The 288,358-nt window shown below is 38.6% G+C and overlaps 2 protein-coding genes and 3 long non-coding RNA genes across 11 annotated transcripts; 4 read left to right on the forward strand and 1 right to left on the reverse strand.

Annotated features, from left to right (window-relative positions):
* Positions 1-41,965: 41,965 nt before the first annotated feature.
* Positions 41,966-50,340, forward strand: LOC136992253 (uncharacterized). Its single transcript, XR_010884357.1, has 3 exons — positions 41,966-42,063; positions 45,564-45,630; positions 50,256-50,340. It is a non-coding gene; the product is annotated as an uncharacterized lncRNA (long non-coding RNA).
* An 889-nt stretch (positions 50,341-51,229) lies between these two features.
* RPL7L1 (ribosomal protein L7 like 1) lies at positions 51,230-54,770 on the forward strand. Of its 2 annotated transcripts, XM_067297658.1 has the most exons (7): positions 51,230-51,328; positions 51,472-51,580; positions 52,282-52,445; positions 52,620-52,757; positions 53,054-53,163; positions 53,388-53,600; positions 53,900-54,770. In XM_067297658.1, exons 1-6 carry the CDS (start codon positions 51,315-51,317, stop codon positions 53,594-53,596), a joined length of 744 nt encoding a protein of 247 aa, XP_067153759.1. In that variant the 5' UTR covers positions 51,230-51,314; the 3' UTR covers positions 53,597-53,600; positions 53,900-54,770. The 2 variants fall into 2 exon arrangements, with proteins under 2 accessions (XP_067153759.1, XP_067153757.1); XM_067297656.1 differs by having other exon boundaries at positions 53,388-54,770.
* Positions 54,771-55,911: 1,141 nt separating this feature from the next.
* Positions 55,912-58,979, reverse strand: MAD2L1 (mitotic arrest deficient 2 like 1). The gene is made up of 5 exons (XM_067297659.1): positions 58,808-58,979; positions 58,494-58,640; positions 58,270-58,390; positions 57,578-57,681; positions 55,912-56,780 (listed from the first exon to the last, which is right to left on the reverse strand). Exons 1-5 carry the CDS (start codon positions 58,881-58,883, stop codon positions 56,608-56,610), a joined length of 621 nt encoding a protein of 206 aa, XP_067153760.1. The 5' UTR covers positions 58,884-58,979; the 3' UTR covers positions 55,912-56,607.
* Positions 58,980-59,147: 168 nt separating this feature from the next.
* Positions 59,148-227,166, forward strand: LOC106492145 (uncharacterized). Of its 5 annotated transcripts, none has more exons than XR_010884359.1 (9): positions 59,148-59,220; positions 59,918-59,989; positions 110,790-110,890; positions 113,586-113,749; positions 128,625-128,724; positions 162,267-162,355; positions 221,426-221,500; positions 226,687-226,787; positions 227,099-227,166. It is a non-coding gene; the product is annotated as an uncharacterized lncRNA (long non-coding RNA). The 5 variants fall into 5 exon arrangements; XR_010884361.1 differs by lacking the exon at positions 227,099-227,166 and adding an exon at positions 124,662-124,731 and having other exon boundaries at positions 226,687-227,055; XR_010884358.1 differs by lacking the exon at positions 227,099-227,166 and having other exon boundaries at positions 226,687-227,055.
* Positions 227,167-268,607: 41,441 nt separating this feature from the next.
* LOC106491966 (uncharacterized) lies at positions 268,608-275,745 on the forward strand. 2 transcript variants are annotated; one of them, XR_001293865.1, is made up of 3 exons: positions 268,608-268,730; positions 270,104-270,341; positions 275,572-275,745. It is a non-coding gene; the product is annotated as an uncharacterized lncRNA (long non-coding RNA). The 2 variants fall into 2 exon arrangements; XR_001293864.1 differs by having other exon boundaries at positions 270,104-270,327.
* Positions 275,746-288,358: the final 12,613 nt, after the last annotated feature.

The following is a 288,358-nucleotide window of genomic DNA, read 5'->3' on the forward strand; positions in this document are numbered from 1 at the left end:
AACACATCTTTTTCCTAAAGATCTGCAGGAATATCTTTAATTTTTAAAAACGTTTTACTACTTGAAATTGTTCCTGCTATGGAACACAATATCTGGGACTTTCTTAGAAGTGCATTTAATTCTACATAATGAGATTAAAATAGTATAGTATCTTTCTCTTGGCATGGGAAAGGTATGCAAGAAACCTTAATTGTATTGGTTTAAGCTCAGTTCAAAATAAGACTCACTATTAGACCTGATCCATACTGTTGGCATTTATAGAATGAAAAGCTGTTAAAAGCAGAGCTGTAAGGACCTTGAAGTCTTTTAAACCATTCCTGAAAATTTAATCGTGGCATTTATTTGGTTACACTGATGTTATTAGGCCTATGAGGATCTATTGTAAGAATCATGTAGTTTGTGTTACCTAAAACCAAACCTTATAGAAATATTCTTTACGAACTTGATCATGAAACAAATGGATTTCTTTTGTGATGGGACATGGGGAAGTAAAAAGACATAACAGAACTGGAACTCCAATTTTTAACTTCATAGAAACCAGTCTTCTCTTAAATTTGACATGAAAATGACCCCCAAAAAAGGGGGGGGGGGGAAGTTGTGACTTTTTTTGCAGAATTCACTTTGTGCAAAACCTCTGAACACAGTTTTCCTGAGTTTTGAAAAGATTTGGTTATCTTTACCAGTGTGTGTGTGTATGTATATAGGTGTGTGTGTGTGTATATATATATATATATTTTTTTTTTTTTTTGTGGATTTTTTTGTTTGGTTGGTTTTCCTTCTGGACATCTTGCATTTCCTCGCCCTAACTAGGACTGGTAGTAGAGGTGCCAAAATACTGTGACAAAGGCTGTTCTCAAGGGAGTAAGAACAGAGGCTGCTAAAAAAAAAAAAAATAGCACAGAAAATCTTCAGACATGAAGCAAAATGTTCATAGTAATTAATATGAACTTAATGAGTTGTGTACTTCTAGTCTAAAGCTATTGCCAGTTGATGCTTTTCTAATTAATGGAAATTAAAAAAAAAGGTTTATTTCTATAACTATTATGATTATATCCTAATGCTGTTAATCTTGATTATTAATGTATGGTGTTAAATGCAACTCTATTGCCTTGATAGCTTCAGTGATTTTAATAGAAACTGCAGAAGTGAAGAACTTTGGCATATGGTACATTAAAAAAAAAACCCTATTTATTTTGTTTGGTATTTTATTCTGCTTTGTTTTGGATTATATTTTGTTGTGTTTTATATGGCACAGTCAGCTCAAAGACTGTTGCAGAAATTGTGATCTTAAGTGGTAAACCGAGAATTTCTCGTAAACTGAAAATGGCTAACTTGAAAAATGATATCCAGTATCTTCTCTTGCATAAAAATGAGCATGTCTTTTGTTGGCATACATTTGTTATCTGCTAATCTTAGTGTTTAAGAATGTTTCAGAACAGGACAGCACTGAATTCGGAGCAGAACTTGGCTGAACAAATTCCCTTGTGGCTCTTTTGGAAGTTATAATCTGCAAAAGGGCTTCAGTAGCAAGCAACCTCACCTGCTTAGCAGGCCAAAAAGTGAAAACTAAAAGCCTGTATCACACACAATTTGCTAGCTGATTTCCCCCCCCCCCCACCCACTGATGTAGCTAGGTTTCTCTGAGGGGAAAAAAACCTGATACGCTCATTGTTTTTTTTCGTAGTAGTGCAAGAACTGCGTGAGCAGATGCTGGCTGATTCCAGTCCGTGCAGTTGGGCTGTTGATACTGTGAATAATTGTTCAGGGTTGCCAAGTTATGACATTTCTAATGTGCAAGGTGGGTGTGAATAAAGGCTTTATTAGTTTGAACAAGACAGCTCAAAATTCACTTGCTTACATTTACATGGATATTAATGATCAGTTAGTTAAATGTGGATATAAAAAAAGTCAGCTGGACTAAAACAGATCAAATAGTATTTCTTCTTAGCTTTGTCCTTCAAATGTTTTATAGCTAGTATCACTGGGCTTCCCTCCTTTTCCCTGTCTGTGTGTTTACTGGTTGCATAGTCACCTTTTTGAATACAAGATAAAACCACAAATCATCTGGCTGCTTCTCTTGTAAGGTACATGAACAGAGTTGCTCTCTCTGCTTTCATAAATGAAGGAATAGAGTTTCTTAAAGGCATATGGAAAAACTCCTTTTTACTTCTTTTATTTAAAATGATATCTCTGAATAATGCAAAAGTCTCCAAGGCCTAGCATCTTTCAGTTATGCTAGGAGAAGCTTGAATCCTACTTAGGTCTGTCTCAAGTTTTAAAATACTTATGTTGGAGTATTTTTAAAGTTCTAGGTTATGCTTGAATCCTTGCCTGTTATTCATCTTTTTTGTAAAGACAGTCATACCATTTAATCTGATAATCTGATTAAGAAAAATCAGTGTCATGAAGTAATCTAAGGTTTTCTCTTTCAATTTTCTTATTACTCTTTTACCTCTTCTCTCTTTCAATGGTTATTTTATAAGTAGAGACAAAAATGGAAAGGCAAACAAATATGAGGAATTATGTTTCAGAAAGAAAACTGATCTGTTAGAAGTACAGTGAAATAAAAAAATGACATTTCAGTGTTTTATATGAATGATTTTACCAATTTTCACAATATCTAGTTACTAATATTTAACTATAAATACTTAAGTAATTGTGTAGTCATCAAGAATTAGTGATAATTAATGCTAGAAATTACATATAAAAACTCAAACATTACTTTCTTTCAAAAGGGATGCTTCAGTCATCCTATTTACGTACTGCAGTGTAAGTTTGATCTGCACAAATGTCCCTACAGTCAGAATTTCGGAGAAATTTCATAGAATTTCAGACACGATGCTTCCAGAGGAAAGGGGTATTAGACTCAAAATTATAAATAATGCCCATATTTAATTCAATTCATGAAGCTAATACATCTCATCTAGCTGTCACATCACAGCCTAATGTTACTTAAATATAAGAACTCCAGTAACCTCTATGCACAGAATTAGTTTTGCAGTTATCCGGAGCCTATGTGTCTGCCCTCCTCACAGGTGAGGAAACGAATAATGCAAAGAAGCAGCTGATCTTTTGATCTAAAAGCCTTCAAACACGTGGTACCCAAGCTTTGCCTCCTAGGCAGTAATGCTGAACAAGTAACGTGTTACAAGCAGCATCGTGTTTTGTCCTCCTTGTCAATTAAGGTTTCTAATTGCTGTGTAATTTTTCCGTGTTTCTGATCCTTTTCATATTGAATGGTACTGTAACTGTACAAGAGTTGTGTCAGCACCCTACCAGCCGACAGCTGGAAATGATTAACCACCTTCAGATAGTGTAGGATGATATGGGAGCAACTGAGGCGTTTGGAAGGATCAAAAGCTTTTTATTGTGCTCTGGTCGAGTATGGGACTGGCAGGGTGAGGCTGGGAATCTCTCAAGATTCCTTAGGAGAGTTCTGATACCTATCCCACATGATCCAGGACTGCACATATTATATGGCAAGTTACCTATTGACAATATGTGAAAAGGGTATAGAACATTGCTCTTTTTGTTTGTTTTTTTTGTTTGCTTTTTATTACACTCATCTGGCAGCACTCCAGTCTATAAAAACTGGCAGCTACTTATATATGGATAAATTTCACATGTGAAACAGGTCTGAAACCAGATGTTTTGAATGTAGCTGCCGTGTTGCACATATTTTTACAAGCGCATGATGACTCTGTGGCATAGGACATGAGTCACAGGTGTGACATCTTGTTGCATGCAATATGAATAGTACAGTAATATTTTTCTATGCCTGTGTGATTCATCTATTCAGGACTTAAGGAGCCCAGTCAGCAGGGCAACCTAAATTCTTCAGCTTTCCTTTCTTTTTTTGTACCAGTAATTTAAATTCATTATTCAGTTCCAGTTTAAATAAACAAGTATTTTAAATGCACGTCTTGTGGAGATGATTTATGCAAGGCCATTTGTGATTGTTTTTTATGATATATTCCCACCCAAATTAGAAAAGCTCATTTTAAAATTCAAGGCAAAGTGTAGCATTTCATTACTACTTTTTCTGGACTCTTACTTGGTTTGTTTTATTGATGTCATAACTGACAACCCCCACCAAGCTCCCTTGATTTTCATGATTCTAATAAGAAGCTGGAAATACATGTTCTAAGAATAGAGAGACAGAATTTATTGCTGTTAAAGAAACTGTGTTTAGGCAGGCTTTCTGTTTAGTTTTGTACCAGTAAAATAATTCATAAGCTTCAAAATTGGTTCCAGAACTTTTACTGGGATCCTCCCTATGAAAGTAAGACAAGTGAACAAATAAAGGACAGAGAAATAGAAACAGCAAATAATATTGTTACGTGGCTTTCTGAGAGCCTCAGATAATTGTTACTGTGTTTAGAGTCTGTGCTGAGTAAGCAGAAAAAGACTATGTGAAGCAGTAGCATGGGATGCTTGAAAATGAAGATCTTCAGTGTTATGATCATGCATATCTAGCTATCTTCCATATACATATTCTGATATCATTAACGGATTGAGTCTTGCAGAGAGCTGTATGTGGGCAGAATCTTATACCTGTGACACTGAGGTGAGTGCTTAGGTTGGGTGAAACCAATTTCAGGGCCCAAATGAGTAACTTTAAGAATTTGGTTTTATATCTCTTTTATGAAAGGAACTTTTATTAAAATAATGTTTCTTATTTTTAGTTCAAGGTATTTTCAGATGCAGATATCATCATTGCTTGTGGAGGGAAGACCAAATTACCCCAGAGCTTTGCAGAATATTTCTGAAGTCTTTCCTTCTCCTTTACATTGGAAATGGTTTTGGATGAAATTCTTCCTGCCTGCTCCAGTTTATCCGAGCCTCAGATACAGAAGTATATGTCACATTAGACTTCTGCATAATAGATTTTGTTTTTTACTGCTTTAGAGACACTCTTAAGCTGTGTAGAGTGGGTGTAGCTCCAGTGGTGCTATTTAACTTCTTACCGAAACATCAGCATGTGTTCTTTGCTTAAAAATGCCTTTGGTCAGCGCTCGTATGCTTATTGCTTAGATTCTAACCCCATCCCCTGCACCAGATGGCTTTTCTCTGGTCTGTCCATCTTAGCTCCAGTAAAGGATGAGGTTAACAGCAATTTGTTGGTGTTGGCACACGACAGTGGTTCTTGGGCTTTCTTTCACCTTTCCTTTCAAGGAGAAAACACTGAGGCTTTTGGTTATAGGACCATAATCTAAATCACAGTCATGTGGTTTGTAAGTATGGTTCAGTGGCTAAGAGACAGGATTGGATTCATAAAGTAGAGGCCAGGAAACAGTAAACTACCAAGTTTGGGGGAGAGGTAGAATGGAAGCTAGTCTTGGGGAGATAGAAGTGATGCCCTGGCAGAGCAGGTGGGTATAAGAATAAATGAGCACTATCTAGGCTGTCGTAAATACAATGAGAATCTGCAATGTGAAAGGCAAATCCTGAACTGCCCCAGACAGGGAGCAGGACTGTCGCTGATTCTTATGGGCATTTCTTACCAAAGAAAAATACATCTTTGAAAAATTCAAGAACAGTGTAGTTCACCGGATAATCAGTAACATTCTTCCACTAAAATAGAACAACATACATAGAAAACCAAACTGATTTTTAATGAGGCCCTACTTCATCTTCAAGTAGAGACTTGCAAACCATCTATTTACTGCTGGTGCCATACAGTTGTTCCTAAGTCACATGCAGCATTGGCAGCTCTTAGCTTTGCCTACGTGAAACTGCCTAGATGAGCTGCAGGATAAATGTCTTCACGTGAGCAATTTCTGTCTGGCAGAAATGGCTTGGATAGAGACTCTGCCCTGAGCCAGGGGCTTAGCAGGAGGAAGAGCTCATCAGCTCCCCACCCGGCTTGGCTGTGGGTGCTGGTAATACCTGGCCTCCGCTTAGGGAGCAGGGCCATGGCAGGGCGATGTGTGGACTCACTGCGTTGTTGAGCTGAGTAAAGTTGGAGGGCACAACATGTGTTTGGCTGCTAGTAGGTGGTGCGTGGAGGAAAAGGAGGGATTTGGGGATTTGTGCTGTAGGGGCAACTACTTCTTGCTGTGTCTGGGCCTGCTGTTCCCAATATTGATAGCTGTACCCCTACCACTGCTACATAATGTAATTCTATAGAGAACTTAGTAGGATGTGTAAGCGGGGGCATTACTTCCTTTGATGTGCCATGCTCTGTGTAGGGCTCTGTGCAGCCAGCAGCAGGCATAGCAATGGGAATGCAAATGACTCTGCAGCTGAAATCTAGGATGCAAGTAGCTCTGTCCCATGTGCATCTCATACCTGTGCCCAGCGAAAGCAGAAAGACTTAGCAGTGTCATTCCTGCTGCGTCTGCCCCTCACCATCACTGACGGATTACCCAGGCAAACTAAGTCTGGGACTCCCTGACACTGTTTCTATTCCTCTGAAATATGACAGTATAAAAATGTCTTTGCTTGCCTGACAAAGCTGCTCTCTTACGTATCCCTCACATCTGGTTAGTGGCAAACATGATTTTGTTTCCTTCTACTGGCCTGGCAGAGCTAGAAAATATGGAGATAAATTCTCTTCTAACTTTAATAATACTAAATTCCAATTGACTATGTCTACCTGGGGCATTACAAGCCTACATGCTGCTGAACTCTAATTACTGATGACAGTGTGTCAACCAGAAAGGATCAAGCTTGATTTTCCTCCCACCACCCCTGAGTCCAGACTAGAGTTTTGCAGGGCTGAAATTAAGAAATACCTTTCAAGTTGTAATTTAAATATATGTGACAAAGACATGATAAAGAGGAGATAGGCAGCTCCAAAACACTAATTTTACAAGCTTATCTTTGATCACACTTTAAGATGTTGGGGTTAATTTTGCCATCTGAAATTGGAAGCCAGATTTGCTTAAGCAAGTGGTGTCTTTGTAGTTTGAAGTACAGACATGCTCCATGCTATAAAGGAAGGTGGGAAAACTTCATGGTCTCCAGCATCAGGAGAAAATTTGCTTGATTCCAAATCCAGTGATAAGTTGACCCTATGATTTTGAGAGGGAGACCAGTGAAGCACCTGCCCAAGAAACTAGTATGTGCTACCATGAAGTGCAAGCCAAGTGACTGATCTATTTCTAGCTAATACTTCAGAGGAGAGGAGACCCAATCACCACCTTGTAAAGGACCAATTTCCCATGGAAAAGGAATGGGAAAGAGGAGAATTTTCTTCCTGTGTTTGCAGGCAATTGGCTCAGTTCCTGAGAAAGTAATACAATATATAGTCCTTCTCCTAATGCAAGTCTACAATTGTCTTGAGATACTGAGGGCAATAGAGCTGTATGTTGTAGATCTAACAGTTGATTTTGAGATGAAATTACACTTTCACCTGATAGAGGGGAATACCTAGCAGATACCCAGGTTTCAAAGCCACAGACTGGCTTCAATTAAAAGGTAAATGAAAATTAACTGATTTATGCTGGCTTTTCTGCCTGAGAGCTAAATTGTTAGACATTGTTTTAGGAATGGTCACTATGAATTGAGGCTTCTGCATCTGCTGAGCTTTTAAGAAACAAGCATTTATGCTTTTCTGCTATACAACTACTATTAAAATAGTACACCTGATCATCAAATCTCTTGCAGGCTAAATAAGAGCTTATTGGCACTGAATATCAGATAGTGTTTTGAGATGTCACATTTTCCTGTTGCGCCAAAGCTATTTAAAAGTCACACCTGAAACAAACAATTCTAAACAGACAGTCTCTTTTTGATTGTACTGTAAGAAAGAGAAAGCCCTATTAAAAATCCGTTTATGGATTTCCCAGGTATGTTTGTTTATGGATTGCTATCTCTAATAAGAAAAAAAATCTCACTTTGCACAGATACTTTTATTAACGTGCACAGTTAAAACTTTTTTGTGCTCTGTATTTAAAACAAAATACAAAATACAGAAGTACAAGTAATACTATATTTTTTCAGAATGCCTCCAGCTATGCTTTTGCACTCAGTAATGGTTTTTGACTGAAGGGATGAAGAACAGACAGGTGCTCAGGGAAAAGTGGAAGATTTTTGAGAAGTCTTGCAGTTCATGACAAACTCAAATCCTTAAAAAATAGATTTTTAAATCACTTTCATACACAGTCAACAATGCTTTGAGAAGATTTGGAGGACTTGAGGAATTCTTGGTGATTCAGAAAAAAAATTCACGCCTTCTTTTCTGTCAGCTATGCAGTGTTAGCCCCCCGTTGTTGAATGCAAATGGTAAGTTCAAGGTCCAGTTAATGGCAGGTGAGCCAAGAAATATTTGGAGGTTTAGTTTAACATAGAATATACCCCAAAGAATACACTATTACTATTTCAGGACTTTTTGGCTATTGCCAAGCTCAGAGTACTGCAAGAACAGCCATTTCCTAGTTTGCACTTCCAGCCAAAACGAAGAACTGCTGAGGTGCATGAAAATTAAGATGTAGCAGTTAACATGGTTTTCAGGATTTTTGAAAAGACATGTTCAACAGCTGGTTGAGTCAAACAGAAAATTTTTTGCCCAGCAATTCATGATTATCCACTGTGCCATTCAATTACTTTTCATACACTCAAATATTATCATAAAATCAATTACCATGTAGGATATGCTGAGAGACTGAATGTGAAAATATCTGGATTTTCTATTAAAAAAGTGCTGGCAAGTTACACAAAAGTAAGCATGAGAGAAGAGTTAGGCACAAATGTGGAAACTATGATGTGTGAAGCTGAAGTGTTTGTAACCACTGGTGGCATGACTACTAAAAGCAAAAAAAAGTTGCAGAGAGATCGTCTTACATGCATCTTATGAGGTAGGTACTGGGGCTCTTTGTGCTGATTTAGTTAACAAAAAAGCTCTTGGTGTGACTTACAGAACTCATGCTTAAATAAGCAGAGGTTACTTGCCTGAATTTGAAATATAAACAGAGAAAATGCCCCTACAGAGGACTTGCAATAGTGACCTCAGTGCTTTACGTTGACTCCAGTTCAGATCCTGGTATTTACTAATATATTCTGCAAAGGTAAATCTTTCTCTGGAATAAATGGAAGAGCACAATGCTGTTTGCTGTGAAACAGCCAGAACCTGACCCTTCAAATGTGCACTTTTATTATAGAAAAATGTTATGCTGCATCATGTCTGTTTCTATTAGTTTCCTTTGCCTGTATGTTAGGAATTAGACACTGAAGACCAGATTTGCAGCACTGTTGAAAGCATAAATAACAACTTAAGAGAGTCTTACAGCTACAAGTCAAAAGTTCAGAAAGTTTCTTCCCAGTTGTATCTTGTTACACCCCCTTCTCTCCTACACAGTGCAGGGAATATTAAACTTAATCAAGAGCAAGGACTTAGTGAGAACTAAGATGCCTCATAGTCATCAAACTGCACATTTGCTTTCTTCAGATAAACGTTCATGATTTCACAAGGTTTAGTTGAGCTTGCAAGACCTGCTCTAGTTTCTTCTTCTAGGATTTCTTGAACCTACATGCTACACTTTTAAACTGACGAATTAGTCAAGTTAGGAAAGAGAGGAGGAATGTGGGATAGGTAATTTTAGGCCATTTTTGTATTCTGGGTCTGTAATATATTAATTCCTTTTCCACCAAAATGTTACAATAGCCAAAAGATGCTCTAAACTGCAGCCTCAAGGTGTTGGCAGCTATATCGGTGGCTGATCATGCCTCTTTCTCCACCTTTGAGAACGACTTGGAGTTGCAACTTGTAACAGCATTACAGAAATTGTGTGTCCACAAAGCCTCCTCAAAGCACTGGTGATCCTTAAGCAATAAATTTGGCCCATATGTCATCATTATTGCCTGCAAAGCAGAGATAGATGTATGAAAAAAGCCTGTAAGGTTTGTCATCTTAATGGGAAGATCACTATACAGATGTTAACACACCTCCGCTGGCAGCAATATTCAACTTTTAGAACATCTCATATGTTCCAAATAACTGTGGCAGAAGCCCAATAAAGTTCATAAAGATGTGGGAGGCAATTAGTAAAACTAGGGACCTTGAGGACCCTCTTGACAGATAATAGCTTGCTGTTGAGGCTGCTCGGTAGGATGGCTGTTGATTAGAAGCAGCACACTTCTACTTCTCTCTTTTTTTGCAGTGCCTGAGATTAGGTCTGCTGTGTATTTCTTTACCTAAATAATCTCTGGACAAAAATCTGTCTTGAATAAAACTCATGCAGATATCCAAACTGAATGGCAAAGAATTATGGTTGCCAAATTTGTTCCCGCAGCTTTTTTGTTAATTCTTTTACTGTCTGGTCTGACACTAGCCGAAGTCATTCCTGGATTGAAGTGTTTGGGAACAGCATAGGGAAATGAAGATGTGCATACAAGACTGGAAAACCACTCCTTTAGATATATCTGCCTGCTGAAAACAGAAGATATCTACAGATGAATCGAGTTTTGAGAAATGTGGCTAAAAACAGGGCATTTCTTATTTTTTTGTACAGTACTGTGTTCAGTACTGTACAAACTAAAAGAAATTTAATTGCATATTAATACTTCTATATACCTAGCCTCTTTCACTTTAGCCTCATACTGACAATAATACAACATTTTATTTCATGATATTCCATGGCTATTAATCCTTAAGAGTTTAGATAATTTTTGTTAAAACATAATTAAAATTTAGCAGCTTGCCTACTTATCCTTCTAGTCAAATTTGTCCTCATTTGACATGGCTCCTTTCTATTTTTGATTTAAATTCTGTAAGAAAGAACAAACATGGCCTGCGGTCTCTTATTACAAAGCTTCAACTCATCAGATAATTCAAAGTCTGATAAAATGTCTCTGTAAATTCAGCTGTAGGCAGTAAGCATTACTGTTATTAGGCCATGTTTAAGTAAGGGGTTGTAATTCCGAACTTTTTCTTATACAGCATCAATATGCTATTCCTAGCAAGTACCTCTTTCTCAGAAAATGGCTTTGTTTTTGTTTTGGATCTTAAATATACCATGTCATTTTAAGTTGCTAAATGGTATGATTTACTAACTGTTCTTGATAGATTGTGTGTTGGCATCTTGTGAAGACTGCATTCTAGTTTTCTCTTAAAAGGCAGTCGGTCCTATGAAAGCAGCATTATTCTTGTGAAAACAGCCTTTATATTTCTCTTACATGTTCCTCCTCAGCATTATTTTACTGGGAATATTCTTAATCTGGCAAAAGATATTCTTAATCCTGACAACAAACCATTCTCTAGTCCAAATTGTTCATGTAAATGCTGTATGACTTCAGGTGGGTGGAGAACATTAGGTTCCTTAAGCACATTATCTGTAAACCAATTTTTCAGTTGTCTGAACCTTATGACTGCTGCATATTCTGAGCACTCTTCATTTGTATTTGTCATCTAGTTAGACTGTATAACTTCTCTCCAGCCAGTTTGCTCTCAGTCTTACCTCAGTATTCACAACCTCATCTTGCTGAGAAGTCTTACCCAGGCTTCTTATCCTGCAAACTTGGGGCTCTTTATTTGTTTTGTTAACTTCCATGGCTTGCAAGCAATCCAACTTCTGTTCAGTCGATGTTCAGTAGGCTGGTGCATGCCGCTGCACTGCTTGGGTTTTTCCTTTAATCAACATATGGGCTATAATATAGTGGTTGTTTTGAATCTGATGTCATGGGAAAAAGTGTTGTTTGAGTCAGTATGGAATCTTGCCCAGATGCTTTCAACTCTGTTTCTTCCTTGACTGTAGCATCATCTGCTTGAAACTTCTCACTTGCCTTCTAACGGTTATTCCTGCTCATCCACAGGCTCTTTCCAGTCCAAATATAGTGCTACTTGATTGAACAAATCCAAGAAGCAGTTCTGTTCTTGGCATATGTTTAACAATCCAGACCAAATCCCTTCTGAAATGCCCTGGTCCAATTTGTCAGAGAATGTCCCAGGCTGAGTAAGGCTCTCCCCCAGGACGTTTCAGGGTGACTTCTGCATCTGTAATGCTAGAAAAACTGTGCAGTGATCTGGAATGTTTTTCCAAACCTTTTTCTTCCCCCCTTGTTGAACTTGTGAGGAAGCAGTGACCTGGGGGTACCCTTGCGAAACTCCTGTTGACCCAAAAGAATTTGGAAGGGGCAATGGATTCAGGGCTGCACCCAAACTGGCCCTTTGGACTGAAGGAATATTTCAGATAATATTGGGGAATGACTTTAAAAGCACAGTCAAAGTGACTTTATTTGCTTGGCCACTTAACTAAAGAATATTTGTCAGGGTAAGCAAATATAATTCCACTGGTATTAATAGAGCTGAATTGCAACAACTGAAGAACCGTCCCTTAAATTTTAGGGACACTACTCTACAGGCTCAGCAGATCAATATTATCTTAAAAGGCTATAATGCACTCCAAAAATGTATAAGTAGTGTCAACAGTGTTTAATACCCAACTAATTTCCAACTAATTTGTTTTTTCTTTTAAAATATTTTTGTTATACTTTTCCTGTTGGTGGTATGGTTGCTGTAAGAAAACAATAGAAATCTGTTCAGGATAAAGCTGTCTTGAGCTTTAGCTTCGGATGTGTAGCTTGGGACAAGAGGCTCAGCAGGCTTCAGAGCTTGCATGTTGTTGTTGAAATGTTCAGGAAAATCAAGAGCAAAATGTAACAGTTCTTCTACTCTGTAAATACCAGCTGGGATTTTTCTGTATCTGGTAACCCAGCTGAATAAGAATGGATTTTCCTGGAGACAAAAAAGGCACCATCTAACTTGAGGGTTGTCTCGCTGCCAAATTTCAAGCTCCTGCTATAAATCATTATGGCTCTTCAAAAAATAGATGAAAAATATGAATGTTGGCAAAAACATCTTTCACTAGGTTTGTTCCAAAAATGGCTGAACTGTTTTCTGTCAAACTTTTCCAAAAAACAAAAACAAAAACAAAAAAAACAAACAAACCAGAGTTTAAGATGAGGAAAACTGGTTGAAGTCTAATTTGAAACTAAAGGTTTATAATGGGAGTGATTAGGCAGCCTGAATTGTCGGTATCACAGTGTGCTCATATTTTAAAAAACACGTAAAGACTAAAGGGAAGGGTCAAGATATGTCTGTTCTATTTCTTTCTAATGAAGCATACCTGTTCTCTAACAGAACTTGTCTCAATGTTGTAAGTCTTTATATGAATTTTTAAGTGGGTGCCACTAGCAGAATTGAATATAGCATGTGTGCCATTTAGTGATTAGCTACCTGGATGCTAATGGAAAACAAACAATGCTTGTAGTTTATACTTTTTTTATAAATGCATAGAAAAGAAATGCTAGAAAGTAAAATCAACACTTTAAGTTGTTAATTTATTTTGTGTAACTTTTTCTGGGGCATTTCAGTATGTAGCCACTTTCTCTTGTAGTAATTAAACTACAGAACTAACAATTACAGTTGTTAAACTTCAGAATTTCCTTCAGCTGTTTTACTAAACTAAAAGAAACATCCATTAAAGAAAAGTGGTTGTGTTTTGCAAGTGCTGCAAAATATTTTCTGACATTCTATGTTGTGTTGCATGCTTTCTTAATTTCATGTAAAATTGATTTTGTTCATACTCTGCAAAGTGACACTTTTAAAAATTATTTATTCTTATTTATTTTATTTATTTTTTGAGTGAAGTCTACCTAAATGTCACTTGACTGCTCTCCACTCTTTGTCTGCAGCAGAACTATTATATAATGTGTTTGGCTGAGGAATTACATGTAGGGAAATCTTTGCTTGCTTTTAGCTGGCAATGGAAGAACTGCTGAAGACTGCAAAATGTAAATAGTGAAAAGGAGCTAAGATATCTAGGGTTTCCTTAAACAATACTCATCAGGTGGAGTGAAAGTGTGTAATTTCACCAAAGAACTAAAAACATGCCTATATCGGGTAGAAATAATGTGTATTCTATTATCTAAAGCACTTTGGATTTGAACGCAAGAGAGAACTAAGTTTTAAAACAAATGTACGAACCCTGTTGAAGTCAGTCTCTTCTGGATACCCTTGAACTGCAATGACAATGACAAAATTGAAAACTCATCTAGGAAAGGACTTAGAATAAACAGCCTCTCTTGAATGCAATCTTCAGTTTATTTAGAAGTTAAGATGGTGCTTCTTGTTACTTTGCCTCATCTGCTCAGTTCCAGGGCATCTGTCCACATATTTAAGTAGGCCATTAGCTGCGCTTACCTATATAAAGAGGAGCCAGGAGCCAGGCAGAGAATGCATGGGCTACCAGGACACCTTTGTCTGCTGCACTGCACAGTTTTTGGCAAGAAAGGGCAATCTGGCCCTTAGGAGCCATTTGGCTATGACAAACACATACATATTCTGATACTCATACTTAAGTATCATGTCCTAGGATTTCTTCTTAGTTACTAGTTTGTATGACCAGTGTTTTTAAAATAGTGGAGGAGATATCCTGGATATTTTTGCTATTTATAATTCTCATTGTTACAACTCTCTAGGGATGATTAGATCAGATGATTTCAGTGGTGTGATAGCTACTAATATAAATAACTTTCCAAAAGATTTCTTTGTAACTTCAGAACAGTTTAGCCAGTAAGAAAAACATTTTGGAAGGAGTTTAGTTCCTTAACTATTTTTGAAAACCCCACTAGGCACTTATCTGCATACAGAGGAGCCAAAAATTTTTAAAAGGCAGCCCTTTGACTGCCTAAGCTTTTCACAGAAATTCGATTGTCAAATGCCTAAGTCCTATTTTCAGGAGTCTTAGGTTCTGAAGTCTCTTAAGGATTTCTGAATATTGTGCTTTCTGAAAATGTTAGAGAAAATGGAAGAAATGCTCACTGATGTGAAAGCCGAAATAAACTATGTATTTGTCAGTGATCAGAAACAAATAATATAGTTTATTGAATAGCTAGGGAAATCTGACTGTGGGTCAGATAATCATCCAAAACTGCCTGCTTATCTGAAGCTTACCTAAAGGTCTGCTGTTGGAAAATCACACAAGAACAGTCCTTCCTGTGAGATTTCCAATGTTTCCTGGCTTAAGTTAGGAAAGGAATAGTGCAAGAAGAGCCACTCACTCTATTTTGATTTTTCTGCTTCTGGTCCTGGAATAAGAAGGGAAGTAGAGGCACAGGGATATGTGCATGTGTGAAAAGAAAATAACTTTTTATAGCGCTCTCATGTGGGTTTATTTCGTTCAAGTTTTGGTTGCAATTTTAAATCATGTTTTTGTGGACTAATGCTTAGAAATGGTTCCCTTTTCTCTAGGAGAAGCAAAGATTTCAGGTAGTTCAAAGGCCTAAAAAAGTTAAAAAGAGAACCTGTTTGTCATTCTTCTCCTTTCTGAATCCAAGTTCATGCATCCAAACACTTAAACTGCATGTGTGTGTGTATACAAGTACAGTTTGAATAACCTCCTTAGGTTTCTTGTGGAAATTGGAATTTTTAGCCCTAATTCTGAATTGACTAAAAGACCCTGAATATAATGAGAATCTGTCCCTATAATTCAGTGATTTCCAATAAAAGAAACTTCCTTTAGTTAGCAACAGAAAATGCTGAGAGAAAGTCTTTGACGTGTTCTCACATTTGTGTTTCTTAACTACGTGGCTTTTTATGTGGCTAGCTGCTCCTAGCCCATAATAAGTGTGCAGACATGATAGGATTCTACGAAGATTTGCTAGCTTTGCTGAAAAGGCAGGTGCTACTATGGCAGCAAAACATGCAAGGTGTTTTTTGAGGGAACTGAAACTCTTTACCTTAGCAGAATGAATTTAGCTAAATATTATTCCAATATGAAATATTTGCCATGCAGCAGAATACTGTTTGCTGCACAGAAACGCAGACGTTCCTCAAGTAATGTTCCCTGTTCCTCACAACTTTTCTCTACAAGGGATGGTTCTGCTTTTAGTGCAGAATATTTTAAAAATGTTGCGGAGCCATCTAAAATCGGAAACCTCCAGATAATGAGCCAATCCCTTGACCAAGGAAATATGAATATATCTGAAATTTAGCAACATCTGTGGGACTTGCTTAAGTCACCTAACACTAATCAGCCAGTAAGACTCTGCAGCCTAGGAATAAACCTGGCACTGTGTATTCCCTGGTACCACTGGAGTACAGTCCTTGGCTGTAACAGCAAAATCAGTGTGTTGCTTAAGGTAAATGAACTGCAGTGAACCACTCTCTGCAAAAAGAGATAGTAAGCCTTATTTGCCTGCATAAGGAGAATGTTTAGCATTACTTAGTATATTTATAGGGAAACAAGTGCATTATCTTATTGGATTAGATCAATGGTATGTTACTGTAGATGGTGGAAGTAACAAATGCTTCTGTAAGAAATCTCATAGTAAGATCATATGCAATAATCTACTTAAAAGGAAATGTTTCCCTGAATTAGAGGCTTTTTATAAATTGGAGTACTAGACTTGCATCTTTTCAAGGTCTTTTTCGTTAATATTATTAGTTTAAGTGATATTTCTGATCTTGATGTAATTGCTAGGGGGCATAAATGGATCTGGGGGAAATAGAGCAGCTTCATTTTGCAAGGCGTTATATATACTAAAAGACAACCCTTACCTGGATTGATTATAATATAACCAACACAGAGAAAAGTATCCCATATAATGTGCCAAAAAGTAATTTCATCAGATTTGTTCCTGGATCTATTACAGACTGGGAAAAACTTCTGGAGTTCTAGTCTAGTTTTTTTAATTCAAAGTTCCTATTTCTCCTCCCTGATTTTTCTTCAGGACTTAGCTAAATAGGCATATGCATAAAAAAGATTAAAAAAAAAAAGTGAGCATATCAGTGTTCATTTTAAGTCTTACTCATTCCACCAACAAAACATACAAGAGGACTGTTTTTCCCTGCTTTCTTCTCAAAATCCCCAGCTTTCAATATTCTGCAAATTTCAAATGACTAGATGTGAGGGGAGTGAGCTTGGTCCCTGGAAAAACACTGAGTAGAGGCTATTTCAAAATTTTGTTGTTGTAATGAACTCAAAGTTCTCCATGTTCACCCTTATATAACATGTATTAAGATGGGTATCCTTAAGTGCTTCTCATATTCATATAACAACCAAGTATGTTTCTGTGTTTCTGCCTCAGAGTTGAGTGCTGTCTTTTGTGAATTATTCCACTCAACTGTTTTGTCTGTTTCTTAAAACATTTTCTTTTGTTGTTGAAGTCATTGAATTAAGCCAATGATTATTATTCACTGTTTTTTATTTAATGAATTTCTACTTTATTTTGTTACCATGGGATTCCTAATCTCCTACCCAGATCTTCTGTAAGGACTCCTGTAATAAACTCAGTCTTCCTCATCAAGCCAGGTCCTGAACTAGGGAATTCTTGAACTAAAACCACCAGATACTACAGTGAGCTAAACTCTCTAGCAGAGCTGTAAAAGGTTGAGGCAAGAGACTTGGCCAGCAGATTGTGTTCTCTGTTGAGTGTCATGTTTAGGTGTATTTGCCTGGGTTTCTCCACTGGAAATCATTCAGAAGAGTCGGATGCTATCTGAAGATGCCAGGGAGGGGTTTTGTTGCTTCCTCTGGTATTTGTTTAAGTATCAGCAAGGCTGGGTGAGCTAAGAGATGCTACCAAGACTGGCAAGAAGGTTATCTGTGGGAGGAAGCTGTGGCTTTAAGGAAGTTGCTGTCTGGCAGCGCAGTGTGTTGCTGCTTCCTTTTTCTGTGCTGCTGCTGCTCCCTGGTGCGAGGGATAGGTCATGTTAGAAATCAACCATTCATTAGCCATGTTAGGGACACTTTCCTCATGTTCTCCCTGGATAGATTACTACAAATGGAGAAAAAAGAAAATCCATTTGATCTCATCCTTCTCCTTAATTCTCCTCAAAATTTCATAATTCTTAGGCTTTTTTTTCTGTGGAACCACCTAGGTTCTTCAAACAAAAAATCTTCGTTTTCAAAGACCAGATCTGAAGTTAACCAGCTTCTGCTGTGCTGCTTGATCTGGATTTACCTCTTCCAAAAATAAACACTTCTGCAGGCTCTACATCTCTGCATGTGGGGATAACTCCCTGTAGCAGCAAGTCAATGTATTTGTTCAAGCTGAATTATTTTAATTTTCAACACTAAAAGCTAATTGGAAGAAAACGTAATAGAAATATTCTTTCATTTGCATGCAAAGAATGAAAACCCAAATGCTTATTTTTTTGCACTTTAATACTTCTAGCTCCAACTAAAAATTTCCTACTCATGTCCTGACTTCTGACCCAAAATACATTCAGGTTCAATAGAACAAGTTGATTATATCCAGTCTAAGCTTCAGAAGAAAGTATTTTTGTTCTGTTTTTAATCAGAGATACTCTTCTATTAAAAAAAGAAAAAAAAAACAGCAAACATATCCTCTATGGTCAATCTCTAGGAAGAAAAATGCTTTGAAAAAATGTTTGAATTGCAAATGGACACCTTTTGCTAATGCATTTATACCATGTCCAGGCTTGAATTGCAGATGGCCAATGTGTGTTTGAAAGCTTATCAAGTTACCATTTCATTTCAGTAGCAGATGGTGAAGCAGCAAAAGGCAGGTCTCACTTTTCCAGTTTCCGGCCTTTTTTACTGTCTTGAGCACAAATTAAGAGAAGGAAGGTCATCCCGCGGATCAACACTGAAAACATGGCAGATATTTACATACCAGTATCTGCATGCAACTGTGTGCTGACTGTGGCATTCAGAGAGAAGTCACAAGAGGTTCATGATAAAACTCTAGTACCCTGTTCTTGGAGTGTTTGGGATAGTTGTCCTTTACCCCATTTCTTCAAAAACTAATAAACTCCCACGGCCAAACTTCTGCAGCTTAGAATGAAAGATATTTCTGAAGGATAACTTTTCAACTGTTTGCTGTGTGTGTATTTTAAATCACCTGCCTGTGTACTAGATCTTTGTCCCATCACTTCAAATGGTGAAGGTGAACAACAGATTTCACCATACTGCTTGTAATATACCTGCCCTGTGATGTTTCCTTTCCTTGCTTCCAAAAACAATTTTATTACAAATAAGTAAGCACATTAATTGATGTCCAAGTCCCTCATCATGTCTTCTGTATGAGCCCTTTGCGTAGTGATGTGGGGGTTTGATATTCAGGCTTTCTGTGGGAGACCTGGCTTAAAACATTAATAAGATATCATCAAACATTTCAACAGCTTCTAGGCTTTGATATTTATATTGGCTTCTGACGCACTTCAGATGAGGTTTCTCTGCATCAGCTATATTATAAATTGTCATTTAAAAATGTAACCTAAAAGGAAAATGTGCAAGGGAACATATGAAAGCACAATGAAGGTCTTGGGGTCTTGTGATGGACTAAGAAATACCAAGATGGCCACAGCAGTGGCTTTGTGGAACAGTGCTGCTCCAGAGGGGGTCAGGGCATGCATGAAGAGAAGAATTTTTTACATGGTCATTTAGAAATTATTGAGCAAAAAGTAGTGCTGCAAGTCTGATACAGAACCGGATAAAGTCGATGAAGACACCAAAAAGTCTCTGTTCAAAAAAAGCTACCACTCTTACTTTGAAAAGTTATTATTTGTCTATGCAGAGAGTATTGGAGTAGATGAAAGTTTTGAAATTGCTCCGTGTAGCACAATCAATAATGAAGATTCATTTAAAATATTAATTTTACACCTTATGGGCAAAGCATACTTAATTATTGCTATGGCTAGCCCATTTCTAAATGCCATTTAAAAATCTGAATGATAAATTTAAATTCGCAAATACAAGCACAGCGTGTCAGGATTAATTGTTATATTTCTTAGGACACTGTAGTAAATTAATATTCACTTTTATAGATGCCTATTTAAAAACTTTAGCACACCAGTAATCTAATGTTTGGAAGAAAACAGTATCTCAGCAGTACCCTCGTAACTAAGATTTCGGTTCCCAGTGTCAGGCTGCCTTAAGGGAGCAGGCTGTCATGAGTTCTGGACACATTTTTGTGATACATGATATTACTGTTTCAATGTAATACACAACTTCCTAATCATTGGAGCAGTGAAAATGATAATATTGTGGCATTACAATGTTATTCTTTTAACAGATGGTTTGTACCTCTAACAAGGAAAGTTTTATGAAATTTGTATTGGCTTGATCTACAGAAAGCATACCCATTTAGTTGTTCACTTTCACATAACTTTCTATTGTACATTAATAGAATTATTTAAGTATTTTTTTCCTTTCCTTTTTCTTGCTTTTGTCTTTGAACAGTTCTAAAGAATTTCTATGTACAATGTGGTCTGAAATAGAAAAATATATTCATTTTGAACAGGCATTTTGTTTTAGTAAGTGTCCATTTCAGTAGTCTCATCTGTTTATTGGTATGAATGGCACAGCTTCAAAGCATAAAGATAACTACTTCATACTTAGTGTTGAAAACCACCTTCTGTCAGCAGGAAAACTTTTTGAACTGGCTGGAGACTAGATCTGAGAAGTTTTTCATTTCTGACATCTCTTAAGTTCTCTCTGTCCTTTTGAGCTTGCTTTAGTGAACATCATTTGATTCAGCCAAAATAAATGTTACTGTCTTGTGCTGAGTGGGACACTTGAGGGAGGGGAAAACCAGCTCTGGGTACTCTGCCATCTGTGCCAGACCCCTAGCTTGTGCAGAGCCGTACTTGGGCACCCAAAGAAATGACCTACCTTTCAGGTATGTTAATGTCTTCTCCTTTTGCAGTAACTGGCAAATCCTTGAAATTTGGTGTGGGCACCTAAAATCTAATTTATGAGCACCTAAGTCTGGAAATTTTGACTTAACCTTTTTCAATATTGGGAGTGTCCGTCTGCACACAAAACTGAAACATAACCTTGAAACAGTCTTTTCTGAAAGAGCAGCTGTAGTTAGAAATTTGACCTCTAAAGATGCTGCCTATTTTATTAAAATGCTTTTTATGTTTTTGAAGCCTTTTCATCTTAAGCTTACTCTAGACTGTGAAATCAAGGTATGCTTTGTCTGCCCGTTACACCCACTCCGGGGAGCAGGTACTTGGCAATCCATGCCAACAGACTGTAAACATTGCATAAGGCAGACTAGACTCCTGCTTGTGTCAGGTACGCAGTCGCAACAGGGGACAGTGTCAGTAAAGTAACAGATCCAAGGTGGGTGATTGCTACATGCTGAGTGGGAAAGGACTGTTCTGAGTACTTTTGTGATTATATCAGCACAGGTGAAGTACCGTTCTCTGCTTGGCTCATCTCACTCTGAGTTCAACAAGAGTAATGCGAGTCCTGCACAGCTCATGCAGATATTGTGGTTTCTGCAAAGACCCCCAAAATATTCTTGAACAGCAAAATTCTCCAGTATTTCAGTAATGCAGACCATATCTTAAGAGATGCAGGCTTGTCCTGTTTGCAGTTTGTGGCACCTCTTGCACTTCACTTTCCAGATGAAGCAATAGTGAATGGTGTATGTGTAGAGGTAACATTAAGAAATACTTGTAAATTGGCCTTTTGGGGAAGAGAAAAAGAAAGCACAGCGTTTTCTTTTGCTGGTTTCCTCTCTCCTTTCCATTGGCTCCATGCGTCTTCTGAGGGTGAAGAGAAACTGTCCAGTACTATGTGAACTCAGCCTGGCTCTGAAGCATCAGTAAGAGCTCTATGGATCAGAAATTGTCTACAAATTTAGATGGGAAATAGACTAAAAAATAATGTTCACATGTAGGAAAATTTTCTTTCTACCCAGCTCAAATTTCAGCACTTTGAGCAGGATCCACAAAAGACTTCACTTCATCCTTGAGGTCAAGCTCCTGTATCAGATTTGACATGAAGGAGATGTAATGGCAGCTTGTCTAAATGAATGGACTTAATATCTATTTTTTTCTGAGAGAGATGGAATATTATACCTTATGCTAGGATGAGTTGACAACCACAAAGTGATCGATGCTTTCTTTAATATTATGTCCTCTACTTTTGATGAAATACTGAAGCCAAAATATTCAGTGTATTTATCTTCAGAATCCCTACTGGACTGTAGGGACTTTCATGGCTGAGAGGATAGGAAAAATAACTACAGAAATAAGAAGTTCAAAACCCACAAGAAGAAAAAGTTAATAGTCTTCAATTCACTATTTGGTAGATTCTTAAACCATAGCAACAACTTCTAAAATATTTCAAAATAACATTCACCATAATTTAATATCCTATTCTGGTAGCTTACAAAATTGAAGTATCCCAAAACTTCTGAATTTGTCAGATGCACTGTTTTCAGCATTACTTGATTTTAAACAATGATGAAAATAAGCAGGTTCATCTCAGGATTTTAACACTGGCTACCTAAACATAACCTTTGAAAAGTTTTTTTGACAAAGCCAAATTACTTTGATAGGTAAAATGTAGGTGGAAAAAGTATGCAGCATGAAATATATATTTGTATCTTTGCTGAACCTACTTTTTTCATATTTTTTGGTGCTGATTGGAACACTGATACCTGATATTTTTTCCTGCATAGAATGTTTTCAGCTGCTCGGAAGACAACAGGCTCAGGTCTTGCCTGGATACCTCGAACAAATTGCATTTAATACATCTAATAGCTGTTCTTTTCTTTAAATCTGAAATAATTTTCTGTTTCATTGTCAAGAATTACATTAACCCTTAGGAAACAGAGCTTGAAACATTTATTGATTTCATATTTTCTTCCTGAGAAATAGGTGCATGTAGAGTATGCTTTAATCATGCATCAGCCAAGTTTATTTAATAAACAATAAATCGATGTCATCTTTCTTTGACTGAATGCTTCATTATTAAGGGAGTCTAAAATAGGCTATTTGTAAATATGTACAAAGTAGAGACAAAAAAGAATTTTTTGCAACTTACTGGAGATTTCATATGTAAAATAGCAGAGCAGTAACCTTAAGAATCAGTCATTTAAAAAAATACTCAGTCTTTCATGAGTTATAGTCAGGAGGAAAAGGAAATACAAACTGTGAAAGGCAAAAACGAAAAAAGTTTTATCAGAGGAATGGTATTGTAGCACGTGACCTTGCAGGAATTAGCTTTCATTAAATGTGTGCTCAAGAAATCATCAACTAGCAGTAGCACACTAACGCTGGTAAGTTCCTGTATTTTAGAAAATAGACACACTATTTAGTTTCCTTTCTTGGTAAAAGGAAAATACTATCAGTAGAAGGAGAGGAAGCAGACTTATTTAGGAAAGGTGAGGTACAGTCCAAACTTGCTGTCTTGTCGGTGGCAAAGTTAGATTAACTTCTGGCAAGAAGCAAGTCAGAGAAGTAAAGAAAGATGAAAAGGATGAAGGGGCAAGAGAACCTACAGGCTGTAGATAGGTTACAGGCTTCCGGTAGTGATACCTTTTGTTCCTCTCCTAAAGGCTGCAGCTGGTCTTCCCGCTCATCAGTAGACTGAGGACTTAAACACTTCAAATCCTTCCTCCCCTCATCTACTATACTTTTGTCATTGATGCACAAGTATGCTATTTTAGTGAAGCTGAAATGTTTTATGGATATATTAACAAAATGTTCAACTGAAAGGATCTAGGACAGAGTCCATGGTCATATCCGAACTCGGAGAGAGAATGTAATCAAAAATGTCTTCAGCTAGAAAGCAGGTGTCTCAACACAATTCTGTTTCTCAGAAATGTTTGAAAGGGTTGTTTTAATTCCTCATTGAAATGAAAACAGATTTTGAAACCTTGAATGCAATCACAAAATGGAATTGTTCTCCTGCCAGCTCTGCTCTTCAGCCTTGATACCAGGTGTTTCTCCTACTCCTAGTTTAGATTCCTCTGCTTAATGAGTCCTTCACTGAGCAGCCAAAGAAGAAATGGATCTTTACTGGGGAGCAGACTAAGGAGGGAGAGGAAGGAGAGCTTTTCCTGTGCTTTTAGTAGAAATCTAGGAACAATTCTCCTTAACACCTCTAGCTCTGAGTTTTTCAAGCAATGAAGGAGAGAGTTGAGAAGGCAAAGGAAAGGGATCAGTTGTAGAGATGAAAACAAGGAAGTCTTGTGAAAATAAAGGGAGAACAATTTCATAGTAAACCGGGAGAAGTAGCATAAGCCAACAGTTCTGAAATCTGTAATCCTTCATAATGCTAATGATCTATAAAGTATACTCTTCCAAGGTGTGAATTGCACCTCTTAACTAAGACCCTGCCCCAACCTGTGCCATATTCCATGTTCATTAGTCTTTTGGTATGGAGACACCAAAATATCTGCTCCTGTCACCTCTACTGCCCCTCTAAATAGGAGGATGAGACTAGCTTGTGAACTGAACATAAGGCCTGGATGAAAATGAGCCTTTGATAGATGTTTGATTTGACTACATTTAAACTTGTTCCTGATAGTAACCCTACTGTGCCCCAAGATTTGGTCATGTGGGCCCAATTACTAGCTCAATACTAGAATAAAAAGGCCTGGTTTCTGATCTTTTTCTCCATTCCTGTTCTTCTTTCTCTTTCCCCTATTTATGCTCTTTCTTAATTCATCCACCCACTCTATTCCCATTTTCTCCTTACTTTTTTCTCCCATATTTCACACTTGCTCTTCTCCTGTGTTTTCCATATGCTTTCTTTCCTGCTCCTTTTTTTTTTTTTTTTTTTTTTTTTTTTTACATTTTTCCCTCATGCCATGGCAGCTCTTAGTTACAATGAGAAATGACATATTGTGCAGGTGCTGTATTTTCCAACCTCTTCCCTTACTCACTCTGAGTTGGGAGCAAAATGTTCCTGGTGTGCTGCCAGATGAACCTCTTGTAGTGCTACAAAGCTGGCTCCCTCCCATACATGTACTCCAGGGATGCACTCCACTCCCACAGCATGGGCTTTTTGTTGGCTGTTTCCTACGTGGCTAGCCTTCTCTTCCGTTCCGGCACAGGAGCAAGCAATTATAAATCAAATTATTTAGAAAAACTGTCCTGGAAGGCCAGAGATAGCAGATCTATTTATTATAACTCACATCTTTCTGGAGAAAATGGCAAAAAAAAAAATCTATTACATTTAAAATGTACACGTTATCTCCTTAGGTTTAGCATGGTAGTTAGCCCTATTTAAGACAGCAACATAATTACTGTATTCACTCTTTAGGATGGGTTGAGCTGAACTGTCACTTTCTTTGCATTGTCTTTCAACTGTAGGGTTATATGGGTATCTAATTATTATCTACTCATCTTAACCAGGCAAACCCAGATGAGGATTTCTGTCTTCCCTGCAATATATTAAGAAAAAGCTTAAGACTTTATTCTACTGTAACTCCTGGTCTCTTTGTTTAGCAGCTGTTCACACCTTTTATTTTGAGCTCATAGGCTTGTTATTTGACATTTATTTGCAAAGAATAGTGCATGCCATTCACCTTAAAAAGTATGCAAGTCTTTCAGTGTATTCCTCCAATTACTATATTTTTTTAAATATAATTTTTTCTTTCCTAAGCACTTTCTGAAATTGTGGAAATGCTACTGCTTTCAACACTACACACCAAATAGAACAAAATAGCTGTGAATGCAAATAATTTGGAAAAAAACAATAGCAAATAGAATGCAATGATAAATTCTTTGCTTGCATGAAAGCTAATTTGTGGTTTTAGATACTAAGATACTGACCCAATTTCTGTCTTTAAAATAAGATTCTTTTTAATATAAAGAGACAATAAGATAAAACATTTCACAGTGTTTATCAGTGAAGGGGAAAGCATGAAGCTCAAGGGAAAGTGTTATGTAACATGTCCTATAAACAATTCTGTGTTTATAGTACTTTCTTAGTATATCTTCTTTCTTTGCTGTGACGGCAAGCCTGGAGTTCTATTCCTTATATAGTAGACAAGCTTAACTTCACCTCTGTTGTACTATAACTTTCTGTGCTCTCTTAGTGTGTCTTATTCTTGACTATGAGTTCTGAGAAGACAGTGTAGTATTCCAAAAAGTTTACTTGCTAATCTTTACTGAACTTTTTTTCACAAAAGCAGCTTGTCTTTGCAGTTCAGATGTTTTGAAAAGCTGAGAGCTTAACGTTTTATCTCAATGTAAAATGTCATACTGACAGCAAACACCTTATCCCCATTCTTATTTGGTTTATTTCTTCGTGTGTGTTGTTTTTAGATATATGATAAGATAAAAGAAAATGCAAACATGTAAGAAGCAGCTATAATCTCCTACTCCAGACTAGACTGTGAACAGTCCTTGTGTGGGTGAGCAGCACTCAGATGAAGTCTTCTCCCCTGTGACACCTCTCACGTGTGCACAAAGCATCACGATACAGCAGGTACTTACTGGCATGCACCAAGTTTGTACTAAGCTAGCAACACTTTTCTCACCAGACCATTTTCCTTCTCCGGCAGCACCCTGGCAGCTGAGCTAGCAGGGGCTCCTTGCAAGGCTGCACACAGCGCAGTGCCCCAGCGTTTACTGCTCCGTAGCAACAGCAGCAGAATGAGACACACGGCTTCCTTTCAGACACTCCAGGTAAAGGTCCTTGTTTTAGTGCAAACACACACGGGTGGACTGTTTTAACTTAAAAACTGGACTGCAAACAGGTGTGACTGGGGCAGAGGAACAATTCCTGCTCTGTCCCCAGCCACTCACAGCTGCATTGACAGAAATGTCCCAGCAAAATCCTCCAGAACTCACCTGTTTGGATGCTTCATCGAGCAATGCCCACTTCCTACATAGCTACTCTTTTTCATTTAAGTTTTATTCTCTTTGGCTTCTAGAAATATCAGCCTCCATGACCCCCTCTGGCCTTGTGCTCCTCTAGAAGTCACTGAATCCTCTGTACTGCCTGTGGCCAGACCAAAATGCTGAGCATATGCTTCTCCCTGTTAATGCATTCAATTTTTCTTTTACAAGCTTCTGGTTGCCTGGTTGGACTGTGTTTTCTCACAGCTACGTGCTAGCTTTAGCAAGGCTACTCAGAGGCACTAGGAAATTCTGCATCATAGAACTTCTGGTTTTAATTGCCAGTTTTCTCCCAGGAAATTCAAAACAGAGGGCACGCACACATAAAAGCAAGAGTGTGTAAGGTGAGAGGACTAGTCAGGGTTTTAATTCGTTCGCATTTCCGATGCACCTCGGATTAATTTGCTCTTAAACAGAGGTAATAATCTGATCCTTGTGCTTCATGAGTGTGTGCAGCCTTGAAACTTGTCTGGCTCTTGGGAGGGACGTTGGAGGGAACTGAAGCTGGGTCCTGCTCTTAACGCCCTTTAACTCCAGGCAGACTGGGCCCGTTCTGGCCTCCCGCTCTGTTTCAAATCTTTCAAAGGGGACATCGATCTGTTATTTTGTTCTGGTATTTACTAGTTTCAAAGCATGCAATTTGATCCTTACGATCTGTGGCTGTTGCTGTTGCAAGTTAAGAGTAGTGGACTGGATCAAATGTCTTTCAGTTACAAAAGTGGCACTGGTAGCACAGGAGTTTTATATCTGCAGAGAAGCTGCTTAAATGTAGATAAACATATATTTTATTAGCTCTCAGGTTGCTAAGGAGTCATCCACCCCAACTAATAGCAATTTTAGTTAAATGCAGATACATACCAAGTTAGCATGTTAAATAACAGGAGTAATAGATGTATTTAGAAACTGCTAAGATATACTTACAGCCAGACTGGGCCTCTGTTTGCAATGGTGATTGTTCCAGCTCTTCTGTTCAAGAAGGAACTGCCAGGTTACAGCTCACCGATACCCCTCGTGGACATGGGCACAGCGGGAAGCTGATCTCCCAGCCCCCACAGCCTGGCTGAGCTAGCCCCCAGGGATTTTGCTTATATAGTAACCAGTGGATTAGCAAGAGCATTTTGTCTGCTTCAGGCATAATTTTTCCAGGATCCTCTCCTGGTGTCATGAACGTCAGCACTATCCCCTACTGAGAGGCCTGTCTTAAAGCTGGAGCTTTGCCCTTAAGTCCCTGATTATAAAACAAAACAAAACAAAAACCTGGATAACTAGAAAGGAATTCCCCTTTTGTTCTTTAAGCTCCTTGGGTGAAGGGCTTTGTAGCAATCCCAATTATTATTATTGTTTATTGTTATTCTTGGTAAGAGATCTGGACAAAATCCTTTTAAACAGGAAGTTCTTTTATGACTGCCTTCTGAGCTGTTCTGATCGAATTAAATTTTCTCCCTCTTCAAAGAACTCAGAAATATCTTTGTTCACGTTTAATGTCTGGATGTGTTTGTTATGTTGATGGTAATTTATTTGAAAAGCATAATTATGGGAAATTCCTACAGCTCATGATAAAGTCCACAGAACCAGTCACCACAGTGGGTTTTTTCTTGGTCTCAGGTGACACTCTATTCATTCAGAGAAGTTGAGACCTTTTCTGGGGAAGCAAAGAGTTCTTTGCCGGTAATTGTGTTGTTGCAAAGATTTTCACTTGATGCGGTAATATTTGTAAAGTAAAGATCTGGTTCAGTGGCTTCTGTTTCTATACTTTTATTGTTCGTTTTTTGAATTTTAGACTGTCAGATAATACCTATTTCTTTTAAGCTGCAGCAGAATAATTCTTAGCTATTTTTCTAAAACCAGCTCTGTACTAGTTCTGCAAGTATGAAATATTTCTATGAGAGTTTGAAAGAGTTAAAATATGTTATTGACTTTGATACTTAGCTGATGGGAAATCAGGACAGTTGCATGGAAGATGTTATGATGTGACCTGTCCTGGAACTAACAAGGTTTAGGAAGGGAATTTCACGCTTCTGAAACTTTAGTCCTGGGGCACTTGAGGGTAACAGATAATTTCACCTGAGGTTCTGGCTCTGCATCCTTATCAGGTTTTCTTGGACATATATTCCTTTTCTCATTCCAGCTGCGCATGAATTCAGGGTCTATACCAAAAAAAAAAAAGTTTCAACAAACTTTCAAAAGTTTCAAAGTTTCAAGTGCGAAAGTGTTTCAAAATGTTAAGTAACACTGCTGCTGTGCTATTGTGTGGACAAAGTAGAGACAATAAAAGGAAGATTAAGCAGTAATCCAAATTTAATACAATTGTAGAAAAAGATAATAGAGAAGCAACTATGAGATTCAGTACAACAAATATTTACCTACTGTGTGCCATAAACCAGCTCTTAACAGCCCTGGGATTCCACTGGCCGCACTCCCGGCATGAGGGAGAGGAAATGAGCGGTTTACAAAACAGCATGGTCTGGTAGTTCAGTTGTCAGAAAAGAGACTTTTGTGGAAGATAAGAGTCCCAGCTGAGTGAAACTGCATTTATGAAGCATTACAAATACCAGATACTTAGTTCATGGAAATGGTTACAAACAGAGAACTTCTGTTTGTGTTGACAGCAATGAGCCACCCATTGAGTCCAATGGTGCCTGCACGGCAGCCACAGTTCCTCCCGGGAACTGGCTGTTGCGAGGCTCCGCATGGCACCTCTCTGGGTGGCAAGGCAGCATCTGTAGTGCAGAGCATCAAGGAGCTGCCTCAGAAATATCTGTTTCTTCCTGACTCTGCGCCTCTTCACTATAAGCAACCTGCAGACCTTTCTGAGCTACAGCAGCTTCCTCCGTCAGTCCTGGGAGCCTCAGCACTGCCTGGCACGTCTTCAGGCCAGCACGAGACAGCTGGCTCTGGCACACCACTTCTGCTCCCAAGCCAGCCCTCCTCCTTGCAATGAGGTCCTTGGAAGATGGCTTGGCAGCTCCCGTTTGAACTGCTTGCCGTAGGGAATTCCTGCATGGTTGGATGGTCAGGCCACAGCTCTTGTAAATCACTGTAATAAGGAAAGGACCCCAGGGTCCCATCCAGCTATACACAAATGAGACACAGGTAAGCACCAGAAGAGTTAGCAAACATCTGCATTAACTGCCTGGACTTACCCTTTACTGATTTCACTATGTTTAATAGACCTAATTAAAAAAAAAAAAAGCTACAATGGATTCAAAAAGAAAGATGCTCTAATGAGCTTAAAGTGCAGCAAAGAAGATTATATGTTACAAAGACTTTCTAATGATGGGCATAGTGAGGTCCTACAATAGATTACATGGGGAGATAGTGGAGTGTCCACCTCTGGAAGCTTTTATGAATAAAGTAGAAAATATCCGTTGAGAATAACACAGGAATAGCTGATCCTGCTTGATCATGGGGGAATGGACTTCAAGTCCCTTCCAGTCTGGTAATTTTATATCTGCAGTGTTGCTATATGGCATCTCTAGTCTTTCACAATAAGCTACTTCTTGCGAGGTCGTGCATGCCAAGGAGAAGTCAGAGGGTTCATCATCAAGACTGGGACTGGTATCATGAACCTCATCTTTACGTGCACCACATCTTTTGCCAGCCCCTTAAAAGCATTTTGTAGACCATTCTTTCCCCCCAAACCAGATGTGCTTTCTTCCTTTTTTGGACCAAATGATGTCTTTTAAATTTTCAGTAAAAATGCTTTACAGCACATGGCCTTGTTTTTGAACCTGTCTAGATTTTGCACTAGTATTCAATACATCTATATATGTAACTATACATGTAAGTTTATATGCATATATATATATATATGAATTTTCATTTCTATTTCCTTTCTCCAGTATCTATAAAGGCCCTCATTTTGTAGTTTAGTCTATTTAACTTTGGTGCCTTTGCCAACGCTCTTTTTTACAAATTGTTGGAAAACAAATCACTTTGTGGAAGACAAAAGTAGAAAATACATGATACTTTCAGTTCATCTCTTATGTTTAAATGTGACAATGGTGGCCTTTTAAATGTATTTTCAAGTATTTAATTTCTTCTATAATGAAGATGTTATTACCAAATATTGCAGGTGTTGGCATCTTTGTACCTAAAAGTCTCGTTGATCATAAGATAGCCTCTGATATTTATGCTTAATTTAATACAAACCAGAGCACGTTTTAGGCTGTAATTTCTCTCCCTAAGAAACTGATTAAATCAGATTTCACTAAGAAGTCAAGTGACTAAGTTTCTGAGAAAGTAGCATGTATTAAAGCAAACAAAACAAAAAATTGCAAAAAAAATGACTAACCTGATAGTAAATAACTTTAAAAGTGAATAATTTTCAAGGGAAGATTAATTGTAGTAATGTATCTGTAGGAATACTTCTTATTTAAAGATTTAAACTTAAAACTTTACTTTTTTATCAATCACGATGACAATACTACCAATACATAAGCATAACTTAAACAAAAAGCTAATTTCTACAAAATTTGCATGGGTATCCCATTATGTTATGAAGGGTGTAAGTTCAGGTAAAATTAAGTTTTGAGCCAAAGAGTATGTTTCTATATTAGCTGTACTTTAATAGCTTCCTATTAAATTAGTGTTATATAAACTAAGCCTTAAAATAATTCTATTTTTTATTCCTTTTTACAGTCTGTATAATAAAGGTACAACACTTAAGACAGGAAGTAACCAATACAAACTGTCTGATATGTGGCCAAATCTTCCTTTTCATCTTAAAGTATGTTTGTGAAAGGAATAAAAAAGTGTGGGCAACTATAGAAGATTGGTAGAGTTTCTGATTTAATGGCCCCATCAAGAGAATGAAATATGAAATCCCTGTAGAGTGCTCAGATACCACTAGCATAAAAGTGATACCAAAAACAGTAATAAAAGCACAGCAGCCAACAAACCCCTCTGAATGGAAAATGTGTTATAATTCTACCAGAACAGCTTGCAATAGAAAAAAGGGAGAGCGTCACCCCAAGGATGTGAGGGGAAATGAGGTAAATTGTAGGGCATCTCTAAGACAGCCTCTCTCCAGTATCCCGTGCCCCACATCTTTGCTGCTTATACAAAAGACGTACTGAGTCTCACCGAGGGCTCTTCTAGAGATACGCAGGCGCTGAACACAGCGCTGAAGCACCACGAGCTCCTCGCTGGCGGAGCCCGCATGCCTCTGAAGTGGCTGGGAGCTGCAGCAGGTGGGAGAGTGGAGGAGAGGGGGGTCTGCGGCTGCTCCCAGCCGGGCCAGCTCGAGCCTCGGTCCCACGCTGTGCCGGCGGAGCCAGCGGTGGGAGCCGCTGCCCCGGCTCTCTGCAACCTCCTCCACTCGGCACCCTGGCTGGAAGGAGTCTGACCTTGTAAAGCTGTAGTTTAAGGTCATGCCTGTTGCTGTAATGAAAGAATCTTACCGCTTATTTATGCTTCAGGCATAAAATAGGCAGTCACTGAATCAACACTCCCCTCAGTTGCTTGCTCATACCCTATCTTCTCCAGCAAGTGAATTAGGATTTGTATTTGCTTTGCATATCAGAAACCTGCTAATTCTAATTTAATGTCTTTAAACTGTTATATTTACATGAGTGATGAATTTTATTCTGAATGTATTCTGGGCATGTGTCTTCCAACGAATGGTATGCTAAAACAAGGAAAAGAGAGAATTAAGAGATGATTGAGATAAATTATAGAAACATGTAAAATAAACATCTAAAACTTATTAAAGTAGATTAAACTCATGGGAAGAATGACTTAATCACTAGATTTTTAAAATAAGTTGAAGGTGATGGAAAGGAAATATTTCTCTCCTGAGGAGCGACAGCTGTGGAACCTATCAAGTAAAATGAAGTTACTGGAAGAACAGGAAAAATGCTTCCCATTGTGTGTATTTTTATTTTTAAATGAAAGAAGTTCATAATGACTAGTTAGGAATTAACCTGGAGAAAAGTTTCTTATTGACAGATACTGCAGTTTCCCAAAGGACTGCATGATTTGTCAGTGGTGATTAATGGAATAAGAATATGGTGTGTTCAGAGAAGACCAGTAAAGATGCATGATAATCCTGGTCATGCTGCTTTTGTATAGTAAGACTTCTGTCATTTAGAGAGGACTGCAAGAAAGTAATGATGAATTATTCTTAATCTAAAGGAGCTGATAAGAAAAATGCAAGTCAAGGAGCTATGTTTTATATGTTTCGATTTAATTTCACAGGAATGGTTCAGTGTCTGTGTTTGCAAGCAGTGAAGCAAGAAGGAAGCAGTCTACTGAAAAAACTGAAGCATGACAGCGGAGCGTTTGCCGCAGGGTGAGTCTGTGGCCTGGAGTTGCTGGCTCCCTTCTCCAGGACCTGCAGGTCTTCCCTGGGGCCCAGTCAGTCACTGCACAAAATGCATTAAAAAGCTCAGCTACAAGTTGTGCTGGGTCAGACTGATGGTCCCTGTAGGCTGGTGTCTTATCTCTGCTATGGAGACCAGCGCTTGTGTGTGCCTGCATATGGAGGCTCACGTGCCAGGGATCTACCAAACCTGCGCCAAAACGCAAAGTCAAACCTTCCCTTTATTATTCCCTAAACTAAGGCTGGATACGATCTGTTCTGCTGGATGTCTTGGCTGAACTCAGATATCCCTCTCATGTTCAGCCAGGGTGTTGGTTTGACTACAAGCAGATGTGGTGCATGGAGCAATGTGACATCTCCTGTGACCGCAGGAATCCCTGCAGGGCTGTCCCCAGCTCCTGGCTCATCCTCAGGTCTTCCCTCCCTTTGCTCAGGACAGCAGCCCACAGGGCGCGTGCTGCTGCCGTCACGTCAGCGTCGCATGGCAGCTGATACCTCTGCCCAGCTCTGTTTGGCAGTCAGGTTTTGTAACTTTTTAAAGTGAAGTTTAAATTTCTGTTCACTGCAACAAAATGTGAAAAAATACCTTTGTACTGTCAGTCTGTGGAACTGCCAGTTGGGTGCAGTGAAAGCAGTGCCAATCCCAGAGTGAAGATGTGCCATGTGGGGAAGGAAAAGGGCCAGGGTGGTGGTTATTAGAGCTGCTGTGATGACTGTGAGAACAGACTATACATAAAGGGAAAATAAAATAGACAGGAAATAGAGTTAAAAGTAGAGTGAAATTGAGAAACGGGTTAATAAAACAACAATTGAGGCTACAGCATCACTGCCTTCTTTGCATAGTTGTTGTAACCCATATGGTCTTTTATCAGGAACAGTCAGTGATCACAAGTGCCATATGTGCAGCAGTATCTAAGCTTAGTGAGCCGGAAGTTTTAACTACAAATTATTTTACAATTAGTGGTGTTCATTTGAGCCAAAGTGATATTAATTTTAATGAGAACTGAATGAAGACTACAAAAAAATACTCGCATTTCTTCCAGTAAAACCCCCCAAATTCCCTTTGGCTGCATATGGAGAGCCTTACATTCACATTTCAGTGAATTTCTGTTTGCAGAAAGAGAAAGTAGTGCAAATGCCCATGTGGACTGCAGGACTGTTCACACTTGGTGGGTACCTGTGAGTATTCTCAAAGCTATTTGTGGATATGGTGGGCTCTAAACTGGGGGAGAGAATCAGCAACAAAAGTATACTTAAGGGATTGCTTGTACAATGCAAATTAAAGAAGCAAACCTGTAAGGTGATGGGAACAATTCATGAGCTATTCACAGTTTGAAATATTTTCATTTAAACCATCTGGTAGGTGATCCATAATAATAATAAAACACCACTAAATCCGGATGTCTTTTCACAGATCATTAAAAACAAATAAATGGGGTTGCATTTCAGTAGTGTTTCCTAGGTTTCAAAATATCTATAAAGAAGTGAGCTGTTCGAACTAAACCCTTATGTAAATTAAAATTCAATACAACATCCTTATCTAAATTAAAATTCAATTGAAATTCAAAATATGCTGCAATGTGCTCTGCAGTCCTTAGGCCTCTGTAGGATGTGGCAAGAGAGTTTCATGGCTTTTTTCAGAGCTGCAGGAGCACTTCTCTTCCCCGAGAAACCACGGTAAACAGGAGGGGAGGGCAGTGGGAGCCGCCCCAGCAAGGAAGCTGGTGGCAGATGCTGGGCGCTGGGCTTTCCCCCTGCGAGCCCCAGCGCAGGCCCGCGCCTGGCACTGACGAGCCTTCAAGCCCAGGAGGTAAAATCACGTCAGAGCACCACAGTTTGTGAATCCATGTCATTCCGCCTCACTACCTGTACAGTGAATCCTGCACATAATGTGTAATTTCCTTCAAGATTATCTTCCAAAAAGATACCCAGTCTGAATTTGAAGAGAACAAAAGATGAAAAAGCCACCATTTTCCGTTTTTTCTTCATATTAGATTTTAAAGTGTTTCTGAATAGAGATTTTCAAATTTTCAGAGAGTGAGGTGAAGGTATTAATTTCATTTTCTGTTGCCTATCTACATGGCTACGAGAAAAGACTTTCCTTTCAGAGGGAGATACTGAAACCGAAGTTGAGGCACTTCAATTAAGCAGTATGAAAATATTCAAAGCCTGCCTACATTGGCTACATAGGGAGCTTAGGCGCTTCCTTTAAAAGGCTGTGAAGACACCTAAAATGAAAGTATCAGGCGCATATGGAAAATAGGTCAGATTTTTACCTCTCCCACAAATTTAAGAGTCTTCCCTTCCTTGAAAAAATCTGCCCTGCCAATTATCTTTGCTGCTTTGCCTAGAACTGTTACATTAGACTTGACATAACTGGTTTAAAAAAAGGTGCGTGTGTGTGTGAGAGTGTGTGTGTATTTTTCTGATATAGCCGCAGGGTATCAGATGCAGAGGAAAAAAATACTGTTTTAAGAAGAAATATTCTTTTGAAGCATATCTGCACCAGAATTATTTCTTTCACTACTGAGATTATTTACTGACAGGAAGTAGCTTGCTTCTATTATTTGAAAAAGTGAAATAATGATTGGGGAATCTTTGTCTATATAATATATTGAAAAATAAGCTACGGGTATAGTTAATATGTGTGTGGAAAAAACTGAAACTAGTAAGACATGCTTATTACCTGCTGACTGGTTTGGAAACTGGACCTCTATCTGTCTGTGTCTGTCTGTCCGTCTCTTGAGTTGGAAACTCCCTGTTACTTGTGAGAACGCAATATCTAATATAGGAAGGCCTTGATCCTGCCTGGGGGTTGTGCAGCACTCCCAGGGAAGAACTAAGTACCGCAGAGCACAGTGCAGAGAATCAGCACAGTCACTTGAAATTTGTTTGTTTTTTTTCCTGTTGAGGCATGCCTCTCACCTTGTGTACCTACAATGCGAGGCTGAGCAGCCTAACAGCCGCCGCCTTTTGATATCAGCGAGCACCTCTGCAATCTCACTCCGTCACTTGATTGATCCAAGTTACAAGAGGATGGATGACACGACAGGAGGCTGGAGGCAAACAAGTGGCACCTCTGGCTGCGAGCGCTCACTGCCACTGCTGTCCACACAAAGGCAACCAGAGCTACCTCCCTCCTCCATCCCCTTCTCACTCGTTTACATCTCCTGTCAGGGCTTTGGCAAATTCCCTCATCCTGTTAATTTTCAGACACCGGTGATAATGGATCGCTGCAAGAATGGATTCATTTATCCCAGGCTGTTTAAAGATTTGAAAAGGTTGCACTTCAAAGTCAGGAAAATGGGACACAGTGCAGGTGAGCAGGGGAAGAAGGCAGTGTGGTCAGATTCAATTAGCCGTTCTCCCATACACAAGCAAAGATGCTGAGCTCTGTCTGCTGTTTCAAATATTCTGATATAATAGCAAGGGAGAATACAAAACAGGATGGATCATACTTAAGATGGAAAGTTCAGAGTTGAGACAGTAGAAGAGCCAGATCTACTGGGGAGGGGAGGAGGTGGACTGGGATTTATGGCTGGAATGTGTAATTCTTCTGTTTGGAGAAACTTGCTTAAAGAGACAGTGGGTTACCAGTGCTGCAACTGTATGTTTCTACAGCAGATATCTAACCTAACATATGCTTTGAATTTAATGAAAAAAATGTTTAAATTGCAAATGTGAGCGTTGCTGCAAAGAATGTGGAGGTCAGCACAGAATCCCTGTCTGCTACAAGGACAAAAAAAAGGCAGCATGTTAGACAGAGGGAGCAGTCATTAGGACCTTCTCTAATGTAGAAAGAAAAAGTAGGTAGAAAGTTTTTTCATAACTTAATTTTTAAGAGATGTGAATCTATTTGTTATTTGATTGTGACCGTGATTCTAATAAATGGGAAGTTGTCAGGAAACAGAGAAGGCTGGACACCAACTACAGAAGCAAGTGGAATGGTTGCCTGAAGCTGACACCAGTTTGGCTACCCTCTCTCAACATCTTGGTTGTCCAGGCCTGTTTGGAAGGGTGGACTTATGCTCCTATTTTCCTTTCCCTAGCACCGTAGGAGAATAAGAGATTATAATATAAAAGATTATGAAATTATTATGGGGCTTTACACGACACACAAGAAAAACTAGGCTGAGACAACTTAAAGATCCATGTAGCTTTAGTCTGTATCTGACAGTTGTCAAAAGTGAAATTCTAGGAAGAATATAGGAGTGAAGGAAGCATGACACGATAAACCTCCAGAATACCTTCACCATCTCTGATGGTTGCTGCTTAGACACTTGTAGAGCCAGAAGGGGTATAATTTGTAATTAATAGTCTTTACTGAGTTTTTTTTTTTTCCATGAACTTGTTCAGTCTTTATGCCATGTACAATTTCAGCGTTTTCAGAATCTGGTGGCTGAGTTCCAAGTCGTAGCTACTTGTTCATCTGTCAGAAGAACCGGTCTTTGGTTTGAACCTGCTCCCTGCTAGCTTCATCTGAGGTTCCCTAGTTCGTGTATTGGAAGAAATACTGAACATCCATCACGCCATTCGTGATTTTACAAGCTGTTTTATCTCCCCTCATTTATCTTTCGTCCAGACCAAGGAGTCCAGTCTATTTAAGTGCTCCACACATGGAAACTGTTCCATATCTTTGATCTTCTTTCTTTGAACCTTTTCCAAGGCTATTGTTGTATCTTGGTGGGGAGGGGGAAAGGGAGGACAGAAGGAGAGCTGACCAAAACTACAGCATTCAAAATGTGGGTGCAAGGAATTACAGTAGTGTAATGATGGTCTCTGCTTTGTTCTTTATCCCTTTTCTGCTAATTCCCAATTATCATTCTATTTGCTATATCAAACAGCAGTTTATTTTTATTTATTTATGCTAACCTCAGAATTCCACTCCTAAGGTTAATAATTAGCATAGAGCCCTTCATTTTATATATGAATTTGGGATTCTTTTTTTCCTTGTAAATCACTACTATGTTTATATTCATTGAATTTCATTTGCCATTTTATTGCCTTATCACTCAGCCTTTCAAGGGCTTCTGCTGTTCCATATACAGCACATGGTCATCTATGATCTCATGGTGTGAAGATTAATCCTTTCCACTGGGCCTGTAGCCACTACAGAAGGCATGATCCAATATCAGGTCTCTCTGAAATGGTACTTCAATATTCCTATGGCCAAATTCATAGCCAGGCAATTTTTTTCCAGAAAGTGTTCATTTGTTTTCCTGTGCCTGAAACTTCCAGCTCAGTTACTGTTATCCACATACAGAAAAATTCAGTTTCCATAGTGAGCTGAAATCCCAAGAGTAAGAGATATGGGTTATAGGTTGTGTGATGAGAGTCCTGCAGCTATCTGCTCTGCTCCCTTGCTCCAACCGTATTTAGGAGGTCAGAGTAGCTGGGTCACAGCACTTTTCCTTGATAGAAAGCTGAGGGCTACTGCTTGCATGGTTTCAGGTCTGTGTTTACTTGCCAGGTATTTCCTGATCCCGATCCTGATGAACAGTCTGTCTCTTTACCTTGATTAGTCAGGTCTCACAAATTAGACGAAATAAAACATTCCAACCCAAACTTTCCTGGCATAAATTAACAGAGAAAAAAGAGAGGATCTGTATAGCCTATTGTGAGTGTCGCAATGGTGCATAGCAATCACCAGCTTTCTTTAGAACTCAGCTGTGCAACTTACAGACTAGCAAGACTATTCTGCTGTGATTTTACATAAATTACTGAGGACCTCTTCTCATTTATAATGTTTTATTTCTCTTTTGATTGCTATTTCTGTTAGTAACAACAGCTCCCTCCCCTAGTCTCCAAAACTGATCTTTTTAAAGGATTTTAGACAGTTTGGTGATAGCAACCTGTGTCATAAAGGAAGAAAAATTAAATAATTTTTTTTTTTAGGATACAAACCATTGCCTACCACCATTGTATCAGTCACTGACATTTAGGGGAGAAAGTATATCTGGGATTACAAAGCGTTTCCTATTAAGTCATCCACATTGAAATGATAAACTCCCTGATTAGGTTATTCTATTCCATCTCTTTTTATGGCTCCCTAGTCTGTATTATTTTTATGAATAGTTCATCCTGTGGTGTACTTATTAACATGCTTCCGCTACCTAAATGGCATAATTAGTTGCATTTTTATCTTGAAGGTTCAATTAAAAAGTAATCAAGTAGGAGGTAGGATTCCCAATTACTGAGGCTGGGAAAGACAGCTATTCTGTTCTCACTGTCTTTCATCTCAGACATAATTCAATCGCTCTTCTTTTTTCCCAAATAAAATGTAGCTTTTCATCCCTGTGGAGGCAAGAGAGGTCATAGAGACCCGTGGAGACCATATATAATGATGTCTATTTTTATCTCCACCTTTCTTTAAAGATACAGTTAAATTTGTAGTACAATCTACCCTCTGTTGTGAGTAGACAAGACAGAAAAAGAAATTATTCTCATTGCTGTTTATTATAATTGAAATACATTTATCTTTCTATTTCAGGTTCATTATTTAAGCCATTACAAGCAGAAGACTTTAGAAATGAAATTAAATTAATTTACTTTTTATTTCTTACAAGTGTTTCTCTTCATAAGCTTGTAAATAGATACCACCACTCTTTTAGTAAATGTCAGAACTTTTTGATAGATGTAAATATATAATTAAGTACTCATAACTTAAAAGCACTTAAAAGTCCAGGTATAATTTTCACAAACAATAATTATGAGTACGGGGGGGATTATTAGTAGTATACTTTTTTTCTAGTGAAATATTCACAAGAGTTATTGTAAAATCAAGCTTTCTAGGTTAGATTATTTCTGGTTATGCCTATAAATTAATCTTGCTGAAGAAAGAAAAGAAATAAGAGCAATAGCATTTACTGAAGAAGCCTGGCCAGTGTCTAAGCCAGGGAAGTGCTTGAGGACTTGATCTTGTGCACCTGGGAGATGCCCCACACGAGGTATTTAAGAACTGCCAAATCTTTGTTTCTCGCACAGGAGGCAGCTTGAAGAAGACAAAGATGCCATAAATGAACTAACAGACTGAGCAAGAATTTCATGCGCAGTCGAACCTAGTGCACGTGCCTCTTGAGCGCTGCAGCGTTCCCAGCTGCCGCACCCAGTCACTTCTGGGCTGGCTCTGCAAATATCCCAGAGCAGGAGAGGTTCAGGGTCCTCTGCAGGGCCATGGAAACCAGGGGGTTTCTCACAGAAATGGATACTTGCAGGATTGTGTCATTAGTTATACCATGCCGGGGAAGGCAAACATGGTATCTCTGCAATGGGTGTGTTACTAATTATCACTCTGTCCTAGTTAATGGAGAGCTATTTTATTTGTGCACTTATTTGAATCTGTTTTTCAGATGCATATTGCACAACACTTAGAAAGTAGAGTTTTAAATAATACTCAGTTTTGACCGTTCTTGTTTCCTTTGAATTTAGTGAAGACATCAGGATAACGCTAAGTAATTTTGAAAGTCTGTTTTTAACTAACTGAAAATATATAGATTTCTGTTACCAGCCAGGCCAGTTCAAATCAAAATAGACCAGTCATCACCAGGCAGAACTCCCTATGTCTAAGGAGACAGACTGAATAAGAACAATCTAAATCTAAGGAAAAAAGTAAATGACTTAAATAATCTCTTTTAATCAAAAACTTAAATTCTTCAGTTGTGCCTATTAACATCATTATTTAATAATATAATTTTCTTTTTAAAGGTCTTGGGTCAAATTTACGCTCATATATTAGGAAGGGTGAAATCCTGAAAAGTTTTGTGAGTGTACTATGTTATTCCTAGCAGACCGGACTGCAGATGTAGCAATCTCTATTCTTACGCAGGGGGTATATCCAGGAGCGGTATGTCCCACAGCCAGCATGGACTGGATCACTAGTATTGGTTCAGGAAGGTACCTGCAACTCAGTATGTTGATGCAGTTGTTATATTTTTTCAACAAATAATAAAGTCACAAAGTAGAGTTTTGAGGGGTTATTTGTAAAGTCTGAATAAAGCTGAATAAAGCAAATAGCTTCAGTGAAAAGACAGGGGCAGAAGTGCTAAACATTTCCCTTTACCATACTGAAAAAGCAGAAATGCCTCATTCTGTTTTCCTAAAATGTGTTCTTAATTTTTCATTAAAAAAATTTTATTTTAAAATTGCTGGAAAAAAAAGAATGAATATCTGGATTAAATAACCTTAAAAAAAAACAAGACAAAACATTTGGAAGGAATAAATAATTTTTAATTTTGTCAAATTTTTTCTCTTAAATGTGTTTTAGGTCCACCGTACTAGGCTGTTTCTCCCACTCATTTTTTTCCATTATGTCACAAAGCCAAAAACTTAACTTTTTTAGTCCTTGGTGGTACACACCAATGTTACCCTCATCTATGTCTATTCATTATAGCCATTTGGCTCCCTTTGAGGCATGAAATATATTTGCAGGATTTCTGACAAGCAAGCCCATTGTTAAAGAATCTTTATTTTTAAAAGAATAAAAATATGCATGCATCCACAACTTTTTACAAAAATATTTTTATTAAATATTAGTCTATCTCCAGATGATTGTTATTTTCATGAAAGAAAGACCTGGACCACCCAGCTTTTTTCTCTGTTAAACATTGGTTTGAGTGTGTGTATAGAGCAGTTCCTGGGCCTCTTTCCAAATCATATAAACTTTTTCCTTAAAAGATCTGAAAATTTAAGATCACAAGGTATTTTCCCCATTAAAATGTTCCCAAGATTAGATCACAGCTTGGCAAAGTAAACAGAATTTAATTCTTTGGCTCTTTTAACAGGGAATTCATTACAGACAGATTTCATATTGGGGCATGGTTCACTGGCTGGAATGACAGACTTCAAGCTTGGTTCTTTTGCTGTTTCAAGCCTGCACAAAGTGTCAATAGGGATTTTGTAGAATTTGAAATAATTTTAGTGTGCTTCTATACTCTTCCCTTAAGGAGAGAGGATAAAATAGGGCAAGAAGTTTCACAGACAAGGCACACAAAACTTCCCACCTAAGCACATGACTTTGCTCTTAGGATTCTTGTGCCCTATGTTGTTATCTGCCCGTTGTGACCTTAATTAACCACCTTGTCTGAAATTCAGGCTCTGGTTCTGCAGTCACGTCAGCATCATCAGTCCTTCTGTCTAGCAGTGCAGGCTTCATCGCAGGAGGCCTAAAAGTTCACGTGCAGAAGTAAGTCAATTCTTTACATACTTTCCCCCTAAATATGTTCACGTATTTACGTATGTTTGCATTTGTTTACATAAATTTACATATATACATTTTACATGTTTTAAATCTATTGTGTGCTCGCTAGTATTGTGTTTTGGTTACTTTTTCAAGCAGTATCTGTTGCATTTGCAAACTGAAGACCAAATACCAGCCTGAATGCTTGCTGCACAGACATGCTGTCATGCTTGTTATTTATAGAGTAATATGGCTTAACATTTTAGATACAGTTAGGGAACCATGGCAATGCTACATGTCATATTACTATTAACTATCCAATCATTACAGAAATATTAAGAAAAACTAACAGAAATACCATAACTGTGGCAGTAGCTAAATAGAAGCACAGTCAGTACAAAGAAAGGGATTGGATTTTTAATCATCGTAGGTATGCCATAACAAATTATTGTTGGGATGTAAGCTGTAGTCTAGGATTATGAATTTAGATATGGAGTTCATGGTTGCCATCACTGCATGTTTGTAGACGCAGTCTGGTAATGTAGATGACTAGACCTTTCTATACAACTTACTCCTTCCACAGCTGTGCACAGTTCAGCCTCAGTGCAAAAGCACTTGTCTGTACACCAAATAGCAAATATCTCAGTTAATGAAAAGAGAGAGAGACATTCAGACTCCTTCAGAAAGCTAGGTCTTTGTTTGGCATAGTGAAAATGAAGACTGAAGCTGTGGCTAATGTCCACCCGCTTCTATGTCAGTGAGGAAATAGCCTGAAACATTTAATCCAAGCAAGGGTTGTGGTCACATGGTAGAAAAGGATTCACTGCATTAATGCAAAAAGGAAACAAAACAACAGCATTTACTTTTGTGAGATTCACACTCTCCAATTGGAGTTTGCTGTTTTATATCTTTTAAATTCTTTGCATTTGTGCCTGTGAGTAAGGTAATAAAAGTAAACATAATGCATGACACAAAATATCAGTCTAACATACTGCAATAAAATGAAAGCCAGCAAGCCCCCATCCCAGAGGGAAAGGAGGAGAGTGGTGGAAGAACTGCAGCATGGCAGAAGCAGAGGGGCTCTCTCTCTCCTTGCTCTCATCGACTGTCATCTTCTAACAAAGTCCCAAGTGTAATAAAGGGGTCTGCTCCTGGATAGCTGCCTGGGACCTACAGGGTTGTAGTTGCTCTGGAAAGAGTTTCAAGTCAGGATAGGTAGAAACTGTGAGGGTGATTTGTGAGCGTGTTGCAGCAGCACACTCTGGTGTAACCAGTGTGATTACAGTGGGGTCACTTTGTCATCTGGAAAAAAATTTTTATTTATAAAGTCAAGCAGGTCAGGCAAAGCAAGAGCTAGCTTTCTGAGAGATTCTCTTCTGTAAATCCCTCCCAACTGCAAGGGAGAAAAAAGTGCCCATTCTGGAAAGTTATCTGCAGCCTTTTGATTTTGATCTCTCCATTCAACTTTCAAACACCATCTCCTCAAAACAGCATAGAAGACCTGCTGCAGACTTTATCAAAAGCAAATCAAAAGTAACACGCTTTGCTAAAAAATACATTTTGAATTTTTTTGCATTTTGAAATGAAAGTACAAAAAACCTCCATGTAGTACAGGAAAAAAGGCTATGTTCTGTTCTGTTGATGAAAAGACAACACATGTTTCTCTGGCTTGCTTTATGGATGATTTATCTCTGATATGGCACATTTGATTTTGGTATCCCTTATCTCTTCACCCAGCCCAGCAGGCCTTTTTGAATTACGTGATACCTTATTTCAAAAATAATTTCCTTGGGTGGGTTCTGAGCCTCACTGGCGATGCTTTGAAAAAGAATAGAGAAAACACATTCACCATGTAACATCATCAAAAATCTTAATGGGAAGCTGGTAGCACCTTTTGTGAAGTCATTGAATGGCAATAACTTAAAGTAACACAACTAGAAACCCAGTTTTTCACTCCAGCCTTTCTAGAAGAGTTTTGCCTGTCATTCTGAATGTCCTCTAAACTGGGAGGAATCATTTCATCTATCACTGACTGATGGTGACAATCACAAACATGCAGTTATTGGTTTTATCTGTAACATTTAGTGGAAGTCTGAGAAAATGTAAGGCCTTGTCAAGAAAAAGGAGAAAGGACGAGTTTAGTGCTGAAGGTCAGTTGACAAATGCTCACTATATATGAAAGTGAAAATATTTTTCTTTCATTACCCTGCAAACAAGGACATTTGAATCATCATTCATTAATATGCTGTAAATATTAGTTAATTTTTAGCAAGTCATCCAGGTATACTGCTATGCTGTGTGACATTTCATAGCAACAGCACTTGAAATATTTACTCACTTATCATTTCCTTACCATAAATAATGAAATACCCGAGATCCCTCTTCCATTTCCCTTCTGTTAAACAAAACATAGTCATTTGTAAATTTAAATGGACTGTATTGTCCTTGGGGTGCTACCAGAGGTTTCAGCAGCTATTTTTATATATAGCAGCTTACCCTAATATAGCTATGGATTTGCTTCTGGCTTCTTTGGTTTAGGAAAGGCTTCATATGGACTATTTCATAAGCTTATTGCTTTCAGCTTTGTAATCCAAAAGGCTACATCAGAGAATAGTTGATAGGAGGCTGGTTTTACTCATCAAATGATGTCTTCTTTGCACAGTATCTCCCTTAGCAGGTACTGGAATGTGGGCCACGTTTCTAAATTTGGATATTCGAGTATTAGGTGTCAAAACAGAAGTGGCCTAATTTACAGAGTTGTAAGGGTTTGCAACTTAATTTAGCTTCAGTGAGCTTAAACAGTTCAACTTTGGCAGCACTAAGATTTTTAGTAATAGTCTCAAGTTCTCAACTATTTAGTTAAAGAGGAAACTATGGTGTGAATCAAATTGATTATAGATACACTGAAAGTAGCAAGTCCAGTGTACATGCACACATCACAAAGAGAAGGCAACAAAACAGACCTAACACCATCAGATGCAACAACGTATCCCTAATGTAAAGTTATGGCACCATCTGTTGGTGAGATTGCTGTCCAAACCGTTGTCACAATTTCTTCTTCTCTCATAAGAGTTTTGAAGGAAAAAAAAACAAAAAAACACACAAAAGCTTTGCAGTAGTTTTTATTCCAGGTGTTTGCCAGCTATGCCAGTCTGTCTGCTCAAGTCCTGCATAATTTGTGGGTTTTTGTCATTAAGCTGAGGATGTTCAGTGCAATACAAATAGCTGAAGCAGGCCGCTCTCCTTAATATTGCCCTCCACCTTTATGTGGGGCTGTTGAGACACCTGCCACACTGTCCTCAGGGCTGGTCCCCCCCCCAGTTCCTCAGCCCTGCGCTCTGCTTAGTCACAGTAATTGTTCCTACCAGAACTCACTCTTGGGTCGAGCCCAAAATTCAGCTCTGCCGTACATAAATCCTGACTGTGTTTCTATAATTTCAAAAGTTCTTGCAGGTTCAGTGCAACAGTCCTTTCCTATTTTCTAAAAAGAGTTGCTTTCCCCCCAGGCTGATCATGAGCCACCCCAACCATGTGATCCAATGAGTATAGTGATGATGTTTCTGAGGCCTTCAGGTAAGGGCTCTTTTTCCTCCCTCCTTCACTTCTTTTCATGGCATGTGTTGTGGTGAATGTTGGCAATACTATTCACAAATACATGTGTGCTACAAACACTTGATGGGTTCCTGCCTGTGGATATTTTGCATCAGCAATCTCTATTTTCCCTGAATGTGTCTTCCCTGTGTTTGTACTTTTTCCTCTTCAAAGCTTCGCCTCCACCTTTCATGTAAAAGTCACCTTAACCGGTGACGCAATGGCTGCTGTGACCAGTGGACACGGTTGCTCTTGTTGGATGCGTGGAGGGCACAAGGGGTGCTTGTGCCCAGGCGTCCCCTGCCTTAGCCACAGCAGCCATTGCGTGTCGTGCTGCAGCTGGAGCAGGGCCTCTCTCTGGTGCTGGGAGGTAACAGCTGCCTTTACGGAAAACTGTTTTTTTCCCCCTGTGTTTAAGTCTGCCTGCTTCCTGGCACCTACCTGTTTATGGCACCTACCTAACTGTGATGCCATCCTCTTAAACCAGGTACAAATTAACTCACTACTTGTCTTGCCACCATGTAAGGCCCCTTAAGTTTCTTCTAGTTTTGCAGAGCAGATTTTTTTAGCAAAGCTAATTCCCAATTAATTCTGGGGTACGAGGGCAGGGTGTAACTTCCTTGAGACAGCAGCTCCTTCAGCGGAGACAAGGGCGTTTCAGCGATGGTGCCTGTGGGGGCCTTGCAGGGTCCCCTGCCGCAGGGGTCGGCACCTCTGTGAGGCACCTGGGTGGGTCCCGCGTGTCACAGCCGGGCCCTGGGGACCTGGGGCCGGGGTGCCCGAGGGCGTCATTCCTGCCAGCGGGTGCTGGGCACCAGCAGCACTGTTCCCATGGGTCCAGCCACTGCGGGGAGGCTCCAATGCTCCAAGGTGAGGGCCAGCGACTGAGGGCATCACAGGGCACCGAGGTGAGGGCCAGCATGGGACGCGCTGCATGGGACGTGCGCACGGGCCACGTGTGCTGCACCTGGTTCTTCCTCCTGGCACTTGCTTGTGTCTGGAGGAAGTGCCAGCTCTCTGGGGCAGAGATGGGTTGTTTGCAGGGTGCCTGGCACGGCGGAGGTCTGACCTCACGTCCATGCCTTCTGCAGCACCCCAGCCGGTATCTATACTTAGATGCTAGGGATGGAAGTGATGCCGTGATGCCACTTCTTAGGAGCTACGGGGCCCGTGTGCACAGCTCTGGGGCTCCTTGGCAAAAAAGGGAAAATAAGTTCTGGGATTTGCCCCCAGGATGAAAGAGCAGAGATGTAGCGTGAGCTAGACAGAGTCTTGTGGGACGATGACGGCTGTTTGCAGAGCCGCATCATGGCTAGGGTGATAGAAACAGCTTCCAGTGACATGAGAGCAGCTCAAGTGAGCTTCTTCTCTTTGAAGGTAACTAGAGATACCTGACTAGAGCCTGGATTTTGTAAAATGTAGAATGGCTCTAAAGATGTCTCTAGCACTAAGGCCTGGTAGATGTTCGCAGACATCCCATGACAGATCCTTCCCCTGCAGAGCACCTCCCTGTAGAGAAAAGACTATAGGCAGCTCTGCTTCAGAGCATGCACAGAGTGGGAACAGCTCCCCTGTGCCAAGCAATGTGTGCACCCACATCTTGTGACTGAGCTGGGACAATGCAGGGCTGTGTTTTCTGCACTCAGCACAGTGTAGAAAATGAGGAGAAAGACTCTGTGGACTCATCTGTGCTATGGATTTGGTGTGGTGAGACCAGGAACTGTGCAGAGAGGTGGACTCACAGCTGTTTATAAATGAGGGACAGTTGGGTTAAAGTTATCGTTTATTTTCCTGCCTTGAGGAAGAGCCACGGGAAACTGCCAGGCTGGCTCCTGTCACACAGAAGTGTCCTGTTGGATCTTGAGTCTGAGACAGTTTGTTCCTGGCACCTTCTGGGAGCTGCTCTGCTCCCACTCACTGCTCCCTCCACAGGGAGGGAGCAGAGCCAGCGCTGCAGCTGTGGCAGGGAAAAGCCTCCCATGGCTCACAAGGAGTGAGCAAACCCCTTGCTTGCTGCCCAGGATGGTCAGGGGCCTGTCCTCACCCCCGATCTCAGTGCTCTACAGATAAGAATGGCAGGAGAGCAAACCTGATGGGGCTTTGCCCCACACTGTCCTCCCAGTCCCCCCAAAGGGCTGCCCCGCTCCCAGCTTTAGGGAAGGTGCCGGCACACTGGTACCCAGGTGAGACCCAGAAAGACCTCCCTGTGCTGCAGGCCCCCCCAGGTCCCACTGGCCGCTCGTGCTGGGGCTTTTCTGAGACTCCTGTGACCCCCGACTGTACCCAATACTGCAGGGGCAACTCCACACTGCCTGTGTGGAGGATGAGGAGGACAAAGCAGTTCTGGTTTGTCTCTGCTGTCTTGCAGTGTCTGCATGATTTGGGGCTGTTGCTGCATGTCCAGGGTCAGCGATCTGCAATTTATTGCCATCGCTGTTTCCCTTTCTTCTTTTAAGGTGCTGGGCTTCACTGTCTCTCCCCGAGTAAGTCCTACCTGACTGGGCCTTGCTCCCTGTCCTTCCTGTGCACGTTTCCCATTACAGGCCTGCCAGATCTGCTCTCCGTGCTCCCCAGGCCAGGGTCTGTGGGATCTCTTTCCGGAAGTTAGCTGGGAAAGCTACTTCCTTCCAAGGGGGAGAGTTCCTTGTTGGTGTCACTGTGTTTTTCTCTCCTGGGATGCAGGACTTGCAGCTAACGCTGACCCTGATCCAGAGTGTCACCAAGGTCAGCTGTGCTATCCAAGGGGTGGGGGGCTCCCAGAGCATGCGGCTCTCCTACAAGTGGGAGCTGCTGGAGACCCTGCTGCTGAGTGCCCTGGGGCCAGGACTGTCCTGACAGAGATTTTGCCACTGGGCAACACAGCTGGTTTCCTCTGAGGTGCGATGCTCTCCCTTGGCTCTTTACAACCTCATGAGTGCCCTGAGCCTCCTGGCGGGGCCCTTGGCTGCTGGTACTCGGTGGTCGTCACTGGGGAGAACAGCAGGTCTGTCCCCTGTGGGATTGCTGCCCAGCCCTGCTGCTGCTGTGGGAGCCGTGCAGGTGACCAGGGCCTGTTACTGTGTCAGGGTGAGCAGGAGAGCCTGTTCCTGGGGCAGGAGGGCTTTCCCAGTCCCTGCCCACCGCCCACTTTGTGCATGAGTCTCTGCAACTGCCAGGGCTTTGCTAAGGAGCAGCCCCGGGATTCCCTGGCATCCCTGGTATGCCACTGGGCTTTTCGGGCTGCTGGGCACTTGAGGTAGGGTCTTTCCTCCAGGGCTGTGCTTATTCTCTCTGTGTCGTGGCCCAGCTGATTGGTACAGGCACCACAGCCTTGCCCATGGGTTTGGGAGCTGCCAGTGCCGGGGGGCAGAGGATGTTCCCCATTTTGTGTGATTTCCAAAGGGCTGAGTGGGGTTGGTGATGTGGAGGTCGGGGTGCAAGCAATGGGGCTGGAGCTGCAGCCCCTGGGGCACCAGGGGCCGAGAGCAGCTCCGGCTGGGAGAAAGGCCCAGCTCTGCGGCCAGCTGGTACGGGAGTCCCTGGGACACTGTGACCTGGGAGGCTGAAGCGCTGCCTGCGAGACAGGCAGGAACTGCTGGAGCTAAGGGCAGTGCTTGCTGGCAAGGAATAGGGGCACTGGATTTGGGGCTGTCAGCTAGGACACTGTGGAAGAAGAGAGGCCATAGTGTGTGTGTGCACTGGTGTGGGGCTGTCATACCTCCCCACGCCAGCACACACTCCTGTCTGTGGATAAGGAGGTGCTGGAGTGGAGCTGGGAAGCTCCTCAGCCTCTTCTTTCTGTTTTTCTCTCTGCTTTCTTTGCTTGGTTTAATGCGTATTTGCTTGCACGTCCTGCATATCAAGCCGTGACTCTCCAGGGAAGTCAGTGTGTGCAGCATCTCTGTGTGCTATTACAGAAGCCCCAACGTGATCAGGGCCTGACCCAGTGCAGCTGGCAGGATATAGGCTTTGCGTGTAAGCAAACAACATATGAGGAGACACTTCCAGATCTCTCAGCTACACAGAATACAAAAAACACTGTATGCCCAGCTGGTCTATAAAGCAGTCGCACCCTCCAGGACTAGCTAACCAACCATGAGCTGGAGACTCCTGTCCTTTTTTAAAGAGGCCAAATCCAGATCATTCCCACAACTGAGGCAGTTACAGCTGAGACACCCAAACTTCCCAGTTTCTCCTCCTTTCTCGGGCGGGATGCTCAGCCTCCCTGCCTCTAGGCTCTAAGGGGGACAGCACCCATCTTCCTCAAGAAGTCATTGGTGTCCCAAGTCATTTCCCAGAAGAAAAATTACATTGATGCTGGGGGTTTCTTCCTCCTCACTCCTGGTGCTTTTTGCTGGGGCTTTTTATATGTTTGCTAACAGAATCCCCCTTACTTGCTCTTTCTCCACTGGTCTTCAATTTCACATATTGTCTGAGTTTTAGTCTGTATATGGTAGCAAGAGACAGGCAGACGAGCCTGGCTGGGCCTGGGACCTGCACCATTAAGTCCCAACAAGGCATGCAGCAGAAAGCAGAAAGCCGCTCTGCAGGCAGGAAAAGCCTCCCAGGCAGGCTTTGGGGAAAAGCTCTTGTTGTCACAGGCAGTTTTTCACTGAATTTCTCTGTAGATCACCTGTGCCACCTCTGAGGTGATGGCCATGGCGTGGACCCCAGAGGCTGTGCTGCACTTGCTCCAGAGCTGCTCCCAGTCCCCCTGAGGCAGATCAGCGCCACGCTGGGAGAGGAGGTGTCTCCTCCCCGCGCAGTACCTGGGGGAGCCTGTTCCTCAAGGGACACGCAAGCAAAAGGGACACGAAAGTCCTCGCAGGTAGGAGCAAACGCGACAGGGATCCAGGTGCGGGGCTTCAGTTCCCATAACTGGGACACAGTTGCTCATGGCACTGAGGCAGCGCTTTGGCCTGTCCTGCCTCCTAGGTGGGGAAACACACTGTCCTGGTTGTTCTTCTGTTTTTCCCTGGAGAAACTTTTGATTCCCAGGTAGGAAGGTGTTACCCAGCCGGTACCGCTGGTGGCTCAGGTCTTGCCTCTGGTGTCTCCATGCTGCAGGGCACCGTGCCTTTCCCGCTCCCCTTGGAGAAGCGACCAGGAGCAAGCAGGATAAAACCCGGCGAGGCAGTGGCCTGGCCACGCTGCCTTTGCAGCTGGTCATTTCTGTAGGGCCCAAGCTGCTTTGTTTGGCCCACGTGCACCCCAGGGAGGCTAGTTTTTTCCCCTGTGGACTCTGTTTGGATTGGGTTCGCCTGTTTGGTGGCAACTGTTGCTTTATTAGTGTTAGCGTGATGGTTAGTTTGATTTCCGTCGAAGTATTTCTGAGCGGGAGGCGTCTGGACGATCTCCCCTCGAGGACCTCCAAGGGCCGAGGAGCACAGCCGCGTCCCGGGGCACGCCGCCGCGGCTGAACGCCTCCCCGCGGGCCGGGCCGCTGCGCAGCGCCGGAGCGGCGCGTTATCCCGGGGGCAAACGCGCTCCCACTCGGCCGCCCCCGAGCAGCCGGGCTCTCCCCGGGCTGGCAGCCGGTGCCGGCGCGGAGGGTCTCCGGGCGCAGCGGCCGCCGCGCTCCCCGCCCAGGGAGCCCCTGCGCCGCTAACGCCCGCCATCGCGGCGCCGCAACCGGCGGCGGAAGCGGCCGTTACCGGGGCGGGGCCAGCGCAAGGGGCAGCGACAAGATGGCGGAGGCCGAGTGAGTGTCGCGGCGCGGCGAGCGGGGGGGGGCCGCGCCGCGCATCCGCCGCCATCCGCGGGGCGGCGGCGCCGGGGGGATGCGGGGAGGGAGAGGCGGCGGCGGCACCGCGGCGGGGTCTGACGGGATTCTCGTGCGGCCAGGCCGAGGCGGAGGATCCCGCTGGTGCCGGAGAACCTGCTGAAGAAGCGGAAGGCCTACCAGGCCCTGAAGGCCACGCAGGCCAAGCAGGCGCTCCTCAGCAAGCGGAAGGTACGGCCGCGGCGGCGAGCCCGCCCGGCGCGGCGCGGCCCGGCGGGGGCGCTGGGCCCGGGGCGACGGGGCTGCGGGTGCCGCCGCGTTGCTGGTGGCTGCGCGGTGGCGGGCGGCGAGAGGCGGAGCTGCGCCGCCTGGAAACGCGCCGCTTGCCTAGTGCGGCGGTTTCCGTGGGGGCTGTGGTATTACGTGCAAAAGATGCGTGACACTAGATTCCTTAGTTTTGAAATGCCTTAATAATCTAGTTGCTACTGTATCTAACGTGTTGACGGATAACTGCTGCGCGCATTCAACTTTTGCTCATGTGGAAAGCAGTATGATTTACGAGGATGACAAGTACTTGTTCCTGAGCTGGGCATAAAATGCAGTGGTTCCTGTGCCTCTTCCTCCTGTGTCTAGAAGTATTCCGAGTCTTGCTCTATGTTTTTCCTAATTTATTTTTTTTTCCTGGGGAAAATCTATTATACATTATAGCCAACTGCTTAAAGTTTGTAATTTGATTATAGTCCCTCACTTCTGTCTTTCTTGGCCTTGTATTTTCAAAAATTATTTTCTTCTTACTGCCTCCAAAACTGAAAGAGCATAGTTCAAGTTCTGAATTTAATTTGATTTTTGAGATATAAACCTGTAAGATACAGAGGTGAGGCAGAGGTGCTCATGTTGGGAAGGATGATCATTTCTTACCATTCTGTCTTTAGCACCAGAAGGGGAAACAAATCCAGTTTAAACGTCTTGAGACTTTTGTTCGAGATTCATGGCGCAAACACCGAGATGAGGTCCGGCTGAGGCGCATGAAACAGAGACCTGGACGTGTGGCTGTACCTCAGGAGCACAAACTAGCCTTTGTTGTACGAATTGTAGAGTAAGAAACTTCTGTTACTCCTTATCTTTTATTATTGCTGCTATTTGTAACCGTCATGTTATTTCTAAATAAAGTGTGATCATTGTGGACATGCCTTCTTGTAGGTAATTTGAGGCTGTTTTGTTGCTGTACTAGAGAAAGAGGGTTACTGATAACATTTTTTTTCTGATTCAGGATTAAGGGAGTGAGTCTGAAGGTACGAAGAGTGATTGAGTGGCTTCGGTTGAGGAAAATTTTCAGTGGAGCGTTTGTTAAACTGACTCCGTTATCTCTGAAGATGCTACGGATTGTGGAACCTTATGTGGCATGGGGGTAAGTGCTGTTCTGATGCTTTAATAGGAAATAGCATGTAAATACATAGCTCTTTGATTTTTTTTTTCCTTGTGGTATCACAATGTGGTCAAATTCATACCTGGCTTTTCCAGTGAAGGTCATAACGTTGGCAACTTCAGATCTAAAACTTGTCCTTGTCCCTTTTCATCATTCTAAACCTATCTTGTTCACTTTCCCACTCTGATACAAAGAAGCAGAGTGGGACGGACTTCCTGCTGCCTCATCTCTGTCAGTTACAAAATCTGATTTTTTTTTTTTTTTCTTTTTTGTTACAGATACCCTAACCTGAAGTCTGTACGAGAGCTCATTCTGAAACGGGGTCAAGCCAAGATTAACAAAAAGAGGGTCCCTCTGACAGACAATATGTTGATAGAGGAACATTTAGGTGAGGAGAAAGATGAGAAAATAAAGTGAATCAAGGAAAGAGGAATATGGAGGGTTTGCAATCTGATCTAAGGGAAGGGAGGAAGAAAAATGTTACAGGATATGTATGTGGAGGACTGATGATTCTGGGGTGACGTGCTGAAAGATACCACAGTTAAGCATTGTGTGTGTGTGTGTGTGTGTGTGTGTGTCTTTTTTACAATTGTTTCTTTTTTTAACCTGTAGGAGACTGTGGAATTATTTGCCTGGAAGATCTTATTCATGAAATTTACTCAACTGGGAAATATTTCCAAAAAGTCACGGACTTTCTATGGCCGTTCCATCTGTCAGTGGCTCGCCATGCTGCACATAATAAAGTCGGTTTCCTCAAGGAAATGGGCAAGCCTGGCTGCAGAGGTGAAGGAATCAACCAGCTTATACGTCAGCTGAACTGATCAGGTGAGGAACGTCTGTAGGGTAACTTCTAAGTCTTACCGTTTATCTGGTTTCCAAAGACTAGCTCTACTGGCATTGGAGATGAGGAGGACTCCTTTGTTTTTGATTCTTCATTGTACAAAATTGACCCTCAAGACAGAGGAAGCTTAAGTGCTTGCAGGAAAATGAGAATGACTGTCAATGTGACAATTGTGGGTCCTATCAGGCATTGGCAAATACTACTGGACTTCTTAAAGGCCTGACTTAGGGGAGGTTGCATTAAGCTGACTGTTAAACTTTTTTTTTCATCTCCTGTTCTGCAGGGTCTTTGTGAAAACTTTAGGATTTATGTGCTGTGCCTTGTCAGATGTAGTTTTCATGGACATCTGGCTCTGTGCTATGAAATATTACAACCCTCTCCTGACTGCTTCTGGCTTTATTTAAAAAAAAAAAAAAAAAAAAAGTGTTTTGTGCTGGTCCATGTTGAGGAAGAAGAGAAGGTGCATTTGGTGTGAGAAAGAGGTGACTTGAACTTTCTGGAGCAAGTTGACTTCTGCATCTCGGCAAAACAAGTTTTTTAGATGCCTAACTACAGTTCTGTACCAGCCACGTCCTGACCCTAACTTTGGCAAAAAGCATTGGTTGTCATTCCCTGCTTTAAACTTCTTTTACAGTTGATTTGCATTGTTAATGCTTTGATCCAGTTCTTGCCAAGAGAAGTGCTTGAAACTGCACTTGCTGGTGAAGTGCACTTCTTAGGTATCACAGTCACCTGTTTAAGACAGTATTTTGCTGACAGGCAGAGGAAAGCACTAGATGTATTCCTCAGTTACTGCAATGCAAACCCTGGTGGAGAATAATACAACATTTCTGGAAGTACCTGAATCATACATTTTTAAAAGCCCTGAGTCTGTGCTGGTGCTTTACAAAAGGATGTCTTTCAAGCTGTGCTATGTCAAGACTGCTGGGGATCAACTATTCCCTGGTTGGAAAGCCCATACACTCTACAGCCATATTATAGAGTTAATATGATCAGTGATTTTTTTTTTTTAATAAACTTTATAAAAAGAAAAAAAAATCACACTGTTACAACACTCTTGCTTTGTATGACTTATTACCTGGGGTGATAAATGCAACTCTCTGGGTTCTGGAACTATGCTGTGTGCTGTTGTAAATAGTTTATATTTTAAATTAGTTTTTGAGCTTGACTCTTTGCTGGTATGAAAGTGCACGTTAAGAGATACCTACTACATCTATCACTATTTGTTAATTGTTTCTCTGGTAGGTGAAAGTGTTCTTCACTGCTCTCCTTATAAAAAGAGAATCCTTTCATAACTGATCATGTAACTGTGGGGAAAATCTTACTACAAGCCTACATTTTAGTTAACATTCTGAAAAATCTTAACCTAAACTGCAGAAATATTATAACATATCTAGAGTAGTGGAAGAAGTTAAATGAATTTTGTGAAGATGAACAAAAGCTGGAATAAGAGTTCAAGAGTTCTGTTAACACCTTTAATTTTAAATTCCTGATTACTTCCAGCACAGGATGGGTGAAGAATGTAGAAAGTCTTGTAATATCTTCATAGCTGGAGTGCTGGGTCCAGTTCTGGGCTCCCTAGTACAAGAGAGGCATGGCCCTACTGGAGGAAGTCCAGCGAAGGGCTACAAAGATGATTGGGGACTGGAGCATCTCTCCTATGAGGAAAGGCTGAGAGAGCTGGGCCTGTTCAGCCTGGAGAAGAGAAGGCTGAGAGGGGATCTTATTAATGTTGACACCCTCCCTTCAGATACTTGTACAGAGGATGGAGCCGGACTCTTTTCAGTGGTGCCCAGCAACAGGACGCGAGGCAACGGGCACAAACTGGAACACAGGAAGGTCCATCTGAATATGAGGAAAAAACTTCACTTGTGAGGGTGACAGCACTGGAAGGTTGTGGAGTCTCCTTCTCTGGAGCTATTCAAAACCTACCTAGACACAATCCTGTACAATGTGCTCTAGATGACCCTGCTTGAGCCAGGGGAGTGTTGGACTAGATGATTTCCTGAGGTCCCTTCCAGCCTCAACCGTTCTGTGATATAAAGGTGGAAGGTAACATTAATTCCAATGACTGTCATTCAGTGACAATCTACACCATAAGTCAAAGAATGCATAGGGGAGACTTGTGTTAACTATGCAACATTCTATGACTTTTAAAGAGGAAACACTTGAGTGCAGTGTTGAGGGTTCCCCCCCCCCCTTTTTTTTTTTTAAGAAAAAAACCATAGGGAAACTGAAATCTAGAGTACATAGACCATCTGAACTATGAAGCAACAAACTCTGAAATAAAGAACATTGTGCAAGTTTTCAAGCTTTATTCTATAAAAACACAAATACAAACACAGATATTTGACAGACACTGAAGAAATAGATATACACCAACCTTGAACAATATCCCCCAAGCTACATAGTCCAGAAAAGTCATTAATTTACAAGGCTTTGTGCATTTGATTTTTTTGATGAACAGCTGCTTTCAGTGGTTAGGAGGTACAACTTTATACATAGAAATTTTCTGTTGATTAGCTTTAGGATTGTTTATGGTAACACAACAACTGAGACTTTTACCATGAAAGAGTGGTGCATAGGAGCAAGGTTTTTAAATGCCAAGAGACTTTTAAGAGTGCTAACGGAACACAATATATATTAATCTTAAGATCCTGTAACTTAAGATTTTAAGACGGTTCCGGCAACTGATCCCACCTTTAGGTAGTGTCTAGCTAATTCAGCATAGCCTAACACACCATTAACTTGGTACATACTATTCAGTGTAATAAATGGTTTCTAATGATAGTTAGATCCTTTAGATACCTCCTGGAAAGGATGACAACTTAGACTAGCATGACATCATAGTATCCGTAATCATAGACAAGTGCTTTGTCTTCTTTCTGTATTATACTCCTGTCTGAGCCACAGTAACAGGATCCTATTCATTATTTAGTTTGTTCACAGTGCAGCTGCACAAGACAGGATACAGATGACAAAAAGCACATCTTAAGAAAATGAATCCTTCTTGTAAGCTACCATACTGTTTACTTTGTGGATTGTAGTAGTGAAGGAACGAAGACGAACCTCTTCTGAATTGGCTATGAACTGTGGTCCTGACTCTTCCCACTTTTCTGGCACCGCTAAGTCTTTATCGGTGTAAATCAGCAAATCAAAGGCACCTATAAGCAGAGGGGAACAAGTTAACAGTAAAGTGCGCATAAAAATCAGCTTGTTTGAAGATTAAGTGCCTCTTCTGAACATGAAACTTTTACTTAAGTTTAAGAAATTAAAGTGATACTAGTTAGGTGAAAAGAAGTATGTTTAAAAATGGAAAATCCTCACTACATTCATATTAGTAGACAGTTTTCTACTTAAAGATTTGATGAGATTAACTCCTGTGTATAAAAAGAAAAAAGGGAGGGAGAGAAGTTAAAGCAGCTGAGTTCTACATAGTACTTGCTTCAGATTCAGTGCTTTTTATTTATAAATGTCTGTTCACAGCTATAGTCATACAGAATAATTATGTGGAGTACTGAGTACACTTGCTGGTTTCATTAAGCTAGTTAAGCCACCTTGAGTTCTGTCATTTTGACAAAAGAAGTTTTAAAAGTATTTCAGGGCAGAAAGTACCACTAGCCCCTTCAAATGACATTTCTAATTTCTTTAGTGAGAGAGTATAGCATTTACCTTAGTGATTTTTACTGTTTGTTGTATAATAAGCAGTATGGGATAATTCTTTAAAATGAAATATTTGATCTGACATACCTTTTCAGTATTGTGCACAGTTGCAGGAGATGTCATCTCAGTTTAACAAAATTTAATCCCATGTCAGAAATATTACAACATGAAATGTCACTCAGTGTAGCAAGAAAATTAAGCTTACAAAGTGAACAAAAAGTCTTTTCTAAAATGGAAAAGTTAACTCATTTTTTTTCTGCAAAAGGTGCTTGATTTCTTGGAGGTTAGGAATACTCACAGGCAGTTTCCAACAAAGGCAGAAAAGTTACTGTGGCAGTTATTTGTCTGATAACAGATCGAATTTCATCCTGAATAGCTTTCTGAGATTTTTCTCGGGGTGCACTGGAAAAGAAAGAAAGCTTTGTTAGGGAAGGAACCTTCTACTACACTAACAACTTTAAATACAGTTTTCTCTCTATTAAGCTGCCATTGCTCTGTTTGCTGTATAGTTTTGTGTAGCTGGGACATTCATTTAAGTCTTAGGTAAACAGGCTTAGAAAATTGATTTTCAATTTCACTTTGTTGTTCTGTGAAGCTTCACAGTACTTGTAAGGAAAGTCAGATGCTGATATCTTTAATCTGTAGAGAATGACAAAGTATTTTGGCAGAGCAATAGGAAAGCAGAACTAGTTCTTTAGGGCATGTACCTGATACTGTATTTTGTGTTTTGTTGGAGATTAAAAATCAAATTTTTATCTGATACTGTTTTTACAGCACGCAAGGATTATGTATGCTTTGGTACTACAACAACTGGTTTACAGAAGAAAAGAAGGAATAGCAGTAAGCTAGGTAATAAGTTTGAAGAGACATCTTCTCTACTCAGATTGGGAAAAGTAACACAGAACAGTGCAGATGCATGTAACAGCTACTAGGAATATCAAAGAGCAGGCTGTATTTCCAGAGCAGGCGCAAAGAAACACTGGTGCTCACCTCTCATCCTTTGCAGCCTTGTCACACTCTATGTCAAACTGCCACCTCTCAAGAACCTCGTTGTTTTCGATACTCGAGATCACCACCACCAAGCGTTGCACAATGCACTTGTATAACCAATCTGCAAGAAGCCACGGCAGTTACTTGCAGCGTGAGAAAGAAGATAGGCAGAAACACAATAAGGAGGGCTCAGCGGCCTCTTGCCCCGGCACCCCCCGCGGCACCTTTCATCTGCTCCACCACGTTGTTGAGGTAGTTCTTCAGCTCGGGGTCGGTGGTGACGAGGAGGGTGAGCCCGTACTTCTGGACGCGGGTGAAGGTCTCGGGGGGGTAGATGCCCCGCTGGTAGAGGATGCTGTTGATCCCGTAGGCTGCAAGACACCGCAGGAGGGAGGCAGGGTGAGGCGGGGGGGGGGGGAGGGCACGCGCCCAGGTCAGCCCGCCCCGCCCCTCTCCGGCCGCCATGGCGGCCCAACGGCCGGCGGGCAGCAGCTCCTTCTTCCCGCCCAGGGCTCCGAGGCCTCCCGCCGCCCCTTACAGAAGAACTCGGCGACGATCTCGGCGCTGCCCCGCAGGGTGATGCCCTGCTGGTCCCGGCCGAGCTGCTTAGCCATGGCGGCGACGGGCCCAACCACCGCTGCCGCCGCTAACCTCCCCGCCGCCCGGTTTGAAATCGAGCCCCGCCCCAACGGCCCTGCGCCCGTCGTCTGCCCGCTCTGGCGCACGCGCGCTAACCAGGCCGCGCCTCCCCCGCCGGCCCCGCCCCTCCGCGCACGTGCACCGGCCGTTGGCCGCCGTTGGCGTCAGCACGCATGCGTGCGGTGCGGTGCGGCGGGGCGAGTAGTCGTTAGCGGGTGGGGGCTCGCGCCGCGTTGCGGGCTGGTTGTGAGGCGGCTCGGCGGCGCCGGAGGCTGCGGGGAGGGTCTGGCTGCGCCTGCCTCTGGGACGGTGGTACGTGCGCCGCCTGCCTGGCCAGAGCACATCTCGTGGGGAAGCGGGGTTGCTTCTCCGTGATCAGCTCAATAAAGACGGTTACGGGGTGCAGGTCCGGCAGCTACCTGTGAGGGAGGGGATTTAAATGTATCAGCGACTTTGGGTGCCTTTGTACGGGTGTCCGAGCGGTCATCTGTGTCTGGGCTGAGGGAGGCATAGGCTGGGTGGGGGAGCGTGTCCTTCCATGGAAATATTCTTGGAAGTTCAGTGTCAGAGTTTGGGTGCATTTATCTGTATGAAGGCACTTTTGAACATAGAAATAATAATTCTTTGTTCTGCTGTTCTAAACGGTAAACCAAGCTCTAGTGTGAATGAAATGAAGCAACTGTAAAAAAGTATCTGATTGCTTCTGAATGACTTTTGGTAGCAATATGTAAGTCATGCAATAACTATCTAAAATAGAGTCTATTCTTCAAGCATTGTCAGAAGGCAGGCAGGAAGAACCTAGGTAGATAGAACAAAAAAGACAATTTCTCTGTAAGTCCATGGGATAATTGATAACACAGAAAAGCAGGAATTAAGCACTTAGAAAGGTAGGGGACCCACAAGTTCGTCTTTCTGGACATACACCCATGCTCCCCCCCCCCCCCCATCAGGCTGTTATTGTGTAGGGGAATTGCCAGTTGGTCAAAGCACTTAAATCCTGTTATTACAGGGACACCAAGGAAGAAGACACTGCAGCTAGTGATGACTATCGCAGGGAGGAAACTCTGGCACAGGTTGACAGGTAAGAGAGAGACCAAGTGAAACAGCAAGTAAATCTTAAGTGCTGGGATATTTAAATAGTATCATGAGGAGGGGAAGCCATAGTTTACTGGGATAGTAGCTAGGTGGCCAGTAATGAGTCAGCTGATACATCAACAGGCAAGGAAGCACTAAGTGAAAAGTGAATGCATATGTTGGGCACAGAAGAGCTGCAAATAAAAGCTGTTCCTAAATTTTATTTTTCTGAAATGTCTGGAAAGAATAGCTATTACTATTTACGACATGCCTGTCTTAAATGCCCTTATTAACCTTGAAAGAAACTAATCAGAGCAGTCTTAAAATAAAATGACAAAAGTAAAGCCAAAGTATTTTAAACATAGGATAAAAAACGTATGATCATTACACAGTGCAGGAGGCCAAATGCTGAAAGAGTGAATTGATAGTGAGATTGCTTATTTTGTCATAGTAAAATGCTTCTCAAAAAACTAGATCAGCAAAGACTTTTTGTCCATACAAAAGTAACTAGTGTCGGTACACTAGGAAGTATCATTTGCTTCAGGGTTCACACTGCTGTGATTAAAATGAATAGCATGGTCCTGAAACCATGTGCTGAAGTTCTGACAGGGTCTGAATAATAATCTTGTTATCCTAGAGAACTTTATCATCATCACTAGTGATTGTGTTATGCATTAGTTTTCTGAGTAAAATGTTTTCTGATTGAGTGTGGTGTACTTCCAATCCTATGTTATGAAAGCATTGTTAATCTTGAAACTGGATTGCTGTGAATATCAGCTATTTTCTTTTAAACCTTAAATGCTATCGTGCTTTTCTTCCTCTGTCCCAAAATGGTCTCAGAACCTTTCTTTTCCCACCTGGCTTTTCATCTGTTTTGTTCTCTCTGTGGGTTTTGGAGGGCTGCTCGTTTTTGTGATAAAGAGAGCTTGAAAGTGCTGTTGCATAAGGCCAGACAAGAATATTAAAGCTTATGATCAAGACTTACACATTTCTCCTTCAGCTGGTTTAAAACAGTTAAAATGGAAGAAAAAAACCAAATGCCCTTTGAAGCAAAATTCAACTAAGTATAGCTCTGGTAGATTCCTAAGAGTCTTCCAGAGCAATTAAATGAATTGGTTTACCACAGATTCATTTCACTGTGTTTCAGTTAGGTGGCTTGAAGATCTGTTGTTAATATGACTGTCCCCATATGTTTATCAACAGCAGACATAAATTGCATCTTACTTATTTCTCTCAAGATTCATTTGGGAGGTAATGAGAGGCAGTAGTGGTCCCCAGTACCTCTATTAAAGCTCCAAGCTGCGTTTAGTGAACCTGACACATGGTCTTTCACAGTGTTTTGCATCACTTCTTTATTCCTGATTCTGTACTGCAGTTAACAGTGGCTTTTGTCCCCTGATGTGCTCCCCTGCCCCCCAAAGCCCCTTTGCATTGTGCAGTTTGCGTTTTTCTGTCACTTTAGGGGAATACATTCCCCTTTTACAATACGTGTTACTGTTTTTCTTTAAATTTCTCATACATACTGAAATGTAATGATAAAAACTGTATATGTTTAATACTTCTGAATTTCTTTTGCAGTGCACAGGTCCTAACATTTCTCTTTTTTTAACATGTATTATTTTTCAGTGGCCAATTCATTAGTTCTGAAAAGTTCAATCTTTTTAGTCCATGAAGTAGCATCTTTCTTTTTCTTAATCCTTATATTTCTTTTGTTAGAATGTTCTTCATCTTCATATCTTTTTCCATCTCATGTCATCCAGATGTTCCTGTCCTTTTCCCCTCCTCAATAATTCACTTGCATGAAGGTTTAGCTATTTGACAGTGTGTGTTTGTTGTTTTTCCTTCACATTCTCCCATTATCTCATCTTTGTTTCCCCATTACAAGTCCCAAGCTTCACAACACTTGACTTCATTTTCTTTACTTTGTTTAGGTCAGTGTCACTCAGCTTTTCTGCCAGGTCTATCCAATATCCCCTAATAGAGGCACCTGGGGAATGTGTGCTCATCTGTCATTAATTAGATTTGTAGTCATCACTTGACCATAGCCCGATGGCCCCATCAGAGTACGCTGTTGTCTGATGGGGACGTATGTACGTAAGTCCTTTTGTCACGTTACTGAACAGGCATACTTCATGCAATGATGATGCCTATAGGTTGTGTTTAGGGCATGTCTGACTACATGACAAATGGGAGGCTGTGAGGCTCCAAAGGAGAACAGCAGGGAGACTGCTGTGGATTAGTGAATGATTTGTGTGGCTGACAGCCTGCTTCCTGACCAACTCTGAGGGACTCTCAGGAACGAAGATGACAGGCTGAATTATATGTTCTGGCACACCATGAGTTGGCTATCCTTGCTTTAACTATCTGACGCTGAAACCTTAATTTTCATAAGGAATGTGAAGTCCCAGTTGTATTTAATTTAGTTCTGTTATGATTCTTCAGTCATTGCTCTATTTCTCAATTACAGCTTCATGTTAGGACAGTTTTGTTTTTTTTGGTTCTCGTTCTGTGGAAGGAAATGTCCCCTGTTTAGCTTGGCTTTTTTGTAACACTTAACAATTGCTTTCCCATGGCAATTGTCAATGAACCTGTGACCATCCAAATCACTGGTACTACTTCACTTTTTTTAAGGCAACTGAGGTCATGCTCGCATAGTCATTCAGTGATAAAGCTTTGAGTTGTAGAAATGTGTGGGTTTTTTTTTTTTGTTTTTTTTTTAACCTCAGGGTAATAAGGACAGGCCCCTCCTTTCAATGTAGTGAAACAGTCTGTAAAATGAAAGTTTTCTTTGCTACAAAAGTCCTCTTATCACATTAACAAGTTGTCATGTTAAGCCTCAGTAGATCCAGTTTTTCCAGAGAAGAGAAAGGAAGTTTTACCCTGGCTAACAAAGCCCTAGTGCTTCTCCTTTTCTAGTAGATCTCAATCTCTTTAGAGCTATTTGTTCCTACACTTTAAGGAGGAGATTCTCTACTTATGAGCCCATAGAAATAACTAACCCTTTTTCCTTCTTCCCTCCTATTTTTTATGTGTCTCTTTGATTCTCCCTAGGGTTTTATAATGCTGCCCACTGCTGTAGTTGCCAGCTCTCAAAATTCATGGCAGATGTTGAGCTCATTCTTGTTATATAGGTTAGACTTTTTGCTCCCTTCCTTTCTTGGCCCAGCTTGTCATATTTGTTGATCTCATGCCAAATGCTGTCTTTTCCCCTCAGTGAACTGAGACAGTTCTCAGTTGACTGAGCTTCCGTGTTTCTTGGTGAAATTGCTGTTCAGTTCTCTGTGCTGTAGGAGGGAGTGTTCATTTGAGTGGTTCCCAGGAGAAGCTTTTCCTGGACACGGGGTAGGCCACCAGTACAGCCAAGTAGCACCACTGTTCCCTTATGTAAGAAATATTTTTAAATCTTCTGAATCTTTAAATCATTTTTACCATGTGTGAGATTTTTTACTGCCTTTCATTGTGTCTTCACAGCTTTCATCCAGGATTTCTTTGGTGATTTATTATTATCTGGAACTAACTGTAAAATTAATATAAAACACTGCACTTTTTGACAGGCATTTTATTACCAAGCTCATTTTGTTTCAATTCTTTTTGTTTTTGTTGATCAGGTTTGTTTTTAACGGCTGTCTTTGTAGCATTAAACTTTACAGGATAAGTACAGGTACTTTGTATCAACTATCACAATAACTTTATAATATTTCTTTTCAAGTTGGCTAATGCTATTTTTTAAAGCATAAACCATGAGATATTATTATAAGTAACAATACTGTATTCCTTCACAAATAGTTTTACATCTGTATAGCTGAACTATATCTTCAAAAATAAGTATGATAATGGGAGTAATGAGGGAGTAAGAAGGAGCTTTAATGAACTGAAGAGTTTTGTTTCTGTCAAACAGATTCTATTATCTTCCTCCTATGATGTTTTGTTCAGTATTGAAGGAGTGGTGCAACTGGGAAAGATTGTATTGAATGTTAAATATTCATTAAAAAGAAATTGACTTTAAAATGAGTTGTTATGCGCTAATATGCTGCACCAGCACCTCAAATAGGATGAATAGACTTCTCAAAGGGACTTCCTCATTTTGGTTTTGAGCGCTGTGTAACACATTTTAAAATTACTTTTCATTTTAAATGTTATCTGCAGTACTGAGTGTGCTTTGAAATTAGACTTATTCAACTGAAAACTTATTTCTCCTAGAACAAAAAAAGGTTTCCTATTTCTTCATTTAAGCCAATATAATAACACCACTTAGCTTGAAAGGAGCTACAACTAGGTGCTGGCCTTCCTATAGGGTGAAATTTTTTTTTTTGTGTATTTTGAGGGGTTTAAAAGCTACTTCTGTGTAATGACATTCAATTCTCTCTCCTTTTTTTTAAACAAGGACCTGACATTTTTCTGAAGTATATTTAGAAAATAAATTTAAGATTTTTGTGATGGCTTTACCTCTAAACTACCAGGAGATGGCACCACATACATACATTATCTGCATTTGCTTGAGTTTTGTCTTGAACTACAGCAAGCTCATTTTATTGTTACGTACTTTAGTTTAGACAAGTTTTAGATGCATTTCTTTTGATAGTTTTTAAAACACTATTCCAGAATGAAGGAAATACTTAACTTGAAATAAGAAAATAAAAACCATGCTGAGGGAAATCAACTGTATTTAGATTTTTAAAGGATTGGTGTTCTTTTTACCTACCCATCACCCTGCAAAGTATAGATGACTTTCCTTCTTTTTTACTCTCAACTAAATATTCTTAGTGTAAATTGCCAGTCTAAGAGATTTAAAAAGTGTAGACATGAAGGTGGTATTCTCTATACAAATTCATTGCACTTTGTAACATGTTTACAGTGTGCTGCTTTGCACATCTTTAATACATACAGTGAAAGCTTCTTCCACAATGTATCAGTCTTGTTCTGGAAGCCAAGTGTTAGGACAAACGTATAGTTCACTGAGAAGCCTTTGAGATACCAGCAAGAGCATTAATATGTGGTGTTTATAGTTTTAAATATATATACATACACTTTATAAATATAATAAGCACTTTGTGTTGTCACAGAGTTGTACTTCTGATAAAAGATTTCTGTCATTGACCTTGTTGAAAAATGGGCCATGTTTGTGACAAAATGGAAGGTTCATCTTGTGCCCCTTAAGGCATTTAGTGAGGGTGCAGCTACATCAATTATATCAGAATGCCAGTAGAGTCACTGAAAATTTATTCAGAATTTAGCATGGGGTCTTTATGTGCATCATTTATTTCTGGTTTAGTTTGTGCAATTTATGGAATATGAACCATACAAAAGAAATGTGCCACTTCAGTTTAAATAACACTCTTCTGTATTTTAGAGAAAATAAGTTTCTGCTGTAGGAAAGATGGTGCTACCTGTGTTTGAAATGATACCATAGATTAATAATGCTGGAATGGCTCTGAAAGCAGCTCCTTAACAAACTGTGGACAAAAGATGCCCAAGTTTTATTTATACCTCTTGTTGGTGTTACACTAAAACTGTCCCAAATGATAAACAAAATTAGAGTGTTTATGCATTTTTTCCTGCATTTAGATCCCCAGACAAATTAGATGCCCTGTTGCCAGAATGATAGTTATTACTGAAAATGGGTATGCACAATTTTCAACAACTTAAGAAAACAGGAAAGAATGACTTTTAAGTGAGATGTCTATTCCTGTATGGAAGGAGAAAGTTTTTAGAGTATGTAATTTATTAAAAAAAAAAGTCCTTTTTCATAACTTATGTGCGTCCTTATGCATAACTTCCTTCAAAAAAAGAAAGACAAATGACCACGAATGTGTTATGACAGTGAGATGAGCTGAAAAAATTTTATGAACTGCCCAGGCTAGATGGGAGCCATTACTCTCCATCTCTCTGCCTGACCCTCTCAGTGCAGTTTGCTACCTTGGGAAGTCTAATCCTATAGCGCAGAGACAAATGCGCAATTTCCGAACTTCCTGTGATGTCTCCGTCACAACTCTTCTGCTTTGCTGGTTAATAACATGATCAATCTATGAGTAACATGGAATGTTATTTCAAAAATGCCTTTATCTGAAAATTTGGGCAATACTTTTTTGCTTACATGGATAGCTTAAAAATAAGTAACGATGATGTCTTTGCACAAGAGCAGTATTGGATTAGATGGTTAGGTACCTTATGGGGAATATTGGGAACAAAATCAAGCTTATGCAACTCACTCTAACTGTAGAGAGGCTCATGTCTCTCCCAATTCATTACATAGATCAATGGAAAAGGAAATGACTTCTTTAAATTTTTTTTTTTTTTAATGACACTCAGCAAGTAATAAATAGTACTCAGCTGTTTTCTTAGAGTTTAGCCCTTGATCTATTTTCAGTCAGGCTGCCATATAAGAAGCTAGGGAAGACTCTATCTACCCTTTAAAAAAGACAAATCACTTAAAGACAATCAGTGGGACCATTTGCAAAGTGGCTAGGAAAACGAGTAAAAAAAGGATTTGCTAGAACAATTTGATTAAAATCACTTCATTGTCTAAATCATTAATGGGCCTGGAAAGACCTACTGCTCACTGCTTGTTGCGTAAGTCAGTACTGGCAAAATTTTTGGATGAAAAAAATAGAGATTGAAACAATATTGAAAGTTCATGCTAGTTATCTGCATCTCCTGCACAGTGGATGGCCTCCTGCAAGCCTCGTGATCTGACTTTGCTCTGAGCATAAAAATGGAAACCAGATGGCTTTGTAATGTGAGTAGCAGTTTGATGCTAATTGTTCCTTACAGTCTCCCTTCCCTGAAATCTGATTTGAGTGAAAACATGGCATTATTGCTCAAGGTGAGCTATTCCTTGGGTGTAATCTGACAAAGTTGGTGGGCAAGTCCAACCAAGGGACTCTCGGGTTCAGGTCACTCTTGCTACTGAGGAAAATTCATTGAGCTCTGACAAAGCTGTATTTCATTTGTGTTAGCTGAATGATTTGCCACATCTTTGATCTGATTGTTTCTTTAAGTCTTTAAAGTTGTTAAAGAAGATGTTAAGGCATGGGGACTTGTATGTAATGAAGCAGCAACCTAGGCAATGATTAAAGATTGACCTGACCTCTGTGTTGTTAAAGAGAGCAAAAAGTTGTCATAAGTGTAAATATTTTCATAAAATGCAGTGTTAGGGTTACTGCAGTTGTTGCAGAAATGCAGCATAATCTGTTAGAGTAGGAAAGACTGTGCAGACCATCTGCTTAATGAGAGGAAATCATTGGGTAATTACTGATTAACTTATGTTAAGGGGTGGTGTCTCTGCTTTGTTGTGCTGCTTGCTTAAGCTACCTATTGCCCCGTGATTTCTGTTTTTGCTACACGTTGTCTGCAGGGACCATGCAGTGTGACTGTGTGATGCTTTGAAAGGTGAGGCCGTGCCTTGTGGCTGCTGCAGTTGGGAATCGGCACTCCTCTGTCCCATTTCTATCCGTTCTAGGGACTTTGTCTGAACTTGGGCTAATCAGTTTGGATTGCAGGGTTTGTAAGTCCTTTGTTGGAACTTAGATCTAAATTGATTAGCCCAAGTTCAGACAAAGTGACACTGATGGTGCCTACACTTATTTAATGCTGTAGTATGAAAACAGTCTAGCATGGAGAAGACTGAGACTCGGTAACTTTTGCTTCCAGAAAAGATTCAAACCCTCATCTCCCATGCCCAAAGAAGTGTTTCAGTCATCAGGCTTTAGACCAGTTTGGCTGGGGAACATTCTTTATCCCATCTGCTGAAACTATGCCACAGACAAAAAGGGAATTAAAATTCATTTGGAGACAAAAGGGAAAAGAAAGAGATTGAGTTTTTAATGGTCAGACCTGGCAAAGAGAGCCCAGAACTGCTGTCCAGCTCCCAAGTTATTTTTTATTTCACATACTTTATTTTCTGTATAATTTCACTTTGCATAAGCTTTTTAGTACCAGTAAAATCTAAACTTACTAAAATGTCCTGCTCTGATTTAAACTTGTCAGAAAACCTCCTTTAATCTTCCTTTTTAATGGCTGATGTGTTTGTTTATGTGACATTTTTGTTATAGCCCTTCATGTTAAAAAAAAAAATTATATTAGTGGGAAGTAATAATAAAGTCATGCTGCCTTAGTGATGATATTAAAGTTTAGAGATGCACGTTTTGTAACAAGAAACATCACCTGTTGTTATTAGTTAAATCATTTCCCAAAATGCTGCAAGATGATTCACCACATCTGCTTGCTGCCTATGCTAATTTCCTAGGTAAAATATTCCGTGTGTTTCTGTGTTCTCTTCAACATGCCCAAAGTTGCTGTAGCTCTTCCCACTCAGCAGCACAGCCAGGTTGCTGAACTATCTCCACCAAAAGCTTTATCTGGCTGTAAAAGGCTGTCTTCGGTTACTGCCACAAATGCATTCTGTGTTAAACTGGTGATGTTTAGATTTCATCTTTGCAGTGGCCTTAAGTTTGCTGTATCCTTGTACACATTTCTTGCCAGGTTGCACATAGATTTAGAAGCAGTGATATTCTGTGTTGACCTGCAAGTTTTTACACATTACCCTTGCCGCTCTTACATTGTATTGATTAAGGAGATGTCACTGATATTCACAAAGAGCAAAAAAGAATCTAGCTAAGTTCTCTGCAGAAAGTAGATGACGTGCACATGGCTACCACTTCCCCCATGACAATTGCGCTGATATTTCATGAAAAATACAAAACCCCACTGATAGTAACAAACCTGGACCTAGACTTAAGCAAAAGCCTGAAGGAAAGAAGCAGCAGTGGCCACTTTACATAAATATTTTCCAACATTAAACAGGACACCTTAGAGCCAAAGTACATGATCCTGTTTCTAAAGGGTAAGTATAGTAAACAAAAGCTTTGTATAACACCTTAAAACATGCAGTAAACAAAAATAGTTTGACAAAGATGACCTCTATAGGGGTGCATTCTTACTAGTAAGCAAGAAATGAGCTCAGGAAGCATGAGATTTACTCTCACATTCTCACTTACCCCTGGCTTGCTGTGTCATGTTACCTCTTTTTCACCCCAACCTCATTCTTCAATTTCACCTTGTTCAAGATGGGGCTGCAGTAGTCATTGTACCATGAATAATATAAGATTATAAAAGATTTTGTGATATTTGTCTGGGCACTGCTCATCGGTCACCTCTGCTTGAAACAGTTGTTTTGGTATGCGTACTTAGCAGAAGCTGAATTTTACAGCTGCTGAGCACAACTATAACTGCAAAATTATTTGCTTTGAATTTGCATGGAGAAATAACAGCTGAGGAACTACTGGCTGCGCACTGTTTTGAGACTTCTTAAAGATTTGGGTGAACTGTTTAGGTATTAGTAAAAGGCCTCACTTCCTGAGATGATGAGTTGTGATTAAACATGATTTAGCCAAATTTTGTTATTTCAAAGCTCATAAAAATCAACTGCAACAACTTTACTAGATACAGAGCAGCTCTTCTCAGAGCTGGTATGACAAGGGGATAACTTGTGTTTGTATGCAGATGACAATGGTTGCCTTTGCAGAGCTTCTAAGAAGGCTGTAACACACTTTTCACCTTCTCAATTCAGTTCTTGGTGTGATTTTAAAAGGATTTTGGAAAAATTGATTAAGCTCTAATTTACAAAAGGTTCTTGATCCATGTATTAATGAATAATTGTCACAGGTTTGCCCAGATTTGGATAAAAGCAAACATATTGGCCTGTAACAAAATACTCACCTAGGTACTACTACCTTAACTTTTCTTTATACAGAGTTATTTCTGTTGTGTAAATAACTCTTGGTATTCCTTAAAACAGGCAACATAGTTTTGGATTCTTTTTCCTTTTTTTAATATTAATTTTGCCAGCATTTCATCCATACTCAGCTCTGTCATGACCTTTTTAATTCCTTCTTTTTTCTGGTTATAGCCCTATTCTCATTCTCATTGAGTGAGGAGGAGGACATGGTCTGGGATGTACTATTAGAACTATATGTCTGCATTATTTCCACTCGAGTTTTGTAGTGGGGAGTTGTCAGCATCTTTCACAATTAAGGTTAGATTTTATGGAGCCAGTCTTTTCTTGCATTTGGTGAATTGCTGTTACTTGTTTGTATGCTTGAGGAATTGGTTTGAGAATGGATTTGCCTATATGTATTTAACTGTATTATTAAGTGGAACATTAGAAACTATGCTTATGGTGACCCTTTATAACTGGACTCATTTCTGTGAAGCAATACAATTGTTCCCAGAAAAAAAATGTTCCCTCCCCATCAAATCCCCATTCTATTTGACAAACAGATTGTTCATTCTCTGGGAATCTAAAAATCATTTTTAGTGATTTATGGACTGCTGTTGCTAATATTTCCATGATCCTGTTAAAAATGAGTGTTTTTTCTGCAGTGGCCAATTTTTGTGTTTTAAATAAGCAAAATGTCAATTAAACTAAAAAAATGTCTAAATCATGTATATACTAAAATTGGCAACAGCTTTCTGGCAGATTTTATAAATCATTCCAAACTTGTCTATATACGAGGAAAATGAAAAACAAAGTTCTGAATAATGTAAGGAACCATGAAAGGTATAAATGTTACATAGTGTGTGGCAGTGAAACAGTTGCAGGTAAATCAATTTCAAAGTATTCCTCTGTTGTATTTAGTATGTTATATGCGGTTTATATTATTCTGTGTCGGACATGTTCTTTTATATATGTACTTTCTCTGGTGGATTTGGTGTCCTTTTTCTGTGATGCTTGTTGCAGGTAATAGAAGCAAAGAAGTTACACATGTAATTCAACATGCACTTATTCATAACACATGTTATTCTAGCACTTTGGAGGAGATGCAGAGCTTTTCTGAACAGTTGTGTCTCCAGGGAGGAAGCCTCAGAATCCTAGTAAATCACTTGTATCTGTAATTTTTTAGTCTCTTTTCTATGAGCATTGCAGTTTCTTTCTTTGGGTATCGTGCACCATGGGTGTCCTATGGGCTTTGGGCACAAGTGCTCTGGAATGAAGAAATCTCCTTTGTCTCTTGGCAGAATTAAGTAAAGAGTTCACAGGCTTAACCATCTCCTACACACTGTAGAAAGACTTCGAGACTCTTCATTTTCTCATGAAATTTGGCAGAACAGGGGAAACCTCAGGGATCTGCAGTAAAGTTAAGCCTGCCAGATGCATCTGTTTTACTTGTTTCTTCAGAGAGAGGCTCAGTGACCTCTTTCCATCAGTGACAGCACCCAGGGATGGAAAGGTCAGCAGTAAAGTTTGGCGCCTTTCTAAAGTGAAGGCATCTTAGGTTATTTCTGTCTAAGAAAACAGAACACCAAACAGAACACCTCACCAAAGTGACACTCTGAAATGAACTTGCAGGTGTCCCAGTAGTGGCAAGAATCCTAGCTGGTTTTATAATGGAGTATGTGACTGTGTGTCTGATAGCTGGATACTGGACTAGACCATCTTGTATCTCCAAGTCTCTTCTTTCTCTTGAACATTTGGGTAAGCAAATGTAGCAAATACAACATCACATGTGATGATTGAGGAGCTAAAGCCTTCAGCCCTAGCCATGACATGACAAAACCCCATTGGAATACCTTCAGGAATGATGCGTAATATCCCATTTCTCCCCTGTGGGAATGTTCAGCACGGCAAGCTCAGCTAAACAATGAAACCAGTATAGTTACACCACATTTACATTCATGTAAATGAGAGCAGACTTTGGCACAATACCTATGAAACCAGATGTCTCTGTAACTCACAAGAAGCAACAAATATCATAGAGGATATTTGTAACCTGATACTTCTCTTACTTTTTAATAAGTTATCCAAACTGAATGCTTTAGTAAATATATTTATTTTTCAATGTATTATGCTGGTGATCATATCATTCCTGTTTACAAAGACTTTAAACAGCAGCTTTTTCCTCAGTAAACCAGCCTAGTACATCAGCTTGCTTATTTACAATAAATGCTGTAAAAGCTGCGTAATTTGTTTCCTGCAGAGAACAGATACTTTTCCCTTTCATGTTCAGCTGGTCTCAGTGTATTTTATCATAGAGGACATCAGCTCTTGGTAAATATATTTGGCTATTAATGCTGAAGAGAGGGAACAGGAACAGAGGCATTCAGATAGGAAGACCTCCAAGCTTAGTTTTTCTTAATGCAGGGTACAGTCTTATGGAATAAGTGTTCAGACTGGAACATCTCTCTCCATAGTGAATGTTAATGAAATTACCTACATACACAGGGGCAAAAGTCCAGTTACTTGATTTTTTGTGAATTACGGTTCTGTTTTTAAATTAACTTTTTAAAATATTTTGGTGCAGTGCAAGTGCTTTGTGAAAAACCGTTGTTTCATGAACCATTCTGAGTGATATGCCATATTGAAGGTTCTGTGACTCTTGATTTTTCCTCTATACAAGCAGGCTACAACTTTCATTTGGTTGCTGTATAGTCCATGAATGCCAGCTCATAAATTTAAATATTTTTTCAACCATATTTGCATGAAATTACCACTTTCAAAGTTTTATGGAAAAATATTTTTGTGTTTCCCCAAAATTACGAAAATGCACATCCATGGGGCATTTAATTGCACATTGCAACATGATAGCTGGCATTGTGTGCCATTTTCATTAAGGTACCAACTGATCTTGCCATTGCTAACTGAGGACTAAAGTTAAGAGTTAAGTTGTGATTGGCAGCGTTTTGTGTCTGCACTTGATGAAGACAGTTATAATGGATAGTTATAAAAAACCAGTCATTTCACGAGTATGTGTGGGCGGTCAGCACTGTCTACTGAATGCTATGAGATTGGTATTTCTAGAATCCCACAGGGAGTGTTTGATGTCAGTATTATTAAAACAGAGGCCATGCAATAGAAGTTATGATTCTGGCTCAAGAGTGCAGTCAAGAGAAAGTACAATACTGTAATGCACAAACATAATATTCTGAATTTGAACTTACATGTCCTGTGAAAAGTTCTGTGAAATTTTATCTATCAGAAGGTACTTTGTCAAGGAGAGAATGGAGGGAATCAGAAGATTATGAACTCCTTATATGAAAGTCTGTAGAAATTTCTGGGTTTATTCAGACTCACTAAACAGAACAAAACCAATCTATATGTCACTATATAATTTTTGTGCTAATCCCATATAAATTTACCATATTATGATGATGAATCTGTGTATTTACCAAGATATAAATCTGTACGGATTTTGAAGTGTATCATAGTCACATAAATTAAATTCACAGACTATATAGAAGAGTTTTGGTGTAGAAAATCCATGTATCTGAGATAGATTAAGACACAGATTTAGCTGAAAAATTTCTGGCTAAATATGCTTCTGAGAGAAAATGCGGCTCTATGGTTAAATGAAAATTTCAGTGAAAAAAAAAAGATTTGTGATTAATAGCTTGGAACTTCTTTAGTTTTCATTTTCATCAAAATGGAATATTTCAGTTTGCTTACTCAGGCCATAAGCAAACATTGTGACAAAAACTAAAAAAGGAATTTGCTTTTTAAATTTAATCAGTTACCTTCCTACTCTATGAATAGCAGCAATAAGTAAATAGGCACTAAATTGAAAACAAAAGGGGTGGTTTCCCTGTTAAGGATCAGGTAGGATTCCAGAGCGTTTCAGGCAAGCATTCCAGACAGGAATCATCTTTTAAGAACAGGAAAGGTAAGTGGTTGTGCATGCTGCCCAAATGTTTGTGTTTTCTAGCCCAGTAGGCATTAGTCTGAGGAAGACTTTTCAGAAGCACTGCTGTTTCTGTTGGCTGGCACTGATGAAATGGACACTGTCATAGTGGGGAGTGAGGGGCGTCAGAGGCAGCTGCTTGTGGGAGTGTGACATACAGACTGTTTGATTTCTTGCTACAGTTTAGAAAAAATATGTAAGTGTGAGCAGCTAGTTTTTCATTATTATTTTCTAAAATTTATTTTTATTATTTTAGTTTTCTATAGGCACTTTTTTTTTTTCAAGAAAAAAGCAAGACACCAAGTGGAAGCTCACCAAAACATATTTTTAAATAATCATTTTGATTTGAGGAAGGAAGAAAAAAATCAAATCTGTGATAAAATAAACTCTAGTGGTTGGCTTTTTTTTTTTTTAATTGGGGAGGGGGGAGAAAATGTTAGCAAAGTGAGCACCCTTCCACACATATTTTGGGCCAAAATAGATGCTTTTACTGAGGAAAAAAAAAAGGAAAGCCTTTGACTCAGTTTAGAGGAGGCCTCTAGGAGAGGCCTCTTATTGTTCAGTATGAAAATTAGTTTTGGATTTGGGGTGCCCTTGCAGTGACTATCACCATCATAGTGTGGTGCTAAGCTTCTGCCAAAGTGGGCTAGGTAAAGCTGTCCTGAGAGTGCAAGCTATCAGGAGTCACAAATATCCCAGGTGGTCCCAGCTCAGCACTAGCCTCACTCCCCAGAGTCTTTCTTCCTTTGAGTGTTATGAAGCCCTAATCCTAGCTCTCCACGATGTGCATGGCCTCCTTTCCAGGCATGCCAAAAGCTGGCTTGCAAGCAGAAGCAGATTCCTGTCCTAAAACAGATGTGGGGATCTGCTCTGGATCCAGTGGCAGCTGGGGTTCACAGGCCAGAGCACAGCATGACCCGTTGTTGAAGCGCGTGAGGGTGTTAGTCAGATTTAGTTCAAGGATCTCTTCACCGCTCTGCTGTGCAGTGTAGCCTTTCCCTCGTAACCACCCCTCCTGAGTGCTGTACTTGCACCACTTGGAAGCCTAGTTATATCCTTTTGTTTGGTGGCCGCTACGAACTGATTTCTGCCTCAACTAGTGCAGTTGTTCAGCTAATCTCCTGAGTGTGTATTTCTGTCTTCAAAGGAGGACTGTCTCTGTTCCCTCACTGTTGGGTGCGCTTGAGGAAGGCACTGTAACAAGGGTCTTTTTTCACACATGCTATGAGACAATGCTCCACAAAGAAGGTCTCCTGTCCCTGCAGGAATGATTTGTTTGGTAAATGTTAACAAGTTCTGTAATTCTGTTGTGTCCATATGTTCAGTGTATCTTTCTTACTTTGGTTAATCCCTAGTGCCTTCACAGCTCTTACACAAGGGATAAACTTGCTGTAAGAAAACTGAATTCCAGGAAGTGAGGTTCTTTCATTGTTTTGTCACTTTTAATGCCCGTTTTGCTGTTTTGGTGTGAAAAACTGAACGATAATACTAACTATATCAAACAAATCTGAACAGGGCTCCTTTCAGTTCTCATTAACTGTAATGGGCTTTTTTTTTTTTTACTGAGTATAAAAAACAGACTGTCTCTAATTAACTTCCAAAATACCCCTTTTTATACAAAGACTATCCCAGAGGAGACTTGCCAGACCTCCCTGTTGAGCTTTTTTTCAAATTCCTGTATGCAGAAATGCAGTGGATGATTAGTATAAAGCCACACCATTTGCTTGTTAGGATACTTCCCTTAAATGCAAGCATTTTTGTAATGATGCCACCAGGGGAGTGGAATTCCTGATCATACATTGAAGTCTAGGATGCAGATTGCAACAGAAGGATAGTTGTGAATGTTTATAGAGACAAACACTGAGGAATGCGGGATACTTAAAGGGGTGCTGATACTTGGTGATTTTTTAGTAGCTACTAACAAAAAATAAATCAGTTCATACTATTGCCTACATCACAAAACTAATCTTGAAAACATTAAAAAAAAATTTTTTGCTCCCTTATCTTTGAAGAGGATAGAGAAAAGCCTAAGTTCACTTCTGCCTTTCCTCCTTTTTACTGTCTATGTATGCCTCTTCCTCTTTGTCCTGTTTTCTGCCCATTTCCCTTTCAGTATTGTTTTTCAGAGCTTGGGGTGGGCCGTGTGTACTGTGGACACAGATTGCCTGAATATGGCTTCTTGAGTTTGGAAGCAGATTAAAAGGTCCAAAAAATATAACTTCAGAGCAAATAAAGACAAGTGACCTACAGGAACAAAAACTGTTGTTGAATTTTCATAGCTGGAAGTTTTAAGCTGGCATACGTTGTTGCATCATGTGATGATTAAAATTAAAAGCACTGTGAAAGACATGATGCTGAAATAGTGAGGACTGCATCTTCAGAAGCATAGCAAGCTAATCTGAACAGAAAGAAGGAAAGAGAAAGGAGATAATGTGGAATTGGAGAGGATACTAGAATAGTAGAAAATCTACAGGACAAAAATAATAACTTGGAAAAGTCTGCTGAGCTGCAAGCCTCCTTGAAGCTTTTCTTGCAATTAGGGGATTCATAGTACCCTCCTGTGTGAATTACCTGATCTCATTCCTTTTCCTATGGGGGCATTAATAAGTTTTCTGCTTTATCTGCCCAAATTCTGAAAACTGTAGAAATTTAAAATCTTTAAGACCTCTACTGTTCTACCAAATCTGTTTGAAGGTGGCTGGCAGAGCCTAAAAGGTATTGAGAAGAATGGCTCAGACAAATACAGACATGATACATGAATGCATAAACCTTGTTTCCTAAGAAAGCAGATCTTCTAAATTCTGATTTCAGTCTTTGGATTCTTTATTTTTTGGTCACAGACCTAAACTCTGCTCAGAGCTCTCTCTAACACTGGTTGATAAAATCAGGGAGGAAGGGAATCTGAAATGGAAGGATAAGAATGTGCAGGTGCTTGACGTAAGGGATGTAGATTTCTAATGCTTTCTGTCTCTAGGTGGAATAAACTATCTGAGAAAAGTAGAATTGTCCAAAGCAGGTATCCCCTATTTATCTCTTTTTTCTGCTTCCCTGCAGTGGTTTCTTTCTTTACAAAAAAAAGTGAAGATTCAGAAAGTCAGGCTATCTCCAAAGTATAAGGAAAACAGAGATGTCCTTTTTTTCTGCAGAATCTCTGGAGGAGGCATGTAGGTAAAAAAATGAGTTGGAAATGCAAAAATTTTCCAAAAAAATTCTCAGTCATATGCTTTTAGGTATGTGCATGTCACTGTTCCCTAGGCCTGGTGCTGTCTCCTGACATCACTGAGGTTGGCATCCAAACATGAGAATCAGTGAACTCATCAGTTCTTTATTTTTTAAACTTTATTCATTGATGCTGAGCTAGCAGACTCAGAAGGATCTGGGTTTTTTTTTCCTCATCAGCCCTGGAAGTGCTGGCTCAGTATATTAAATAGACCTGGGTCTTGATGTCTGACCAGCCTGTTCATCTTAGCCAGCAAAGTCAGGAAAGACATATAAACCTATTGGCAAACAAGGCTTAAGCTGAAAAAGGCTAACAATAATCACAGTGGTGTTTTTCGTACAGTTCACAGGATATAGCAAGCAGTTAATAATGTCTTTCCATTCCGACCCAGAGTATCCAGTCTATTGTTTTTTTGTTACTTATCATGTCCCAGTCACGCAGCTCGTACCAGTGAAATCTGCATGTCATTTTTGTACTCCTGTTTAATGTGCCTGACAAAGCAGAAATGTGTAGATGATACTGCTCAGTACTTCTTTATAAACAGATTGTTTGCATCATTTTTTCAATTTAAGTAAGATGTGTCATTTTTATGCACATATATCTTAAAGCCACTCTTGAATCTTCATACATACACTTTTGTAGAGCAAGATGTTTAATGAAGTTAAATATTTTGTTTCCCTTAGAGAAAATTATTTAATAAATAAAGACATGGGAGATAGACTATACAATACTAATGCTATTCATACTTTCCTGAGAAGACAAAAATGTCAAATTTTTTATATTTTCTTAGGAATGTTTTCTTCTGAAATCTTTTTGTCCTGTGGGAAGCTGTGCTTTAATGAAAAAAGCTCCATTAAAATACAGTTCAAAGAAAATTGATCTTAAACTAATCCTTTGAGTCAATTAAATAATACTGAGCTCAGTAGAATATCTATTAGTGTACATGAGACGTTACTACGATTACAGCATGAATTCATTACAGCCAGGAGTAGCCCAATGAATTCCAGATGAATTCACAATAGCTGGATTCTTAAAATGCTACCAGGTTTACTTCATGTTTTCTGTTTCCATGTGTAATTAATACCAGAACCCACTACTGCTACCTGCTCCTGTTTAAAAAAGTAAAAATGAAATACTCATATATATGAAATAAAATGGAAAATTTGAAATGGTGTACCTGAGTCTTGGCATTTACAATCTAAAATACCAGTTTTGAAGCCACCTGAAGCCACTGATTTTACAAAATCAAAATTTGTTACTGGTATATTGCCTTCAGCACAAATCCAAACAGCTAAAATACCACAAACTATTTTAATATAACTAGCTAGATTGATAGCTTACTGGAAAAATGATTCCTACAATATTTAGATGTACTTAGTATAAAATTGGCTTCAAAGCTATCCTTCAGAGATATTTATGAAAATAAAATGTATTTTCAGAGATTTATTAGGCATCCTAATCCTGGGTAAAGAACGGCAAAATCTGTTAGTACTTTCTGTAAAGAAAGACATAGAAACTTAGAGTTTCATAACCTGCTATAAAGTTATTGTATTAATGTGTTATTTTTTAGAAGTGTCATGTGATTGTTAGAGGCTTCACCTACTGAAGATTTCTCACTGGAATCTCCTGGTATGTTTGGACCCATGTAATATCACACATTTTTAATTACATTATCCCAGCTTGATACTGGCTATTATCAGAATCAGACCCCCATCTCTGGCAAATGTATTTAAGTGTGCAGATTTCACTGGTGTCTTTTTTCATCAGCCCTTACCATATGGTTCACACTATCTCCACAGCTTAATAGACCAGACGTGTGTTTTGTGCACACTTCATCAGAAAGCACTGCACTAAGGACATGGCAGAAATCATCTACAATAGCTATTTAATGGATCGGTTACGTGATGATGTAAATCAAATCATGGTTCCATGAGGGCTGCTTCCCCCCCCCCCCCCCCCCCCCCCCCCGTGTTGTAGAAATGCAGAATCAGGATCATACCAGAGATGCACTGGTAAGGGGGAGCCAGGGAGCAAGTTGGGGCATTTTTTTGTTGTTTTCTATGTATAGTAGAAAAGGATATCTGTATCATGTTCATGTAGCCATTTTTTACTTCCAGCTCTCATCCTGGCTGAGCATTGTAGCACTGAAGTCAGATGTATATTAACACAGGCACTGTTTTCTTAAAGGCTGCTTAAGCCTGACAGAGTGAGGAAAATTTACGAAGGCCGTCCAACCCTGAGATTCATAATCCAGTGACAGTTTAGGGAAGAGACTGAGACTAAATACAAGAGGTATGTAAGGTATCAACAGACTGAGAACAGTCCCTGCTACTGAACAAGAACACATTTGCCTCAAAGATTTAACAATTAATTTGCACCTCACAGGTAGAGAGCAGAGGATATGCTGTCTTTTTCCTTATGCAGGCATAGTATGAGAATAAAGACCACATCAAGGTCTATGAAATAGTGCAGGATGACAAAGACTTTGTTTGTATTAGCATTCTTATCCCTGGGACTCTCAAATGTGCATGAAAAGAGAGTTCTCTGCTTTTCTTCTGCCCTTGGATGGATCCAACCACCTCCAGTTTGAAAGCTCAGTACGGAGCTGGGCGATGTGCTGAAACAGGGCTGTCAAATATCAAGAAGCTTGCATTAGGAAGTGGTGTGCACAGGACCTTATCAGAAACTATGATGTTCTATTAACATCTGTTTGAACATCTCTTTTACACAAATGTTTCCTTGATTTCCTTGAGAGGAAAAAAGCAATGCCTTGACAGGTTTAGAGGAAATTTTTGTGGCTAATGCATTTTGGTGTAGGCAGAACAAATATTTCGTTCTCTCGTTCTTCACTCAGACTCTGCACTTCTTTGTGCCTTCCTCATGGAGGGCACAAGGGACTCCACCTTCTGACTCAAAGGACCTTTTGAGACTGGTAAAGGAATGAACTTTTTTTAAAAAAATCGCTTGACACCTTCTCTAGATACAGTCTGGTTTCTTTCAAAATATTGTGCTCATCATGAGACTCATTCCTACTTTCCTGGTCTTGACATGTTTAAAAATCATTTTTGAAGTTTTATGAGAGAGGGACAATGAAGAAGCACTGAATGGAGATAGAAACACTGACAAAATGAAAGAATGTAAAGGGGGAGTGTGAAGGAGGCAAAGAGAGAAGGGAGTAAAGGTGGAAAAATACAGGAGAAAATAAGACACCACGTACCTACCATCAAAAGGAGAAAAAAAAAGGCAGGATTGAAACAGGTTGGTGAAATTCATGCCTGATGTAGTTGGGAATAGGTCCAGCTTTACTAGTGGATTTGAACCTCATTACAACAGGGCTAAAATTTAGCTTTTTTTGGATAAAATGTTCAGTGGTTTATGAGCTATTCTATTTTCAGAAAGGACTTGTAAGTATCAGGAATGCACTGAGACTTAGGCTCCTAAGTGCCTGTAGGATTTCAGGACTGAAGCTTAGGCTAAATTTTTGATGTTTTTTGAAATGAGCTTAGGTTCCATGAAATGTTTGAAAATTAATGCTTTTGAGAACAGTTTCCATTAAATTTTCTAGCAACAATGAAATAACCAGAAGAGAGTAATAATTGTTGTGTTGAACAAGAGAAACTTCCATTTACCACTGTTGGCTGGGACTCTAAAGACGGAAAATATATTCATTTTTTTGTTTAATTCAGCTTTTTAGTGAGGTCATTCTTATTCCACAGATTTTTAAGTATGTTCTTTGCTGTGTTCTGCAAAATAGTTTTATCACATTTACACTAGTAGTACATTCTGTCCTTTATTAAGCTGTCTCCTCATTCAGGACAGTACAGAAAGTGACACACTGTAAAAGTGTAACTTTTCCTCAAGATGAAAGTCTTGCAGTGTTCCTTCTGCTAAAAGAATTTTGGCCATCTCTCTAGAGATGTTCCAGTGAGTCCATTTACAAGAAAAAAAGAAATATTCATGGTTATAGACTGCCCAACATGTTCCTTCACAGTACTGCTGAAAATGTTTCTTATTTTCGTATAGAAAACCCTCAGAATTAACTACTGAATATATCACTTGAAAAGAGTGTGAGCTAATGATACTCGGGCTTGGGACTTTTCCAGTCAAAACCACATGCACATTAAATTTTCCTGTGAATGCTGGGCCACAGAGAGGATTAAACACTCACAAAAATCACTCCAGCAAACATAAAGATAGAAGAAAGCAAAGGCATCTGGGTTTTGCGCCTTTTTCCTGCCACGCTGGAAGAATGAGCTACAGCCTGTTGATTTAATTGTGCTAAGTGCTGTGGGCCTTCAGCTATGTTAATCATGCTCTATGCGGAGCAGCTGTGCAGTGCTGCACATGCTGACTGGGAGGCAAACCCTGCTGCAGCTTCCCAAGCGCTTCCTGCGCCTGGGGCTGGGAGGGTCAGGCTAGAGGGCATTTCAAAGCACAGACCTCTGCTGCCTAACGAAACTGCTTCATTTTCTTTAATTTTATACCCTCTGTAAAATCAATTCCAAATAATAATATCTAACCTATTATTGACACTTTATCCTGTGGGGAATAGCCAGTTTTGACTATTATAAGCAACCACTGATTTTCCCCAGGCCCTCAGGGCCTCCTGCTGTGACTGAGGCAAATGTTGCTAATAAACGCCTCCTTCAAAGTGACTTTTCCAGCTGAATCGGAGGGATTCCAGTCACCCATTTGATGGAACTTTAACCAAAAACGTGTTGGACAAATTAAATATGGGTTAGCCTCTTGCTCTGGACTACATCAAGAGCCTATAAACGCAAAATGTTTGAGTCACAGAAGACCGTGCTCTGTAATTAACTATTGTAACTCTCCTCGCAAATCAAAAGCAGCCTAACGTGCGGAGTTCAATACGTCAAGACGTGGGTAGTGTGAAGTGGTTTAAAGAAGGAAAAAGAGGAAAGAAGAATAAGAGGGAAAGGTAAACAAGATTTTGCATACATGTATATTAGAATTAGGTAATATCAGGAGAGTCAAACTCCTCAAATTGTTATAGACAAATATGGATGCTTTCATGTGTGGACTCAAATTTATAGGTTATTTATCTTTCTACTGGGAACAAAAGTAAAGATCTTCAGGCTTATCCACTTGGAAAATAATGATGAGCTGGGAAGATTTGGCAGCCTAGAGACACTATTTTTTCTTTCCTTTGGGCTACTCTGAAATATTTATGATCCAGTCTAAAATAGCTAGTCAGTGGATAGTTTGACAAGTTGATAGTGGTATGGCTGATGCCTGCAAGAACCACAGAGTAAAATAGGCAGAGGTTGACTATCTTTTCAAATTTCAGTGTGGAAAGAATGATTTTTTTGGTGTGGACAACAGATAGCTTTTTTCTGTCTCTAATCAGGAGTTTTGTGTGTCAACACATGGGCTCTTACACAATTTAAAGAGGGAAAAAGGTTTGATGAGCAAATACCGAGCCTGATATTTTAATTTGGACCAAAAGATTATTTTAATTGAAGTACAATGAAGTATTTGTAACCATGCTTATTAGAAGAACTTCTGTCTTAAATTCTGGATCTACGTTATTCACAAATGTGCTATAATTCTGCATCCCTTGCTTACAAGCCATTTTCTAGCAAGCATTTGATGTTGTTTTTTATTTTGTAAGTGATCAGTTATGACCAGATTTCTTGGAAAACCTGTGAAAGTGCATTTTTCAGTGATGCCCATGCGTATATATTTCATCAGCAATAAATTTGAAAGAAGTGAGACTTAAATTTAAGCTGGTACATTTTTTATGATACTGTTGTGCAGGAGTAGCTATTTATCAAAGATAATATTTCTTATCTTATCTGTCTCCCTTAATTTTTAAATGAAAGTGTCTGACAAAATAGTAAGGCGAGAGTGACAGAATAATTTGCTTTTTGCATAAATGTTCTTTGTAAGCTGACATCAACATCCTTCATTAATATAGCCATGACAATGTTTTATTGCATCCAGTAAGAAACAAAGAATTCTTGACTACTTGTAGTTCATACATATCTACAGCTCTAAATGGAATAAATAATCTCTGCTTCTCTCTCTTCGCTGCAGTGCTCATATCAGATAGTCCTCTGTGATTGCACAAGACCTTGTACAATAGGGTGGTGGTCAATGACTGGAGCTCCAAATACAATTGCCTTATCAAGAGCAATAATATGTTTACCATTTCTATTATGTGACCTATTAGTCTGCAGACCTTCTTGCTCGCTAAACTAGAGAATGAAAAATACAGGATGACAATTTTTTAATCCTCAGTCTTTCTGATATTGTTTCCTCTAATATTATTTGCATAGTTGTTAGGCCAAAGGGATCAGCTCACTCGGGTGAGTTTTGTAAACTCAAGCTGACCATAGTGGTAGGAATCCAAAGCAATAGACAGGAGGTCTCTGTCATCAGAAATACAGAAGAATAACTTGATATATTTCATCTCGTCCTTCCTGCTTGATTAGTTTGCATAGAGAGAGGGCAGGTGGAAGACTCAGTGGGGAGATAAAGCTTGTGATGCTGAACAGCTTTCCCCTCTTTCTCAGATTAGAACTGCTTCTTAGTGCTTACATTATATTACTTATAATGCCAGGACATTGGTAAAGGGCTTCCATATCTCTAACCAGAAAGTCATAGGCAATAAATATGAATGTATGTGTCATGCATAATGTGTGCAGTGAATCTGGTATACACATAACAGTGGCAAAGAGGACTCCCAAATACCTTTTTCCTATTAGACAAAATTTATGTTTATAATACCACAGCTTCTCCTTTTGGAAACACATCTAGGAGTGATAAATGTAAAACCAAGTTAATTTTGCAGTAAGTTCTGCAGATTGCAAGCAGAATTTCTGCTGAAAACACCCTTTCATCAGCTCCCTTCCCTCATGATTTTTAGCCGTCGTCTTTGTCAGCATTGGTATCTCCAATGAACAGAGCTGGGAGGAAAAGTAATTGAGGAATGACAGTTACCGTGGTAGACATGCCTGAATCTTTCTAAAGCTTCCTGGAAAGAGACTGGGACCTTAACATGGATCCTATATTGAATTGGTAGCTTTTGTAGGGCAGGGAGCAATGTAGTACTGTGTTCTTCCATCTGCCTTCTTCACATCATGGGCTCACAGCTAATTAATCAGTTGTAATTTCCAGATGGCCTTCTAAATCAGCCTAAGGCAATGCAAACTCCAGTAAGAAAGAAGGACGGAGCTCCATTATCAAAGTCTCTGGTGAAAGAAGCACAATATAGTGTTTCCTACTGTTCATAGAAGGCTGAAAAGTTGAATCTATCGTTTCAGAGAGAACACACCATTAAAACATGACTAAACCAAGTCTTTCAGCAATGATACTTGTCATTGAAACAGTTTCATGTGGTGTTTATACTTTCATAAATAAGCTCTTCTAAAACATTTGTAACAAAGGAAAAGGGCCTTTCAATTTCATGATAGTACTAGCAGAGTTTTCATCTTTTTTTTTCCTGCACTGCTCTATGCTAAAGATAATTTTGAAAGAGCAGATTACTAGTTCTCAGATTACTTTGGTAATTGATTACTTTTGTTGCATCACAAGTGTGATAGCATGTTGTTAAAAAATAAAAATGTTAAACTGTAAGATACAGTGCAGTTACGTTCAGGTTTCAAGTAACAGTGTGCACCTATAAACTTTGGCTTCATTCATGTATTTGAAGAATATCTAATGCTATAAGAAAAAGAGTCAGATGTGACACAGTACCAATGGGTTGATATTGCTGACAAATTTATTTTGATGTATACTAGCCAGGAGCTAGAATTCAGTCATGGAAATGAAATGTTTTTGAGCACTGTGTTACATTTTACCTTAATTATTTCATTTGATGTTGCATTTAGAAGATGTTAGTGTGAACAATGTTTTCTCTCCATTAGAAAAGGATGGGATTTTTGTATACTGGAGTCACCAAGCTAATCTTCAGATTACCTTTCTCTTAGAACCATTGTCATGCAAAGATCATAAGATACCAAATTCTATGCCTCTCTTAGTTATAGGAATCATTATAAGCTTAAGGGTGAGCCTGTACAGATGACAAAAAGGATTCTTTATCAGAAACCTTCTAACAAATCTTGTCCAACTAATGGTATTAAATCCAACTTTATTTAACTCAGCACCATGGAAAATTTAGGTGAGATATAGCTAGGGATGTTTATTATGAGAATAAGGATGTGTGTTTGACTTAGTAGATGAAAATTAGATGTGGAGGGTGTAAACTCCCACAGATATGAAATGTAACAGAATGTTTGCACAAGCCCTTGAAAAGGAAAACCACCAACTTTGCACAGCTCTGTTGCATAGTCTGGGTATTTCCATGATCTTCCTGTGTTTGCTGTTTTTCATGCCATGACTCTTAGGGTCCTTTATTTGCTACATAATATTGTTATGGGAAGACAGGAAACTGTGGTGTTCTGGAAAGTAGCTTTTCCCTCAGCCACAATATTGTGAATGTTAACTACAGAAATATTTTGATTGGTTCTTTAATTTGAGTTTTATCTGGTTTGAAACCCAAAACTCTTTAAAAGGGTATTGATTTTCAGCATTTCTGAAAGTAATTTTTTCAAAGTAAGACACCATAAAACTGAGCTTCTCTAAACCACTGGAACTTCTAAAGCTGTAATGCATGATTCAGGGAGTGAGCATTTTGGGACACACAAAATATATGACTGAGTATGTGGGCTTTTCTTGATCCCTGTGTAGTAACAAGGAGTTACCACACAAATAGCATCCATAGTCAGTGCATAGGTACCGCATAGATAGCTCTGGTGTGGTGTAGACTCCTGAAGAAACATACTTGTACTGATACTTTGATTCCAGGAAATACGACATAGTGGCAAATTTTGGGGAAAAATGTAGGACGAGAGAGATGAACTGTATTCTTGTGTCATAGATTTAACTTTAGGAAATCAGTGCATGACTAGTAGATAATGTGAAATTACAGAGCTGCTGTCCAAGGTTTGTGACCTATCACTACATAGCAAACAGCCACTGTGCCATGGGACTGAGGATTTACAGTGGACATCCAATCTAGAAAAGGGCACTGCATGGGATTCCAGGAATTACAGACCATTGAGTGTGACTTCCTTCCCTGGCAATATGGGAGAGTCTATAATAAAGAAACAGATCACTGAAAACATGGGAAAACAGTTGGTTTGGCTAGTTAGCATGGCTTGTGTAAAGGGAAATCCTCATTAATTTGTTGGAATTCTCCAAGGGCATAAAAGAGCATGTGATTAAAGTGGATCTAGTGGACATACTGTATTTGGATTTTCAATAAGCTTTTGACCACTTTTCATACTAAAGTTTATTAAAGAAACTAAGTCACCATGGGATTGCAGGAAAAGTCCCCTTATGGAGTAAAAGCTGGTGAAAAGGTAGAAAGCATAGGATAGGATTTAATGGTCACTTTTGACTGTTAAAAGTGCTGGCAAAAGATTTATTTTATGTCTTCATGGATGCGCTGCAGAAGGGGTTGGAACAGTGAGATATTCTGAGTCAGCAACTGCTTCTAAGCTGCTTAGGTAGAAAAAATGCCATGCTTACTTAGAAGAAATACATAGGGGCCTCAGAAAACTGAGTGAATGGGCAAAAGGTGGCAGAGGAGTGTCAGTGTAAATAACTGGAAAAAATAAGCCATAGTTACATAATCCTGGGCTGAGAACTGGAGTTTATAACTCATGAAAGAGATCTTATCATCACTGACAATTTAAAAAAATCTTTGGTTTAACATGCAGTGGCAGCCAAAACATCAACAGAATGTTGGGCATCATGGGAAGAACATTGATAACAAGACAATGTATCATTATGCCACTGTACAAAATCTCAGTGAGCCCACATCTTGAGAATACTGCGTGTAGTTCTGGTCTCCACATCTGAAGAAGAATGCAATGAAGTTAGAGAAGGTATAAAGAAGGGCAATGAAAATCATCATGGGGATGGAGTATTGGCTTACCCAGTGACCAGAAAGGCTCTTCAGTTTGGACAAGAGAAAGTTGAAGAGGGCATGATAGAGATTCACAAAATCATGAAGGCTGCTGATACAGAGAATATGGTACTGATGTTCACCAAATCCAGCAGTTTGAGGGCTTGGGGGCATCTGATGAAACTAGGAAGAGATCTGTTTTAAACAGATGAAGGGGGTTTTGTTTGTTTTACAGAGCATTAGTGAACGTCTGAATCTTACTGCCACAGGAGATTGTGGAGACAGACAGCATCAGTAGGTTCAAAAAGGGATTTGACAGAATCATGAACAATGTGCCTGTAAATGAATACTAAAAATACTGGATAGGAATATACCCTCTGTCATTCCCAGTACAGCAATTCTAGATACTGGGGATGCATGAAGGGGATTGATCACAAAAATTGGCCAGGTTTACATATGTCTTTTAGTGACTGTCCCAAGGCAGCGTACTGAACATACTGATCCAAATCAGTAGGGCAGTCCTTACATTCTTCTGTAGATGCCAGGGAGAACCTGAGGTTGATACCCGCCTTGATTCTGCACTAATATCAGTACCTTATGCATTATACGGAGCAGTGGAAGGAAAGGAAGAATTTGACACATTTAAGTTCAACAGTTTACAAAGTTTGCAACATCTTGCTGTCTGTGGGATGAAGCATCTACAACACAGAAGGAGGTGTAAGGGCATGTTGTAGTTAATTTTCAAGGAAGAAAGGGAGCCCCAGAACAATAAATCCCGGGCCAGAGACTTGCTGTTGCTGTGGCTGTTCCATAACATATTTTCATACTACCTCTAATAGTTAGTAAAATTTACTTAGAATTGAATTTGAGTTCAGATCTGTTTCTACTGTTAAATCTGTCTATACTACAGGAGCCATCCTTCTTCCTTTCTCTGCTCATCCATAATCCATTTTCCCCATCTGGTAGAAATTCTCCTTTATGCTTAGGAACTGTCGTAACTATATGACTTCTGAGGTAATGTAGAAGAGGGAGGTGAAATCTAGCCTGTGGCAGTGAGCAACAACGGCGTGAAGGGCACGAAGACTTGTGTGTTTACTGTTGCTCAAGTTTTACCCAGGTCTAAACTTCCTGGAGCTGTAGACTTTGACTAACTGGTACAACTTTGCTCACTTTGAGTTAATCTTCTCTCTTCTAAGAATGACAAATTGTGAAAAGGCTCAGAGCCGAACCCTCATCTGGAAGACAGCTGACCAGTAGGTCTGAACTATTAGACTAAACTATTAAAGTAAACTGATCTACTGTAACTTGCACTAGCCAAGGATCTAAGCCTATATATCTTCTAACAATATTTATTTTTAGGACAAGATGCCCAGAATTAACTGACTGGACTATTCTACAGCACCATGTTTAATTTAATAGAAGAATATACTTTTTCCTCTGTATTTTTGGTATATGGTTTCTGAAATAGCTATCCATTTTGGAAACTAAATGACATGTTTCATGAAGGCTTTTGAGAAAGAAAAGTAGATGCTTAAGGTCTTGCAGCTGTCTGAAGGAGCTATTATGGATTATGAACTGTTTATGCATTTTATGACAGCTGGCAACACTGCTCCTCAAAACCAACAGTAAGAACTGAATTTTGGCTTACATAAATTGATGTGTCCACATATTTTGTTCCAGGACTGTTGTAGTGGCCTATCTGTGTTATTACTTGCTGTCCACCACAGTTGTTAGTAAGAACATAACAACAAACTCATGTAAATCTAGACTTTGTTTACATGCTATACAATATAAAATATGTACGTTCTTGGCAGATGTTACTTATCTGACAAGAGTTTCTTTCTTAAATATGTATTATTGATGTAGAAAATGCCTGATGATAATGAGAACCTTAATGTTGAAATGAAATAGCAAGAAATTCGATGTTTGCATTCTTCTTTAATTCTTAAGAGACACCTAATAATTTTTACTTCCTTTCTTAAAACTTGATCTGCACTTAAATTATTTGTTAGGTTAAAAACTCAATATCAGACTTTAGGTAAATAATGGAAAAATAATTTTCTTCATTTTGATTTCATTCAGAATGTCATCTGAAGCAAGTCACTTGTTTGTTTTATGGAACCAATTATCTATGTGTTAATGACGGGCGAGTGAAGAGTTAACAGGACTGAAGTTTGTCAATTGATATGCAGAAGAACTGACAGCACAAGAGCTGACGTGCGCAAAGCTGTTGAACAGAGGACTTAACAGGACTAAAGTCGTCTACCAACCGATATGCGCAAGGATTGATATGTATAAGGCTGCGGAATGGCAGCATTAACAAGACTGAAGAGGTCTGCCACCTGGAATCTGCACGGACCCCCGGGGAGGGAAGAAGCAACACGGAGGTGTTGTGGTCTTGCCTCGCTAGCAGGGTCCTCCCGAGCAGACAAACAGACAGTCCTGTGATTGCGAAACTCGCAAAAGTCAGCAAAAGCAGTGTTTGCCCAGAGCCCCAGCCGTATAAAAAGAGGCTTGGCAGCTAGGAGAGTTTGAGCAGGGACGGGAACGTGACCTGAGCATCCTCTCCGGCTGGACCGTGAGTATCCCCCCCTCCCCTTTTCCTGGGACGCTGGGTGAAGGTAACTCCTCGAGGTTGAGAGCCCTCTCACTAGGAGAGTGAACAAGCTAGCTTTCAAGTAGGGATAAGCAGTCCTTCCAATTAATAACGCAGTAATCGACGGTTTCAGGTTATCCTTTCTGAATTAGTAACTGATAGTTTTGTGTTATCCTTCCTAAATTAGTAATCGCATTGTTTTAATGGATGTTACTAATCCAAGAACTTGTGTGAGGAAATAAACATCTTTTTTATTATTATTATATTACTGTCTCAGTCGTTGCTATCGAACCTTCATAGCATGACAGCGTGACAGTTAAATACTATTTTCCCTTGAATCAAAACCTACTCTCAGAACTGCCAGACATGAACTGCAAACTTGAAGCTGTTATGTACCTCGTATCTATTCAAATCTCTTCTGCATTTTCTAAGTTGCCAATGTTTAACTAGGTACGTTAGCTGATGTAGTTTTGTCACTGTCAACACAGTGTTTATTTTTATGTTACACTATTGCTGCTAACATTGTTATGTCTAAAGACTTCAATTGCGTATGAAAAATTGATGCTAAGAATGAGTAAGTTTTTCAGCAACATGCATGGGTATACTTATACCCTGCTGATGTTAATGACAAAACCTACCATTAGCCCTAGGGTAGATGAAGTTGTTCCATGTGGAAGTGGATTTTTTTGTTGATTGTTTTCTCTGTGAGAAAAAACAACAGAATTTGAATTTCTTGATCTCCCTACTCTTATTTCAACAACTCTTAATTTAGCATAACTGAGGTAAAAAAGAACAGTGGAAATTCTAGTCACAGAGATGTTAATCCTATTTATCATCCTAAAAAATCAAAACAAGAAAATAGTATACTAGTTATATAATAATCCTGGATAGCCAACATACAGAATGAGAGAGCATTTGTATTATCATTAATAAAATATTATGACATCTTGTCAAGTTCTTTGTATATACATGGATTTGATTAAATAAATGGCTAAGCTTGCAAATCCTCGCTGATGGGAACTGTAGAATTACTTTTATCTCTCAGATCTAGTTCTGTCTTAAGTACCGGAAGGAAAAAAGAGCTTATAATAAACTGTAATTCTCATTGTAGTATTTTTAGAGAGCTTGGAAACTTTTTAATTGCTTTTTTGTTGTTGTTGTTGTTATTCTTAAGTAACTGTTAACTGTTCTCTTCCTTTTATTGTTTTTACAAAATTAGATGTGTAAAGAATTTCTAGAAAGAGGGTTTACAGTCAGGCAGTAGGCAGACTGATTAAGACACTAAGGAAATATTTCAGGCCATGACACTGAAGATAAACATGACAAATAAAACCTGTGGTAGTATAGTAAACTTTGATTTATAGAAAAAACTGCTGGTAGAAAAGGATGGAAGAAAAGGATGCTTGGCTTGCCCATGAATTTACCTGTGGCACCATCAAAGGTGTGTTTACTTGGTTATTTCCAGACCTCAATACTCACTTGGACTGAAAAAATTTACTAAACTGTGTCCAAAGATTTTTACTTACAGTCTTTTGCAAATCGGAGTCCTACTGTTCATGTATGATTTCAATTGCTATGGTCTCACCAGAAGGACGGTAAAGCTGTGCAGTACTCACTCTTTATACCTAAGAACAATAATAAAGGGGATGATTTTGCTGTGCAGTACCATTCTGTTCTAGTGTGTGTCAATACTTAAATGTGGTGCTTATCTGAGCCGAGCCTTTGTTAGTGGCCACTGCAGCTGCCTCATAGCTCAGCATGACAGCAGTTCCATCCAGAGTGAGCCAAGGCTCTGCTCAGTGTCCCTTCTCATCCCCTTTGACCAGCCAACTGCACTTTTCTGCTTGAAATCATGTCTGATCCGGCTGCTGTGCCTCCATCCTCTGATTCCTTTTCTACCTCCCTATTCATTACTTCAGCGTGTCTCACCAAAAGATCCTCTCCAGTTCCCTCCTCTTTTCTGTGGGAGTCTTGTGCCTTTAGTTTCCTCCCATTTTCCCTCTACATCTTAACTTTAGATAATCTCTCAGCAAGGACATTCAGTTGTGTCCTTTAGCCCAGAATGAATTCTCTGTCATTCCCCATTAGCTTCCATTCTTGAATGCTTTGCCACCAGCTTGGCTCAACATAATCTCAGTTCCTCTTTCCTCTGCTGCAATTACCCTGTCAGCCACACTGCTCTATCACTACCCTGCTACTTCTACCAAACATCTGTCACCGATTCCCACTATGAGAGTGTCTTTCCATTAGCTAGATTTCCAGACAAACATCTCGTGCTTTCTCCCAAGCTGTCCTTCATGTTTAGAAGGAACTCCCCTAAGTTAGCAAAGCTACTTCAAAACGCTTCTTCAGCATCTATAATATTCCTACTTTATCATGATGTCTACAGAAATACTGAAAACAGTTATGTTGATGATGTGCTGAAATGACTGATCATATTTTTGACTAATCTTTTTTTTTTGTGTATTATCCGTTTGTCCATATTTGGGGGCAGCAGCTGTATACTTCATCTTCGTATGTTTAGCAACTGAAGCTCCTGATTTTGGACCATGTCCTACGTAATATAAAAAATTATTGATATAATTTTTTTTTATAATTATGACATTTATTAAACCAGCAACAATTACAAACCCTAACCTAGGGTATTGAATGAATTGTGTAAAATGAAGACATTTATTTTCACTCATATGAAAATTCAGTACATGCTGATCTCTTTCTATATTCCACATGACTTTGGGTTTTTATATATGTTAGTTCTTGTTAGCTACCTTCTGCTTTTCCTCCACCCTTATACTGATTAGAGTTGGGGGATACACTCTGGGGGTCACAGTGTATTACTTTCAGGTTCTTTACTAATGGTTTTCACTTGCCTTTTATAGTGTTTTAACTCATTGGCTTGAATTTGCCTCTGTTTTTCCTTAAACCTCTTAAACACATGTCTGTGCTAGTCTTCCTGTTAAATTTGTAAGTCAGTTGGACAATGAACTTTGCCAGATCTTCCTGGCTGATTTATAGAACTCAAATCTCCCCATCCCCCAGGGCATATACTCTGATTTTTATGTATAATAACTTTATTTACATTGTTCTTACTTATATTTGGCCAAGCAATCCTCTTTTTCTCCCAAATGGAGTACTGAGAGTGCTGGAGCACAGTGTATCTTTTTTAGTTGGCTGGCCTTTTCAAGATCTAGGAGTTTCTAATCACAAGGGTTTTCTGAATGATTAACAAACGACACATCTGTCCTTTGGACTCCTTTGACTGACAAAAAGCTGCATCTGGGTTTCCTCCATCTGCACAAGATTATTCCCATTGAAGTTTCTGTATTTTTCTCATCTACTTCATTTCAGCAAAAATGGAATGTGAAAGGAAGTGAAATTTGGAGTAGATTTACCATTAGCCTAACAGCTCTGTTGTGACAAATGACATATTAAACAATAGCGTTCTTCCAGGAAAAAAAAAGTAAGTTTTGATCCAGAAACACAGGCTATTGAAGACAGGCACAGCAGTTTGGTGGTGTTTAAGGGAGAGGCTGAAACTCTAACTTAATGAAAAAAAGCATTTTAGAAGTAAATCCAATGTGGTGGATTACTGGGTTCCTACTATATAACCCTTAACACAAGATAGGCTCTTCTTAGCTTCTTTGCAGCTTTCAGCTCTGTCTTTAAGTACCCTTTGTTCCATCCTTGCTTTTGTGAAGGGACAATGATAATGAAAGAAGGACCTTGTTCCAGAAGCAAAAGTCTGCTACCAAAATGCCACAAAACCTCTTTTACCAGTAAAAAATGAATTTCTGGGAATGTGTCTACCTCAGACACCAACAGAAATAAGTGGATAGGGAAAAGTGTTGTCAAGGTGGAGAAGAGCAGTGGAAGAAAATGCAGATGCTGACTGTGGAGGACTAAGGGTCCAAGTTTGCAGCTATTTTCACTGGTCAAGAAATGGGATGTGCAGTGTTCTTGTTACTATTTGTGTTGCTGCACTGTGTTAAGGTTCCAGCTGAAACTTGTGTATGTTAAGCACCATACCAAAAATGAGTATGAGAGGAAACGGAGAAAGTGTCTTTCCCCAAATCACACAACAGGTCAATCTAATGTGTGGAAACAGAACTGGTCTTCTGACTGTTGGGAGGATAAACTGCAACTCCAGCTGTTATGGTTAATGAAGAGGAAGCAGCAAGAAGATGAACACACACTTCAAAAATCTCAGTACAGTGTTACAGAAAAATAAACTCCATCTTGAATCTACTCATACCAATAAAAGAAGAGAGGCGCCTGAGAAAAGAGGCCATCAGGAGGCCCTTGAGTGGCTCAGCCAGGAACTGAGAGGGCATCTCAAGGGAAGGATAAATCTCTAAATACCTTGTTTTACTAAGCATCTGCTACTAGACTAGACGGACCTTTGGTCTGACCAGTGATGATGTTCTCGTGTGCTGAGCACCAACAGATAGGAAAGCAACAGGGGTGAAATAATTCATCAGATTTCCCATCCTAGATTCTTGGCATTTCTTTTTATGTGTAACAAAAGCACTGTGGGATATAACCGATGAAGGATACATCATACATGTGAACACTCATTGGACTGAATGTTAGCAAATGAAATGTTGATAAAATAATCCTGGAATGATAATAGTAGAAACAGTGAAAAAGATAAGGCCTCACATCACTGCCATGGAGTGCTATAGAATATAATTATTTCAAACAATGATGTGACTATTTTCCATGAAAAATTATACAATGGCAATGAATAAAATCATGGAAACATAAGTAGGAAACTACAGCAACCCTTTCTATGCTGGGGCACAGCCAATTAAAAGAGAAAAAAAGTAGCTAAAAAGTGACATTAGTGACATTAAAACTACACCTGGCATTAGATAAAAAGAAAACTCATGCTTTAAAAGAATATGGAATAGTTTGCACTTTCTAAATTTCCCTTGCTCTAGTGCAATCCTTTTATAAAAATAATATTCATCAGCTATGTATGTCTATAAGGAGAGTATAATTCATTCTTGAACTCTGAAAACCACATTAACATGTCTTGCATCCATATACCTGTAGTCCTCTTGAAGGCTGAATTCCCGAAATCAAGCTCTGGCTAACCAGGAACACTGGGCTAGCACTCAAAACCTGAGTCCTGTCACACTGCATCATCTGGAATGAATGTGAAAAAGCACCCAAGATGCAAATACCAAGCAAGAATGTTTCCTAATTGTGCTATGTTCTGAGAAAATCAAACCAAGAAGCAAAAATAAGTAAATAATTCATCCATTACTCCCTGCACACCTTGCCCAGCCTTTTAAATAACTTGACTTTCTAGTTTGGCTTCCAGAAATTTTCGAGAGCTCTGCTGATTCTTTTCCATCTGCTTATTTCTAGCTTTTTGTCAATTGGCAACTGCTTTTATTTGTCTCATGCAAAGCAGAACCTAAAAATGCAACATTTATATGCTTCTGAAGCTGTTTCCCCCACTGATTTACTCTTAAGGTCTCTCACATGGAAGAAAAAATCATCTTTCATTCTCATTACATTGTCAGCTAAAGGCACAGAAACAAGTTGGGAAGACCAAGCATTTGGTGTCCTCACGAATTTGCCAGAGGCAAAATGTGCTCTATCTGTATCTCATCAATGATCTCTGAAAATAAAATAGCAAAAATTCTCCAACAAATATAATAAGCAATAGCAAGGAAGGCTGCATTTTATGTAAAATGTAATTAAGAGGTCCTGAGCCTCAACACTGAAAAAAATAAACAGAAAACTATCCACTGGAAAATACTTTAAAATTTTTGAACGTTTGGTCCACATAAACATTCCCAAATCTTCTATTCTAGTCTTCCATCATTTGCAGGGACCATTCACCTTTACTGGTGGCAAGTTTATTGCTGTTTTATCATGAGGATTAGCATAAGCATGCATCTAGGCTTAAAATTTATGAATAATAGCAGAAAACCTATTTGCAACTGACAACAGGCATTTTGAGCTAAGACGAAGGCTTTATTGGATTTAGGCAGCAAACAACAAGGGAAATCTTGCATTTCAACAGTTATAGTTCTGGATGCTCTTGGCTGTAGAATATGAAGGGTACATGGTGATTAATCAGATTTATATATAATACAGCAGTGCCTGCTTTGAAACTGTCTGATGGGTGAAGTGAAGGATTACGGTAGAGTACTTCATAGCGTGCAGCACTGAGGTCACAAATACTGGTAATTCTAATTCTTGTGCAGAAACTCAGAACATAGATTTTTGTTAGAATATGGAACAAAGTCCACGTGAATTTATATCTGATCAAATAAAAGGACAGTATGATTCTGTCTGTCATGCTTTAGGGGTTTTATCTTCTTACGTGAACTTCTCATAACCCATCGGGGATAGTATCAGTCCTGTCCAGGTTCTGAAAACTGCTGTTTCTCCCATTGTAAAGAAAAAGAGTATAAAATATGGCCTTTGGTCTTCATATTGCAATTCTCATATTAACGTCCTCAATAATTTTATGACAGGAGTTTTAAGGAGTCACCTGAGATACCATATACTGTTTGCTCTTTAGTCAGATATTCTGCCTTTACTGGTAAAAGGATACCCTGGTGTTGTGTTATTGATCTTCTTCCTTGCATTTGGTTGGGTGGTTAACCTAAGTACCTTGTGGTTGAACATCTGGGGCAGCATTTATGATGAGAAAGCCATAAATTTTACTTTTTATTAGCTGCCCTTGTTACAAACAGTTTCTCATCTGAAGATCTAACCTGCCTAGGTCAGAGGCACATAAATATTTTGGCAAGATTTGCTATCTCACATTACTCCCAGTTTTTATTTCCCCCCCCCCAAAACATTTGAGCCATTCCAAACTTCCATGCATTATATTATATGATCCCCACTGAGCCTCATTGTAATTTGCTTATAGAGTCTGGACTTCCCTTTCCATTTTTTCTCTCTGTTAGCATCTGTCTGAAACAGAACTAACTACGTAATGTTACTACGTAACCAGACTGCTAAATTCTACATGAAAGAGCTCATTTTGGTTGCTTAATGGGGAATGCAAAATTAGCATCACAAATATTGATCATTCAATCAGACCTAGTTCCCTGCCTACATTTTTATAAGCCGCTAATCTCTTCGGTAACTTTATTGGCTCAAGAATTTAGAGTTCTTACTTTAATAATTTTCCATGTTAGTCTGTATCATGATAAACTACCCCCCCCCCCCCAAAAAAAAAAAGTCTCTTGTATTTTCTAACTCAGTGGCAGAATTGCTTGGATAAAATATTTTGCCATACTCTTCAGGGCTGGGCTGCCTCTATCAGCAAATGCTTACTTCGCCTCTCTTGATTCTGACCTCATCAGAGTTTCACACTGGTGCAATTCCCATTAAAGCTATGACTTGACAAGGCAGCAAAGCATCTGCTCAGGGACTCTGTGTGACCTGCTGCTGTAGTTGCAGCTGAGTCAAATACCTTCCCCCTCTGTTTGTGCCCATTTCTGGCTCCTTTTCACTGCTTCCCTGTTTACTGTCCCCCTATTCTATAGTTACCTCTTATTTCCATCTCTTTCCCCTTCTCCAGATCAGACAGTACAAAGCAGGTATAGTCGCTTCTTTATCCAGTTTGATCAAATGTACCAGGAAATAGAGTAATAATTATGTTATATAAACGATCTTGAACCTGGGTTAGGGCATGATTAGGTGTTGGGAGGCAGGCACTCCTGAAAAGCCAGTAATCTCCTGCTGAGGAAATGTGTTGATGATAGGCAGAGGGAATGGTGCATGTTACCTGCTAATCCAGCTCGGCTTCAGTCAGAAGAGCACCTGACCACAGCCTGAGCCTAATTACATGCTTAAATATATGACTGATCTGTGGTGTCAGTGCCAAAGTCAGCCTAATGTGTGTAGTTTTCCACTAGGGAAAGGGATATTTTTGTGAAAAAGTAGCCATCTGAAAAGCTGGATAGAATTTTTTTGCACAAACAGGACCATTTTTGTTGTTACTTCCCCAGCCAGGGCTCTATAGTCTGTACGAAACATTGGTGAACCTTTTTGCTATGATGGTCAGTTGGATTCATCTTCTCTGAATGCTTAGCGCTTCTTCTCCAAGGGCAAAAGTCCTTTGTTCACACTGAAGAAATCTGTTTTCCCCTCCATTTCACTGGCAGCCCACACTGCTTTCTTTCTTTCAAGACTGAGTAACTTTTCTTCAACTAACAACTCCCATGTTTCTCGTAGACGTGCTATTAGTCTAACAGGAGCCAAAACAAACACCTCCACTCCCTAAGAGGTATTGGAGCAGTATGTCCCATGTGACCTGTTTCTTTGCGCTGAATTCCCAAGGTAGTATTATGCTATACATGATTGTAGGATGTAAGTATTATTCATTCTGTTTAAGTACACATTAGTACCAAAAATGTGCCCTCATTCTTCCATTGTCTTACTACATATGTTGTGATAATATTGTTTTCAAATTTTAAATGGCTACATCACATTTTAAAAAGGTATTTTTTATCTGGGAGAAAAAGTAGTAGACAGTGTCCTGAGAATTTATTGGAGGCCCATAATTTATTTCATACCTGGCTGAGATTGCCAGATGCTTCAAAGTGAAAGTTAAAAATATGAGTAGAGAATTCTAATGTTTCCATTGGTGTTTCTAGTGAAGTTATGTAACGTGAAGTGCACAAACAAAAAAGATCTCTCATGTCAAAAGTACTACATTAGTAATCCCATATGCATTAATTCAGAGAAGAAGAATGTCTGAAATGTATTATATCACTGGCAACCCAGTCTGAGAAACATTTCATTAATGAAAAAGGAATCACAACTTTCTCAACTCTCTAACCCACTGAGGATAATATTGTAGTGTAAGTTGCACGTCCCCGCTAAAGGGCCGTTTTGTTGTCATGGCCAGGTGAAAAACTAGGGTACAAATTCTGAGCTGTTGTGGCTAGGTGTAGAGTTATTGACTCCACTCAAAAACATATTATAATGTATTAGTTTACATTCACTGAGGAGCTGATTTTACATGGGCTTCCAGAAAGTGTGTTTTCAGATGGTGTGACACAGAGAAGCTATGAAAATAGTGACAGACACAACAACCTGGTTGTAGAGGTGGTATCTCTCCATATGGTAAACTGACCCATCGGGGAAGATGCTTGTGCCACTGCTTTGGTGTTTAAGTCATTAAGGTTAGTTTCTCCCCTTTGGATTTCACTTGTCTCTCCATGACTGCTTAAACCTGTTGACTTTCAGGTCATGGTGCAAAGTCCACCTATTTGTATGATGCCTGGGGAAACCTGAAGGGCATGAGAGCAAAGACAAGAGGGCAATTAGGAAAGCTGAGGGATACCTCAGCTGATTTCCTGAGAATTGACTTTTTCCCTGAGCTTCTTTGCTGTTTACTGATTTTCTATTTTTATTCAGTTGTTCTGAATTGTGCTTTCAATGTTCTTTCAGAACTTCTGGCATTTGGTTTTGGTCTGTTTTTGTATCTGCTAATTCAAAATAAATTAATGGAGACTTAGCAAGAGAAATACTGGGACTTTGTTCTTTTGGCACTAGCTAGGTTTAGATAGTATGTGCCATACAGTCACCTGTAGCTTTCAACCCATTGAGAAATGCAAACCTGTCAAATCTTTTATGACTGCACTGGCTTTTACTAAGCTACAGCTACTAACACTAGGACTGAATTTGTCCTATACCAACGTTTATGGTTTCAGAAGCTTCCAACCAAATAGTTGGATATGATACTTGGAACCAACTTCAGCAGAGCTATGAGCATAATTCTGTTGAAGTTCACAGGTTTGCATTTTTAGCTGTAGTATTACATGTGCCCTAAGTAGAAAATGCACGTAGTTCAGTGTTCAGAATGTCTGCTGAAGTTGAAGCTTGAAATATTTCCCTAGCTTTGTTGTAAAATTCAGTATTAAGAGTGTCATGGAGAATGTCCTTAAATGTTGCTGAGCTCTCCATTTTGACTTTTTTTTTTTTAACTTGAACTTAGGACCAGCCTGATAATCAGAAATCAATGTGCTGTTACAGCATGTAAGGTGTCTTCAGAAATTACAACTTCCTGGAAAATCTGGACTGCTGTGAAAACGTTCTAATGTTCTACTAGTTTAGTTTCAGGGCTTTAAGTGGAGCTAACAGGCCACTATACCAGCCAGTACTTTTATTGCCTTTTCTCCATACAGCATTCTTAATGACAGTCTAAGGGCTTGATATTTTCTTTTTCTCTCACTGAGTCTGCTCAGTGCTTTTCTTCTGATAAGAATGTCAAGAGGTGTGGTAACAGTTGCAGATGATAGGTTTTAAGAATGTAAGCTTCTTTTTCTCTCTATGCTTGAGGATATTGGTAGATTTGATATTGTTAGATTTGAGAATATTACATATTGTTTTGTGTTGCTTTGAAAGGCGCTATGAAATCAATTTTCTCTGTTAACGTTATCAGCATTTGAGACAGAATTTGTGGTTGCCACATTTTGTCCAAATGCTGCTCTTTAAACTTCTTCAGTTTCTTTTTGCGTAAACTAATTAAGTGACCCATCTTTGGTTTGCTAGTCTAGCCTACACTTTGTATGGTTATAAACCCAACCCTAGGAAGTATGTTCATTATTGTCTGCCCCTTTGATCTGGTTTAGGTATGACTCAGTAGAAGAAAACACCTCACTTTCTTCTGTGGTCTGTCAGAATCTTCATTCTGGTGACTTCCACTCTGGAATGTAGTCAGACCTTATATCCTCCACCTGTTCACAGTGATTGCTAGATGCTACCGTGCTGGATCTTTGGTAGATTGCCCAAACCTTATAAACAATTTATAAGACATGGTCTATAAGCCCCAAACATAGGAACAATCAATATGTATTTTCTTTCATTTTCCCCACATTTCCATTAGTTTTCAAGATCGTAAGTAGTACCTTTGGAACTTGCTCTCGTATCTCCCACCAGTTGGAAATATTTTCAGTACAGCTTGAAAGACTACCAAAAGTAAACTGAATTTGAGTCAGGCTGTCCTTAAGTTTGAATCTGATTTTAGTCCATATAGTATAAGAATAGTATTCAATGATTCAGTGGAGTTACTGGGATATAAAAAAATGTGAAGTTAAGAACCACTGTTAATTCAACCAATCATGATATGTGTACATAGACAGTATTTAAAATAATTTATTTATTCTATCTTTTAAAACACTTTAATAACAAACTTCTATAAAGTGACGTTTGCACGTTATAAATTATGTCCAGTGATTTCCACAGGTAGATGCCTAGCTGTTTATCTTCTGCTGCTTGGAGATTTGGTGTGTATTAACTTTATTAACTTCATGGAAAAAATATTGCTTTTTAGAGAGATTATTCAATTACCCACTTCAGACAAAATGCAATAAATCTTATATTACACTAAAGCCAAGCATTAATCAGCAGACCCTGCAAGCGTGACGGCTCTGTTCTTCTGAATGTCCAGCAGGCTTAAGACAATATTCCTTGTCTTCATTTCATTGCTCAGAGGTACAAGTGATCAATTCTTATTATTTTGCAGCATTTTTTTCCCTACTGCCCTCTGTCTTCATCTTCTGAAAGTGCGGTAACCCATAGTTGTCTCTATTCATTTTGATTATAGTTAAAATTCTGTTCCCTTTTTAAGTGAGTTATTTTTAAGCATGCAGACAGAGGCAAATACTACCCATTATTTTCCCCTAAACTCTTAGACTTTAAAATTGTTTACCCTCTTTTGGCATTCTAGATTCTGTAGTAGTCCAAAGCAATGTGTGTGACAGAGAAAAAGAGATACAATACAGTATTTCTCTTGAGCGCTTAATTTCATGTGGGAGTTTACTGCTTGTCAAGGACTTGATGTTTGCAGCCATTGTCAATAATTTTTTTTATTATTATTTCTAGTACAGATGCTGTTCTCTGTTTGAATACTGTCTTTTCACTAGTGGCAAAAACATATGAAACTCAACTTTGTGATGCTTTCCTGTAACCATAAAAACTCAGTGAAAAGCTGGCATGTATTAAGTTTTTACTTACAAACATTTTTAACTTTAATGTTAATCACAAATTGCAGTTCCTTATTATTTATGGTTTGCTTGTTAATGCATGGTGAAGGTATTCTGTCTAGGAAGAGAGAATGAAATATTTAGAAAGGCAAGAAAAAGAAAGCTGTTCTCTAAACTAAGCCTTCATGTGAGGCTTGGCACATTCATATTTAAATGGATTTTGCACAGCTAGGAACATTCCTGGCAGTTGCACTGAAATGGCTTGTTCCTCTTCGGTGTCTGTGCAGTGAAGAATTGCTTGCAAAGTCAGTGCAAGCAACTTTTTGTTTATTTGTACTGGTTATCTTACAGACTGGAAAGATCCTATTACATTATACCCTTGCACTCTGTTGAATGTCAACAGTAACAAGAAGCTAAGAAAATATTTTTCAAGGATGTAAGTGAAAGCCTTCTTGGAGATGAGAAAATAGAAAATTTTACACTGCAATATTATGTCTGAAGAAATCAGGGCATGTTTCCTTGATTAATATATCTTTTCTTGGTCCTGTAGTCCAGGCACTTCTATTCACTCTTCAGTAGATGGTGCCAGAGTCAAAGTAACCTCTCCTCACTTTCTTTGAAAGACTGTTTTTATGTTTGCCAATGGTGTTAAAATACAATTTCAAAATACCATCAAAATGCCATTGGTGAATATAGATATTCAGGAAGGAGTTTTATGTCAGAAAGCTCTTTTGTTGATTTGAAGATACTGGGTTTAATCTATTTCAAACCCTTGACAGAAACTAAGATTAGAGAGCAAAGAGCTGGTATGTCACAATTTAGGAATATGCTGGTTCTGAATCTGCTTTAGCCAATGTCTTCAGATTTTACATGTATGAGCAGTGCCACTGGAAACAAAAAAGAAATACAAATTATAAATGAAACTGTGAAACAAAAAATCACAGGGAGATACCACTGCCCAAAGCCTTCTTAGCTTTGAACGTCTTATAGTATTCTTGTGGCAACTAGTAATGCTTTTTATTTCTAACATTTCACTCATCTGTCTCCTAGTTTGTTGAAACATTTCTCCATCTTGGAAAAGTAAATATTAGCAGCTCTATTTATTGAGATGAAGATTGAAAGTTCCATAATTAGCAAAAAATGCTGAGGCCTTTGTATTTGATGTTTGCATTTCACTCAACAAGATGGTAGCTATTAAACTTGCTGAACAATGGAATATTTTGTTTCCTGAGTTGCAGAAGTATGTAAGATTTGGAATAATACTTTTTAAAAATGTGAAGATTAAAAAAGGATAGGAAAGATAAAAATTTCAGTATTAGAAAACAGGAGATTGGAAAGTTGGGACAAAGTTTGCTTCAAAGGCCTAAAGTGAGAATTGAGAGTAATCAGTAGCATCAGTCAAAGTCATGTCTCCTGGGTATTGCTGTGGATTTCCAAAATAAATTCTTCAACTTGTGGTAATTTTTGAATTTTGGGGGAGAAGGCAAAAATTCGGAAAATTTGTTTTTGACCAAAATCCCACAATATTAGATAAAGGAAATATTTAAACCTGGTATTTCATAATTAAACTTTGTTCCCCGACCTTTGCAGCAGCTGCCGATTTCTGTGGGTTCTGCATTGCCCTCCTCTCGCTCACCCTGCTGATACCTTCCAGACTCATCAGGGTCTCAGGGCAGGGATTCACCTGCCCACCAGCTCATGCCTTTGCTCGACTTTGGGGACATTTGGGGTCCTCAGGGCGAGACCTCCAGTTGAGATCCACTGAAATGGCATTCCTAAGGCTGGAGCCAGGCTCAGTTCTTCAGAAGAAATAAGTACACCCCTGTGAGAAATTTCACTTTCAGGAAAAAAGAATAATCTGTCAGAGAGATCCTCTGGTACTTTCTACCCAGCTCTAACTGGGAGCATTCCTACAGATGTATTCTACTGTTCTGAACATCCTGCTCTTCATCCACAGTGTTGTCCTTGCTGCTGGCCTAATTTGGAATTTCTTTTGAAATTAGTTTGCTTCTGTCCCTAGACAACAGACAGCTCAGCGTTCCAACTTACTCTGTTAGACTGAAGGAACATCCCAGGCAGAATGCAGGTCTGGTGCCTTAGTAAATTATAGCAGTAAAGATGCAGCAGTTCTCGCTCAGCTTGTCTTGCTGCCATTGCAACCAGATGACAATCATCTGTTTTCTTTGGCAGAAACAAGCTTGGACTTGTTTGATTTTGTTTGTTAGCTACATTTAGCCAAAAGGATTTTTTTTTAACTATAAAACTAATTGAGAGAAGATCAAATAGCCACCCAGGCTTGTTGTCTAGATGAGAAAGTCTGTGCTTCTTTTGTGGAGGAGATTTTTAGCTCTCATTTGCCCTGCCTGGTTCTTCCCAGATGGAGAGAAGGCAGTGTGCTGGCTAGGTCAATCACATCCCTTCAGCATGTTGGCTTTCTGCTGTGTTTGTGATAACTGTTTGTTTATTTGTATAACCTTGGTTCATATCAGTAAGGCTGCAAACTTTTGCTTTCCAGTGTCTGGGCTGAGTTAATGTAAGGCAGGACAAGCAGAGAAAGACCTTCAAACTTGTTACATCTTTAGTCCTGTTCACATATCCTGGCAGCCCAGCTGTGCTACCAAGGATCCTTTCACTGTGGTAGTCACAAGTCCAGTGATGTTTGCTCTGCAGTGTCTGATGTGTCACCTCATTTCAGAGACACTGGATTGTTGCCGTACTCTGGTGTTAAATGCTGCCTGCAGGATGGGACAAAGGGAGGTATGGATTACTGGCTATTCCCCGATTTTTATCTAGAGCAGGCGGTGTTCTTTTGTTGTCCATTTTGAATACAGTTAAATGGCCTAGTTAATTACACATTGTGATTAAAATTTCAATCTGGGAATTAACTAACAAAATGGGTGACTCGGGCAATATTGGGGCAGCAGTGAGTTGGGCCAACCATCTTCAGCAAAACTTGGTTTATCTAGAAGATCTTACCATATAGTAACCCAAATATGGTCCGGATTCAGCCACAATTGTATATTGTTTATATCTGCCACCCAACGAAAGGCCCATTCAAATAGCCATATTCAAAAAGCCATTTATTACTGCATGTAGTCCCTGAAGGTCCAGATAAGAACTTAGTGAGACATAAACAACTACCAAAGTGATTTAGACTATATCTTTCTATTCACACTCTAACATACGAAGACAGTTCACATATATGTAGCTGCCTGGAGAAAAGTAATACCTTTTCAAGTCTGGCCATGGTTACATATCTTGACTTAGTGGGTGACAGGTAGAACCAGCTATGGCCAATAAAACACTCAACTGTCAAAGCAGCACATTTTTAAACCTTTCTGCGGGTTAGTGGAGTGTGAAAAGTAGAGTACGTTTTTGTGTACAACTTTTTATGTACAACTCCCTATCCTTATGTAACTCTGTGCTTTGCAAACAGAAATAGTAGCATGGGGAGGAAAGTGCCTAATCCAAGAGCATTCATCAGTTAAGCGGCAGTTCCTGGACTAGAACTCGATCTCCCAAATTCCCTTGTGTTATCCACAAGGCAGCGTGGAGTTGCTGCTCCAGCCCTAACCGGATATTTTTTTAAGAATTTATAAGCAGAATATCTATATGCTGATGGATATGAACTCACTGAACTGTGTTCCTGTCTGAAGGGATTTGGGTGCAGCGCTCCGTGTGATTTCCTCACCTCTCTGCATTTGGGCTGCTCTTCAGTTTTCTGCAGAACATTCTAAGGGGAGGGAAGAACACCACCTTCTGCATATATGTAAAGCAAGTGCACAAAGTAATACTGAACTTATTAAACAATTCGTACAATAGTTCTTTACTGTCAGTCTCCACAGTCAGTGACAGAACCTCCAATTTATACAGAAAGGAAATCCAGCCAGGCTACACTGTAAGTTGCAATAGTGAAGTAATATAGCTACTCTAGTACATAGAGTTCAGTGCTGACTTAGCACAGTCAATAGCTACTCTAGTACTTAGAGTTCAGCGCTCAATTAGTATAGTTAATTCCTGGGAGCACAGAAGAACCTAGAACCAGAAAGGATCACTCAGGTTACTGACTGCAGTCTCTTTGATCACAGTCAACCTAATGGGAGCTGAAATATTTCTAGCACCCTTAAATAAACTTTAAACTGTAGTGAAAGATCAACAGCCAAACCTATAATATCTCATAGGAAGAATATGAGGCCTAGCAGGAAATACAGCAACACAGATTGGATACATTTCATCTTGTGCTGTGGCATGTAACTGGGTATTTTCTTCAAGGTTTGGTGGATAAAATTGGTTGGGCAGGATAAAAGTGACTGAAGAGCCATAATCACCCAATCACCTCTTTTGTCTCCAGAGTTTGGAACCTCTGTGGATGCAATACTCTCACAGAAAATATTTGGGGACTGGCCAAATTTGTGGCTATTGTAACTGAAGATAAAAGAAATATTTGATAATACATTCCCACTGTTGTCCAGCACATTGCTCCCTGCCTGAAAGCATGTGGAGCCCTCTCTGTAGACAGTGGAGGTAACTCAGTGCAGTGGGATGGGAAAGAGGGTGTCACTGGTTATGATTCAATTGTAACAGAGTGCCTGAGGTTATTCTAGCAGACAGTGTGTACAGCTCCAAGATCTGAAAGGGCTTTTGGTGATTTGAAACATGCAGTTGCTGAATGCTGGATTTGATTTGTTTTCTGGAAGCTCAGAATAAAGAGGATAACTTTAAAAGGGGTGTTAATTCCTTAGCCAGGGACAGTTGCCATCTCACCAGAGGAACATGTGTGTAGGATTAGCTCCTCTCCTAGGCTTTTGAAGCTGATCTGTAATATAAAAAAAAAATTCTGAAACAGGCAGGATCTGTGCTGACCTCCACTCTGAGGAGTAAGATGGGGCAGTGACCATGTGGGTGGTAGAGTGGAACTTTCCATGAAGTACAGATGGGAGCTTCTTTAATATTTTACACTGATTGCCAGTCAGAGAGGGTTGGCTCACTGGCAAGGTCAGCACTTGATATGTGACTTGCTCCCACTTGTTTGTGTATGTAACATTGTTTTGGGTACCTAATAATAACACTCCTTAAACAGTGTGACTTCGAGTAGAACTGATATGAAGCAGACTGGGATGAAAATATGGAATCTGCTAATCTTAGTATCAGGGTCACTGCAAAGCTTGTTCACTTGGCAGCCCTAAGTGGGTTAGGCAATACAGAACCAGTACTTCAAGTCAGTGTCCAAGATGGCCATGTAGCTTGCTCTCATTTCATCAGACCACGTACACAGCCCAATGGAACAGTGATTCATCTAGGAAGCAATGCAAACACATTCACAGCTCTGACAAACAGATGAAAAGAAGTCGTGGTTTTGTGAATGTCCATTGCTGCTTCAAAACTCGACATTCTTCAGCTCTCATTGTAAAATCTTAATGGTGGAGCATTGCTTCAAAAGGTACAATCTACAGATGTTCAATGTGGGCTCAGTTTTCCCCACATCACAATAAACTTATAGATGAAGTATCTCTAGTTGTTATTATCCATGGTGAAAATGAGAAAATATATTCTTATATAAGATTTTTTTGAAAAATGTTTTTTTCCCCCCTTCATTTGATCCAGATTTTAGTCTCTTTAAATATACATATAGGCTTGGTCAAACTTATTCTGAGTAACTTTGAACTTACTTGAATATTGCAAGTGTGAAATTGTGACCCACACGTGTTATATTAACACTTTACATAGGAGACTTGTGTGTAGGTGAGAGAAAAATTAGATGCATATATGAGGTGAAAATGGAACCAGTTGAAAAACAGAAGACTGGAAAGGGGTTGGAAAGCAATGAGAGAGAGAAAGGAGCAAAATAACATTCTGTGCACATGTAGCTAAATACACAATACACATTTAGAGATATCTAGGCCATCTTCTTGTTCAAGTCTGGCATTTGTGAATGCATCCCAAAATAGCTTTAGATATGAGAAACAAACAAAATCTATTTTAAAAATTACTGAATTACTCTCTTAGTAAAACTAGTACAGTGAAGGATTTTAAATTACAGGCAGCAAAATGCTGATGAACTTGAGTTGCGATAGAAATGAAACTTTTCCATGTAAATTAAGAAAACATTAATTGAATTTCAGTACATTTCAAGAATAGATTCTGTCTATCCCCTTTCATCCATCTACTTATACATGTGCTTACTTCATAAGGAAGTTCATATCTATTTAGTGTTTTCTTACAATTCTTAAACCTAATGCTTTTGAAAAAGGCTCATGAATATTTTCTAACATTATAAAAGCACATTTTCTCTAATAGCATCTGATATTTGCAACACAGCTTCTGAATGAATCTTCCTGGTTCTGACTTTTGAAATGCATACAGTATCCAGAAGTCTTCTGAAGTCAATTGTTCTTTCCTCTCTGCTCCTATAAAGTGGTTTGAAGACTGGCCTGAGCATGGCTTAAACTACATTTTCATTACAGCATTGCTAAGCACATGCTTTGAGTGTTCCCCCAAACATAGTTGCACTCAGGTTTTGCAAGGTGCCATAAAACAGTCTTTAGGAAGCCCTAAAAATCAGTGTTGCTTCATAAGATATCAGGAGGCATTCTGTAAAATGACTGAGAAAGGGGAAAAAATCAGTATATACAAATGGGAAAAAGATAAGACTTCAAAAAACAGTACTTGAAGTTAAGTCTATTTTTTTCATGCTCATAAACAAAAATCATTGTGAAACGTGCAAAAAAGGCCTTTTTTCTTGAGTTTTGGAAGGTGATGTGGTCTTTCACTTTTTTCCCAAGGCTGTTAAGTATCCATCCAATTAATGAAAAGTTAATCAACACTCCTCGCTGGGAGTTTGAACACCTTGAAAACCAGTCCTGAGATTTCCTTCAAATTGAGAATCAGGGCCAGTTTAAAAAACGGTTGTCATTTGAGATTATCTTGTGAGTTTGCAAGTCAGTGTAACACTGAGAACCGTGAAGATATCCATGCTTGCCCAAAGCATTCCAGTAGTGAGACGGAAGTAACTGAGTGCCACCAGCAGAGAGAGGGATGTTCTTAGGAAGCACTTGCTGACCCGTTACATGTGGACTTGAGAAATATCCAGCCTCCCTCAAGCATAGACAAGGAGGGCCTTTGGTCAGCTCACTCGCGTAGGGCATGGTTCCAAGCCTTAGACAAGTCAGTGGTAGCCTTCCATGAACCCTAATGCAACCAGGATTAAACCAAAATAAAATAATCTTTTTAGCACAGCTACCACATTTTGCTGAAGAGTGGTAGCATTTTTAAGCTTTCCAAATAAGGAGTTTTAAGGACAAGGAAGAACATGCAGGCAAAGGGCTTCCAGGCAGAAGAGAGGGGTGTGAATAAAAATGCCTTTCATTGTTTCTTTCTCTGCAAAATCTAGCATAAAGTGAGGGCAGTGACTGTGATAATAAAGGCAAATGATAAATGAAAGAAGGGGCACTTCAACATAATCTAGATAACAGGAAAATTTTAAATGGACAATTTAACATAAGGGTCTGCATGGAATTATTTTTCATTAAACAATCAAAGCTTGTGGTAATGCAAATGAAATCCATTTTTAGCTGCAGGAAATTCTGACAATTTCAGAGGAATAAAAAATATGAGAATAATAATATCATGATGGTAATTCACAGTAATTATAGAAAAGCATAATTGCACAACACAAGCCCTAATCAAAGCTCAGAAGGGTACTTTGGCAATCATTAGGATTTCAGAACTGTTAGCATTTACCTTTGTCATTGGGCACCACACAACAAGCATTATTAATTTCATGTCAATCTCAAGCATAATTTTCTTGATCAAATATCAGTTCATAATAGCTAACCACAAAGATTAGCTTATCTGACATTGATTTTTGTGAAGTATATTAAAAAGAAGTAAGCTTTGCTGGTGATTGCTTTGGAAGAAGCAATGTTGTCCTTGAACTTGGGTTATTTCTCAAGGTTTGTGGGCTATCCTGTACGTGTGCAAGTTCCATAAATTCCATTTGGACCTCTTGGCCTAAAAGCTTCAGAGCATTGTCCATACTTTCCCTCTGGACATCTTACAGGTATAGTTTTCTGAGCTTCATACATCTGTGAGTTCATTATTAATCAAAGTGTTATTGAATTATGCACATAGTTAGTGCTGCTGTAGTACATAGATAACTGATCATTTGCGTTCACTGTAACTGCAGTTTCTAATCTGATGTGCAGCTAGTCCTAAATTATTCTGTGTATAGAATGTTTGATTCTTTTGTTGTTATTTTTTTTCTGCCGAAGAGCTATGTGTTGGCTTAAACCTGCCCTAACTGCCTAGCATGAAGAAAGGGACATTTCACAGTTGATGTGGAGGTGAAGGAAACATCTGAGGGATCAAAATTGATTTTAAGAAAAAAGAATATGGAGCTGGAGTATTCACACTGCACTCATTTGAGAAGTAATGATCAGTCATTAGGAGAGGAGCTAGTTCTCAAAAAGCTGAAGAGGTAAATAAAAGCACAAGTGGTCAGTTGAAACCAAAAGTGAAAAATCTGAAACCGTGATTTGGAGAAAGGATAGCCTGTAATGAGTAAGAAGTTTTTTTTTTCCCTCTCATGAAGAATTGAAATCTCCAGATTAACTAAGGCACAAATAACTAAAGCACGGTTATTTAAGCTGTTATTACAAATACGTGTTTGGGGTATGTATACTGTTCTTTTACATTCAGTAGAAGAAAAGTTGTATTTTGTGTAATAAGGAAAACAAGAACAGCTTCCTAAACATGAAATGCCAGCTCTTTTTCTGGGCCTCCTTGGTTCTTTTCATACTCCTCTGTATTCATTAAATTGTTTTTTAAGTAATCCTATTCTAATACTGGTATTATAGGTTTTAAAAGCTGTGCACATGGTATGAATTTTTTTAAGGGAGAGATTTGTCTGTAGTAGAAGACATTGGCTGGTAGGTAAAAATATATATTCGTTTGGAGCTCACCAAAGACGTAACTTCTTATGATGCAGGTGGGGTCATTTCCCAGCATCAGAAGTAGTAAGTACTGAATATCTTTTCCTTTTCTTAACTGACTCACTGTCATTGTGCTTTTCTCTGAGTTGTGGTAGGATTGTTTTTCTGTTAGCAACTTATTTTTTAACACACCATTCTGACACCTTGACAGTTCATGTGCTAAATCAAACTTTACAACAATTGGCAGGCAGTTATTAGATGTATTGCACTTAATTAACTTTGCACCTAATTACAAGCAATGCTGGCCGATTACAAAGGGCATAAATATATTAGTGCCCTAACTGTCACATCATGAAAATGGCTGTTTGAACAAGTCAAGCAAAAGCAATTACCACATTGTGTGCATGGTGAAGTGTAGCAGAGTGCAGGAAGAGGAATGAACTGCTTTACTATTTGTAGGAATTTAAATTTTGCACTTTGCATTTCAGGTGACCCAGATGAGTATAGCGTATGCTAGAAGATTTCCTTTCAACTGTACAAACACTTCAGGATTGCTCCCTGTGTGTGAAGGGAAAACAGAAGTTGTATGGTAAGAGCTGACTTAGTTTTTTAGATGTGGAAGAATAACTTTTGTTAGATAGCCACCCTGTGTGTCTATAAGTGATAAAGTATGAGGATTCCATGTTGAGGAAAGAATAGGGACTAACACAAGGTATACTTTACAAGATCATAAGCAAAAATTGGGACTCAGAATTACATTGTACAACTCTTACTTATATAGGAGCTGCCAAAATGAGATGGAGAGCAGAATTTGGTCACATCTGTAGAGGCCTATGTTGTAGGGAACAAATGTTAGCACTCGGTGTTCTGTGGAAATCTGTCTTGTGTTAGCTCAGGAAGAAAACATCTCTGTTTGCTTGAAAAGTAGGCAAGAAATTTACAGCAATTTTTTAAATTTCATAAGCTGCTTTGTAAACAGGCTCTATATGAAAGAGATTTTTCCTTCAGTATCAAGTATCTGTTTAACTGGCACATGCTCTCTTTTCCTTAGGAAAATATAGCATGTTGCAGGTGAATAACTAATTGCTATTGCACACATAGCAGTGGAGGGATATTGTCATTAGTTTTACAAAAAGTCTGGCTAGGGATAAAAACTGAGAGCTGCTAAATTTCATTATTTCTTTCGTTCCTTAAAGACTTCCTTTGCCTGCTTAGCAGCAGAATAGCCCCTGAATTAGCAATGTTTTGCAACAAAACCTAACAAAAATGTTTGTTTTCATTTTCAACAAAACTTAGTCTTACACTTCATTTATTCAGCAATGCATAGACAAAACAACTTTAGCCTAGTCATACAAATTTCATGGCCAACAGAGTGTACCATTTACTTTGTATGAGATATTTAATGCTTTGTACAAAACGGTACCCGGGTCACATGAACCAGTTTCATATATATTGGCCAAAAAAGGGTCACTAAAACTTGACTTTGCTGGAGGCAAATGGAAAGAAACAGAGGGAGTCTCAATGTGGCACTAAATTAGTGGCTGTAGGGCTTGTCTGCTGTTGTTATTTACAAGCGCTGAATAAAGGGAACTGTGATGATGTATGTAAACCTTTCCCAGCCCAGAACAGCCATTCATTGTTATTCACTTCTAAATAGGCTGCCTGTGTTGTTTCTGATAACTCATGGAAAAAGTAGGTGGCCTTTAACAAAAGTTTTGGATGCCTTTGTGATTGTATGGAAAAGTCAATTGACTCCTTTGTGTGCAACAGCATAAAGTAGAGAGTGGGGAGATAATGTGTTTTCAAATACAACATTACATCACTGCTGAAAATGATTGCTCAATGTATTAAGACCTTGGGTGGTCAGCAGTTTTTACCCAATATAAAATTAGAGACATTACTGTAGAAAAATAAACCTGTGCAGGAAAATGTCCTGAAAGAATGATCTCAGGGAAACAAGCACTGTCATTCAAGTAGCCTATGCAAAAGCACTTTGGCACTTTAGCCACTCCTCACTGGAATAGTCAGGAGCTCAGCCCAAGAGAGAAGTTATTTCAGTCAAGGGTTCATGTAAAGCTCTAAGATTTGAGTTTTCCAGGCCAAAATATATGCTACTAAGCTTTTCACTGGCGAGAAACTGCAGGGTGCAAGGAATTAATGTGAAATACTGTTGATTTGACACTTTCAACACACAAAGTGAGTTGTGTTCAACATGCAAAGTGTGTTGAAATGTCAGTTTCTTAACTGTATGCACTGTGGAGCCAACAAATAATCCATGAATAATGACTGAAAAAATAAAGGTAGACCTAAAACCATGTTCTGTGTTTTTGGGCAAAATCAGATGACACAATAATAAGAAGTTACTCTAACAGGATATTGGTGCCTGTGAGTTTTTCTCATATAGATGGTCGTTCTTTTGTCCTTGCCACATGGTTGCTGCTTTGATTCAATTGCCATTACTTAAAATATTCGACCTGAATTGTCAGTTCAATCTTTTTTTGTTCTCTGTTACATCATAATCCCATGGTGGGGAAATGGGGATATATGCAAAAATATGCTATATCACCACTTCTCAATTTTGAAACAGGATATCACAACGTTTTTGTGCCGCAGCTTTGTTTGGAATGCCCTCAGAAGGGAGCTGCCAACCCCTTTTTGTCCCTACAGTTGTTCCGGAGCAGGACGGCTGGGGTTTCTGCTTGCGCAGACCTAAGAGGCTGCTGGCCTGCTCTGCTCGCTCATGTGAAAGGGAATGGGAGGAGTTAGGGGCTGCTGCCTGTCACAGGCAGGCTCTCTGCTCTCTGCTGTGGTGAGAGATGCTACTCAGCAGGGCCAGGAGCCATGGCCTTGCAGAGGCGCAAGAATCCCACTTGCTTCTGTGCAAGGCAGTGTCATCTGGGCTTTCAGGAACTCAGCAAGAGCTTGAAGTCCTGCCTCTTAGAGGACAGATGCTACTATCATTCAGCACATAGAGGGTATCTGGTGCTTGCACAAGGCAAGGCTGCTCAGTCGCAGTGAAGTTTTTCCCTCACTTGAACCATGGCCGTTGTATTAAGCATTGATCACATGGCAACAACATTTACCCTACTTCTCCCCCTCCACACTCATTGGGAATGGAGATAGTGGGGAAGAGGCCAGGAAGTAGACTATGGCAGCTATTTTTCCCATTTATGTAGTATTTCATGGGCCACTGTGGTGTCCTCAGCTTTTTCATATTTGTCATATTTGCCATACTGGAACATTGACAAAAAATGAGCTAGTTAATTATTCTTTTTATTCTGTAGATAAAGACTTTTTGTCCACAACGTCTGAAGACTAATAACCTTAGTGCTCTGCTAAGAAACAGAGCCTTGTAAGATTCAAGGAAATCACCTTATCTGTCTTTTATCCTGTTTGGAAGCATCTAAAGAAAAACTGGAGACTGCAGTGACATACAAAGAACTGAAAGGTATGTAAAAACTCTCTGTCTAGGCTTTCCCTCCAAGTCTGCTTTGTTCATGGAATAGCATGCTTTATAGTTTGACTTTTACACTCTGTTGTAATAACTCTTTCCGTCTGAGTGCATCGTACTGTAAGAAGCTAATTGACTTTGACTTCTCTGCTTCTATTCCCAGTGGGATAATGCCAGTTGTAATTCTTTTATTGATTGTTTAGAGCAATTAGCAGAAAACAAATTTCTCCAAAGAACAGATCATTTGGTTTTGTTACTCTCTACCATTAAAGTTAAGCAATTTGTTATCTGAAAAAAATTAATAGGAAACACATTCCATCTGTTTATTATCTGAAGAGAGACAGGTTACCTCATCATGAATGTCATCGGTAATTAGCGCTCTTGTGCTGCCACCCTCTGCACCAGTGGCTGGCAATCTGTCAGTGGCTTCAAATGCCAGCGCTGATTGTGTTTGTGTGTGCCAAACAATGGGCAGACCGTATGTGATCCTGAAATTTGTAAACAGTAGTTGGCTTATGTAAGTTAACTAGGCAGTTTTGTTATATATTTGACTGCTGCCCTGGGAAGGACATGAGACTTTAAACCTCCAGGGCAATTCCCAGTCATTGGGTCACCAGCGCTCGGCCCAGAATGTCACTCTCAATTAATCAGGTTTCTGATGGTCACAAATGGTTTTTGTTTCCATTCTGGAAGACGTCTGGAACGGCGCTGCAATCAGAATGGCAGGGCCTGTTGTCTCACATTCCATCAGCATCACTGCAGTCCACGATAACCAGCAGATAAACCCTGACATAACTCACAGAGGCCTTGTTAATCGCTTAGGCTTCTCACTAGTTATAGAATAGATACCTTCTCCTTCTACTCTAGATTGCGAATGATGGGTTTTATTTTACGCTGCGTGAAGTTTCTTTAAAAAAGAATAGCCAGGGAAAAGGAAGTAATTATGTAATTTTTAGGCAGTAATCTTAGTGTTTTACTGGCTTTTTGTTCTGTTATTCTTGATTTTAAAAAATACACCAGATTTGTTTTTATTGATTTGTGTTGGGGAGAAAAAAAATCTGAAAATTCTGATTGCCTAATAAAATAGCTTCTGAGGGTCAGAGACTCTAAGATCCTACATGCAAGGGTTTGAAAGCTTTTGTAAGAATACATTTGTAATGGTAGGGAGCTGACTGCCAAGCTTAAATTTGCATCATAGTTACTATAAAGTAAATGATTATAGTGTAAGTGGTTAGTGAGTTACTTGTTTAGGTATTTTTCATAGATAATCTCCCGAGGAATGTGTTCTGTCATATGAATACAAGTATATACAAGTGTAGCTGGAAATTAAATGCTTTCTTTGGCACATGGTTTGGAAGCCTCCATTAAGACATATTACTTCCAGTATCACATGGTGGAATATTATGATGAGCGAGTATCTACTAATGGTGCTTATTGCTTGTACCTGGGCATTTTCCTCTCTGGGGCTACTGGGGCAGAAGGCTGTTAATGATGTGGGACCCCACTGGCATTGTAAAAAAAAAAAGCATTTCATAATTGTGTAGTAGCATACAATTTCCAAGGGACTGGTGGACGTTTGCCCTTGGTGCTTGAGGCCTAAGTAAATTCAGGGGGTAATCTCTTTTTTTGTTGTGAGAACATGAAGCTGCCATTGAAAACTCTGAGTCTCAGTCAAGGGTGAGAGTAATCATGAATTTCAGAGGGTCCATTTTAGTGTATTGCTAAAGATCTGATGTTAGCAGGAGGTGCAGCTGGATTAGTTGGTCTCTTAAAAATGGATGGGAAAATATCATTAGAGGCAGTGGCAAAATAGGGAAGAGTATGAATCATACCAAGAAACCTGTAATGTATGAATCTATAAATTCCCTCTTGGGGAGAAAAGCATATATATTATCATTTTGGAAATGGTTAATATAAGGAAGGCAGTATTGTAATGAAGAAGAAAGGAGTATTTTATGACTTAATCTTATAAAATGTGTATTCTCAAAAGGTAATACGCACATGTGGGCTGATCCAAAGCACTGTGGATTGAAATACTTATTTGGGTTTCAGTAAGTTTGGGGCCCAGCAAATCTTTTCCAGTGTTTATTGGGTAAACTTAATATACACAAACTTTTACAGAATTTGGTGCCTTCAGGTACCATAAGTAGTAGTCCCTCCTAAGGAGTGTATCTCACATAAAAATCAGATATTTAATATCCAATAGGAGTAGCAATATGTTATAAGAATCTTTTATTCTTTGTTTTACTTTTGTGTCATTTTAATAATTTGTATATGTGGTGTGCCCATTTGCATATTATAGAATATAATTGAAAAAATATGTATCTGTTTAACCTGAGGTAGGGGCAGACCAGTACCAAAAATAAGTCATTAGCTTTGGGATTAGAGGAGGAAAAAGAGGTTTTCATAGCAGTGTAGGGATGTTTTAATATTTAATTGTAAAGCCTCAGCATCTTTTCCTCAAGTAAAATGGGAAACTATCACAGATAAATGTAGATAATAAAATTAAATGTGATGCCAATACTGTAAATCCAACATGGGGTTTATTGTATCACTGAGCTTTTTAAAATGTTAGCATTCCTTGGCTTCATCTAGAAGAAATAACTAATTCCAGGTGAATCACCTCAGACAACAAAGCCCACCGCTGGTAGACATACATCACTCAGAGCATGAGGAAACAATTCACCAGGGGCATGTTTAGATGTGAGAATATTTTGTTATGGCATGGTGACTAACATTGCTCTTTATCTCATTAGTTTATATGGTATTATATATAAATTAATTTCTGTTAACTTCTACATCCAGTTCAGTTAATGTACACACATCTTGGGATCTCATTTAATGAACATATTATACCTTAAAATATTAAATTACAGCCTTTCTGCCCCCCAGGTAGTTTATGAGAATGTCAGACATGGTGATATAAATTAATATGTAGTGCAGCAAGCTAACAAATTCCATTTAGTCCAAGAGGACTGAAAGCAGTTCCCAGAGGCAGAGCTGGAGCCTTCTGCTGGAGACCCCTGAACTCAATGGAAAGACTTAATGCTGACTTTGTTAAGTGTTAAAATATGGGTGGAGATGGAAGACAAAAACTCCAGAGAGAACAAATTAGTGAGGCAGGTTGTAGTTGTCCGTTGCCAGTGGAAGCCCTTCTTGTGATCAAGGCCAGTGTTCAGGCACACGTATGCTCAGCTAATTCTAAGTGGTTCTCTGCAGAGCAGTGCAAGTTAGCTGTTTTCAGGTATAGAAAGCATCTGTTGTTTTTACTTGAGCTAGAAGAGGAAAGCTCAGTGCACTCATTATTGTCACAAGCAGTGGGAGTCATGAGCTGAAACACAGGTGTCTACAGCCGTCTCAGATGCCTTCGGGTATCCTGCCTGGCCTCCGAGGGCCATGTCAAAACTGTGCTATCTGGTAGAAGTCAAGATAATGGCAAATGAGCAGTCCCTTTAGACCTTACTCTCTGCTGTCCTCTTTATATTCTTTGCATTATAATGTCAGTGTCCTGGAAAGATCATGAAGAAAGAGAATTATTAGAGGAAGAAAAATTAAAAAAAAAAGCAGAAATTATCCAGGTTGAAAATGGGGAATATAGAACTCAGCTCTAGCCCCAGAAATTCTGTGATTTCTTGTTGCAGAATAGCATCCACTATGCTGAAGTCACTACTTCTATTGCTTAGGTCTTTTATTCATTGGTCACGTGGCAGCTGTGAAAATGCCAATACGTTGTTTTAGCCAAAATGTGTTCACAAAATAGAAACGAGTTCTTTTTTTTTTTAATAGTGCCAATAAGACAGAATATTATTCCTCTGAAACTGAATCTTCTGTTCTCCTGTTCACTCAGGCCAATTTTTTTCCCAGATTTTCCTTTAAAACAGCTGTTTTGCAGGTAGTATCATTATGTCATCTTGTTCATAATGCAAGTTTTCTTCTGCTGCTCATTTGTGAGATGAAAATTAGTATCTTATCTGTCTGATGGGTTTTTCTGTTATTATCTGGATTTTTGTTAAGAGCTAGGATAAAAGAGAGTAACTCATGCCATCATTCTTCAGTTAGAAAATATAATGTATCATGTAAGATTAAATTGTTTCCTGATTGTAAATAATATATAGAGAAACAATGAATAATTAACTGTAGGCAAAGATCCATTAAGAAAGGTCATCTTAAACTTGACTTATTTTCTTTGTCTGTATGATTATCATTGGTCAAATATAATTACATACTTGTCAAATGGCAGTTCTGGAAAGACTAGCTAAATTTCACCATAAATTGCAAAAACCAAGACAGGAACCAAGAAAGAACCTAAGGCTTTCCTGGTAAGACATGCTCTCAAAACTTTGCTGAGCGCAAGTTTCTCCTTTTATTCTTCACTTTATTTTAAAAGTTTCAAACAAGTAACTTTAGGTACTCTGGCATATTAAGAGATCATGTTTTGTGCAACTTTTGCTCCATACAAGTCAATAGGTATTGTCTCTTTTCCAAACTCAGACTCTACTCCTGCCTATTTAGTTTCTGTCTTTCTAGGCAAATAAGTAGTTTCTCTTCATTACAGTTTCTGTTGGTTTTGTTTTCCTTCTTTTTCATCTTTTGCACAGCCTGACTCTTCATGCAGCCTGTGTTGGAATCCTCTGACTTGATTCCACCCTGTAGCTTCCTTCCTGCAATATTTGCAATGCCTTGATCATTCCCTCCCCTAGTTATCCTGTTCCTCAACTGGGAAAGATACATTAGCACCAGAAGCTTTCTACTTTAAGAGAGTGATTTTCTCCTTGCTGACATTGTCAGTCCTGTCCAGTTTTACATTTCACCTTGCTATTAATATTAAATTGATAATGAATGCTGATTACTTATGGAAATTAGGGACGTCATTCTCACCATAAAACATTTATTGGAGCAAACCCAACTTAGCAAACAAATTGATGTAAAAAAGCAGAACAATATAAAAACTATCAGCAGGGCACAGGTTTATTTTATGCAGATGTGTAGTTTGCATGCCATGAGACTCAACAGCACTCAAGTTTCCAATAACTTTGTTTTTTTGCTAGACTAATTTTCTTCATTACTTATAGGTCCCTGCAGAATTCAGAGCTGTTATTACAAGCATATACATTACAGAAGGAACACAGCATAGTTTTTTAATAAGGTTTTCATCAACTACTTTTACTGACATTTCTTCATTTCTCTTACACCCTGCTTTTAATGCCACAGTCTTCATTTGATACTGTACAACAAAAAGGGTGGAATATTACCACAGAATGTGTGTATGGCTGAATATAAAAATAATCACACAATGTACTTGAAGCATGAAGGCTCTTTGAGCAATTTCCACTGCCTGTTTGCATAGGCAATTTATGCATCTAGATGGGAAAAGTTATTCTCTTTTCCTTTATCAGATTAATACAAAATAAAAAACCCACTCTCAAAGCTTAAGATTCAGAATAGAAAATAATTGACAGAGTCTTTAAGTCCAGCATATCAAAAGTAAGCGTGCATATTTGTGTGAAGAAGCTTGTGAAATACTGCAAGACCTGCACTTGCAAAATTGTACAACACAAACTTGGATTCAGAACTTGTCCTATATCAGGGAATGTGAGCCAAAATAAAGTGGCCTTCTATCACTGAGTGATTTTGATGATCTACATTTTAAATGTTTGAGGTAACAGGGACAGCAAAAATAAGAAGCAATTCTTCATCCTACCACAGACACCAACAAAGTGAGTGCCTGATCTATCCAATTGTCTATTCAAGTCCATCAAGACCTGAGGCAAGTTTATTCTGCCTCCAGGACACACCTCCGCCTCAAAGAAGCATATTTCAGGTGTGACAACTCGTAATAAAGAATGATCTGTACCCAAAATGGAATACTTTGCTGTGATCCAAACACTTAAAGGCAATTAAAAAACAAAAACGATAATTTTCTCAGTGCACACATCAATATTAGTAGTGAGAGAATCCATGGGATTCATCTAATATCCCTGTGGGCCAACCTTTCCCAGCAGAAGAGAGAAACAAGGTTGAAATAAGCTTTAGTACCTTTTTTTCTAGATGTTTTCTCCTTTGGTGTGGGGCACAACTTGTGTCCTGCTTTCCACATGAAATGCTTCATGATACAAAGGGAGAAAGACGGTGAAATTTCATACTCAGTGATCAAAACAGCTGAAAAATAATCGTGCAGAGGGATCACATCAGTAAGCAGATATACTTCCACTAACTTCAGTGGATTTCTATTAATGACCAGTCTTACTAAACCTCACTTTCCCTCAGCTCATGGCTTAGCTGTGATGCATAGGGTTGGCTTTGTCCCAGCTGTGTTCTGCCCCTGGCAGTTATGATGGATGAGGGATTCAGATTCACGACCCCTTTCCGTGCATTTGGAGATAGGCTACAATAGTCTGGACAAATGTGTTTTATTTTTTCCAGACCCATATATATCAGCAGGCGCTATGAAATCTGACCTACTTTAGCTCAGATCAGATACCCACCACTGATGCGCTGCTCACAGCACTGCCAGAGGAGGATTATGCTGAAGTGTTCCGGACAGCTTTACAGATTGAAAATGTCAGCGCCACCATGTATCAAAAGAATCCAAAAACTTGACTGTTGATACAATAATTCTGAAGACGTATCCAACAACAACACAGAATGAAGAAAAGCCACGAAGAGGGAGGAAAGCTGGGAGAATGAAAAGAGGCTGAAAAGTTTGATGTTGGTGTTCATTTTTATGAAAAAAATCACCTAAATTATTTGTCAAGAGCTCTCCATTTATAGATAATGCAGAATGCTTAGTCTCATATTCTACAATAACAAGGGAACGCATCCCGAATTAGAGAGAGTCTGTCAGCTAAAATGATTCCAAAATATTCTGATACCTTGCAACCGGGCAAGTAAACCTGCTGCCTACAGATCTTCCTCTTAACAGCTGGTGGTGTGATGATTCTGAGCATGTGCTTGTGCATTCACACTCACACAGACAGGATATTGCCCATCCTGCTACGTTCGCTAAAGCAAAGTCCAGATACTATACTACTGAGGCTGGGACTCTTGAGGGGTATGCTCATGTCATTGGAATACTTCAGCAAAATTACAGCTTTACATTCCACTTGGCTCTGGCTGTACTGTATAAAACTTAGATAGGGAAAAGGCGGACGGAATTGAAATCCAAAATAAATAACCTGAAAATTCAAAGTCCTATGTCTCTTAGAGCGGTATAGCATGCCAGAAGCTGCATGAAGTTGTCATACTGTAAAGCAAATGAGAAAAGTCTGAAAATTTTCTTCTGTCCTTGACAAATTCTGACTCTGATAATCAGCAGTTAATTAGTACACACCCACACATACACATACGTACTTCACTTCTGAAAGGAAATTCAGTAACAAATCATATTGAGGCCTCATAATCAGAAATTAAGTATAGCTAGTAAAATATCCCTCTTGCAACAATCTAACTAGGTCATCAGAAAGAAAGATAATTTTAAAAGGGCCCAAATTCCTACTGATCATTTATACATCCAAGGAGCCATCCTATCGCTCTCTGGCCCCTGTTTATATAGATGTTAGACTAATACAGTTAGATACCCCCATTTCATCTGCCTGTAATAGAGCTCTCATAGTTACTGGGAGCACCCAGTGAAGTTATCTGACATCAGTTTGCTCATTTGTCAGAAGCAGTAGTATTTTTGTTACTACATTTTTCTTTGTCATGGCATCTACTTGTGACTCTGCTAACTGTAAGGTTTTATATACTGTGCTGAAAATGTTTCTGTTCCTACAGTTAGGTCCAAACCTTATTAACATTAAGTGGATGTTTTGAGAGGGTTTTGAGTCAGCTCTGATTGCTTTAAGCTTTGTTCCTATCAGTAGGAAAAAAAACCACTAAAAATGGTCAAGAAATATATATTAATTTTTTAAAATCTGCAATTTACAGATTCTACTCAAAGGCTGTTGATCTAATGGAGCTGTCTTGAGCAAACCTGTATGATAGCAAGCTGATGGAAATTAAGAAGCTAGAGAAGTGAAAGGAGGTGAAAAGTTCAATATTTGATTGCCTATGAGAATGTGGAATAATATAAGGCAAGAGGGAAGGGATGATGTGGGAGAGTAGATGAATAGATTACAAAGATGATGGTCTGTTGGAGGAAGCAGCATTCCCTCCGCTACGTGGGTTGTTTGCCATGGTGAATGTAATACCTGTATTACCAGATACCTGTAATACCAGAGGCCTGTAAATGTGCTCTTGAACGCAGTCCTGGACTTCTGCTAAGGACTTCTAATAAACACTCTTTTGAAAACATAATGTTACAGTGTCTATTTCCACAGAGCTCACTTTGCAATAGACTTTATGGGACATACTCCAGGAGAAGAGAATGATTTATGTACTCAGTAGTCTTTCCTGCTCTGCCCTGTGGATAAACCCTGGCACTGGCCTGCAGGCCCAGAATCAAGAAAGGTGCCGGACTACTGCTGGGGAGATCATTTTAAACTTGGATATTGGAATTTTTTCTCAGTTGTGCCATCATCAATATCAGCTATTTGTTTATTTGTTAACTCTTGCAATGTACTTGTTTAATATTAGATTTGAGAATTAATATGTATCTCCCTTTCAAAACATCAACAGGTCATTACAAAAAACAATACATTAGCAAATCAGGATGCTTCTTAATTCAGTGTTCTCAGTATTAAATATAAACTTGAAATCAGATCAACATTCAAATGTAACTCATAAATTCCTATGCATCACTATGTTTGGAACAGATTGGGGACATGCATTAGAATTTAAGCGGATCATGTAAGAAGTGAGAAAGGGCTACACTTGTATGGGACTCACCTCATCTCCTGCTAGCCATCTGAAAGCTGAAGTCTAACCAGAGCTAATTATCCAGGGCCTTCCTGTGGTTACTGGATAGAGCCAGGACAGCACCATTCTATTTATTTTATGGTGACAAAATCCTCCTTGCTCCTCACAGTATGAGCTGGAGCTTAAGTCTTTATACAGTCTGAACAGTTTATGAAAGACAAGCTCACTGCAACCTCCCAGGAAATACCACAATTGCTTATAAGAGGACTTTTTTCTCAGGTCTGTTCGAGTATTAAGTCAAATATTAATTTAAAATACAATCTGTCTGACTTCAGACTGAGCAGAAGCAACATTCATACAACTAGTCCCAGCTGCATGACACAAAATGCAGGTATACGATTTGTTTTTGTTTTTTTTTTTAGTTTTCTGGTCTGTATAAAGACAAATTTCAAATGAATAAGTCTATTCTTTAGTTTGTCTTGGGCAAATTCCCAGCATAATTCCATTTAAAATTCAATGTCTTCTCCTGTTTTTAAATACTAGGTTGACAAATAGCAAAGAAAGAAGTATTCAAGTGGGTAAATACTAAGCAGGGGAAAAGGTAGGCACATCCCTGAAAACTTTGCGGACTTTCAGAGTACACAGCCACTTGGGTAACTGTGGATATGATCAGCTACATCTCCAAACTACTCAGCTGTGCTGTATCTTCAGGTTTAGCTGTGGAAAGACATGTAAACTTGTTTCCACTTGATAATACAATTGAAAGAAATCTGCCAGAACACACCAAAGAGCATTGAAAAGAGAAGCGCTATTCATTGGTCCACCTAAAAGAATTTTGCTTTAAATGATCTGTATGTCAGCATCCTCACTTGAACACAGGTTCTGTTGTACAGTAGAGCTGACAGCAGTGCTACACCTTCCCCCTCAACTTGTCACTTCTCCAGACAGCAGTACTTTAAATCGGCACAGTATGTCTCATTTTATGGCTAGGAGAAGAATGCCCAGGACTCTAAGTCAATCTCTTTCAATTTGGTGTCTTGCCTCAATGAACTAACTACTGATTTAACAGCTGCCACAGACTGTGCTGCACTCATAAGCTGAAGATATGATGTACTAGAGATCATGCTGGGGGGGGGGGTACATCAAAATAATGAGAACTGTTTATTTTCAACAGACTGGACACAGTAGGCGAATAGAATATGCTTAACACAATAACATTAATTGGTTTGTCTATAAAGGACAAATATAAATAAAACTCATTAAGTTTCATCTGTGTATAGTATCATGATGTGAGTCACAATCATAAATTGTGAAAATTAAGTCTTTTACTTGACTTTTAAGTAAAAGACTTTATTTATCCTTTACTTAATCTACATGTTCCAGGGGTAACCTGCTCTAGCACCACACTGACTCCTTTCAGTCTTTCACAAAAGCCTCTAATACATCACAGAATTAGGATTGCAGATGGCTTGTGGGCTTCTTGAGGCAAGAAATTTAGGTTAAAGAAAGTATGACACAGAGGTTTATTTTGTATTCCCTTAACAACTGTATAATATGCAGAAATTTGCAAATGGGTGAGTTCAAATGACTGTTAACATTTTCATTATTATTGAGTATTGATATCATAAGAAGGAAGTAATGCCAGAAAAGTTCATAGTAAATAGGTACGTTACTTTCAGTAATACAGTTTTAACCTGTTAGCTACAAAGGTGATGACATGTGAGATGGGAGAACAGTTTAAATGGATAGCCATCCAGCCACAGCCAAAGGAAAAATACACTTTAAAGTAGTGATATTCAAACTTTTTTTTTTGACAAACAAAGCATATTCAATCTGAACCACTTTCTTATAGCCCATGATGCACAGCATCTGTTGAACATACAGTTTAATGTGGTTCATCAGACCAGTTGTAGACCATTGAGCAGGGTGACACAGAGTTGTAGTTATCCTGGAACTATAATTTGGAATGAATACCTAAAAATAGCAACTCTGCCATCAGCCTGGTAGTTCTCTATAGCCCATGTCAAATTCATCTCTTAATTTTGAATTCATTTTTAATGAATGCTAATGTTTTTTTTCTGTAAACCATTTTAAACTGTTTCCCTTCACCCAGGATGGGAGAGGGTTCAAAAGCTGTACCAAGAGAAGAAATAAAGAGACTGAGAGCCAAGTTCAGGTGAAAGGTAAGCAGGACAAGTTCATTGAAGTTAAGAATGAAACCTGCTTGCCCATTATTTGGCCAATATAGATCAGTTAAGGCTGAGTGCAAGAGCGTGCATAGATAGGTAATTGGGCAAAGATACCCACCCACAGTATGTTGTCTCAGGCCTAAAATCCTATGAAAACCTGGGCCTACCCGATGGATGTTCCTTCCTCCCTTCCACCAATAATATTTCCACATAGTACTGTTGTGATCCTGTTTGCATCCCTGAGTTCCTGCCTGTTTTCTACTGTGCTGGTATTATAGTTCCCCTTCTCTACCAGTTTATCCTGTTTCTTTCTGTGTTGCTCTTACCCTCTACCCTGCTTCCAGCAGACGTTTCAGCCAGAGTATTGAATCCTGTGTGCTTGTCTGGAGAACAGGGGATCAAGAGCTTTAATTTAGTGGTGTCATATCTGAGATCTGCCAAGGCGATCTGGGAAAATTAGTGAGCTGAAGGTGAAATATGGAGTGTCACAAAACTTTGATGCTGTCCTCACTATCTTTCCATAGTATCTATAGTGTGCACTGATATTTGACTTATATTAAATATTTTCAGAATATTTATAAATATGTAAATAAATATAAATTTCAGAATATTTATATAAATATTTTCAGAAAGTTAAATCTTCAAATTTTCAATTCTAAAACCCATAAGGATGGAAACAAATATCCAAAAGTGGCCTCAAAAGAATAAATGTGATTTGACATAGTCCTTTGTTCTTTTAGAGTAACTGAAACAATTAGTCCAAATGAAGCACTTGATCACTGGAACCCAGAGGAATTTCTTGGCTGTTGACAAATCATGAATAATAAAAGAAAGGAGTGTAGAAAGGAGGGAGGGATTCATGAGAGTAGATAATCTACTGGTGACAAACAAAAGCCAGTTTCAAAGACTCCTGAACTGGGCAAACTTCTGCTGAAATGTTCAATTTCTGTTTCAAAACAATATTCAGTTTCTGTTTTGGTTCAGTAAGCCAGTAGCGCTACAGTGATTCTTATGAGCTTCTGCAAAGTGCTTCATGCACTCATTTTATTTCTGTCTTAAGTAGCTGATTATCCTCCAATTTTAGGTAAAACTCTGTTATTGCAGATCTTTATCTCTATTAGTTGAAAGCATGTTCACTTACAAATGTAGCTTGAATTATCTAGGGGCAAGCTGAGCTTTCTACTTTCCCGTTAAACCATACTTATTTTATTTTGTAATCCTTTTGCCCATCTCCATCATATTTTTCTGTTTGCTTATCCACTACATTGAATAAGTGCTTGATTCCTGAGGTAACTAGGCACTACAAAACATACAAACCAGATGTGTGTATGTTGATATCTTGATATCAATATCTGTATGTAATCTCAGTATTATCTGATGGCATTTACACTCTTCCCACCATAGAAGAAAAATGTCTGTCTTGAAATCCTTGGGTTCTAGGAGGTGTTGATGTAACTGGCTTAAGAAATGAGTAATCGTTTAAGAACATAAAATATGTATATTGTAGAAGAAGATGCTGAAATATAATTAATTGCTTTGCATTGAGAATATTTCATGAAATAAAGAATCAAACAGAAATGCCCATGCTATACTTCACATCTTGCTAATTCTTATTGTAAAAATCTATAAATTTTAGGAGAGGTTCTAAATCAGGTATAGTTTGATGACATGCAGCTATCACAGATGGAATAAGAATTTCTCTGACTACAAAACAGCAGATCTTCCATTCTGCTTCTGTGCACCTCATGTAAAGGATGCAAACAACCCATCTCTGTTCTTTCTGCGTACTCTAAAACTGTGTCTTTGGTGGTTAGGACTTCAGTTGGGCCACACCAGCTAATGCTGTGGTTTGAAACAGGAGAAAGGATAAAAGAGAATGCACTACCATTCAGCTTTATTTTGTCCATCCTTATCTCATCTACTGATTTTGGTTTGCATAGATCAGGAGGACTCTCAGTACAGTGTGTACACTTGTCCCAAGTTCGTAATTTACAGGATGGTTGTGTGGCTAGGTAGCACAATGTAGCAGTTTGTACCCCAAATTACTCTGCAATTGAGCGTGCCCAAGTAGTTTCTCACCTACTAACGGAAATAGATCAGACTATGTCAGAAAGTCCCAATATTTCAAAATACACGTCATTTTACTGTAAAGCTTCCTAAGGCTTTTTCATTACTTATTAAGAAATTATATCCTACACTAATTCTGCATTGTGTCCCTAAAATCTGTTACACCAGTCACTCATCAGATGCTGGAAGCCAAAACCACTGGTTTTGTAACTCCATTGACTTCAGTAGCTTGCATGAGGAAAGAATTTGGTCCCTTTCAGCTAACCATAATATACAGTGTTGTTTGTAACTTCCCAGGTGTATAATTCTTGTAGCCTTCTTTCATGGGGTAAAGGAGATTAATTTTAGAAACACAGTAGATTTTAGAGATCCCAGGACATTTGCTCTAACCATTTCTTTGCCTTGCTTTGAATAAGTCTGCTATCTGGCTAACTTTCACTTGTGGGGGAATTATATCATGGACTATTAACAGCTATACCTCAGTTAAAGCATGTACAACTAGGGAGTGTCTTCAAGCCTAATGATTTCCCAATTCCTAATTATTTCTTATTTAAAAATCTGTAATAAATAATACAAAAAAAAAAAAGTTGAGGTCAGACTGTAGCTGCATTCTCATTGAGAATTCAGATAGGAAACACAAACTAATTCATACAAAAATAATACCTTAAAAAGGTATTTGAATAATTTTGACCGTGAAACAAAAGAAAGAAAACATCTCAGCAGCTTTAATAACATCTTAGAGGTAATTACCTTTCCTGGGCGATGGGCAGAAGGACGGATGTTTAGCAGAAACCTGGGTTCCATTCTGGGAAGTCCGTAAATCTATTCTCAGTTATACACATATGATTAAGTCCCATTCATGCCATGGAAACTTGAAAGGTGCGCTGTTGCCTTGTCTACTTAAAGGGTAAATGAAGACTTTGGATCTTAATACCAACAATGAACCATGAGGTATAATATATTCTCAGAGGCAGCCTCGTGGTTTTTACTAGCCAGTTAATTCTAAGGAGGTGTGCGACTGGAAGTCTTTTTCCGTTATGGTTCCCTGGACTTCCTCACTGGGTGGCTGGCAGAATTCTGTACGCTAAGTTATTCTCTCTTTTAATATGGTGGCTTCGTTAGTGAGGACTCAGGGAAAATTCTGGATGTTGCAAGTATCCAGATGGCCTCATAATTAAGCATAACCAAGTTATTCAGTATTTTGGAGCAAAATTTTAAGAAATTAAAATAGATTTTCTTTTTAAAGTAGGAACCCCTCCCCCCCATGCAATTGATTTTAAAGTGGTGAGGATATCACTGCAATTCATTAAGTTGAAAACTTTTTTTTTTGCAATTATCTTTTTTTTTTTTCTTTTTTTCACAGTTTTTTTCCTCTATGCTCATCCGGCTAATTTTGAAACTTGATTTCCCCTGAAGCTGAAATGGGAGGGAGATAAAACAGGCATAAAAAAATAATAGGAAAGAAATGGAAATCTATAAATTAAAAATCTCTTTTAAAGTGAGAAAGCAAAAATGTGAAAGACTTTGAAATGGGGGGAAAAAATTCAGAATAGAGTGAATCACAAGCTGGAGAAACAGTGTGGAAATTATTAATAAAACTGTTTTCCAGATTTTCTACCATTTAGGCTCAACAAGCCACAACACCAACTCTGCAACATTGTTCAAAGATGAAAAACATTTTAGAGGCACTTTCACAATCCCATTTCAGGGCTGTGGAAGAGAGATACCAATTTCTGTTTAATTCTTAGACTTATGCATGTACCTTTTGACAATAAATAGAGAATCAAATATGCACTTCATTGTTTTTTCTGCTTTCTCAGCAGGGAAAATTGGCCTCTCTATTTTGGAAGACTTTTGTCTATGGTTTATGGATGTAAGGGCCTTCCCACCTTCTGTCTATAAGCTGGATGAAATATATTGGTAAGTAACATGATTCTGACATAAAACTAAAATTATTTACAGTCAGAAATTATTGCATATGTGAATTCACAGTTCTATTTAAACAAACCTATGACTGTTATTAATCCAGTACTAACAGATGATTAACTCAACATTTATTAACTTCTGTATGCTAACGGACGAAAACATTTGTTTCACATGTGAAGTAGGAACAGTCCTGTTCATAATTAAATGTTTGGCTGCTCTAATATTGTAGCAGTAGAATAAAGAGTAACTTTGTGCAAGCCAGGTTATTGATTAGAAAAACACTGTACTGTGTTAAAACAGCCTTACTCAAACCTCCCTTTTGCAACTGAGGAAACACATTATTTAGAGCAAGGGCCATTACTACTACCTTCTCACTATCAACAAAGATAAATAAGGTCAAATTATTTCATACACTGCAGAATATTTTCCACTGATGCTCTTGTAATATTAAAATTTAAAAGGCCCTTAGGCAAATATTAAAAACATACACACTTGTATTGCAAAATGACAGCACTCATGCCATACGAAGGAGAGAACACGTGGCAGTCCAAAACTGGTTACAAAATGGAAGTTGCGGCATGTGTAGCAATGGCAGTTAAACTGTATGTAATGTAACTTTAATTGAATCTGTTAAAATTCTACTGACAACAGCCAAATTCTGCTAACTTTCCTCTAACATTGCAAAGACAGTGGATGCCTCACAGACTTTATCATGATCATGGAGTCAGTTCGAAATACCTTTCACTTTTCAGAGAGTATTTTGATTCTGATCCTACAGAGACTTAACAACTTGGTTACTTTTGACCATCTTGAGTAATCCTATAGAGGACAATTTAAACCTGCCTTTCTGGCATGAAAGCAGTGCTTTAATAATATATGTAAATATCTAATTTTTGTATCATCTGATCCAATTAATTCAAGTCAAAATGAAAGACAATTGGTGTCTTTGCATTAATGCAAAAGAGAGGACCCGCTCAGTTATTTGAGTGCTCAATCAGAATAATTGCCCTGAAGTTATAAATAGGATCAGAAGTTTTTGTCTTCCATGATGCACTGTAAAATCGATACATCATAGCATATGTAAGGAATTGTTTTTGAGTCTTGCCTTGATATGGGGTGTGTTTTCCTCCATCTCTGCTGTTCATGCATAGATTCACTACATCCTCCCTATGTAATGTTCCTCACAAGAATAAAGTGAAAGGAACAGTGCATAGCAAGAAGAAACATACAGCACCTGTATGGTGTGATCTTCTTCTGTCGTTATTTACCTGGTTATCATAATTAAAAATTTGTTAGGCTTTTCAGATAATAATCTGCGTAAAAGTCTTGGAAAGTGCCTGTTTTTATGAGCATTAATTGCTTTCAGTGGGACTACCCATTAGTAAAGGTAAGTCTTCCCATCATCAGGGACTAATTATGACAATTGCAAAGGAAAAAGAAGTAGGAAGAGAGTTATTATTACTATTGTTAATGTCTTAATATTGCTAGTATTCTAAGCCTAACAGCACATTTTCATGTTTCTTGCTTTTAATCCTTATCTATTAGTATTATGAACATTGTCTAACTTGGCAGGCTTTTTTCTTTTATCCATCCTTATATTTCAAGTTTTTACCTGAATGCTACCAAGTACTCTTTGGTTTTGATATTGCCTTCAGTGGGAAGCCACACTTGGTGAAGATCCAATACCTCAACAACAGTTTACTATCCTACTCAGGGAACATAACCACTGAACAGCCTGAGGTGGATTGTTAATACTGACTTTACCTTGACGCATAACAGAAAACATGGGAGCATGCAGTAGCTAAGGAGGGAGTATATTATTCATTTCATTTTGGTGCTAGCTAACATCATGTTTACAAATCTAGGTGGGCTATGTTTCTTCTTTATTTGGCATTGTTTGAAAGATCAGTGATGGAAGGATGGAAGAATAAGATAGTTCAAGTCTTGTAATAGTTCATACTGTATATAGTATGCTAGATATATAATACTAGATACAACTATAGATGTTCTATATTTATATTACATATATAAAAGTAATATATTTAAAATTAATAATATATTCCCAGTACATTTGAACAAAAAATAAAAAATATATTTCCCTTGTCTATGCAGGACCATCTCAGACAATTTTCTTGTGATGTCCCTGGTGGCTTGATGTGATAATCTGTCATAATGTAACCAAATGTGAAAGGAAAAATATAAATAGAAAATAGAAAACCTTATTTTCCCCAGCTGCTCACTATCACTTCTAAAACCGAGCAGGCAAGTCAAAAATTCCAAGGGTACAGCGGCCCAGGCATGGAGTAACTCCTTCTACCTGAGGTTCTTCAGCCAACTCAGTGCTCCAGGGTAAGAGTGTGACCTGGTCAGTTTGGCTTTAGCAAAATGACAAGCTGAAATTTTGGGGATATTAAAATTCCTGAAGACTCATAAAGGTCAGGCTCAACAGGCAACTTATTTTCCCTTTGTATAATCTATAGTTTGCTAATATAAACAGTACTTAATTTCTGAAACAAGGCATTTTTCAACTGCATAAGAATAGAGTACCTACCTGTGGCCTCTCTCTAGGGCATCAGAAAATAACATATCTGTAAAAAGCAGAATGTTGTGACCACCCCTCCTTGTTGTGGTGCCTGATTAACATACTTGCCAACTGCACATGGGATTTTACTGACTGCAGGTTAAGCTGCAGTGACCACAAGACCCGCTAACATTGTAAACTGAAAAGCCTGGAAATTTAATTTCTGCTTTTCCATATGTGCTCTAAGAAGAAACAATCTGACCAGGAAAAAAGAAAGAAAAGCAATAAAGCATGTATTTTAAATTCAAAAAAAGAATCCATTTTCTTACACTAAAGTGTTCCAAAAAATGATGCAATTTAGAAGGCATTTTTGTGACCTTGTTTATTACTTTTAATATTGTAATCGCTATTGGTTACAACTATAAAATATTATACAGTAGTATGTATGCTAAGACTAAGTCTACAAGACCTTATAACTAAACAGAGACAATATATGCAAAGGCTGGGAAGGGAAACATGCACGTGTGAAATGATTAGTAGAAATCATAGGAAAATAAGATGGGGATGGACCTAAGTCATTTAGGCAAGCCCCTGCATTGAAAATGGATCAGAAATAACTAGACCATTCCTGCTAAAGCTGAATCTAATCTACTCTTTAAATAGCAAAACAAGCAAAAAATACACAGAGTCTTCCCCCCTCCACACACACACACAATTCCTATTAATATCTAGACTAAATCTCCATTGGTGCTCGCTTCCCCAAGAATTTATCTTGTCCTACCAATGGATAGCACAGAGACTGAGTAATAGCAGGTCCCTATACAAAACTTTCACATACTGAGAGACCTATCCTCATGTTCCATCATCCTTCCTACTCTCTCTTTCCTTCTCCTGGTTCCCCCTTTTCTAATCTGAACAACCTCAGTTTCATTTTTATGCCTGTCGTGTTTCCCAAACCTCTAGTTTTGCTGCTCTTCTCTGTACCATCTCCTGATTTATCCATTCTGTATAAGCAGAATTTCATTTCTTAATGGCCAAGACAGTAAGAAAAATATTGGCATACAGAGCAACATAGGCATCCATGTGTACTCTCACATTTCATCTCACTGTCTTTGTGTGCAAGTGAAATACTGAAGACTAGTTTCTGAGTATTTTTCCTCAAACAGCTGTGTATTCCCTTTGTAGTTTAATCTTGACCAACTCTCCCAATTTCCTTTTAGAACTGTTACTTTGGACTGTGTCAAAAACTTCCTAATGCCATGCAAATTTACATTGTAATCCTCCCACTATTCTCCAGGCCATTTATGAAAGAAGGAAATTAAACTGGGTTAGCGTTTGGTCTCTATAAATCTTTGTTGGCCTTTTTTTTTTAAATCAGCTTACACTGCTGTAGGTTCCTATAAATGGATTGTAATAATTTTTCCAAATGTTTTCCCAGATAGTCAAATTAGGGTGTCTGTACTATGTTTTCTGTGCTCTCTTTTTTGCCTTCTTTTTAAAGATAAGTAAAATGTTTGATGTGCTCTAGTCTTCTGGATCTTCACTGAGCCCAGAGACATGGAAAAGAGCAAACTTAGCCAGGTCACACTGCATTCAAAGGCCAAACCAAGAATAACAGAACATACATCTCCTGATTCCAAATCCACATTATGCCATGCTAGCCCCTGAAATCTGTTTGAGCAGTACTGATCTCTTTTTACGTCCATCAATGACATTATTATAGCAATATAACCAGAGATTTTGGAGAGAGGCTGTAAGCTTTGAAAAACTCAGCTGTTTTAAGTGGCTTACTGACAATGTCCAACATCTTGATTCAAAAGAATGAGGTTAGGCAAGTATTGTGAGCAGTCCCCACTTTTAAGAGAACTGCCTTACTGCCTCTGGCATTCAGCCATGCTACTCTAACCAGTCAGCCACGTCATCGTCTCAGCAGCTATTTCAGCTCAGTTGGAATAAGAGGCCAGATCACAGGGGCTTGTCCTGGAGCACACAGCGAATGTGGATTCCAGTGACAGCCAAAGTGCCAGGATGTTTGTGACCACATTAAGAAAGGACTCCAGAGTGAAGAAATGAGGGAAGGAGAAGTCTGAGCTCTGAGTGAAAATAAGGAAGCACTGTTGTAAAGAGCAGAAAAAGAGCATGATTTTAGTGAGGGACCTCGGTGATTATTCTTTTACTGGAATCGGGAAGCCTTTCTGTAATTAAGTGAAAAGCTTGTAATGTTCCCATACCCATCTCTGTAGGAATTCTTGGAATATTTTGTTTAACGTGCAGAGGCATGGCTTCAGTTGGCCAGTGGTAAGAGACCATCCTTGGTTTATTTTTCACTGGGGACTTCTACACCACACAGACCTTCTGTTTGACCTTTACATTTTCTTCAGAGGACAAGAGATTGAAGCCTGCAGGATAACCAGAAATATGGAACATGGCACAGCTGCTCTGGAGAAAACCTAAACTGCTATTGAGCACAAGAAGTAGTAAACATCTGGGGATCATTTGAAACTGTAGCTGCTCACTCACTGTGGAAGACATGAAAGAAGCAGTTAATGTTTCTTTTCTGGGAAGGGGATTGATCTTTATCACCACTTTCCCTAAACTGTATTAATAACAATCACCAGGGACAGGAGAGGTACGCATGTTTAAAAGGCAGCAGTAGTTGCCCCAGGTCACAGAAGTGAGGGAGGAATTTGAATCTGAGTTTGACTTGTTTTCTGTCCAGAATCAGGAACCTCTTTTGTTTGAAATAATTTTTGTGCAAAGTTTGACAGAAACTTTCAGGGATACATACAAATAAATGAAGTTAGCACAACAACAAGAGGAAAGAAAAATCTCTCTTGTGAGGCCTCCAAAATAAGTTATTTCTCTTGTGTACCAAAAAGAAATGTAATTCAAGTTTTTTGCACCAGCTTTTAATTTTTTATTTCAGATGCAACTTTATAAGAAGGAAGTTCTTGTTTCCTTTGAACGTTTGGCCTAGTATTTACTATAGCAGGTCACTGAGGCTGCTTCCAGTCTGCGTAGCCAGTAATCTTCATAGCACCCTAAGGACTGCCCCGCAGCCAGCCAACATGCATTGTTTGTGTAGAAAATAAGTAAAGAAGGGAAGGAGAAGGGATGGCATTCTGCAGCCAGACCTGGTGAGGTAGCTTGAGTCTACTGGTATTAAGTCTCACTGTGAGGATACTTCTTTCCTGTGTGATGGTGATCCTCCCCCAGTGATGTGAAGAGTGGTAGGAGCAGTGATATTATTTATTGACTACAGTATGGACATAGGCCTCTCACAGGCTTTGCATGCAGGAGGCATTTTGAAAAGAAAAGTTGTCTTTTCTTTTGTTGAGGGACAGGGCCTGACTGAGGAGACTTTCCTGGGATCATGTGAAGGGGGACTTTGGAGCCCTCACTCTTGTCTTCTCTGAGTGAGTCTAAATCTTCCTCTCTCAGTCCTCACTGATCAAAATGAATGCAAAGGGGTGGCATACAGTTCCCTCAGAGCTGTCCCTTCTGTTGAATTCCTGCAAATAGCACAGAGTAAGCTGGCTCAGGAATATCTGCCCATCTGCTCATCAGCAGTATCTTCCTACTGTAAGAGATAAGGGCTTCTAGATCATCGGTACCTCTAGTATACCCACAATGAGGGTGGATAAGCACAGGAATGGGCTGCCCAAAGGGGCTGTGAAATTTCCATCCCTGGAAATCCTCAAAACTTGACAATTCAGGCTCTGAGCAACCTGATATAACTTTGAACTTGACACTGCTTTGAGTGAGGGGTTGGACTAGATGACCTTCAGAGACTCTTTCCAACTTAAATTATTCTATGCTTCAACTTAAAGTACTAGAAACTGTAAACCTTGGCAGTAGATTCAAGCTCAGAAGGGTGAGCACTCCTGCTGGCTGCAGAGGCGAGTTCACTGGCCAGTAACAGCTGCTTAATCAGAATAACCTCTTCCCCAACCTCTAAGCTCACCAGGCTACATTCCTGCCAGTCTTAAATGAGTTGGTTTTCTTGGTCAGAGATTTCTGAGAACCAAGTACAACTACCAAACGTTCCTGAGCTCAGAATGCAGCTACGACTGTAAATGCCCGATAGCTACCTGCTCTCCCAACTGCGAGGCACCAAGGATGGCAAAGTCTAGCTCCCTTCCTGAGCTTGAGGGGCAATGGAAGCTGAGAGTCATCCCTCAGAGTCAAGATCTTGTTCCAGTGAGAAGCAGCTGCTCTTCACTGCTCTTGACTATCTTCCTTCCTCTTTCAGCTCTCAGAAGACGCACAATGTCCCTCCCTCTTTCTTCTTTCCTTCATCCTCTCCCACAATGTAAGATGGAGCTTTCCTAGTTCTTTCAGTACAGAGCTGCAAGATCCAAGGGAAAGAAATGTGGGAATCTTTTACTTTTTCTATAAGTGTAAATGAAAATTTGGTTTTATGCCATTAAATTCTCACTGAGAATTTAAGTGAATGAAAAGTGTGAGATGTTGCTTTTTCTGATATAGTGGAGCAATACAAGCACTAGTCAAAATTCACAATAAAACTTCCTCTATCTGGAATATGAATTAATATATTGAGTGAATTTCCATCTCAACAATCTAACAGAAGCCACAGGTCTTTGTGTTCCTGGGAGACTTCTCATATGAAAACTTTTCTTTTCTTAACCTTGAGAATGTGGTAAAGCCCATATATCAAAAGCAATGAAAGATATTAATGAGATAGGAGACTTTATAAACTTTTTTTTCACTATTTTTAAATGAATCATTTCTGCACAACTATGGCAAATCAGTAGGAAGGTAGATTTCCAAAACAGCATACCTAAGTCTTGCTGCTAACTGTTACACATATTAATGGATCTGACTTGGTTAAGTCCTCCCGTGGTGCTTCGAAAGGTACCACACCTACCTTGTGTGTATTATAAATTAGTTTGTTTCCTTGTTCACAGATTTTTGAGGATTAGAATTACAAAAGCATTCCTTCCCATAGCACAAAAGCAAAGCCTGCACATCATTCTTTATTCTTTCCAAATGAGATATTTCTTTGCTGCACCTGGAAAGAATGCCAGCATTCCAGCTGATAAAAACTGGATTTCAGTGAAGTCAGACGGGAATGTGAAATCACTGAAGGAAGAAACCCCATATAAACCCACCAGCACAAATTAAGCAAAGGTTCTTATCTGTCACAGACTAATTGGCTGGGACCAACTGTTGCACATACCATGTCTCTCCCTGCTGCTCAGAGAATCTTGAGTAAAACAAATCTGTGCCAGAAATAATATATACTTATATATGTATATCTGTACATAGATCACAATGCGGCTTACGCCCTACACACCTCTTCAATTTGCAAGCATCGCCAATGATTTAAGAAGGGAATGCATGCATCTACACTAAAGTAAACAGTGTTTGTGAAGTTAGACACCATGCTCATTCATCTTTATTGGGTCACATGTCAGTAAGGGTTTTGTTAAGTGCTCTATTATTTTGAAAGTCAGTTTAATGACTGCTTACTATAAAAGTTGAAGCAATTATATGTAATGCATAATGAACAACATCACTTCCAAATGTTTGCATGCAACATTTGGAAGTCATGCATTTCAGATTTCAGTTTAAAAAAATGAACCCCTCAAGGTTACAGTCTGCTCTTTAGAAGATCCACATGTTCTGACCTCAGAACCTCAAAATATCAGCTGGTTTCTATGCATGATCAGAGCAGTGGAATCTATGCCATATTCTGCCCTTTATTTTCTTGAATCTGGCTGGAGCAGTGATCAGATGTGCACTTCTGCTAAATACAGTCAATATTTGATTTATGTACAAATCTGAATTCATACTTTTTTCTTGCAGCATTTCTCATTCTGACATTATTTTTATCAAAGACAAATATGCAAATAAGGAATGACCTTTTCTAAAATTCATATGTGGTTGCTGTTCTTATATTACTATTGGTGAAATGATACCATTTAGAGACACCAAATGAGATCAAGGACCATTGTACTCACATATTGGAAAAGATGGTCTCATATTAAATATTTAAAATCTAAATACTCTGGACAGATAAAAGAAATGTCTTTAAACTTTTCTAGAAAGAAGAGTAGAAGTGATTGGTCATGGTTACCAAGGACATCTTGTCTTAGAAGAACCTCTCAAGAAGGCCAGGCACTCTCTTTGCAGCCCTTCAGCACAGATTTCCACCTCCCACTCGCCTTTCCTGTCCTATTTTCTGTATATCTGCTTCCACTGTTCTTATTCACTGCTGGTACCCACTTTACCATACAGAACGTTAATCTTCCTTCTCATCAGAACTGTTAATTTCAGTTACCATAGTATACTGAACGCTAACCATTCAGGAACTGCTTACCTGTCCCTTCTGGCTCACCTTTTCCTTTTCCACAGAAAGTAACATACAGGAAAGAGATAAGGCTAGAAGCAAGGTAGGGCTAAAAGCAAGGAGAACAGCTGCCTCAGCTGTCCAGTTTTGAAATGTTTGTATTCAGGATTCAGCACTCTGAATGCAGTCATCACTCAGTTCAGTCAAAGAAAGAATTTTGAATAAAAATTATTAAATATAAAAAGGAACAGTGGGAAGGCCTAGCTGGACCATTCCGGCATCTTCTGGCTGGACTTCTCTGAACTCCTTCATGGGAGATGAAGCTGTTCATATGGGAAATAAGGCTTCTGGCCCTGAAGTTTTGAATTATAATTGAAATGCGTTGATTGTGATTTCACTGAGTATTGCAAGGTTCCCTGAAAAGTTCATATGAAGGGATTTGGGGTTTTTTTTTGTGCCTACTAAGATGCTGTATTCTTCTGTGCTGCAGCAAATCAGCTTGCTGGGAACTTTGCAACTATTCAGTTTAGCTTCATGTACGTTGCTTAGGAATATGCACTTCAGGTGAATAGACCAACAAATACTGAGACAAGGCATTTGAGTATCACATTTGGAAACAAAACATTTTATATATTTAAATAAAATTATATATACAGGACTTTATTTACTAGAACATTATAATGTATATATTAATATATACAATTTTAGGTAAAGCTGTTTAACAAGACCAAACAAATGCCTGAAGGAGCTTTTATTTTACTTCTTTGCTTATAGTGTGGTTGGTATAAACTACTTTTGTTAGTTTAATAACGAGGGTGGGAAGAGGCCAAGCACTGGGAGATTAATTTAAAAACTAGCTCAGAAGAATTAGTCACAGGAGAGCAACTTCAGGGTGTCTGGCACATATCAGCATTTTATTTCACTGTAACCAAAATATTGCACATGGATTCATAAAACACATTTGTTGGGTTTCCTTTAACTTTCACAGTTTGTTCTTTCTTTTAAAACCTGTGGTAGGTCAGAATTAATGGAAGCAATTTCCTTTGCTAATGTCCTCAAATGTACTTGTTTTAAAACTGTAGTGGAGGCCTTTTAAAGAAAGGGTTGGAGGCTCTTCTTAAATTATCAAGATAATGCATGAAATAACACTTTTAAGTATCTACATTTAAGTATCTACGTTTGTATTAAAAACTGCATTAAACCTCAACAAGTATTTTAAAACATTGCACAGTGTATTTAGTGTTCATAGGTGAAACATTATACATTTATATGGAGATACTCTTTGTACAATGATACAAACATTCATCTGAATGTTATATGTGATATTATAAAAGATACAGTGGCTAGAGGAATGTAAAAGGAATTTAATCAGACTTTTTGTATTAATTGTCACTCATATTTTGCTGGTAAATCTCCCTTTTGGCAGAGAGGAAGAAATATCATAATCCACTTTTAAGTAATATTTTATGGTTGCATAAGCTGGTTGCTTGCTTTCTGTATTTTGAAGCATGCAGCAGGGTAATATAAAGATTTGTCAATGTTCTTGGCATGAACTTAATGGGTAATTTTGGGGGGCTGTATCTCTGGGTAAAGCATTTGTACCCTTGGACAGCTGGAAGGCATTTTCATAGTACAAAGTTACTTTACTGGAAATCTTATGTCCATTTAAGTCACAGATTTAAGTAATCTGCAGAGAAGTTAGCTTTTTTCATATTTTATTTTTTTAATAATTAGGGGATATCATCATTGCTAGCGGGATTCAGACTAAGAGCCAATAAATTCCACAGACCTATGAGCCAGAGAGAGATCAGGCACAGGAATACAATTGCATTTCACTTGAATGAGCCTGCACATTTAGTTCAGTCTTTATGCTATCCTTATGCTTTTAGGTATTCTTTTTTTAAAAACCTGAGTCTGTGGAGTGAAGCTATACCAGAACAGTATTTTGTATTGCATGGCTGCAGCAATTTTGAGCCAGTATTAGGTGTCCATGAAGTGGAGTTTCTTGTTTGGTCCATGACTTAAGAGGGACAAATTGCCTGGGGAGGCTACCCAATTAGTGGACATTTTATTCATCATCCATTCGGACATTAGTGCATTGATTATTTATTTTCAGTGATAGAGAAGATACAAAATTCTGGGTACATTGACCTGTGAGCAGCAGCACTTGTGCTAGCTCAGCAGGGCAGGGAACATGATTTCCACGCTAATAATGAGAAGCCCACCCTCATGGTGAGAATGGGCCACCACAGACTGCTTAATTCAAGCAGTCTATGTCATAAATTCAAAGTCAAAATAAGCATTTTTCTCCTAGTCAAGAGAGTCTCAGTGTGATAGGTGTATTTTGGTGATAAAAATGCTGTGTTTGAAACACTCTAATCCCTGCCCCCCCCCAAATGGCAGCTTCAGATTTCATCAAGGCCACATCAACACTTCATCTTTCTGAGAAAGATTAATAGTGTGCCATAAAGTTTCCTCTGTGTCTGCCTCTATCTGAGGAGCCTTTAAAACCTTATCTTCTCAGCAGGACTTTTTTTAAACAACAGTAAGGGTTTGCCCCAGTGACCTCAGCCAGTCTCTTTCCACAGTCATAGCAGCTTGTTTTCTGAGTGGGTGTAGCACCTCACTTCAGAGGTAGCTGCTTTTTAATTATTCTGGTAGTTTGTGAAGGGAAGAACTAAATAAGGGTAAGGTATACAGTGAGATCTTTTTCAGAAGTGACCAGTAACCAAACTTTTTGCTTCGTGATTGAAGTCAATCACAGGCTTTAATAGGAACTGAGGCAGGACATCAGTGGACGTTTATGAAAAAAATCCATCCCAGCACCATTGGATTGAGTATAAACAGGAAACAAATGCATCTCCCTTTCTTTTCCTCCTTTTTTCTTCCATAGGGTTTTCTACTAATCATGATTGAAAAGAAATGATTCACCTCTCCATTTTCCAAGTGCGGAGGTATCAATGGACTCTTTCCTTGCTGTGGATGTTAAAGGCATGGAAATACTGTTTCTGCTTTGTATCTATAGCATTTTCATTTCTGGCATGTGCACAAAGACTTGCTCTGTTTATTTTAAGGTACAGGCCTGTTTACATAGTTCCACTAGAACTTGGTTTAATGATATGCCTTTTTGATTCATCTGCAAAACAAAACATCTTTTTATGTGTTTGTACAAATGACTTTAAATGGTTGGAAAGTGAAATGTCATGTAAATTTTTTTTTTTTTTGCCTTCCTTTTTGCCAGTGACATTTTTCTGAATCATCCATTTTAAAGGAATGGCAAGATTTTTCATGTGTTTCTGGACAGTGCAACACATAATGTTTTTCCTATAAATACCTTTGCTGTGGGGTGCTTTGTAAAGACACCATCCCGAGGCAGCTTGTTTTAAGATGGTGGCTTTCCAGTGCAGGCAAAGTACTACTGCAATGCCTGTGGCAACATCCAATATGTTAAGAGCACAACTCCGATTTTAGAAGTTTATTTCTTGTTCTCAAGCACAGCACATATCCCACCCTGGCATCCTAAGTAAAGTCATTTCAAAGGTTCCTTTGAATGAGCCACCCACATGCAGAGCCAGTTAATATATATTTAATAAGCTTATTATTCCTGATGAAGGCCTGATCATAATCCTGGAAACTTTACTACTCTTCATTTGCCCTTTAAACCTGGAAGGAACATAAATAAAACCTGTGACGAACAGGAGATTTGTACTTCCTTGTCAAGTGTTTTCACAAGAGCAGAGCAACAGTCAGTCCAACCACACTATCCTAGGTCTTCCTATCCCTGCAATGTCTCCAGCTTTGATTTCTGCTGTATTTTCCTAAAAAAAAAAAAAAAAAAAAAAAAAGTGATAATAGCAGGGGTGGGATCAAGCTTTGATGCCAGAGGATTTGGAGTATGACAATGTACTTTCCATCCCACAGTTCTGAGACGCAGCTAGTGCCACTGGGCTGGAGCACAATGTCCCTGAGCCCTTGTGGGGACGCTTGCGGGAATATCATCGGTTGCTCCAGGAGCCGTTCATTTGTGTCCCACAAAGACCCACAAACTCGCAGTGCACAACAGATATAGCAAAGAAGGGACTAGGCAGAACAGCATCAAAGGGGCCTTTTTGTGTTAACCGAAGAATAGACAACAAGAATTCTGAATGCCAAAATATAGAGGGATGTATGAAAGCGGGAAAACATATACAAAAGTAGGCAGATTCAATAAAAGTATTTATCTTTAAGCCACACAAGTCATGGTAATTAAATTAGGTCAGGCTGGCTATAAAGCTACAAAAAGCAGGCTGTAACTAATTTAGAAAGAGACAGAGAAGACCTGAAAAGAAAACAGATTGACAGGCCCCTAATTTTTTTTTTTTTAATCTAATCAAGGCAACAAAACTTAAGAAAGAGGAGGAAGAAAAAAAAAAAAAGCCTTGATTTATCAAGATTTTCTCTCAACTTTAAACCATTAGAATAGACAAAAGCACCCAGTCACATTTTTGATGAAGGTTTCACATTGTTATTAGTGTTAACTGAGGGTTACATGCATACAGATTCCCCCCTATCCCCAAGAAAAACAGAATAATTGAAAGCCTTAAAGTTCAAAAAATGGTGGAAAGTATAACAAAGATTAAAGCTGATCTGAGCTTTATCAATACAGTATCACTAAACTGAATCATTTTGAGCATCCTTATCATGTGCTTCTGTGAGAAGAGAAACCCTAAACATCTGTGAAAACAGGACAAGCAGACTTTTATTTGAAACCATTTCTTCCTAAAGACCACATGCTGGTTCCCATTAAAGCAACTGTTTTTGAGAATGGTTTTAAATATTTGCTTTGAATGTGTCAGGTTGTATAAGGTATGGGACTACAATTTTTGGAAGTTGAGAAGGGAAGGATTAGGAGTTTATTAATAGATATGGATCCAGCCTCATTAAAAGAGGTTTAAAATAATATTTCAGTTTATTTCTACAGTAGTTTTCCTTCTTCGTGTGATTAGAAAAATTAGCATTCTAAGGCAGTCTGAAGGGTGAGGAGGACTGTGTGAACAAAATGGGGGAAGGGAATAGACAAAAAGCCCAGCTTGGTATGTGTTGGTGTGTAATAGCAAACAACCCGTTCCCACCCCACTTCTCTTTTATGCCTGTTTCAGTTTTATGTAATTTTTAAAGGTTTTCCAGTGGCAGACAACGCTCAGCCACTACAGTAGTCCGAAATAAAATATGAACTTTGCCCGGTAAAGAAAATATTTGAGGTTTTCAACACTATTAAGGGGTTGAAGATTCCCTGTGAAAATGTAAATTCCATCCCATTTCTACCAATAGCTCCCTGAAGGTGAAGTTTTGACCCCAGTGAAGTCAATGGAAATTTCACTCTATTGCAATAATAGAGTCATCCCTCATCTCATAACCTTCCTTGCAACAATGAAATGTGGATAGCAAGTGAGAAACTGTCCCATAGAATATTACCATTAGGTAACACCTTTTCTAGACAATGAGAGAGAGCCTTTGAGAAATGATCCAAAAAGATATACAAAAATGCATAAAGGGGGAAAGAGGTGTGTGTGTGTGGGAAGCAACATTAAGCACCTTGCAGAATCTAGTGCTAGATCCAACCTGCTACTGCAGAAAAAAAAAAGATATTACTTGAAAAGGGCTCTAAGAGGGAGAGTAGTTTCCATTCACTGCAGGAAAATGTAATACAGAGAACATAAGCAGTCAGAGCTGGCTTGTCACTGTTTCAAAGTTGAACTGGCACCAGCCAGCAGGGTTTATTTCTGATGAAGAGAAGAACAAAACCAAAGGCTAAGAGTGCCATTTCAGGACCATCTTGTGTCTGCAGTGTGCCTACTAAGAAAAATATCTAGCAAAAGAGCTACACTCAACAGAAAAATATCTACATAAGAGGACATGAGAAGAAGGAAATATTTAATTCTCAGTGAATTGGCAAAGCAGCCAATTTCTTTATGTCTCCCTTTGTCTTCTTCCTTTTGGAGGAAGAAATCGATTTAAAAGAATAAATCAAAAGGCTTTATAGCTAATTTTGGATTTTGGGGAGTCAGAGTGTACAGCAGTTTGAATTCCCCCCAGTTATAAATGTTTGTTTCTGTGATAATAACTTATTCTTGTGTTACATCTTTCATCTCTATGTCTCTATGTTTTTCCACAAACACAGAACATCTCTAGAGAAAGAGAAATATTTTGAATAAAGTGAATAGCAGGAGGAGCCCTCATCCTTCAATCTGGAGAGCGCACCAAGCTCTGCATCATTAGAAAGACAAAATTTTAGCAAGAAGTTACAGAACTAATCAACAGAACCTGGGAGTCTTGGCCCAGATTCTGGTCCAAACACAGTCTCAGAGATTCCCAAATTTTTTTGCACCAAAACATATTGCCACAACCTTCTCCTTCCCCTTTGATCCTCTCCTCCTCAGCTTGCCACCTCATCCATCTTCTTCCTACCCATCGCTCACTGCTTCTGACTCCACGCTGCTTTGTGCTGCTGCGCTCTCTCCCCTGCCTCCTCCTTGCAAGGCTGCTGGCACTGACTGGGGCAGCTGAATCAAACGGGCCCCTCTGGCTCCATCCCAAGCTCATCCTAGTCAGAAGTGAGATCGGTACAGCAGAACTTAATTTCTTGAGCTGTGAGCCCCTTCTCATCTGTATTGTACAAGTACACAACTGTTAAGCCTTCAAGACACTCTTTCCTCAACTATCAGTTTAAGTCATTTGTGTTTAAAGAATTGCTAGGAGAATGGGTCTCCTCCATGGACAAAACCATTTCTACTGACTTTTGCAATGTTGAATTAATACAGCTAAATTGTGGAGAGGTCAGGATCACAGCTGTTTTCTTCTAAATTTTTCCGCTTTGTGAGAAGAAAACCTTTGGGAACGGTTGCTGTGATACTTGCTGGTGCAAGACTGGAGCAAAACTAGACCTGCTCTATGTGAAGACTGAAATTTCAGTTTTGCCTTGGCACATCCTGATTTTAAATATCTTAAATCCTCTTATGATTGTCATAAGCTCATAGGAACCATTGTCAGAAACTTATGCCTGACATTACATCTTACTCCTTTACTTGAGTTCTTACTTAAGTGATCTGTTTGAGTGTTTAATGCTTAGGAAATACTGTGGTGCTCTGAACATATCAGCAACTACCAATGGAGACAGGGTGAGACACCAGGATAAGAAAGAGCTGTTACCTCTGCAGGCAGAGGACCAGGTGCAGAGTCCTGCTAAGAAGTACTAGCCAGAGTACTACAGAACCAGATTTTTTTTAAAAAAAACAACAACACACAACTAGGTCTGAATGCCAACATCTCAGTATAGCAATTTATTGCTCTGTGCAGTGTTCGCATGCAGCCAGTATGAGCCAAGGGACTGAATTAAACCTGCTGAGTTTTGACAGACTGTCTGTTACTTCATTTTTATTGCTTGTAGGTAAAAGGGGACCTGTCATCTGTCAACCTGTTATAAATTTTGAATCTATAGAATTTGGACCATATTTTATGTTTCATTGTGTTTCTTTAAAATGACCCCTCCTAATTTAACTAGAAGCTTTGGTTTCTATTGTTTTTTCTATTTTGAACTTAAAATAAATTGGAGATGGCACAGAGCACTGAAAGAGCAAAGGCCTTTAGAAGCAGCCTCCAAAAATTAGAGTCTGTGAAATACTTTCCAAACATCTGCATGAACAGTGCTACATCAGCCTTCCAGCTGACCAGTTAAAAAGAGCTTCTTTTAATCTAAACCATGTTCTTTGGGATTTGTTAATGTAATTAATTCTTCGTCTTATTTTTATACTTTGCCAGTGAGAAACTGACTGGTGATAGTTACCTCTCAGTTGTTTCCACTAACTGTTTCTTTTAGTTTTGGCATGATGCTACAAGTTTTCATTACGTGGGGATCTCCTCAAACAAAGGAAAATTGTGAAACTGTCAGATCAGATTTCATATGGCATTACACTCCGTAGACCTGGTATACAGTGAATTTCGAAAGCTTCTGATCTTTTATAACCATTTCCAGTCTTATACATACATTTTAAAGTTTCTCATCTGCAGTCACTGGGAATATGATTATTAAAGCTGAGGTAATTTGGATATTTTCATTCTGTAAAGATATATAAAGCGATCCTTTACACTATAAATCATTTCCAGTGTTTCATTTTGCTTTGTGCTATGCTCCTCATTGTTTTATTAAGAGTCTGATTTTTTTTTTTTCTGCTAGGCATATATAATACTTTAGAGCTGATATCAAGGTGCTTAGATTTAGGAATAGGATAATCCAGTTTATTTTATTCTCAGCACCTTTGGTTTTTAAAATCAGAGTCACTGCTTTCTTTCTTTTTTATTCTGCGATTTTCTAAAAGTGTTTCCTGATTAACAGATCAAGATTATCTTTCATAATGCTACAGAATGGTTCTTTTATCTCTTACTGTATCTTTGATTTAGCAGATTTGCATGCTTATATATGTGGCAAAATGTTCAAAACTATTTCAACAAAAAAGGGCAAGGTATTATATTTTTCTATATCGCTGTGGGAAAAAGATACACCAGGTGGGATAAAGTTAGTGGGTTTCGCGACTGCTTTGTCAGAAGGGCAGAGTTAAGGTTACTCAGGTACTGGTCAGAAAGTGTGCCTACAGGAATGAACATGAAGAATGGTTTTAGTGTTGTGAGCCCCCCTCAGGTCTTTCAGCACCATAAAACAGAGACATAAGAGACGAAATCTTTCTTTTTCTCTCAGGCTTTGCTCTGTCTATCTGAAAGCCTAATGATGATGTATTAGCGCTTTAATTGTTAACTGTCTTGTGGTCTGGGGTGAGTGTGATTTCTCTGCACTATTCTGTTCATCACCAGTCCAGGGAAATCAACCAAACTGAAGATATGTTGACCTCTCAAGACTTAAATAGAAAAGAAGCTCCCACGACACAAAATCCTTGAAGTATATTTATATAGTGGTTCCCTTGGCCAACTCAATGGACCAAACAAAGGATTTCCAGAGCTGAAAGCATGAGCCTTGACAACTTGGGCTACAGTCTAAATTAAATGAAAAGGCTAAGCTTGCTGGATAACTAAGAGACAGAAATCCCATGTTATTTGTGGGATCATAACTCAGCTATTTGCTTCAGAGATCAATCACACATGACTCTTTTAGGAAGAAAGAATAAGCTTTCTGGAACAACTGGCTGAGATGACAGGTTATTCAGATGTCTTTTCTAAATGTAAACAAACCAAAACCATATTATCTTTAATCCTTGCCTTGTAAACAACTTGCATCCTATATTTCCTTGATCTCCTCACTCCTTTCCTTCACTTGTATGAACACTTTAATTTAAAAGGAGGAATTATTTTTATAAATCTCTCTCAAACTTCTGATCATTCTTCCCTTCTCAGTTATACAGCTCTTAGACAAGTCAGAGCAGAATATCTGTGTTCCTTTGTTATAAATACAGTAGATTTTTTGATTGTGGCTGCCACTATTTCCAAAACCATTTCTTAGCATCCTTTTCATCCTGTCTAGGAATTTAGTAACTGTTTCTTAGAAGGGTTATTTTTGTCCTATTTTTCAGTTCGTTTCCATTTTTCTTGGCCATCTATCTTATTATAGAAGTTTCATCTGATTTTCCCAGCTCAGATGAAAGTTCTTCCTTGTGTATATACCAAATGTTCGTCTCCTACCCTGGTGTGTCTTTTGGTTGGTCCTGTTACCTGTTCCATATCCTGAACTTTTGAAATTTCAGATAGTGTCACAATATAACCAACCTTCAGTTATCCTCATTACATCATATGTCATCCTGAATTCATGACGTTACATCTGTCATCTTCCTTAGTGAAGCTCTGCATGAGGCATGAGTGTAGTTTCCTTCATTTTTTCTCTTCAGCGCAATAAGCGTTCCTACCTCCATTCATTCTGTTTTTTATCAGGTGGTTATTGCTTCTCTATATATTGAAATACTGTTGTATTTCAGTGAGAGTAAATTGGTGTTATTCTTGGAAGGTAAAGGACCTCTCCAACCTAACAGTGTCACAAGAGTATATGGTTGAGTTGAACTGGGGCATGTCAGGAACAAATCTCTCCCAAGATATCAGGGAAAAAGTGGGATATCAGAGAAAGATATCAGGGAAAAATCCTCACAGATTCTTGCCTTAGCTTAGAGTTTCTTTTTCTGATTTCAGAGAAATTCCAGATTTAGCTCAGCTAGCTTTTCAGAGACATTACAGATATCTTCCCAGTGTAGGAGAGAACATTAAGACATTTTTCCTTAATGAAGTTTGTGGATAATATTGCCAGTGCTGGTCTTAAGGACAAGCATTAAGAGGCCATTGTCTAGAGAAACTCTGCAATTCATCAGCTAGTTTTATTTTTCTTTCAAAGAGGAAAAAATATATCTGACTGATATGCTCATCCAACACTCTGAAAAGAAACTGTTCTTCAGCCAGACCATTCCTTTCTCTAACAACAAAGTCAGCCAAAGAACTCACGCGTTAATGTTACTGATTCTTAAAAAAGAAAGCCCATAATCTAACTAAGAAATGGTTTAGATTTAGAAAACGTGATAGAACAAAAGTAAATCCCGAAAGAGATCTTCCATGGTATGCGTATGTCAGTGTCAGCACTCGCTATTAAATATTTGTCTCTCAGAAAGGCTGCTTTTGAAGGCAGATATCAGAGTACTAAAACATGATAGTGTACAGAAGTGAATCAGAACTGTGGTAAGGTTTTAAGTGAATGTAACCTGGAGGAAAGTAGTCCTTAATGAACAGAAAGGAAAGTGATTTGGGGGTGAGGGGGAGGTCCCTTGTTTAGCAGAACCCCAAACTTCACTGTAAATGGCATGGGCAGAAAGTCTGTGAGGTTGGCTCAAAGAGGTACTCCTTGTGACTGAGCACATTAGAGAAACTGCTATACAGTGACAAGTTCAGTATGGAGATTATCACACCACTTAACCTTATGCTTAGGTCAGGCCCTCCCTGATCCATTAACTGTCATTTTGTTTCCTCCTGCTTTCAAAAGCCCTTGAGATGGTCTGAAAATAAAGGGCCTGTTTTACCTCAAATCCTTTAGCATGGGACTAGCTTTGATCTTATAACCTTTAGCCAAGTAGGGCAGCGCAAGAGTACTGTGGCATCACTGTGATATGGACTAAGCAAGCCCTGTGTGACAACCTGGCATGTGCAGTGGCATTTCCTAGTTTGAGGGCTTCAGTCACATACCCAGCTGATGAGGTCAACAATTTCAACTCCTAGAGGTAAGCTTCTCACAAAATAACCAGTGAGCTTAATTCTGTTTCATTTTTAACACTTCTTGAAACATGGTTTAGAAAACATTTAACATTCCTATACATGGTTTAGGAAAAGAAAAAGGAAAGTATTCACTCACCCAAAGAATAGAAAGGCAACTGGTGCTGGTTTGATCAACAAGGCAAAGGAGGAGACACAACCAGCACACATTGCACTCTAATTATACTCAGCTGGAGGATTGTCCTCTGAAGGCTGTCATAGGTTAGAATCTCCTGATGGTCTCTTGCTTTACTCTAGGATCCTCACGGAGAACTTGAAGTTTGGTTTTAGACAAATAACCTTAATCATGTTCCCCAATTAATAAAATGGAGCTAATGGTACTTGCTTAACCTGGAGGAATAAACTGCCAGTACCTATGAAGCACTTAGATTGATGACAGTATATCACGTGTAACACATTATCATCAGATGACTTGCCTTATTAGCATAATCAGCCTTCTCTAAGTGAACAGATAGAAGTTTTTGTTTAAATAAAGTATTGGTTTCTTTGCTATGATTATTTAAGACAGAACCTTAGTCACTAGAGGTGGTCTTTAATATAAGTCTCCTGTTATCCTTAAGCCGTGACTCTTGAGACCACCTCCTTCCTTATACCTCTTCCTCTGAGCTGGAATGTTGCAACAGAGCACAGTTCAGCACTACATGCTCCATTAAAAGAGCTTATATAGCATCCTAAGCCTACAGCTCTGGTGGGAACCTTTGACACACACAAAAATGCTTTGGAAGACTGTGGGAATGCTGATGACCTGACAATGATTTATAATATTGCATTAGAAAAATAAATACCTGTATGATATAGCAGAACCTGTCAGGGTGCATAAAACAAAGATTTGCCATACTGCTCAGCTTTCTAAACCACTAAACCTGCTGGTTAGCTTAGGCCTTTCTTTCCTCCATATCCTAATAAAAATTTATTGCAGATGGGTACTGAGAAACTACAGGAAAATCCCTCACTGTTCTAATAGCATCTCTGCCTTATGATAGTCTTGGAGTAGTAGCTTTTTTCTTTTCGTTCCCCAGCAGGAGAGGTTCTTTCCATCCCAACATAGTTTAATCTTCTCTTACAAATGGCAAAGAGAACATTTTATTGGCCTATCTGGGATAAACAAGGGATAAAGTATCAAAAAACTGTATATGAACAAGACAGACTTAAATCACGCTTGCAATTGCAGGCACAGTTTTGGCTGTTATGCAAAGATCCCTGACACTATTCTCAGCACAAGTATTATTTTGCTCAGGGGGATGAGGGTAACTAACTGTTATATATATCAGAACAGGACAGTTTTGTGTAATTTGGCCTCTCTTCTCCTGTGTAGTCATCAACACATCGGGGTAAAAAAAGCCCAAATGAAAGTAAACCTGGGAGACAGAGATTTAGAACTGACTGAAGACTGGAGTAATGGAGCAATATACTTGCACACTGGAGACCAGTTCTTAGTTTGTGCTGTGTCCTTTTGAACCACTCTGTGAGCAGAAAGGGGATAGAGATCCAGCTTCAAGATTCAGTTGGGCATGCCATACTGATACATCTCCTCTCATACTGGAGAATCCCAACATGGCACAGACCTGGCATAGGTGATTGTACACCATTCATTTGTATCATCCCTAACATAGCAGGTTTAGAATTAGATAGAATTCTGGACTTAGGTTACCCACCATCCACAGAAAATCTGTATTTCCCGCTTGGCCAGCACATCCTATAGCTGGCAGGAGTTAAAGCTATCTATTGGCTGCTCTGGTGTAGAACAGAAGCTGAACTAATCTCTAACTGTGCCAGAGATTGAAACAGTTCCAAGGACAGCAGTGAATAAAAGTGCTAGAAAGTATCATGTGCTCCTCTGTGCTCACATGTGATGGCCTGCCTCTACATGAAGATGGCAATGGCATATGAAATACACCTGTTTATTTCTTGAGTAGTACAAAGGCAATCTGGGCTCTCTAGAAGAAAATGGGTAAGTAATTTATCATATGAAGGTGGTGGTTTACAAAGATGTACTCCTAAAGCCCTGATTTGTCCTTTGATCCTAATACTTCCTACTTTGAAACTTAAAAATGATCACTCTACATCTCATTGAATTCAAAAGGCCTACTCCAAAGCTTCAAGTTAAGCACCTGAGTAGTTTACTTGCAGAACCATGCTCTTACCTCACCAGATGTTTGAAATCAGATAATCTATCATCAGATAGATATGAGTTAATAAAGATTGATAGGTTAAGTTAGTTAGTTCTGTGATGAACATATTTTTCTTTACCAAAGGGGAAATCTGCTGTATCTAGATTTACAGGCTATTAATATAGTATGTGGATTTACCGATTTTTTTTCTCTGTGAGCACACTTGTTCCAAAATATGAACATTATATATTTATCCTGCTATTTATTGTAATGTGCTAATGACTCTATCAGGGAATTTCATTCTGTGGAATTTGGGATCTTACTTCTCAATCAGTAATGTTTGAGAACTGAAGGTAGCATTTACTGGAAATATCAGGAGCAACTGGAATTACGTTGAAATATAGAATTAGTCACCAGGCAGTGAATACCTGAATACGGAATAGATGCCAGTTTACGTCATCTTATTTTTTTTCCAAATATTTATTGGTATGGCTTGTCTGACTGCATATATCACATTTATTTCAGTGGTAACAACTGTTCTGTGTCATGAAGGTATGTGAAGTTTAAACTCATCCTGTGTATTTTTGTGTTGTTTTTTTAATGTTATTAAGCTCCAAAAAATCCAAACTAGAAAAGAGGACTTTTTAGTAACAAGCATGTATGAGCATTTGAGAACTGATTGGCATTCCATAATGAATAGCATGCTGAATAAATTATAAAAAGCCAAATCTTACTAAATGATATTGAAAAGCATAAAATCCACTTATTAAAGAACAAGCAATAGGACAAGTGCAAGAGTTAATCAAGTATCTGATTCAGTTATGCAGGCCCTGAATCAAGATTAGATGTGTAGAGATTTTATTATTATGATTTTAATATTATAACCATAAGAGGTTTCATTTATTAAGAAGTTATAGGTATAAAGAGAACAAAACTTGTTGAAATCAGCTGTCATAAGAGAATACTTTTTGCTGTATTACTATGACTACAGATTCAAGTAAGTTTTACACTGGATGTGAAGTGTGCTTTGTGCATTCCTGGTGACAGTAGGTTAAATCTCTAGATAACCACTTCAGACCGGCTGCATACTTTACTATTTTTCCCCCTTCACAGTTGTTAAAACTTTATAGAGCCTCAAAACATATCCAGATGGACAGTAACTGTGACTGCCACTTATGAAACCAGTATAATCTAGCACAATACACAAAGTAGGGTAAGTGTGGAAGGAAAACAAGTTCTGAATAGAGGACCTCCTTGGAATATTGGATCAGCCATCAGACACACCAATTCTGTTTAGACAGGCCTGTTATACACACCCAAATGTTCTGCAAAACAAAGCAAACCCCCAACCTTTCACCACTTTAACTCCTAACACTTCTGCCTAAGGGTGGTCTTCACCCTGCTTGAGGCAGTATTTGTGCCTACATCTTTATTCACAAAATGAAGTACTGGTTTCCATAGTTTTTTGGCAAAGCTGAGACATAAACCATTTTCTTCCTCTCAGTAGAATATCGTATCTTGGCAGTTTTATTTGGGTCTGACCTTTTCAAATATGCAATAGCAAAATATGAACAAACAGATCACTGTCCCAAAGCTCTCCCAGTCTATCTTCAGTGGATTTCCCCTCACACCTCCTTCAGCCTGTTTGCATGAAGCCAGGACTATGATAAACAACATGAGCAAAGCAGAGGATTTGATCAAGATAAAAGTGTTGTTATTGGAATTTAAAGTCTTTGTTCACTTGTTCGGTAATGTCTGCTAAGTGCACCAACAGCAATATATATTGGCTTATATAGCTTTTTTGTGCTGAATGCAAAAACATACAAATATCACAACAGGATGATTGGGTAATGGAGCCATGATATGAGAAAGGAAAAACACTTGGCAACTTTACAGCAACTGAGTCTATAGCCTCATTCCCCACTCCGGCTAGAAAGGGTGCTTAATTCAACTGAACTCAATTCTGACACCCATTTCTATTTACCTGTATGTTGACAGAAAGACATTTGAGTGCAGCACTCAATTATTTTGTCATTAATCACATTTCACAAATGCGACTTATGAGCTAACCATTAAAAAAAAGTGCTCGGGAAGCTGTAGTTCTAATTCATGGAGTTTCATCCCCTTTTCTGCCTTTCTCCCTTTCCCTTCAATCCATTGTAGTCTCATTATGTGTTAAAATCCTGGTGCATAGTTAAAAACCTAGTGGTGGTTCAAGCTGTGTACCTGCTGCTTGTGGAGAGGGTGTGTATTTAAATAGATTGGGTGAAAGGCCAGCATCTCTTAACACTTGGTAGTACTGTGTTTTAGTTTGCTGTTTTGCAGAAAAGATTGCTTGCCATGTTTTAACAGAGCCTTCTCTTCTTTTCCATGAAATTTGATAGGGGTATTGGGTTATTTATTTATTTATTTTTAGTACCATGATTAGAGATTGGCACATCAAGTATTTAATTAAGCTGTGAACTGCAAAGTTAAACAAATGCCATGGCATTCAGCTATCTCCAACTAACAAACTCAATTAAAAGTAAAAAAGATTAGCTAAAACCTAAATAATCTTGGATTCTTTTAACCAGCTGTAAAATATCCATACAACACTATTCCATTGAATAAGGAAGCTAACATTAAGGCTTTTGTCAAAGCAAAAAAAAGAAGTTCTAATAGATATTTTTGTTTGGACTTTTTCATGTTGAAAACAAAGCTGTAGCCTTTAGCATTTCAGCTGAGCTCCGTTTTGTACCAGAGGTGACTGAGCCACTTGAACAGTTAGTTGCATGTAAATGTGCTGAACAAGAACCAGATCATAAACAAAAGCACACTGGGGCTTCAATAGGCTAAGCACAAGAGCAGAATATTAACCACAAATCCTGCCTAGGTAAAAATTCCTTTTGCTTGGTCATGGCATATAACAGGGTTTCATGCCTCTCTTTCTGGTATGTCTGGTGCCACAGACTCCCCAGGAATCTTATTTCATTCAGATGTCTGCTTCTTAATGAGCTGATCTTCAGAGGAACAGCTATTTACTGATTCATTGCTGGTTACACCTTTATCACATGATTTTCTCTCACAGTAGTTCTTGAACTAGAAAACTCATTGCATCAGGCAACTCAAACCAAAAGCAATTGCACAAAGGTTCATGCAGCCAACATTTGGAATATATGATTTCCTCATTTTGCAGCAGAAATTATTTAAAACTGAATAATCCCACCACATGGGTTAAGAAAAAACTAATTAGGGATGCTAGGGTACATTAGAAAATACACTGGCATTAAGCAATACTGTTTTACAAAAAGCGATAAAAGTGATTTAACATAGTGACAATATCTGCTTCACACCTTTTAATTTCTCAGGCTTGCACCTTTGATTAGAAGGAGACCACCATGTATAGCAGGCTAATTGTTAAAATAATACATTCCCTTCACCCGTACACTGTCAAGCAATTTCGATGAAATCAGAAGTGGATGATGCCCTTCAAAGAGGGAAAGAAGAGACTTTGTGACTTGAATTCTCCCTGTGGTTTATGGTTTATGATTTTTCAAGTCTTGGTTTTAAGTCTGACTTTTGTTTTACCCATAAAGTCCCTTTTAAGGCCAGCTACCTTCTTAAATTTACCATGTTAACAAAAATTACTGGAAGATCACCTTATTATTCGCTAGAACTCAGCAATTAATAAATCAACTTTAAAATCTTCATTTTCTCCCAAAAATTTTTGCACTAAATTTGCTTCCTGGAGCAAAAAATAACAGAGTTGAAGAAATGCTGGAAGTATTGAGCAAAATAAGTATGAAAGGTACACATGAGAGTGATAACTCTTGGGTATATTTGTTCAGGATTTTCACTGACCATCATTATTTCTCCATGTCAGCAGAAAATAGGATGGAGTTCAGCTGGGAATTAGTACAGTGAGCTGGAGGGAATGGTTTTCTAAATTTCATTCAGTCATTAGTGAATTTGAGGAGCCAGATTACAGTATAAAGCCATATTCTTAGATCAATTTAAATCTAGATGTTCTCTACTGATTTCATTGAAATTACTTGAATTTAATTTACAGTAATTGGAATTGGAAATGGCCTATGTAATAAATAGACTCTACTATGCATAGCACTGTTAGAAAATAAAAACGAAAAAGCTTGGTTTGACACACAGTATAGCCACAGACTAGTGAAATAACACATTTGCATATACAAATGCTGTTCTAAGATTCTGCATCAGTAAATTGTGAATCTAAAGTCATGATTAATGTCTTTCTTCTAAATAAAGGAAAAAAGATTAATGAAAAGTTGAGTTAGTTTTGTCTCTATCACCAGACTGCAAAAATTGAAGAAGAGAGGAGAGTGAGGTTTTCCTGAACTGCAGCTACTCAGAAACTTTCCTTTCCTATCTCATCCCATCCTTTTCTTTTCCTTTCAGGTCCATTTGGACAAACATCAGTCAGTCTTGTTACTTTTTTTCTTTTTTTGGGCATTGTTCTGTGGGTTTCCAGTTTATTTCTACATAACCTGAAAAATTCATGTTTGTATCACAAGATGACCAAAATGCTCTTTAATTATTTCCCAGGAGTTTTGCTTCATTCTCCAAATGGGCACTACTATGTTGCTACGGTAAAGGGCTTGTCAACACTCCCATTATAAATGTCTAATTTTTCAGGATAGTATAACCCAGCCAATTTAGTTGTGTGGAGCTACAACTCATTTTACAAGGTTTCAGGAAAGATGCCAGTTGTTTTACATGCTTATACTGAAATGACTTGGCTTTTTTTCTTTTTTGTCTCAGATGTGATGGAAAACAAAACCGAATCACAGCAGAGTCAAAATATGCCAGTTTGCTTCTTCTCAGGGTAGCCCTTCATTCCTATCTGTTGCCTTTCTCAGCTCCTGGTTTTCAGACTCCAGTGTCTGTCACTGCTAATGCCTTCCAGAGCAACTTGCTATCCAGCTGGGTTTTTTGTAATGGTTCTGTTCCTCTTGCTTTTAATCATCATGTGATTTTGTGCAGAATTAGAGATGATCAAATTTTTAATGACTCATTAGAACATAAAAGTCTTCCAAACAAGATAATTGAGGGACACCCATTGCTTCAGCTGGATACTGCAAACACCCATATGTAGGCCACATGTGGCCTCTCTTATTACGACTAGGTACTTTAGTTACTAAATGGATACCAATTTATTTAGCCCTGGGATGTCTTCTACCAGTGGCTGGAGTAAGCACACATTAGCTTCTTGTGAGTAATGCTGTTGCCACTACCAGAAGTTGTCATGTCCTCCTAGTGAAGATAAGGAAAGATAAGGACATGTAAGGCCTTCAGAAGTTTTCAGAACATTTGGATTAGGTTCAGATAATACTCAGGCTTTCTGAGTGTCTACATATCAAAACCTTTGAACTATTTGAAAATTGTCAATAATATCTTCTGCATTTGTTCAGCCTAAAGGGATTTAAAAAACTCAGACTGGAGCAGCAGAGGGTGAAAGAAAGTTCACCCATGAGCAGTCATCCATATTTGCTGAGGCAATGTTACAAAAGCAAAGAAATGAATGCAGAAACTAAAATCAGGACCATGTTGATATTGCTCTAAGCCAAAAATGAAGCAGAAAAAAAGAGCAGGCATTGCTATTATAGCTTACATCATATGTAATTTAACTAAAAGGGAACTGAATCAATATATAGTGTGTGGGCAAGGCAGATGCTCACATGACAGAGATACAAGGTCAAAGATGAAACTCTTGTCTTCCAAACTGAAATCCAGGAAATTGTCAACAAGTCCTGATCCACATGGAATAAGTGAAAATGTGATTGTGAGAGGCCTGATGGTAAACATAGGACGATCCTGAGGTCCTTTAGCCTGGTGTAAATTCAGAACTACTCTGCTGGGTTTGCTGGGATTGCTTTGCATTGCCGTTAATAGAACTGGAGCAGAGTTTAACCCTGTATCATAATGCATTTATCCCCAAGGTGAACATATGCATCTGTTTTTATATTCAAGTGTTTTCACATACAGTTCAATATTTTCTTGCTAGTAGCCTTAGGGATATTTAAGCAAGATGAACCTTTTTACCTACAAGACCATAAAAAGAGAAGAGCTAACGAGGGGCTATGAGGTGTTATGGCAAAGGTGATGAAGTGTCTTTATTGGAACTCTGCAAAGTACTTTACACACCAAGTGTAACAGGCAGAATTCCTGTTTCACCAATTTCTTGAGAAAGGTGGAAAAATAAAGCTTTTCCCAACCATAGTTCATCAATCTGTGCATGTGTGCACAGGAAATCAAGAGGCACAATCTGTGACATGTTAAATATTCTGCACTCAGCCAATGTTCCAAATCCCCTGCTGAAAACGTATGGAAATCCACTGCTGACAAAACTGAGGCTGTCACAGATTTAAGCCATTACACTCAGTCATATTTATATTCTATTAATGGTAGATCAGTCTTAATAAAGACAAGCTACTCCACTAGTTTCAGTTGCAAACAGTCTATGTGATATAACACCATCAACTGCTATACAGTGTATATTGAAATTTCTCACCAGTGGGAGGGCATGGACAAATTCTTCACAGCCACTTTCTATAAATGATGGATGTATTAGCCTCTTTTCTTGCCAATGAGATCCTAGGAACTTGGCTTTCAGACTCCTGACATTTGGCTTGGCCAAATCATTTAGTGTTGAAAACTCAGTAAGTAGCACTATGCTGATTTGTTATTTAACCATTATCCAATTTACCCCGCAAGGCTGTTACATTCAGCTCACATCTAGGAATTCCCCTCTGGGAAGAAAGAGCCAGCATCACCAGTCACTGCTCCTTGTATAGGACCAACAAGACAAGACAGACAAATATGATTCTTCCTGTATTTCTCTTTTAAAATTAGTCAGACTCTTTTCTTCTACATTAGAGTATATTTTGATATTTCCTGAGGTCAAACAGAGAATACTGAGTTTGCTTTTTTCAAATCAGTAATTTGAAAAAAAGTATTAGAAGAATGAATAAATACTTCAGAAGACAAATTTTATGTGGATTTTTAAGTTAGAGTTTCTATGTGGGTTTTTTAAGTTAGAACTCTGTTTAAAGGAAAATGTATTAAACCCTCCCCACTTTAACAATTAGAGGCATATTTTTTAAAGTTGAGATCTGCAATTCACAGAGCAACTTTGTAGTTCCCCAATATAGCTTCAAAGTCAAAATTGGAGAGATTCTTCCACTGAAAGGCTAGAGTATTCAAAATATGTGTGAATATTTCTGACCAGAGCGTTCCCAGATCCTTCCCTGAGAAAAGACTTCTGATGAATTTTACCCAGCAGAAATTTTCAATATGTGTGTGCATTTTCCACAGATCATCTCAAAGTCATAAAAGTATAAATGCTCTTTGCAGACTGAAACATTAGCTGTTACAAAGAAAAATGATTCTAAGAGTGCAATGTAGGGAACGAGAGGTTTAACAGGGAGCCTGTATTCCTGAGGATGACATGCTTCAATTGGCAATAAATATTGTACCATCCACTATGTGAAATACTATGTGGCATGACATAATTGACTCCCAATTTTCAGTACTGTATTTCCCAAATTGCCACCACAAAGTTGCAGCTGCTCAGAACTTTGTTTGGAAGGTACCAAAATATCAGCAAGGAGTCTCCAGAGATTTTTTATATAGATAAAACTTTACTATATCAACCTTAATAGCTAAAATTTCACCGCATTCCTCTGTTCTCTGGCGGAGGCCTTTGGGCCTCATCTAACAGTTTCTAGCTTAGGAATGGAATTATTTGGTACTATCACAGTGCAAATAATGAATAATAATCTTCAGTTTATTTGTTAAAGATTGAGAGAAGATGGAAATGTGAGCATTTCACTTAGCAGTATTTTGGAATTCCAAAGATGTAATCAGCCCTTGAGAAAAATCACATCATTCAAAGGCAGAACTTCTTAAAAAAGCTGACCACAAATAAATAGCTCATTAGATTTTTAAAGGGATACTTACAGTAACAGGACCATTAGGAACAGGACTAACTAACAGTTACATTAACAAGGTAGGGAAATATGACTAAAACTTTTTTTCCTCTTTTCTCAGACATCTTTACTTCTGTGAGTACTAGTTATGCTACTGATTTTCTAGTTAAAAGTAAACCTCTACTGCGATATGGGCTTCACCTCATCTGAATTATTGTCCCAACCCATATGAATGAACAGCAAGGATAAAAACTTTGCACTACTTCCCACATTTTTTATATACTGTATTACCTAGCGTTTATAAAATCCTTCCTTAATTTATGATACAAATATACTTACTTGTTTTCCATAAAGTGTGAGAGGAAAATTATATTCAATAGCATGAAATGCATGTTGATTAAATAGCAGGTAACTGCGAAATACAGTGGCTGTAGTTCTGTTGCGAGAGAGGCTTTGATAGTATACAAATTTAAAGCAAGGTTTCCAAGGCATATTCCAGGATGGTATTACAATATTTGCACTAGTTCTGTTACTAACAGCAGTTTAGCTGTGCTAGTATGATGAGCAGGTAGAACTCATTGCCCTGACAGCCTCCAGGCTGCATCTGCATCGCACTGCTTCCTGCAGCACAGACGAACACTTACCACTCACTAGGTTTAGGGCTTCCCTACCCAGGGAATTTATTTAACATAAGAGAAAACTGAAGTGAAACTTCAGTGGTTGTGTCTAACCAACACCTGGACTTTCTTACTCCACACAACAGCAGCCTTTATGCAGTATAGGTTAAAACAAAATCAAAATAAAGACTGTGGAAAAGAACATGTGCAGAATAACAGTGCCAACATGGGAAGTTAGTGCAAAATAACTATTGCAAGAGTAAGCTAGAGTCTGATTTTTCTGTAGACAACCAGTTAGAGGCAATAACAAATTAGAGCCTGAGTCATCACTGTCACAAGGCCCATACATCAAATGAAATATGAATTATGACCAGAACTTTTTTTCACTTTTGTCAGACAGGCACTATCTCAGTACCTCACTGCATTTGGCCAAACTGAACATTCACTAACTACAACACCAAGATAGGCAGACAGAAGTGTCATGGAAAAAATATCGTTATTCTATCCCTTAGATACTTTCTCCTTGAAGTGATAGTAACACATCTAAGAGCACAATTGGTATTATGGTGTTTGAAATAACCATCGTATTTCCCAAAGATAATGCAACAGTTAAATTTCTGCTTTAGTTAAAATGCTTTTTCTCGGCATCAGTTGCTACTAAATAAGTCCCTATCATTTTTTAAGGGCATAACTTGCAACAAGACAGCAGCAACGATTACAATTGTTTTCAAATAAGATGCCGTTTTCCTTTCTGGCAGACAGCAAGAGGTTTTTAATATGTAACATTTGTTTAATAAAACACACAGATGCTTCCTTGACAATTGCAAAGGAAGAAAAGGGAGGAAAACAAAACCAAAAAACTGGCAGAAAATATAAAGAGCAAATGAAAGATTCAGCTTCCATCACAACTATTCATGTTGTGTCCCAGGCAGAATATGTACATTTTGATTGGATCAGCTACCTGGTGGTGAACTTCTGCATAGCAGGGATGTTGTATGATTTGACTGCCTGTTTTGCTGAAGTGTTGCCTTGATTTTTTGCAAATGAAGAAATACAAGGAAACACTGTGTACTGTCAGGGGGCCCAAACTTTATGAAGGTCACAGCATTCTAGCATTTCTATTCTCATGAGACAATGTGACTGAGCAGGACAGATTTTTCTTTTGATTACACATGGCTGCTGTATCTCTAAGATCCATCTATCCCTTTTAGTTAATAGAGTTTGTGAATTGCAGCAGACAACATTTTTTTCCCTCTGGAGCAAGGGATAATGTGTTAAAACCTTTCATTGACTGACTGTTTTTCATGGCAATCTGTAAAATTATTATACTGGTTTTTTGACTTCTGAGTTTAAAAACAACAAAAAAAAGAAACCCCATGTCTTTGTAATTAAAACTCCTTAATATCAAGGTATTAGCTACACTACAGAAAGAGAGAGGGTACATGGGTACACTGCAGGAAGCACAACATCCTTGCGGCTGAGAGTCTTAAGCCCTTTTAAATATAACAGGCAAATTTCATAATAGCCTTCTGGGATACACTTTATTATTTCTACAACTATAAAAGAATGTGGGGCTGAGAGAACAATTTACCTCAGATCACACAGTCAGTTGCAGAGCTCTACTGAGATCGCTGGTCTACCATCCTGCTTAGCCTCTCTCTCTTTTTCCCTATGGAAAATATTGGAACAGTATCACCATGCAAACAGCAAATGTGGCTAGTCAGGGAAAAATCAAAAATCATATTTGATAAACCTTCCAAAATATAAAGTGGGGGTTTAGCTCATTGCATCAAGCTCATTCCAGTAGATGAGATGTGCTGTTCAGTGGCAGTAGTCTAACCTGAAGGTGTGGGAAAGCCAACATCTACACAAGAGCCAGGACAGTAGCTATGGCCATTTCTTTTTCCATGTCTCTGTTTTGAGCCCTTGGGCATACCTAGTGAAGGCAGAAAGGCACTTTTTTCCTGAACAGACACAAACTTAAAGACAAAAGGGTCTAGCAGCACTGCCTAATGGCTGAGGCCGTAAAGCGAGAGCCAGTTAATGATGAGTAACCTGATCTAAGGGGTTGTACAAAATACAGGGGTCACCATATATTTTGTGTTAAGAAGAAAAATTGGTATTGTTACCAGGTATGTTTGAAGCAATCCTGCTTACTTACAAAAAGTGTTCTAAGTCGTGTTCCTCAGTCCCAGGAGGAGTCAAACCACAGGAGATGGTTTCTTTCTCACAGCCCCAGGTCTCCTCCAGTCAGGACTCAGCCCACTAACTCTTTCCCTGTCTGTGTCACGCAGCTCCTCTTTCCACGTTTGTTCAGTCTTGAATCTGGTTTGATTACTTCCTCACTCTTAGCTGCTCTGCTGTCATTGCTTCTTTTATGCAGACACAATAATCTCCACAGAACAACAGAAAAGGTCAGGGCCAGTGCATCTCCTCTGTGCCTTTGTTTTGGATAGTAAAAGCTATCTCTACTTGGAGTGAGGTATCAAAAATGAAGGCATGTGGATATTTTACCAAGCAGGTTCAGTGAATTTTCACTCATCTCATGACAACAGCTTCAATTTGAACCACATTCTATACAATCCAGTATTTTCTAATTCTAATGAGACCAGGAAATATTGCAGTTAAAATACTGTTTCCTAAATTTAGGTACTCTGCAAAGGTTTGCAAGTTCAATTTTTGTTTTAATGTATTGCCAACGCATTATAATTTATAATTAAAAACTACATCCCTTTATAACATTTGCAGCTCTTTTGGATGGCTGTCATCCGGAAACAAGACAACATGAGCTAATCTCTGTAGAGAATGGGACATCATATCCTGACCTTGGTACACAGGTAAGTTTTTTTCAGTCATCACATAACAATTCACTGGCACAAAAACTAATCAGCAGGCATCTTTCTGTAATATATGACAGATGAGAGAGGGAGTGGTGCCCAATTCACAGAGCAGCAGTGCATTCTCAAATCAATCTATAACTTGTGATAATGTCGTGCTCAAAATCTCTTCTGGAAAAGGGTATCCCCAGACAGCTACAGATCAGAAGATACTTCCTCATTATCCACCAGAAACTATGAACAAACTCCTTGGGAAAAAAACAAAACATATCACAGAAGTGTGTCTAGTTCTATTCCATAAAAAGACCAGTTGTATTTTTTTCTTCCTCCAGCAAGTTAGAGAAATGCTTTTCTTTTGTATTTCATTTCCTATCTGTACATATAAGAGTTGAATACTATGGAATTTGTAAAAGCAAAAGGAGACTTCTTTTTTTTAAAAACAAGATTTTAAAGCAGAAATACCCAGTAATAATGACCTCCTAACTCATAGGATTGTTGTGAAAAAGTATGTGCATTTAAGTCTGAAGAAATTTTAAGGTATTATTTGCTTAGGATGAGACAGAAATCCAGATTCACTGGTATCTTCTGATGGCTTTATGTTAGTTTAAACTGCAAAACTCCTATTAGCGTAAACAGGGCTAGGATTTCAAGCTATGCAGAGCACACTACCTGAGAAATATGCATAGATTTTTATGCAGGACAATTGTATGTTCACTGTGCCTTCCAACATCCAATTTACTTTCTACATTGCAAATGTCTGAGCAAAAGCTTGCACTATGGCTTTCAATTGCCATGCACTATCCCTGCCCTGTTACAGCTAGTCCACACTGCTTCCTCAGTCATTTCTTTCCCAAGGCTTTGCCTAATGCAGTTGTAACTCTTCAAACCCTGGCGTTCCATCACTCAGTTATCTTGGGAGGTTGTTTGACAGTTTAGTAGATGTTACTATGGCATTTTCACCTCTTGACATTCATCCTTAAGTTCACCTCCCTTAATTTAATTCTGATCTCTGTAAATCATTTTTTCCTCCTTGGGTATTAAGGGGGTTGGGGTTTTTTTATTCCAGATAAAGTCAAACTATTAGCAACTAGAAAATTTTTTATTACTTTGTTGGAGAGACGTAATCTTGAACAGGTATAGGTAATTATGGATTGTACTTAGGGGTCTGCTAAAACTTTCTGCTTGATTAAATAAACCTGTAGGGATGGTAATTGCTGTTGTACATGACAGTAGCATGAGCAGTGTAGAGGCATGGCCCCTCCAGCAGCTCACAAGGCAGTACTGACGAACTCTTTTCAGAGTTCTGTGCAATCCCGTAGGCTGGGAGAGTGGGAACTCTTTTCCAGCTATTTAAAACACCAGACACCAAAGCAGGTGCCTGAAATACACTCCTGGAAGGATCACAGTTAGATGATCTTCCTCCCAATTTAATATACCCCAGCACAGCACGCAAAAACAGAAGGGAAATGTGACTATTCACAATTAAATTCATAAAAAGAAGGAATGAATGGGTTATATTCTGATTTCATATTTACTTAAATTAAGAGCTATTCTGCTAAGTCCATGGAATTAGGTGGGTCTGAGCACCAGCAGAAGTAAAAGGCAACCTGGTCCAAAGCTATGTATGCTTCCAGGTTTGCTTTTACTTATTTCATTATTTTTCCACCAGTGATGCTTAAAAATCAGTCACAACTGGGACTAAAAGAAGACTCCAGTAGCCTTCCCCAGCTGTCTTGGGCTGTAACCCCCAAAGCTTGCCTCCCGTAATTCAGTTTTAGCTTTAAGCACTTTAAAGTTAATAGACTCATTTGAGCAAAGGGCTTATTTGAAATCTACATTGGAAAAAAGTGAGCATAGCTGTGCTAGTGCCAAGCTATAAACATATTTATACAGTGCAGTAAATCAATACTGCTGTCTTTTCTTGGAGAGACCTGGCCAATTAAGCTGAATGTACAGGACATGATGAAACTTGTTCAGTTCATTATGGAACCAATAGCAAAGACTGCAACCATATTACCCTGCTGAGCCTCATTTTTACATTTTCCAATTCGGCCAAATTTTAGCCAATTTGTTTTAAGCTTGTCATCTGTTGACCACCAAAAGAAAATAGGAATTTTGGGGGGGAATTGTTTGAAAAAAATAATGGAAGTCAAAGAGAAGACTCAAGAAGGATGATAGTTTAACTGGTTCATTGTTTTAAAAATTCTATAAAAATTTTTTCTTGGAAAAGCCATTCATACAGGCTGAGCTAGGAACACTGAAGTTGTTTCCTATAGTCAGTATGCAGTATGCAGTAAGCACCTGCTTAGACTTAAGCCTGTGAATAGCCCCATTCATTGAAATGTTTGTGGGCTGGCTTTCTTTTTTTGGATGGGGGTTAAGGTTATTAATTTTATGAAACCAAATTTATCTTGATGAGCATGGAAGATAGGGAGGAAGGGAATGAGACAAATAGACAATGAATATGGAAAGACAGTACAAGCATTAGAAAGTCTACCCACATTACTGTTTAGATTACCCAGGGGTCCGTGGACTCTTGTAGACATACACCAGAGTACAGCCATAATTTTCAGATTGAAGTGGCATACTGAAGTTGGTATTTCCCCTGAAAACTGGAACATGTTTAAGAATGAGGCTCTGGATTGAGAGGCCAACCTGTTTGCTGCTAGGTTTGAAAAAATCTGTCCAGCACCCTTGTCATATCTCCTTTAGAGTTAGAACTGCAGAAGGAAAGAAACAAAAGATCATTTTCCTTTTTATGTGCAACAAAAACCTTAAAGGTTAGAAGATTTGTTTCTTTAAAGAACAAACAAACAATGTGCTTTCCTGCCTTTTTCCTTCCTGTGAACACCACACACACTTTGTGAATGAAAACATTCACCTCACTCAGTATCAATTAGCATTATGTTAAAATTTGCTCTTTTGGGTCAAGGTACTTTGGCAGATGCATATGGCAAAACAATGTGCAATGAGGTATAGCTGTTGTTTTACAAACCCATCTCTTTTTATACCAGCATTGTTACTTAAACTTGTGCTCTTAGGCTCTCTGTTGAAGAATATTAAATGCAAAATAATGATGGGTGGAACAAAGAAAGTGTTGTTATTCCCATTTTACATGTGAGGAATGAGTGCTCAGAGCAGTTAAGGGGAATCAGCAGGGTCAGACACAGAAGGATGTTTGAGAAGCTGAATTACAGGCTGGGATTCATCTCACCTAAATGGAGCTTTCTATGAGAGACCTGCAGGGCCACATTTACCCCATCCTACTACAAAGGGGATGAATCTCCCTTGGGGGCAGCCTCCCTGGCTCCACTGCCCACAGTGAGCCGAGCAACTAGTTTAGTTTAGACAATGACAGATGAGATGGGTCCCATCCAAGTTGGGTAGCTGGGCCAGGTGGCCTGGGAAGCCCATGACAGAGGTGGGAAATGAAGTCAGTTCTCCTGAGTACTGTTCCTGAGCCTTGGCCACAAGAGCCCTCAATGCCTGAAGCACATGGACAAGACTGCAAACCCTACCAACCCTGCGTTCAGTTCCCTGCTGTCAACTGGGCAGAACACTGTAAAGTGATCCATTATTCTTTCTTAGCATCCAGCAAACACTGGGTGTTTAAGTTGTTTTGCGTGACCGCAAGTTTTGCGTGTCGCTGCGTGTGGTTTCAGGGTTCCTGTGTGCCTTAGGTGTTTGGGTTTGCCTTGTGTGGATGGAGCATGAAGATGGGCAAATGGGAAAAGGCAGAAATGGTGGTGCATATCTACATCTACTGATACAGCGCCTACACCTGGCAATGGCAAATATTCTTCAATCCTGCAATCCTATAATGCCTCTACAGTCACTGGACTTCCTCTTATAAACTCCCATGGAAATCGAGGTCATATATTCTGACCCAGGTTTTAACCAGTGTGTCTTTGGAAACAAGGAAAATGTTCAGTTTTTGTTATCAAGGCTTTTCATTCAGTCAAGTGCCTTAATTACAAGGTTTTTTCCGACTCATTTAAGTGTTATGGAAAATATAAAGCAAAAAGTTATGAAAAAGGAGCCCTCACTGGAGATGATGTTATGGAGAGAGTTGGTTAGGTTTTGGTGCATTAAATCCCTGAAAATCATTCATATTCTGTGTTTATATAAAACCTGTCATTGACTATTAAATGCAAAGCTCATATTGCCTGAAAAGGTGCTCCATTTGCAGAAAGCTGTGTATAGTTTGAGACTGACATCTGGCAAAGCTGTATTATAAAAACTCTTTAAAATGCATTAAAATGCTCCCCAAAATTAATTTGTCTTTTATGAGAAAAAGAAGAAGAAAAAAAGCCCTGTGCCCTTTTAAAAGGGGAGAATTAAGACTTTGAGAGAACTAAAAAGGGAATTCAAAAAGTGCTTTTAAAAGTTTCACTTTTTAGATCCAACAAAATTCAAGCACACTTTTGTTGCAGACCAAACCCCTAATATAAGATGGGCTTGTGTCTATTTTACCTATGTGGCTCCGCCATTACCTGTATAAAGCAGGAGAAGGAAATTTTTCAAAGGTACTTAAGTGCTGAAAAGCAACTGCCATGATGTCAGCAGTGTCTACTCAGGTCGTAACCTATTAGGTACTTAGGCTGCCTAGGTATTTTTGAAAATGCCACTAATCATCCATCTGCCTCTTTATGTGCCGGAACAGTTCTGAGGGATTCTTAAAAAGTGTAGCTGGGCACAGAAAAGGCCTTCTTTCCTATTCTCACTCACACATCTTTCTCTGTGGGTGTTTTTCTGAAGTTATATTTAAAGTTTTTACTTGTTATGTTTCTTTTCATATCTTCACTTATCTCATTGCCCATTTCACTGTTCATTTACTCATTGGGACAAAAATTGCTTAAGTTGAGATAGGCAATAAAGAAGTGCCTGTCTGTGAATAGAAACCAAACTCATTCACTCCATGAGGTTAGCAACTCCCTGTACCATCATAAAACAGAGAGAATATTTACTGTTAAATCCTGCCTGAGGGAGAGCAAAGAGAGAAACACATACACCCAAAGGTCATGGCATGAAACTGAAAATCCAGCAATATCTGCTACTAGTAGGACAATACACTGCTGGTGCCGTCCCTGCCAGGGAACAGCACATATCCCTAAAGATGCACTTATAAACAACTCATTACTTGCCAACTCATTTTCCTCCTTTGCAGAGGAAATGCTTCACCTGAAGCTAAAAAAGAGGTATCTTGGCATAGCCCATGGAAGGCTTTCTTTCCACAAAGGCTAACTGGTATCACTCTCATCTGGGGGTCAAAAACAGGCTCAGAGGCAGAAAAAACAGAGGTCTATAAGCATGGCCCCTCTGATTGCAACTTATCTCCCAGAGCACCCTGGCCAGCTGCTGCCTAACTTAATCCATTTACTTCATCAATGAGGCAAGAGTGTATTTTTCCCCTTTCATGGCTTCTGTTCAGCATGCTTTAGTGAGATGGCTATATTTTAATAAAATATATCCCACCCAGCTCCCATCCTCTCTCCACCAAAAATACATTTTTGTCCAAAATTATCATTATCTGCAGAGCAAAAAGTGTGTAGAGTGAAAGATAAAAATTTCGTGTGTGAGTTGATAATTAGAAAGTGGTTCTATCCATCTGCCTTAATGGGTTATATTAGCCTAGCTATTCCCTTGAATGTGGTACTGTGCGATAAATTATCTTTCATATGGAGTACTCTTAGTTTCTTGATATATGGCCTGCTTCTCCCAGTACATTAGTTCTATTTGCTTTTATAGAAAAGATCTCTAATCGACTTAATTTGTCCTCTTTGTCATTTCAAAGAAGTTTGGAAAGGCATCTCAGAAGCTTCTCTTCTCTATCTGCCTTTCTCCAAGTGTGCTTCACTATTACAGTGTCCATTGTAATACCTAGTTTGCATTGTCCTCACTATCTACAAGCTACGTGAAGTTTCATTCATTGCAAATCCTTCATAATAGTCTAACTTCTTGAACAGACTGGCAACAGATTTCATTTCTAAGAAGCCTGCATTTCAAAGCTGCCGGAAGTTTCACACAGATACCAGCCAAGTATAGCTCAAAATTTGCTTTTTCAGACTAGCATTTAGGCTTTGCAGAATACCAGCTGCACAGATATATATAATAAATAACTTCATGATTACTACCTTTCATTCATTCATTCATTCATTCCCCCAACAGTTTTTTCCCTTTCTTTCTCTTGACATCATCCTATGACCCAGGATGAACAATTACTTTGCGTCAGTACCTACTGACATTATAAAAGATGTCCTGTTTGTCTGAGATGAGGTATATTCTATGGGTGGAGGTCCTGATGCTCACCTTTATTTACATCAGACATTTACAATCAGTGTCACTAACCTGAGTTTAGCATTATTATACCTGTTTCTCAGCACAGCAAATGAGATCAAAATCAGCTCCAGTGAATACACACTCAGAATAAGATACACGGTTGATTATTATCTGCATATGAAACAGCTCGGATAATTGCCATAGCCTCCTTATTTTCTCCTCCTGTACTATAGAAGAATGACCTTGATACAAGAAACAAAAGCCTCAGTGGTGGTGTCAGGTGTAAAACATTTAAAATAAAACACCACAATGTTAAACAGTTCACTTATTTGTGATACATGATGTGGCATGAGGTGGAAATTAAATACTGAGTGTGTATTTCACCATCAAGCCCACCATGGGATAATAAAAAAGTCTGCTTGCTGTTTGGTTTTCTACAATATAAACTTATAGAAGTACATTACTTCTTCACCAATTTGCAGTTTATCTCTGAATGTTCCCCAATGGTGTTCACAATAGCATTGTGAGGAGGAGTGAAAAGGACATAGAGATTTCAAAACAAATCCTTTGCAAAGAAGATAATAATTTACAATATGTACATTTATTTACTTCCACCATAATTGCCATATCTGCTTTATTGACACTAATTAATTAAGCCTCATTTAATTGATTGTATTCTCAGAGGAAGGTGGTGTTGACATTTTGTAGCTAGTAATTGAGGCAGGAGCTGTTGAGTGGAAGTTCTTCACAGTCTCTCTAATTTGAAATACTCTAGCTTTTCATACCCATGCCAGTGTGTGTAGAATACATTGGGCCATGCAACTGGAGCACGCTGGAGCTGATCATTCAACACTCTTGAATTCTAGAAACTGCCAAAATAACTTCACATGGAGATACTTCATTCTGAATTCTGAGCTGAGTCTAAACAAACCCCAAATACAGAAATATATATAGTTAGTTAGCATACCTTGAGTTTCATTTCAGTAATCTCAGTGAGATCTCCTCCTCTATTTATTTACCCATTTAGAGATATTTACATTTCCTTGGGTCAGACTCAGATGTGATGGGACAGATCTCATGTGGTTCTGGATCAGCTCAGTATCTGACCACACAGGTCTGACTTGCACATCATTCCCCTGTGTGACTGCGTGTCTTGTTTTACACAGAAGGGCAATCATGCATACAAATGCTCTTATAATTTATCCCTGAGTTGCTGCACTGTTTATACAGGCAATTTTCCATCTATTCCTAACACTCCACATTCTACAGAGGTGTTTTCTCTTGTTCCCAAAATATTATTCTTCATTAATTAAATTTTGGTAAAACAGTTATACCTTTGAGAACTGGAGATTCTTCGTCTTCTAATAGGCTCTTTGTGGTTAGGAAAAAAATCTAATAATTTCCGCTCTGCAATGTTGTCTGCTAATTTCTTGTCAAAATGGCATATGTTTACTGCTTCTAATCTATGCTCTGCTTTGAGATTGGCAATAAAACCTTTGTAAACAAATATCTTACAAGTTAAAACTGTACACTTCTCCCTGAAAGCTATTTTTAACAGCACTTTCTTTAAAGAAAATTCCTTCTATAATTTCATACCTTGTAAGTTCTGCTCCCAGTCTAGCTTTACCGATTTCAGCACCAAGAATGAATGTGACTCACTTGATTGTTTTCTATGGCATGATGTCACATGCATTTACCATATCCTTGGCAACAGTAAGGCTGCCCTATAGCCCTTTAAAAAGAAAGAAATAAAGTAAATAAGAATAAGCCATAGTCTCAGCAAAAAAGCGGGGAAAAGAAGGAAAGAAAGAAAGGAACAGCTACGAAGTGGGGTCTGGGAAGATTAGTCACTGGTTTGAAGACAATGATGCAATGAACTGAAATCCAAAAGATTGCTTGTCTACTCTCTAGCTGCACCAATAGTCATTTCTTTGCTAATTACCTTCCCTTTTGTGGAGTTGGTGCCATTAGCAGTATCATAGCAGTAGCGCTGTTGTACTCATGACAGTCTAAGGGTATACATGAGGCAAAGCTGACACAATGCATGTGTTTGGGGTACGTGCCATGGGATCAGCCGCCAGACAGATTTCAGGAATGAGTCTAAATGCCTGAGTTTATTTTGTTTTGCTCTCAAACATCTGAGCTCTCAAATTTGACAAAATGCCCTGCATATCATTCTCTTTAGGGCTCCACATAAAAATCATATCAGTGGTTTAGAGACAGGAGCATGGTAGTCTTCCCAGGTTCATATGCTTTCCTGTTCCTGCTACTCATCCAGATGGAAAGGTTCCCCAAACAAAACCCTAGTACAGTGAAGGTATGTGTTACTTTGCTTCCAGCCACTTCAGTTGGCAGATATTTGCCTTACTTTTTGCTATTGGCAAATCTGTCCTTGAAGGGCATAACTAGAGGTTTATTGAAAGTGCAAAAGAGCCTTTCTTCCTATACTCTTTTACACTCTCCCTTCCTGCAAAAAAAAGTTACCAGCAAACACTTGTCAACATTTGATTGCTGTAAATCAGGTGATTACAAGAAACAAGAAATATTTTGCTTTTATGAATGTTTTTCCCTTTTAGTCTTTACCCAGGGTGCCAGTTCCACTTGAAAATGTTTTTCATTGCTGTTATCTGAAGCCAAGAGATATATATAACAAAAAGGGCTGATTATGTAAAAACAAAGTGACATTGGGCTGTCAAAGCAAAATATCCTCACCACAAATCACAGTTTGGGCCTTGAGCCTGCAGTTGGATTGCAGAGCAACAGGAATGCTTTTGTGGAATTCTAGTGGAAATACATGCTGCCAAGCTACAAATTCCACTGGGTAAGCAGCTCTGATCCAGATCTCTGCCATGGTACTAATTAATGGGAATATGTCAGCATATTCATACAAGCTAAGTTTTTTATTTGCTTTTGTGCACCTCTTGCTTCTAGATCAAGAGGGGCACAGAAGATAGGGAGCACTGATAGAATACGTGTGGCTTTAATATAAACAATCTGGAGCAATGTATTTCCCTGTGAAACACTTTTGATGTGTAATAGAAGCCATACGCTTCTGCAGTGCTGAATAAATTGTAGCCCAGGAAAAAACCAAAGACTTTTGCTAAGGGTTTGAATTTTATATATTAGCTCTGTCTCATAGATCATGCTTATATGAAAAGAAGAACATATGATTAAATGGATTCTTTTTCTTTACATGAATGCAGGCACGCTGCCAATATCCACAAGCTTCAGTTTACACTGTGGTCAAAAGGAGCTGTCATCGGTCCTTTGCCTTATGCTCCAATTTAGGACAGATACTTCCACTGATAATTTTAATGGAAACTGTAATTCCAAAAAGATTGGTACTTCATATGCCACATAACTGGGGGCAGGATTCAACTCACCTGACTTTAGCTGTCTAAAAGTTGGGCATCTAGTCTAAGCTGCTTGTTTTGGCTTTATCTAAATTGAATGGAAAGGCAGAGATTCCCCCATAGGGCAAATGATCCCTTCCTAGCTTGGCTCTTACATGGTGAGTTCTCTAGAGGTACCTATTTCTCTATTTCCAACAATGGATGAAAAATAGTTAATCAATCATCTTTTACTCCTAACCTTTAGGCAGCTGAAGTTCAGTAAGAGGCATTCCTCTTCATCACAGTATTAAGTATTGAGCCATTGCAGCATCTTAATCAGGCATTTTGTTGAATAATTTTGTGAAACTTACCCCCGTCCCTGTATTGCTCCCTGTTGCAGGGTAAGGCTTTCATTTTAAATTTGAAATCAGTAAGAAAAATTATAATTTCAGAAAGGCTGCTATTATTGTTAAATTAAGAAGTCAGAAGTTAGTTTTGGGAAGAAGAGTTTTGTTTTTAGTAGAGCTTATTACTAGAGCGAAGAAGTGGCTTGAGTAAATTAGGAACACACCCAACCTACAAATCAGATTTTTTTTGTTAACTTCCAAAGACCTCCTCCTTTTCTCTGACTGACTTCCTTTTCTCCAGTCTAGTTATTTCAGAACTCCTGAGAACTTCTACACTAGCTCTGCTAGTTAAGACCAGTGGTATTTATAGGATTACTGCCAGAAGAAAAAAAAAAAATTATTTTAGACCTTTGCTTCAGAGAAGCCCTGTTGTGAAAGGGATCTGGAGAGATCTGCACCCTGAAGTAAAGCAAATGACATGAAAAAGCTGAGAAATGCTATTCACAGCCAAAATCCATCTTGAGACAAGATCAGCCTTTTGGAAGTTTAGTGGGTCATGTAAACCTGGGGTCACAGAATAAGTGGTAAAAACACTCTTAATATAAAGAAGGAAACTCTTAAAAAGGGAGAGTGAAACAGTTTAGCTAAGTACAGAATAAATATTAGAAATACTTCATGGAAAATTCTAAAGCGAACAAAAAAAAATCCAAAACTGTATTGGCCCTTGAATGCAAGCATTTGCTGTGGAAAGTAGGTTAAACGCGCCTGTGCAACTGCTGAGAAACACACTGAGACAATGGCTGGTTACAGTGCAGAGGCAATACGAAAAGTTTCTCCTGACTCCTGAGCTGTTACTTACCTGTTTACAGCTGAGAGGTGATACCTGATTGTATGAAAACATCTAATTTGCCAGGGCAGAGTCAAACAGGTTCATTTATCCCATGCCCACTGGTGGCTTAAGCGGGTATGTCTGAGTGCCTCGTGATGCTCCAGGAGCACATCTGTGGGCTCTTACATCTCAGAGACTGTTTATACAGCCACTGCCTCTCCTGTTGGGCAGTCTCATCTGCATCCCAGTACCTGACTTTGGCTCGGTTGAAGCACATGCTAATAGGTTAAATGTGAAAGCAGACCTTTTTTTTTAATATACGCACTATGAAGAAGTTTGTGATCAAGAACAAAATACCCCAAATCTTCATCAGAAAATGCCTAGAGAGCTAATCTGGAGACCCCATTCTGTGGCTCTGTTTGGACCACTTGATCTTACTTGCAAATTGCTCTGAGTTACACAGGCAGAAACTTAAACTAGTATCTTCTGCAGGTAAGCTATTAAAGTAAAAAAGATGTAGGTATCATAATTGTAAACTGAAAAAAAATGAATTTATTTTAAAGTGGAATGGAAAGCATCATATCTCAAAATCTTCTCTGAAACAGAATTGTCTTCAAACAGCACTAGTTCTTTGTAAATATGTAAAGAGCAAACTGCTTTCTCAAGAAAGTGCCATGTTAGACTGAGATTTATGCTCATGAGCTGCCTATTGGTGAAGGAAGGGCGGTATGACATCTGCTAAACAAAACAAACCAGATCATGGTCTGGCACCCTTTGACTCTTGAAGGCCAGGAGGAATTAAGGCACTGGGGTTTGAGTAAGAAGAAAATGAAAAATATGTGGTATCCCTGGGCAGACACACCATGGTGAATGTGGTGAGTAAACAGCATGCTGAAGTAGGTGAAATAGGTGTCATCCAGTCGGATCTTAGACTGCACACACACAAGTGTATTATGACAAACACTGGCAAGTGCAATGTAAAAAGAAAGAGGTTCACTGAATAGTTTGCAGACTGTTTTTCCATGACTCCTTATTGTAAGTCTGACTGGCTGAGTCTGAGAAAAAGCAGCAGCAGATCTAAGGTCTCAGCTTCTCAGTTCCTTGAGTTGTTCATTCGACAGCCAGAGTAAATACTGGTGAGATCAAGGTGGGTAGTCCTTTTTGATTGTGTAAAGTTGCGTTTCATGCCCAGTTTTCTATAAAAAAAGATACTTGATACACACTTGACTTTCATTGCCCCTGTAACAAGTGTTCAATGTAAACAGGTGGTATTGTGTGCATCCTCCTCAGATCCCTGTATTACAGACAGACACACAAATTTTAATGAGAAGCATGACACCTGCTGTATATTTTTCCCACTTCGTGATCCATGGTTTGACACATCTACTAAAGCTATTCTCTTGTCTGTCTTAGTTATGAGTTGTGGGCTGAAATTTCTTTAGAATCTCTTCAGGGTCTTGGTTGCCCTTCTCATTAAAACTGATAGATGCTCATATCTCCTACTTTGCTCTGAAAGTTTCCTCTATAAATCAAGACTGTGGTAGGTCTTGCATAATAGGGAGAGAGGATATATATATATATATGTATATATATATATATATATGTACACACACACACACACACACACACTATAGTAAAACTGCTTCTCTTTATTTCAACCTCTTCATCACTGCCTTTCTTTTCTACTAAGAAAAATCATTATTCCCTTATCCCTGCTCAACACTAGTTCTCAAAGCTAATCACTTTTCGAAAGCAGTTTGCCATTTATGATCTGGTGTAACAGTCATACCTGTAATTCTCAGTTCTGTTCCTCTTCAGAAAGGCTTATACAACAACTCCCACACTGGATCCCACATAGGATTCCCCTATCAGAGATGACTGGAGGTGACTTGAATCCAGATAGTTAGAACTTCAGGACCTGCTTCTCCCCACTGTCCCTGTGGCTGAGAGCAGCCTTCTGTGAGCTTCCTGTTCCACAGCAAAACTTAGCCACTGCTGACTGCTGAAGAAACCTTTATAGTATTGCCAGTCTGTCCCATAGTCTGCTGACTATATAGTGTAGGGTGAATGAATTGTTTTGTTGATACAAACCCCTTATCACTGAAGTATATCATCTTAGCTGTTACAACTGTAATTCCTAATTACTAAACAAAGAGTGTGTTTTAACCTAATTGTCATAACACTCCTGACTTTCCTAGCTTCCTTTTTAGTGTTTCTCCTACTTTAAAAAAGTTAATAAAAGAAATAAAAGCAATTAAAGATTTGACTGGGAACCAGGGAGTTCAGGCAAAGCATCTCCCTGGTTATATCACACTGCTGCCAAACCTCAAGAATCTCCCTCTGGGATGAGGTGCAATGAAGGTGCAGTGCATATCTATAACAGCACCTCAGGAGCTGGCAAATGTCAAGTGCATCAAGATACAGAGAGCTAAACCCCACACATTTGTCCCACCAGTGGGAGTTGACTATGCAAGGCATGAATTAGAAAGTTTTAAGAAAAAGTGAATACTATCTTCTGTTATTGTGTAAAAGCTTCCCAAGCTCAACATCTGCTTCTTGGCTTTAGGAGGTAGCTGAGACTAAAATGTGCCCCTATTCACACTCTCGTGTTCTGAAGCATCAATCACTGAAAGCAGTAATTTACATCAGTTGAGGGGCTGGTCATGCATAATTTGTACTTCGATGCTCACTGATAACATACTCTCTCTGCATTACTCAGGGCCCTCAGAGGCTTGAAGTACTGTGGAGGAAATACTTTTATTATGCCTGAGTGTCATGTTTTACCTCTGTGGATATTGCTGTTACTCCATGGTAGCACTCACTTGAGTGGACCCCAAATGTGCCAGGCAATGTACTAACTTACGGTAAACATTAGTCCATGTTGTCCCAAAGCATCTACTCACTAGCTAACCAGACCAAACCAGATAGAGACAACTATCCAGTAATTGGAACTGAAGGCATACAGGCAGTAGGATTATTTTAACATCAACTTGGTGCACAATTTATAGCAATCCAGAAGCAGTAGCTCCAGCTACTGGGACCATAAAAAACTTTCTCAGCATTTTTACCCTGGAGGAGCTTTGAAGTGAGCAAGACAAAGGAATAATGGGAAGAAAGAAAACCTTTGTTTGAAAAACTTTGTCTGCAAAGGTATGCATACAACATAGGGTTCCAGGAGAGATATTTTCCTTTGAGGAATTTCCAGTAGGTTTATTGTTAGCCCAAGTGGACAGCGACAGGAGAGCTCAGACTACAATTTTGGCTAGCATGTATCTCAACCCAAACTTTCTCTAAGCCAATGTTTGATGTTTACCTGTGAAATAAGCTGAGCTGTTGATGTTCTTGTAGATTTAGATCTAGAAAAATGTGAAACTCATAAAGCCAAGCCAAGTGCTGCTTGCTCTACAGCTGTCATTTTAATACATCAAACTGGATAAGCACAAATGATAATACCAAGAGCTCATTTGTTGTAAGAGAGGAGGCTTTGAATTGAAGACACCAGGACTAGTTTGTTGGTTTGTGGCAAGTGACTACAGTTAGCTTGTACTACAGATTATGATTACTACATCTTCTTGGCACCTTTTACCTAAAGACTGCAGGGCAGGGAAATTCATGAAAAAAAGCAGGTTTTAGAATGGGTTGAAGAATTTTAACCTCACCATGTGGCAGAACAGGAGAAAGTCCATGGAGGTCACTGGAGTTACAGTGGCTTAACACCAGTTTAAATGCAGCCCGAATGTGATGCATCATATTTAAACCCTTGAAATCAGACAGTAACTTCAGGATTCTGTTTAACGGAGACCAATTGCTGTTGTCATTTCTTCTTGCCAGAAGAACATTTATTTTGCTTACAACTTGTCTAGGAACTGAAAGATGAACTATGAGTAAGAGGTACCAGGGAAAATGATGGAATGACTTTACTGTTTGTTCCATTGTCCCTTGTCTTTATGGGCAGCCCTGAGTGCTTAACTTGTATTCCCACTGTGCTTGCACAAAAAATTTAGGTGTGAATGCAGAGAATCAACCCAACCCCCCCCAAATAAACAAACTTCAAGCTATTAAAATTGATCTCAGTAAGTAAGTTTAAAAAGAGCATTTTCTAGTGAAATGGCATGGGAACATAAAAAGGTTTGTCAGCTCCCACTGAAGTGAGTGAATTTAGGCAACTGCAAGGGATTTTGAAAATCCCAGTAGGTGTAGCTGCATCTTTCTATCTTCAAATAGCTACAGAAATCAAGCCTTTTGGCTCAGATTCATCCTACCTCAACATGGCACTCAGCTAATCTTCCTAAAGTAAGCATCTGCCAGCCACAGACCCCGTGTATACTCGGTGCAAACACACATTACCAGAAAGTAGCTCAGTACAGCCAAGTTATTACTGTCTCTCCAGACATTTCTCTCTCTCACAGCACAAAGAAGTCCTAACATGGGTGCCTCAGTTAAGGATCCAGGGGGATGAGTGCAGGACATAGTGGAGTGCAGCGTGGAAATTCTTGAGCTACTGGAGCTGGTAAGCTCAAGATGGTGAAAAGCAACATAGTATAGTATAGTATCATGTAGGTATTACCTGTGTAGATGCTCCACTTCCATTTCCAAGTTTGGCACAGGGAGAAGAACCAGCTCAGACATCTCTTCACCTCTAGCATATTTGAGTCAGCCTCATATTGAACATAAAATATGCATGAGATTGTGCTTCTTGCAAACGGCCTCTTGCTAGTAGGAAACTGTGACACCTCTGGCCCTAGAGAAGTGCCGGGCACAATTAATATTGTTTAACAAAGCATGTGGTTTGCCTCGATGAACAAGGAAGGTCAGAGGCTAAAGACCTATGTTGAAAGCTAATTGCTGAAGTTACTTGTCTGGCTTGTGTTTTGTGTTAGACCTGTTTGGATTCTGCTGTGCAACTTAGAAGTGCAGAGCTTCTTAAGTGCAATATTTTAATTTAAATGCTTAGAATGCAAGAGAGAAACAATGCACTGATCATCTCATTAGAGGCTTAGCTATTTACATCTGGACAGCTTTTCCTCTTTGATCCCCCAGGAAAAATGAATGGAAGTTAGGACATGTTTATTTGCTTTTGTAAAGGCTTGGATCCAACCAAAACACACTTGTATCTGGGAAGTAACATGAGTAGTTGTAAACGTATTAAATGCATTTGTCCAGCACTAGATACCAAAACAGAGATTTCCAGGGTTAAAGAATTCATGTGTGCTGACTCCTGGTTTCCATTTGATTCCCATTACAAACCTCATTTTTATGCTACTAAACTAAACAATATACTTCTCCCTGTGGACACATGAATGAGTTATATCGTCATTGTTTGGTTTGTTTTTTTTTTTCCTTGTAGTCTAAAAAACTGTGTAAGTGCTGTAGTCTGAAAATTTCATGAGTAGAGAAATCTCTGCTCCCATCTATTGGTGAACAAGAGAAGAACGTCCATAAAACCAGTTAAATCTGTTTAGCTGTTTACCCAGATCACCAGATGGACAGATAATCAGAAAGGTAGGAGCTCTCTGCCACCAGCTGTTGGGTAATAAAAAATATGGCCCTTTGCATTTGTCTTTCACTCCTCATTCTTCCAGTGGCATTTTGGGGAGCCATAATAGTTTAGTTACACTTACATGACTGTGAAGTCCTTCCATGCTCCTCAGCATCCTGTACTGGGCGGACTTCTCTATAAGAGAAGTTGCAAAGGATTTAATGAGTAGAAATGATGGAGAGACAGGCTGTGATGGCATTCAACAAAGCAAATTTTTTTTGCCAAAACCATGGATAACGGCAGCAGACCTAGGTCATCTTCACTGAAAGCTTTTTTGCTCAGCCATGAAATAAAATGAAGCCTTTAGACTGGGTTTGGGGAAGGGAATTCAGAATACAACAAAACATTGACAAACAAAACAGGCCTGCCCAGAGAGACTTAAGAGCTTTGGAGCTACAGTACCCAAATAGTGCCAAACTGTGGGGAAATTTAGCAGATAGGGATGGAGAAATTATGTTTGAAAAGAATAGCTGCCTATGGGAAATTCACTGCATGAGTTGGGGACCAAGTCAGTGGAAAACTGCCAAAGGTACTGAAGGAAGTAGATGGTTTTATTTATTGTGCATTGTTTTCCCAAAGTTAATGATGTTTGCCTTGCCATTAATGAAGTCCTCTTTGTTTCAAAGAGTTTCATACCTGCAAGTGAGGAACTATTGCTTAAAGGCACTTGGAAAACATTCTGGTTGGGAAGTGACACAATGGTGTATACTAATTTTGAAAGGACGGGGCAGGGGGTTGTTTTTTGAACAAGCCTCATTGCTACCAAGAGCCCTAGCTGTGTTCTGGCTATCCAGTGATCAGATGTGATGGCAAGATCCAAAGTAGATGGAGCAGAAAGTAGTCAAAAGAGAATAAATTATTGGATTCATGTGGAAGGGCTCAATTTCTGAGCTCATCAGCTTCTTCACTTTTCTCAGCATCCTAATCAAAGTCTCACTGCTGTTGTTAGAAGCAACATTTATTTCTTGCCATACTCTCATCGGTGGTTGTTGTTCTGAGATCATTAGGAAGAGGTACAAGCATGGTAAGGAATGTAAAAGAGGTTTGGAGGGAAGAGATGCCGCTGAATAAATCAATATTGAGACGAATGCCATTCTGAGACAGAATATTATTCAGCAGAATGTTTTATTGCTAAAACCTGGCATGCTGCAGTTGAACTGAGATTCTCCAAAGAAAAGTGCATCTACAGACAGCTGAGTGATGAGTTCACATTATAAAAGACTGTTCAGGAGTTCATCCACTGAAAGGCCATTTATGGGCTTTACTTTCTCACGATCCCACTCTGGAAAGAGTTACTCTGTTTGTAAGAGTTACACAGCCCATGCATATCCTCCCATTGTTTCAAGTTAAGGGAACATCAGCTGTTTTTACTATTGTGAACAGGGGCAGCGATGGAGGGCTAATTGGTTCTCTTCAGTTAAATGCCTGTTTTATGAGGCTCAGCTATTACATGCACTGATGCTGGACAATGGAACAACAGTTCGAATCTGTGATGCTAGCTAGACAATGAGCATTTATACCACTTCTGAGGGGTTTGGCAACAAATCGCCTTGTTTCTTTTTTGACACAATGAAAAAAACAGCAAAAGATAAGTTAGATAATTCATAGTGGCTAATGATTATATAGTTTGGAAGGAATTTCAGTTTGAAAAAAAACTCCTCTGCATTTATACTACAAACCGATCATTTACTGGAAACTTGCTATCAGCAGGAGGAAACAGGCTTACCAGAGAATTTTTTTTATGGTGTGAAGTATTTGTCTGTTAGCTTAGACACACATAAAAGGTCATTCCTAGTAAGCAATATTACATTTCTGCTAAAAAAAGTTTGTACATCTCTACCACTCAATGAGATTTACAAATCAGTGATCATCATTGCCAGTTTCTCTCAAAGAGGCAGGTTTCTGAGCCTGCTGGAATCATGCTTTGCTACCTCTGTGTCAAGAAATGAATCCTACATAAATTTTAAACAGCCAGCTGATTCTGCAGGGAACATTATTTTAGGGTACATTATGTTATCAACCTTGGGTTTATTCCACTTACTCTTCCTTTCTTGGAGACATGGATGATTGAACAGCACAGACAGTGCTTCAGGGCTGTTGAGGGGCAGAGGTGTAATAGCATATGCAGCCAATTTCTTAATTCTGACCTTGCTATTTTACCTGTGCAAACTGAACTAGCCCTGTGGCTGCTCTAGTCTGTACAAGACAGTTATTCAGAGCCCTACTACCCACGGGAACAGGGGAAGGAGAAGGATGGCTTGGGTCAAGTACCTGCCTTTGAGGTTGATGCTTCTGAGGATTAAAGCTTGTTTTCTGTGGAGTCCTGAGTGGAAGAAAGTAGTTCTTTAGTACAACAAAGAGAAGGGTATTTTGCCTGCATGGTCCCACGAGACAATCATGATATTGGTTAATAGAAATTTTCTTTGTTTTGAGAGGGAGTCAGTAATTTACAAAGCTACATGTTCACTTGCAGTATGAAGACAATGGATTTGTCTTTCTGCAAATTTAGGTCATTGGAAGAATATGGGCTCTCTTAGTTTTGCAGGAGTACATTTTAAAAAAACATATAAAAAGTTAGAAAAGAAAGAAAGGGGTCATAGGATTATTTTATTTAGCACATTACCTAGAGGCCCCTTTGTATGAAGGAACTTATTGCATCATGGCTCCTTATGTAAGGTAAATACATTGTTTATATAACATCACTTGATCTGTCCTGTTGTGCCATATAAGAACAGCCTTCATTTATTCACCAGAAACTTCACAATGCAAGTCAGGAAACTTACCATGTAGCTTCTATTCTTCAGCTCACAACTGTACGCACCCCTGGAAAAATGAAGTAAACCATAAAAAGATTTGAATATATGCATTAATAAAAATACAGTTTTCACACTGTTCTTCCAATTCTGTGATCTGTACTGTTCACCAGCATTCAAGTTGCTGCCAAGTATTTTGTTAATTCCAAAAATGTCATGAATTTGAAGCACCAATATTTATTTGAAAAATTAGATTTTGTTTCCTTTAGCTTATACTGTTGTTCTGTAAATTCTAGCAATCCCAGTCCTGCCAAAAACATAAAACCATGAAGCTTAGATTATACGGGCCTGAAATCCAAGTGACCCTGGGGTTAGGAGGGGCCTATGGCACCCCTCAGTTTTAGTCTTGTGCATAGGGAGGGCCCTGTGAGGGCCTATAATACACACAATCTCACATATCCCTTTTTTAAAAAGTTAGAAGCTCAGTCTTAAAAGTAGTTAATGCTCTGCTCTGGTATTCCATGGCGGTTCCAGGATCTTACTGAATATAACCATCATAATTTGCAGCTTACATTTACCTATAGCAAATTTGTCTCCACTTGTTCCTAATACCAATATTGTTCTTAGATTGCTTAGGCAGCTCTTCTCCCTCCGTGGTACTTAACTCTGAAACTATTTATTGACAATAATTTTATCCCCTCTTAATTTGTTAGGCTAAAGAAGCCACGCTCTCTACTTTTCTCTTATATGATAAATTTCCCATTCCTGCCATCCTCCTGTCAGCCCTTCTCAGCATCAGTTTCAGCTCGTCTTTCATAACCATGGGTGGCCAGAATTTTACACAGCCTCCCATGCGTGAAATGCTCTTCTCAGGGCCTCATGCAATGGTGCTCACGCTTCCCTGTCTCTACCTGAAATATTTTTCCTGGAGCATCCAGGCAGCACATTTATATTGTATATTGTTGCTACGTTTATATGGTTCCCTGATGCTGGAGGCTCATATTCTTCCTGTGTTTGAGTAGGACACCCAGCTCTCTTTTCCCCCTAGCCATTGTGTCAATGAAACAAATCACAAAAATCCTATAGTGTGAAAACCATTTACCAAGAATCACTCATAAAATAGGTTGCCAAAGATTTGTTGAGAAACAGCTATTTATTGGAAGTAGGATTACATCTGAATGTAGTGAATGTGCATGAAATGTGTCAGTTAATCAGGTCTTTTAAAGAGGCAAAAAGTGAATGGTTGTTAAATATTATTGTGACTTGCAAACAAAAAGCATTTTTATTACTGCTTATTACTTGCATTCCATCAGTGCCAGGCAGCCTCCCACCGAAATGAAACTTCTATTGTATTGGATCTCAAACAAACATAAATTAAAGCAAAACAAAAAAATTCCTCGGCAAAGTACTTCCTATTCTAATTAGGAACAAAAAATGTCCAGAGAAGGTGGGTGTATAAGTCACTAGCGGTTGACAGTGGAAACAACTATATCATATGGTTTTGTTTTAATAATGTTGGCATGTAACTGTTCAAAGAAAGATTGTACAGCAACTGTACACAAAAAAACAGTACAATGTGAAACACTATTACTTTCTAGAAAATCAGGACTCATCTCTTCACAAACTTGCATATGAGCTCCAGCATATATTTTTGCAGATTCACTGTAAGTTTGACTTGTCTCCCTGCATCCACACAGCATGCAATCAGAAAGGCTGAGTATCTTCCTCCATAGAGAGTCTGAGCATGAACTGGATACATTAAGAAAAGATTAGGAAGTACAAAGGAGGTGTTAAGAAAGTACATTAGCGGCATGGCAGATAGAACTGCTGAAAATATGGAACAAGGAGGCAGGTAAACAATTCTATTTGATTTTACACATACTCTTTGAAAGACATTGTCTCCTCAAAAATCTATGCCTTTCTCTCTTCATAATTCTCCTCTGCAATGGCTTAAAAAGTCAGATGGGAGGAAAAAAAAAATCTGTATTTAAAACTCATGAAAAGCAGATTGAACTGAGGATTTAGAATCTACAGCTGAAAAACTAACCATACCACTGCATACATTTAATGGGTTTGGAGAAGAGCATGCTAGCAGCAATTGGTACAATTGCTTAGACTATTTCAGAGATTCCCAGCATATATTTAAAAAAATAAATAAAAGAGGAAACAACAAGCAACATTAAAAAAGCATATGAATGGGATTTGCCCTGTTAGGCTGACCTATGGATGGCAATCTAAATGCAATAATGGAAGCACTATTAGGAAAAGCCTCAAGCACAGAAAAAGCCTCCAGCAAGAAACAGAAAACAGTGCTTGCAGCTAGTTATAATAACAAGTTATTCAGGGGGGATCGCTGACTTAAAGTGTTTATCCTTACAATCACCATATTGGTATAATAATTCAGTGACTCACTCCAGAACACTATTCCTTTAAAAAAGAACAACAGGCCAAACTGTTATTGATCACCCTTGAAGTGATAAAAGAAAATCTTATTGATCAGAGAGAGAGTGGTGCAGCAATGGAAAACCAGTGACACTAATCAGATTCTTTTGGTCTTATGCTTATATAGTTTGGTCCAGCTACATAAAAGCCACCTGAGAAATGACAGGAGGCAGCCATTCCAGCTGTGGGATGATCTAGGTCATACAAGGTATCTGCAAGCTTGAGAACTGAGTGAGAGGCAAATAGAAAAGGACTGCAAGGAAGCAAGGATACTCCCCACAAAAGGCCAAAAGTAGGACTAGGAAGTTATAGGAAAAACCTCAGCTGTAAGCCTGAGATAGATAGATAGGAAATTCTGGTAGGTGGGCAGTGGAGAGAGACAGCTTGAAACCACATTATAAAACGAAGAAAGTAGCAGCCGAGAAGGAATCTCCTGCCTCCATCTCCATCAACAACAATAATACAGCTGAAAAATTATGAAGCTTAGCAGGCCACAGTGGTATGATGTTAAAGGCTATGCCTGTAAGTCATATTCCTGGTAATCTTTGGCCTCAGAGGTTCTGCAGACAGAGATACAGTAGGAAAAAGAGATGAACCAAATTTAATAGAACTTGAAGGAAGGAACTTAGGCTGAAGATATTTACAGGAGCCACAAGGAGGCTAGTCTTTGTAAATATGGCTGGACTGCTAGCTACTGCTGTAGTATTTCTGTAAGTAGCTCTCTATAGGAAAAGACGGATTGCAGTTGCAAGCCTGGAAGCCTCTTGTGTTATTACACAATATAGAGAATATGAAAAGCATCCTAAAAACAATGCCATAAAATCCACAGAAGATTGCTACATCTCACTTTCCATTTGGCAGAGACAGAGACTGAGTCAAAACAGAACTTCTTAATAGACTCTGAATGGAAGATATTGGTGTTTTTGCCAGGTTACAGGTTCAAACATTACTTACTTATCTAATCTAAAGTAGGACTTGTTAATGAGAGTACAGGTAGCTTAAACTGTAGAATTTCCATGAAAACTATTTCATGCTACCCCTTTACCCATAGTAGAATTTGAAGTATTGCCTATTTACAGACCATGTTGACTAAATTAATGCAATATTTAGAAATGTATTTAAAAAGGATTTTTTTTTCCACTCTTGCAGAACAGTTTCAAAGCAGAAGTGCTATTGCTTAACAAGAAGTGTCACATAATCACTGACATGCATTAATAGGGTCCTCCCAGAAAGTCAGCCTAGTTAGGTCTGGATAATTAACTTGAAGAATGATTGCCATGACTGGGTTAAAGCTGTATTATGGCTTTGACTCAGCTTAATTCATTGCATATACATGAGAGCTAGGATAAAGAAATTTTTCCAGATAGAGATGGCTTGCCTTGTGAATGACTACCCTGGTCTCTCTGAGGATGTCTAAAATTCAAGACCTGTTGCTTTGGCAAGCTCCAGACTAATGGCAGTTTAAAGCAAGGTCAAGTGTACCCACATTAGTTGTAATCACTCTGGCTAGTCCATGCCTAACCATTACCCCCTGTGTGATACTGCATAACCACAGAGGAGGCAATGAGAAACTATTTCTAGAAATGACCTTACTGTACCAGTCAGTCAAACGATGCTGCTGTGATTCCCAGTACGATGGTTCTAGGGGATGATGAAGACTAACTCAAAGAAATTGCTGTATATTCAAGCTAGAGCTGACTGTGCACAAGTAGCGGTGACATTTCTCTAAATGCATGGACAGCACAGAATTATTTCTATCATCTTGGACACTTCAGAAACACCTAGAACCAAAAAAAAAAGGAGCATCTCTTTTTTATCTAGCCTTTTCATGCATTTCTCTGAATAGAAACAAGTCCCTGCAGAGGAGTCTGGTTAGTAGAGAGCCCAGGTGAACTCTAGGAAACAGGGTTTGAATCTTCAATGGAGCTCCACTGAGCAAACTTCGAATCAGTTTGAAGGAAAACCTAATGGTTATTTTGCTACTAACATACCTGTAGAATCCCCTTGTTACTTTTCTATATCCCTTGTTAGTTTTAGCTCCAGCTTGGTTTTGATGTTCCCCATTTCACCAGTAAGTATGCAAGCAATACTTTTATATGCCTCCTGGCTTGCCTGTCCTTGTTTCCACTTCTTGTATGGTCTCATTTCCATTTCAGTTCGTTAAAAAGCTCCTTTCTTAGTCAAGAGGGCCTTCTGCCATAATTCCCCATCTTCTGTATAAGGGGTGGTTTCTTCCTCAGCTCTCGAAAGTTTCTTCAAAAAGTAACCAGCTCTTTTGAGCACCTTTGCCCCCTGTGGCAGCTTCCCAAAAGATCTTGAATAATTAGCTAGCTACACTTCCCTGTGTAAATTGTGATCTGGTTATTCCTACAGCTGGTTTCAATATCTTTGGCAGAACAACGTTTGATTTATCTGATAGATAGAACAGGAATCAGTTTTCCCAGATTTCTTCTATTCTCAGGTCATTTTTCATTTGAATTCCAAGTATTCTTGCCTTTCTTTCTCAGACCAAGATATTTGGATTAATGAAGGTATTTAGAAGAGACTATGTTTTATCTAACAACTTTTGTAGTAAAAATTAATATTTTCAAAAACCAGCATGAATTATGAATCTGAGATGACAAAGTTTGAGCACAACTTCTTCATGTCTAGTTGTTGCCACTAGAGTGGGCCTAGTAATAACTGGAAGGAAGAAAATTAAAAACAGCAAAAAAGCCACATGTGCCTTTTGTCCCATATTATGCCTGTGGCTTAATTATACAGTTGCATTGTGTGCTTAGCTAAAAAGCAATAAAGACTCTGCAAGAAGTACCATTAATGAATCAGCATCACCCCCTGAAGATTAGTTTAGTTACTGGAATCTTTCTGGTGGAAATGCTTTTTATTTCTTTTATTCAGCTTTGTCTCCAGCGGCCCACATCCAGAAGTCCCCAGTTTGTCGGTATTGATGTAAATAGCTAGCAAAGGGTCTGGACTGAGGTAATGAATAAGATCACAATCAAATCCTACCATTTCAGAAACATGTACACACCATGTAGGGGGTAAACTCTGAGGATGTTAGCACAGCAGTGGTGACTCAAAGATGCCTTGTCTTAAGGGATTTTAATGTTGGGAATAATCTGTCTTTGAGAAAAGCATGAAGGTACATGGTGAAAATGTGCAAAATGGGGGCCATGCAGGGAAGACAGCATTGAATTATGTGTATTTCATGGAACTTCTTGCTGTGAGGTACCATTAAGGCAAGGAATTTAAAGATACTGTAAGTTATTAGACATTCTAAAGACACTTATAATGCTACCATCTGTTCAAGGAATTGGGACTTGGAGAGTTCTAACTTCTGGAAGTTGAAAGGAAACCTTCCTTGAAGGCAAAGTGACTCATTAAGAACTGTTTTGCACTTTTTAGTACATCAGTACATCCAGTTCAAGTGCCAGAATAATGAAATAAATGACTGCTCTTGGGTCACCTGTATTAACAAGTACATACAATCATCATTAGTACACTGATGTCACTGATGTTGCTGTAATCCCTCATATTTCTGTTTGCCTTAGATCAGACCTAAAATTCCTTGTTCAGGTTTTCTTTTTGTCATTTAGATATAGGTGTTGTTATGAAATATTATTAATTAGCATATAATCCAGTTGCAGGTGACACTCAGGAATGATGATTTAGCAAATACGTTCAAAGTTGCTTCTATTTCTTACGGATTGATATTTTGACTTGTTGCATATGTTTTGACACAATGTTTAAAAAATGATACTTTTACCAATGTCTTTATGAAAAATGGCTGATTAAAATTCAGGGAAAGCTGTAAGTTTAGGAAGGGGAGAGCAATCTTTTTGTGAAAATTGCGCAATTAAACAGAGATGACAGTTTTTAAAGAAGAATTTCTTTTTTGGAAAAAATAACCCCCCTGCGAGAATGCCTGTCTTCTTGGAATGGCCAGTGACAACATGGAGAAGGCATGCTCACTCTCCATGCTTCCACCTGAAAGATGTCCAAGATCTCTTCAGTAGAGCTGTGGACAGTGGATGAATCCATCACCATGGAGACTCAAGATGAGCTTCTGCATCACAGCATATAGGTGATCTCCAGCTATACTTCAGCTTCTTCTTTAGCACCCTTCATTAGCCAGGGTCATGGGTTCTCAGGTTCCTTCTCTGGTTTTGGAAAAACTGTGTGTCTGCTCTGGATTTAAATTCCTGTTTTCTAGAGAGCTTTCACAAGCTTATGCTCTGTCCCTGTGTTGCTGGAGAATACTAAGTACCAGGAAGACATTTACCCTTCCCTGGAAGCTACTGATTCAATGGATAATCTAAATTCTTGTGGAATGAAAAGCCAAAAGCTAAAAATTTTATTTAAAAAGTTCATTATGAGCACAGAGCACTAGAGGAAGTAGCAATCACGAATTCTAATCAAGAATCTTTAAGTTGCCTATGGTATCAAATGCTATGTTCACAGGGAGACTAAAGCAAACAAATTGGCAGGATATGTCGATGGAGTCTGGACGGTAAAAGGTCCCATGAGAAACTGATTTCCAGATATTTAATTTACCACATTTTACATAGTCTTATCTACAGTAGTACAGCTTTTCACATCCCCATTTAAGAAAAATTAAGTTAAAAACTATTAAAAAAGAAGAAAAGGAATTACTATGTTGTTTTTATCTAACTGAATATTTGCTCAAATGCAACTTTAAGACCCATTCAGCAGAATACTTACATATGTGCCTATGTCATTTAGTCTGCCCACGCACTTCCTGTAGTCACTGGAGCTTGTCTGATGCTTTAAACTAGGTGTTGAAATGCCCTACTGAATCAGAGCCATAATTTAGGTTTCCTTTTCTTTAAGGTGGAGAACGAAGATTTTACTGCTTCTCCTCCAAGCAGCAACAGAGTCTGTAGGAAAGGAGATGTGGGAAACTTTGTGCCACTCTTCTCCTGGGTGTTTTTTTGCATGAAATGATGGTCAGATGGACAGTCAGGAAGGATTCTGAACTTGAAAGTAGTCAGGGAGCTTTAGCTACAATTAGTCCCAAATATCGAGTGTACTGCCAAACCTGATGTCTCAAAAGTACTCAAGGCTGCCAGGTGTGACATGGCAGGCAGTTCTTTCATCACCATTTCATGTATTCTAAGATCATTTGCTTTATATGCATATATTTTGTAGCTGTGTTTGAGGAGATCAACTTTTCTTCAGTTAATGAAATATCATGGAAAACATAGTAGAAGACTATAAACTCTTCCAAAATCAGCATTTTCAATTCCTCATCTAATTATTCTCAGGAAATGAATGACCTGAAAATAATGAACTGTCCTGAGTGAAATCTAAACAACAAAAACTAATCTTGCAGACAATGATCTCTTCAAAGCGTTTTTGCTGGACACTTTGCTCTAGCTTGATGTTAGAGTGACACCTACACTGTTAATCAACATATAAAGACTGGAAATGAAAAACTGAAACTGAAGTGTTTGTTCTCCTCCAGGACATTGCAATCTTAATTCTGAATTAAGAAAAATAATTCTTTTAAGAGATACTTTAGCCACTCCTGTAAATCTGAAGCAATGCTGGTGTTCTGTTGTTTTCTATTGTGTAATTACAATATGCAATACTCTCTCCATGTTGAATAATTTTGAATCTGTGCACACTTTGCAGTTTAGAGACAATTTGATCTGAATAGCTGTTTCATGTAAATGTTTTGGCAGTAACAAAAAAATTCACAGCATTACTACTTAAAACTTCAAACAGCAATAAGGATTTTTCCTGACAGTAATGAAAGAGCTTGATAGGCAGGTGGCTGAAAAATCATTATTTCCTCTCTCTGAAACTGATATTTTCTCACTGAAAAAAAATGAAAACAAATTTACTTTCAACAGGTTATTTCTGTATTAATGTGATGCCAGTAACATCTGTGTAGATACCTCTCTTCTCCTATGGGCAGGCATTTAGATGCAACACAGTCCAAGAAAGTTTGAAAGCTTCACCCCACAGCTGTGGGGTGATACAATGTTTGAAGCATTAACTAATTGGAGGAAGTGAATGGAGTTTGATAACAATAGCAATAGGGGAATTTCTCAAGTGATTTGAGAAGGTTGTCTAGAGCAGGCTGGATGTTTGATTATGTATGCACTGGATACCCACTTCTCTCTACTTGAATAATACATGGGAGCTAGAAATTGTTTACTTTAAAATATCAAAAAGAGAAATGACCATGTTCTGAAAATAAAACCTGGGAGTTTCAACTCTGCTACCTCTAGGAAAGCCCAGTGGGAGGGATAGGATTGCTAGAACTAGAAGAGGCCTCCTTTTCCGTATTTGCTATCATATAACAAAATCTGAAGGCATCTTCCTTTGCAAAGAGCAGGAAACAATTCCTATGCAGTTCCAGGGCCATTCAGAGGTTACGGTGCCCATTTCACTTGCGATGTTAAACAACAGAGTGCTTCAGAATTTTCCTGAGACTTCCTTCCAAGTCACAGAACACTGAAAAAGAAAAGAAAAAGAGCTCATGTACAGTTGAGAGTTTCTGACTTAGTCATAGGTGAAGATGTAGTGCTTTTCAGCTGTCCTCTCTGTGAAGTTCTCAAATACAACTGGTTATTTTCTACCACTGGGGAGATTTCTTAGGGATACATTTGAGAGCACATAGTCAGTGAATAAAAGTTCCAGTTAAAATGTTTCTGTTAATTGGAGATTGTTTTGAAAATATGAACATGAATGTTGTGAATCTGTGTTGTATTTTCAGCCTTTGCTCTGAATCTGCTTGAAATAGTAACCTGAAGTTTTATGGCGATAAACTCTAGTATCCTATTGAGAAGGACGAGTGGATGTGTTGTCTACATATTAACAAATGCAACCATGCTTCTGCATTTCCCTGAAAACTAAAAAGGATTGTACACGTGACATTTTTATAATATAATGTTAAGATGTCTACATCTGGGAGACAGATTGTAGCTGTCATTTCAGTCCCAGGATGAGGCAGCCTAAGAAGTGTCACTAGCTAAGAGGTCCTTGCCTTACACAGAGTGAAATGTGGTGTTACTGACTTCAGTAGCAAAATTCTCATCAACTTTTGTGTTTTGCCTAGGATGCATTTTTATTCCATATAAATGGAAGCACATATTTTGACAAAACAAGCATGATTTTTGTCAATCAGAGAATGTGTAATCACTTAGATAATTTGTAATGCCATTTGTTAAATATACAGTTCAGATTTTCTGCACAGATTTTCTTATTTTTTCCATCCAAAGTCACTTGTTATCCATAGTCTTGGGACTTAAATATTGCTTGGTAACTTTTACACAGTAGTATGAATAATGTGTTTGGAAAGGACTTTGAAACAGATGTGGCTAAAATCTCCGAAACTAATAAAATTCACTAGGTTTTTATTGATGTAGAAGAATTGCATTTCTCCACATCAGTTAGCTTACCTTAGTCAATTTGCTCTTGTCTTTATGAATCCAGTTTAACACCTTCAACCACTGTGAATTTTTTTTCTTATAACCTCCTCCATTCTCTCCTTTGCTTGTATAAAAGAGTGATACAGCATATCAGATGCCAAATGGCTAGCTATGCTCCATTTGGTTTGCTAAGTATAAATTCAGCTAAAACTATCTGCTAAATACTCTGCTAGTTTCTGTCCTGTTATCATTAGAGCCGTGCTTTGTAGACCTCCTTCCTCTCACTTGCAGGCGTGCAAGCCTTTTCACAGCAAGTCGTCTCCAGATGTTTGGTTGTAACACTCCAATTAGTGTGAGAGAGATGGGAACTCTGCTGTGACACCAGACTGAAATCTCTAACAACCCCAAGCTATGTCCATAGCCACTTCCTAATAGATTTTTCACATTTGCTTGTGTTTTACAGTTCCAACCAAGTAACTTATAACAGGACTGGGGACATCCTGCTGGGAATTTGCAGAAGGGATATGCCTGTCCCCTGCGTTGTCTCAGAGAATACTGAGCAGGCATTGAACTGTTTAAAAAAACCCAGAACTTTCCGATGCCTCATTTTGCTCTTTTTGTCTTTGGCTTAACACATTCTGGGTTGATATTGTTTACGGTGCTAACCTTTCTTGATCAGTGGTTTTAATGTAGCTGTCAGATTTAACCAAGTAAGATGTTAAGAAATCTTCTCTCCCATTGCTGCATTACCGAGGATGTTTCAATGAAAACACAATCCTTTGATCTTAGTTACTTGGGAGCTCTTCTGCAGCTTGTATCTCAGCAGAAAATCTAACAATCTGTGCCTACTGGGAAAAAGATATTGTTGCCTTGCCAGCATAATTACATTGGTGAGCTAGGGAATAACGAGTGAGAACAGATGAAATATTTAGATATAAATAGTCTGTTTTCATGTGCTGCGATTGTCACTAATAAGGCAAGAACATGTGGTTTGTGGTTAAGGGACAGGATGAGGAACCAGGACATCTGGGTTCCCTTCTGAGCTTTACCACAGTGTATTGAAGAAGTCATCAAGCCCCTCTGTACCCCATGAGTTGGAAGTGGATAATAATACCCTGGGGGCTAATTCTTCAGTGCTGTAGTTTTCAGACATACAGAGGGGAAGAGCGATATAAGTGTATGATTTTTATGTATTAGAAATCAGTCCAACTAAAAGTTTACCCAGAAAGTTTGGGAATTAATTTATCCTATCCCGACTTTAGGAATCAGACCCACTTGCCATTTCCTAGCAATGACGGAAAAACAAGAGGAAAATTAGAAACAATACGGGATGTCGGAACAGAATCCTGTCTGAAAGTATGTCATCTTAAGTTTTCTGTGACAAGTTTGCTGGGCTTTACACTCGGGCTTTTTTTCTCTCTCTTTTTTTTTAAATATCTGAAGTGGTTAGAAAAACAAAGACTATGAACCTAGCGGGGACATGGCAGTGATGTGCGTAGAGCTGAAATATACTAATTTGTCCAAAGCCTATAAATGACTTTGGCCTTAATTCACAAGCCTCGGTAGGATTTAAGAAGGACTTACAGTGGCCGTCTATAAAGGGATGCATTTCCCCCACCAAAGTGTATTTTGCTCACTGCAGCTGTAACTAATAATTCCCTAAACAATAGATTAAAATCATGTAATTAGTATAAAAATAATTAAAGGAAAGATTCATTCCACCTAAGAGTAAATAAGCATGTTTGCTATGTAAGGCATAGTGGAATAGGAATTTTTTTGTGTGTGCATATGCTAGCAGAAAATCTCTAGGTAAAGGCTAAGGAGGAGAGGACCTGTGTTAGGGATTTGAAAGCCTTGAGTTTAAATCATGATTATAATTCATTTGGGATGAGCATTGTCCTATTTTAGGTTTTCCAGTGCTCATCTGAAACAATTTTAGTAGTAAAAACAAGTCTCTCACGCAATAATAATTTTGTATCCACTTTTGGATACTGGGCATGAGATGGCTATATCCACATTGGAAAGTTAAGCAGCCCAATGGGAGCACATCTGTGGAGCAAAACAGTTGGTACTAAGGACCCAATGTCCATATTATATAAATAGTTAGGGTGTTTAGTCTGGTCCCGTGTAGTGAATGGCGGGAGCACAGTAAGCACTTTCCTGGAACACATTTCCCATACTGCTTTCACCCAAAAGTCTGGTTCATATGCTCTGACACCAGCCCACAGTACAAGAAAAAGTACAGTAAGTGAGGGCAATCATGAGATTTGCTTCAGAAGTGCACTTCTGATCTGAACGAAAATGCTAACATCTGTGTACTCTGTTTCTACCCTTATCACTGAAAAAAGGAGGTACAAGAGTCTGATTTGCAGTCAGAATGCAGTTGACTAGGCAAAACCATGAGCACAAATTTTCAGTTGCTTTTGTAGAAATGATGGCAAGGCTTTGATCTAGACACTGGTAAAGCAGCACTTAAAATAATTTAATGTAGGATAATTTCAGAATATTTTGAAAGAGGCTAATGGCTATGTGTAAGGAAAACTGGCTTCAATCTGTTGAATTTATCTCATTTGAGAACGTTATTGAGAATAGTTTCGTTCACTTCAATATTAGCTTGGGAAATACATTTTTAAATAAAGAAGAATAAAAAGCTCCTTGGCATTATTCTAAGCTAATACCATGTCTTCTATGATATTAGATGAAGAGTGAATCTACTGATGCACAATAAATGCTCCAGGTATCTGCGGGGATTAATTTCCCTCTTAACTGACTTGTACACTAAAACTGAGAATTCAAGTCCATGCTTAACCTAGCCCATCCCCTTCCCTATCCCCGGAATTAACTCATTCATCCCCAGTCCTTGCTTTCACAAGAAAAAACCTGGACACACAGACTACCAGGAAATCTTAGCCCATTCTGTCCAGCTTCTCCGTGCTCCCAGCAGAGAATGAGCAGCTTGTATTCAGAGATCTAGAAAGTTATGTCAGAATGGAAGAAAATTGGTACGCTAGATTCAATTGCCTGTGTTCATCTGAGATGCCTCGTTCACCTTCAGAGTCTTAAAAAATGACTGTGCTCAGAGCTAAGGCAATAATTATCAGGAAGCTCATCTTCTTTTTCTTAAAAATTGCACTCAAAACTATGATTAGCAGGGACTTATTTAGTATCTTTGGCCATTCTTAGCCTTTCCTAAGGTTTGGAGAGAGAAAAAGAGAACGAGTGAAGGCTACATTTCCGATTTGCTTGTAGGAAGGTGGCTAGGGGAAAATAATGTGTCTTTTTATCTGAGGAAGAAAGCAAGAGTTCTGGCTGGATGTGGTGAATCATATCACCATAACATCTTTCACACTAATTTCCCTAAAAACGCATCCAAAACTAACACGCACATGCACATCTAGATGTATATCTTTATATGTGGAGTCACATAAATAAGTACCTTTATGTGGTAGGACAAAAGAGACTGAACAACCAGAAGATTTAGCAACAACATTCTTTTCCTATGGCATAAATCCCACTAGTAGTAATTTCATCTCGAAATGGAAAGCATAGCATTACATTATTTGAGCACAAAGGCCAAATTTCCCTGGATGCCAGTTAGACCCCAAGCTCATACAAACACAGCAGGAGAAATCTAAAATGATTTTGTTTCCTAGTGGCACTAATTCCATTGCTGGAGCAAATATAATTATATTTATATTAACATTATAATGATAACTTTGCAGGCCAGATTCCTGTCTGTTAGAGCAGATATAAACAAAGCACCAGCAGAGACCTAAGGAATTTCTATTCCTCTGTGGCAGTGTGCCTGGCTGCCTAGCTAGTAATTTCAGCAGTAAGAGGAAAGTTCACTCTGTGAAAAATATACTTAAGATTTAATTTTGTCTTAAATAATACAAAATGTCTTCATTTTCTATTGATCATAGCATCCTCAAACTCCACCTGGACTGCAGTTTGCAGACTAGGCTTTTGCCCTGTGTATCTGTAAAACTTGGTCAGCATTAGTTTTACCATTCTTGAGTTAATCATATACAATCCACTCTAATCCACTCTAATCCATCCTTTTCTATATGATCCACTTAAAGCATTTTCCTTTGAAAAACTCAAACACAGTAAGATAAGAGCAGCTTCATACTTGTCTTTTTTTTTTTTAGGATTCTCTTTCAGGTTTGAAGGAAATGGGCACAATATTTTTAAAGCAAATACATCTGTACCTATGTTCAGAATTTGGGCAATTCCCATTTTTGCTTTTAGCAATCAGTATTGAAAAAGAAGGGGAAAAGGGGAAGGGGAATGAAATGATTTTTTACTCTTAATGTTACATCAGTAGAGATGCAGGAAATAATGAAAAAATTTTTAGTTTTGTATAAGCTTGACCTCCCTCCAAAGAAAGTGTTCTCTTTTTTCAGTTCTTTGCTACTGCCTATCCATGTTAAGATCACCCTTCTGAAATTTGCCTTTTAAAGTTAGATATCTGAGCCTATTAGATCATCAGTGGAAACTGCAGATACTCCATTTCTGAAACTAACTTTGATTTGGCAAAATAGTACAAATACTTGCCTAACTTCATGACCAGTGATAGTCACATGAACACTCAGTAAAATACCGAAGTATATCATTTAAACTTACTAAATTGGGGAAGAGGTACACTTTGGAAGCATAAATATAGATGTATGTGCCTAATTCAAGGCAGGCTGTAGAATTTATGTCTTCAGGTTTGTATGCATTACTAACTCCAGAATACATGAGACATGGTATGCAGGTACAAGACCTCTGATGAGCGATGATAAGGACATCAAAAGTGTTTTCACTTTTTCTATTTCTTTTGAAGCTTGTATGTATATTTGAAAAGTACTGTATAGGCAAATGTGAATTATCTTAACTGTGAATGGACACATGCTGTTAGGAAAATCTATTAGACTGACCAAATTAAAAGTACTGCCAAACTTCAGTGAAAAAGTGTGATTTTCATACAGTTCTTCAAATTTACTTTTAAAATGTCATTTTTATGTTGTGAAAGAACTCATCTGCTTCTTGACGTATTCCATGCTTGGACATAATGATACAAGAAGCACAGAGAGACATATAATTATTAAAGCAAAATGGGGACTATTTATGCAAATAATTGAAGACATTGTAACTGAGATTCAAATAGACCTTTGACACTTTTTGACTGCAAATGTGTTAGCATATAAAAAAAAGTAAGATTACAAACCTACTGAATATAGACAAATTCCTACAAAATCACCAAGAGAAATGTTCAGTGGGAGATTAAGATAAATGAAAGTGCACATTTGACCTCAGAAACCATAAGAAACAAAGTGGAGGTTTTAGAGGTTGGACTTAAGGTTGGTTCTCAGAATTTTCTACATTATCCCCTGTGGAGGGCTCTGCAGACATTCAATGGTAAAAAATTCTTCCAATGAAAGTAAAAATAAAGGCTAAGAAATTTTAAGAACCATTGATTAGATGTTCTTCATTGAACATTAGTAATATTTTTCTTGGCATTAAAAGCCAGGTGTAATACTCATCAGAGAGGAGGAAAGACAAGCACTGAAAGGTAAATGGTCATGATTCGATAAACTAAAAAGCTGTAATATTTTTAAACCTTTACAAAATGAAAAAGTAAAGAAAATTACTTCCAGGAAGGATCACTGGTCCTAGAAAGAAAGATGTGAAATGCTGAATTACCTTTTGATTTGCTTGTTTTTGAAGCTCATGTGGTTCTGGGTTTACTGAACCTCGACCTGTTGGACTCCTTGTTTTCCTCTCATACATAAAAGTTTAATGATTGCTGTAATGTGATATAAAAGCAGACATAAATCATTCACATTTATATTATATACTCCACTGTGCATGCCTGTTAATTCTCCTGTCTCTTGGAAGTGTCGTCAAGTTCATGAAAAGTAGTAACTATATCAAGAGATGAATGGAAACAATCCCTAGTGCAACCATTCCTGATGTACAGGAAGAAATTGCACCTGCTTTTTTGGTAAAATGTTTCCTGTACTATAGTAAATAAAACTCATTAGAATGTAAAACTTGATTTTTCATAATAGTGCAGAGCTACAGCTGGAAAATTTTCATCTTACTCGAATCTACTACTTTTTTATTATTAGACTGTATTTCTTTAAAAGACATTGTAGTATATCAAAGACACATGGATACTAACCAACACTGTGTTTTCCCAAAGAATTGGAGCCTGCCACTGGAAATTTATATTTCTCTCTTAGGACTTTCTGCAGACTATGCTAGTCTCTGCCCCATCTGCAGAATATTATGTTCTGAAAATTATTTAGATATTTTGCAGTTTCTGAAAATAAAAGCAAAGAGCATCTCATTACCTATCCATTTTTCGTTTCTCTACAAAATATTCTATCCAAAAAGCTCACAATTTTATTCCTTTTCCCTTACTCCCTGTCTTGCTTATAAACTGCTTATAGCAGGCATACATAACAATAGATATCTGAGATACAGAATGGCTACTGATCTGATAGGGACCAATGGTCAAGTCCCAGTGCTCCTACTGCATTGCACTGGCAAATATAGCATATGTTTTCCCTTAGTGCAGCTGAAGTGCCAGTACTGCATGCTACTATTTTAGTTTTTTCCAAATTCTGTTGTGTCATCTCAGTACAACCATATGGGGCTTCAGCTGACTTCAGTAAAGACAATTCTGTATTTAGCCAACAAGGGGCAACAGACCTATAAAAGATACTGTTTTGTGGAGATACTGTCTGATTTTGCATCAGTAGAATGCTACAGTAAGCAGAATCAGTCCCAAATAGAGATTGTGGATGGACCAAAACCAACCAGAACCACCATGTTAAATACATCTTTTTTTAAATTATCTAAGTGGTTCCCGGAAAAAATCAGTTTTAGATTTAGACTCAAATCCCTACCATATTTTGCATTCAGACATGCCAACACTACACACTGAATTGAACACAGGCTTATTAATTCTGTCAAGAATTTTTGCAGTAGTGCAAAATAGCGCACATGGAGTCCCATGATACTGTGGCCAAACTGTTTCCCCTACTTGAGTACAGATTTTTTTTTCCCCTACCTCCTGAAATCTGTGGCATCTGTTGTAAACTTGATCAGCACTGTTGGCTGTAAAATATTTCACTGATAGTGGCTCAAATGTTTTTTAGCTGGTTGGGATCTCAACAGAAAATTTTGTAGTGAGAATATGTATTTATGTAGATATCAAGCCATGAAAGCTTAAGAGAACAATATTGTACAGAAGAGGAACAGTACACGGTATTCATTATCAAGATAATACTAACAAGGTCAAGGTATTCAGTTGTGATATGTTAGGAGAAAATGGCCATTACATTGTCATAGATGTTGTAACTTTCTCCAACACAGCCCTTTTCAGGCTCAGCCTAAGTTGCCACACGCCCATTTCCATGATCTTGGAAAATCTTCCATGATCTTGGAAAAATTTTTCCATCTTGCCTGTTCAGGCACATGAATGCACAAGAACTATGTTACATTGTTGAAGCATTAGTAAAAATAAGTGTGTGTGTGTATATTATATATATATATGTACACACATACAAATACATATCAGTGGAAACTTGCTACGTTACAAGAATTTTGTATGAGGTTAGTAATTACCTTTGTTGTGTGATGGAAGTAATCTCCCTTGTATTATGTGTACACTGAATGTTATTATTAAGACAAAATGATAAAGAAAGATTTTAGTGAGATTTGTAAAGTTTTGGTGGGGAGGGGTGCCACTATCCCCAAGGTAAGATCTGTCCTTGCATTTCAGGGTAGCAGAACGAAATATGAATTTCAGTTGAAGTGATGAATTTTTCAACATAGAGCTGATAAATGTTCACATCAGACCTAGCACTCTGGAGATGCCCTGCTGATCTGAACAGTAATTGCATGCTGGCAGACTGAGGCTGTTGGGATCACAGACTGTAGATTTAGCCTGCAGCCTGACATCATTTGACTTGTGGTTTTGCGTGCTTACTTATCAATCTCAGTTGCCCCAATGTTAAAAGGGAGGCCCTTCAGCAAAATGGAAATTTTTTCCTGAAATTCAAGGAGGTGGGAATTATAGCCCTTCATCGTGGATACATTGATTTAATACATAGTGGCATTTTTAGGCATTTATCCTGGTTATATTAATTTAATATGTTATGGTACATGTGCCAGCCTACCCTATTGTTTTCTTGAGGCATTTTATCAGTGCAAGATATTGCTGATTCTAAGTCAAGATCATCTACATATTTTCTTGACTGAATGGTGCTACTGCCCACAAGAGAAGCAATACTGAGGGAGCGGTGGCTAAATCTAGGGCTGAAGGATTCCTTTTTCATACATAGTTCATAAAGAGAACAGCTCGAGAGAGGAAATTATTTGCAAGCCGGAACTGAACTAAATTAAACAATTAAAAGATAGAATGAGCTGAAGAACCCATAGTTTTTAAAAGTTAGTTTTGTTGAGAATTATGCTCCAGGACAATCAGAACATGTCAGATTTTCACAAGTAAGAAAAAATAAGAACACAAAAACTTCTGGTTTGGGTCAACTGAACTTAATTTTCTTTTGCTATTTCTTTCATAGTCATACACCAAGACAAAAACCTCTATTATAACATCTGCAATTATGAGCCCAACTTGGATTAGTCACTGCCACAGCTAAGCATTTCGCGTGCCTTTGAGAAAGTCAGATAAGGTAGAATTAATCTTTCCTAATTTAGCCATATAAAAGAGAGGCATCCAGCTTAAGCTATCCTCCAGTCTCCCTCTGCTGTCAATGGGGAGAGAGAGGAAGAGAGAGAGAAATTTGGGCCTTGGGTGGAATCAATTGCTCTTTGGTGGTGCCTCCTCCACTACCTGCGAAGAAAGTGCTAGCATATTGGAAACTCAGTTCTTTTCTGTTAAACTGAGATTTTTGTCACTCCCTTACCACAGAGAAGAGTTATGAAGATGACCGTGGGACATTCAAATATTAGGCTAGCAGGAGGTATATAAGAACCATTGACAGACTGTTCAAGAAGTGAACCTTTGCAGCTGGACATAGCTAAGAGTGTTTGTCAGTGTTCCCAGTCCAAGTTTGGAGGGTAAATTTGGCTGAGCTTGTTTTTTTTCCATTTTCATCAATATTAAAAATATGTCCTGTATATGGTACTTCTTCTGGCATTTACCATAGAAAGGTCTTTACAGACAGATTCCAAAACCATAACATTTTTATAAATGCTTCATAGAAGCTTACAGATTTCACAGGCTTATATTGGCTTAAACAGAAGGAATTTTATGTGCTTTAACCAATATTACCTGAGGAAATATAGCTCCCAAATGGTGATTTTTCCGAAATACAGTTATATTATGGAATGGATGAATGCTGGCTTTGGGCCAAACTTTCTTAAAGGACACCTAAACCCTTTTAGATATGAAGCTTTCACAACTTGTTTGTTCTTAACTGTAAGTTTTACTTTTGCTGAACTTTTTAAACTTAATTAGTATTTTTTTTAAATTAAGCTCTCCTTCAAGATTAAATGTTAGATTAAAAGCCTCTTCTTTCATTTGCAACCATAGTGTCTTCAATGGAATCAGTTTGTATGCACAATGCAAAGGTGAATTTTGAATGTTAACTATTTTATAATCTTGAAAAGATTCAAGAGGTTTATGCAAATATTTTAGAAAAATGATGGATATGACACACACTAATAATAATTTTAAATATTTGAGAAGAATGGCAAAAAATCCTTTGTGTATTTATAGAAACTCCCAAAGCATTAACAATGGTTCAGCCTTTTTCAAAGTTCTGGAATACTCTTCTGTTCCTAAAAATAGCATCTTGTTCAGTTCTCAGAGATTTAGAGATGCCTAGATTGGTTAGGGAAAAATACAGATTTTCTGGCAGAGGAACATTTCTCTATAGCAATGAAAACAATTAATTATTGCCCCTTTCTTTTTCTCTCTCTCACTTTTTTTTTTTTAAAGGACAATAATACCAAAGGCATAATTCTGAAATCAACATAAACAAATCATGTTAAAACCACTGATATTAAAATCACTGTTACTTGCTACTAGTTTCTTTTGTTTGTTTTGGGCTTGGAAAGGTTTAGGAGCACAATTTTTAATATATAATGCATTCGGTTGATAATAGATGTAATAGGAAGTATATGATTGAATTTATAACTAGTAAAAATGCACCAATGGCAGGGGATAACTCTATAAATATAAATAAATATCACTGGCATTTGCAAGTCCTAATCTTAATACGTGAAATCTAATAGGAAGCCAGTATGTAAAGACACTCAAATTTAATATTATGGGTCACCTCTGTCTGATTCCATCTGAAATGACATCAATCTGCTTCTGGATTTAACTAGATTCACAATATGCAGAAAATACATTATGCAAGTTAGAAATGGATACATCAATTTGAACAGAATAACAGACAATGTAAACTTTAAAAATAGACTCAAACAACCAAGCAACTTCAAACAAATATATTTTGTAAGCCATTTTTTGATCATATTTTATTTAAATTTTTTTCCATTTTTCCACACCTTACTGGAGCTGGGTAAATCCCAAAACTGTAGCAATACTTTATTACAAGGGAGATCATTTTTGCACTGTTTCTGCCCTGTCCAGAGTACTGGACATTTCAGAACAGTTTGATTGGAAGATTCTCACTTCCATTTCCTGATGAAATTTGGATAAACATCTGTGCATTTGGATGCTCATCTAAATTAAACTGAGTATGGCAGAGACTTCCTTTAGCAGTTTCCCTGTCACTAAAGGAAATGAGGATGCAATTTTGTAAGTCCAATTACATGGTTACTGCTGAGCAGCCAAATATCAAGTTAAATGGAAAGTAAAAGACAAATTAGATGAATCTCAATGTAAATTGCTATTGTCTATTACATCAAAGTACTCAAAAATTGTACCATATCATTTATAAAGCCTTGCTTCTGAACCAGAGAACTTGTAGTCCACTTATGGCATACCAGACTCACGAAGAAAAATGTATACAGCCTTTTTTTTCAAGTCCCATTAATTCTAAAATAGTCATAATCTGAGGCACAAATTGTGTTTTTCTTCCTGTTCAGTTAGACTTTTTCAAAATATCTTGTGTTCATGGGCCATCTCATTCATTTAAGTATAACTACATAATTAAGACATATAACTTAAGAGGAAACATTAAAAAAAAAAATTATTAAACTGATATGTAGGTGCTGCAGACTCTGTCTGAGCTGGGGTGGGAAATTCCTTCCTTCTTCCTGAACACTGATTTCTTTACAAGGCTTTCTTGGGACCAGAATTCACCTTCTATCAGGTGAATGCACTTTATCAGCTACATGAATGTGCATACCTCCTCTAAGCTACAGTACAAATATTGTACATGAATTGTTTATTGAGATGTTCATTGTATAAATATACAGGTTTGATAAAATAGACTGTTAGAAAAGCAAACAGGAAAAATAGAGAACAGCCTCTGATAAGCCATTCCACATCAAACTCTCATAATATAAAGCCTGAGCTGCTAATAAAATTCTTATTTCTTGACCTCAGCCAACTTGCAAAATTGTTTTGGCAAGACTGAGGGCCAGACAACCAAAAGGATCATGGCTGATTAAGCTGTCTTTCCAAGGAGCTAGAAGTGGAGGTCACCAATGGGGAGCCATTCAACACTTGATCAGCTCTGTCCACCTTCTTCCTTGCCAAATTCACTGACTGCCCGTTGTCTGCTTGCATCAGCTCAAGGGAGGCCTAGTTAGTGCGTAATGAAGAAATCTGGGGAGAGCTCAGCTTTTTCAGGGTCCCCTCCTAAGGCAGTCTGCTACCTAGCTCCCCACAAGCACCTTTGCCAAAAGCTGCCTTGTAAGGACACGCCAGCATGGGCCAGCTGGAAGCCAGCACACGTGACCCCCCTCAGCTCCTCCACACACGTTTCTCCTCCTGCTGAAGCCCCGGCCCTGGTGTTGCTGAGTGAGCATTTGGGCAAAGGCTGCCACCAAACTACTCCCACCACAACCTGGGATGGTAGCAGCCACTCGCAGCATGCCCCAATGAGCAGCAGCACATGCTAGATGCCATTTCATCTCTTAGCAGCTGCCTCACACACAGCCACGGCCAGTGGTTGCTTGCTCTCCCTCTGGCCCAGCCAACTATATCATTTCTAACCAGATGAGCACTGTCCACGTGAATATAAATGAACAAACACATACAAGCAAAGTCGAGCAGTATCTAGTGATTCCGTAAAAATAAATGAAAATGTGGCTGTATGGAACTGAAGAACTCTGGTAGAGATCTGTGATGATTTAAGTATGATATTATTTTCAGTGTGGTATCTTTCCTGCAGAAAAACAGAATTTCTGTTTTCTATATCACATTCTATGTGAAAAGGGTCAGCTACCACAGAGTTTACAGCATGATGGTCTAAAATTAGTAGTATAAATCAGGTGGCTTAATTATTTCAAGAGAGCTGAACCACATTATGCCAGTAATGATTTTGCAAATATTTGTGTACAAGTATTTACACAGAGTGAACTCTCATGTCTGTATGCATATTCCAAAAGCATAAATCAGCTTAGCCTAAATTCAGTCAGCATACTCTAAATCACAGAGCAACTGGTACCTAGTGGTTGTTCCTGCACCATGCACAAATGTCTGGATTTGCATGTAAAATTGATGTTTGATATTTAACCATCTAACTTGCCTCTGTAGGACACTGTAGTATCAAACTCTGGGTCTTGTCCTCCACTGCTCAATGCCATGCTTAAGCTCTCTACCCCTGTAAGAAGTGCACAAAGCAGGTATGAATGAAATCAGAATATTAACATTATGGTCACTTTGCACAAATGAACATGACAGAATAATGCTATATTTGCTTGAAAGAGATCAGTGAGGCATAAAAATGTTGAGGAGTGTTTAATCCTCAAGGGAATAAGATTTATCAAAATAACGTGAAAAGATAATACATTCCTTTCTGGTTCTACAGACGAAGAGAAGCAAAGGAGTCCAAAGCACCATGTATTAACAACTTAGAAACTATTTTTCATGCTGCTATCTTTACATCAACTTTGATGCTAAAATGAAGGGGAAATCTGGTATTGGTAAATAATTATTAACTTGTGATAAGCAGTAGTTTTACATTTTAAGATCAAAGCAAGCATATATAAATAATTTTAAGTATATTCATCTCCTCTGCTTTATGCCCTCTCTCTTGATTTTACATTCAGCTGTCACTGTGTGTCCCTCTTACCTTCTTAATAAGTCCAGGAGCAACTGGAATCTGTCTGGAAAAGAAAATGAAATTCATTTAATTGATAGATAATATTTAATGGACCAAAAAGATTCAGGCAGAGATTATCTCAATATTAATCAGTGTATTAGAGGACTGAAATATCTGTTATTATCAAACGTCATTAGACAGACAATGAACCACTTTCCTAATTGTGTTATTTTTCCCCCTCTGAAAATAACTATCACTCAAAGGATCAAAACATTAATACATTTTATTCAGACAAAATTCCATGTGATCTGACTAACTAAGATCTGTCTAAGGATAGAGTTCATCATAACTGAAATTGCTGTTTGAAGATTATTATGCCATGAGAGGGTGGAAGAAGGTTGGGGGTTTTCTTCATTTCAGATAAAGGGCTATTAATATTATAGCTTGCACCTACTCCTTCCAGAAGTGACCTTGGTCTATAGCTACACAATCTACAGGACATCACTATGGCCAAATCCTGAAGTCCTAAACTCATGGCTGAATTCCGCTTGGGATCCACTGGTGTAGTTTTATGCTTGAGTGAGTCTGGCCCTTTGCTTCTGTTCTGCTCTGTTCAGTCTAAACTCTTGAACTAGGTAAAAATAAGGGCACAGTTTTGAAAATCCTTACTGCAAAGTCTAATTTCCAAGCATTTTATGAAGAACTTAAGAGTAAGGATTTCAGCTCAGGCTCTAAATAAAACGATTAAGAATGTAATTTGAATAATGCTCACTATATCTTTATTGTAAGGTGAAGTAATAAAATTATATATCATTTAACTTCTTAGGACAGACTCTAGATATGAGTTCTGTACAGTCATTTTAAAAGATTATGAGCTATTCATCTCTCTTTTATTCCTACATAACAGGGTTTTTTTTATATATAGGTGACTGTAAGTATAAACAAGCATATTGATGGCAGATTTACAATCATTTTGCAAATAGTATTAAATATACCTTTAAAAAATATCTGAACCTATTCCACATGTAGTAAACTACCAAAAAAGAACAGTTGTAAGAAACCAAGTTTATCTTCCTAGATGCTTAAGGACCGTTCTAATCATCAAACAGAATAATACCCTGGAAGATCACTGGCCGTGTGAAACTTAGATGTCTCAGTCACATTAGACTCACTACTGTGTATTCATACTGATGGCCATATGAGACATCAAAGACTATTTCCAGCTTATCATCATTTCTAGTCCTGCAACACAACAAAGCTGTGATACTGGAAATGCCTAAAGCCAGCTTTCTTCTGTTCTGTGAGTCAACAGCATGATCAAGACTTCCCCGAGCTCTACGCTCCAGCCTTTACCACTGATATTGACTAATATGGAAGATTGCTTCTGGGCCCTGGCATAACAAAGTTAGGCAGTTAAAAGCACAGATACGTCATTCACAGGATTTACAAGAGACCTAGCTGCAAAACTTTCAATTAGTTAATTCATTCTTGCTAATTCTCCTGGATGCTCACTACCCGTAGAAAATTTATCCTCTGACCTTTGAATTCTCTTTAGACCAAATGAAAATAATTTTTTCAAATCACAAAGTAAAAGTATGGAGAATGACTTTTCAAAGTACTGATTGCATTTTAATTTTGGTTTCTAACATACTTAAATTGAAATCACTGTCAGTTATACAGTCCAGAAGTCTTTTTTTTTTTTAAAAAACAGACTGAAGTATACCATTACTTTTACATGTCCTTGTACACTATAGTTTGACTTAAAACCAGTCTAGCTGTTTTGTTACAAATGTTTTTAGTTTACAAATGGCAGAGCAATTCAAAACATATTGAATTGATTTAAAATATTAATATCCACAACTGGCACTAAACCAAAAAGAATTACTCTAGACTAGCGAGCTTTCTTTCTGACAGTTCTTATTTTTAAAATACAGTTAAACACACTGCATATATTCACTTAGTTTAAAATAGCAAATCAACAACACAGGGATCAATGTATTCCTTTTTTCCTCATGTCTAAGGCATTTATTTATATGGAAGAAAATTCTTGATTTCTTTTCCTTTCAATGGAAAAAATAATCTTGTAAATGCACTTTTCATGTCCCAATGTCTAGCCACTTTGTTAAACTTTTAGATTCTGTAATTGGATAAATCAGATTTCCTAGTGAAGATCTAAAGCTGCAAGTACAATTTATCTTTAGATCATTTCTCAGACCATTTCACTAATGGTATGAGCAGTTATTATCTTCGGACCAGATCCTGTAAACATGCACATGAATAGCTTTACCCATAACAGCTGTTCCAATGACCACCATTTTACTGTTCATGTGAGTTAGGGTGTGTTAAATCACTCCCTGGTATGGAAACCAATTACAAGGGTAGTAGCTTTGATTTTCTAACAGGAGATAATAAAAGAAAATCTTCACATAAATTAGATTACACAAAGAAATAAACTCTAGCCAGGAATATCAAATGGTCACAAGATGTTTTTTTTACATCATTTTTCTTCTATTACATTAAAGGTCTCGCATAGTTAAAAGTTCCATCTCAGAGCTCTTATTAGCTGCTATCTATGAACAGTAATACAGGACTGGCAACTCAGGCCAACAGTGGAGCTGGCTGGATAGCACAGATGAAGCGTTTTTGCAAGATTGGCTCCACAAATAACACCTCCTCAGACGGAGGTCAACATGGCCCTCCTGCCACAGTCCCTGCTGAGAGCAGCAACGAAGAGCAAGCAAAGAGTAACCCAGGCAAGACTTCTGATCATTACAGTTATGAATCTCCTAGGCTACAAACTGGTGTGGAGAAAGTGCTGAGCTCCATGCAAAGTGGTTCCTAGGTGTCAACAGCTACATTTCAAGAGCTCATGCTCTGAAATAGCACTAAGCCATGGAGCTGCTAAGTCCCACCTTGCAGGCCTTGCTGGGAGCCTGACCAAGCTAGTTTGCACTGGGCCATCTCATAGTTTGGGCAGCCCCGCTGCTGCCTCCCTGCGGTGGCACGCGCAGGTGTCCCTTTAGGGCACTCACAGCAGAACGCCAGGAGCAGCAATAGCAGGTAAAACAAAGGTTGTGCTGAAACTATGTAGACTGGCTCCCAGCTATGCAGCAGGATGAGATTTAATCTGGCCTGGGACAGATTACTCGGTCTTTTCACTGTCAAGAGAATTTCATCCATTTGCTAAGTTCACAAAACCTCAGTGGGTGAGGAAGGGTGCTCTGGAGCTGCCCAGATTCCCCTTCTGACCAGATTCACTATTAATGCCATTCTTAAGCACTGACAGTACTTTCTGTGCTAGCGTGCCTGAACATAATTAGCACCGTTTTTGTCAAGTCATTGAAAAGATGAGTACACTGGCAGTCACATGTGGAAAGCCTGACTCTGTGTTCCCATGTGGACAGGAGAGTGGTGAATCTGAAAGACAGTCTCATAAACTTCTTCTTAAGAGCATTGTGGACCTAGCCTTAATGCTCATGGATGGTGCCCAAGCACAAGCACAATAATGCAAAGCTAAAGACAAGACTTTGTTCTGCCATAAAACCAGGTGTACTGCGGCCAGCAGCATCACATTTTTCCTTGTTTTTCCTGCGTGCTCTGCCAAATGATGTGATCTGGTGATAGGCAGAAAGAGTTTGGTGACCTTATTTTGCCATAGGTGCTTGCAGAGATGGAGAATACTTGCAATGTAGTATTTATATTGTGATTTTAAGTTCTCAGGCCACCAGAGAGTCAGCAGATATCAGTAACCCACAGTCAGTACTGATCGTAATCATACTGATGGCCTGGATTCCAACCAGCAAAACTCTTAAAAAGTCGCCTTATGCAGTTCTCTACATTATCCTGAGTCATTGTCACTTTGTCCTGATATATTCCATTGTGCCTTTACACATGTACTGCTCCAGGATTTGACCCACATAAAGGCTACTCCCACAGTTTGTCCCAGTGACCTTTTCCGGAGTGTTAATGATTTAATGTTAACGTTAATGACTATCCACTTCAGAAAGTGTTGTGGAGACTGGGGCGTAAGAGGTCATTATTATTTAAACACATTTGTTTTGCCTTTCTTCTCAGAAACTTTAAATCAGAAAAAATTTCCTTAAACAGAAAGTCCCAACTGACAGCTTTAGGATGTGTGAGAAAGACACAGCTAATTTAGTGCAAAAGATAAGACATTTTCTTGGGGAAGTACTAATACTAGGCCTATTCCTCCTTAATATCATTTCATATTAGTGTACTACACAGACAGGGATTTTAAATCCTTTTAATTGAAAAATATTTGTCTTTTGCTTACTAAAATAAGTTTTTTGCCTGGAGATTAAAGAGTTTTAAAATTATTTCTGAATTATAGCCAATTTCTGGACAGTTTATCAGAAAAAAGAGGATGAAGTTTGTCTTGTTAATTTTTATCAGACCAGAGAAAGGAAAAATAGATTTCCTCAGTGACCCCAACAGAATCACTACATAAAGAGACAATGAGAAATACAGAGTCCAGACATATCTAATTTGTCCAAATTTGCCAGCTGTTATGTACACATCCACATGTGTCAATACATGTGCATATATGTCATAATCATGCATGCAAAGTGGAGGGAAAAAATCATCCAAACTTGGTGGCTGAAACAACAGTCGAAAAAAGAACTTTACATAGCTTCCCACTCCTTTTTTTTCTGGCTGAAATTTCCAAGAGCACCAAAACCACTGATTTTAATTCATAGTTTTTTTGATTCATAAGCCATGAAATGGCCTCACAAAAAGAAGAGTATACAAATATCCTTTGACCTCTAGTATGTTCTGTACAGGAACATTTGAAAACTGTGATCCAGCTTTGGTCCATCAAGAGAAGAATTCAAAGAAGGAGGTGGCTTTGGCCCTGCCCCCTTTTCCCAAAACTAAAGAACAAGGCCTGAAGTAAAGTCTTTGCTATGACTGGTGTAGACACCAGCACTGGGGAATGCAAGGAACATCCTGGTAAAGATCTCTTCCTTTCCCATGGTTCCCTTCATATAGATGACATGCTGGAAGATTAAAAAAGAATTAAAACCATGTACTTAGATGTATATTTAGATGTTATTCTAGGTAAAATGGTGCCTTGCTGTTGATTTTAGATGTCTAAAAACAAAGTCTGAAGTGCACGCAAATCTGGGGGGGAACATATTTAAAATGGCATTCTGCAGGTTGATGTTTCGGTGGATATCCAGTCTGCCCAAAGTCTTTGAGTAACTGCACTGCTTACAGAACACTTTTTTTTATTAGGGTTAATTTTTCTTGAAACTCCTTCCTGCCCACTGTTCTCCTTCCATTTCTCCTCACCCTTGCATAATGGTTGTGTTTACTCTGATCTTTGCTGAAGAAAAAATATTTTCCTTTTCTAATTCAGTCCTTAGCCACTGTTTTCCCAACCTCAAGTTCTCAAGAAATATGATTTCTTAAAAAAAAAAAAAAAAATCTAATTAAGCCATTTATCAAACTTTTCCAAGTGGGTAGAGTGACAAATTAGTCCTATCTTCCACCAACAATCTGATGGATGGGAAGATAAAGATGCAGAGGCTGTTATTTTAGCTGGAAGCTCTCTACTATATCAATTGTTTGGCCCCAAGCCAAAAGACCCTAAGAGATGACAAGAACTAATGATGGATCTGTGAAGTTTATGCAGCGTGAGGACTAACATCAAAGGAGTCTGCCCTTATTAGCAAAATCTTTATGCCTTCTGCCTGAAAAAATACTCAATTGTTTTTTAAAAAATTTTTATTTAATCATTTTACTCTTTAAGTAAAGGGAAAAAATGCAAACTATACATAAGTTTATACAATAGTATACTGCTGTTGAGTTCTTTTCTCTACAAATATTAAATGGATATTATGACATTACTTATAAGTCAACCATGAGAGTTTAAGACAGGTAGACTACAAGTAAGTTTTCCTTAGAAATGTCTTTAATTTATGTCATTCCTTCAGAAGAACTGGCTTCCTTGACAGGCTCTACGCCACATACAATCTATACATATCAATATGGAAACAAGTGTGGAATCACAGTCAGAGGAAGTCAATCAACTGCAATAAAGGCAGGACCCCAAGACCATATTCCTGCCCCTGGGTCACAAGAAGTACCCCCATCGGCTGTACAGATCTGATTGCAGAAGTAGGACCAGAACGCTGAAAGTTTTCTCGGAGTCAAAAAGGGACCGGGAAATTACATGGAAGAAAAATTCATCAGGAGTTGGATCAAGGCCAAACCACCTCCGGCTCAGGAAGAGCCTAAGCCACGTAGCAACAGAGGCCACGGAAGAATCCCAGGGAAGCACCACTGTTTGCCTGCTTGCATTTACACCCTTCCAGAGCACTCGCTCTGGGCTGCTGGGGGGTGCAGGGATCTGGGCACAGGGATCACAGCTCTGACACCATTCTTATGCAACAGAATCTCCTTCAGCATTTGTAAATTAAATCTTTCTCCCTTCTCCCTGTTTTTAATCTACATCCATTTTTATATAGGTAATGCAAACCATATATGCAAGGTGGAATACAATTATCACTCTGCTAGAATGCGGGAAGAGGGAAGGCTAAAATGGCCAGGATGAATAAACACAGAAAGTTCAGATAGGATTTAGACGATAAAAGAAAAAGAAGGAAAAGACTTGTTTTGATACATTATTAGAAAAGTTTGACTTGAAAACAAGTCATTTCTGCAGATATTCCACATTACTGAAAATTCAAAGAAGTAAAATCTATATATTTTTCACTGGGAAATTACTCATAGAGCTTTTTTAATGTCTCATTTTTTTGTTACTTTTTTTTCTTGTGGAAATAGAACAGTATTCAATTTACTGGTAGAATAAGAAACTGCAGTATTGCTTTAAAAAAATCTAACTGCAGTAATTCTGTGTAGCTAACATTCATATACATGATCAGCTTAATCCATCTTTTCAACAGAACATTCTTATAGCAGGAATTTAAAACAATAATACAAAGAAGAGAGTAAAACATAAGAATAGAGTCAATGGAAAGCCATATTCAGAACATCCTAAAATAATTTACCTCTGTTCTGTATTCTAAATTTAATATTATATACAGAAAGTGAACTATGCAAAACTACGGTATGTAATCAATCTTGAACTTTTCTATGTTTCTCAGTGAAAAAGAACTGTATTTGCCCCTCTTCTATAGCTACCTATCCATCAAGCAGCTTACTCTAAAAGTGAAGAACGAGTGGCATTACCCTTGTGGAGCTATTTTTTCTTGTTATGCTTTCAAAGTGGGGCATGCCATTTAATCTTCTACATTAAGTTTTAGCTTGAGATATAAAGGCAATTTACATTGCTTTATCAGCTGTTCTGATGTTCACACTCTGGTGCTTTTTAGGGAATTAGTAAAGAAGTTGGGATACATGAGGTCCAACATAATCATGGAAAGAACAAAACAGAACTTTTTAATATTAAAATCTTATTTGGCATCTTTAAAATAAGGAATAAGAATTCTGGCTGAAAATATAACATGAATCATGCAATGCCATAATAACCCAACTTCCTTCTTGCTCCTGGTGTGCTTGATATTCCTAAGTACCTAAAGTACTTTCTCAGCTGTTTATTATTAATAGGACTGCTTAGGAACTGAGTTATGGGTTCTTTGTATGCCATTCCCTTGTAACACTTTAGATAAAGCTGTAAATAAAGATAATGCAATGGATGAAGTTTTCTACTCGAAACTGTAATTTTCCAATAAAAATTTAGCACAAGTATTATGGCAACAGGCAATTAAATGTTCAAATGTCATTGCCTCTAACTTAGAAAGGGTATTCCTTGAACAAAGCAGCTAAAATGCTATTTGGCTGGAAAGTAAACATTATTCAGCAAATGATCAGTACTGAAATTGTCAAAGAAGCAAACTCTGCTTACTTATAATTAGCAACATGGTCTAGCTCCACTGGCATACTGTAAAATATGCCTGTACGGACTGTGTAATTTAAGATTATTTAGAAGACAGTTATTCATTGTATCAAGAGACAGGTAAAACAATTCATCTCTTGGTCACTTAATCAGCTCTGGCTCAGGTGGGCAGTGGCTACAACTTCTTCTTATTTAGCCCTTTTTCAGTAGACTAAACAAAGGGTTTTTCTTTCCTTTAAACATGGCTCTAATTACCAAATACAGCAAGTTCATTCAGAAATACAAAGATCAGGTTTTTCTAAGTCTCCTGAATTTCCCAAACTTTTTAGCAAGCAATATTGAGAAATTTTGTTCTATAACTTACACTTTATGACACGAGCCAATGAAATACTTTAACAAAGAGTTTCCTCTAAAATAAGTAATAGCTGGAAATGTACTATTCCCTGCACTTGTCTTTTATTTGCTAGATGATCTGTTTGCTTCACTTTCTTTTCATAGCTTCAGAAAATACAGCAAGTCCATAGATCTACATTTCCATCAGTGATGGCAGGCCCTCTTTGGAAGCACAGACTTGAGCACTTAACCCCAAGTTAAAATACAAATTAACTCATCTTTCATTTCTATTTTAAGTTAATATTTAATCAGTTAGGGCTGATGAGTCTAGGAGATTTTGCAGAAAATAACAAGTTTGATAATTCAAGACTAAAATAAATCAACCACCACTCTGCTATTAAAGCTGAATACAAAAGTGTATAGATTAGCCTCATATGAATTGGTGCTTTTTCATCATGTCTGTGAAATAGAAATGGAGATACCGTAAACAAATCAGAGTACAGAGATACTGCTCAGCTATGGTAATGAAAGTACAGATTTCAGCCACCAAAGGGATTTATTTTTCATTTGTTTTGATTTTTCTTTCTTCTAAATCATGTTAAAATTATGTGTCCTTTCAACTTTAGTTAATTTTAGTCTCTTGTGTTGGGGACAGCCTCTGCTAAATAGACAGGGACTGACTGCTGATTTTAAGAAGACATTCACAAGAGTATTAAGATAGAGATTTTGCTTGTTAAATGATACATGAGGAGAGCAACAATTTCAAAACTGCATGTCCTATTTTAGCTACTTTCACTATCATGAAAAGATAGGTCGACCTACTTGTATATAACAAAAATAGCCATGGATCTTTAAAACAAAATCAGTCTCATTGAGCTGAACAGAAATGGAGAAGTGAAATTGTTTCTTTTCTCCTTTTTTTTCTTTTTTCCAAATTAGGCACTGCTCATAGCATAACGTGGTTACGTGCAGGTTACAACCTGGCAGTAGGAGTAATAAAGCAGCCAGAATGTACTCATGGTAGGTTTTGCTCAGCAGAAACTGGGGATTATTGAAAATCTCAAAAGCTTGTTTTTGCAAAATATGGTTGAAATTCTAGGCCAAAGAACTTCCATGAGGATTCTGGTGAGCATCACTTGGTGGACTTGAGTAGAGGAATTGGACTGATAAATGACAGACAAAAAGAGGAGGATCAAGAATGCTCACAGGCAGGAAAAATCACTTATTGAAAAAGATGGAATGAGCTGGAACTGTTAAAACTAGACAAAACAGAGGGGCTACATGATAACAGTCTTAAAATACATGAAAATGACGAAGGGAGTTACATTTTCTTGATTACAGTGGACAAAATGAGAAATAAGGAGCTTAAATTGCAGTACAGAAGCTTTAGTTTAGTTACTGGGAAAAAGCATGTTAAGGATAGGGAAGCACTGAGATATATTGCTTGGTGAAGAGTCTCTCCATTGGAAGCCCCTGAGCACCTGGGTATGCAGCCACCTGCCTGGGATGGGCTGCGTGCGCCAGGGCCGGATTCGGGGAGGGGGGGCAGTGCCCAGATGAGCTTTGGGGGCCCCTTTCACACCTGAGCAGAAAGGATATTCTGTGAAAGGAGAAACTTTCTGTAAGATTTTGGAAGTCTTCTATAACAGCATACAGGAACTATGTCTTAAGCTTAAAAGTTTTTTAGGATGGATCACAGAACAGAAAGCATAAATTTGTCACTAGAATTATGTTTTGGGGTTTTTTTCTAATATATATTGGTTTCATCCCTAAAAAACCCGTTTACTCTGCAAAAAAGTCTTAACTTAAAGCCTTCCACCAGATTGCAGAGATTTGGTCCTTGCTTTAATCAAAAAGTCATGTTTCAAATCACAATGGATCTAGCTGCTGTCAATCAATTCTATTCTAATATGCATAAACCCTTTTAAGTCTCTCTTTCATGTTAATCATTGGTAGAATTCTTTTATCAATCAGATTTATTATACCTAGTTTATTTTATACTCTTTGCTATTATCCTAAGCACTAATATTAGCTATTTTGCATTCAAACTATATCTTCTGCACAAATTCCTGTATGCTACTAAGATACAGCTAGCTGTTATAATGCTCAACTGAAAGTATCAAAGCATTTACGCAGTGCAATAACCTCACTAGGTGGCAGTGGAGAGAGATACTACTTTATACAATTTTCCTTTTTAATAGGACAGAGAAACATGTCAATAAATAATGCGGCTTATTACTGTTTTCTGCGTTAACTCTTGATCACAAGATAGCAGTTTTTTCTACACAAAAGTCTGGGGGCTTCTGTCCAGTTAAATCTACGTGCAGTACTAGATACAGAGCTGCAGAAAGTAACAAACAACTATCTTTGAAATGTCTGTGTCGCATTTGCTCTTCCTTCTATATATGAATATATTTCACATTTGTATTGTAATAGTCACCAAAGCAATGAAAAAGTTGTTCCTTTGAAAGCTATGCCAACTTGTGTTTTCATCTGAATTCTATATAAATTATTATTTGTATTTGTTTTGCAGTTGAGTGGACCAATAAACTAGATGTAACCAAGAACCAGAAACAGAGTGCAGTAAACAAAGCTGTGACTGAGAGCATGCACATGCACGACCCAAGAATTCTCTAGTAAATTAATTGATTTTGAGAAAGAAAACTGAAATTCTTGAGAAATGAACACTGACACCTTTCTAGAAGCAGCTTGATGCAACATGACATCAAGGCCCAAACAATTTTCTCATAAACTCAACTATACCATGGTCTTTCCTGAAACTTAAAGTCAGTGATACGGTTCCCCAAAGAGATTTCCTTAAATAGAAATACTGCAAATAAATAGTTACATTTCAATATGTTTGTGGAACTGATTACATTTAGCAGAAACACAAAACAAAAGACCAATATGACAAAGCAGTGATGCGATATATGCTCTCTCCAGCCTCAGTTACAGGGAAGTCATTTTTTTCTATCTTGAGACATCAGACAACTTCATCCTGTATTCTCAGGGATGACACTGATACGCAAAGACATAGTTAGGTACTTTGGTAAGATGCCAAAATTCCTCTCAAATGGCCTAGATACTGACAAAATGCGCCTTTTAGTTTGTTTATTGCACTCATTCAGTTCTTCTGTATAAACTCTTAAATTAACCTTATGTGAGAAAAATCTCAATTGTAAAACAAAGATACCTGTTACACCTCATCCTTCCTCCCCCCCAAAACCTGCTCAAAATCATGGCACTATGGATTTGCACTGAAGCTGTGCAATCCTATTGTTCTTAATCTAGTAGCCTTAAAGTAAGTGGCAAATCAATATTGATTCATGTGGTCCTCACTGCAGTAACAGTCATCACGATGTTTTAATATGCTGCTAATATGAAGACTGTATCTGGACTTGTTCTGTCCACCCACATGTGAAATGAAGATCAACAGTGGAAAGAAATATTCATTTAGCTTATTTCTTCTATATAATCTGTATCCGACTGAGTTTTGAACTAAGCTGGCCTTGCTGCTCAAAACTGTACAAATTTTTCCCAGTATACTTAGTTTGCATTTAATTTCTCTTCACAGTCGTTGGGTTTTGTACCACTCCAAAAAATTTAGCCACCTACTTTTTCGTGATGCTTAGAGGTAGAACTTGCATGATGGGGACATCAGTTAAGTCAGTGTCTCTTAGCACACTGCTCTGAACAAAATCTGCACAATATTCTGCTTGGAATAAAGACTGAAAATTGTTTTATTGCAGTTATGATAACTCATCATTACAATGAGATGCTATCTTCCCTATCAATTTCAAAATATAAATGTATACAATTCATTAAATGTTCTATTTGGTTGATTGGCACTTACAGAGCAATATCTAAATTAAATGGATAACTGGAAAAAGACAAAAGCAAGCTACTTATGTCCACCAGTACAGAGACAGCTCTTAACATGTTCTTCTACTCACAAATAACCCTCTGCTGAGTCCAGAATAGTTAACTGTGAGTAACTTGTTCAGATTTTTCAAGAGTTCAAGCACGTTTCTCTCTTTTCTAACAGAACATAGGAATTAAATTGTCCAGTGTCTATAGCTGACTTTTGACACAGTCTGATTAGCTTATTGATTAGGGCCATTAAGATTATAATCAATCGGCAACAAAAAGTTCACTTTACTACTGTTTGTTTTCCTATAGTCCTAATACAACTGAAATGAAAGAAAATTGTATTTCTATACACCCTCTTTTTACACCACTTTTTGTTTACAACATATAGGTTTCTACAATTTAACTAATCCTTATTTTGATAGAAGTACAAATTCATTAATTATCATAGATAGTATTTATGTGGAAATAAAAGAGCAAGTAAAGACATTAAGACTAAATTGTGTATTCAGTCATGTTATTAGGACTTACTGTAAATATTTTTGGCTTGGTTCAGGTCGTCTCTGACATGGTCATGCAAAGCAGCTCCTTAGTATCTGTTACTCCACATTGCACAGTTTTTATAAACTGTATATTGTGAATCTCATAAAGCTAGGGATCTGCCTTTAAAGGTCAATGCATTAGAAATGTAACAACATGGCAAGAAGAGGTGGATGCATGATAATAGTTTTTTTCTCCTTCCTTGGCAGTGAAGTAGATGGAGGCAGGATTGGTGCAGGCTGCAGACAGCCCTGTGCTATAGCCGGCACAGCCACGAGAGCACAAAACACAACAGAAACCTTCCCCCTTTTCACAGCTGCAGTCAGTTAATTCTACCCAGTTGTGAGCAGAGAAGGAGCCACGATGCAGAGCTGAGGCTCAGTCTGCAGGCTGTAAATTATGTAATGGATTATACGTTTATCTTTGCGTTAACATGGATCAAATATTTGCAAATGATGTATTCATTACTTTGTTATATTAGAAATCAGCATATTCTTATGTCCCTTCTGTAGCCACTATTTAGCCAAAGATTCTAGTGATACCTTAAAACCTCTCAATTATCATGATTGATGTACAAGCTATTTTTACCACCTATCAGACTACCCAAAAGACTTCTGAACTTTAAAGCTCAAATTTAAAATGACTGTGCATTTTAACAGCAATTGTATTATGCTTTAACCTGGTTTGCAAACTTAAATAATAAAGATATTAAACTGAAGATAGGGTGCCAACTTACAAAATAAACTGAAGTCTTACAGTGGCATCAGTAAAGCCACGACTAAAGGGGATTATAACATAAAACCCTGATGGACACTTAGCTACAACATAAGCAGTAGAATAATTACGAAATATTTTATTATGAATGCAAAAAGAATTCTTAGAACTATATTTCATATCATAGCCTGTCACTCTTACTCAGATTTGTGTTTTCTAACTAGTGTTTAAAAAGAAATATTTGATTTAAAGTTAGAAATACATATAGCTTATTTAACATTTTAGCTACCCTATTCTTTCAAAAACAGTGAAAAGTTCCAGTGTTCTGTTGCTTGCTCTGGCCCGTAGATGTGAATTTCCAGCTTGTGTAATCACACTCTATTTGTGTTTACTACACAAAACAGTTGTAACAGTATGTGGGAATGAAAAGCCATCATTTTTGTGGAAATGAATAAACTGTATAAATCTTATTTCTGAATTGCTCTGGAAACTTGAAATTGTTACATAATTAAGAAACATATTCAGATGTCTTTCCAGTCTTTCATTTTCTGTCTTTGATGCTTTTGCCATTGGTTTTTCACAGAGTATTAGGAATTCCATATGGTTTCATTTATATTTCTAATGCAAGAGACCTAATTTGCCATCATGGGTAGTTTAGGTCTCAACTGTAGGTCACATTTAACTAGGGGACTTACAGAAAATGAAAAAGTTGTAGAACCTTTGTGGTTACCCCTGCTGAATAATTGCTGCAGTAGCTGAATTTTGCAGTACAGATGTTGGTAATTTGCCACTGAAAACCACCAGTATCAAGCTGTCAGAGTCAAGAAATGGCTTTAATTATTTCCTCCCTGGAGCAGTAATAGCCATTATTTGAATATTACCCAACCTGGGAATGTGTTTGTGCTGGTGATTTCTTAGCACATTTACAGAACGCTGCTCACCTGCACTTGCCAGACCTGGTAGTGTTGTAGATTTGCTTCCTAGTCAGTGGAAACAGAGAACAGAGTGATTGCTTCTGCAAGGGCTGTATCATCTGGAGACCACCTTCATGAACTTTTGTTATTTCCCCTGGCCACCAAAGACTAACATTGTTTTTCTGCTTCACTGAGTATTGAAAATAGAAAATAAATGAGAAAGAACATGAAAACTTGCTGGAAAACTGTACTAGGAAGGAAAGAGAGAGAGAGTACATTTGTTTAGTAAACTGTCCACCTTTGCTGCTAAGAATACCTTTTCACCTGCCATTAGAGCTAATCAGTAAAGAAGTCTATATATGCTTAATGGTCACACTGAGGTCCAGATTCTGCAGTAACTGTTTTATGCCAGGACCTTTTGGCCTCACCTTTGTAATGAAAACCAAGACAGCAATCACTTTGCTTGCTACCGCTGCTCTAATACACAACTATTCTTCTGCTGGAGGAGTCTCTAAGCTACAGCACACACAAATAGAAAATAGTGATAAATCAGCAGATGAAGTATAGAAGAGCTTGCAAAAACAGGAAAACTACTCAGATGAAGAGAGCAATAATCATTTTGGTCCGTATGAAACATCTGAAGTATTAACAGAATTTGAAATCAAAATAAGCTCTGAGGTTAAGCACTGCCAAATACAGTTTTAATTCTAAGTCAGATTATATCTATTAAAATTTGGGATATTCAAATAGTTTTTTAAAAATCTCAAATAACATCATTCCTTGCACAGTTGCTGAGAACATGAGGCAAGGCTGAGCAGGGGGGAGGGATTAATTTTATTCTGTATTCTGGGGTATGTCGCACAACACGGTTCAGAGCCATGCAAGCGTGTCCGGGCTAGACAGGACCCGCTACCCCAGGGGCTGAAAGCCACCCGGCTAGTGCAGTGCTCCAGTCCAAGACACCTCACAGAAAGGCAGAGCATGGTGCTACCTTGAGGTCCTGGTGATGCCTGGGGGAGGTCAGTGGGAGCCATTTCGGGAGTCTCCTCATTCCACCAAGTGTACTGCATGAACACTGCCCGGACTATCATACCTACAGAAGGCAATGGGCATAAATAAAACCAGAGTCAAAACCACACAACTCAAAAAACATTTAAGAGCAGGTAGAAATATTTTCAACATTTTATACCTATCTTGACATTGTTCTCTGTGCTTCTTCAAATAGATCCAAAACCCAGAAAAATTAAATGCTGATGCTAATATGAACATTTCCACAGGAGCCTTTGACTGACTTTGGCTCATGCTTCAAACGCTCTTGGGCTAGGACTTTCTATTCATCATTCCCATGCTGTATCAGTTTGGGGAAACAACCTAACCTCTGCACCCCTAAGTTATCTTTTCTCTGAAGTGGGATAAGGTTTTTCTCCCACACTGTTTGCAGTGCTTTTTGACCCTCTGATAGAAGATATTAGAAAAGGCTGATACAAAATTTCAGTGTATTCTGTAGGAGTTTCTCTCCACTGATTTTGGTGGCCTTTGGATTAAATCCTAGAAGAGCAAAGAATCATTATTATTTTCATGTAATAGCAATGCACTTGGCCAGCAATAAACAGCTCTTCCTTTGAAGTGCACACTTCAGATATTTGTGCATATAGGGGCTAAGAGTGTTTCCGCACATGGATTAATTAATTAAATGCTGACTACAGCACAGGCTTCTGCCAGGAGCACAAGTGCAGCTTCACAAATACAACATTAATGATTCTCTGGGTGACTCAAGGAAGAAAGGTTGAAGGCTGGAGAAATCAAAAGATTGTCTATAAAAAAAGAAGGAACACTGAAAAAAACCAGCATCAAGAAATAAGTTGGGATCCTTTTGTTTTGAAATATTTGTCAGTCTAAAAGTCTTTAAGTCATTAAAAGCTCACCTCTAAGTTGTGCAACATGTTTGCTATTAATTTATCCAGTGTTTATAAGCACAACCAAGCAGGAGATCAAGAAATGTTTTAACCATAGCCAAGTTTTCCTTGAGTTTGTTTTTTTATTTCCCTTCTTTTTAATGTCAACAATAAAAATTAAATAACTAGGAAAAAAATAGAAACAAATTTTTTTAAAACACGTTATTCAGAAAAGAGAAAAGAAAATGTTTTTTTCTTTCCACCCCAGTGAAATAAAGACCCATAGATTCTAGTGGGCTTTTGATCATGCATTAAGATTTTCTTCCAAATAAGATTTTGCAGTGAATATTTCTATGAAGTAATCTACTGCTATTGTACCATAATAATGATAACGAACACTACATATCAGTATCATAGGCTATTTGACCATGACTGAAACAGACTGAAATACTTGTAGAGGTTTATAATCAATACCTATTAAAGTTTTACTTCCTCCACAATAATAAGAGTATAAATAATTATGAGTTATGGAATGCTCTCTGGTTTCTCTGCATGTGCAGGAATTGTTTCTGTTGCCAGAGGCATCTCTTGTGTGTGGCATATCTTAACCACAAAATTGATATCTATGTACAGAGTTTGGTGTCATCAACATTCAACTCACAGCTGAAACTATTTGGGAGTTTTGTTAAGAATGACAAGATTTGATGAATGGAGATTAATGATTAAAATATTTCAGCCTTTCTAAGTCTTCGCACAATGTGACAGCAAATAAGTCTTCAAAGAGATTTATTTTTGTTCCTAGCAGCTGGATATCTAGAGCCTGCCGGTCCTGAGGGAGTCCCAGAGACCTACTTGATGATGGGAGTGTTTCACAGCTGTAAGAGACTCGGATTGTTAAACAATGATTTGAGCTATAACATATTTTAGTGAAGAGATTCTTAAAACCCTGAGGTTTTCTAATTGCCAACAGCCTGCTTGCTTATCGCTGGAAACCTGCAAGCTCCTATATTGTAGCATGAGGTAGTGAAAGCCTGTCTTTAATATGTAATTTAATTATAAGGAAATTATTCCAGAAAGAGAAATCCATCCCCATTTTCTGCTTTCAGAGGTGCAGGTGGGCCAGGTGACTTGCTGATACGGGTAAGATGATACTGTTCCTGATGGAGTACCGCAAGGGTACCTTGTTTTGAGCACCAGTTGAGAATACATGAATGTGAAGAAAACCTATGACATGAATAATGGATAAATGGGTGTGCACTGGTTTCCACAGAATAAAAATAAGCAAATGGCAGAGAAAATGTCCTCCAGTTCGTGAAGCCCTTCCGCAGGCTTGCATATAGCCGTTAGGTTTACTCTGTTGACAGTGGCAAGGCAAATTTCCCTTTGACCATCATGATGGTGCCAAAATTAGAGCTGCAAAATTAGACCCTCTAATACATGTTTAGAGAAGAAAACACCTGAAATAGGTTTCACCAGTGCTATATTCTATAAGGCATAAGGGCATTAATGATCTTTATGATCCTTTAGAGAAATATTCTTTATTACCACTTAGACGGGAAAACAGGTATGAAAAATAATTGGTTTGTGTACCTATACAGAATATTTACTTGCAAGGCAGCTATTCAATTACAAACATTTCCATTTTGAACTTGAAAGGCAGTGGGCAATGACAGAGAAGCATTCATGAAGTCATGATTACAGAAGTAGAGGTTTTATGAAGCACATTTTATAATCTGCATGCACATTTAAAAATCACTTTGAAACTCTCATCAAAAACTTAATTGCAGGCTCTGTAGTGATCTCTATTACCAAGCCTTGATTATTTTTGCAAAATATGTTACATTAACTTACATACGATGAAGTTGTAGATTTAAATAGCTTTAAAGTATTGTAATTAAAATTAAATAACCATAAACAAAATTAATGAATAACATTTTGTGGTTCATATCCCTAGTTTTTATGGATTATATTCACTTGCTGATTAGAATGCCAAAAGTAGTCATTTTCTGTCCTGCAGTCATAATTCTGAATGGCTGTACTTGTGGATATAATTCTACCCAAAACCAAAACGATGCAGGATCGAACTACATAAAGTTCCAGCAATGCAGTTACTGCCTTGAAATAAAAAAGTCTTACAGTGAACACTTTAGTGTTATAGAAGATAGATATGTTAATAACCGTACTTTAGGAGGCCAAAAAACCCCTTACTAAATCTTGCATCTTCCTAAAATTTATCTGTTAAAATATTTAAGACTGTTTTCCAAATTTCTCATTTAGCTTAGTTGTTCTATGGCAAGACATTATTAGGGGTATCATTTACATAGTTTGCATTAAGAATGTCATTTTGAAAATCTAATTTTGTCTTTATTTCAAGTAAGTAGTGACTACTAAGATTAGAATTAATCTGCTATATAAATAGCTATAACTTACTTGGGAAATTCTTTTTTTAAAACCTCATATTGAATCACAGTATGATAAAATATAGTGCAACATTGTAGGGCAACAGGAAGCAGCATTTCATCAGCAACGATTTATCATTTTCACCCTGAAAGTGAAAGTGTCTCAGTGATCCACCTGTTTTTGGCTAGTAATTTCCAGTCAGCACCATGCCTTCCTGCCTCAGTGATATACAGCCTCTTGTCACAAACCAGTTGAAGTTCTATTTTGATTTTTTCCCCAGAAATATGGATTGGGTAGGATCTGTGACGTACTGTAAAAAGATTAGTTTGTTTATATAATGTTGGTCAGGTTCCAGGCATCACTTTCTAAAGGCAGGAAAATCCAGTAATTTTGGATCCAAAAAATCCAATAATGCCAATTTTGAAAGCTATTAGTCTTCTGCCACAGTGAAAGAAATCAAACTATTAGCACTGTGAACATTCACAGGTGAATAGCAGCTTACTGTGAGAACGTGGCAAATCTTTTGCTCCCAAAGTGGATGAGATTAATGTGTAAGAATTACACAAGCAAAATAATCAAGTATAAAATAGTATTTCCTATGAAAAAGCGAGGTACTTAAAATGAAACCCGTACTTTGGAAATGCCACTGCTTATTTACATATAATGAATAAGTGGGATATTTCATCCATTTATCTTTTCTATAATAAAGAAATACTGTTAGGAGAAAAATTGCTAGTTTTACAGTCTTCCACTTCTCCCTGGACTCTGTTGAACAGAGTTTTGCTCTAGAAAAAAATCCAAAATTCCTCAGAAAAATCAGGAGGAAAACAGCCCTTAGAAAAACAGCCAGCTAGTATTCTGCACACTGGAAGAGGAGGCTCCATGTCTGAACTCATCAGTGGATGCTAAACTTTGTAAGCAAGCCACACTTACACATTTGTGCTATTTTGCACATTTCTCTCCCTTTATTCATAAGACATGCAGCAGTCGTGAGAGCAGAGATGAGAAAAGCAGAATGGTTTGTTTTCTGAGCCAGGTAGAAAGGAAGCAAAATCGGGACCAAAAAACCCCCCAGAATTACCAAGGCCATCCACGCAACTGTGGATGAAGCAGGCAGGGCACACCGCAGTCCCAGCTAGGGACTCCAGTGGCTACCTGCACTCACACGTCCTCACACAACCACGGGAATCACAATCCTCCGCAAACAGAAATGATCCTGCTTAGGCAGGAGCAGAGCTGGGTCATCTTCTCATGAGAGCAGCAGCAGCTACTGCCCGTGCTACACCACTAGAAAGAAGGACCTCCTTTCTCCTTTTCAATATCAAGAGAGTAAAAACTAAAAGAAATTTCATCTATTATGGGACTGAGAAGTGGGGGAGTTGTGATTCACTGTGGGTTACCAGCTTCTGCACATTCCAGTAACTGCTGACTTTCAGGTGTTTTTTTCCTTAAGTGGTTAAGTAAAAATAGATGTATATTATGAGAGATTTAATTTCCACCTGAAGCTTTTATAGGATCATGTCTATAGGGAAGTAGGTTCCAATGTGTCCTCAGCTGCGGAAGGAGAGACAGGTGCAGGCTAAAAAAAAGGCTTGTTATAATCACTCCTCTCCAACGCAGCTGGTTTAACAAGAGCAGAGAGGTTTATTTGGACCACACTTGGAAAATGGGAATTTCCATCTTTTTGTTCTCCTCTTAATGTACTGTGCAGAAAGGTCACTTGTTCTGGCAGTGGCTGACACATGACATCTGAGCAGATCCTTAACTACAGTAAATTGCCGTAGTTCAGCAGTATAAATAGCCATAGTAGCACTCGCTAGCCAAGGATTGGCTCCAAAATGCTTTTGATTAATTTCCTGTTACAGGGTTGGTCTTCGAATGCCTCTAGATAACTTCCTGGCAGCACAGTTAAACCCAATTTGCAGAGTGGCATTTCCATAGTTCTTCCTTCGATTCAAATGCCAGCATTTGATGCTTTCCATTTATCATATTTACCCACCTCTGTAGGTGGCCTCATTGGGGGGCTGACTTGAGTTCAATTTGTCCTGACGTAGCACAGATAAACAGCAGTGTTAATTCCTTCCATAATCTATCTGGTCGTTTTCCAGTTGTGTATTTACCAGTCGGTGGAGTCCTCATTTTGTGTGGAAGGACTTCATGTCCTTCTTTTTCTGGCACATAGAGCTGGATGATAAAAAAATATCCTGTTCCTTTGCTTCCTAGTTTAAAATGATGGTTCTTAACTTTCATAGCTTTTGTTGTTTAGTTATGATGGCAAGTTTTCAGCAATATTTGCATGGCCAACAAATATTGATTAAAAAATGGATATTCATCTCCACAATATAGTCTACTAAATCCTTAATGATTTTTTTTAAATGTGCAGTAATTTGGACTACAACTGAACTTTTTAATTGTAACATTTTATGATAATTTGACTTAAAATACAATTGTAACGTAAGTGGGATTTCTAGTCATAACACTCATTTACTAGAAGTAGGTGAAGATAGATCTGAGTAGTAGAAACCAAAATCTGAATGTTGAACAAAATGTTCTTTTCTACAGATTGTAGTATCAGAATTGTGAGCTTTCTTTTTCTGTCACTTACATGAGTTCTAACTAAACTCAGTGAAGTTATTCTTGAGCTGTCCTGATTTAAAGTGGTAACAGAATCAGACAGTCTTTATTTTTGATGGAAAGCATGTACCATCCTCAGGAGAGCAGCGCCAATGAGTGATCTAGTTTTTGTATCCATGCTGTATTGCTGAGATTTTACATGCAAAACTGCAGGAGCAACAGGAGGTGGAAAAGGACCATTGCTTCAAAAAAATAAGAAAAGCTAGAGGAAATCTTAACAACTTGAAAGCAGAGGGAAAGAAATGCAGTTCAGCTTAAACACCTAAATCAATCTGGTCTCATTCCTGAAAGGCCTCTTATACTGCTATTTTTCAGAGAGAGTGGACAGAGTTCCCAAAACGAGGCACATGTGTAAGCTTTTTTAGACCTGGGGACTCTATCTAGCCTCTGGACCAGTTTCTAGGCGTGCTGTCCCTTTTTAAGTAACTCCCTCAATAGAAAGAAAAAGCACAAACTACAAACAAGCAACAAACCCCTTTTCTCAGTGCTAGGCCTTCTTTCTAAATGCGGCAGACTCTGCACAAGGTGCTTTGCAGCACTGAAAACCCGCATTACTAGTGCCATGCAGATGGGCTCTCTGCTCCCAGCAGCACATCTCGGGCTGCTTGCTCGAAGCCCTGGGCAGTCCCGGTCGCCACACTGAAGCAGGTCAGTGGAGGTGGACCAGAAACAGGATCCCAAATCGGTGGTTTACATCCATCCAGCAGTCCTGGCAACCTATGCTCCCTGGTCTTACTTCCGACTAGGAGTGCAACTTGACTGGCAGAGATATGGGGAAGAGAGGAAAAAGGTGGAAGATAGCATTTGATGCCAGATTTGGGGCCACATAGTTATATTGGGGAGATGGAAAAGTGTTCACATCCTAACCTGCCTGTACTCCATCTGTTTGCAACAAGATACTTGGTCCCTATGTAAGCAGAGGGAAAAGGTTTTTTTTTTTTTTTTTTTTTTTTACTGCAGTCATGTAGATTTTGAAAGGAGGAAACCAAGCAAGCTAAAATTAAATATAATTTTTCTTTTTCCCCATAGACTCAGTCTGGATGGATGCCAAACCACATTTCAGAGGGGTGAGAAAGGCCCAACATCTGCTTTTGGTGTAACTGTTTGTATCTTCACTCTAGGAAAATTAGGTTTGAAATAATCTCAAATTGTCTGACACCTGTATCCTATTAGAAGTGACACATGGAAACACCTTCAGCGTACTGAATTCAGCACCATGTCAACAGTTTAAAATTAACAGGAAAAATTGGTAAAATCATTGCTTCCCAGTTTCTGCTGAAACAGATCTTGTGTCATTTCACAAGACCATACTGCAAACTTGATCCATAGAAGTAATGGGGTTTGAATCAGTAGTTATAACATAGTTTGTGTCCTTAGCTATAGCTGGAATTAAATCAAGTGCACACCTTAAGATGACCAGTGTTTTGTATTTTGAGCCAAGGCTCGCCAGAGACACCTAAGGATTGATTGCCAGCAAGCAAGCATCTAGGACATGTAATGACTTCCGTGACAGTTATTCTGAAGTTCAGGTCTGAACCCGAAGTTCAACAATTTTCAGCTTATTAAAATAATGAGCAGGTCATACCTGATTTGTCTCAAGAAAGTGACTCAATTTTCTGCTACAGAATCTAAATTCTTGTGTCGTAAAGGTTTGCTATTTTTTGGGGACACAGAAAATCCAAAAGACTTCTGAAGTCATTCATCTGTTCTGTTGCATCAACAGCTCACTTCCTGCCGTGCAGCGTTACTCGCAGACTCCAATGTGCTATCTCCAACTCACTTTCTTTTCCTCCCAAGCACCGTGTCTCACACTTGTGATTATTCTCCACAGATTTCCATAAGCTTCTATAACAATTCTCAACTTGTAGTGGACACATCAGTTTTCCTTAAATTATTTGAGTTCAAAGGGGCTTCTCCATTGCTGAGAGTTTAGGCAACCAAGGTGTGTGAACGTGTCCCTTTTTTGGCATGTATGTACTAGTTTATTTTAAACTCCCTCCCCAAATCTATAAAAGCTCCCATGTGCAAATTACTTTCTTTTAGGAACATATCTGGTGACCTTTTGCCAGGTGAGATACTGACAATAAGATTCAAGTTCTTTTGAGAAAGGACATTCATTAAAATTCATTAAAATGTTATGACTTTCATAAAAATTATACTGCCTAAAAGATACACTATCTATTACAAAAATATGTCTAATATGTCTTCCCATTCATCTTTGAACACATAGTCTTTTTTTTTAAAGAAATTTGGATGCATTTTTTTGAGACATTAAATGTTTTTAAGTGTCGTTTGAGAACAAGGGGAAGAGTTTTCTTCTTACATAGTATGGTTTTTCAACAGTTCTGCATTTTCAATGAACAATGTCTAGAGTCAAAACACAGGAAGAACACTGACCTTCATTATCCTTTTCCTTATGGTCCTGCCAATCCTAAGACATTATATGAGCAGTTATTTCGTCATTGAAATAGCTGTAACAAGCAAAATGGATAGCTACATAAACACAGACAGGTAAAAACATTTTAAGACTTAGAAAACAGCAAATTAACCTTTGGAAATTTAAGCAAACAGCCAGTAGCAAGGTTTGTCAGTTGTTTGAAACAGGACAGCACTGGAGGACAGGGAAGAACTGCGCTGGCCGACGGAGGCTCTGCAGTAGGCCTGGTAACACGTAAAATCACTGGCATCATGTCAGTGTTACTCAGTTCAGTTTAGTGCTTTCATCTCCTTTCTTTTTCTTCTCTGTCTTTTTTTTTTTTTTTTTTTTTGGCCTAGTCAAAAGATAATAACAATAAAAAGCACAAATGCTCAATAAACTCCTATTATAGGTAATCTGCTGTCAGTATATAAGCAAAGTTCAAACTCATGCAAAAACAGGCAGAAAACTAAAAATATGTGCAAGCAAACTAAATTTCAACACAAATTACAGCATGCTAATGAAAAATATGTAAAAAGTAGAAAATGGGGTAACAAAGGAAAGCAAAAGTAATAACATTGAGCCACTTACTAGTAGTAGTAAAACATTCAGGACTCCATAAAAAGAAGAAAGTGTCAATACAATCTTTAGGCCCAAGACTACCCAAATGAGTTTCCTGTATGGAATGGTAGTGGTGACACTAAACAGAGGATAATCTGTACTATTTTGCATGCATCTATAGCTGAAAAATATCAGGGAGAACTTGGAGAAAACCCAAGCCTAGCTGGGGTGGAATTTATTCTAGGGGAACAGTTGCAGTGCCACAGCGTGATTTTGGAACAGCTTAATGGAAACTGATCCCAATGTCTTAGGTCTGAAACTCTCAGCTTAAGAGAGCAAACTATGAATAGCCTTGAAAGCTTCCCAAGAAAGAATATAATAAAGTGCTATAAGTGAAATGTGTGTTGTATATTAGAGGGGAAAAAAAGCAATGTGAAATTGAATGAAGGAAGCTTATGGCTACCTGTTGGAAACAGCCTTCTGAAGAGAGTGCTAATCACAGGGCGCTCCCCTAAAAGGTTGTTGCAAATCACATTATTGAGTTATTAAACAACAGCAACACTTTGAATGGAACAATATAGGGTAGACAGTAGTTCTTCATTAGGAATGTCCGATTAGATTTCTCTTTTTAAAGTATCTTTTGTCTATTACTGAAATAGATGAGAGAAAATAAGGGTGCCTGGTACACAGCTGCTGTACTTCAGGTTTACAAAAAAATGACAAGGTGCCAACATGAATTTAATACGGCTGCAATACTGCTCTTCCTGTATTTCAGTCATGTTACAGCTGAGATTCAACTGGAATATAGTCGGCGAGTCCTGCTATCTGGATGTGCCAATACTGATCCCATTCAAATATCAGTATAAGTTATCCTCCTCCTCATGAGCAGCTTGGCTTCTGCAAGATACTTCAGCTGCTGGCAAAGAACCTCCCACACATCCCACAATCTGTTTATCCAAACTGAGACCTATATAAAGAACAGAATCAACAGATACATATTTTTAAATGTAAACACAGGCTGTGAAATTCCAAATAAACTCCAGCACAGCCTCCTCAAATATCCCAACTCCCTTTGAACTTCTAGAAGTTAGTTTTTCATTGGTAATTTTGATTTCAAATTCATGAGCCCTCTTCAAAGTCAAGTTTTTGCCCTCCAAAAATAGCCAGTCTTGGTTATTCTCGGTTGGGACTTGCTATTACATTTGACAAATGTGAAACAAAATAACAGGTAATAAATTCAGCAAAAAATCACATACTTGGCCCTGAGGAAGTACACTATTCTTTTAAAGAGGGGCAATGCAGTCTTATAACAGCATTTGTGACTTCCTTTCAGGACAAAAATAAACGAAGGAGCTGTTTATCCTTCCCTGGAGAAAAAAATGTTCAGGTTAATAAAAATGTAACTTCCAGCATCTGCCTGATTAGCGGCTGATAAGATCATGTAATCTGACCAGGAACAATTTAGGGACTGTGTTGTGAGAAAGGAAAATTTACTAGTAAGAAATTTGCATATGGGAAGTACCAGCTTCAGTTACTTTCATTAGCCATACTGACTTTCTTCATGCCTTAAAAATTAATTAATTAATTAGTTAATTAAAACATAAAGCAAACATACAGAGAAGGAATATGGAAGCAAATCCAGAGAGAAGAGGTCAGGGGAATCAAGTAGATTAGTCACTGGCATCTTGCCTTTGGGATCTGGGTCCTTCTGAAATGTTTTCACAGTTCAGTTGTTAAGTACAACCAAGATTTAAAACCCTTCTGTCATGGCAGCAACCACAGAATCATTTCATGGAGGCTGAGGCCTGACCAAATCTGAAAATGAAGCGCCCCGTTTCCCCTCCTTCCCTCTAAACAAATGAGGGTGTATAAGCAGCAGGCATATCTTTCAAGCCACATTTCAGGTGTTTTCTTCAGATTAATGAAGATGTTTTTTCATTGTTTGTTTCTGTAGTTCACTGCACTTCATTCCTAAGAAACACTCTGCTAGCCACGTACCCTTTCTATTTCACCACAACAGAGCAGTTCCCACTGGAAACCTGCGCAAAGGCGTGGGATCCTTTTCTTATTGCTGTAAGCCAGCAAAGCTCTGATCTGCAGGTCTCAATGAAGCTTTTGATTAAGCTGTATCAGTTTGTGCTGCTGAAAATCTGCTCCTGTACGTGAAATGATTTATGGAAAGCTACAGGAAAAATGCAGATTTTGCTCCTTATATCACTGCCACTTACTTTAAAGACAGGATGCACTTACATACGGTGGGCATATTGTCCTGTCCCTAAAGAAAGGACAACTGAGAGAGGGTTATAAAATAGATACAGCAATGCTAGGTGAAGTCAGAGCCAAAGCACCTTCCATTTTGAAATGAAAGTCAATGTGATACTATTATATACAATAACATTTAAAAATCCATAATGCTCTTCCCAAGATGAATTTCTCTCATGCATTTTTAAAAGCTTTGCACTTCCTGTAGGTGTTAGCAACACAATCATTCACAAATAGAAGAGCACAGTGAGAAACAGAAGGTAATGAGCTTAAAGGCAGCCAGGTATGACACATCACAGAGGTCGGGACAGGTCCAGGCATCAAGTATGCACACGTAGCGAGTCACGGCGCAGGATCCAAGATACCACCTGCTGAATGGAAGGATGCCAAAAAGCTCTTTTAAGTCGTAAACAGAATTTTATGCTTAGGGAGAGGAACTGAGGAAAAGGAATCCACTTCCTCTGGAAATACTTGTTAATAGCAAGTCCTATAAAGTTATATTCATCTATGGTGCCTACTGTAATGTATTACCAACAGGTTAAACAAATTACTGGATACTGGTACTCTTGGATATCTACAAAAGCAAGCTATGAATTTTGTTGATTTGTTGTGTAATAGTCTTGCATTTATCTCTCAGCTCTGGAAATTGGTCAGGAAACAATGCTGATGAGGGACTGATTTGATCAGCATTATATGGCCAGATTATAACATTTATTTCAGTTTCCAGAAGGCACATGACAAAGCTCCACACATGGAAGGGGAGAGATGTATTACTCTGCATCAAAAACTGAATAGGAGACCAAAACCAAAATTAGATGCAAATATTAATTTCATAATAGTATAAGGTGAAAATCTAACTGCCTTGCAATTCTTTACCAAACTCTATGTTACTTAAAATACTTATTAATAATTTAGTTTAAGCAATGAATTAGCCCAGCCTTTGGAGGAACTGGTCTTAAGGGTTATAAGTACTAGTGAGGACTGGAAGGAATTTCAGAAAGACCTAATGTGTCTACAGAAGAGCTACAACCTTTCAGTAAGTGCTCTACAGCAATATCCTGGTTGTTAATTTAGAAACTTCCAAGATGTCTTTTGCTTTTATCATCACACAGTCCATTTACTGCCTTGCTTAAGCCTAAAGTTATATTGTACTTAAAAAACAAAACAATCTCTCCTTCCGTTCCCAAAAAACGGGCACTGCAACATAGTATCAGAACTGAAAAAACAGGATAAAACAACTGATGCTGAGCTCTCCCATAGCCAGTGTCACACTGATATCAGTGCCCGAGTTAGCTGCTGGCGTTTGTTTGCCTCATGTCTCCTTTTGTGCATGTTTGTGTTGTAAATGTTATTGCTCTTCAAAAATGATACAAACTGTTGCGCTTTTTTTTCTAACTTCTAAAAAAAAAAAGCAGCTCTACTATATCGTGGAAAACCAGATGAGAAACCTGCTGTACCAGGAAATTCACTGGCTTGCTGCCCGGCCCCTGCCACTCTTGCTAGGGTCCCTCTCACTCCCTGGAGGTGCAGGATGGCAGCCCGAGAGAATCGCTCAGCTGCCGCCCCGCTGCCACCTGGCTGCCCCAGGGTCCTGCGCCTTTTCTCCCTCATACCCGGACGCGCGTCCATCACGGGAGCCCGAGGCAGTCACCCACCAGACACGTCCAGCTGCGCGGTAACGACTGCTGCTGGGTTCTCCCCATCGTCAGGCGGGCAGCTATTACACCATCAAAAAAATCAGCTGCCCTCCCCACAGCAGAGTAGATATCCGCGCTGCATGCGCTTCTGGTGACATGACAAGAGAGAGACTGGAGTCTGAGAGCTCCCCGTGTCTCATTAATAGGTAAGTTATACACATCCAGATATGCAGTATCCCTTTTATAGAAAGGAATATGCTATATATTTGCCGAAGGCATGTGCTGCACTATATACTATGCTTCTGACAGGCTCCTACGATGTGACCTTGCATGTCAATTCTTGGCTGAATGCATGTGTTTCCATGGGCAGTTCTAAAGGACTGAAAATGCCTGTTTAAAACAGAAATACTGGCTGATTCAGAAAAACACCAGAGAAAACATCACAGCTGTCTTTCACTGATGTGCATAATAAATGTGCATGGCCATTCTAAAGAAATTTCAAGCCTACTTATATTTGTTGTTACTATAAAATAGACTCTCACTTCTAATTTATTGGTTTAACTTGAAATATACTTCTAAGGTCAAAGTCATCTTAAATGCTGTAAAACCTAGCATTGATCATTTTCTCTCTTCAGCCATGTTAACTACCTCATACATCAAAACTGCCTTTTAAATTTATCCACAGAAGTCCCAAATGCATAAAAACACAACTTAGAAAAAGAACTTTCTGAAAGAGTGAGACCTTCTGCCAAACTGAAACAAGTTTCCTCCTCCCTGGTGCCATCATTCTTTCTGATTTATGGAAATGTTATTCACTTCCTCTTACTAAAAATTCATTAAATTTGAAAAATAAAAGGGTTGTTCACTTTAAACTTTTGATGGAAAATGTTTATGACAACACAATTGTGGAGCAAGATGTAAGCAGACCAAAATATAATAATAATGGACATTTTCAACATTATTCATTTGACTTACTGTTCTTAATTTGTTTTCTGAAAGGCTCAAATTAAAACAACCAATCTTGACTTCAGCAGTTCAATAAACTCTCAGTGTTGCTCAGAGCAATGCCAGTTTGAATTCATGAAATTGGAATTTTAAGACCGATTCCCAAGTTCCTTCAGAGAACAAGAATGTCTGAGAATAGGTATGCTTTACCAGCCAAGTGCACACTTAGTTTTCACAGAATATATTCAGTGTGCATTTGTCTGGCATAAGTTACTCAGCAATTTTGAGAAACTTGACCACAATGTGTTATCACCAGTGGAGATTTTTCTCCACTGAACATGCAAATGCAAATTTTTTCTGAGAAAATGTGGTTTTGCTGCTTTCAGATTCAATTTGAGGACAGATTGCTTACACACTGACAATATGACCAAATATTGATGTTTACGTTATTTGGATTGCAATCCCATAACATATTGCATCTATCAAACAATTACCTTGTCACTAGCTCTTTAGAGTCTAGAAATATGTATATGTACAAGCAGCTCTGTCGATGCTTGTCATTCCCCACACGAATAACTTGCAGCTGGGAAACTAATAACCTAATTTGTACCTTGTTGGGCAACAAGATGCTCTGACAATTCATTGTACAATGGAAATCCAGACTTCCAAAAAGTATTTTTGCCTGCTTCCAGAAGATTTTTATTGCATGCTAAACCAGGGACTGAACATATACTGTTGAAATAATTCTGAGTTTTGCTACTGACTTCAGTTCAAGCAGGACTGAACTTAAATTAGCACATAACCAGCTGTTTAGGTAAGTCTCTTGCCCCAGCTGGCCAAAGCCCTTTGTATATATAGGTAAAGCCCTGTCTTTACTCAGGGCCTGGTATTCCTAAATGGCATAGATTATTGTAATGTTCAAAAGACGCTCAGGAAAAAGACTTACAGATGTTAAAAGAAAACAACCATTTTCTTTAGCTTCTAAGGAGAACAAGAAAAAGTGCATCCTCTTTTTGTCCCATGTCTCTCTCCTTCTGCAACGCATTCTTAACCAACAGTTTGGTGTATATGCCGATTACTGTTTTTTCTGTGTGTGTCTGCACTCCTAGCACAGATTAGAAGCAGAAGCCTCAAAAGATTTCTGTACAGGACATATCAAAAGATTTGAATATGAATTAAGAGAAAATTGTCCACTCAGGGGCTAAAATTCCAAAATTTTCACTTAAATTCAGTCAAAACTGTTCATCTAAACTGTTAATACATTCAAATGGTACCCCCAAACCATCCCATGGCAGAGAGCAAGCACTCTTAAAGGTTTTTTGATAATTCTGAGGACTGTAATTCAGCACTATCACTGGCACTCTTTAGCAGTACCACAGACAGAATTATATAGTTTCAATTTATATATACCTTGGTCCTGGCCCAAAGTGCTTAACCACATGATTAAATTTAAGCATACTTGTAGACCTTCTGAAGCCAATGCAATTACTGGAAGAAATATTCTACTGCGAGATCCATCCCCTACATCTCTATTTTCTTCTCTTTGCTTTCTCTAACCTAAAGGACTAGACACCTTATTCTTCCTGAAATAAAAGGGCTAATTTTTACTATGGTCACGTAAAAATCACATCCTTATCATTAAAATAAAATTTTCAAATAGCTGAACACAAGAAGCACATTGATTGCTTGAAACCTATTCCTTCACTTGTACTTTGTCTTTTTTTAAACAACTGTTTGGAACAAGGATTTTGTTTCTCAGTAACCCTATGAAGTAGCTGGCATTAACTTCGCATTCTGAAATTCTAATAGTAAGAATAACAGCTTTGCAAGATTTATAAAGCAGAAATACTGTTTTACTTTGTTCTTTACCACACCAAGATCATTTTACTAGTGACTTACCCAAATTTGGATACTGGAGAGCATGGCGGCCTGTTAAGTTTGCTAACTGCTATTTACAAGAGAGAGTGAAGGAACACAGAGTGCTTCTGTCAATCCTCATAACAATAATGGTTTCTACCATTGCAGCAATTCTACTAGATTGATTTTAGATGTACTTTCAAATGCAATCAGTTAAAACCTGCTCCAGAGTCAACTTTGTCTCCAGTAGCTTGTCAGATTGCATAGGGAGATAATGGATTGACATTATTACTTATCTTGGCCAAAGGCTGTTGGTACAGTGTTCAAGGTCATTCATGGCTTACCTCTGCGTCCGTGGGGTGATGTACAGGCTTGTTCAGCCACACTGATGGGCTCATTGGTCTTGTAAGGCAGTGACCAATGTTGAGCAGCTGGCTGAAAAGCTGTTTGATCTTCCCACTTCTTTGCAGGCAAAAACACATTACTGGGGAAAGAAAAAAAAGCAAAACACTATTGAAAAGATTTATCAGCAAATGTATTAGGGCCATGCTTGACCTCCGTATCTTCCCTTGCTCCCGAAAGGTAGCACATGTAAGGTATTTCCTGTCTTTTATATTACTGACTGGAATGCATCACGAAGTCCAAATTTGCAACCTGCTGTCTTAGTCATTAAGCATAACTTTGTCTCTTGATTAGAGCTGCAGCCAACTGTTCACTGTTGTAATGCATATTTTTTAAATCATCATTGCCCTCTCCCCCCGTAACAAATAAATAAAAGCCCAGCCAGGCCACAAGTTGAAACTCACTCATCAGCTGAAACTGCTGTCTCTTACAGTATCTTATTTCTGCATCAGCACATCACACACTGCTCTAGGCCACCAAAACATTAGACACAGAGTAAACAGCCTCCAACTATTATTCAAGGGCCAGATTCAAAAGTTACTGAACAATAATTAAAAGCGTCTCCTAGATTTCAAGAGAGTTGATCAGCCCAAAAACTTGTCTCACTTGTCTGCATGAAAGTTGCAGTTTATAGGCTGGGACTTCATTCTAAATTCACTCATCTGTCAAGAATATGCATTCATTATGATGTTTATACCATTTTTTCAAACCGAGGTCTACTCTTCTGATGCTGCAGAGACATGTCACAAATTATGAATTTAAGCTATTGTATTATTTTCTCCCATTGTTGTATTTTGCAATATTGATCACAAAACAGTTACTTAGTATTTTAACCTCTGACCATCTTTAAGGTCAACTGAAAACAATTTACAAGGATAGTAAAATGCATATATACTGAAATATCAGCCCTGTTATGTTTTGATTCCAGTAGACAGTATAGAGTTACTACTTATGCTCTCACTCCGCTAACGATTGTTACAAGATTGATCCAAAAATACCTTATTGCAAGGTATTCTTATATGCTTTAAGTTAACTGTTTTGATCACTGGTTCATGTTGGTAGCGACTGAAAGATCACAGTAGTAACTGTCTGATGGGCTGGAGTTACCAGTTTGGTTTGCAAAATATGCATAGTTAATAAATGTCTTTAAAATGAAGGAAACCCCTAGAATGCCCATCATATTTATAATAATGTCTTCTGCAGTAGTAAGCCTAGGTGAGAAACAAGAACCAAAACAGGCACGCAGGCCAAACTGATAGTTAATCTGAAAACTAGGCTGGCAAGAGGAATCTCACCCTGGTAGCGCGCACCTTCTGGTTGAGGAGGAAAAACCAGAAAGCAAGCTATGGGGCTGCTCCTCCATTCCAATAATAAAGGTGGATTCCACGAGGAGCAAAGCTTACAGAACTTGATTTCCTATCCATTTTTGCCCTCTGTCCCCTAAATCTCCTTCCCAGTGCAGTACCACAGCCATCTGCTGCTCTTCCCCTGCAACAGCCAACGCTGCTACCACGTGCAGTAGTTAGCCTGGAGGCAGGGGGACAACAGTCAGCCCAGCCAGCTTCTGTCAAACAGCCCAGCTACCTGATGGGCTCTCGCTGGGCTTCTGCCAGCGCGCGCGCTAATGTGAATCTCTTCTTCTGTCCCACTCCCAGCACTCATAGACCTGATAGGCAATTAAGGTGATTAAATCCTGTCTCAAATTTGGTTGAAATTGCTGAGACACTTCCAAGGTTATTAAGGGGAAACTGGCAGGCAGATTGGGAGGCGGACTGCACAAGGCTCCCTCACTAGGTTAAAAACAACCCATTCCTCTCAGTCAACACCAATATTCATACTCCCTCAATTTGAATTAAAGGAATTTTCAACCATGTTACCCTAGAATTCAGCAATACTTTGAAATTGTAAGGTAATCTGATATTTTTTGGTATACTAATTCGACATCAGTCATTAAAAGCAAGTTGAAGGACCTAAAGCTTAAATCCTTCCAGTCGTCTGCAAATGCAGCTGTGTCATTTATCTGTGTTCCCTCTTGTAACTCAGAAACAAGCTGCATTATTTTTATTTATTTGAATTTACAGGACAGAGAAATCTAACAGAATCATCTTAGTCATATTAACATTCCAAAAGATAAGAAATCTGCCAGTTTTCTCTTTCAGTCAGAAATGTTGGTCTGAAGGGAGGAAAACCACTGAATTCAATTCTTCTACAAAAGCAGGAGTTTCAGTTTTTCCCTTTTAGGAGAAGTTGCATGATCACAGGCATCAGTCAACTTTTTGAAAGAAAAGGATTTAATATTAGAACTGTTTTTGCCCAAGGACTTCACCAAGAGGCAGCAGGCTTTAATGGAAAGTGTCTGGACATGCAATGCAGCTCTGAGGCTCTCTGTTTCTGGCCTTTCCTGACCATACCCATTTACCCTTTTTGTTGTGAGCTGCTCAGTCCCTCAGCTGTAGGCTGCAGGCTGAGAACCTAAATTATTCTCTTGGGAATTACCTCCCCTGAAGCTTGAAGAAATTAGTTGTCTCTCATTTAGCTCTTTTAGCCATGGATTTTCTCATTAATTTTAAGCAGACAGTAAACAGTTTGATCATTTTGGAGAAGTTTTCCTAGTGAGAACTACAAATGTCTTTAAAGCAAGAAGATCCTTGGGAAGAGGCATTTTCCTCTGATTCAGTTCATTAAAAATTGTCTGAATACAACCAAAAGAACCATAAAGCTGGCTTGACTGACAGTTTACTAACAGAAATTATTTAGCTACTTTACAATTTACAGAAATTTACGTTCCCACCATTCACGAGTTACTTACAAAGCTTTACGTCTGGTTAAAAACAAAAACAAAAAACCCCGCATCTCCAACACATGGCAAGTCATCATCATCCTTCCATACTAGAAATACTGTTTCTAGTATATTAATCATAGTAGTTACAGAACTGGGTGGGCAGGCTGGAGATTGGGCATTCGGCTCTAGAATTGGCAACAGATGCCTTCTTAGGGTCCCTTGGGTATTTATATGATTTGATTGATTTTTTTTTAGTTGTAAAGTAAAACCAAATCATGTGTCCTTTTCTTTAATACCCCTTTCATTGTCTGTGAATTACATCTCTTTTGGGGTTGCAAATGACAATCTTAAATTTCACATCCAAATGGGATTTGAAACACCACACAAGATGCGTATTTAACGCTTTACATTACTACATCTAATTTAAGCATGCAAGCTTACACACTCCAGAGATTGTATCAAAGCCTTCACTTGCAGTAAGCAGCAGCAAGACCCGTTCACTGAAATGGAAAATATCGTTTTTCCCTGCTTGGAGGCTGATTGACCAAATTTCCAAATGTCAAATCTCAAGCACAGGCATTAGTCATCTTTTTGTCATTTTAGGTAAATTAACTGTGCCATTCATAACCCTGCTAATCACAGCCACCTTCTCAAAATATAGTTTCGATAGGTCATGGTGTAATGCAGACACAAATCTTTAACTATTTACCCAGCATTCTTAAGTTACAAACTGACATTACAAAATATCCTAAAGCAAAGAGATAATGATCACATTTCAAATCCGTGCCTCTCAGTTTTGACCATCTCTGTGAATGATCAAACAAACTTCATGATCACTTGCAAATTACAGCCCAAAATTTACAGTTGTTACCTGATGGATAGCCAAAGAGCAGAGGGAGGCATGCAATTTAACCCAGCAGTGTCCAGGCCTCTTTAGGAACAGGCAGAGCTACAAAAAACTATACCCATTAATTAAAAAAGTGACTTAGATGTAAGCAAATGTCACTCCACATAAACAACTTCTGATGGACAAGATGGATGACTACAAAAAAAAAAAAAAAAAGGCAGTTTGACAAGACTGAATCAATGATGCCAGTTAGAAGTGAGAGGAGGAGGTCAACAGAAGAGGAAATCTGTGAAGGATAACCAAAGTTATTTTATTTATTTTGTTTATGCAGGCCTTACAGACCCCACTGACATTTCTGTGCAATTTTAGTTAAAAATCAAGATACGTTTAAAAAATATTAAGTGATTTATGGGAACTTGGATGGTAATGTCAAGGCAGAATAAAGATATTTTACTATCTTATGTATTTTTGTGTAACTTGGAGCAAAAGAAATGAGTATCTTCTACAATTTGCATAAATTATATAAATTACTCAGTGTCCACAAACTAAAGCAAATCTGATAAAGGGAAAACTAATCCTATTTTTCCTTTCATTGAAAGAAATATGACCTTGCTGAGGGAAAAATAAGACTGATGCACTGAAAATCATTATTATGAAAAGGACTGCTGGTCAAATTGCAAATAATGGCACGATTCAGTCCGCTCCCTTTAACTATGAGATTGGCACTGTTTAAATTCACAGCTTTTCAGAAGGATGTAGCCTGCTGCCTATTCATCTTTGCTACCATCTAAAGAATTAAGAGGGTGGCTGGTGATGAAGAACAAATTAATCATGTTTATTGTGACAACCACGACTGTTATAAAACAGATACTCTTACAACACATGCTAACCTCCCCACACACTTTTTTTTCCCTGTTCAAAACCTGTTGAACATTCAGTTCAAGTCCCCTGAGACATAAGTCCAGAATACCATTGATTCCAGGAAGAAATTCCCATTTCAGATACTTGTAATAGAAGTAATACAAATACCATACCAGTTGCGTTTCTGAGTCTAGACCTACTGTTGTTCTCAAATCTGAAGTTATAATGTTATTTCTTATAAATGGCTTTGAACTGTCTTCAGGAATAACCAGCTGTGTAGAAAAATAACTAACAAAGATATTTATCTTTGATTTACTTCTATATTTACTTCTTATCTGGAAATTTACTCTTTAAGGTGGCAGTGGTTGAGGACAGGGAGTAATGAGGAAGCTTCTGAACCAAGGTCAGCTCAGAGATGGTCAATATGAAGTTATTGTCAAAGCTAGTATTTACAGTTTTCAAGTGTGCTTAACAAAGACCGCGAAGGGAACGTCTGCACAATAATGTGGACTGACCAAAGCAGGAAGGCTTTGAACTAGGAAGAGTTCGTGACACACAAACTCTTGCCTTGAAAGCAGTTCACTGCTGCACGTTGTAAAGTGTTAGCTGCCTTCACCCACAAGGACGGTAGCAGAAGAACGGCTGTAGCACGCCTTACCTCCGCTGGCCCTGCAGAGCACCGCGTGAAGCCTAGCCGAGAGGGCACGCTGCCGCACACCCCACCCGCCCCGCTCCTTGGCTCTTTATGACACTAAGCCATGATCTCCCGCTCTGGGCTAGGCAGTCACATTCCTATTAAATCACTATTGCCCCACAGATACATCACAATAACATCAAAGTTCCTCAAGCAGAGCAGCCCCATCATAGCTAAGATAAATGGCTAAACTATCATCTGGCATCACTCAATCTAGGTCACAAAAGAACAGTTATAGACAATTTTTTCAGTCTTTTCACACTCCCATATATTACATTACCTAGAGGCTAAAAAGCAAATAGCTGTGCTACCCACATGCATTGGCATATTCTAACATTTAAGAAATGTTGACAATTTAATATTGACTGCTGTAGTGGGTCATTTTGAAAAGACCTTCCACAGTCATTACATGATAATAAAAACAATTTGTCTGCCCTGGGCTTCAGTCATCTCAGGCAGTTAAGCGAATACAAAGTTTGGGAAGGAGAAAGCCAGGTCACCACAGAAAAACAGATGCTGTAAACTGAGCTGAACTCTCAAGACTAATTCACATCTAAGTTACACTGGCATCGCAATTCATGGTGAACACGCAGTCCCGTGCAGAAGAGTCGGCTGTACTGGGTAAATGTCAGGAATCAGGATTCCTAAATATTCTTCCCCTGCCCTATTGATGAAATTGCTGTCACCACATCTCTTTTATAACTAAAAATATAGTCTGTCTTCATTTGTTGCCATGCACTATTAATGAGAGGCTGTCCTAAGCTCACAGGGTCCATCATGAAACAACCATGACAGCTGCAGTCTTGCAGGAAAATGCAAGGAGGGTAACGATGTTACTCTGTCATTTGCTCCTTTACGACTGTCAGAGGGCCAACTGCATTTTATGCATCAGACATCTGAATTGCTGTAACACTCAAACGGAGATTACAAACAGCTTTCTTGGAGCAAAATGGACACTACAGCTCTGTTGAGGACTCATGGGGATGGGGACAAGGGTGAAAAGAAGGACTGGAGGAGAAGTCTGAAAATCTTTCCTAAATCCATCCATAGGCTTTATGCCAGGAACTATATTAAATTCAAATTCTCTGCTGATAGTAGTGAAAATATTGCCTTCAGGCAAACTTCTTACAGAAAAAGAATGCTTCACCCAGCAAGGTCTCCCCCGGCTAAATGTTTTAGACGTAATTTGTTGCTGAAGGTATTATAGAGGAATCAGTCTGACAGTCAGAATACTGGAAAACAACAAAGTTTTGAAGCAAGACCACTGAAGAAAAATATCTCTAAATGTTAAAGCCAAATTATTCTCCCTTGCATAAAAAAGCTGGTCTTTATCTAAAGTAAATATTTGAATCATCTGAGCCACACACTGTAGCCACAACTCATTAGGTATCTACTAATTACAGTTTTCAACAATGCCATGCAGTGACACTAGGCAGCCCTAGATGTATTGAGTTAGTTTTACAACCAAAGAGCCTGAGAAACCCTTGGGTTCTTTTCCACAGTCAGCAGCTTCCATAAAGGGCCCTCTTCATTAATTACAACCACATCTTGCCCTTTTTTATATATAAGAAACACTGCAATCCTTATAAAAACTATAAAATAGCCAATGTCCTTTAGGGATGCTATTAATCAAGGCATTCTTGCATATTTTCCCTTCACAACTGCCTTGCCTAGATTTCACTGCAACAGTTCACTGGTTTTTAACTAAAAGCAGAATGGCAATGTGCAGCCATACCAGCAGGCCTGGGATTTTGATTTCAATGCAGGAAATGTTTAGCTGTGATCACACTTGCAAGGAGGAGATTCTGAAGTGTTTGCAGGCATTATTGGCAATATAATGATAAGTTCGACAAAAAGGATTGAAAATAGCTGCTTAATTCTGAAAGCAACTTTCACATTGTTTCTTTTCTCCCTCTCCACTCCAAGACAAGCAGGAAAGAAGCTGGATTCTTTTGCACTGTCCCAAACCAGCTGTATTTCTTTAAGAAATGAGACAAAATTCCTGGGCAGTACAAAAAAGGTGGGAGGAATGAGAGAGAAATTATTAATGGTTCACAGCGAAAAGAGTAGACTGCATCAAGAGAGGTTTTTTAGAGTCAGTCCTAGCTTCAGGACTATTAAATATTTTTATAAATGCCCTACATGATGGAATAGAAAGCATGCCTCAAATTTGAGGACAACATGAAATCTGGGAGGAAATACAGTGGGACAACAGGGTTAAACTAAAAGCGATTCTAATTGAAGATATGGTCTCAAAGAACGAGGACAGCTACAAGATACTACATTTATGACACTACAGTGTAGTTCAGAATAACAAACTGTGTCAATATGGGACCAACGACAGCAAGACCTTAGAAAATGATATATAGGCTATAGTGTATCACATGCTGAACAGGAATCAACAATACCACATGGCAAAAAAACCCAAATACCATCCTGAGCTGTATAAAGGGAAATATAATTTTTAAGCATTGAAGTTATTTATCTCCCTGCTCAGCTCAGCACAGCTGATAAAAAGCCTCAGTAGGAGCCGTCAGCTACAGTAGTGTGTCCGGATTTGTGTACTGTATTGGAAAGATGTGGATCAACAGGAAAAAAAGCCGAAAGAGAGAAACCAAATCATTAGAAAACACAAGCTCTGAGGAACGACTGACTCTTCAGCCTGAAGAAAATCAAACTAGTGAAGGCAGATAAGTTTTCAAAAACCCCAAATGCTGCTCCAAATAAAAGAACGTTATGTTCTCCATGTCCACCAGGGATAGGACCAGTAACGACATAAACGGCAACCTGGAACATTTAGACTCATGTTATGAAAAGCTTTCTAACATTAAGGGTAAGTGATTGCCTAAGGAAACTGGAGTACCTTCATTATTGGAGATATTCAAGGACAGATTAGACAAGCATCTGTTAGGAATATTCCTGTAAATATCCTGCTTGGGACAGGAGGATGGATTAAATGACATCTTGAGATCCTTTCCGGTTGTCTGACTCTACAGCTCTATAACCTTCCCTTCCAAGTTACCCACCATCCATTTTAATAGCCTTCTGCATCATTTTTAAACTCCTTCACAATTCTCCCAGGAACTCTGTGTGAACACACTTGCACCCCCTGAGGAGCTCACTGAGAAAGACTGGAATCTTAGTTACTAAGTTTAAAAAAAAAAAAGAAGAAAGATCGTTATAAGAGAAGTAAAAAAGGAGGCAGAAGACAAGATAAAAGAAGACAGCAGAACCAAAGTAGTATAATTATGAGGTACAATCAGGATATACATTCTGTTAGAAAGCTGGCAGAAACCTGACATTTTTGATTTCTCAGTAATTTATTAGACACTTGTACTGGACTACAGAAGTAAAAAAATTTCTGCCAGTCAGAGTCATAGCCAACTTAGCTGAGTTGCAAATCTCTGTTTAGTCCATGTTAGACAACTTGACTCTACACCAGCTAATTTAGTGCTGTAGTAGACTATCTTTAACATATCACTAGGAGAAGCATTTTTCAAGGTGCCTAGAGAACAGCTGAGTGTTAGAGGATAGTTTTGGCATACCTTATTTGTCAGTTTTTTTCTGATAAGTAAAACAGGAATTATTTAGTTCAGATTCACTGCTTAAGGTCTTAGTCTGTTACAAAGTCACCTGAGCCTTGACTTCAGCAGCCCATAAACAGGCCATCAGTATTGTTATCACAGAAACACAGAGAAGAGGGTCAAAAGGGACACTTTGGTTAGTCCATTCCCCTGCCCAAAAGATCCAATTGTATCTACCTGACTTCTGAAACTTTTTCCTCATGGTTGTTTAATATAAAACTTAGAAAAGCATCTCCATCAGTTCCTTTTTTTCCTGCCTTCTATGGCAAAAAAACAGAAGAACTGGATGCAGTTCCGAGAAACAAGAAACGATCACTTAATGCCCCTCACTTAGCACTGGGCTAATTTCTATACCCAATTAGCCAGCACAGGAAAGGGAATTATGAAGAGTGGGCAGATAGAAACTAAAGACAGAAGCTGAGCAAAAGGTGAGAGCCAAGGAATTGGGGATGAACCTCAAGATACTTAAGAGCTAGTAAAGCTCGGCTAAGATCCTGCTGCAACACCTCCGGGTCCTACTAAGAGGGCCACTGGTAACTACCAGCCGAGTTTGCTAGGCTTCAGGATACGGTGCTGGGCTGATCTCCTCTTTGCACACAGGAAGAAGGCGGCTGAATAGGACAAGCCAGCAATGCTGTGGTTCTTCCATGTGGTTTTATGGGGCAGTTAACTTTTACTACCTGATAATTACTGCATAAGACTTCAGACAAACTGACTCTAAGGCCCACATGGCCACAGACTCATGTGGGAAGTCAGCTCACAAAGATCATACTGCAAGACTAACGTTTCAAAGGAGAAAGGCAGTCCATCAGGAAAGCCAAGTTCAAGAATATGCTTTAGCCATACAGGAATACTACAGTTAAAGAAAATAAATATCAATGCTCAAGAATAAAAAAGATGCTTGCAAAAAAGAAATCAAAGAATAAGAAGCTGTTTCTAGGTACAGACTGCAAAGACAAAAGGAACAAAACATTTCAAAAATAAAAAAGCCCGGAGGGCAGGTGAGCAGATATCAGAAGACAAAGAGTTGTCAGTGAACAGAAATATAAAGAGCTTTAGAGCTGAAGTGCAAAGGTTAAGACCCAAGCTGCAGAACAAACACTTACTTATAATACAACCAATAAAGTTGGTCTAACAAGAAATATCAAAGAAGAGAGAAGAGACAGTCTTAGAAGAGGAAAAAAGAAGAAACATTGAACACTTACATTTTTCAAAGCGGAAGCAGCGTAATCCAGGGGTACAACAGCTGTTGCTTTAAAACATTCAGTATTATTAGCAAGAAAATTGCTTGATATTTTTTTCTTCTTTATTGTTCACTACTGTAGCACTGGTTCTTCATATAGTCAATCACGTGAAATATCTGTGAGCAGAACTCATTAATAATTGTAAGATCAGCACTAGCAATCTTCTGTGTAGAAGCTCTGGAAATTTTGAAACTTGAACATTTTGGGAAGCCTCAGATTATTTCTGTAAAATCATGCCAGTTAACTAGTTCGGTCCCTGACAGAGATGTGCAGACTTCTAAGTTACTGTCCTGTATACCTGACTTTAGCTTTGTTTAAACTTTAAAGCTAAAAAGATATCAGTTCTAAACCATGTGATAAACAGATGCCAAAAATCATATAATTTCCAATCTCTCTGTTGATTCTTTACAATAAAAAGCAAAAGCTATGCCTGATTTACTGTGTGCTCTAACGTTGGGAGAATCCGGGAACATGTGGGATCAGTTTAGGTCAGGACGAAAACCCCATAATTTAGCTGAAGAGCAGCTTCCAAACTAAGCTTGTATTTTTTCAGACTATATTTATAGTGCAGTTAATATGTGCCAGTACACCATTAAATGTCCTAAGAACTAAAACAACGCTGTTCTTTATTGGGAGACTTTTTCCCCCTTAAGTTATTTACAGCTATCCCTTCTAATATAATTCTGCATGAATCGGCAACAGCCACAGTATTGGGTCACCATCCAGTTCTGGTGGTTGCTAAGCTGTCTACAAACCGTTCCTGTAGCTTGTACGAGAACCCACTCTTCCGTTCTGCTCAGCATTGCCTCTTGATTTCCCTCTAACACACCCAGCCTGGCTTACACCACCGCTCCCTTATTAATTTAAGGCAGGAAGTGGATTCTGCAAAAAGCAGAAGAGACTTGGAACGAAAGTTAATCTCTAGATCCACCAGGAGCAGATGAGTCTCAAAGAGGCTGACAAGAAGAGGGAGACGAAAGCTACAAAGGCAACCCCCCAAAAAATAGTTAAAATAAAAAAGCAACAATAACAAAAAAAATGCCAACCAGCCAACCAAATGAACTAAACAAACCAGCCTTGAACATTACGGGGGTAGTACATACTCCTGGCTAGAACACAGGACAGGGAGCGAGAGGACTGACTCCAATTTCATTCTCCCGCTGCTACGTTTGTCATACAAAGCTCTCTCTCCAATGGGTTATTCCGTCTGTGTAATAATAAAGTTGCACTTTTGAAACATTCTGATATCTATAGTGTCCTCAGTCACACGGCATTGTTTGAAAGTCTGATTATTTCAGATCCTACTGCATTTAAACAGCAAACTAAGTGTTGTGCAGCAGACAAATTGGACATGCATCAGAGATTTTAGTTAAACATATTTATTAGAAGAATGGTGCTCTTAGATGAATGCTAAGACCCCAAAACTTGTTATCACAGAAGTTACTGTCTGTAGTGAAAGACATGGTGACAGCAATGCTGACTGAAAAAGCAGCCAACTGACTCAGTATCTCTCGAACAACACCGGGACAGGCTGAGTTCAGGAAGCAGCGGAAGAATGATCAAAATCATGTCACAGACTAAATCAAGAGAAGCTTCTACTTTGCTTTCCATAGAATCTACAGCAGTTGCAACTTCCACAAATTTATTTGAAACATAAAACATGAACTGAAAGTGAACTATTGGAAGATATCTTTTCTGCTTTGGTTCCTTTTACTACTTGAATGTGTGCAGAAGATATAGTCTGTCTATTGAGAGATTTCCTAAGAAGAAAATTATACAGACAGGAGTAAGCACACTGGGATTTACACAGACAGTGTATATTCAGTGGCAGGAAATTGCCAGGCTGTTATATGCATTCAGGAAATAGTCCCTGAGGCCTGACTGGAGAGCACTGCAGTATTCAGTGGGATGCACTGAAGAGCAACCATCATGACAAGCATCTTGGGTGCTTCTCTGACAATAATTAACTTTATCAAACTTTGACTAGTGATGTCAAAATATTTTCAGCTCATAGTCATGAAGTGGGCAGCAAACATGAATGTTTACTACTTCATACTAGCATATGTTGGTCCTCAAGAGGCAAAATACTCATCTGTTTCCAAACCGTGTTAAAAAAAATATATCTTTTTTTCCTGACTGTGCTTTTGAAGTGTGTAAACAGAAATCACGGCTTTGCAGGACTACTTCTCTCTCTGATATTTCTCACTACATAATGGCTTCAGTTCAGAATGGTAAGGGAAAAACAAAGTTTTCAGCATGCTAGACAAAACTGAGCCTTCAATCAATGAGCTTCAAATGCGGATTTGTTGACAGGAAGAAAAAAAAACACCTTGACAAACTGATAACATTTTAGCTGAAAAGCAGCTCAGGCACTACTGTGACACACAAAGCAAAATGCCTGCATTCCAAAAGCAGTTTTGCTGTTGCTTCCCTGAAATCAACAGGAATAATGACTGGATGTGAACTTCACTTTCAAAAGACTATGTCTTCAGACCCAATAAAAAAAATTACATTTTAAATTATTCAGTGATGACAGACAAACCTGAAGTCAAGCAGAAACCTCTTGCTGATACTGATTAAAAGAAGAAGGAGCAGTGTAACTCTTCTGATTAGCCCACTATAGTCTTAATAGCAATCATGAAAATAGCAGGTACTTTTGTGAATGTGACTTTTCAACCTTAGCACAAAGAAAACCAATAAATCAAATAAGCTGCAACTGTCGGGGATCCTACAGAACTTCTAGGTGCTCTAAGATATAAAATGACCTCAACCATTTCACTACTGAGTTATAATATACTAAATCATAGATATGAGGCAACAATATCATGCTGCTGGGAAAAAAAGGAAAACCGCTCTGGGAAAAATAAACAGAAGTACCATCTGTAAAACACATGGCATAATTTTTCCATTTGACTCGGTGGTGGGAAGCACTCTGTTCAGCTATGGGCATTGTAATTCCAGAAGGATGTGGACAGAATGGAAAAAGAGAGAGAGAAAAAATAGAGAATAGGAATAAGGACCGCAAGAGGTCTAGGAAAGATGACTTATTAGAAAAGGCGGAAGGAATTAGGGCTGCTAATTTTGGGGAGCAGAAAAGCAGTCTTGGAAGTTCTTTGTAGTGGTTGTCAACTGTGTGAAGAGTTTCTAAGAAGGAGGGAACAGTTTCCTCCACATGTCCCATCCCCTTAGATTAAACTAAGCTCATCAAAGACCATCCAGTTACTTGGGATTGCCAGAGACACAACTGGGGCAAGCACCCCAACCATAACTTTAACTACATGAGGAATTTGTGGAATACTATTTGGCTACTTTCTGAAAAATTCAGTATGATCTCGCTAGCTGATACATTCTTTGTACACATGCAAATGTTTGCTCTGAAGTTCTCTTCCCTTGTCACCAAAGCTACAAAGTGCTCAGCATTTCCTTCTGGTGTCCACCTGGCCTTTCATTTCAAATTGCTTCACTTTGATCTTCCTCCTTTCTGTTTACTGTTATTAGCTCATTAGTGGTTTGCCTGTCTTTTTCCTGAGTCTGCTCCTCAGGCTGTTGGGAAGTGTACTGGGTTCCCTTTGTCGACTGAGAAACACATTGCGGTTCTTTGCTAAGATCAGTTAAAGAAACAGGAGTTTTCACAGACTGATTAGGTTTCACAAAAGATGTATGGAAAATTAAACAAATTTAACAAATAATTCAGTTAAAATAATTTAAGACTGAGAGCTATCATTGACAGATCATGTGCTCTGGAAGGGGAAGTGAAAGCAGCAGAATGCACAATACAAGACATCCAGTTTGTGTGCTAGGAGAAAACTAGCTTGGTGTAGACATTGTAGATATTACCTATCTTTGTGTAGACAAAAACAAAGAAACAAGGAAGGAGGCGGAGAAGAAATGAGAGAAGAAAAAAGTTGTAAACGTGCATTGGTCATTTTTCTGAAGGCCATGTCTACCCATCTGTCCAAACTAAGGACCATAAGGTGAACCATGAACCCTTAAGTTCATGGCAGTGGAACAGATACAGATGTGTACCTTTGGTGTATATCTGCTAGCTACCACAGCTGAAGCTAAATCTTGAGGGCAAGTGAGAAAAGGCTGTGGAGGGGCACTCGAGGCAGGGGTAGTGTGGGGGCCGCAGCCAGTCGCACCCGCAGGAAGGGGCTGCAGGAGCGCCGTAGAAGACACCCGCCCCCCAGCATGGGCACGTCCCATGAAACCAGCTCACTGGCATCATCCAGCTGCTGCACTGAATGTTGAGGGTTGGCTAAAACCCAAAGTCCTCCAGGACACAAATTCAGACTAAATTTATTGAAAAAGATGCTGTAAGTTATACTAAGGAAGAGTTTGTATTGAACCAGATGGTAATGGGTCTTGGAACTAGGAAACCAACAGCTAATGCAAGGAGATAAGTCATACAACTAGTTATATCCTCCCTGGGAAATCAGGATATAATACCTGTACTCCAAGACTACTAATATATACAATCACTAAATCTCCGTTAGTATTTTAATAATCAGCTGGAGACTAATAATATAACTCCTTAAAACTAAAGGCAGACAGCAAATTCATACCCTTTTCCCCTCTTTTAAAAGATATAAGCCCTAAATAAATGGGATATTTTAAATTTTGTGTTTTAATTTTAAGGCTCTTAACATTTGTAAAACAATTTGAAATGATTTGAAGTATTAAAAATTTAAAACATTGCCTGACAAACCCAGCTCCATGAAGCCTCGCATAGGTTGCTGATCCTGCAGACTGACTGAGACTGTTCATGTAAGTCTAATGAGACCCATCAGTTGATCTGCTTCTAAAATCAACTCTGTTAACCTACTTCTAGAGGGCTTTTTGCCCGAGGCAGAACAAGCAAACCAAGCAAAACTGCTTAACCAAGCAAAAAGTGATCTACTGATTGGGGACACCAGTGCAGGAAAGATCAAAAGAAAGCTACTTCAGCAGCAGTTTATGCTCCCTCATCCAATAGCTGAACAGACATGGAGCAGCAGCATGATACATCCTGGTTCAGCAATTCTATTTATACCATCCTCACTGCATAGCTAAGGGTCAGGTAATATCTTTGCTTCACACTCATTTAAAAGTTCAATAATAATGCAACTTTTTATCTGTTTTGAGCTAAATCACGAATTAAGAGTTTTCTCAACAACAATTTCTTGAGAAAGAGAATTTATCCCTTTTTCCTTCCTCCCCTCCCCCCACGAAAATATAAGTTTTTTCTGAAAAAAGCTACTGGTAGAAACTGAAAGGATTTTTTTTCTTGTGTGAATGCATAGCAGTGCTATTTTCAAAGAGAGGGTTTTTTTTTTTTTTAAAGTAACAATTTTGCATTTAAATGTTACTCTGCAAAGTTAAAATGTTTCCAAGCACCACTTGATGCACCTTAACTGCCAGCTCCCATTTGAAATTTTGGGGAAACTGAAAGAGGGAGTGGGTAAGGAAAGAAACAGAAAAAAAAACCCTCTTTCAAATTATGTTTTGATAAATCCAAAATAGAATCATCTTTCATATGAATTTTCTACATGCAAGTATCCCAGTTTCCCAGAAACTCTGTTAGTGACATAATATTGATTTTGTAGGGAAGTGACTCCTTGCTACAATCTCTAGACAGGAAGCTAAAAGCATTCTTGGATTCTATTCATAACCCTGCATTTGAATTTGATAAATTGCCTCATTGTTATATCCCTTCCCCTTCAATGTGCGGATCAATTATTCTTGCGTTACACATGAAAATATTTGTTTTAAAATGTTAATCTTCCAGCATTTTTCAATATCATTAGAAGTTCAAAGTTTTCCAAAACTTCCATAAAGTTGTTTAGACATTTCCCTCTAAATAAAAAATATTCACATGAGCTGAGTTTCTTCTGCATTTTACATATGGTATGCACTAATTCTAACAAGATGACTTTAAAAGCTTTTAAACAAAATGAAGTATTTAATTATCTGCATCCCTAATTTAAAATGAATAAAAACTGAGTTATAATATTCTTGTACCCACATTAACAGAAAAAAAAACTTTCCTCCTTGTGTTTTCAATTTATATACCAAATATTTGTTGATTCCTCAACTGCATCCATAATTTCTTGAGAGGCATAAGACCTGATTTTCTGCAATTGATCCAATAGTGGTTTTTTTCATAAAATGGAGTTATTCATACCAGAGTGAGTAAGACCACACTCTGAGTGATTCAGATCTTAAAAATAAATACTTCAATTAAGCTAACATCAAGGTGAATATTTCATTGACGTTTTTTCTTTTTAATAAAAATTCATCCAAGCAAACCCCCTATTACAGCTTCTTCAACCCCTTTGAGATAAGAGGAAGGCTCCTTCAGGATATTCTGAATCTAGATAAGTGAGCTCAGCAGTTCAGCAGAGATCTGGTTTCTGTCTCCATCCAGCATGCAATGACTGAGGCACATTTTCAAAGGTTTTATGATTGCAAAGCACAAAGGAGGACAGTTAAGCATTCACCACTTCTAACGAGAAGCACATAAATGCTGCACATTTGTACCTACATATAACCCAGCTCTATATCCCAACTGGGATAAGACCCAGTAGGGAAAAAATTGTTTCTAGATTAAGAACTCCAACAGAAGATTCCTGCATCAGGTTTCTTGTAAAACTCACTAAGGAAAATATTGTGGTTATACTATTTCCCTCTCAGATTTGGGCCCATCTCTTCCCTCTAATAGAAGAGTATCTTACTGCTGACCTATATAATATTTTAAGTAAGCATCTCTCAAACTTTCTTGCAGTGGTTGTTCCTCTTTATAAACAAAACCAAAACCCATTTTGGTATAAACTGAACCTACATGGGGCCTTGGGATCTCACCAGGTGCCTGTGGGTCAGAAACAGCAAGGTGGTGAGGACGCACTCACTACATCTCTAAACAGAACCTGTGGCTCCCCTTTAAGAAAAACATCTCAGACCAACAGCTTTATTCATGAGTGCTGTAGCCTGCTTAATGCTTGCTCTTTTCAGACATCCTCAGCTGCCATGGGAAAGGAGAGAAATTAAAGCTGGGATTCGCATTTTGCTTTTATCCCCATAAGATTTCCCAGTAATTTCAGTCCTCACCCCTTTGTTCAGAAGTCAACTTATCATTTGTCTATTTTGCATTCCTTTAAGCCAAACAAGTTTTAATTTTGATGTACTTCCAAATACACAGAGGTGAGCTGCATCTCTGACAGAGCCTGTCCTTCCGCCACAAGTGTTGCTTTCCATACCCGTGCTTGCCTGCACGCACACGTACAGCAGCTGAGCCGCAATCCAGCAGGGCCACACAGCAGCTGGCCTCAACTGGGTAACAACATTACAACTGCACATGTGTCTCAGAAACATTCATTAGCCTCCACTGTGAGATCATTTTGGCTATTTTTCACTCAGGACTCCTGCTTGAGATTAGCCAAGTCTTTACATGGCAGTCAAAGTTTAACACCTGGTGTTTGGAAGCTCATCACATCATCCAAACAAACACACACGGCCTGCAGTACCACTTCTGAGTAGGTTTTGTTCTTATTTAGGAAATCTGATCATAAAAATGAAGCTTGATGTACTTGTTAAATCAAGAGGCCTGCCCCACTGTACTCCCAGCCGTGCAGTTACTGCAAATGTAGGAGGCCCTCAGGTAGCAGGGAAACTCGGTGCTGTCTGCCCAGAAAGCGCTGGGTAGGGGCGAGAGCACTGACTCAGTTAACTCAGCAGCTGAGGCAGACGGGCTGAGGACTGACTGGGTTGCACCTCCACGGTGCTGGTGGCCTGCAGGGTGACAGGGAAGGGGGCACATTGCTCGCTTCTCTGCACCTTCATTCTCCCACACCAGGGACTTTTCTGCCCCAGGGTTTGCCAGGAGAAAGCAGACGGGGCGCAGGTGCAGTTTCCACAAGGTTAACCAGCACTGCCCTACAGCCTGCTTCTCCATGTGTCCTACCTGAACACGCTCGTAGCCATGTCTTGCTCGCAGTATGGGCTAGCAGGGCTCGGGTGGGCTCCCCTGGGACTCTCCATCCTCCTGCGAGCTCCAGCACTGGATCCCATGCTGACCTGCCAGGTGAGGCACAGGGGTCTCCTCCACCACGTCATGCTCCAAGGAGGAGCACTGCAGGCCAATGGAGAACAACCCAGGAGAACAGATGGAGCGCTCCAGTAAGGAAGAGGCAAAAAGAACAGAGAAAACTCTCTCAAGTGAGATCTCAGCAGGAGTGGCGGGCTGAGAGAGGGGCCAAGGCCCACATCCCCCACCTGCTCGCAGCTGGGCTTCACTGGAGCTAATCAGGGGGAGCTACAGCACCTGAGGCTCTTCCCTTCCCTGCAAAATTGCTGGTGGTGCTGCATCTGGCCCAGTCCTCACAGGCCAGGTCTGACCTGCGTAAGCAACTCCTCAGGTAGTGCTGCATACATACAAACATATATGCACAGCTTGAGAAATGTCCAATTTATGGAGGCATCTGCTCCTCCTTATCCATTGTTATTTAAAATTTCCCAAAGTAGTCCACAAAGTTTTCTCCACTCCACCTTAAATTGCCTTTCCCCCTTATGATGATGTCAGCTTCAGTGGTATAAGAGCAACGTTTGTCTTGGTACTTTAAGAAATAAAACCAGCTTTGAAACAACTACAAAATTAGGGTTCAGTGGGACTTCTAATGTGCTGTAAGTATGCTCCTGCTTAATTAAATTAGCTTGCTGAATCAGGGCCTAAATTAAAGTGAGAGAGGTACGTCAGTGTTTATTTGGTTCGGATAATTAAAGAAAGTAACAAAATGAGTCTTTAGAGCTAATGTAAGTTTAAGTTTTAGTAATTAAATATTTCTTTATTTAAGTACCTGGCATAGGTATGTAGTATACAGTGAAGGTAGGAATATGTGAGCAAAACCGTTAAGTTCATATCCTCTGCTGTGAAAACAAAATGGGGCAATTCTCAGGAACCAATTTTACCTCACGCTGAATCATTTGGAAATATTTTCTTACAAGCTGTTGAATGGCCTTTTGTATCCCCTTTGTACCTTCTATTTCTGAGTTCCATTGGAAGCCAACAGGCAGGGAGCATAAGCTATTTACTTATTTATTTTTAAGCTTAGAAAAATGGGACACATTCTGAAGAGGCGGGTTTCTTCTCAAGAGAGGGATGAAATTTCATACTGGCTCTTACTGAAAGCAGTTCACATAACCCAGCCCTTTTCTCTTCCTACCCGCATCTCTCCACCACCCCCATCGCTTGCTCATTTAGGCATTGAATCTGGTATAATAAATCGGATTGCCCAAAGACCTAGAACCCAGTTCTACTCCATTACATGAGGGCAACTTCACCAAGGGTTATGAAATAGCACGAGGGTAGTGGAGAGTGGAATATGCTTTGCAGAATTGACTTCAATTAAACTTGAATTGAAAATAAAGACCCTTGAACAGGATTTCTTTTTGCATTGCTAATAAAATCCGTATTCTTGGCAGCAGTGACCCAAAGCTGGCTGATGCACTGAAAATAGAAACCCTTCCTTTCACTGGTATTGCCCCTTCCCTTCTGAGTGCTGCCAAGAATCACAAGCTGCTCTTCAAAGAGCGCGCCCATGGAGCTGGAGTGCCCCGCACCTCCCACCTGCACCGCGCCGGGTACCGCTAGCTCTGCAGCCCCAGACCCGGGCTCAGCCTGCTGGCCCCTCAGCTAACAAAACCCTCCTTATGAAATGGATGCGGTAGGCACACCTGGTCCCTACCTGCCTCCGCAACACATAAGCCCAGCAGTTACCTACATTTTTGCTACCGCACTAAAGTGAGTTTTAGCCAGGACTGAGCAACCGATCCCATCCTATACCTAAAACCAGTCAGGACTAATAACCAGGTGTCCGCTGTGTAGAGCACAGCCAGTCTCATTTGAACAAGCTGGCAGACAGCTCTAGCTCAACCTCTCAGTACTGGCAGCTAGGGAAACGCGGAGTTGCCAACGCCACATGAATTGATCTCTATCTGAAATACTTCAAGCAGAAAGATTCCCCTGCTCATTTTATTTGCCTTGTACTCACAGGAGCAGAAAGAAGCAGGCTTACTTTCTGATTCCCCTAGTTTAGGCCTCACCTGGATAATTATCTCAAGGCATATTAATTTATCTGCCTAGGACCAGTTTCTCAGCTGGCAGGAAAAATGTATTTGAATAGAAATAACTGAATGGAAAAAAAATATCAGTAAAGGTTTGAAGGGTTGGGTGTTTGTTTTGATGTAAAATTTAAGTCTCCAGTAAACCTTCATAGAAGTTTAGGTCAAACTGAAAATATGATGAGCTAAGTTCTGTGCTTTGCTGAAATAACCAAAGTCTAAGGAGCACATTAATTTTTGCTAAAGGAGACTTTGGCTCAGTAGGTTCTGAAGTTTTTTTATATCAGGTTCTTTTTAATGTGTTTTTGTTATGTTGTCACCTGTATTTATCATCCACTATATATATTTCTGCAATCCATCTTCTTACAATGCCATCTTGTCAGATAGCATTACATTATTTCTAATGGGATACCACTGAGGATCCCCATAAGGACTGGCTTTATAAAGCAGTCTCTGGGCTCCCACAGGACATACAGAGGAATCATAAACCATTTGAGAGAAATCTTGAAATTCTGCAGTAGCAAGTTCTGAAAGGAAAATGTATCCGATGATTTGAAGGGCTTCTGTAAGTTTCCTGCAACATGGCATCAGCCATCAGACTTGCAGTGAACTAATCAGTCCCCCAGACGAACTATTACTGGTGGTACTATATTCTTATGGTCTTTCTACAAGTATCAGAGGCAATGTAAGTAAATAAACTACAGAGGCAGAGAAATACAGGTTTCTTTTAAATTAGTATCCCTTCAAGATCAAGGAGAAGAAACATCGGCACAGAGTGATCATTGCCTATTGTACCTTACCCTTACAAAAATTTTATTGGAAAAACACAGATGTTCAAGAGAAAGTTAAAAGCAATAAGAGACTTAAGGACTGTTTTATTTGGATTGGTATTTCTGGTATTCTGATGTCAAGACTCTCATCAGTATCTGGAAACTTTCTGAAATTATTAGAGTGACCTAACACCTTCTGCTAGACTACAAGTCTCCTACGCCTAGAAAGAACTCTGAAGAGCTCTACTTCCCTTTTTCTTTCTTTTTTTCCCTGTTTTAGCCTAAGAGAAACTTAATAAATACTTAGCCTTTCAATCACATCAAGATCCTTACATCTTGAACTCAGAATGATTAGCTTTCTTTTAATACTATTATCCTGAATGCAATTTCAGAACTGCTGAAAATTTTTAGACTTACGATGCAGAAAATTAATTTCTTGTATTTATTCAAGTAACAAGGGTAACAAGCACCACATGATGCACCTTGATCCACTTCTGGCAGGGTGTTCTCTAGGTGCAAGGGAAAGAGGGCTGGCCAGCCCATTCAGCGTGCTGCTATCAGGACAACCAGCTGTGAAATGGGGGAACTTCAGGAGCTGAGACAGTCTAATGGTGCACAGGGCAAAGGTTTCTGGGTGCAGAACCTCAGGGACAGTGTGTCAGCTGAACAAATTACTTAATTTCTTTTGTTTTCCCATCTGTAGACAAAAACAGTCCCCCTTTTACTCAAGGGGGGAAGGGAATATTGATTGCTTTCAATATTTAAATCACAAGTTCATAAAAGGTAACTAATGCTGTGAGTATGGGCAGTACGAGCAAAACGGCACCCTCAATTTCTGTAAAGACTCTTAAGTGTTGTTACAACACAAGTTCATTCTTCTAAAGTAGTAGCAGGAGAAACTGTGAAATTTCATTAATATTCAGTGATTGAATTTACAAGAAAACAGTTATGTTTTGTTTTTTAAGAAAAACTTGTTCTTCAATAAAAAGTGTGTTATCATAATTTCAATTTGCTTTGGCAACTTTTAACATTCATTATAAATATTAGCAATTAAAAAGTAATTATCATTTACTAAAGTATCCAAAACAAAGGAAAACAAACCAACACTTCATTTGTTTAAAGAACTACTTATATTTTTAATGAAGATAAACTGGATTGCTGAAAGTCCAGGTTACTTCTCAACATAAAGATTAAAACAGATGAAGAGCAGTACATGCAGTGAGAGATCAGTATACCTACAAGAAAATACAGTGTTTTTTAAAGACCAGTATTTTCTTCCAGATTTTCCTACTTAGGTAATTTTTCACAGCTGGTTTAGTTGCTAACCCAGAACAAGCAATAGCCATTACATTACTGTGGAATCTAAGTTTACCACATTTCCAAAGAAAGAACTATTTTTGCAGCCAGTATGAATAATTTCATTGTATTTATCAATAAAAATAGCAATTTGTAAATGTCTATTTGCCTAGTTACCTTTAAAAATGTGATATTTTCTTCACATCACATCAATCCAAATTTAGTGAGATACACCTTAAATTGTTTTTACATTTGTTGTTGATACCAGATGCGAAGACTTTCAGATTGGTACAATAGCAGAAAATGCATAAATGAGCCCATACAACATAGTGGCATTTCTAAACATTTACTATAAATTATGTGTCTATTCTAAAATACAGCTTTGTTTTGCTTTAGTATCCCACCTAGTTCTCTGCAGAGGTTAGTTTAATACTTCAATTCCTTTTTGGATAGAACAACCTCTTTGGTGATCACCTCCGTAATTTTAAGCACGTTTTGTCTCTTTGGTATAAGTAACAGTGTTTATATTGTTATGTTAGCACACATTTAAGGACAAACTCCCCAGCCACTCGTATTGCCTAGCAGAAGACTTTTACCTTGCTCTTAGATTGATGCAGTTCAAGTGACCCTCCAAGCAAAGAAACTCAGGCCCAAAAAGGAGCAGGCAGCCTTACAGTCAAGATCTACTTCCCCAGGCAGCATGCATGCAGCTGGTTCAAGCCATCCTGGCACAGCAATCCTCACAGCAAGCTCCACCAAAGGCAGAGCAAACAAATGCCGACTCTTCACACACTCTAAGAATTCCCTATTTTCCTGTGTGCCAGGCTGGATCAGGGCCCCTGCTACTAGTGTACTACCATTCAATGAAGAAAATTTCACACCAGGTGCCTGCTTCTTGAAGAAGCTGCTTATTTTTTGCTCTATTTACGTAGCTCTCTACTGAAAATATAAGTAATTAATTTAGTCTTTCCCCAGTGCATATCACTTGATAAATATTAACTTAGGCATTTTGTAATTCGTTTAAGTTACAATGCTCTTGATAATTTGTATTCAATGCTCAAAGAAATGTGTTATACTTTAGTCTTTAAAAAGAGTATTCACTTATTTTATAGTATTTTCTCCAACAGTAAACTGGGCCACATTTTCTTCTGTCTCAAATAATTGACTCTTACATAGTTATTTTTTCCAAATAAGGTACAAAGGATTCCATGATATGTATGTTGCCAAGAATATCATGGTACTTTGAGCAGCAGCTGAAAGGCAACACTGAACTTAGATAAACCCAAATTAGTGATATCTCAATATATATTATTGTGGGCTTCTTCTCTTGGGAATTTGGTTTACAACCTTAAATGAAAGGTGTTTGATGGCAAACTGAGGCTCTGGCAGACAGTACTTCACACCACATTTGGCACAGTGGGCAGCACCTACTCTGATTAGACTCCATACAGGTAACGTGGAGTCTGAATCACTTCTCACCTCAGCGAGGCAGGGGATATGTCTCCACCTGCGTTAAGGGAGCTGGTGGAGCAGATCATGTTGCAGCTGCCTGCAAATGGCTCAGCTTCTTAGTGCTGACAGCCTGCTAGCCATTGCACTCTCAAACGTGTAACTCTCCCCTCTCCCTGTGCACACCCCACCATAAAGTAAGGAGAATAAAATTTACTTTAGATAAGCAAGCAAATGGATCTGGAATGCAAAATGCTACAGAGTATATGTCAATGTTGACTTGGTATTTTGGTTCTTCCCTTCCTCCACCCAAGTTTTCAGAAATGAGAGCACTTTAGAGAGCTCTCAGTCATGGGGGTTGTCAATGATATCTTTCACTAACACCTTGTATGAAGAGGGGCAGAGCATTTTTTCTTGGAATTGAATCATATTTGGAAGCCAGTCAACTGAAGGTCCAATAAAGGATTTGGGAACTAGCAAATCAGACATCTTGATTCCTAAATTTGCTTTCTCCCCAACCAGCAGACACAGGTTTGGGGATATTTTTTCCTTGAGATGTTTTAACTGCTTTAAAAACCTTCCTCCTGTTGATGTGCGCTATATATGGTTTAAGCAGGCCTGCTGGTCCCAAAGGCAACCTACACGGTGTGGTCCCCATATACCACCAGCCAGGATTATGTACTGGCTACTGCCCTCCCCCGACTAGGACAGTTCTGGGTTTGTGCAGAACAAGAATTGCAGATGTGTAGGAAACCTGAAGAGGTCAGCTGGTGACTTCAGATGTGTTCATGGTACAATGGTCACTGGCTTCTGTACTGCTGTTTTCAGTCTTAGGCATCCAAAGTCCTTTTCTGGTTTAGCCCTTAGTCTCCCAGACTGGGAGGTGAATATTCAGAGGGATAAATCCACACATCTGAGTAGTCTATTTTCAAAAGTTTGGGATAAAAATCTGTCTTCAGGTGACATGTCCAGGTTGAAAATTGTTTTTCTAAATGACAAATGCCTCTCTTTTCCTTGAAAAAAAATACAGCTATTCTGGTATATGAAGAAAAAGTGTCCTATCTGTTATATTAGTGGACATAATCTCCAGCCCTCAGAACCTTCTTCTTTATGGCTTTTCTGTATCAACTGATATTGCATGTTTAAAACAAAAAACAAAAGACCTCCTATCAGAAGATTATATGTTTTTGTTGCAAATAAGGCCAAACAGTACTATAAATGAAGCATTAAAAAGAACTGCCCATGGGAATGATCAGCTACTTCTTTTTCAGCAAGTACTCTTGTGTATCTGTTCACAATCCCTCATCTGCATTTTAGACAACTGTGTGGTTGGAAATAGATGCAGGAAATGGACTTAATACTAGACTGATGTGTATTTGAAGTGTCATGCTAATTTATGTAAAAAAAACTGTGTGCAAATGAAATTCTCTCTTTCCTGGCTCAGAAGTATCAGATTCAGCCTCTCCATAAACGTAGTGTTTTCATTAATATTTTGGAGACATTTTTGGTGATATTTCAACACATAGAAAATACCATTTATTTTTTATTATTATTATTTTGACCTTTTCACCATGACAGCCAGGGTAGATATAGGAGAATAAATACAAAAATAATGATCATTACCAAAGCGCTGTATGTACCACCGATGTGGGGCAAGCTGATCATGTCTTATTTAAGTTAGGGGCCTCTGACAATCACTCTGTGCGTATGATCACGTGTTTTTGATTTCTCATCAGCAACTAGAAAGGTTTAATTAAACACTGAAACCCACACAAGTATGACAAAATAAAGCACTCTGCTTCCATCCCTTATTTCATCAGCACTTCTCTACCACTAGTATGAATATTCTTTTGCAAATGTCTTAGTATCTGAATGCAATCTGGTGACTGTATTCACCGAACAGTAGGAGAAAAAAAAAAAAAAAACCTTATCCAACTTTTGCCATTCAGGATTGTTCCATGTGGTACTTCAGTGCTACAACATGTGCAATATACTGGAGGGTTAATTGAGTCACATCTTCCCCTACTTCCCTTGGAAAATTATTACGCTAGCTAATAAAACTTACTGTTATGAGGCTGTATGAACCTATAAACCTTATTATTTTAAAGGGCCTGTTCAGCTTATGCAGCTGTTCGAACACTGTTTGTATTTGTTATCAACTTTAGGCACGTGAATTATATCTTATATTAGAGAGAAAGTAGCTGGGATGACTAATACTTGTTGTTTTGTCCCACACCTACACAACTATTGGAAAAAAAAGAGTCCTGGTCTAAGAAAATATGCTGCCTGAGTTCAGAGTCAGAGAAATGTATCCAGGGATCTTCACCTGAGCCCAAAATACTCAACTTGACTATTCACTATGGGACACTGTGAGTTATACAAATTACTGTGGGTCACAAATCTGCCAAAACCATAATAAACTTCATTTATATGTATTATAAAAACCTTTCAGGGTTTTGTGGAAAAAATGACTTTTCCTGCAAAAAAACATATCTGTAAAACGCAAACTTTTTGTGAATCATACTGGCCAGCTACATCAAATCCTACCAATGACACTAGTTCAACCACAAAAGATATGCTGTTGAATGTTGATCTCTTAACAAAACTCAATCAGAAAAAGAAAACACTCCATCGATGGAGAAATGAGAACTTGTAGATTTTCCATTGAAGCTTTTTTGCTTTGAAATGTACAATGAGATGCCTGTTTGTTATTCCACTGCTAACGAAAAAAACCTGATTCCATTGGTTTAGTAATGTGTTCCGAGCAGTATGTTCAGAATACCAAAAAATTATAATTTTCTGCTTTTTCCCAAGAACACACAGCTTTAGTGTTACTCCATTTAGAAAAGGTTTCAGAAAACACACTCTTGCAGCAAGTCAGCATGTCTCTTTTAGATGACTGATGCTGTTTCTGTTTGCACTGTGTAAATACTGCTTGTGGTTAGGGACCCAAAACTGGAAAGAATCTCTTGCTTTCTTCTATCATAAGGTAGCCACTTCACAAATTCCTTTTCATAAATTTATTAGACTTCCCCTCAAAAAACCCCCCTAAATTAAACAAACAAAAAACCCAGAAGCATGGGGTTTTGCTCCTGTAACACCTGTCTGAACATTTGCTGGACAGAAACCTTCCATTTTTAGCTCAAAGACCAACACTGAAGACCAGTTCTTATAACAGCTTTGTCTTTTACATGATTGATTTTCCTCTCGTCCTCTGATAAATACCCCTTTCTGCAGGCAGTCATATAGCCTTTCTGTCCCTTTTTTTGCTATGTTAATCATATAATTTACTGTCCACCCCTTTTTGGAAGACTTTCTTTTCTTGTGATCTTCCATGTTCACTTCTCTGAACATGTTCCAGTTTGAATTCACCTTTCTTGCAAGTTGAGAAAAATGGCAGATAAAATGCAGATAAAGTTTCCCCAAAGGTTTTGTACAAGAGCATTAATAATTACTTATCTCTATTGGAAGCATTTTCACACAATATACCCTAGTATCACTCTTACTTTTTTTTATAGCCACATAACTCTCTGGAACACAGTTATACTGGTCAATCACAAACCTGCAGAAAAAAAGAATCTATTTCCAAATTCTTCTTATTCCTTAGTTGCCTGATCTTGTGCTCAACACTTACATTTTGTAACCTTTTAGTTGCTGTAACTAAGCCACCTAGAAGGAAGAAGGTATTCCTTTCTCTTCTATTGGACCAAACCTCACAACTTCTCATCATCGTTTCACTAGTACATTTCAATTTATTGGACGAGTTCACTACTGAAAATACAAAATAAAAGCAGGCCTTACCTCCTTTAGTCAACTCACTATCCAAAATGAGTTCAGTTCTAAAATAAACAAATAAAGCCTTCTTGAGCAACGGTTGCAGTAAAAACTGCTTGCATGTGCTTCATGGCTATTTAGGTATATACTTAGATACCATGATCACAGAGATATTACTCCTATAAACATCCAGGGAAGAATGGCAGTAATTTCAAATACATCCAGAATGAAACTGTGGTGGGTAAACTACAAGAGCATATTTTAGTGAAGCTATTTCCTTCCTGGAAATCCTTCCTGGAGGATTTGCTAATGCTTGCTTTGCTAAAGCAGACCACAACTGTATCAGTACAGGACTTCTTTTGAGTTGTACTATGTATTATTTTATAACTCTAATTTTGGGTGTCTGTTTTGATGCTCCTAAAGCCTTACTTCTCAGCGCTAACAAGCATCAACAGTCAGTTGCTTCTGCTGGAATTTAGCCGCAAAATTCATGGTACAAGGATGAAAGAACTTGGCTTACAAACTGGGTGCCCTGGTTTCCAGGACTGAGGTCCACACAGTGCAGAACTCTAGGTGTCCTAAATTTTGAAAGATAAATTTAGTTTCGGCTTGAGACCAAAGCTGGCAACATTAGCCCAAAACTTGAAAATTTCTCATGAAGTGAGATTTGAAGAAAAACCTATTAGGGTTTTGAAAAACTCTCCACTATTAGGGATCAGTGCTATCACCCAGACAGTTAACGATGCTAATAACGACAGTTAGTCATTATGAAGCTGGACACACTCACTCATCATTACAATGCTGTGCCTTTCATGGGAAAACTAGCTTTGTCCATATTATGGACTGCCAAAACTATTCAGTTCTTTTGTTGATCAGTGTCTCTGAATCCTGACAATCAAGTACCAAGGAGAAGAAAAGAAACACACAAATTCATCCAGTACGGATACCGTATTTTTCTTCCTGGCTTCACAGTCGTTTCACTGGGCCCTTTGCTCTTTTCTTAGTATCAACCGTTTTTTGCCAACTTTTTTTTCCCCTATTTTAACACAATATGGACACTTCAAACTACACTGAATCGTAGCAGCTACAGGTGGAAAGGCACTTATCCAACATGTACCATTCAGGACGGTTCCATGTGGTACATTCTCCTGCGTTACAGTATGTGAGGGTTAATTAACTCTCATCATCCCCTATTTCCCTTGGAAAATTATTATGCTGGCTAATAAACCTTACATTTATGAGGCTATATGAACTTATAAACCTTGCAGCATTTTAAAGTGTATGTGCGGCTTGCTCAGCTGTTTGAACACTTCTCACCTTAGCCACCCTTTCTCCCTGTGAACTCATGCCACAGAACAGTTTACCATCAGTGAGAAGTAACTATGTGACTGAAAGTGTATCAGATTTATGCACATTTTTTCCTTCCATTACTAATTAAAGGGTTTGGGGATTTTTTTTTCCTTTTATGCTAAATAGAGCTATGCTGCCAGAGGCTGAGAGCTAGGGAGTTTGGCATTTAACATGCTCTTGACCTACTATCTGATCTTCAGGTGAACCACTTAAACACCTAGTGATTTAATTTTACCAGCTGTATAACAGAAATAACAATGATCACCTACATTAAGGTGTCCTCAAATGTTCCAATGAAAATGCTATATAAAGGCATGCTGTCATTATTTACTGCAACCTTTTGAAGTGTCACAAAGAAAATCACCTGAGGCTATCCTAGAATATGCAGTGAGCTAAAGCTATTTTCAGAATAAAGTCTCTCAAAAGATATGAAACCTTGTTATCTGCTGTATAGTATGACAAAGTTCTTACTTCTGACTTTCTACAGAATGGCTTATAGTTGCAGTTCTTCTTCCTATATCCCACTGAGAAGGCCACTCAGTAATGGGATTCAAGCTGTCACTGACAACTGCAAATAGAAGCTGCCATTATGTCACCAACAAAAGGTGCTCGGTGTCAAGATGGCCTTCATCTACATGATTTCCACCAGTTGTGCAATAACTGACGAGGTGCAGTATTTTAAAATGCCTTTGCTCTCCAGACATCCCACAGTTCAGTTTGGACTATCAAACCTGCTTTTTGTGAGGGATGTGGGAAGTGAAACAATGGCTGCCTCCAGGAGCAGCACAAATGTTCTTGTCATTAAGAGAGCAGAAAATGCACAGCATATGTCTATCTGCACAAATGTGTAGGTGTTATGTGAACATCCTCAATGTTATGTTGCCCAGAGAAGTCTGGGGTAATATTCATTATTTTTCACCAGGGAATCTATTTTGGAATACCAATTTTTACAAGACATTAATAGTTAAACAACTAGCAAAGAACTTTTTGCTATCAGTTGTGAAGAATTCACTCAATGATAAAGGATAAATAAAATAAATTAGTCCATGAACCAAAGCATTTTGCTCACAGATGACCGACTCAACTTGCTAACAACCTTACCTCATTTCTACCTCCTAAAAGGACAGTATCAAATATTTTCCAATACATTGCAAATAAACATTGCACCATTTCAGTAGGGACCTTGCAGAATAATGGAAAATGAAGGACTTTGAATAAATATTTCTAAATAAAATGGGAAGGGGTCCACAGTTGTCTGCATCACGTCATCCTTCTCCATCTGAAAATATCCGAGAAAACTGATCTAGATCATAAGAGCCCTAAGAACAACTGAGTGCTGTAAGGCATCACACTGTGATTTTTCAGAATGGAATTTCCCTCAAACTGATGATGTGGTCCTCTTGGACACTTAGTCAACAGGTACAAATTTATTGGAAAATATGTTTTTGTTTCATGAATTGTTTCCTTAACCAATGTGAATGTTATACCTGGCACTATGCATTTTTGAAATGTGGGACTGTTTTTAGTACTACAAATAGCTGAAAAAAGTGCATCTAACATGATGCAAAGCAGAAGTAATATGAAATTCATTCTACCTGATACATGGATATTTCTGAATGCCAGAAAACACATCAATTACCAGTGAATTTTGGGACTTAAACTTGAAAACATCTGGAATGCCAACTGAACAAGTCCAGCTGCACTACTTATGCAGTATTTAAAGCAGAGAAATACATTGTACTATGTCTTTTTCTTGACATTTGCTCCAGGCAAAACTTTTTTACGTCTTTGTTTTTCAAACTAGGATTCCAAAAAACAGATACTTATCTTTGTACCTCTTTCTATAATGAAACAAATAATGAGAGATGCCATTAAAAATACCTTAAAGTGGCTCTTACAATCAGGTAATATTATATGCTGATCTGTGAAAGATACTACAGACTGGCATTAGAAGTGAGTATGTGTCTGTAGCATATCCAAGCTTTTCAACCTTTGGGGGATGGCTGCAGTACAGACATTTATATCATGCTGCTTCAGAAACTACAGAAGCAACACGATGTCAAAGTACAACATAAGCAGTCATCACAAGGGGCATAATAGGCTGATTAGAGACAGAGGAGAAAGCAGATGCCAGAAATATTCTGTACTGCAACTAAAGCTGGCAAGAAAAAAAAAAATCAAACCATTTTCCGTGATTTTTATAATTAAAATGATAGTAGTGGTTTGCATTATTTTTCTTTCTGGAAGGAATTAAAGAGATGGTTTTAAAAACAGAGGACAGGAATAAAATCTGACTTTTCTGAGTATGAAGATATGTTTTTTGGTGGCACATGCCCTCAGAAAAGGAGATAAAAATAGAATTTCTACCAATAAAATGATTGTTTCTTCAATATGCCACATTTGTTCCCTTGTCCTGTACTAAATTTTAATCATTAGAACTTAGAAGTCCAAGGGTACAGCTCACAATTAATTCTTCTGAAAAATACTCCTCACAGACTGAATAAACATTGGTTTCCTGGTCTTTTGGCAAATTCTCTTATCTCTTGCCCCCAAGAGTAGCTTTTCGCTATTCCTGGCATGTGATAGCTCTCTCATTTCTCTGTTGAAGGGAATCTATTTTAGGTAGTTAAGCAGAAACGGAAACAAATCACTAGATTGAGAAGTTAACTCTGGAGTGCTGTTGCTTACCCAAAGCATGGGAGACCTTAGAGGTAACTCCAGGACATCTCAGCTTTAGATTATCCCAGCAGCCTAAAAGGAGAAGAGCACTGAGTTAGCTCATTGCCAGATAGAGCTCTTTGGCTGTGTCAGAATAATCTGGGGCCAAGCAGGCCTCCCCACAAGAACTGATATGGTTGTGAGTCTACTCTTCGGAGGAAATTAGGCTGTTCTCTCCATGATCAAGAGAGGAAATGATCTGTTTCACTCACACAGTCACTCTCTTGTGGTTGTTCAGAACAAGTGCATTTGGCACCAGACCCTCCACAGGTAATTGTGACCAATTCCAAAGGATCCCACTCACCCGCAGAAGCTCTTCATCTGGGGCTAGCCAACATGCATTGCTCCCTTGTGATACTGTAAGCATGAGGGTTTCCCAAAGGGGGGATATCTGTCAGTTGCCTGTTACACAGGAAACCAGTGTCTGAGAATAGCCTTGTACCCATGGCAGGGTGCCTATAAGAGAAAAGACTGAGGAATTCCTGAAGCCAAACTGCTGAATGTGTGGTGAAGCCATTCCCCCCCAACCTTAACATAAGGGAAGGAGGAGCATAAACTAGGGAAAAAAACAAGTTTCCACCATAAAACAAAAGCACCACTGGGGTATACAGTCAGGTTTTCATCAGGTTGCCGAAAAGTTAGTTAATGAAAGAGCTGTTGTAACAGAAAAGTGAGACAGCGGCAACATTGCTACTGCAGCTTGTTACTTCGTGTACTTACCCCACAACACAGAGAAATTGCAATCAGACTTCCACAGCCAAGAGAAACAGCTTCCGGGGCATCTCCTCAGTCATGTAGTGTATTCTCAGGACATCCTGCTGTTCTTGTGTGTCTTTAACTACATTTCCCTGGCCAGGTGGAGAAGTCAGCACAGAATAGAAGGGTCTTTCTCAAGGAAGGGAGTTTATTTATACCCCACAAAATTCATATCCTGGAGAGAAGGGACACTAGTCAAAGTTCACATCCCTATTACATTGCAAATCTATAGCAGGTCTTGCTCCCCCAGCTCTGCAATAGGTGTCTCCACTTTCTGTTTTAAGCTGTTCTGTTTTGCATTAACTAGCTCTCCATTGTGCCAAAGGGAGATGTGCAAGAGATTATCATGTCAGCTTAAGAAAAGTACAGTGGGAGAAAACCATCTCCTTCATCGGAAGAAAAAAATCAAATTAATCAAGCTTATAGACCTGGAAAATTGATTGAATGGAAAAGAAAATATATTTATATCATACTATTTGGGAACAGCCACCATAAGAAACAGTTCAATTTACCACTCAAATGTGAGTAACATTGGAGGCTCTGACTTGAAAAAAGGTAAATGTATACTTCACGCTACACAAGTATGGCTGAATCTGCTTTTAGTTGTCACTTACAGAAACACAGGAATTACGATATTCTCTTCAGGCAGAAAGATGTCATCCTTGTACCAATCTGATTCTGTAACACGTCCTCAACAGTGCAGATCTCTAATCCATGACTGGAACTGTGTCTTGATCAAGTGGTTATCTTCAGCAAACTTGCCACCTTGAAAGGTAAGGCTGTCAGGACAATCCAGCATCTTAAACAGCTTGTTTTCTTCAACTTGCTGCCTCATTTGAAGTCCAAGCTGTACAGTGGATGAAGGAGGGGCTTTCAGAGCCAGGATGAAGCAAATAAAGGATGTATCAACATATGAATACTTCCAGGGAAGACAGAAAGGCTCCGTAGCAACCCCTCACCTCCTTGAGAAAGAGGTATTGGACACCTTGTCCAATAAAAAAAGTTTAATAGCAGTTATCTTACGTTCAGCCACACTGATCCCCATATTGATCACCTGCTGGACTGAAATTCAACACATTTAAATGCACAACACAAGCCTACAATGCATATGCTAAAGTCCTACCCAGAAGCAATAGTTTGCTGTTACATTTTTATACGGGTTATCTAGCAGTGCAATGTACAGCATGCATGCTTTTCAAGGAACCAGAGAACTTTTGGAAACCAGGAGTCTTTTCTGTCCCTCTGACACTAGAGGGGATCAGCTTGCATCATTACTTACCACACAGTAATCTGTAAAATTAAGAAATGCTAAGTGGCAAGATTTGTGTAAGCCCTATTAGAGACCTAAAGAAAGGTTTCAGCTGCCGTTACAGACCGTTCTTTTTGTACCAGCAGAACACAAATACACTTAAAAAGATTTGAGTGTTCCTGAGAATTTCACTGCTGTAAGATCAGATCATACCAGCGAAAGTGCTGCTCCTATGGAGTCCAACAAGAATGGCCTGCCAGGGATAGACAGTGTGTGGGAAACAATGCCTGGAGCAAAGGGGCTTTAAACCAGAGCACCTTGGCTGTGCTGTAACAGGGTAATTTGGTACTTTCCCACATGATCAGCCAGCTCTCCTGGCCAGCAGGACAGATATGTAGCAGAAACATCTTTCTTCTAAAGGATTACTCCTAGCTCTGGAGAGGTCTGTAATTTTTGGCAGGCTTCACATGGGCTGCACAAAGGGAAAAGGAACCTCTTTGCTCCCTCTCCCACACTGTAGCAAAGCAAGGCCCAGTTATAACGCAGCTCTTAATAAAGAAGCACAGATGTGCCCTGTAGGCACTTAAAGACTAAAAGAAAAAAAAAGAAACAAAATGTTCCTGTGTGTTTCATAAATGGGTATATAACCATAATGCAACCTACTATCCTAGATATAAAATGAAATATTTTTAAAAGTATTGAATCCTTTGTGAATTTTCTCAGTGGATCGGCATGAAGCTATTTAACCCAGATGTTTCTATAATTCTGATGCATTAGGAGATGCCTAGTATTGTGGCCAAGTGTTAACATACTGAACTATAATGTAAAACATGTAAAGATATTGGCTTCCAAAGTTATTAGAAGTTTCCACTCTAACCACTCTGCTTCCTTTTGCAGCTATAGTTTCTTTAGAATATGCACTTACATTTTAGCGCACATGAAAGAAGAACAAACAACCCCCCAACAAAACCTAATTCTGTATGTTCTCTGGAAGAACACAGGGGCCAACTGAAAACTGACATGAAGCCTTTCAGAAATGAGAACTTCAACTTTGAACAGCAAATCTCATGCTACAGGCAAATGCAAGGCCAACAAGCCACAGCTGGATACCACATGAGCAGGTGAAAAAGTGATGGTGAGATACTTGATGACAATTTGGTGTCCATAATATACAGTGAGTCACTGCATGGTTCTCATGTGCATCTGCAATGGATTTAGGTATTTGTAGAGGCAGTTTTAAAGATATTTAAGCAGGTGCAATGTCTATTGAAGAAACAGTAATGGGAATATGAAGTAGCACAGAAAAGGTAACAGCATGCGCTCAGAAGGACGCAAGATAAAGAGTGCAAGGAAATAAACTGGCACTCTCCATAGAAAAATAATGCAATGAAATACCCTGAACTGACAGTCAGTTCAGAAAAATCTTTGTGGCTATAATTATCCAGAAGAATTTAAAAAATATCAAAGCTCATTTCTGCATGATTTACCTGCCAGGATGTGAACCAAGAATTCTGTGTTTCTTCAAGACCTTGTTAACATAAAAGGACAAAATACAATCCTAAATGAATCATAATTAACTCCTATTACAGCTTTGAACTTGCAGATACCACTCTGTTTTAATTTAGGTACTTGCTAGAGTAGACCTTACATCTCAAACAGAAAACCTCTACAGACAGGTGGAATAATTTTCATTGGCTTGAGTGGATTTTGATCCTTTTTTGGAAAAAAAAAACAAACCCAAACCCCCCTGATATTTCAATTCAGTCTGGAGTTTTGAGTTTAGGCTGTATACAGTGTAGTGGTGCAATCTACCATGGAATATCACATCAATTGCTGACACGCTGATTATCCTCTACAGTAAAGTAGGCCATGGAGAGTTTGTTTCACTTCTAAAAAGATAAATGTTTGGTAACCAAATTTCCTGTATGCCATTTGCCAACTATTTTACTTTTTTTCCCTGCAGCTATACAACAACTTGTCATTAGACTGTATTTCCTAGCATAACTCCTTCAATTCACATTTTTGGTTATTGCTTTTATTTAAAAAAAATATTACGGGAGTTTCAATTAGTCAGATGAGAAACCTGTATTTTAAAAAATGAGTTTGTAAAGCCATAGCAGGTGGCAAAATTTGTCCTCCCATATTATAAAGCCTAATCCCAAACCTTGCATTACTCACGTATAATTTAAACCATTCTGTACTTTTCAAGTTGGATACAGTTCTTGGTAACTGTTGGACAAAAGCTGATGACATCTATAACCGCTAGATAGCTCTCTTCTCTTTAACAACAAAAGAATTATAATGTACTTATGAAAAAAGTCAAACATTCAGCATGTACTAAATTGTTCTACACTGTTTCTAAATTGCTGCTCTACAACTTAAAAGTTGATGTTTGCTTTGTCCATTTTATCTATTTGCCAGATCAAAGGTTAAACGAAGGCAATAAGCATGTAACATTCTTTTAAATCATAACAATTTGAAAACAAACATGATAGTGAAAAAAGTAAGCATAGTCTTGAACTATTTCTTTAACTAAAAAAACACTATCAAATAGCCGTTACTGTCACGTTTATTTATGAACTCAAAACTCCTAGACAATTAATGACTTGGATATTATAACAATTATTTCTCTTATCCACTGGATGCTTAAAGTAACTTTAAAAATGTATTTCAAAAGCTGTGACAAGAACAGCCAGAATGCAAAAATATTAGGAATGAAAATGCATATTAGCCTTGGGTTTACTCACTTCCTTCTTGATCACTTCTTGTGTTTTATAAGCTTTAACAGAGAAGTCCCTAAATGGCTGTTTCAGAAACACAAAAGCTCCATAGGAAAGAATGCCAAAAATCATGGCCTGAGGCAGATATCTGTTGAGAACTCAATATTAATGTGCAGAAAACACAAGATAACTACTCAACCTGCAAAGGCTACCTAGTATTAGGTCTTAAAATTCTGCCCATTTTTCTTAAATGTGAGTAGTTTCTGTTCTTAAAAATTAGCTGAAATGTGCTTCGGGGAGTAAGATTGACTCAATTCCTGCAATTTATCCGTGGATAACAAATGCCAAAATCCAGTACCTAAATATTTCTCGTGGAAATTCCATGCATCTTTTTTAGTTTAAAAAAAAAACAAAACCTCAGTTTCAAATAAAATCCTAAGTAAGTAGTGAAATGACAACTTAAAAATCACAATTGCTACTCACTGAGATTCTGCAAATGCTGCAGTCTCTCAATTCTCTTTCTCTACAGAACTATTAACTAGACGTTGTCTTTCTCTATACAAATAATAGACAGTAAGGACCCTTGTCAGAAATGATCACTTCTATTATCCAGTTTCTACACTTCATTTTGCAGAATTACTCCCTTCCTATATAATTCCCACCAATGTTTAGCTAGCACCGAAATGGCCCAGAGAGTCCACTTTGTTTAAATAGCTTTAGTTTCTTCCAGAATCCAATTGTTCCAGCAAAAACATTTTCCTCATATATAGCCTAAACTTTTCTCTTTTAGTTTTACATGTGAAACACTAGGCCTAAAGAAATAGCTCATTTCTGACTTCATATAGTGACAGACAAAGGCATAGCAAAATGTCTGCACAGAAGAAACAACAGCTCCAACAGGTAAGCTAAGAGAAGCTCCCCAAAGCGCACATGCAGGGGAATGCTATTTGTCATTAAAAAACCCAAAAAACTAATGCATCGGTGGGAATAACTGCAGGCACCCATTCACAGCGTATTCATACTGGTTTAGGTACAGTTGATCATGTCTTGAGGAGAGGTCAGCTCTAGGTCCTATTTAAATGATTTTGTGGCACTTATTTATTTAACAGTCTGACTTATTTTCAAAATTGGAAACTGCAGCATTGACCATCTAGAGAGATGAAGATTACTACCTATCAGATTCCACTGTAGATATCTTCCTACAAACTATTGATCTATTTTTATCACTCTCAAGACTTACATGTTCATCTTCAGCAAGGCAACACTAGCATTCATTATAAGTATTTATACCACCAGCAGCCATTTTTAAGAGGCATCAGGATCCATTTTTACGGATTACCTGTAATATTAGATCAGATAAAGGATGTTTAAAGTTCAAAAATATTATACCACTGTGGCCCTCCAATACATTGTTGCAGTTATTTCTCCCAAATGCTATTAGGGATCCGGGTTATAAAATATTCTGATTAGAAGCGGGAATATATATCAGAAACACTGCATCTAGCCAGTTTTATTTCTTCAGACATACCAACAGAGAAGACTGATTTGATATAGTAGCCTCTTCTCATTACAAATCCATGCTTGACATAAAGGTTTCTTACAGTGAAAGATGTATTTGGATAACAATGCAGCCAAACACTATGTTATGGTTTTTCAGATTTGACATGTCTTCATTTCCTCTTCCTTGCCGTTGCCCTCCCAGGGATTTTGCAGATCCAGCAGGAGATTGCTCACCTGGAATATAAAATCCAGGGCTGCCTCCTGCTAATTCCATTGATCGTTCTTCCATTACAGCTCTGAGGGCTGTTGTTTACATTCCATTCCCACCACTAATTTCTTCTTCATATCTGTATTATACCCTAGCTACTGCGTCACTCTTCCTGGCTTTCCAAGCTGCCTTTCTTGCCCCCCAAAAACTTAAGATGTAACAAACAAGCTGCCTTCCTTGCTCAGCATTTGATCACGTCCCTTCCCCATTCAAATCCGCCTACCAGATGCTCATCTGCTATCACATAAAAAACTGCCCACTTCAAAACCTGACATGGCTCTTTCCCCCACTATTTATCCACACTGTCAAGCTTTGCACTGCGCTGCCCCTTCCAATCCATCACTGAGTTTATCCTTGTCCACCTGTGTGTCAGATGGTCCACTCCATGTCTTCATGTGTCACTCCATGTATCTTTTCCCATGCAGAGCTCATGAAAGACACATCTCTGCCATATAACTAGCAGTGACTAAACTGGGCTTGTAATGTATATGTATGTCTGCAAGCCTATTAACTCTGGTCTCACAAACTGTATGACTTTGTGTCCAAAGCAAAATTTGATTACGTAAAACCTTTAGTAATTATCTTGGTGAACACTGAAGGTCTCAACAAAGGACAAATTTTATATCTATTCTAAAAAGTGTAAAAAAGGAGGAGCCAGGGAACTACAGAGTTTGACAACCATGTGTCAAGAGCTGTCTAAATATATTTGATTCTGCATTGAACCAGTAGTACGGACTAGATGACCACTTGAAAACCTCCTAGCCCTACATCTCATTCTCCTTAGAAAAATCTGTCCATGTTTTGGGGTGGAAGAGAAGCTAGATAACCATGAGTAGAAAATTAAAAACCAGAGTATCTAGCTAAGGTTACAGACACACTGACTGATACCCATCTCTGTGCAAAGGGCAGGAACTTGCCTAAGCTAATGTAAGGGCACACATCTATCTTCAAAAGTTTGAGTGGGATTTTATACAGCACCTGTAAAGAACTCAGCAGCCACATGAAAGAGACAGATTAAGGTCTTCAGCCACTTCTGTACTCCCCTTGAAGCTCATTTGGTGTAATTTGTCATCTGAGAATGTGAAAATAGGTCACATTAACAAATGCAAGTGCAAGATCCTTATCATATGCTTGGTCTACCAGTGCCTTGCATGAAACCTCCCGTCCCCTACTTTGCCAGGCTCTATAGGCCTCATGGGCTAATGGAAAATTTGTGGTGGGTTAAACTGGATGCCAGTGTTGCATATCTGGGCAGCATTATACAGCATAATCAAGGTTGAACGCAGCACAGTGTCACATCAAATGACAGAGGTAAATCTCCACGCTACATGGATAGAGGTAGAAAAAACCCTCACCCTCCTCAGTTCTGCATAGTTCTGTAGATTTTCTGTCTTTTTGCCAATGTGTAGTATGTGGGCTTAAGGAACTGAGGAGAACCTACAGGGTTCTGCTGGGATGGTGAAGTTCCTCATGCTATAGGAGGATAGCAGATACAGAGGCTGACATATTTTTAACCTTACACCTGGAAAGTCCATAATTGAGAATATACTTTCCTTCAAGGATTTTCTTTGTTCCCCTAGTGAGCTACTGTACTCAGTGTGATTTTTGCCATAACCAGCAAAAGGCCTCAGGCTCTGTACTGACCTGGCAGTGCAGGGCTTAGAACTTGTTTGGCCTTGTCCTGGCCTGAGCCAGTTTTAGCCATGATGTCACTCGACTGCTAGGCCATTGCTTATTGCCTCACTTCTTTTGGCTTAGTTCTGAGAAAACCATGTATGGGAAAGGACTGACACACATGGGTAGTAACTGCATAACAAACAATAGCTTTCTGTGTTCTCAGGATGCTGACAAGTCATTGTAAACCCTTCTTCTTTTAGAGAAAGACTGAAACTTTTGCCCTGAGGACCCGGAGAGACCTTGGAAGGGTGAACATAACACCAGAGAAAAGGAGTAAATAATTGGAAGGCTTCCTTCAATAACAATTTTTACCATATCATTAATGAGGCTTTTCTGTATTAATTAGATAAGCTTGATTATTATAGTAATAAAATATTAACTAGACTGACAATAAGTTCTTGGATCAATGTATGTGCTATGTTGGCTTTTGCCCGTAACAATATTTTGAGTACTATAGTTTCTTAAGAAAACAGATAAGTCAAAATACACACATTCATTCATAGTCAAATGTCTGAAAGGTTAATTTCTGTGATGTGTCTCTCCTCTTCTCATTCACTGTTTTCTGGCAATCAAACTCCAGTGCCTCGCATCACTAAGTTTTACAGCATTTTCAGGACAGCTGTGGTTGACATATGAATTTCTCATCATATCATAGTAGGTGTAAGAAAGCTCATTTGGCATAATTTGTCATCTAAGAATGTGAAAATAGGTCACATTAACAAAAGAAAGTGTGAGATCCTTATCACATGTTCTGTCAGCCAGTAACTTGTATGAAACCTCTATAAACGTAATGTGAGTATATCCAGATATAGACTATGGGGCAACAGGACTGCAGCTATCGATTATTTAAGGAAAGTCTGCCTGGAAACAGTCATGCCAAGCACCTGAATCCACTTTAATGGTGGAAGTGGACACACATGCTTGGGGACTTCAAATCCTTTATGAGTAACACTCATTTATAATATATGAACAGAGAGCAAACTTTAAGGAAGACTGTAGTAAGTATGTGGTATTTAGGGAAGCGCATAGTTTAACTATCTTTGCTTAGCGTGGCTGTGTTGTGACTGTTATCATTTAGCAATGCTTAAAATCTATAGTTCAGTTTGTTGTTGCACAGATGAAAAGTTAGGACTTTCAAGTGATCTGGCATAAACAAACATTTCCATATCACAGCTGCTAACTTTAATAGTACTTACATTAAAAGGCTCAATGAAAAAATTAAGTGAATAATGCTGCACGCTGAAAAAGTTCTTTTAACAAACTGATTAACTAGAAAGCCTCTACCATCACTTCTTGGATTCATTCCCAGGAAAATCGCTTGTGTTCCTGCTGTTCCTCATCCTAGATAAATAAATGAATACAAAACATTACTCAAACATGGAGAAAGTTGTTTTCAACAACTGATAGGAAGCATTTTGATAATACTGCACTTGGTGTAAAAATAAACATATCTCAACATTTACACAGATGACACCATTTCTCATGCTATATTTGCTCTTAACGTAGTACTTCGAAGTCCCCTATTTATTTGTCAAACCCAGCAGAATATATAATACTGCAGAAGACTTTACTCCTAAAATCATTTGTATTACTTTTTCCTTTACCAAAATACAATAACCTGCACTTTGAATTTTATAGCAGAAAAGAATTCATTTCTGAGTAAACAGAGTTTGAAAACATTCAAATCAATTCACACCTCCCTGCTTTGACAGGATCTAAATCCTTTGAGTTTGTTTCATGAAGTATTGTACAAGCTACCTGGAAGCAAAGAATGCATTGACATTTGCTCTGAAAGGCAATAAAAATCAGCCAAAGCAGTGAGTAACTGGGGAGAAAAGTATTAGACCAAAGGAAGCATTACAAATACACTTTAATTGCAATTACAAAAACTTGTAGGCAAAAGCTGCATGAGATGGGAAGAGAAAAAAGGACTTCATAGAAGTGAAAGAGGAAAGACTAGAGAAAAGAGGAAAAAAGAAAAGTGAATACTTAGAAGCAAAGAAAGAGGTCTGGCAATCTGCAAGCAGAATGCCTGGCAGGAGAGAAGCAGAAAATTTGGCAGAAGAACTTGAAAGAAATGCCCCAGCGGGAATGAGCTGGGGGGGAGCGAGCGAGCGAGCAAGATATGAATTTTAGTTGTGCCTGACCACAATCTAAAAACCTTCCCAGCCACATGCGCTGTGATGGCTAGCAAGCAACGCAGATAAATATAACTCCTTAAAATTTGTCCAGGCAACATTTGGTTTGTGGGATGAAAGCATCTGCAATTCTTCTAGGAGAATCTAAATTAAGTTAGAATATGAGGTTTTTATTACGATTATGTCCCTAATTTTAGAGTTGTAACAATGGTCTAGGTCTGTATGATGATCCCGCTCTTATTCCGGTACAATTATCGCTGTGCTTTTTTACCACTTCCTGCCCTTCTATTCATCACTAGCACGACCAGAGTAGCCAGATACAGACTCCCTGCTATGTAATTAACTCATTCCGTGTTCTGGACTGTAAGATGCCTTCTTACATAAAATGATATGGTGGGTACTTAGCTATGCTAAAATGCACAATAGCAAAATCTCTCGGCAGTGGGGTCTCAGAAGTGAAAACTGCAAAAGACTCTAGAGAACCATGATTTGGGTTTCTTTATTAAAGGATTAAAAAAATGCCAACCTCAAACAGCATAAAATGTATGTAAGAATGATCAAGCTAAATTATCAGGGATTAATCTTTGGGATTGTAGTACTACTTAGCTCCATATGGTCCTCCATAGGTATACTGAAATACCTAAGATGTAAATAGCTATAGAGGCAGTTGGTCTTTCCCTGAACACAGATGCGAGCATTGCTTCTGTTGTTGTGCTTCATTCCTCTTGCTGGTGTTCCTATTCTGTTACTAGCAATGTGCTCAGTGCAACCTCAACTTGAAATGCATTTTTCCTGCTCCGTCTGCAAAGTTTCATAGATTACCCTGATAACTTCTTGAGGAGCATTCTTCTCCGCTTGTATTGGACTACGATGTGTTGCGTTGCATGGATGCTTTCGGAGGATTTTATTGCTAACAGTACTTTTTCCTCATGTGCAGTTCAGTAGCCATTCCTTCTGTGATCTTAGGTTATGCTGCTTCTCTTAACCACAGCATAATGGAGGAAATTACATCTGCCTCTGTGTTTACAGTTTGCTGAGGCTCATAAAAACATAGATGCATTACAAACAGAACATTCTTATAACTGTACAAGAAAGATTTGTTTTCTTCCTGGCTCTTCTTCAGCACTCAATGGTTAACAGGACCAGGCTGCCTGTAGTGAACACAGGAAATATTAACAGAGCTCTTGGCCATGCACCACAAGAACTTATGCCCAATCTGTTTCTAGAAACGTGTCGTGTTTTGCAGGAGAGCAGGGAAGAAATATTACAGTAAAGTCTTATTTGGCTCTTTTTAGCAGAGCTGACAAGCTGTTGTAGGCTGAGTGAATGGAGGCTGAATAAGTTGGCAAGAAAAGAACACTGTTCTTCAAGCTTGATCCTGTAGCCAAGTCTGATGGGTAGCAAAACATACTGTATAGCCTCTAAGTCAGAATAAAACCCATAAAATGAAAAAAAAAATACAGCATGCAGTCATCAAATCTACTCATACACTCAAGACTGGCTGCATAATCAAAGGAAATTACTTCATCGGGCACACAGCCCAATAATGAGCTGGAAAGAGTGAGACTTCTATTTCTTGGATTTAATTGTAGGCAACAAGGATGACATCTTTAACCCCACAAAAGCTCATGTTCTTTGAGCAGTTAATTATGACTTTTTTGTTTACCACAGTCCTGGAAATGTAAGAACACAAAGCAAATCCAGAAAACAAATAATGCTAGCATCACGGAAAAACTGCACATTTAACCAGGAAGAGTTTTCCTGATTTTAAACATAACTAATGTTTTGCATTTGCAGAATTCTTTTCCAGCCCACAATGTCTGCACTAGTTCAGCACGGATCAGAATTTTAACCTATATACCCTATCATCTTATGAATATCACTTAACTTTCATTAAATTAGAATGTCTTAGGCCAAATTTTGACTCCTTGACTGAAGAAATATCATGAAGCAAGTGTGCTCCTTATGCATGCCCGCTGTGCCCACTCCACTTTCCCTTAGAAGAAAACAGGAGCACAGGCAGAGGAGGTGCCAAGTACTCCAACAGTTTCCCCGGTCTAGACAATGAGAGGACAAGCTCTACACTGGACAGAATGTACCACAGAGTACACTTGCCCCATAGCATAAATGAGGACAAAATGACACAGTTCTCTAAAACTGTACTTGAAAGTACAGAATGCTAGGAGATGACCTCAAGAGGTCAACTAAGTCCACCATGAAGCACTGAGGAGGGACAAAAATACCATTAGCAATCTTGGGAGATGTTTGCCTACTCTGTTTTTAAAAATCTCCGAAGGAAGAGACTCCATAGCCACCTCGAATAGATGTCTGTTTCAGGATATCACCTCTTCCTGACGTCAAAATATCTTTGCTGCACAATACTCCCAACTACTTCCTGTTCTATTCTTAGGGGACATGCAGAATCAGTTAGCACCATCCTTTTCACAGCCAACATTTTCAAAATAGAAAAGCCATACTTAGTCTTCTATATTCTACAGAACGAATCAAAATCCTCCTGTCTTTCTAAACCTCTTACTGCCTTGACACTCTTCTCTGAATTCTAACTTGTATCTTAAATGTTTTTAAACACCAAAGCCCCACTAAGCTTTTACACTAAGGAGTAGAGTACATTTACACGCAGTCTGACAAAAGACACACTCCAGAGTGAAATCTACTGTTTTTGCAACAGCATCACATTGTTGACTCATTTTTGTGACCCATTAAAACTCCATTTCATAGACGGTCCCTATTTTACACTTGTATGTTAGATTTCTCCTTCACCACCGTCATAACTTGTACTTGTGCTTTATATTTCATGTATTTATTTAACACCATTTCACCAATTTATCTAGAGTCTAGAGTTTCATACTCTGAGTTGTTTCAAACCCCTCATCCTATCTTGATTTCCTCCACAAATGTTTTACACCAGCCTTTTCCACTGGCCATGCTCCAAGTCATTAATGAAAATATTTAAAAGAAATAGATTTAAAAACACCCTTAGATCCCCACCTGTAATGCCATTCCAGTTGACATCTAGCAATTTATAATTGTTCTTTGAGTGCATTTTCTCACTTGGTTGTGCATTCATTATGGTTGAGAGGATGATACTTTCCTGTTTTGCTAATAAGAATACTAAAGGGGAAATATGTCAAAATTCTTAGTAAGGTTAGAGCCATTTGACATAGTTTGTCCTAAAAATATCTGCACCACAGTTGTACACTCTTGTTGCTTAGGTATATTCAGTTAGACCTTAATAAAATGTTTCAGATATCTAAGTAGGTATATCTAGCACAGGTACATAGACAATGCACTGGGCAACACTGGGTATAGGACTTTGATGTGCAAAGAGCCAGCAAAGATCTAAATATAACTAGGGTGACATTCAGATTCCCAAAATAGGAAATTCTGAATAGCAATACAAAGTAGTTAATTCTTCGATGACTATAGTTTCCCAGGTCCTGCTTTTTCTTCCCCCTTAGCAGTAGTTCCTTTCTTTGTCTCAAATCTCCCAAGATTGTATCAGCTGTCTATCAGTTCTTGGAGACAATCATTAAGTTCTCACAGAGACAGCTTCTGTTAATCTTCCAAGTATTCTACATTTCATCAAACTTCTGACAGATGATGAAATTGTCTACCTATTCTTAAATGTGTTTTTCAATATTTTCATTTGCATTCTTAATTCTTGGTTCTTAGAAAAGTGTTAAGGATTTTATTTATCTGCAGTGTGCCAGATGAGATCAAATGTGTTAAAATGAATGTTCACAACATGTAACAGTTCTTAAATTTTGATGCTGGGACCAAAACAAAACTGATAAATAAAAAAACCTTGTTATTATCTCTTAATGAGAACCACTGATTATTTTTTACATATCATTTGACAGTCTTCATCATAATTAATTCTACATGGCAAATGGTTGATGAAGATCATTCTGACTCCAAAATATACTTATTAAATGAAATTAAAGCTTGGTGCTAATCAGGTGAATGAGCATGTGTTACTAACCAAACATACAAACCCTAACAATGAGATAATGACAGGTATGGTGACAGATACAAAGCATTGCTACTCAAAGCCAGTAAAACACTTTGAGTTTCCTAAAGGTAAAGAGCAATGTAGATGTAAATCCCTGAAATCTTCAGAAGGAACATCCTTTGCTTTTTGAATTGTGTTTGCTTCATATCACAAAAATAAAGGAAACATCTGTATTGAAAATTGACTAAGGTGATAACAGTAGCAGTTTGGAAGGTTGTACCAGAGCCAAGCAGGATTCACAGAGCTAAAACCATGGCTCACTGTTACATACTGAGTGCAGTTTTCTGCTTATGACCAGTACATTTCCAAAGTTCTAGCACCTACATCCAGCAAGTTATTTTCAAAAAGAATAAAGAAGTCTGAATTCATTACTGTTTTCCACTGACGTCTGCTAACTCAAGATATATTTGTTAGACCTTGAATCAAGGCAATCCTATTTATGTGCATGCATGAGAATAACAATATGCAGGTAAGCAGACCCAGCAAAGCAAATTTTGATGGCATGGAAATTTCTGAATTGGGCTTCAAAGCTGTGTTTTGCTCAATGACAAGTGAGATGATTAAAACCAGAACTATTTGCTTTCTACCTTTGTGTAGAATGCATGGTTCTCTGACTGAGAAAATTATTTATAATTTTTCCTGGCAAAACTCTGACAAAACAAATGGCTGGAGACCTAGCAGTTCAAATCTGTATTGTTTAAGGATGCAGGCTGACGCAGTAACTTTGCTCTTAATGCAGCAAAAGAGATTTCTGGGCATAATACAGATACTTTTTGCAGGTCTGAAGAGACAGGAAGATGTCTGCAAGGCATGCTCTTGGCCTTGAAGGTTGAGTTTAGGACAGTATGGCAGGAAGAACTGCAGACCTATGTAGCTCCCTAGCTTCTCTAATCGCTCTTAAATGACTGGGTTTCACTGTCTTGATAAGTGCAGGCCAGAGGCTGCTCCTCAAGAGCAGATTCATGCTGCAGGGTGTTATGAGATTGTACACAAATTCTTTCAGAGCTCAAGAAATCTTGCCTGCCCTAGAAGCCTACCTAATAGGTTCGCCCACTGGCTGGGACAGTTACACAGTCTATAGGTTCCACTGGAAGCCGTACTGTCCCCCAGCCATGCTGGAGAACCCATTCTTCCACATGATACAGGTATGTTCAAGGACTCTCAAGTTTAAGTTAATTCCTCCCATATCTTTTCCAAAATGAGACATGAAGCACAAAGTGCTGTGTGCTCAGAAATCCTGTGGATTAAACACCTGAATATAGTTATACTCTTGCATACTGATAATTCATGGGTTCTCTGGGAAGGAAAAGTAAAGCCAACTTATGTTGCAGAGAAATCCAAGTCCTATGCTTCTCCAAATATACCAGAGGAAGTTCACCCAAACAATTTGCTCCCCAAAGTACCTTCCTTGCCTGTTTCTTATTTTGCATGGGTTGTCTGAGGATGTAATTAAATCCAGATCTTATCTTCCAGGAACAAACACAGGTTATACATCAGAAAATAAGGTAGTGGGGGAGACGGAACAGTTGTTTGTACTGTATTGTTGTTAAGGCCCTTCAGATCTTACTGGTCTTTTGTTGCATGCACTGAACTACAGCATAATGAAGTACATTAATTGGTATGCTTCCTGCTCTGAAGACATGACAGCCTAAGATGATAAAAACATACAAGAGGACAGAAGACAGATGTAGATTGCTTCTATTATTTAAATTTGCTTTCTTGAGTTCAGTAGTCTCATTTCCAGAATAATTTACACCTGTATAGTTTCAGGCTGCATTTTTGGGTCTGCTATTGAAATTCAGATAGAAGGTATAAACAGAAGCACATACAACTATTTGTTTAGAGAGTTCAAGCACCTGGATATTTGTGCTTACATCTGTATCTGCAGTTCAGCACAGATACAAATCAGGTCATGTCATTTTGTGAGTGCATTTCAGCGCATTTTTAATTGTAGTAGTCACTTGTGCATAAAAGTATAGACCTAATTATTTTTATTCTTTCCATAATACGGCAGGTAAAATAAAAAGAATAATATTCCAACATGGATATAAATTTCAATAAATTGCTCCAGGTTACCTTATCTGTTTACAACTAACACAGTATTACATTTGCCATTTTTTAGTCTGGAATTACTTCATACAGATAAGGACTGAAAAAAGGAGATTATTAAAGATATTACTGTTGCTGTAGGTCTCTGATTTGATTCAAATTATAATGGCATTTTTATCATTCTTGTCTAATTGATTTTCAGAAAATATGATTTAAATATCCCGCTGTCAGAGTGCTGTTTTCATCTAACAGTGACACAGGCACATTTTGTCATACTGTGCTGTACATTTCAGGAGTTTCATATCCATCCCATTTATCACTCAATGATGGACATACAGTATGGGTCACTCTGCATTCTTGAATACAATTAAGTACACTTTGAACCTAGTGTGGATTTTATTGTTACTGATGTTATTTTAAGAACTCATTAAACCTTAGGCTCAAGAGATGCCTGATTTTTAATTTGTAAATTTATCTTATTTATGTGGCTGACTTAACACAATCATACAACCCAGTGCTATATCCTACTGTTTCTGAATGCAACAACTTTCTGAATGCAACAACTTTCTGAATGCAACAACTACCAGATATAAATGTAAAGTTCAAGACAGAAGGATGGTACAGAGATGCAACACATCATCTTAGTGCTAAGTGCAACATATACTTTACAAAAACTGTATGTTTTTATATCCAGCACTGATTTACCCTGCCACTGTGCTAAGTTATTCAGTAAATACAGTGTTTCACATCACCAGAAATCTTTGGAAACATATTATTTGGACAGAATCTTTTCCCTCAACAGTGCCTTAGAATAGATAAATATAGATGCCTAAACTGAACCCCAACCATGAATTGCAAGTGTAACATAAATCTGTGTTAGAGCCAGTGAGATTTAGGTGCTCAAGAATGCAGGATACTTTCCATAAACACTCACAAGTGAGAATCATATTACTAATTAGCAGCATGCCAAAGTAAACTGGGAACAAAGACATTGTTGAGTTAAAATAAGAAGAAACCTTACCCAAAATGCAAACCCAACTTTTTCTTGACATTTGAAAAGTCTAGCTGACTAATAATCCCTACACCCTTCCTGACCCTGCCATTCTTGCATGACTAGTAATGATGAACCATTTTCCAAGCTTCCAGCTGCCAACAGTAGATCTCCTGGAAGAAGCTCTCTAGGGTCCTGATGTGGTGGAATATGCCAACATTAATTCTTCCCTGAGCTGTTCTCTTCTACCAGTTCTAGTGTCAGATCAAGAGTGCAGTTTAAGCAACTTGTACAGACTTTTATTCAACAGTAGGTTTAACTGTCAAATTACAAGGTCCACAGAAGCAATCCTTTGGAGTGCTTTTGTTTCAGTGCTGCCTCTTCAATATTCACCTCTGCCTTGTATCCTGAGGAGCAGATGACCCATTCCTACCCATAAAGGTCAGGTATCCTTCATTACCTGTGGGGGCACTGCAGCCTCTTACTGGCCTAACCCAGTACCTAGTCTCAGATGTAGATCCTTAAAGTTCCTGTTTTAATGGAAAATTAGTCCTCTCCTTTTCACTCTTTCACTGCAGGGAACAAAAAGAGGTTGAAATTCCAAATTCCTAATTCACATGAGTGTTGAAATAAAAACTTCTCCAATGCTCTCCTGCCAGCAGACTCTTTCATAACACTTTCACATCATTCCTCTCCCCACATACCCCTCCTTTCTTTACTTGCACTTACTCCTGGGAATCTTCCAGAAGAGGGAATCAGTGATGAGACATTGTAACCTACACCCCTTTCTCTTAAGGGCAGAGAAACAAAGATGCTGTGAAGATCTTAGGGCTAAGCTTGTAAAGATATGAAGACCTCATGGGTAGCTGTCACTGGGGGGTCAGCTTGGGCAACATAGCTTGGATGATCTGTTATGCCAATAAGCCTCTTCTATACCCTTTTGGGTGATTATATGACTGCATAAGGTGCAGAATACAGGAGAAGAGCCCAGAGCAGCTTACATGTGCAAATGTGAGAATAGAAAAGGCTACGACCAGAGGCAAAGAGTCAGACAAAAGTACAAATGCTGAATCCTGGCAAATGAAGCCCAAAGCAGGGTGTGCCTGGCTCCACGCATCCAGAGAGGCATTCTTGGCTCAAGAGATAACTTGTCCTGGAGAGAGGCTGTGGAGCCATTTCAATGTCACAGAAAGATACTATTTGTAAACCTGTTATCTTCTGAAGAAAAAATGTTCTGGTACTGAAGCTGGATCATGTGCAAGATGGGCAGCAGCCCACAGAGAGCCTAGTGGTCTATGGTCTTCCAAGGTTTTACCAGAGTGTATTGTTCTTTGCCAAGATGAAACATGCCAATATAAATAGTTCTTTCTCCCAAGATGAGACCAACTACATTCACTTTGTTCAGGGCAACAGCTTCTGGTTTCCTCTGAGTTCTGAACTGGCAGGATCTGGGAGGCACTGCCTCTAGCAGATGCTCTCCTCAAACTCTTCTGCTCCAAACTTCTGGCCCAAAACAGTCTTGTGGCAGGTGATTCAAGGTCTGCCCCTGTGTGAGCTTCAGCACTGCCTTAATCAATTTGGTGTGATCTGCTCTCTTTTCAGTAAACCCTAAAAAGCTGCAAAATTAGTTTCTAGCAGTTTGTATCTCCTTGTGTCATTAGTACCATAGTTAGATTCAGCATATATCCTCAGCTTAAATACCTGCTGTTTATACATATCCTACATTTTCTCCACATGAGTTTAGGCATAAATACTATTGTCCCCCAAAACAGGAGATATATTGAATATTATAATATTTAGCACATATATATAAAGTAAGCATTCCTTAGGATTATTGTGGTACAGCATATATCCCAGTCAGAAACACCTGGAGTGGTATATTAATTTTAATTGAGATTTTTTTCTCTAATATGCCTTTCAGAATATTTCACAGTCATCCTAAGCTGCTAGTTAAAGAACTGATTTGCAGAAACTTAGATCTGGACATCATGTACTACACTATAATTTTTCTAGTTAAGAATATGCAACAGCTGATGTAAATCAATGAAGCTTTCTAGATTTCAGGGTAGTGGTGCCAATTCACAGTACACATGGATTTAGTTGTACTTTTCCAGCTAAAAAACAACATTTTTTTAAAAATGTCCAAATAAACAAACCTTTTACTCAAATGTAAAATAAAGGAAAAACAGATCAGACTTTTGTGATATGACTATTTTATGTTTTTTCCTTCTTTCCCACAAGTGCACCTTCATCCAGCATTGACAAACCCCCAAACCCCACCCTCCTTAGTATTTTCTCTAGCTGAAAGAAGTCACACTGAACTGAATAATCCCACCATACTTGCACAGCATTCCAGTCTCTTTTCAGCTTCTTATGTTCCCACCTCAGACATTTCCTTCTAATGACTCAAGGCACAAAAACAGAAGCTTAGAAATGGAGTCTGCTACCTGTAACAGTTAGAAGGAACTTATTCTTAAAAAGAAGAAATATGACCTCACGACAAAAAGGTTGTGCATAATTTGGTACAAGTAGCACAAATATTTACCAACCATTTCTTTGTGTCCATGTGTCATACTCAGAGTTGCGTGCTTGTGTGCAAGTACCCTGGTCCCAAGTCATATGGGAGGCCTCATTCTTGTGTCCTGTGACTATGTAACAAAAACTTCTTACTGATAACTACTTGTTTGCTCTCTGCAAAGTATTTCTAACTACTGGCTTTTCTCATTGACATGACTGTGTGAAGAGCCAGACTGCAGAGGCTTGGAGAAGAGAAGCTCCTTCTCCTCCATATTGAAGTATCAAACACGCATGCATTTGACATGTCTATATGCAAACTTTACTTCTGAATAATGTGCTACTTCTATCATTTTGTAAATACATACAGTAATCCTGGAAATAGGTGAGTAAAAAAAAGAAAAAAACCTCTTCCACTGCAACCTCAATTTAAGTGCTTGAGAGTCCCAAGTCTGTCTTAAATGCACTCTCCAGATAGGTTTTATGGTAATACTGTCTGTGGGCTACCAGGAAGATGACCAGATGCACAAATCAGTGTTCCTCTTTATGACATAGTCCAGCAGTATCATTATGAGAGCACAAATTTGAAGTAAAATCTTGAGTTGGAGGAAGAGGGGAAGAAAAGCCTCAGTAAACAATGCAGAACTATACTTATATAAGTACATCATGATAAAAATGCTACCTTTAGAGTCCACAGTATTTAATTTGTTCCTTCCCCAGTAGAAGACCACATCTGGTGAGAGGAAAAGAAATAAGCTCAGAGCTACCCACAGCGAAGAGGGAAAACTGCTATGACCACTGAATAAATGTATTATGCACATAGAGTAACTTACACCAATGACCAAACTGACACTTATATATGGATAAAACAGTACGTCTGTATGATTTGAAATGTATTTCAGAGGAGCTAGTTTTCCATATAGTATATTCTCTATGAAAACTATTAGGAGTAGAACACTTAATTTAAAATAAATAATACAGACATAGATAACAGCAGTCTGAGTGAACAAAAAAATAACTCCACTGGAGAACCATAAGAAAAATCCTTTAGAACTTGACAGTATCACATAACATATCCAAGAAAAATTTGCTGATGTTTTCCCTGTTTAGAGAAGCATGTAAGAAAATGTACTTGTAAAGGCACATTTACTTTTTCTTGTTTAACTATAATTAGATTACCCTATGTGAGTTTAGAAGCCTTACCTTTATTATTATAATTACTATCTGCCAGCTAGAGATTTTTGCTTTAGAAGATAAAGAGT

The sequence above is a fragment of the Apteryx mantelli genome, chromosome 5 (assembly GCF_036417845.1).
Source record: "Apteryx mantelli isolate bAptMan1 chromosome 5, bAptMan1.hap1, whole genome shotgun sequence".
Lineage (NCBI taxonomy): Eukaryota > Metazoa > Chordata > Aves > Apterygiformes > Apterygidae > Apteryx > Apteryx mantelli.

Coding starts and splice junctions, on each gene's coding strand:
- RPL7L1 (XM_067297656.1), top strand. Junction 51,581..52,281: donor CGCTCCTCAGCAAGCGGAAG/GTACGGCCGCGG, acceptor TTCTGTCTTTAG/CACCAGAAGGGGAAACAAAT. Junction 53,164..53,387: donor GTTGATAGAGGAACATTTAG/GTGAGGAGAAAG, acceptor TTTAACCTGTAG/GAGACTGTGGAATTATTTGC.
- MAD2L1 (XM_067297659.1), bottom strand. CDS start 58,883: ATGGCTAAGCAGCTCGGCCGGGACCAGCAGGGCATCACCCTGCGGGGC. Junction 58,641..58,807: donor GATCGTCGCCGAGTTCTTCT/GTAAGGGGCGGC, acceptor GGTGTCTTGCAG/CCTACGGGATCAACAGCATC. Junction 57,682..58,269: donor AAGGCTGCAAAGGATGAGAG/GTGAGCACCAGT, acceptor TTTCTTTTCCAG/TGCACCCCGAGAAAAATCTC.